The sequence below is a fragment of the Lynx rufus genome, unplaced genomic scaffold, assembly GCF_022079265.1.
Source record: "Lynx rufus isolate CCGP_SWC_20201006 ecotype Redwood Valley unplaced genomic scaffold, mLynRuf1.p SCAF_6, whole genome shotgun sequence".
Lineage (NCBI taxonomy): Eukaryota > Metazoa > Chordata > Mammalia > Carnivora > Felidae > Lynx > Lynx rufus.
The window spans coordinates 100,905,970-101,194,327 of record NW_025814878.1 but is presented as its reverse complement, the minus strand read 5'-3'; the positions used below and the strand labels follow the sequence as shown (position 1 = coordinate 101,194,327).

The 288,358-nt window shown below is 39.1% G+C and overlaps 1 protein-coding gene and 2 pseudogenes across 1 annotated transcript; 2 read left to right on the top strand and 1 right to left on the bottom strand.

Moving 5' to 3' along the window:
• Window positions 1-93,124: 93,124 nt before the first annotated feature.
• Window positions 93,125-94,600, top strand: LOC124528558 (spliceosome RNA helicase DDX39B-like; annotated as a pseudogene).
• A 26,581-nt stretch (window positions 94,601-121,181) lies between these two features.
• On the top strand, window positions 121,182-265,879 carry CD2AP (CD2 associated protein). Its single transcript, XM_047101876.1, has 18 exons — window positions 121,182-121,253; window positions 157,624-157,784; window positions 176,082-176,235; window positions 191,711-191,811; window positions 195,044-195,164; window positions 214,076-214,263; window positions 217,059-217,137; window positions 217,534-217,628; window positions 219,730-219,834; window positions 225,020-225,056; window positions 227,044-227,106; window positions 241,473-241,638; window positions 242,023-242,165; window positions 251,463-251,575; window positions 252,284-252,385; window positions 254,105-254,286; window positions 258,384-258,447; window positions 262,838-265,879. The coding sequence occupies exons 1-18, from the start codon at window positions 121,250-121,252 to the stop codon at window positions 262,877-262,879; spliced, it is 1,920 nt and encodes a 639-aa protein (XP_046957832.1). The 5' UTR covers window positions 121,182-121,249; the 3' UTR covers window positions 262,880-265,879.
• LOC124528378 (serine/threonine-protein phosphatase 2A 56 kDa regulatory subunit alpha isoform-like) lies at window positions 147,154-149,219 on the bottom strand (annotated as a pseudogene).
• Window positions 265,880-288,358: the final 22,479 nt, after the last annotated feature.

Below are 288,358 nucleotides of genomic sequence, written 5' to 3'. Positions count from 1 at the left end.
ACACGGAGCTGTTTACTATTTTAAAAAGTAAAGGGTTGTAGGGGCGCCTGGGTGGCTCAGTTGGTTGAGCATCGGACTTCGGCTCAGGTCATGATCTCATGGTTTGTGGATTCCAGCCCCGAGTCGGGCTCTGTGCTGACAGCTCCAAAGCCTGGAGCCTGCTTCGGATTCTGTGTCTCCCTCTCTCTCTGTCTGCCCCTTCCCCACTCATGCTCTCTCTCTCTCTCTGTCTCTCTCAAAAATAAACAAAAAAAAAAAAATAAAGGGGTTGCAAATGACTGTATTGGTTGCTAAGTCGCTGTCTTACACAATTTTTCTCTTTGAAGTGATTGTAAAAATGAGTTTCATGTTAAGGCATTAAATTATTGTTTCCCTAAAAAAAAATAATTTATCTGTTTACGAGCCATGAAAAAAATAACCACACCCTCATTTCTCTTGCTTCTTTTTCAAATTCTTCTGTCAGTGAGCTGTGACGGAAGGATATAGAAGGCAGAGGACGGAACTGAAGGATGGAGAGGCAGGGTTCAGGGATGGAGTGTTATCTCTGTAGAGCTCTGAGAAGGTTATAACTTGAAATGTCATGGGTCAGCAACTTTAGCTTGAGGGAATACTATATGCCAGATATTTTCGCAGATATCATCTTGTATGAATCCTATGAGGTAAAAATCCTTAACCATATTTTACAGACGAAGAAACAAATTACCAGAGAGACAAGCAACTGGTCCAAGCTCACATAGCCAAGTGATGACGTTAGAGTCCTTCCCAGCCCCTTGGGGAGGACACCTGTTGGTGGCAGGGACAAAGACACAGTTTGAGAAATGCAGTGCTATCCAGCTAAGGATCAGCTGAGATCAGAGAAGAATCTGAGCTCTGTCTCTCCCTGACCGGTTGACCCCTTGCTGAAGACAGGTCTCCAAATTCACAATGTACATTGCCTCCAGCCATTATATATCCAAAGTATTCAGATTTTTACTTTCTCGTCGATACCTTTACTATCTATTCATTTCAAACATTGATTAATCGTCCACTATGGGCCAGCCATTTTTCTAAGTTCTGGGTAACCGACAGCAAACAAAACAGACACTTACCCCTGCCTTCTTGGAACTTACCAAGAAGCAGATAAAAACAAATACTTAAGTTATTTTTAGGGGCTGAATTGTGTCCCTCCCACCCTCCCCCAAACTTATATGTTAAAGTCCTAATCCCCAGTATCTCAGAACATGACTATATTTGGAGATGGGGTATTTTAAGAGGCATGTAAGGTAAAATGAAAGCATTGGAGTGAGCCCTGCTCCCACATGACTAACGTCTTCATAGGAAAAGGAGATGAGGACACGACACGTGCAGAGGGAAGACTGTGTGTAAACGCAGGGAGACGGCCGCCATTTAAAGCCAAAGAGAGAGAGAGCTCAGAATCGACCGACCCCGTGGACACCCTGACCTCTTACTTCTGGCCTCCAGAACTGTGAGAAAATAAATTTCTGTTGTTAAGCCAGTCTGTGGTACTTTGTTACAGCAGCTCCAACATACTGATATAGTTACACGGTATGATAGTGACAAGGCAGAGCGGAGAAAGATTGCAATCTCTAAACGAGGTGATCAAGGAAGACCATACTTGCATAAAGATCTGACACAAAGGGAGGGAGCCAAGCAGGTGTCTGGGAGAAGCAACACCCGCGGTAGCCCTGGCAGGAATGTCCCCATTGTTCTGGAGGAATCCCGAGAAAGCCAAGTGTTGCAGAGCTGCTAGAGAGAGCTCAGAGAGAAAAGAGGGACAGGACCGTGATAAAACATTGGCTTTTTCCCAGTGAATCCAGAAGCCATGAGCAGAGTTTCATGATCTGATGTGTGTTTGTCCAAATCGGCCTGGCTGTTGTGCTGAGGACAGACCGTGGGGGAGCTGGGATACCAGTTAAGAGGTTACTGAAATAACCAGACTAGAAAGGGCAGTAGCTTGGACCCGGGCTGGCATCAAAAGTGCCAACTGTGTCCCACATCCTCATATCTTCTGTAGCTATAAAAACCTCAAGCACAGGGAGAAAGGACAGTTAGGTGATTTGGTTCTAACTCAGTCTCTTTTTTTTTTTTTTATTTAAAAAAAAAATTTTTTTAACATTTATTTATTTTTGAGACAGAGAGAGGCAGAGCATGAACGGGGGAGGGGCAGAGAGAGAGGGAGACACAGAATCGGAAGCAGGCTCCAGGCTCTGGGCCATCAGCCCAGAGCCTGACGTGGGGCTCGAACTCACGGACCGCAAGATCGTGACCTGAGCTGAAGTCGGATGCTCAACCGACTGAGCCACCCAGGCACCCCTAACTCAGTCTCTTTTTATGCGTGGATGTCTGCACTGCATTATGGTCATTGTATTTCCGTAAGATTATATGTGAATGTAGCTAGAGTGCAAACCACTTGAAAGTAGAGCCTTTCCTTGCTCATCTTCGTATCATCTCATGGCACCTGGAACAATGCTTTCTGTACAGAAGCTTGAAAAACGTTTGCTTATTTAACCAACTCAAGATTAGCAGTATATCTAATCTTTTTTCTGGACTACATTACTTGACTTGATATAAAAATATGTTTGCAAAACTTGCCCTTCAGGAATTTATATTCTGAAAGGGGGAGAGGGGAGGAGAGAGAAAGAAAGTGGTGGGGAAGGAAAGAGGAAAAATTATGTAGGCTTTTCCTGCCTTGTTTTCTTCCTTCCTTTCTTTTTTTTCTTCCTTCCTTTTCTTCTTCTCCTCCTCCCTCTCCTTGTTATTGCTGTGAGTTTGGTATGACACCCATTATAAACGCTGACACATTTCCTTAGAAAAATGTCAGCATTTTTATTAAATTCTTTTGGTATGTTTGTACTTTCTAAGTATCTTTGGAATGTCATACAGCTCCTTAAAGAATCAGAAAGAAAAGGTGGAGAGAGGAAGGGAGGAAGGAAAGTTAAAAAGAAGTGAGAGTGGGCCTTACCTACACGTTAGGCAACTTGCTAGACATATGCTGTTAGTTAATCCATAGGTTTGTAAGCCACATATTCTTATCCACATTTACACAAGAAAAACTCCTGTAGGAAGAAATGTAACTATGTACCTAAAGTTATACAGTTGTTAAGTTCCAGAATTAAGACTTGAACCCAGGCCTGCAAACCTACTCTTTGAACTCTTTTTAGAAATATATCAGAGTCCAGGTGCCTGGATGGCTCAGTCGGTTAAGCGTCCGACTTCGGCTCAGATCATCATCTCTCCGTTCAGAGTTCAAGCCCTGCATTAGGCTCTGTGCTAACAGCTCAGAGCCTGAAGCCTGTTTCAGATTCTGTGTCTCCCTCTCTCTCTGCCCCTCCCCTGCTCACACTTTGTCTCTCTCTCTCTCTTTCAAAAAGAAACTTAAAAATATATATGTACCAGAGTCATGAGATCTGTCAAAAACAAGAAAGTTACATTTTGTTTTTGTTATAATTGTTATTATGAATATTTGGTTTCACCTTTTCAGTCCTCAATTTTGACCAGTGTAATTTTAAATTACAATTTTAAAACCTGGGGCACAAATATATACAGACATCTATTGCATTTCTGTAACAAACTATCAGAGAGAGAAATTAAGGAAAAAAATTCCATTTATAATGGTATCAAAAAGAATAAAATACTTAGAAATACTGGAAGCTGTAAGACATCGATGAAAGAAACCGAAGACACAAATAAATAGGAAGATATTCATGCTCATGGATTAGAAGAATTAATGTTGTTAAAATGTCTACACTACTGAAAGCAATCTACAGATTCAATGCAATTGCTCTCAAAATTCCAACAACATTATCACAAAAATAGAACAATCCTAAAGTTTGTATGGAATCATGAAAGACCCTGAATAGCCAAAGCAGACTTTGAAGACAGGAACAAAGCTGGAAGCATTACACTCCCTGATTGCAAACGCTATTACAAAACTCTAGTGATTGAAACAAAAACAGATACATAGATCAATGGAAGAGAATAGAGGGTCAGAAATACGCCCATGCATGTATGGTCAACTAATTTACGATAGAGAAGACAAGAACGTACAACGGGGAAAGGACAGTCTCTTCAGTAAATGGGTTTCGGAAAACTGAATAGCCACAGGCAAAAGAATGAAACTGGACCCCTACCTTACCCATACGCAAAAATTAGCTCCATAAAAGTGGATCGAAGACTCGAATGCAAGACGTGAAACCAGAAAACATCTTGAACCAAACAGGCACGAAGCTCCTTGATGTTGCTTTTGGCGATGACTTTTTGGATGTGACACCAACACAAAGGCAACCTACCAAATGGAAAATATTTGCAAATGATGTATCTGATAAGGGGCTAACATCCAAAAATACATAAAGAACTCCTACAACTCAGTAACAAAAACAGAAAACAATCCAATTAGAAGATGGGCAGAGGAGGGCTCCTGGGTGGCTCAGTTGGTTAACTGTCCAACTTCCACTCAGGTCGTGATCTCACGGTTTGTGGGTTCGAGCCCCACTTCAGGCTCTGTGCTGACAGCCCAGAGCCTGGAGCCTGCTTTGGATTCTGTGTCTCCCTCTATCCCTGCCCCTCCCTCACTCACACAGTCTCTCTCTCTCTCTCTCTCTCTCTCTCTCTCTCTCTCTCAAAAATAAATAAACATTAAAAAATTATATTAAAAAAAAGACAAGAGGGAACAAGTGTTGGTCAGGATGTGGAAAAAAGGGAACCGTCATGCACTGTTGGTGGGAATGTAAGTTGATGCAGCTGCTGTGGAAGGGCAATACGGAGCTCCTCAAAATATTGAAAATAGACTTATGTCACAAGGTACCAAAGGTGCTAAGAAAACATAAGGGACAAGGTCAAGGTGTCTAACTCTTTGCTCCCATATCATTTGCAGATTGTTTTAACATTGGAAGAGATTTGAGATTAGATCAAGGATTTAAAATGAATGTTCCTTTGGCTGTTCTCCTTTTTTTAATTTCTTACAGCAACACTGTTCAGAATGTCTGCCTTTACGTAGCTATGGTCCTAGTTCCTACGATAACCTATGGAACAACATAAAATCATTAAAACCGTGATGATTCTTCAAGCAAACAAGCGAAAAGCAAAAGCCTAACGCCCATTTTTCCTCCTCCACATCCCCAGCCCTCGGACGTTTCAGCTGCAGGAGGCAGACAGGACTGTGCCACCGCTGGTGGGGACAGTCAAGGACATCTACTCTAGCCCCTGGGTTGGGAAGAAAGCATTAACAGCAATGGTGTGGAAGTCGATTTCTCAGGGGGGATCAGACTCCTCCCTTGCTCTATTTTGTTTCTTTACCCTTGCTTCAGTATGCTCTCAACTTGTCCTTCTAAGCTCCCACTTCCTCTCTGACCTCCCCCTGGCACCTTCTACGCTTTTGGGACCCTTTTCACCCCATAGGCCAAACGTGCAAATCACATAACAAAGGAAATCATAGGAGAGGTCAACAAAACTAGACAATGGAGGAGAAAGCAACATTTCTTTTCAAATATAGCAGAAAGAAGAAAATCCTCTAAAAAATCTTGACATGTGGTGGTGACTCATATATTGGAGTTTGGGAAGAGATGTGTCACTTCGACTCTCACAGAAAGGTAGAGCTGGTCCAATGCAGAGGCGGAGATCTTGAGAAGCAGTGACTTGCCCGAGGGGAGGTATGCAAGAGTCAAGGGCGAATACCAGAGGCTGTGATCAGGTATGCCTCCAGGGCATCCAAGAGGACTTCCCAGCAGAAGTGACAGAGAACAGGGCTCTGCTGAAGGCAGCACAGCTCTTCATTTGAGAGGAGGAGAGGGGCGCCTGTCTCCCTGACCAGAGGAGAGGCTGAAGACATAAAATCCTCTGAGAAGACCCTCCCTGGAGACCGTCCCAGCTTCATCCACCACTCCTGTCCATGCCACACTCACTTTCGTGCTATTCCTCAAACTCACCAAGCAAATCCTGCCTCAGGGGTTTTACACTTGCTGTTCTCCTTGCCTGCCCATCTCTTTGTGAACTCCCTGGCTGCATCCTGGGCTCACAGGCCACCTCCTCAGAGAAGTTCTAATTCCTCTTTCTGAAATAGCAATCCCTTGGAGTGCCTGGGTGGCTCAGTCTGTTGAGCATCTGACTTTTGGCTTGGGCTCATGTCATGACCCCAGGGTCTTGGGATCAAGCCCCACGTGGTACTCTGTGCTGAGTGCAGAGCTGGCTTGGGATTCTCTCTCTCCCTCTGCTCCTCTCCTGCTCGTGCTGTCTCTCTCTCTCTCTCTCTCTCAAATAATAATTTAAAAAAGAACTTAAAATAGCAAGCCCTGTTATTCCCCATCCTCTTCCCTGTTTTATTTTTATCGGCATTTTTCTCCAACTGGCATTATTTTTTATCTTTATGTGTATCTTTATTTGTATCCTTATCTCTATCTCATTTCCTGTCTCCCCCATAAGAATGTAAGCCCTGTACTTACATGACCTTTTCCCCAAGCTTCTTAGCAGACCTGGAAAGATTCCCTTCTTTTGAGTTAGCCACACAACTTTCCCTCTGCTGTAGAATTCCATCACCGAGAGGGCGTCACATAAAAACTCTTCACTGTCAGGGCAAATGTTCCTCACAATTCACTTTTTAATCCAGTTGCATTGTCTTATCTCTATTTAACATCATCTACCTTTTTTCCCCTCTCCTTTACTAATTATCTCAAACTGAATCATTCTACCTCTCCCTCTACCCCAGTCTGTGCCCCGGGGTATGTCAAGAGCTCTGCCATAATGCTGAGGGCCCACTTCAGATTTGGGGTAAAAAATATTAGGCAGGACCTGCTGGCAAAATTGCATTTTTCTCCAGACTCATTTTGCTGCTTGGAGAAGTTGAGTTAACCAGGGATGAGGCTTACGACAGAAATGAGAGCAAGGGTGTTGAGAGAGTATACAATGGAGCCTCACAGACCGTCCAGGAATCTACACTGGGGAAGTGGGGAGATGGGGACAGATGACGATGTGGTGGGCCGAATAATCTCCCCCTCCCCCTCACCAAAATATCCACATCCTAAGTCCCAGGACCTGTGACTATTGCCTTATATTGCAAAAGAGACTCTGCAGACAGAAGTTAGGCATCTTTAGATGGGGATATTATCCTGGGTTATCCAATGGGTCATAAATGTAATCACTAGCATTCTTATAAGAGGGAAGCAAGAGGTCAAAGAAACAAGGAAGGCAATGTGATAACAGAAGCAGAGATTGGAGTGATGCACTCGGAAGATGGAGCAAGGCCACGAGCCCAGGAACGAAGATTGCTTCTAGAAGCTGAAAAAGCCAGGGGAACAGATCGTCCCTGCCCCACCACAGCCTCCATGAGGAACCAGTCCTGTTGACATTTGATTTCAACATTCTGACTTCAGAAGTGTAAGAGAATAAATGTGCGTTGTTTGAACCCCACCTCCGGAAGGAAGAAAGGAAGAAAGAAGAAAGAAAGAAAGAAAGAAAGAAAGAAAGAAAGAAAGAAAGAAGAAAGAAAGAAAGAAAGAAAGAAAGAAAGAAAGAAAGAAAGAAAGAAAGAAAGAAAAAGAAAGAGAATTCTGCCTTAGGGCTGCTTGAGCACTGATAACTCCCAGGGTGTTCCCTGAGTTCATACCGGAAGCCAGTCTTCTTGAATCTCTATCACCATCCATATCATTAGCGTCTTTGGGCTCAACATTGCTACCCCCCATGGCAACATGCTCAGGTTTACTGAGCAACTGACCTTATACCAGGTTCTTTGATAACTATTTTACATGCATTATCTAATGCCATATTTATGATAGCCCTATATGGAAGGTACCTTAATCACCCTTAATTTTATTTGGGCTTCATTGGAGGCTGTGACTCTTGCAGTTTGGATTTCTGCTGAGCTGGGAACTTAATAAATAGAACCCTGACCTTGAACCTGGATCACAGCTACCCCAACCTTGGGATGGTTTTGTCGGCTGTTTAGCCAAGCAAACTAAGGTATTTCATTCTGAGACATTCAGTTTCCAGAGATGAAGACACGTGTTTGGGGGCCATTATTCAACTACCACATCGGGAAATGCAGATCAACCCAACCTTAGACCGATAGCTTGAGTCCCTCCCTTCAAATCTGGCTTTAGATTCCACATCTTGTCTCACTATCCACCCTGTACCACCGCTGCAATTGGCCAAATTCACGAGAAATTCAACAGTAAGTAGTTACACAATGCCCTAACACGAGCCGGTCACCGCGTTAAGCTCCAGGAATTCCAGATCACATGTGGTACACCCAGAACCTGCTCTCCCATCATGGATGGGAAGCAGAGGAAAAAAAACAAGTAACAGTAACAGAGCAATAAGTAAAAAAAAAAATTGCAAATTTTAGCAAGTTCTAAAAAGTAGCAACATTTTGTGACATGGTCAGGTAAGAAATCTCTGAGGAACGTTTAAAACTGAATCCTAAAGGAAAAGAAAGAGCTAGGTCATGGAAAGAGTGTGGAGAAGGGGCACCGGGATGGCTCAGTCAGTTAAGCATCTGACTCTTGATTTCAGCTCAGGTTATGATCTCACAGGTTCGTGGGTTGAGCCCTGAGTTGGACTCTGCCCTCTCAGAGCCTGGAATGTTTGGGATTCTCTCTCCCTCCCTCTCTCTGCCTCTCCCCTGCATGTTTTCTTACCACCCCCTCTCCGTCTCAAAAAGAGTGTGGAGAGGAATATTCTAGACATAGGGAAAAGGCCTAATTAAGACTTTTTAGAGAGTCTGGCATGGTTGAGCCACAGAAGGACGTTAAGCAAGGGAAGAGCGTCACAAGATGGCTGCAAAAGCAGTCTGGGGACAGATGGTGTGGATAGCGTAGGCCCTGGATACCATTCTAAGAGTAGTCAGAAGTCCATCGTGGGGCACCTGGGTGGCTCAGTCGGTTAAGCATCCGACTTCGGCTCAGGTCATGATCTTGCAGTTCATGGGTTCAAGCCCCGTGTTGGGCTCTGTGCTGACCCCTCAGAGCCTGGAGCCCGCTTTGGATTCTGTGTCTCCCTCTCTCTCTGCCTACTCATGCTCTCTCTCTCTCTCTCTCTCTCTCTCTCAAAAATAAATGAAAGATTAAAAAATATTTAAGAGAAAGAAGTCCGTTGAAAGGAGAATACGGTTCAAGCAGAGAATGAGAAGTGGCTGATGATATTAAAGGACCAACCTGTCCTCCTAACTCTGGTTACACATTTCTCCAAAAAAAAGATGGACAAAATGGAAGTCAGCCCTCAAGTGGGCTCCCTTCCCATGAGAGAGGAAACTGAATGTGGACTCATCAAGTTTACCCCATACTTGGGAAGAGGGTCCCACATCTTCTTTACCACTCCGTCTCAAAGAGAACTTCTTTCTTTGCTGGAAACATCATCATGCTTTTTGGCTCACTATTTCTAGATCTGGGGATCTACCTTAGGGAATGATAATTAATGCAAATAAGGATTTACGTGAAAGAATATTTACATCATCATTGCCATAGCGAAAACTGGAAAACAACTTAAACATCCACCAGGAGGGAAATATTTAATTTATACGCTATACTGAAGTGGTGGAATATTATTGTAGTTTATTAGGATAACATCTTTTGAGAATAATATCTTTCTACATGTTCAGTTACATAAAAATTCTTATAAAGTGAAATTAAGACAAATAGAATATTAATATATACGTATGCATATACACATATATTCTCAATTTTATTTGAAACATGAATGAAATAAATGTAAAAATAAAAATACAGTGGATATCTCCATGGGGGCTCCTTACTCAGTTCTGCGCACTAATTGGCATTTCTTAAATACTACCCACTCCGTAGTAGGCATTAGGATAATATTGTGGGTTCACAACTCTCCAGGAATACAAGTGAACTCATTCCAGGTCTGTGAAAGACAGTGTACCTCTGCCTTGCAGGAGAGTGCGATGGGTAATAGAATGTTCAAGAATTCTTTAAATTAGAAACATTTTCCCTTCATCTTGTATTGCATGAGCTTCTTCTGGAGCATAAGAAGTGGTTACATGTGCCAGTCTCAACATCCCTAATCTGGGTTGTGCCCAGAAAATTTATTAACTTCTTAATCTTCATCTGTGAAATAAAGGTGGTGGTGACAGAGGAGATGATGGATGTAGAAGAGGCTGGAAGCTCTACTTACCGGCATACAAAATACATCGCGGTTTATATGGTAATTGGAGCGCCCTGGAAAATTTGCTTCCTCCCAGATTCTTCTTTCCTTCTTGAGCAGTCTAAAATGCCACATTAGAGGGTAATTTGCTCAGCTTAAGGCATTGTTAAAATGTAAATACCCAGGGAAGTAGACTAAGCCACTCTTAGTTATAATTACTTGATCGGGTCCTTTTCAATAATTCCAGGCTCTGAGCGTGGGCCTTGCTCTGTGGGAGAGCGAATGCACCAGGAGGCCATGCACAGCATGAGAAGGTAAGGGGCAGGCAGGTGGTAAGGAAGAAATACACGAACCATTGGGAACCCAGGCGAGCGTGGCATAAGAGAAAGGGCGCTGAACTAGGAGTCTGAACCTGGATTTAAGCCCTATCTTAGTCACTAATATTTATGGAGTCACTAATATTATCTCCGCTTGGAGAGGAGGTTGGTTCAACACGGCCACCTGCACAATCCTGTCTTACGAAAGAAAACTCCTGCCATCCTGGCCACAAGGGAAAGGGCCACGGACAGCTGATCCACGGGCCAGGTGGCAGTCTCCAAGAAGGGCTGCCACAAGAATTTTGTCCACAAGGAATAACTATGAGACTAAATGAACCAGTCAGTGCCTCTCAGGGAGACTGAAGGCTAGACAGAAGGAGAGAGAGTTAGCAACAGACAAGCTGAAGGTTCCACAGAGGGAACCAACAAGCAGAAACCACAATCAGGAGACGCCAAGAGTCAGCATAAGCCCTAAAGAAGACAGATGAGGTTTTTTTCAAGTTATTAACATGAGGTGATAGAAGCAGCTAGAATAGTCAAAGCCGATATCAGGAGGAATGGGGATATGGCAAGGCATACCCTTAAGTAGGAACTTAGAGTTCCTGATGCTGAGGGCATGGCCAGCTGGCCTGGATTCGGTGCTGATTCAACTTCTGCAGAGCCTAAAGAATGTTCCAGCATCCATAAGCCTGCCTGTATGGCTGTTGGGATTGCATGTTACCTTTTCCACTTTCCCACATAGCCCCCGGGCTTCCTACCCCACACTCCTCTGCAACACATACACACACACACACACACACACACACACTCCCACAAACACACTCGCACACACTCACACTCTCTCACACTCACTCACACACACACACACACACACGCTCACACATATCCCCCACTGATTAAGGAACCAGAAAGTGCTCATGTTGTTTTCAACTGCAGAGCCTTGTTAACTTTAGATAAATTTCTCTGAGACTTTTTTTTTTTTTCTAAAATGAAGGAGGTGGATTTCATTACACAGCCTCTAAGATCCTGTCCAGATCCTTACAATTTCATGAATCTAATAAAGATGTGAGGAGATTAGGATCAGACCATGTTTTTATTACAGTACCTTCCCCTACATTAAGGGAGATAGGTTCTAAGAATTTACCCCTTCCTTGTTATGGCAATCCAATGAATATTATGGCTTGCCCTAACAAGAATCAAGACCAGACAACAGGAAAGAGACCCACTTATACGAAGCGTGTGTGTGTGTGTGTGTGTGTGTGCGTGTGTAGTAGGGGAAGGGGCTGAGGGGTGTGGAGATAGGGAGGGAGAAATTCCCTAGGGAGACAGGCTGAGAAGCAGAGTGAGCTGAGCCGATCAGGACTGAATTAGGAAGGTCTGAGTTTCGCTGCTCTCAAACTAGTCTTAATCATGTTATATGAGTGTGTGTAATGGGTCTGGTGCCTTTTCTCCAAATGATGTTGACACATGTCTGCTCAAATAAATTAATGCTCCCATCTCCACTGACTCATTTGGTGGGACTGACAAGCACACATGCTGACTGGAATAGAGAGGAAGAGAGGGCACAGCAGTGGGGAAAAAGGAAGGCAGAGACATTACACAATTAATCAAACCTTCCCCTCTCCACAGAATAATACCCAAGCTCCCAGCTATGTGCCTGACTGGCCCCGCCTCATTTCCCTCCATTTTTGCCATCCAACCGAGCATCCGATGAGCCAACCATATTAAGCATTTTGAGTGCTTTAATTATATCTCTTGCTATTTCTTGCCTTTGTGCCTTTGTATGTCCTATTCTCTCTACTGGAAAAGTCTTGACTCCCTTACCTGCACAGTGGACTGCTATCCTTCCTGCAAGATATGAATCAAAAGTCATATTCCCCTACTGGAATATAAACCTTGGTAGGGCACTGCTCTTGCTGTCTTATTCATGACTGTATGTCCAATGGCTAGAATAGTGTCTGGCACATAGATGATTCTCAGTCCATGTTGGATGGATGGATGGATGGATGGATGGATGGATGAGTGGGTGGATGGATGGGTGGATGGATGGATGGATAGGTGGATGGATGGATGACTACTTATACAGCTTTCCCTTAATCTCCACGTCGGGCTCTGAGCTGACAGTGCAGAGCCTGCTTGGGATTCTCTCTCTCCCTCTCTTCTCTCTTTCTCTCAAAATAAATAAATAAGCTTAAAAAAAAAAAACCTACAATGCACAAGACAGCCCTTCCCAAGAAAGAATTATCCAGCTCAAAACATCAGTAGTGCCCCGGTGGGACAGCTGTAGACTGTGAGTCCCCTACGAGCAGGTGCTAGGAACTACTTGTGTTTGTATCCTCCACAATAGTCCTTCTCAACACGCTGCCTTTCACAACCACTTGGGAAGCTGCCTAAATCACCCTGAAAAGTCTGACTACCTGGGTCTGGGTGGCCTGGGCATCCATATTTTTTTTCAAAGCTCCTGACATGATGGAAACATTCCAAAATAGGATTGCCACAATGTTCACACAACTCTGCAAATGTACTACAAGCCATTGAATCATACGCTCAAAATGGGTAACGTTTAGGAGTATGTGAATTAAACCTCCACAAAACTGTTTTGAAACAAAGAAAAGAAAAGCTCACCAGGTCTTCTTCTATTCCCTCCGTGAGTGAGAACTGCTATCCATGTGCATTTACATAATGCTTTGTTCATGGTACCCACTCAGCAAACATGAATGTTGTTAATTGAAATGTAACTGGACTGATGTAAATGTATGGGATAAATGGCCTGTATGTTAAAGCCAAAATAGAATTACTTTAAGTTCCTTTGAGGGTTCGAAGCGCTTCATAGAAATCTGTACTACGTGAGGAGGAGAAAAGACCTTTGATTGGAGAGCCTGGGTAATTGGACAGCCCGGAGCTGGCCAAGTGATTGGCTTCCTGGGAACCGCTGTAACGTGGAAACCGAAAAGGCAGCCCGTGCACATTCCCACCAGCCAGGGCACCTGGCTTTCTGCACCCAGGAAAATGGGGAGCATCTCTTTTCCCGGTGAATCTCGAGGAAATGCGTCGATTATATAGCCATGAAGGCATCCATAAAGCTTAAAGATTTTATAAGAAATTTAGCTATCACTCCCTTCCCTTACCAGTTAAACTGTATTTTTTTCTGATTGGGAGCAGTAGGGATGACAGTGACCTATTTTTGTGCTTTGGCATATCATAGGCCCATGGGAAATTATGAGTTTAAATGAACTAGGAAAAGAGAAGCCTTTTGACTGTGAGTACTGCCTTATTATCTGGAGAAAAGAATGATTATCTACTTTAAATTTATCATAGAAAAAATAAAGTGTCCACCTTCCTTTGTGGCTGCAGATAAGGAGAAGTTGAGTCACCACTATGTGTGTGGAGGCGAGAGAAAGACGCAATTTTTTATTTTAGAGAGAGAAAGAAAGCACACAAGTGGGACAGGGGCAGAGGGAATGAGAATGTCAAGCAGGCTCCACGCTCAGTGAGGAGACTGACAGGGGGCTCGATCCCACGACCCTGGGATCATGACCTGAGCTGAAATCAAGAGTCAGATGCTCAACCAACTGAGCCACCTGGTGCCCCCCTCTTCTCTCTCTCTTTTTTCCCCTACCACTGATCACCAGTGGGGTATGTTAAGTCAAATGCAAAGCCTCCTCAGTTTGAATCTATTCATGATAATAACATGCAGCCAGGTTCCTATTCTAACGGGTTCACTCCCTAGCAGTTTGCACAGGCTGGATTGTACACAGTCCTCCTCTATCCCTCTTCCTTCTGGCAAGGTGGGTTTTTCTTTTTCTTTTTTAATGTGTATTTATTTTTGTGACAGAGACACACAGACAGAGTGTGAGTGGGGGAGGGGCAGAGAGAAAGGAAGACCCAGCATCCAAAGCAGCCTCCAGACTCCTGAGCTGTCAGCCCAGAGCCCGACGTGGGGCTTGAACCCACGAACTACAAGATCATGATCTGAGCTGAAGTCAGACGCTTGACCGACTGAGCCACCCAGGCGCCCCTGACAAGATACGTCTCTCTTTAATGCCTGTTGCAGTTTTGTGATCCTGCCTTCACGGGCTGGTAGTATCCAGTTCACCTGATTAGGAAGCTTCCTGAGACGTGCTCTTATGGAAATGCTCATCTCCCTCCACCCCACCCCCCTAAGATTCCCTGGGGTCCCCTCTGACCATGTGAGGCCATGTGGGGCCAGGCCCTGGAGAAGTGTCCTTGCCAGCCAATCCCTGGTCCCACCAAATCCGGTTTCGAGGATTGGATGGAGAATGAGATTCCATTTTACCCATTTAGAAGTCTGAGGGAAGGAAGCTTCTAAGGGAAGCATTCCCCTGCATTAAGACTCACGAGATGAGATAAGATTTTCTCTTCCTTATTTAACTATGAGTGGTGGTGGAGCAATGGATTAGATTAGGCAGTGGAGATAGACCTTATGCAAGTTATGCAAGCTCTCTGTGCCTCAGTTGTAAAATAGAGGTAATGACAGTTCATATCTCATGGGCTTAAGCATAAATGGTCCGTAAATGGGAGGTGTTTTTGTTACAAGACAATATAGAAATGGAGGCTTTGCCAGCAGAGTGAGGCGACAAAATTGTCCCCTGAGCAGCAATTTACCCTGACAAAAGAAAGGTTTGTTTATGGCTCTGAAGTACCCCCCTCTGAAGAATCCGAAGGACGCAAAGCCTCTTTCAGCCACACCCAGGGAACGTCTACAGATACTCTGGATGGAGCCACTAATGATTCCCAGGGCACAGAGACCCAGAAAGTGCGTCTCTGGGAGTCCAGCAGAGCGCAAAGCAAGGAAAGGTTGGGAGGGATCGTCAGGGAGGAGAAAAGAGGAACCAGTTGGAAAAGGCCTCTGGTTGCCCGAGGTTGGCATTATAAGGACTAACTGTGGGCACACACAGAAGTACTTGGCACCACCCGCTGCATTGATATCGTGTGCCCAACAGTGACATTTTGCTTCACTTTCTGATAATAAACTTTCCCTTCACACCTGTCCAGACATGTTGCCCCTGACTGAGATGTTTTCCTGGAGGCCTCTGGGAAAGCTGGAGGCATCCTCGTCATCATGCCCACAAGGGTTTACTGAGTGCCAGGTCTGCTAGGCACAGGAGGCGGGAAACAGGGACAAAGTGAGGGAACAAGAGTGCTAGGCACAAGAGGCAGGGGACAAAGTGAGAAGAAGGAAAAGACCGTCATGCCAAGCTCTTCCTGGTGAGATGAGACTTACACCATGAAATGAGATTACCATCAAGACAGGAGGTTATTGAGTTGCACCTACATGTGTTGGGGAAACTCCAAGAAGGGAGAGGTGGACGGGGACAAGAGTAGTCAAGGCCTGTGAAGGGGAAATAATGTGTAAGTATTGATTTGAGCATCCCCTCTGATTCTTTCATTGCCACAACTTGAAAGTTAGGTATTCCCCACACCCCCGCCATTTTACTCGGGAAATTGCAGCACCGTGAAATTTAAAACTATGCCCAAGTGCACGCAGCCAATAAGAAGTTGAATCTAGATTTGAACCCAAGTTTGTCTGTATCCAATGCCCTTGCTCGTTCCGCTCTCTCTTGGACTTGAGATGAAATTCGAAGAGTGATTATGAATTGGATGGGTGGTGTTGATCAAGCAGGGGCACTCCTGGATTTAGTTCAGTAGAAGTAAGTTTAGTTTGGACCAGTGTTTTATGAAGGAAAATGCTCGTTTTCTCTACTTTGGGAATTACTGTGCAGAAACAAGACAAGAAGAGTGAAAGTATCCTAGTGGCCTTCTCCCCTTAGAAATGCTCCTGATGATCTGGTGCCACAGAATTTTGTGGAGATAGTTCAACCCAGTGCTGGAAAGTTCCAACAGCTTCTCCATGATTTTATGAGCAGATGGCACCCTTTGGACCAAGACTTAACAGATTTTGTCCAGGAATTTGTTTCATTTTCTGTGTATAATTCATAGGCACCTTGACAGCTTGCCTTACTGAAATATTTTCTTTTTTTAAACTCTACCCTCCCAGGGACACTTGGGTGGCTCAGTCGGTTGAGCGTCCGACTTTGGCTCAGATCATGACCTCACGGTTCATGAGTTCAAGACCCACATCGGACTCGCTGCTGTCAGCCTGTCAGCGCAGAGCCAACTTCATATCCTCTGTCCCCATCTCTCTGCCCCTCCCCCACTTGCGCTCTCCCCAAAATAAATACATATTTAAAAAAATAAAAATAAAAAAGGTAAACTCTGCCCTCCCAGTTGCTCTCTACCTGACTAAGCCACAGGCCATTTAAAACGAATCACTGGTAATTTTTATAATAGTAATTCATGTCTAATTTTTACAAAGGTAATTCAAACTATAGTTTTCGTGGGAATCTTCACGAATGTTTCTCGAATGTTTATCCAATCACTTATACATACATTATCTCATTTTATCATCATCAAAAATATTATGGGACTCGTGCGCACACAGAATGGCATAGGACCAACTAATAGGACCAATCAGGGGCTCCTGGGTGGCTCAGTCAGTTAAGCAACTGACTCTTGATTTCAGCTCAGGTCACTGTCTCAGAGTCATGAGGTCAAGCCCCACATCAGGCTCCACCCTGAGTGTGGAGCCTGCTTAAGATCCTCTCTCCCTCTCGCTCTCTGCCCCTCCCCCACCAAAATTAAAAAAAAAATAAAATTAAGAAAAAATAGGGCCAATCATACTCCTTAGTTTGGAGCATATTATTTGGAGCACTACCAGCATAGTCTTATTTTTTATTCCTCTGTGCCTTTGCCTAATCCATTTTTAATTTAATTTTAATGAGTTTATTTTTTTTTTTGTCATCTTCCCTTTCCCTTATCCACTGCCATTCACCATCTGATCTCCACCACACATAGCCTCATGGATATTATTTCACCATCCATATCTTTATTCACAAATCTGTGTAACAATGAACAACATAAAGTATCTTTTTATGTTCTACGTCAATTATGTCATGCCGAACATTTCATTTTGCTTTTCAGTTTTCATACTCAATATCACATCTGTAAGCCATCTTTACTGATATATCTACTTCCTTCTCTTTCGTTGATACACTTATTTGATAACATGCATATACCACATGGGTTCATCCATTCTCTGTTGATGCACTTTTGGCAGATTTCAAATCTTCACTCTAACACATATTAATAACAATGCTGCCATGAATCACCTTCCTCGAGCTTCTTTGTGAAGATTTTCCAACGTATTTACCAGGCATGAAATTTCCTGGGTTATAAGCTAAATGCATAATTGTTTGTATTAAATACCACCAAATTGCTCTCCAAAAGCTTAATCTCACCAAGAGTCTGTGAGGCTTCTGTTCCCCATTTTTCATCAGTATTTGACAGAAAATAACTTAATTTGCCCTATTATTTGGATTAAAGTAAATATTTTAATTGCATTTTTAGGACTGCGAATGAGGCTAAGCCTCTCGTTCTGAACGTATTAGCTGTAAGAGTTTCCTCCATCTCTGAACCACTTATTCTCATCCATTGCCCATTTTTCTATGAGGTTCCACATCATTTTCTAGCAGATTTACAGGAATTCCTATGTATTCTGTATATTCCATTAAAAATACACCATATTTTATTATTCATGTCTTCTGAAATTTTTTCTATCATAATCTGCTATCTGGTAGTCACCAGTTAACTACTTAAACGCCATCCATTCTTGAACAAAAACCTTTCATTCGAATAAACACCAGTGAATTCCCCCCTTTATGGTTTTAGTTTTGTTTTAAAAAGAATCATTACTACTTCCAGTTCCAGAATGGCAGCATGAGGAGCTCTGTGGAAGAGACTCAACAGGAAATAACTAGAATTTGGTGAAAAATATGTAAAAATGGCCATTTCGAGTTTCTGAAAATTGTCCTAATGGCATACAACACATGAAGAAGCATTTATTCAAGAAAATCTACTAAGTAATCTCAGTAGTAACACCAAGGATCTGTGGCACTTGAACCAACACGGCTCCTTTCTACCCTCAGCTGTAGCTCTGTGCAAAGACAGAGGCTTCAGTCCGGATGGGTGTGGCCAAGAAAACAAAGCTCCCTTTCCTCCCAGCTTCCCATCAGGGAATACAGTACCTTACCAGAAGGAGCAAAACATCATCATTTCTCATTTCCCTCCAGCTACAAGTTGCTGAACTTAAATTCTTGGTGAGTGTGACCAAAAGATAGGGGAGTCCCTTCCTCCATCCATCTCACACTTACAAGGGCACAGACTTGGCCCAAGATGTGTCAGGTGGACAATATTGAGGCCCTGACCACCCTTGCCCCACCTCACTCATAAGGCAGAGATTCCATGCTGGGAGAAGCAAATGGAGAAGACCAGAAGCTATTACCTCCATCCAGTGCCTTGCTTGTTAGGGAGCAATATCGTTACAAGAGACATGAGCCACTGTTTCTATATCAAAAGCAGGAGCTCAGAGATTTTGAACAGGGGGAGAGGCAGTTCCTAAGAACAGAAAGTTCCAAGGCTACTCCCAGAGGAACCAATTTTATTTAAAACAGATTATGGGGGGGCGCCTGGGTGGCGCAGTCGGTTAAGCGTCCGACTTCAGCCAGGTCACGATCTCGCGGTCCGTGAGTTCGAGCCCCGCGTCGGGCTCTGGGCTGATGGCTCAGAGCCTGGAGCCTGTTTCCGATTCTGTGTCTCCCTCTCTCTCTGCCCCTCCCCCATTCATGCTCTGTCTCTCTCTGTCCCAAAAATAAAAATAAACGCTGAAAAAAAAAATTTTTAAACAGATTATGGGGAAAGTTAGGCTTACAGTCACTCTTCAAAACATTGGAGATTTTGGGGGTAGCAGTTAAGAGAGAAGTTGGTAATTCCATTGGAGTAACATCTTAAACCACAGATCAGCTAGTTCATCAAAGAGAACCAGGAAAGCATAGAGCTAAGGAGAGCCCTCCAGGGGTCAAAACAAACCTTGAAGAATTGCCTCAAAAACTATCTCTGTGAAGGATTCAAATTGAGCTGGCTCTGAAAGACAGCAAGTTAACAACCAGGGTGTCTAAGCAATAGAGCAATCAACCAGCAATGAGAGGAGTGGGAAATCTGGGTGTGAACCCCCCAGAGGCAGACAGCTTAACAGGGAGATCAGGGGGAGGGTTCAAAGCGAGTCCCAATGAAATCACTATCATCCCAGGTGTGACAATTTCATTTACAATAGTATCAATAAAATAAAGTTCTTAGGAAAATGTTTAACCAACTTTTTGTGTACAGTGAAAGGTACAAAACATTACAGAATGAAATTAAAGAAGCCCTAAATGAATCTTCATGGATTGGAAGACTTGCTATTGTTAAGACAGCAATATTGACCAATAGTCTGATCTGTAGATGAATGCAAGCCCTACAATTTCAGCTGCCTTTTTTGCGGAAATGGACAAGTTGATCTTAAAATTCACATGGACAAGTTGATCTTAAAATTCACCTGGTTGGCTCAGTTAGAAGAGCATGCAACTCTTGATCTTGGGGTCGTGAGTTTGAGCCCCACGTTGTGTGTAGAGATTACTTTAAAAAAATGGAAAAATAAAACCAAAAACCTCACATGGAAATGCAAAGGACCCAGAACAGCTAAAATAATCTTGAAAAGGAGACTACGGGGTGCCTGGGTGGCTCAGTCAGTTAAGTGTCCGACTTTGGCTCAGGTCATGATTTCATTCATGGTTTGTGAGTTCCAGCCCCACATTGGGCTCTGTGCTGAGAACTCGGCCTGAAGTCTGCTTCAGATTCTGTGTCTCCCTCTCCCTTTGCCCCCCCCCACTCACACTCTGTCTCCCTCTCTCTCTCAAAAATAAATAAACATTAAAAAAAATTTTTTTAAAGAAAAGGAAACTACTGAAAAAGTGCAAAGGCACAGAGAAAATATTTTCAAATCATTGGATCTGATAAAAGTCTATATCCAGAATAAGAAAGAACACTTATAATTTAACAACAAAAAGACAAACAACACAATTTAAACATGGGCAAACAATTTGAATAGACATTTCTCCAAAGATATACAAATGGCCAAGAGACACTGTGCCTCTCTGTCTCTCAAAAATAAACAAACATTAAACAATTTTTTTTAAGATATGAACGCGGATGTAATTTTAAATTTCTTAGCAGTAACATTAAAAAAGGTAAAAAGAAAGTGAAATAAGCCAGTCAGAGAAAGACAGACATCATGATTTCACTCATATGTGGAACTTAAGAAAGAAAGCAGATGAACATAGGGGAAGGGAAGGAAAAATAAGATAAAAACAGAGAAGGAGGCAAACCATAAGAGTTTCTTAAATACAGAGAACAAACTGAGGGTTGCTGGGGGGGGTGCGTGTTGGGTGGGGGGATGGGTGATGGGCATTAAGGAGGGCACTTGTTGGGATGAGCTCTGGCTGTGTAAGGGATGAATCACTAAATTCTATTCCTGAAACCATTATTACACTATGTTAACTAGCTTGGATTTAAATTGAAATAATAACAACAATAAGAAATACAGTAAAATAGATAAAAAGAAACTATTTGAGGTTAACTTTAATAATATATTTCATTTAAGTCCATATGTCCAAAATATTAATACTTTGACATGTAATTAATATAATACAGTTATTTATGAGTTAGCTTACTGTTTTTTTGTTTTTTGTTTTTTCTACTAAGTCTTCAAAATTGGGTGTGGGCTAGGGGCGCCTGGGTGGCTCAGTTGGTTAAGCGGCCGACTTCGGCTCAGGACATGATCTCACGGTCTGTGAGTTCGAGCCCTGCGTCGGGCTCTGTGCTGACCGCTCAGAGCCTGGAGCCTGTTTCAGATTCTGTGTCTCCCTCTCTCTCTGACCCTCCCCCGTTCATGCTCTCTCTCTCTCTCTCTGTCTCAAAAATAAATAAACGTTAAAAAAAATTTTTTTTAAAAATTGGGTGTGGGTTATATTCATAGCACATCTCAGTTTGGATAACCACAATTCAAATACTCACTAGCCACATGCGGCTAGTGGCTGCTACATGAGACCACGTATTTCTAGAGCAACCCACGCTCACCCTCCTCATAACACCTATCACGCAGGATTGTTATTCTGCTCTCCTAGCCTATCCCCTCTTGGGCTATAGCCCTCTGAAGGCAGAGACCATCTCAGGGCTGTTATATCCTTGGCGTTTGGTATGGAGCCTATGTGTTTGTTGAGTGTATTTGGCTAGAATGTAAGTGTGCTTCCTAAGCATAAGTAAGTAATGCACTGACAACTCAGAGCCTGGAGCCTGCTTCAGATTCCGTGTCTCCCTTTCTAGCGGGAGCTTCTGTGTCTCTCTCTCTTTCAAAAATAAACTTTAAAAAAAAGAAAAAAAACAACAACAAAAAAAGAACTGAGCAAGGAACTAGGGAATCAAGGATGGAGGGTGTGGACGGTGATAAGGAAAAGCAAGTCTCATTCTACTTGAGATTTTCACCTGTGTGGTCTTCACTGCCTCAGGGTACTCAGAAAACCGGGACTGGGGAGTCCTTCCCTGGAAGAAATGCCATTAGCACCTTCTCTGGCTAACATTAATATTAATCATCACTACTCTCAGCCACTTTCAGTTTTTCGTCATGTTATGTGACACAAAGTCCCTGTGACATGGGTAGAATGTGTTTATGCTCCCTCCCCTAAAGGTGAAGAAACTGAGGCTCAAAGATGTCAAGTTCCCTGATCAATACCCAGTGTTGTGCTGACACATTATTTAGCAACAAACTTTCTAGGGAGAGAAGTAGATGAGAAAGCCCTGACTGAGAGCATTTGCCAGTTTCCACGGTGTAAATAATCCCACTGCAGCAAATTCCAAGCCACCAACAGCACGTCCCTCAACATAAAGGGGAAGCGACGCATGCAACTCACCCTAGCTCCAGTGTGAGCCGACTCCCAACACATCACTATATGAGACAGAGGATTTGTGGGAAGGATGTGGCAGCTGATGTTTTTTTAGTACCTGCTAAATACTGGGCCATCTCCAAGGTGCTTTACCAACATTATCTTGCTTAATCGTGACAATAAACATTTGAGGCCGATACTCATTACCCCCCCCACGTCAAAGCTGTGGAAAATAAGACTTTGGTGAAGTAACATGCCCAAGGTTGCTTGCTAATGTATGGGATGGTATCTTAGCTAAGCCAATGGCGAAACCCCCTCCTTCTCCTTTACTTCTCAACTCTCTCCATACATATTTTGGGTTCTCCATTCCTGGCCCTTGTAAGAGTCTTATTTTTACGTGGACTTCACTTCTATGCCAGCTGCCCAAGACCAGCTTGTCTCGCAGAAGATTCTGGTAGCAGCAGCAGTCTTGCTCCAAGGAACTTTAGATGTTCTTCTAAAATATTCTAGGGATTCCACTGAACAGAAGGCTCAGGGAGGCTGAGGTGAGAAGCTCTCAAGGCCGGCAAATAAAAGTACCTGCGTGGTCATTCTGGTTCCAGAACATCCTTCCATAGGCTTGCGTCCATAATCAATGCCCATGTAGGGGCGCCTGGGTGGCGCAGTCGGTTAAGCGTCCGACTTCAGCCAGGTCACGATCTCGCGGTCCGGGAGTTCGAGCCCCGCGTCAGGCTCTGGGCTGATGGCTCAGAGCCTGGAGCCTGTTTCCCATTCTGTGTCTCCCTCTCTCTCTGGCCCTCCCCCGTTCATGCTCTGTCTCTCTCTCTGTCCCAAAAAAAAAAAAAAAAAAAAAAAAAATGCCCATGTGAGCAGGAGACGTGTGGAATAAGACAACATCACCAATGTGCATGGCATGAGAAGAGAAACCCCTCAGGAGGACACAAGCTTACATTTCATTTTTAATGCATTTCCAGTAAGCTCAACTGTAGCCAAGGGTGAGTCGACACGAAAGATGTTTCAGGAGAAAAGCAAAACCAGATGAAACCGATAGGCAAGGGACTATTTTTGAAGCAAAATTTCATCTTCAAAATCTATTTCCCAGTTTAACTGGTGGATAATAGTTTCTCCCAGCACGTAAGAGAAAAAATTGGCAACTTTCTTCCACCTGAACGTACAACAGGACTTATCACACTTAACCTGCTCTCTCCCCAGAGTGTCAGAAACAGTATCAGCTAGTAACTACTGAGCGGTACGACAGAGTTTTGGTTTACATACAGGTTTCTAATTCTAGTTCTAGACTGTTTGTATGGCGATCCCTATTTTAGTCTTGGAAATAAGGCTCGATCATTTAAGTAACTTACAGAAAGACCCTCATCTGGGATTTCAATCTGAGCCTGCCTAACCTCCAAACGTGTGATGGCTCGATCACACCATCCTGAAACACAGGACCCAGACCAAAGCTCTGCTACTCAGCAGCCTCTCTTGGGCTCCTTTCCTGCTTTTTTGTTTCCCCGGTTCCATGCTTCGTTGCTTAGCTGGGCCATTTGATGCCAATCTCAGTTTGAACACTGGGCGACTGGCACCTGGCATGTGAGCAGACAGCTAATTAAAAAACACTTTCCACCTCTCCTATGTTCTCTTTGGTTAGGCAAACAGCAGCTTAATGAAGCTGACGTCAAAGTTATAGTCCTTTGGGAAGGTGTGGCGTTCACACACCCATTTCATAGATTGGGCAAACAGAGGACTAGAGAAAGAACCAGACGCACTCAAAACAAATAGGTGGGAAAAAGCCTAGTGGTTTTTCCCATTGCCTCATCATTAGCACCTGTTCGCATAGATTATCTTTGAGATAATGTCAGCACTCCAAAACGTGACATCTAGAGGTACATTTCACAACTTTCCGGAGGGACAAATTATCTAGGCTACATGAATGTTTTCTACCCGGACTGTCCAAGACATAGCTAATGTGATTCAGCGCTCCCTTTCTTTCTTTTTTTTTTTTTCTTTTTCAAAGTTTATTTTTATTTATTTTGAGAGAAAGATAGAGAGCAAGAGGGGAGGAACCCCAAGCAGACTCCACGCTGTCAGCACAGAGCCCCATGCGGGGCTCAAACTCATGAACCGTGAGGTCATGACCTGAGCTGAAATCAAGAGTTGGACGCTCAACCCACTGAGCCACCCAGGCACCCCTGGAGCGTGTAGATTATTATCTTTTACCGCAAAATATGTGATTAAGTTAAGGGCCTTAAGAGGGGAGCTTATCTTGCATTTTCCAAGTGCACCCTGAATGCAGTCACATGCATACCTCATAAGAGAGAAACACAGAGCAGGAGACATCCAGGAGAGCAGGAGGCAACAAGTGACAAGAAATGCCAACAGCCTACTCAAAACTGGAAGAGGCAAAGAAGGAATTCTCTCCTGGAGCCGCTGGAGGGAATTCTCTCCTGGAGCCTTGCTGAGATCTTGATTTGGGGTTTTTGCCTATAGAACTGTAGGAAAATAAATTTCTGTAGTTAAGCCACCTCACTTGTGGTGATTTATTACAGCAGCTGTAGGAACGCCTGGGTGGCTCAGCTGGTTGAGCCTCTGACTTCGGCTCAGGTCATGATCTCATGGTCTGTGAGTTCGAGCCCCGCGTCGGGCTCTGTGCTGACAGCTCAGAGCCTGGAGCCTGCTTCGGATTCTGCGGCTCCCTCTCTCTCTGACCCTCCCCTGCTCACACCCTGTCTCTCTCTCTCTCTCTCTCTCTCTCAAAATATAAACAAACATTTACAAATTTTTCTTAATTTAAAAATAAGTAAAAATAAGAAGTAATTGAGTTGCCATCAATTTTCCTAAGGGCCTTTCCTCATCCTTTGGCATTCTGATCCATTTCTTGACAGTTTAATCCTGTCATTAATGTTGATCTTTTTTTCTTCCATTGTAAACCAGTGGCTCCCTGCCAGATCCTGTTTACCAAGGGCTTTCGCTTATGATGTAAGCACTTTCCTATCAGTGAGGTGGGTGATTAGGTGGAGATTAATTTTATATAACGATATATATTTATATAATGATCCACTCTTTAGTAAATACTGCCAAATTATGACCACTTTTGCTCTCCTGGCCCAACTCATAAATGGAGACTCGGAATAGAGGACTTATCTTGTAAGGAAAGATCAATGGGGGCTCCATAGAATAATCAGAAACGTCCACAAAGAAATACTTGGCCTGTGTCCTAAATGATGGGCCAGGGGTTGGATTAGGGAGAGAGGGAATTGAAAAAGAGCATTCTAGGCCGTAAGTGGTTTAAGACCTGAGCCACTTCCCTTGCCAACTTTACTTGGTAGGTTGCCATGAAATGCCTTACTCAATCAAGCTATGGCTAAGGGTAGGAGGCTCACTTGGGCTTTGGTGATGCAGACAGAATCAAAAGCCAAAGAAGCAGGTCTGGGAGGAGCTTCCAGCCCACATTTTCACTCTGTTTACCCATCTCTTTCTGAGCACCTGGAGGGTGGCAGATGGGTGCCACTTAATTGCCTTCCCAGAAAGGAAGTGACAAGGGCAAACCCGGTTTTGATCTGCAGGCAGGCTAAATGGCATGTTCTGTTCCCTCCACCTACTGAACTCAGCTGTGCTCTGCCACCGGAAGCAGGCACCGGGGTCCCGACCCAACATAACAAATTGATAGCATAGCCCTTTCATCTATTTTGTAGGTGCATTCCCAGGATAGCCTGTCAATTAAGTTGATATAAATTGAACCTGATTTCCCCACATTTGGACACAGCGTTGGATGCCAGAGTCAAAAATCTAGGTCAAGTCCTGGTCAATTTCATTTTCTAGATATGTGACTCGTAACTTTCTCGAGTCTTGGTTTTTCATGTCTAAAATGGTTACTCTCCCTCTCCCACTTAGATCAGGCCAATCGCCATTACATCTTGGAAACTGTGCTGTACATCCTCATGGGTCCCTGGGTGTTTTGTGGATGTATATTCTTTTTCCCCAGGAAGGGATTTTCTCATCTGCCTTTATAGGTTTTCCGAAGCCACTGTCATACTTCAGGGTTTTTTTTTTTTGCAAAAAATACATATCTGAAGTCCCCTTCATGAGTAAGTAAGCCATTCCCTGCCATGAAAGGGGGCACCGGGGTGCCTGAGTAGCTCAGTCCATTGAGTATCTGACTCTTGTTTTTGGCTCAGGTCATGATCTCACAGTTCGTGGGTTCGAGCCCCGCATTGAGCTCCATGCTGACATCGAGGATCCTCCTTGGGATTCTCTCTCTCTCTCTCTCTCTCTCTCTCTCTCATTCTCTGCCCCTCCCCCACTTGCTCTCTCTCAAAATAAATACGTACACTTAAAAAAATCTATAGGTTCTAGGGATTAAGACATAGAAACATACCTTGGGGTCCACCATTCAACCTCTTACAGTGATCATGTTACAAAACTTGATGACACAGCAAAGAATACATTTATTGTTCTAGCACAAAATCTTGTGAGGAAAGAATTTCAAAAGCAACATTTGAAGAGTTCATCCTTGTTTTTAGTTGATGATTGGTACTCATACCTAAGTTTACTAAATATAGGATAAAATACATCAGTGACTCTAAGAATGTGGTGATAGGACTCTGATTTATTCTGCTGATAACAGAAGTGTGAAAAAAAGGCATATGCATAAGAAATACTACCGGTATTGCTTTCCAGAGTATCCTCCTGCCCCCTCCCCCAATGGCAATACTCCTTCTTTCATTTGGTGATTCATTCAAAACATCTGTTGAACCCCAACTATATACTAGACACTATTCTAGGTCCTGAATACAGGTGAGCAAGAGAGCAAGATCTCTACCCTCATGGACTTATAGTCTATAGTCTAATAACCAGTAATTAGACTATGATAACCAGTAACCATTGTTTTTCCTAGTACAGCATAAATAAAAAACAAATCAGGGAGTCCACCCTCCCATCATCTGCTCTAAATCCCCTTACAAAATTCTCTTAGTCTTGCCCATGTTCAACGGTCTATGGCGGCAAAGTTTACATAATGAATCGGCTGAGTCATGTTTAGAGGCCTTCAAAACCTAGCTTACCTCTCCGCAGCCAAATTTCTAACTAGTTCTTTAAGCCATGACAAACAAATTGGTTGAACGGAAATAATAAAGGCGGATCAAAGCTATTTATTAATTATCCAAAGGAAATTCAGGAAATAAAACAAAAATAGAAGGCAAAGCTCTTGTCCCTGCAGAAAGACATAATTTAAATCGCAAAGAAAACATGCAGGAGGAACACATGAATGAGCATCAATTTAGAATTCTAGGACTGGGGCGCCTGGGTGGCGCAGTCGGTTAAGCGTCCGACTTCAGCCAGGTCATGATCTCGCGCTCCGTGAGTTCGAGCCCCGCGTCAGGCTCTGGGCTGATGGCTCGGAGCCTGGAGCCTGTTTCCGATTCTGTGTCTCCCTCTCTCTCTGCCCCTCGCCCGTTCATGCTCTGTCTCTCTCTGTCCCAAAAAAAATAAACGTTGAAAAAAAAATTAAAAAAAAAAAATAGAATTCTAGGACTATATGCCATTCTGTTCTAAGCATGAAGGATAAAGCAACGAAGTAGGTAATGTCCCTGCCCTGGTGGGTCTTCCATTTCAGTGGGAGACAAGAGCAAGAAATAAATGATCAAATAATTATGTAATACGATGTCAGAGGTTAAGATGAAAAATTAAGTAAGGTCAAAAAACACTATTGGTTGGGGGATGCTATTTTATAAAAAGAAATCAGAAAAGGGTACGCGGTGTACAAAGTATGAAGCATGAAAAAATACCTGGGAGAAGACAGTTTCAAGGGGAGACACCATAAACCATGACTGACATTTCAAGAACCAGAACAAAGACACTGAGGACAGAGGGGAATGCGTGGAGAGCCGAAGCCAGATTTTGTAGAGTTTTTTAGGTCATGGTAGGGATTCCATCTGAAGACCTCTGTCCACCAGGAGCTGCATCTTCCAGGTGTCGGGTCCTCTTGTATTCCTTTGCCAATTCTTTCAAAAGGTATTGTTTTGACCTTCAATCTGAGAGCAGGAGAACAGATGTTAAAAACATAGGTCATAGTCTACCATTAACGGAGTCAATTATAGGAGCGCCACTGGAGAGTTTGATTTTGAGGTATGGATTATTATCCTCTCCCACTTTCTTATCTCCAAATGCCTGCACTGGTAGTTCATGGAACAGAGAGAGACATCAGCCTTGATGAGCTGTACTTCTGTTCAGAGGGTTCCTACTTCTCAGGTCCTCATTAGTTTTTAGGTACGTTCTAAAAACTATTTGCGGATAATTTGATTAGTCAGATTCATTAGTCAGATTAATCTTCAGACAACAATCACTTGATGTATGACATTTCTATTTGAAAGATAACAAAATTAAGTTTCAGGGAGGGCTGGTTACCATTCCAGTGTCACCCAACAGGACTGTGGAAGAGGTCTCAATACAGAGAGCTCTGCTTCCCACACCAGGAGCTCTAGATGGTTTCAAAGTATGAGCTGCATGAGCGGTTGGATCCAAGTACACATCACTCAGGGAGAGGCTGACAGTTGTAATTACTTTAGGAAATGACAATAAAATACTACCAGCTGGAAAATGCACTTAAAAGATTTGAGAAAAACACCTTAGGGGAATTTTTTTTTTCTGTAAGTGATTTTGTACCTTATCGGACCCCATAGACCCCTTTTATAATAAATATTTCGTAATGTCCCTTTTGCTACTCCGAAATAAAATTTACAGATGATATAACCTCCTGGTGGTTTATAAAATGGAGATAAGTTCTAGCCCCAGATAATGATAAACAGGTTTTTCACCTACATCAATGTCTTAGGGGACATATGCAAGTTGGGTAGGATTTTGCAAAGCTGTATATAGAATATGGGTCAGCCCTTTTTCATTCAAGAGTTTCCCACACAGAGCAAAGTGATGAGCGTCCCAAACCCTCGCCCACTGTACCAGTAGTGTCCCCAATCGTCCTAATTCCCAATTTCCTAAACTCCCCCCTATGTGACATTACATTCCACGTCAAAGTTCTTTCCCTTTGATATTTAGTCTATTTGCCCTATATGAGAAAGCTGGAACATTTACGGTTAACCATTTGTAAGGGGTTAGTGATGGCTCCCAAAAAGGTACGTGAATGTTCTACCTTCTGGAACCTGTGAATGTGAGCTTATTTGGAAAAAGGATCTTGACAGATGTAATTAAAGAATTTGAGCCGAGACCATTCTGGATCATAAAAGTGGGGCCCTAAATCCAATGACGAATGCCCTTACAGGAGAAGAGAAGACACAAATAAGAAGAGAAGGCCATGTAACAACAGGCAGAGATTGGAGTTCTGCTCCCAATAAGCCAAGGAATGAGAAGAGCCATCAGAAGCTTCAACCTTAGAGCTTTGAGAGGAAACAGAGCCTTGCTGACACCTTGATGTTGGACTTCTGGTCTCCAGCACCATGAAGGCCCACAAAGAGCCCTGAGCTCTCAGCAGTCTTTGAGACTAGCCTTCTGCTGAAAAGAGCTACCTTGGGGCGCCTGGGTGGCTCAGTCAGTTAAGTGTCCGACTCTCGATTTCGACTCAGGTCATGAGCCCCACGTTGGCTCAATACTATGAGCAATACTACTGTGCTGAACACAGAGCCTGTTTAGGAGTCTCTGTCTCCCTCCTTTCCTCCCTCTCTCTCTCGCTCTTTCTAAAAAATAAAATAAAATAAAATTTGGAAAGAGCTGCCATAACCCAGCTCATGTCCCTTCTACACCGGAGCACAGATTGGCATAGGAGACAGAGTCTGGCTCCCTTGCTCCAGCTTGGGACCACTGGGAAGAGCTATCTCAGTTGCAGAGCCCCTTGTGAAGTTGGCTCAGGCCTTTCTTGAATCTGAATCACATCTGCTAACTTCTCCCTCTGCTTAATCCTACTTTCTTCCTTTCCCTCTACAACCGATCCCAAAAGAACTCCCTAATTTAAACACACACACACACACACACACTATGCAGTCTTCCTCAGATCTGCGTTTCAGAGAATGTAAGCTGCAACACAGACTCACAGGTCTCTTCATACACAAAGATTAGTGGGTAGAACCACAATTGAAAGAATATTGAATGAACTGATTTCTTGGGTTCTTTTTTTTTTCTTTTCTTTTCTTTTTTTTTTTTTTTGCTGTAAAAGTAATGGATTTTTGACTGAAATCCCCCTACTGCCACTAATGAAACAACCAAAATGCTGAGCAAATAAACTTAGGTTTGCCGGACACACATTTACAGTATATTTGACACGTAGTGGTTTTCAGTCAAAGGTTGTACCATCCTTATGAGGAGCTTTGGGAATTAGTAACAGCAATTTTTTATATAATTTTTTTTAAATTATTTTGAAAGAGAGACTGAGAGCGTGGGCTGGGGAGGGGCAGAGAGAGAGGGAGAGAGAGAATCTCAAGCAGGCCCTATGCTGTTAGTGCAGAGCCCAATGTGGGTTCCCAGTCCATGAACTGTGAAATTCTGACCTGAGCCAAAACCAGGAGTTGGACACTTAACTGACTGAGCCACCCAGGTACCCCTGTAACAGCATTTTTGTGGTCACCATGACTAACAGTAATTAGTATTTGGTGTTGAGGTTCAGAGATGTTACACATCCAGGACTAATCAAAAGAGTCCCAAAAGTGGAGGGATCTTCTTTGCTGAAGAGAACATAATGAGATATAAGATACAGTCTTCTCTATCTGCCCTTATGGAGTTTATTTTTTAATCCTGGAAAAAGGGAAAGTACTAAATATGATAAGTGTACCAACAGGACATATATTATGTGATGATTACTTTTATGGTCAATTTGACTGGATCACAGGGAGGCCAGGAGTATTTGGCTAAACATCATTTCTGGGTATGTCTGTGAGGGTATTTCCAGATCAAATCAGTATCCGAATCAGTGGACTCAGTAAGTGGGCCCCTTCCTCAACGTGGGAGGGCATCGCCCAATCTGCTGAGAACCTGGATAGAACAAAAAGGCCAAGGAAGGAAGAATCTGGAAGAATCTGGCTTCTCCCGCCCCATTGCTTGAGCTGCCATATTAATCTCGTTCTGCCATTGGTACCCCGTGGTACTCAGACCGAATGTCACCACTGGCTTTCCTGGGTCTCTCGCTTGCAGATTGTGGATTGTGGGACTTCTCAGCCAATTTCCTTATAATAAATCTCTTCCTATATATACCTGGTTGGTTCTGTCCTTAGCAAATCCTCACTAATTTATATTAATAACCAAATGGTTTGCATAGATGGTAAATACAAAAATGATTTAGAGGTTGAAAATATTATTACAATGGACTGGGGTGTGCAGGAAGAGCTACAAGATTTTAGAAATTGGCAAAAAAAAAAAAACCCTGAATTTTTAGGGATCTAACTCATTGCGAACTTTGTGTCTCAAAATTCGGGTCTCATAATTTTGTGACAAGTTATATATGACTCTGCTAGTAATTGAGGAAGCCTAGATTTAAGCTCAGGGCTGTCTGATTCCAAAGCCTATTCATGCCCTCTCTGCTCTGCTGCTTTTATTTATGATATTTTAGTCTTTAAAACTCCCACATTCACTTAACAGTGAACCTGTCCCCTCTCCAAATTGAAAAGTAATTGTTCTTCAGAGGAGACGTAACTCACTTCTGTTGGTCACTACAGACGATGCTAGAGGCCAGCTCTCCCTAGAATGCACTGGCAGGAAGTGTCCAGCTGTCAGTGTGAATGCTCCCGGATCCTGCCCCCATGATCTCTGCAGATATCTTCTGTGCCCATAGATACCATGGTGCTGGAGAAATGGCCACGTGGGCATGTTCTTCCTCACAGCTAGAAATCAAAGTCACCATGGTGATTCCAGACGCCAGCTTCCCGCACTGCTATCCACCTGAATTGAAGAAAAAGAAGTTACCAGAATAACAGGAAGAGCAAAGATGTCCGAGCGTGGGAGTATAACATACCATTATGCCATATTTTTAGGTTGTTAACTTCATGCCAGAAAGGTTATTTCCTCTTGAGCTGTGTTGCCTACTGAAGGTCTCCAGACACCAGGAAAACAGTCATGGGTTTGGTTAAGCTCCTGGAGAAACAGGAATCCTTTGCCATGGACGTGGTCTGCTTGAGTTGGAAATTTTGGCGTAAATAAAGTAAAAACAGAACTACATATAAAAATAGCTAACTCCACCAAGTATTACTAAACTATACTAAGTCTGTCAACAAAGGATTAAGAATAGAAACAAATATTTTGTCTTTTCTTCACTCATTCTTACTAAATTCTTATGGTTCTAAATCATTTTGCATTGGTCCACTTTCCTCCTTATGTTCCAAGAAACAGTTAACCCGTTGTTCTCACTCATTGGACGCGATTCTCAGAATTTTCCCAGTGGAATCACTGAGTGGAATCACTGAAGTTTGTGGAATTTTGGGGAGTAAAGACCCAAATTCTCCAGAGCCTTCACAACGAGCCAGCCCTCGGTCTCTCTCTCCCTTACTGGAAGTAGATTGGCCGGGATAAAGACATTGCCCTTTCTCTTGTGCCTGTCTCTTGGCCCTTTCTTAGTTTTCCTTACAAGACAGACGCTAGAAAGCTTCTGGTGCTCTCCAACACAGAGGCACAGAAGATATTAGGTTATCTTCCCTTTTCACAGGTTTCCAGACAGCCTGTCACTTTGGAAAGAATCAAGTGACTTCTCTTGTCTTAGCTTTCTAGATGCCATTAAGAGTTTGCTTAAACAAAGTCATGTAAATACCGCATTTTTCTCCGCTGACAAGATTAAGCCTGGCAACGTGTTTTCACATATTAACAGCTACCGTTACTTTTTGAGGCAGCTTGACCCTAGGAACAAATTCGAGCAAACACCAGGACAAGATTGTTGAAGTAAAGTTTAACAAAGTGTTTTGTTTTGTTTTGTTTTGTTTTGTTTTTTTAACAGATGCCTGGGGTTTCGCATCCTTTGCTATCTGTTAACTGACTTGGATGTAAGTAAATAAATTACATCGACAAATAATAAAAAGAAAAAAAAAAGGAGTAAACATATTCGGGAAAAAAAATACAAAACAAATCCTAAATCTGCATCCCTATGCAAGGACTACCTAATCATTCTGCAGATTCCCTGAGTTAATTCTCTCCACAAGCATCCACCCATATGTGTTGCCAGGTTACAGAATGTCTAGTCCTTTGGAAGTTCCACACAAATGTCATTCACACCCGAGCATTTTGTGCCTCAGGAACTACAGGCAAGGCCGCATCATGAACGGGCCGGCTTCTTCGTGCATAGGCCATTCCTTAATACCCCCACCACCGTTCTCCCTGCTTCTCTGCCTTGGAGTGATGGGCACACTCTCCCCCTGTTATCAGCAGAATAGTTCTTTATTCGGATCCTGGAGGCTCATCTCCTTTCCGGGCGTGGCTTTAAATAAGCATCTTCCCAGCCATGGCGCGTCTCAGTCGATAAGGAAACCTGTACCTGCTGCTATAAAAGTAAAGATCCTCCAACTCACTGTAAAAAGTCGAGAGGGTTCCGTGATGGGAGTGTCTGGGTATCCCCGTGTGAAGTTGAGCCACGTGATTCCGTTGTATAAAACTGGATTACCCAGGGGCACCCGGGTGGTTCAGTCAGTTAAGAGTCTGACTCGTGATATGGGCTCAAGTCCTGATCACACGGTGTGTGAGACAGAGCCCCGTGTCAGGCTCTGGGCTGACAGTGCGGAGCCTGCTTGGGATTCTCTCACTCCCTCTCTCTCTCTCTCTCTCTCTGCCCCTCCCCCACTTGAGCTCACTCTCTCTCAAAATAAATAAATAAAGATTAATTTTTTTTTTTAAAAGACTGGATTATACCAATGGAAGCTGTGTCCTCTTTGGGGCTGTAAAACATTTCTTCCACCAGTCTGTCACAGCATCTGTAACTCCCAACTTTGTTTATATATATATTATTATATATGTTAGTATATATTATACTATGTATAATACTATGTATTATACTATGTATAATATTATATATGTTAGTATATATTATACTATGTATAACAGTATGTATTATACTATGTATAATATATAATATATATGTTATATATAGTTGTATATATGTTATATATATATGTTATATATACATATATGTTATATGTTATATATGTGTGTTATATATATATACATGTTATATATAGTTATATATATGTTATATATGTGTTATATATACATATATACATATATGTTATATGTTATATATATGTGTTATATATATACATGTTATATATAGTTATATATGTGTTATATATATGTTATATATACATATATGTTATATATAGTTATATATGTTATATATACATATATGTTATATATGTTATATATGTGTGTTATATATATAGTTATATATGTTATATATAGTTATATATATAGTATATATATTACATATATACTATGTATAATATATAGTATATATAGTATATATATACTATGTATGATATATAGTGCATATATATGTTAATATATATGTTAGTACATATTTTATATATGTTAATATATTATATATGTTAATATATATTAAAATACACACACACACATACAATGGCACCTGGATGGCTCAGTCATTTGAGCGTCCAACTCTTTATTTCGGCTCAGGCCATGATCCCCAGGTTGTGGGATCAAGCCCCATGGTGGGCTTCTCACTGAACTTGAAGCCTGCTTAAGATTCTCTCTCTCTTTCCCTCTGCCTCTCCCCCCTGATTCATGCTCTCTCTCTCAAATAAAAAATAAATAAAATTAAAAATATATAATGTGGAAATACATATAATAAATATATAAATATATAAAATAAATATGTATTATGTAAAAATATGTCTTTTTAATATATTTATTTTATATATATTTGTGTGTCCATCTATTACATATGTATATTATACATATGTATTTAAATACGTTATCAGAAAAGACCAAGCTCTGAAATATTGGTGTGGGTGATTCTGGCTATCCCTTTGGAAAGAGGGGAGAAGGGCATGAGAAAAGGTACCAGTAGAGACCAGGTCCATGTGGAGGGACTGAAAGAGAGAAGCAGAGAACTCTGTGAAGATTGGACTCTTCACACAAAGGCCAGGCAATGGTGGAGCATCTCAGTAAGGGATAGCTCTATTGGCCAGGGCTCTTTAGGTCACAAAAGAGGAGAACTAAAAAGGGAAAGGTGTTGGCTCACTTACCTGGGAAGGATACTCGGGCTATTCACATGCCTGAAGAGTGAGCTGCAGAAACCAGGCCTCCGAGAGAATTCCCTAACACCAGGATTCACTCTCTCTTCCTCCCACACCCAACACCCACCCTGCTTGTTTCTCCACACAGCCTCCCTCCACCTCACACAGGAAGATGGCTTCCTGGAGCCGTAGCCTCAGATCCACCCACAAAGAAGACTTGTTTCCCACCTCCCTTAGGTGAAGTTCAGATACGGCCCTGATTGGTCCTGCTTGGGTCACGGGACTGTGGGGGTGAGGGGGTGGGAATCCTCCTCACCAGTGGGGGAGGGGACCCTCACCAGGATCACCAGGAAAAGAGGGAACGAATACCAAACAGGAAGAGTGCTGTAACCTGAAGAAGGAGGATGAGAAGGTATGATAAGCAGACAAAACATCCACCAGCTATCACCAATCCCCCCAAGAGTTGAGATTAGGCCCGAGAGCAGGAGGCAGCCAGGAAGAAGGTGTGCTGAAAGAGGGTGGTGCGAGAAGCAATGCTCCAAAATCTTTGAAGAAGCCACACCTCTCCTTGACCAGATGTATGCAGGTGTCAGGAAATCTGAAGATGTGGCTTAGCGTCTTTTGTGTTGCCCAAGCAGATGCGTGCCCGGAGGAGTAGTTAACCGACAAGGTCCTGAAGAGTTGAAACTGGAGTGGAAATTTCACAGTGGGAAACAAATACTGAATAGCAGCTGGAGACTCCGTCTGGAAAGCACTATTTTCCAGTCCAGCAGATGGGGAACTTTCACAACTCCCTCTACTCTTGTGCAGCCAGGAACAGCTCTGAGATCAGAGGCGGAGAGAGCATGCCTGACATGATGATGTTGTGCCTCCTTCATTTTATATTCACATACACGTGTGCATCCCTGAACCAGATGGTCATAAATGAACTGAAGGTATTGGGGCCCCTGGGTGGCCCAGTCGGCTAAGCATCCGACTCTCGGTTTCAGCTCAGGTCATGATCTCACACTTTCATGGGTTTGAGCCCCGAGTTGGACTCCTCTCAGGCAGCGTGGAGCCTGCTTGTCCCCCACACGCCTTGTCTCTCTCTCTCAAAATAAACAAATAAACAAATAAAAAAGAAAACTGAATCGAAGGTATTGTCCTGCCACTTGCTATGTCTGTTCAGCACTCTGCTTTTGAGATCTACCCAAGATGATGTAAATAGCTCCATCCCATTTCTTTTAATGACTCTCTAGTATTCCATCACACAAATATACCAGCGCTTATTACCCATTCCCTTATTGATGGTCACTTTGGTTAGTTGCAATTTTTTTTTTTTTTTTTACTGTTTCACTATTTTTACTACTGTAGTTTTAGGGAGGGCTAGAATGAGCATCTCTGAATGTTTTTCTCCTTTTGCAGACAAGTGTACGAGTTCCTCTTGAAGCATATTTAATTGCTGCACCAGGAAATGAACACATTTTGGGAGTTTTACCAGAAACTCCCAAATGGTTTCCAAAATGCTTGTACTTCATGCTCTTATACTTAGTCCCTGAGCACTTGGGAGAAAACTGTAAAACATTTACATTAGACTTTCTAAAGAGACTCTTGTTCAGGTAGCACTCAGTTGCAAACCCCCAGCCTCTTTGAAGGTAGAAAATGAGGCTCAGATTTGCAACAACGGGGATGGAACTAGAGTGTATTATGCTCAGTGAAATTAGTCAGTCAGAGAAAGACAAATATCGTATGACTTCACTCATATGTAGAATTGAAGATACAAAACAGATGAACATAAGGGAAGGGAAGCAAAAATAATATATAAACAGGGAGGGGGACAATACAGAAGAGACTCTTAAATATAGACAACAAACAAGAAACTCTTAAATACAGAGAACAAACAGAGGGTTGCTGGAGGGGTTGTGGGTGGGGGGATGGGCTAAATGGGTAAGGGGCATTAAGGAAGACACTTGTTGGGATGAGCGCTGGGTATTATATACAGGGGATGAATTACTGGATTCTACTCCTGAAATCATTATCACGCTATATCCCAACTTGGATGTAAATTTTTAAAAAAGAAAAAAAGAAAAGAAAATGAGGCTTAGGTTAGCCCAACAAGCTTCTAGGCATGCCATGTGTGGCTGGGAATAGAATGCAGCTATTAAAATTGGATCTTCAAACACTATTGAAAGCATAGAACACGGTAATAATATAATGTTTAGTAAAAAAAAAATAAATAAATAAAAGCCGCAAAATAGTCTTACATTATATCCCGATTTTGTGAATGCATATGTATCTGAAAAATGGCAGAAGAACTAATAACAGCGATAACAGTGATAGTAGTCTCTCTTTCTGGGTGAGTTTTTTGTTTTTTGGGTTTTTTTCTTTGTAATTCAACCTCCCCTGGGCACATGTGCCCCAGGCGACTCAAAAGTTTTCACCCACCGCCCCCCCCCCCACCCATGCCTGTCTGCAAATGACCACAAAAGCACTGTGAATAATGACTTGGGGGTTACAAAGAAATTTCAGCAAATAAGCAAATTTGCAAATACAGAATCCATGAATAATGAAGAGGAACTATATATACTTATGAAAATCAGTCACACAAATTATAAATGGTAGCAATATCTCAACAAGACCCTATTATTAAAACCCAATAAGTTGGGGGTATTCATTCAAGTGACAGACATCAACTGCCCTCAGTCCTGCTGAGACTCCTTCTTGTGGCATTTAGCTGACCATGTCACTTGAAGAGCCCATCCACTTAGCAGGTAGACATTTTGCACCCATGTCTGGAACACCCCAAGCCTCATGGGTCTCCCTTTCTTTTAATGTTTATTTATTTTTTGAGAGAGACAGAGACAGAGCACAAGCAGGGAAGGGGCAGACAGAGAGGGAGACATAGAATCCAAAGCAGGCCCCAGGCTCTGAGCTGTCAGCATAAAGCCCAACGCAGGGCTCGAACTCACGGACTGTGAGATCATGATCTGAGCCGAAACCGAGTTGGGCGCTCAACCGCCTTAGCCACCCAGCTGCCCCTATTTATTCTATTAAAAAAATTCTTGTTTTACATTTATTTATTTTTGATAGGAAGGGGCAGAGCACAAGTGGGGGAGGGGCAGAGAGAGAAGGAGACACAGAATCCGAAGCAGGCCCCAGGCCCTATTCGGGGCTGGAACTCACAAACTGCGAGATTATGACCTGAACCAAAGTCGAATGCTTAACCGACTGAGCCACCCAGGCGCCCCTCATGGGTCTCCCTTTAGTCTTTCAACATAAAATACAATCAGGATATTTTGTTTTCAGGAATCTTTTTCTATTTAGAGAAGTCAGGGCTGTATATATTGGTCTTTGCCTTGGTTATTAAAATTCCACTCTACTTATTTTTTGTTGTAAGCAATCTCTGAAATTTCAAGTCTATAAAGGATCCCATGTGTACACTTTTAATTGGTTTAATTTCTCCCTGTATAAGGGAGAATAAATTTTAAGAGAAGCATTTTTAAAATGAGACACTGAAGAAAGGAGTTAGCATACCAAAATGCAACCCACCATTTTGAAAGATTTCAGACCTCATATCTATTTTTTCGGGGCCTCTCCGTGGCTCAGTTGGTGAAGCGTCTGACTTCAGCTCAGGTCATGATCTCAAGGTTCATGAGTTTGAGTCCTACTCGGGCTCTGTGCTGACAGTGAGGAGCCTAAAGCCTGATTCAGATTCTGTGTCTCCCCTGCTCTCTGCCCCTTGTCTGCTCATGCTCTGTCTCTCTCTTTCTCAAAAATAAATAAACATTAAAAAAATTTTTAAAAAGACCTCATACCTACTATTTTCGGGTATAGCCCTCAAAGGTGGATTACCCCAACAACTCTGCCAAGAATATGAACTAAGAAATGTTATTTGGAAACAAACAGTCATTGTCTCACAGCTGACCTCTGTATGCCTGCCAAACTAATAACCAAACTTCAAACACAAGGGGCACTTGGGTGGCTCAGTAGGTTAAGCAACCGATTTCAGCCCCGGTCACAATTTCACGGTTCATGAGATCAAGCCCAGGTCACAATTTCACGGTTCATGAGATCAAGCCCAGGTCACAATTTCACGGTTCATGAGATCAAGCCGAGGTCACAATTTCACGGTTCATGAGATCAAGCCCTGCCTCTGGGTTCTTACTGAGTATGGAGCCTGCTTGATATTCTCTCCCTCCCCCTCTCTGTGCTCTTGCCCCTGCCCTCCCCTTCTGCCCCTCCCCTGCTTGCACTCTCTCTCTCACAACAAAACAAAACAATTTCAAACACTATATTTTCTGATTTTTTTTTTTTTTTAGCAGCAGGCAAAAGTTTATTAGAGTATAAGCTCAGAAAATAAGAATAGTGTGAAAGCTCTCTTTGCAGAGAGGGGACATTCGAAAGTCTGAAATTTTTTAAGATTATATGCTTGATGAAAATTATCTTTTAAAGTCAGTCTAATTTTTAATGATTTTAATCATATCGTAGATGGGTAGCTTTTCTTTTTTCTTTGTTATGACTATTCGCAAGTCCTAAAGCATTCCAAGATAAAATTGCAGGAAAATGCACTGGCTCCAAGAGCTTTGTGGAAAGTCCCCTAGAAACTCATTGATATGGAAAGGATGAATATTGAACGCGGTGAAAGCAATCACTTTGGTGGAGTCCCAGAAGATTCAAATGCATAAACATAAGCCTTGTGATGTTTGGGAACTACAGTAGCCAATATAAATAAATCATCTGTAAAACGGTAACATGAAAAAAAATACAAGAAGAGATAGAAAAATGAAAGAAATTACTTTTACCAATATGTTTCTCAAATAATGGGAGGGAGGATGAGGAAATAAATCAGAGACTGTGGTGTTTTTAAAAAAGGCTTAGTAACAATTGAAGTACATTGTCTTAAATTTCTGAAATTTACAGATCTTTCCACAGAAAGTCAGAGTTTGTACAACCCATGTTGATGATTTGCCTGACATTTGAATTAACACACACACACGTGCATTTTTCAAACCAGGTCTTTTAAAAATCTCCCGTTAAGAAGACTTCATAAACGGAAAATGGCGTGAATTGTTGACTTACTTTACCCAAGCAATGAAAACCATGCAAATGCTTAACTTTTCGGTGCAGACATATTTCTGGTGTCAGGCCCTCATGTTTAGATTCAACGGCATCAATGCAGTTCTATCTGCAAATCTGAAATGCAACCCAGGCAATAGAATTAAAGGAACAGACTGACTGCCTTGGACAGCAACATCAGAAACCGAAACACAGAGCTGCCTGGGTGGCTTAGTCGGTTAAGTGTTCAACTTCAGCTCAGGTCATGATCTCGCAGTTTGTGAGTGTGAGCCCCGCTTTGGGCTCTGTGCTGACAACTCAGAGCCTGGAGCCTACTTCAGATTCTGTGTCTCCCTCTCTCTTTGCTCCTGCCCCATTCACACGCTGTCTGTCTGTCTCTCTCTTCCTCTCTCTCTCTCAAAAATAAAAATATATAAAAAAAAAAAAGAAAGAAAGTGAACAACACATGACAATTTAGTTTTTAAATACATACAATATCCCTGAAGGCAAGTCGACACTATATGTTAACTCGAGAATAAAAAAAGTAAAATAATACATACATACATAAAACATCTATGATTTCAAAGTGAGACCATCGCCATGATTTTCAATTTAGGAGAGAAGTAGTAAGGTAGGGACCTGAATATAGGAGAATGAATACCCAAAGAAGCAAAGACCACACTAACTTTGGTTCCAAAGGAGTACAAGTCAAATGAGGACCAAAAATCATAATGTTGAATCGAAGGATCAGAACTAGTTTGTAAAAGATGTAATCCTAAAGAATCAGGGCAGAAGAACCAGAAACTGAAGAGTCAGAAGGGTTAGACAATGTCTGGGGTGCTCCACAGTCAAATTGCTCTCCTCTCCCTGTGATTCCTTTAGCTCTGAAAGTTGGTTTGATTAACCCAGTTTCAGTCCAATTACCTTTTTAATTCTTCAAATTTACTCTTGGCTAAGGTACCCAAAAGCTTTAATTTCTTTCTAAAATTACCTCATTTTTTTTAAAAAGTGTCTTTAAAAGCTCAAGGCCTCTAAAAGATCTGTGTGAGCAACAAAACATCTTTTTCTTTTGCAAGTCTACTAACAATGAGTCTTGGGAAATAACCCTAAGTTTACCGTCAACATGAGCAGCATAAGCAAAACACGAGTGCTTGGCCAAGTGCTCCTAATGACACCAAAGGCCACAGGAGGGCAGGTCAGCACGTACCTTGAAATGATGATCATCCTTTGCATTTGCACAGTATGCTTAATATCTTTAGGGTCTGCTTTTATTGACTGGATGTTAAATTACAATGTATGTTCATTTTAACAAATAAAAGCCTACAGAAGCATGCTATAAAAGGATAGCAAAGTTACTAATCCCTCCTCTCATCACTTCCATTTCCGCCCCCTCAACCAGCACACCCCCTCTCCCACTTCCACACCACTTTGAATGGCAGTCAAGTCAAGGGCTCTTGACCACCCACAAGTGTCATTTAGTGCAGGGTGGAACTCAGGCATAAGGGCCCCTTCTTCTCTTCTGGGGATAGACAAACTTGGGTTGGGTACAACTAGACACAGCATGGGGCTGTGCTCCAGAAGAGGGACCCCACCTCTCTCTGACCCTTCCTTTTTATGGGGCAAGTATTGAGATGTGCTCACAAATAGGGGGAAATAGCCTTGAGCTTGGGGACCAAAAGGATGAGCGTGGGTACCAGCTCCTTTACAAGATTCTAGGACCATTATTGCTGGCAGCTGGTAGTCTTATGAGAAATTGAGTTGGTGTGCCAATTCACCACCCCATCCCTGGGGGAGGAGAAATCCCTGTCCTGGCCAGCTTATTGCCAGTAACAAAAAGAGATAGTCAGGGGTCAAAGATCCAAGCATTCTGTGCAAAGCTTGCTTTGTGTTTATCCGTGTATGCATATTTACATCTTCATATAGATCTAGACATATATGTATGGATCTGTGTGTGTGTATACATCCTCCCTATATCTATACAGTTTACGTATGCGACACAACACAAATAGAAAGGGTTTGCTTTTTATATTATTGAAACAAAGGAGGAAATAGGATCATACATTATTCTGCAACACGTCTTTTCACTAAACGTATCGTGACTTTCCTGATTAAAGCTGAGGAAATCAGGGACCAGAAAGGTAAAAGGAGTACTCCATAACTGGAGATCAATGACCGAGCAGAATTGAAATCCTTATGCCTCGGTCCGCTACACTGCCTGGCCTGGACTCTCTCCCCTCAGTAGCACGGACCCTGCCTGAGATGGGGTTCGGTAGATGTGAGACCTTTGGGGGTGCAAAGCTGTACAACTTCTGCTCCTCTGCAAAAGCGCGATTTCATTCCAGATCCCGCAGAGCTGAAGCATCTGACAAGTCCACTCTTTTTGTTTTGCTTAGCCAAAGGAAGACAAGCCCCAGGGAAGGTCCTTAGGCCTAAAAGGGTCAGGCGCCTCAGAGGCCGAAGAAATAAGTGGTACCAAGGAATCGACTCTAAAAATTCCATCTTCTCCCATCCTTGTCTCAAAGAATGCATACATCTATTTATTATAGTGGAAGATGGCACCTTTGTTTCACGAACCTCAGAGACGACAGTCCGAAAAATTTGTCTGTTCTCAGCACAGTACTATTTCTCAGTTTAGGGGAGTGTTTTCTCGGTGTCTCTATCTTGTTATTCTGTGTAATTTAGATTAAAAAAAAAATCAGGGGGCAATTGTCTGGTGGCACACTGTATTTCTCAGGATTGTTTAAGAACAGAGAATGTGTATGCCCATAAACAACGGTGCCCATGATGAAATGAATAAATGATATTAACATGTACACAAGACCTTCTCAATGAACTGTGACATATCATATCACAACCCTTGAGAAACAACAGTCTATTAGTAAATTGGTCTACCTGCTCTTCTCACACATCCTTTCGGTACATTCTCAACATAGTAACCAGAGTGATGCTGTTAAAACAGAAGCCGAACCCGCCCGCTGAGTCCCAACTATGCTACAGTGGAGGCAATGCTGAGTGCTTTGAAGAAAAATAAAACAGGATAAGGGACTAGAGAGGGAGAGGCACTCTTTCAGATAAAGTAGTCAGAGACGGCCTCACTGAAGAGGCAGCCCTGGGGCAGAGTCTGAACCCAGTGAGGGAGTGAGGCACGGATATAATAGGGGCTGAAGGAAAGACAAGATGTGAGTCCGTAGCAGACAAACAGCAATCTCAGTGCCTTACTTTTAGAAATGTACTTCTCTGTAAATGGGCACTAGCTATTTTCCTTCCCTACACAGTTACCCACGCCATTGTATCTTCATATCTGCTCCCCAAAACGGTATTAAATGAAAAGTTCCCATATAACCGATGCCATGGACTCTAATCTCCCCTGGAGTAAATGCCAAAGTTCTTTCAATGGCCTCAAAGTCCTCCCACTCGGACCTGCCTCCACCCCCCCACCCCCTTGCCCAATTCCCTCTCTGGCCCTCATTCCCCCTACCCTCCCCCTCCTCACTCAACTCCGCCTCTCTGGCCTCCTTAGTGTTCTTGGAACATTCCAGCTTCAGGACCTTTGTACTGTGTTGTCATTTGTCTGGAATGCCCTTCACCTACCTGGTTTTTATGACTCGCTCCCTCACCTCTTTCTGGTCTTGACTCGAATGTTGCCTTCTTAGGAATTCTTTCCTGGCTAACCTTTATAAAACCGAAGCCCCACCCCACCCCCCTCCACACACACACACACACACACACACACACACTCACATACACAGGCACACACACACACACACACTCTCTCTCTCTCTCTCTCAACTCCTTATCTCTCTCCCTTTCTCCCCTGCCTTATTTTTCTCCTTATGGCCTCACATTATCCAGCATACTATAGTCTATAATCTTATCTAATTTTCTTATCTCTCCATGAGGTCAGGGATTTCTCATTCTGAAGGGGTTTTGGTATTGTTTGGTTTTTTGTTGTTGTTGTTTTGTTTTGTTTTTTCTCCCTCACTGCTTTATCACCAGCACCTAGGACAGTACCGAGCAACTCGTTAGGCACTCAAGAAATACTGGTTTGTTGAATGAATGAGTGACAACTGTAGTCAACAAAATGATCAGCTTTTTTTTTTTTAACTTTTTTAATGTTTATTTATTTTTGAGAGAGGGAGAGAGATTGTGAGCGGGGGATGGCCGGAGAGAGAGGGAGACACAGAATCTGACGCAGGCTCCAGGCTCTGAGCTGTCAGCACAGAACCCGATGGGGGGCTTGAACTCTCAAACAGTGAGATCAGACCTGAGCTGAAGTCGGATGGTTAACTGACTGAGCCACCCAGGCACCACTAAAACAATCAGCTTTTTGACGCTAATTAGCATTTCAGTGAGTGACACCAGAGCCATGGACACCTGAAGCCAGTTTTTCCAACCAAAAGCACCCCAGGTGTCTAGTTAACCAGGGTTTAGTTTACAACAGGTCAAATGCACCACGCATTTCTTTTTTTTTTTTTTTTTTAATTTTTTTTTTTCAACGTTTATTTATTTTTGGGACAGAGAGAGACAGAGCATGAACGGGGGAGGGGCAGAGAGAGAGGGAGACACAGAATCGGAAACAGGCTCCAGGCTCCGAGCCATCAGCCCAGAGCCCGACGCGGGGCTCGAACTCACAGACTGCGAGATCGTGACCTGGCTGAAGTCGGACGCTTAACCGACTGCGCCACCCAGGCGCCCCAAACCACGCATTTCTTATATTAGGGTTTGCCAGGGTCCAGGATGGTTATAACATTTGGATGTTAAGCCAGCCAAATATTCCAAGGGGAGCCAAAGCATGAATGGACAAAGCCCTTGTACAGGGTAGTTCCAGCTGGAGGGCTGTGTCACTCTCTAGGGAGAAAGGCCTCTAGCTGCTCGGAAAAGACTTCGTGGAGAGTGGGCTGGACACTGTTAGGTTGGCTCCCAGTAGAGCTGCTCCTCAAGGCTCCCATCCAAGAACCCTCATTGTAGTGGGTTCACGTCTGCCCCTTTTCCTCCTCCTCCTCCTCTGTGCTCTACAACCAGAGTCCTCTCAACTCTGCTCCCCTTCAGGAACTTGTTGCTACCCTCCAGTGGAAGGGTAGATAATCCTATTTGTCTTTATTGCACTGTGAGCAAGGCAGACCCTGGTAACTCTGTGGCCTCCCTACAACCAGAAGGAAAATTGACCCCACCCAGTCACTAGAAGAATCTTCTGAAAATCTTCACCCCTTTGTTATCATCCTATGGCATATCTAACACTCTTTGGTTTCCATAAATGCTGGTTCATGAATTAATGATCTATTATTACTAATGTCTCCGGTCAATATAGAGCATTTATTTATTCCAGAGTTCTCTGCAAGACTGCGTGCATTATACCTTGTCGGTAATTAGATTATGCCCTAGGGATCTGTGGATAAACCTAAGCCCGTCTCAAATGTCATGTTTCAGAATCTGAAGTATAAAAATCCATAATTGGCTGCCTTCTTAAGAACAAAGAGAATGATAGCTTGTCTGCTCCAAGAAGGATACGCGAGAGGAACACAAACAAAGAATTGTTGTATAGGGAAATGAGATTTTAAAATGACCCGAGAAAAGCTGATGGTCTGGTGCACGCGAGTGAACCCTGCTAGTATGAAAACCAAGCTAGGAACATGGCTAATCAATGCATATGCAAATGCTCTCAGGAAAGCCCTCTGAAACTAGTGTGCGCTCTCTCTGGATGCTGGAGAATTGTGAAGATAATCACCTGTGACACTCAGCCTTTCCTTGAGACACAATTTTGAACAACTGACCTTATTTCTGAGCTGAGTGGATGCCAAAATTGAATTTCTGCTCAGCTGGAACCAAATTCACTCCCAGCCATCTCTCAAGTGAGTTGGCAACACTTGCTTTGAATTCTTTGTCCCACTTATGCAGAATTAATTTGGAGTCATTTTGAAGTCTTTCCCCTTTGGACCGGGCAGTGCCGAGGAAGAAGTGTGGTGTCCATCGGGTCTCATATTAACCTCTTTGTCTATGTGTCTGCTTGGCTTTCTATTAACTTTGGAGGCTTGTTCACTTAACATGGTGAACAAGGCTCCTCTAGGGTTCACCCGAATTCCACAAGTATTTGTGGAGTAATCACCCCAGGTCGGGTACTCTGAAACACGCTGGGGTGGCAGGGCTGGGGTTTACAGACAGTGTCGTGCAGGAAAGGATCTAAGCTCTGGAGTCAGACTCTGGCTTCTGATCCTGGCTCCACCGCAGACCCGCGGCCGGGGGTAGGTAATGAACAAGTTACATACGCACCACGAGCCTTTGATCCCTCAGCTGTGCAATCGGGGTAACGATCCCAAATTGGAAGACATTGTGAACAAATTCAAAACAGCATAAAACAGAAGAGCGGACAGCCCTAGATGCAACACGTAATAAAATGAGCTGTGACGTTATCTTCAGTGCATTGTTAATCCCTAATCTCTAGAAGCTGACATACTCAAGCAGAAGAGAGCAGAGGCCAAATGATGACGTTCATATTAGCCAGGACAGGAAGGAGCAGAAGGAAGGGAAGCCCATGTGAAAACGTACACTAAAGGACGTTAAGTGCTGTGAGCGCCGGGAAAGCGCGTCCCAGTCCCCACCTGGAGGCCTCCTTCCCAACATTCACCCTCCAAGCCTCTCGCCGCATAATTAGAAAATGTCTTCTCCTCTCTGTGGTGAGCATGCCTCATTTAAATTCCATTGCATTCCAGTCCAGTCACATGAGATCAACATATAAATTAAAAGCAGTTTGAATCTCTGAGATGAGATGTAATTTTTGACTTTTCTACTTGAAGGAACAGAACAGCATCATTGTTACTCTACTGAATAAAAAAGATTTTTTAAAAAATGTAAAAATTAAAAAAAAATTTAAAAAAAAAAAGCTTCGAGCCCCCCTCCACGCTCCCATGGATGGTAAGGGGAAAGGACAGAGAAAATCCTGCCTAAAGTTTGACTGAGGAGTAGTCTGCTTTATTAATAAAATTTCTCCCCATTGGTATAATTTTATAATGCACCACCATGAGTCTTACTCTAGAGAGAGAGAGAGACAGAGACAGAGAGAGAGTATATATATATATATAAAGTCTATATATATATATATATAAAGTCTATATATATATATATATATATATATATAAAGTCTATATATATATATAAAGTCTATATATATATATAAAGTCTATATATATATATAAAGTCTATATATATATATAAAGTCTATATATATATATATGATAGTAAGGACGCCTAGGGATTTCATTTGGTCAAGCATCCGACTCTTGGTTTTGCTCAGGTCACGATCTCATGGTAGGTGGGTTCCAGCCCCGCAACCGGGCTCCGTGCTGACGCTGTGGAACCTGCTTGGGATTCTGTCTCCCTCTCTCCCGGCTCCTCCCCTACTTGTTCTCTACCTCTCTCTCTCAAGAATAATAAACATTAAAAACAAAAGCCTTTAGGGGCGCCTGGGTGGCTCAGTCGGTTAAGCGTCCGACTTCAGCTCAGGTCACGATCTCGCGGTATGTGAGTTCGAGCCCCGCGTCGGGCTCTGTGCTGACCGCTCAGAGCCTGGAGCCTGTTTCAGATTCTGTGTCTCCCTCTCTCTCTGACCCTCCCCCGTTCATGCTCTGTCTCTCTCTGTCTCAAAAATAAACATTAAAATAAATAAATAAATAAAACAAAAGCCTTTAAAAACTAGTAATATATATCTGTATATGTGATACTGTATATATGTATGCATGTATATGTGATCGTATAATAACATAGCCAACTATTGTCACTGGACAACCTCTACAGTGTAACCTTTGGCCCACGTGAAGTCCCTTAAGGTCAGTGACCCTCTAAATGTAAAAACAGTACATGTGAAACCCCACTTATGGTTTGTTCAGAGCTCCAGGAAAACAGGTGACCTGTGAGTGAAACAGGTATTTAAGGCATCGACTATCCTCCACAAGTGAGCATTTCTGGGTTTCTGACTTGAAGATGTAGATATGTTCCACCTTTTGATTCCAAACTGCCTTATTCTTGTCTCCCATGGGGAGGCACACACCCTGCGAACCGGGCCCCCTCACCCAAGAAAAACAGCCTCGACAGGCCGCCTCCTCTTTATCTCACCTGGCGCAAACCAGCTTGTGCATCTTTCCCTGACATCGGCACGTTGACATGCACACGAATGGCCACGTCACTGAAGCTCCCAAAATGTCTATTAAAAACGAATTCTCCCTTGATTTAATAACACCAGTCTCTCTTTTAAGACCAGTTTCTGGCCAATAAAATGCTTGGGTCAAATGATTGTGTAATCAAATTCTTTCCCTGTCCTGCTAACACAGCTTGATGATTTTAATCAATGGTCGCTTTTAACTCCTTCATGCATTTTTTTTTTCCCCCTAAAGCATTTGTGATGCCAAGATTTCAAATAGAAATTTCCCCTTCCGGGCAGCTTTGGCAGACCATACCTTCCCCCCACCCCCGCCCCTTCCAAGGTGAGCTTAGGTTGACTGCGATTTCATAATATCACTGATACAGTGTTCCTTTTTCAAGGAGGTGGATTAATTGAAGGTGTGGGGAAAGCATAGATGTGTAGAGGAGGAAGCGTTCTCTTTTTACACAGTTATTGAGTAACTTGGAAGGCACTGCAGAAACTATTTACATCTCCTCTGTAAAATGAGGGGGGCTGAATTGAATTTCCTTTGTGTCTCCCCCAGCTTTGGCAAATTGTGAGTCCACCAGGCCCTTGACTTTGAACTCCTGGGGAGCAGTCAACAAGAATTAATCATCCCTAGGGGCGCCTGGGTGGCGCAGTCGGTTAAGCGTCCGACTTCAGCCAGGTCACGATCTCGCGGTCCGTGAGTTCGAGCCCCGCGTCGGGCTCTGGGCTGATGGCTCAGAGCCTGGAGCCTGTTTCTGATTCTGTGTCTCCCTCTCTCTCTGCCCTTCCCCCGTTCATGCTCTGTCTCTCTCTGTCCCAAAAATAAATAAACGTTGAAAAAAAAAAAAAGTTTAAAAAAAAAAAAAAAAAAAGAATTAATCATCCCTGCACTTCCAAAGCCTCTCCCGAGGTCTGGCACTCAGTCCGGCCTTCGATGTTAATAAATGAATTAATCACCTTGCCTTTTTACAGGCTCCACTCCAATTCATTCTGACTAGAGCAAGAGTCATAGGTTGCCATTAATGGCTCACAATTCCGTTCCAAAGATCACAGAATCTTGAGTGTAAAATTTTCCTCTGTTTTGCGTTTCATTCTGTTGCTGGAGGGCGCAGGCACGTTTCCTACGTATGGACGTAGTGCTGACGCTTTCTCTCGAGATGGACCCGTTCATTAGTCCACACAACAAATATTCGCCAACACCTGCGAGGCAATAGTATTACAATGCTGAACTACACACAGCTCTTTCTATCAAGGAACTTACAGTGCGATGAAGAAGTCAGACAAGTTAACATAAAACAAGTTCTATGAAGGCTAAGCACGGGTGCCGTGGGGACAAGAGAAGCTGACTGGGTCTGAGGACTTCAGGGAAGGTTTCCCAAAGGAAATCATAAACAAACTCAGAACTTTCAGCTCAATAGGAGTTAGCAGAGTGCATGTGGTGGGGAGGGTGGATGGCATTGAAGGCAAGGCAGTGAGCGCGACAGGTTGCTGAATTGGTCTTTATTTACAGGCAGCAAAGGACCCTGGAAGAAAGTTCAAGCAGGGACTTGACATGATCTAAACTGTATCTTGGAAAGATGTTTCTAGCTGAAGTTAGAAAATTGGAAAGGGACGAGACCAGGGGCCAACGGCATAAGAAGGCTTTTAGGGGGGCAACTGAAGATAAAGTGGGTGGCCGTGGACATGAAGAGAATTCAGTGGATTCTGGCTATATTGAGAAAGGTGGATGTACATGTGTGCGTGTTGGAGGGCGAGGAGAAAAAGGCAAGTCAAGCCTGGAGAAACCGGGTGGACGGGGTGTCATTCACTGAGATCAGAAACATCTTCTAAAGCAACAGTACTTTGGGAGCCAAGAGAAGTGATGATGAATTCCATAGGGCGGCCAAGGGATAGTCAAGATGAGATGCCCAGCAGTCAGTGGATTAGATGGGTCTAGATCTCAGGAGAGAGTTTGGGGGTGAAATATATACAACTGATAGCCATCGACATGTCGACAGAAACTGAAGCTATTAGAATGAATGTCTTGAGGCAGAGAAGAGCGGCTGGGGAACCTTAAGAAATATTTTAAAGTCATTCAAATACTTTGCTCACTGATTATTGTCACCTGCTTGGTCCCTATTGCAAAGACACCGTTTGACTCTAAGTCTTAAAAAATCTGGCCAGTCACCTTCCATTGTGGTCCCAACTTGGAGCTCTGTGGAGGATGGTGCCAAGCTCTAGGCACTTCAGATGTCTCCCATAAATTATCAATTGTTCACCCAAAAGAATTCGCAAATATTGCTTGGTCATATGAGTGTGGAGAACAGGAAATATTACTATGAAACATGTTCCTGAGTTTAATGCAAGAATGTTTTTATTGATTATATCGAACACTAGAGACGGAAGATACAGTATGAAAACAATCCATCTAGGGCAGAGATTCCTTGTGTCTGTCACTAAGCTGTTCCTGGGCGGGGTGGTTGCGGGTAGGGCAGAGGCGGCACAATTCTCTGCTTTTACCATCTTCCCAAATCACAGACACAGTTTAATCAAGGAAGAGGAGAAGACGGCGGCTGTGATGTAACAGCCAAAGTGATGTCCACAAAGAGCCACAACCAAAAACAGCACTTATACCCCTGGTAACAAACTGAAATCAAAAGCTTTTGGTATAATCCTTGAGTCACATATGTATGATGTCCCAGTGGTCGTAAATGTGGGTCTCGGAGGCATTTTAGTAAACAGGGTTAGGCAGAAATTCATAGCCAAGCAAATAATAATTCCTTTCACGATTTTATGAAACCCTGGGAAGATTGAAGTTACTTTTTATTTTAGTTTGTTTTGTTTCACGTAATCTGAAGTATTCCAGAGCCATTTAAGATCCCATCTGTTGAGAATTTCAGAGGTTTTGTCAACTTTACAACAAATATTTTGATGTTCTAAGGAGCTTAAACCAGATAAGAGATTCCGGGGAATACAGAACCATCCAAAAATTGTTATCCCAAAAGATTTAGTTATTTTCTTAATCATGCATCTGCTACAAACTCATATTTTAAAGAGCTAACTTTTTGCAGGCAATCCAGTTCTGAGGATATAATGAATCCCTAAGATTAGACATCTTGATAAAAATAGACATGTGGATTAGTGGCAAATAATAGGGTGCCGAAAATAGAATCATATATCCCGCTGAAAAACTTCTCCAAGTGTTGAACTCTTTGAACTTTAACAGGAATTTGGGCATTGCACATTGGTCCAATGATTTTGTAAATAAAAATCCATCACTCTTAATTTTCTTTGTAGAGGGATGTTCTAAGTAAAATGAATCTCTACTTTTTTTTTTTTTTTGGTCTAATACTGGACGTTTCTTATATTTCAAACACTTAACATTTATCAACCCATCCAATCCTCACAGCCATACAAAGTAGGCACTATTATCAGTCCCATTTTCCAGATGAGTAAACTGAGAGACAGAAATGCCGATCAATTTCCCCAAAGTTGCATAGGTAATACCTAGTAGTATTTAGATTCTGACTTCAAAGTCCTCATGGTGAGTCACTGGCATCCTAGAGGCAACAGTTCCCCCTGCGTTGTCCCCCACAGGACACACACATCAGTGTCACCTGGGGAGCTTGTTTAAAACTCCCAGCCCCTGGGGAAAACGACCTCTCCGTGCTCTACCTCGGGGGGGGGGGGGGCACCTTCCGTTTTCCTTCTGAAGCCTGTGGATATCATATGCCAACATGTCTCAGATTTGGGGCTCATTAGAATCACCTTTAGAGTTTGTTAAAAATGCAGGTTCCAGATATTAACTTTTTCAAGTTATTTCTTCCCTTTAAGTAATCTCTACATCCGACGTGGGGCTCGAACTCATGACCCTGAGATCAAGAGTCACATGCTCTTCCGACTGAGCCAGCCAGGCGCTCCTAGATAATTTTTTTTTTAAACCTTTATCGTTATAATGATGGAAAGCTTCCAGTTTTCCTGTTTCTTCAAGAAATGTACATTTTCTCCTATTCTGTGTTTAATCCTGCGGCTGTAGGGCACACACACACATATACTAAGTGTATATGCAGTGCTGACACTTTTGCTTGAGGGGAACTCATTCATGCGTCCATGCAACAAATATTTGCAGAGCACATGCTAGGCAGTGGTACTACGAGCCTCAACTACACCCAGCTCTTTCTTTCAAGGACCTTAGAGAGTTATAAAGCCATCAGACACGGAGAGAGGTTTATTGGATCTTTCCACGGTTTACACCACCGCAAGAGTCCAGGTACGGAGGTTGGGATGGAGCCGAGAAGCTGGCTAAGCGCAGTAACATAGAAGTTTATCTTCATAGTGAAGGGAATTGCGTCTCTGACGATGTTTTTCCTGCAGCTGTGGGATGAGGTAAAACAGAACAAGCACCAAGAGGTCTGATTTCTCCGTAGGGGAGATATGCTCAGGTGCACCCCTGCTGAAGGCAGATCTACTGACCCCTGCAACATCGTGGCCAAAGTCTAAGGAGGCAGGAGGTCCGTGGAGCCGCTGCAGATGTCTGCTTGATGAATTAACAACCATTCTCTAGTTTCACGGTGATTTCATCTTATCTCCACTATCGGCTTATTAGTTACCTTGTTTTTAAAATTCTGTTAGTGGTTGCTGCATGTATCTTTTGGCATCACAGTCTACCTTCAGATGATGTATTACCACTTCAGGCACAGTGTGAGAACCTTACAGAACATTCCTTCCAATTCCTCTTCCCTGTCATTTGTGCTATATTTCCCCACATTCCACTCGTACATGTATTATAAACTCCATTATACATCGTTGGCACGTTCGCTTTCGACAATCTACTATCTTTAAAGTCATTAAAACTCTCACTCCTCTCAAAATAAAGACACTTTAAAAAAATAGTCATTCTATTTTTCAAGGGGAAAAAGACTTTTCTTTTTATCTCCGTTTTTGCCATCTCTGGTGTTCTTTCTTCTTTTCGTCAGGTCTCCGTCTGAAATTTCTGTCTGGATTCCTTCTGCCTGAAGACCTCCTTTGATATTTCTGTAGCACGAGTCAGCTGGTTTGTTGTAGACAAACCTCAGCTTTGGTTTGTCTGAAAATACTTGACTGTGCTTCCAGTTTTGAAAGGTGTTTTTATCACGTGTATCACTTCAAGTTGACAGTTTTTCTCCCAGTATGCCAGAGATATTATTCTGTTGTCTTCCCATTTGCTCACTTCGTTGAGTTGTTGGGTTTTATCCTTGCTCTCTGGGATGAATCTCCTCATGGTCTTCAAGATGGTCTCATTATCTTTGGTTCTCTGTGATTCAACTATGTTTCATCCAGATGTGGGTTTTGTTGGTTTGTTCATGTTTTACTTTTTAGCTGTTTTGGGTTTTAAAAAAAATTTTTTTATGAAGTCAATTCTACCCCCAACAGGGGGCTTGAACTCTCGACCCCAAGATCAAGAGTGGCATGGCTCTACCTGAGCCAGCCAGCCGGGTGCCCCTATCTGTTCTTTTGTTTGTTTGTTTGTTTTTTACATTACATTTATTCAGTTTGGAGCTATCTGAGCTTCTTGGTTCTGGAGTTTGACATCTTTTACTGGTTTTGTAAAGTTTTGGCATTATCTTCCAAATATTGCTTCTGCCGTTCTCTCTCTCAACTCCTCTTAACCCTCTTCTCCTCTTCTTTCTTCTGGGATTCTAATTATACATATATTAGACCATTTAACATCGTCCCACATGTCTTGGGACCTCTTTCCAGCTTTTTTTTTTTTTCCTTCTTTTTCTTTTTTTTCTCTTTGTATTTCAGTTTGGGTCATGTCTACTGAGCTATCTTCAAAGTTGCTGATTCTTTCTTCAACTCTATCATGTCCACTGATAAACCTGTCAAAGGAATTCCTTATCTCGGACATCACATTTGTTTTTATTTCTAACATTTCAGTGTGACTCTGTCTTACAGGTTTCTGATCTTAAATCGGTCCATTGTTGTGGCAGATGGTTGTTTTTGCCTGCCCCAAATCCATTCCTTCTTTTTATTTCTTGTTTATACGCTGTGATTTTTGGTTGGTTTCTGTTTGTTTGTTCAGTTGTGCAGGTAGAGAGCAGAAATGTATGGGTATAAATTAGTGGAGGCCTATGCACATTAAAATTCTACTCTAAGCTACTCACATTTTATTATTATTATTATTATTATTATTTTTGGTGAAGACTTTTGAAAAAGCTCTTTGCTAATATCTTCTTAACATTTGATGAGTTGTTTTTGGCTTTCCTAGAACTTTTTTTTTTAATTTTTTTTTTTTTAACATTTATTTTGAGACAGAGAGAGACAGACCGTGAATAGGGGAGGGTCAGAGAGAGAGGGAGACACAGAATCCGAAACAGGCTCCAGGCTGAGCTGTCAGCACAGAGCCCGACGCGGGGCTCGAACTCATGGACCGTGAGATCATGACCTGAGCCGAAGTCGGACGCCCAACCGACTGAGCCCCCCAGGCGCCCCTGGCTTTCCTAGAACTTTAAGGAAACACTTTAATCACTAAATACATCGAGTCTAAAATTCCTGGCCTGACATTTTTCTTGCCAGTGTTATATTAGTATCTGGCAGACCTTAAGAGATTCATATGCTTGTGTTATTCTGTACTCGATCAGGGTGATCGTTTCTCAATTATGAGATTGAATTTATATTTATTGAATTAATTTCACTTTTCCAATCACTGATGAGAAGAATTCCTGCCTGGTCTTAAATCATGACGTGTTTTTCAAGATTTCTTGGAAGACCTTGGCTGTGTGATGTCCAGCATTTTAAATGTTCTCATTTCAGAGAGTAGTTTTCAGAACGTAGTAGGTGAGGGGATGGGGCGAGGGGTCTGGTGATTACTTGTCTCATCTGTTTTGTCTGGGCTTCCGGGAAGGCAAGAGTCAGGACTGCTGAAAGTGAAGAGGAGAGATTTGTGTACAGAAAGCTTGGGTAAGGGTGTGGGGAAAACTAGGAGAGAAGAAGGTAGCATGTCACCTGTCCCTCTGGGTGATGCCTCATGTACAACCTCTTTGATTGTATCTTTCTCCAGACTGTGAGCCCCTGTCTCCTAGCACTTTCTACAATTACATTTGTGTGTGTGTGTTTGATTAATTTTTGAGTTCTCCAGATACAAGCTCTGTGGTTTTGTTCACTGTTTATTCTTAACCTCTGAAGTTGCGCCTGGCACATAGTAAACACTTTGCAGTTACTTGTTAGATGGATGGATGGATGGATGGATGGATGGATGGATGAATGAGCCCCTAACTTATTCCTGCTAGAATCTGATACCAAAGAGAAATGCTTAAAACTGCAAATAGTGGAATATTGATAATGAAGAAGGCTATACATGTGTGGGGGCTGGGGGCATGTGAGAAATCTCTCGACCTTCCACTCCATTTTGCTGTGAACCTGAAACTGTTCTAAAAACTAAAGTCTATTCTAAAAATTCAAATAATTATATGATTTTCGTTGTCTTCTCACTAGATGATCGAGATTAATAATCTTCAGCTACTATTACAAATAGTGTTGCTTTCTAACATGAATACAGCTTTCAGTAGTAGAAAAATTTTGCTGTCATGAGTCTCTGCTCTAAATGTGCCATGATATTCTGGGGCACCTGGCTCAGTAGAGCATGTGACACTTGATCTCAGGGTCGTGAGTTCAAGCTGCACATTGGACGTGGAGCCTACGTAAACAAAAAGAAAAGACAGAAACTATAAATATGCCATGATATTCTGCTATTGACTAAGATTATAACCTATATTTCATGAAACAGAGATTAAGCTGCAGCCCTGGGGTATATCACAACCCCACCAAGCCCCATCTGCGTGGGTTACAAGTGAATGTTATCCCCTGGAGCTGTGCAGTAAGGTCATCCTGGTTAAGGTCCGAGGTAAAACAACTGAGCTGATGATGCACTTTGGAGACTTTGGGGTTGGGATTGAAAATGAGGAGTCACTTCAAATAAGGGCAAAACTTCTTTGGGAGCTGATGGAAACGTGCTAAAATTATTGCTCTAAAATTATTGTTGGGATGCCTGCCTGGCTCAGTCAGTAGAGCACGTGACTCTCGATCTCGGGGTCATGAGTTTGACCCCCACATTTGGCGCAGAGATTACTTTAAAAAATTAGATTGAGGGGCGCCTGGGTGGCGCAGTCGGTTAAGCGTCCGACTTCAGCCAGGTCACGATCTCACGGTCCGTGAGTTCGAGCCCCGCATCGGGCTCTGGGCTGATGGCTCAGAGCCTGGAGCCTGTTTCCGATTCTGTGTCTCCCTCTCTCTGCCCCTTCCCCGTTCATGCTCTGTCTCTCTCTGTCCCAAAAATAAATAAACGTTGAAAAAAAAATTAAAAAAAAAAATTAGATTGTTGTGATGGTTGCGTAACTTTGCAAATCTACTAAAAGTCATTACATTGTACACTTAAAATGATTAGATTTTATGTTGTGTAAATTATACTTCAATTAAGCTGCTCTTAAAAAATGAGCAAACAAGGGGCACCTGGGTGGCTCAGTCGGTTGAATGCCCGGCTCTTGATTTTAACTCAGGTCATGATCCCAGAGTCGTGGGATCGAGCCTGGCATTGAACTCTGCACTGAACATGGAGCCTGTTTAATATTCTCTCTCTCTCTCTCTCTCTCTCTCTCTCTCTCTCTCCTCCCTCTGCCCCTTTCCCCTGCTTGCTCTCTCTCTCAATCTCTGTAAAAAATTAAAAAACAAACAAAACCAAGCAAATAAAAACTGCTGGGAATTCTCTTCTATTCCTGCCTTCAACCCTGTTCTCTCCCACCCCCTACAGGAAATTATGTTTATTATTTCTTGGTATATACTACCAGTTTTCCTTTGACAAATGCCAGCAAATACCTATTTATTAATATTTTAAGTGATTTTTAAATGTTGCCTTCAATACCGGTGACTGAGAAAAAGCGGATTTAATTGAGAGGTGAGGAGAAGCACCGTTTAAACTTTATGAAGATTCTGAAAGAAGAGAAATTCTGGGGAACACAAAAAGGTTTTAATTTATAACGTTGGTTTCCATTAACTTGAGCGAGGGAGTTACAAACCAAGAAAAAAAAAGAAGGACCAAGAAGGAAATAACAAAATGGGCTTGTGGGAGAACAGAAAGAAACAGCAACAGTTGGGAGGGAAAATTATAAGAGGAATTGAGTGGTGTGGGTGGGACTTGCTGGGCTGTGAACCGTGGAGAGCGAAAAGAAAATCAGGTATATTGCAAATTCACCATGACTGAGGGAGAAAGAAGGCAAGTTGGCACCTGACAGTTCCCCGTATTGGCCACGAGGTGGCGGCATCCACCCAAGACGGTCCTCTCCGGAGACTGCGGAAAGAGGCTGTGCGGGTAAGTACACAATACTTCAACATACAGCACACTTTTTTTTTTTTGTTTTTGGTGGTGGGGAGGCTTAAACAACAGACATTTCTTTCGCATGATTCTAGAAGCTGCGAAGTCCAAATCAAGGTGCGAGCAGACTGCGTGACCGGTGAGGACCTGCTTCCTGGTTCACCGTCAGCCCTCTTCTCCGCTGTGTCCTCCCTCAGAGGAGGTAGCTCTCCGGTGTCTCTTTTATGAGGGCACTGATTCCATTCATGAGGGCTCCTCCCTCTTGTCCTAGTCACCTCCCCAAAGCCCCACCTCCAGATACCATCGCACTGGGGATGAGGTTTCTGTATATGAACTGGGGGGGGGGGGGGCGGTAAAAATGTTCAGTCTGTAGCATTACCATTACTTACTTTGCCCCAGATTTGGCCAGTGGAAACCCCTTCAAGACAGCACCCTTCCCTTTGGACATGCTCCTGCGATTCTTAGAATACTTCCCTACTTTGTGCAGTCAGGAGAAATCTTAGGATCAACTTGTACTTTCCCTGCCCCAGTCCTTGAACCAGTCATTTCTCCAAGAAGAGTTGCTTCCTTTTGGCGGAGAACGGATTTAGAAAGCAAGACCTTGCTGCCAGGTAGGCACATTTCCCCTGGTGTATCGTTGCTTCTAGGCTATCTTAGCAGACATGGTAGAAAAGATCGGAATATACATAACACACACACATACATGTACATATTTCTGTTATTGTTTCTATACAGCCTGTCAATCAAAGACGATGGGTGGCTCAGTTAAGCGTCCGACTTCCGGCTCAGGTCATGATCTCACGGTTCACGAGTTCAAGCCCCCCCCACCCCCGTCTGGCTCTGTGCTGACAGCTCAGAGCCTGGAGGCGGCTTCAGATTCGGTGTCTCCCTCTCTCTCTGCGCCTCCCCTGCTTGCAGCACTTTTTTTTTTTTTCTTAACACACTTTATTTTTAGAGCAGTTTTAGGTTTACAGCAATGTTGAGCAGAAGGTACACAGATTTCCCATATACCCTGTGCCCCCCACAGGCATACCTTTCCCACTATTAACATCCCCCCTACCAGAGTGGTGCATCTGTTATCATTGGTGAACCTGTATGAACACATCGTTATTCCCCAAAGTCCTCCTTTCACATTACGGTTCACTCGGTGTTGTATGTTCTATGGGTTTGGACAAACATGTAATAAATGGGATGCATGTATCAGAGCACGTACTGATACTCACTGCCTAAAAATCCTGTTTTCTGCCTATTCATCCTTCCCTCCCCTAACCTTACGCAACCCTGATATTTTTACTGTCTCCATAATTTTGCTTTTTCCAGATGTTAGACAGTTAGAGTTATACAGCACGTAGCCTTTCAGATTTCTTTCACTTAGTAACATGCATTTACAAGGCATTTACATGTCTTGTCACGGTTTAAGTACTCATATGGTATGTACAAACTTAAGAACGGAAAGCCAGACGGGTAAATGAAAAGCAAAATCCCTTCCATGGTTCACATTCACTTTTCCTCTCACTAAATCTTCCAGTTGAGGGATTTCCTGACATGAAAATGGTCATGGTCCCCCAAGTGAGACATGGGAAGTCATTTTGTCTTCAAGACAACAGAACCTATTTAAACTGTAATCTTGCTGCCAGCACTTAAGAAAGGAAGCATCACATTTTTACGTTTCCGCGGGGAAGGTGTTGATACAATTAAGCATATGCCGAGAGACTATCCTCTCCTGTCCCCACTCCGCCTGGTCATGGGGATTTCTTCAGCTCAAAGCCAGAGTGGCAACTTGTAGTGCGTGCCAAGGATAAGAGGTCTGGTGGGCTCTTTTTTTTTTTTTCTTCCCATCTCATCAGGGTGGAACCATCAGCTTCCATTTTCAATGGTGTTTCCAAGAGGATTTTAGTCCTCCCAGTGTCCCATGCTTGGAAAAAGTTAACGTGACCTTCCAGACCGCCTTAAAATCACATAACCTTTTTGAGGTTTTCCAAGGACTTTTTGTGTGGGTAGGTTTGGTTTTGTCATTAATTATAACAGGAAACAGGAAAGGGGTAAAAACACCAAACAAAGAGAAAGTTGCAAAGTTTCAAACAATGCTTCAATAAATAGTCACACAAAGAGAGTTCTCCCTGGTATTCATCGAAATGTAAATGAATCCACCTTTGATCTTTCTCATTACTTTACAGCCCCAGGTTAGCTGCGTTCTTGGAAGCCCTCTCCATCTCTCTAACAATCGTTTTTTAAGTAGGCTCCGTGCCCGCTATGGGGCTTGAACTCACGACCCTGAAATCAAGAGTCACATGTTCTACCAACGAAACCAGCCAGGTGCCCCGAAGGCCTCCCCAGCTCTTATCCTCCAAGAAATTTCTCTCCCAGTTGACCTCACCTCCTTCTTTCATTTAATACAGGAAAAGCTGTAGATACATAGAGAGGTTTGGGGATACAAAAATAACTAAATGCGCTTTAATTACGTTCACAAGAAACCAGATTTTTCGCTCAAGTTCTCCTTCTTCAGAAAGGAAAGGCTGCTTTTCCTTACCGCAGCAGGGGATGAGGAACAGATTGGGGAAAGGAGACGTGGACCAAAGCTGAGGGTGCTACAGAGTAGACGGTTCAAAGACCGAAGTCACAGGACGGGGGTGATAGGGTGCTTAATATGTGTTGCACATCCAGTAAATCCTATCGTACAGTATTCAGGATCTGCCTAACTGAGGAATCTCTTCCTATTTAATTAATGCCATTCCATTTGAAATTAATCCTGGATTAGTCCTGGTTTTGTTTTTGTTTTTGTTTTTGTTTTTGTTTTTTTTTAGGCAGATCTTGTCAGTGCCCCGGCCTTTACTATGTCCAGCTGCCAGATTAGCATCCCTTTGCCCTAGGACTTTCCAGAGTCTCAGGCGTCCGCTCTCCTGCACCCGGCTCAAGGGAATGAGCAGAATGTCAAGAGAGCAGCTCTTAAAGAATGACTGATGGGAACTGGTGGGGCAATTTCCCATTTCCTTCACCCGACCCGGGGACTTAGCTCTGAGGTTTGCGTTGTACTGGATCCCGGGTTCCCAGCTGAATTACGTTTCAGTTGTACACGGTGGTACCTGGCTTGATAACGTAGACCGTCTTACTCGCCTTCTCTTCTTGCCTTTCTTCCCCATTCACAATATTTCTGGGGATCCCAAGTAAACTACTCACTCTCAAATCCTCGTCTCCCAGGGTCTGCTTTTGATTAAAGCCTCGCTTCTCCGAGTCTCCAAGTCTCCCTCCTTGGATTGGATGGATGGGCTTATTTCTAATATGTAGTTAAGTCCCAAACTAACATGTAGGGAAGTCTTATGGGGATTGTAGGGATGAGCTTATTTCTAACATGTAGGGAAGTCCAAATTAAGAATATGTAGATAACTGTGGCAGGATTTGTGTGTGTGTGTGTGGTAAAGTATGTATAACACAAAATTTACCACTTCAATCATTTTTCAGCGCGTAGTTCATGGCATTAAAAACATTCACGCTGTTGTCTGGTAACCGCCACTACTGTCCCGATGCTACAACTTTCTTATCATCCCAAACTGAGACTCTCTACCCATTAAATGATAATTCCGCATCCCTTCCCCGCTGAGCCACTTGACTGCCCCTGCTTCCCAGCCCCAGTAACTACTGTTCTACTTTCTGCTCCATAAACTTAACTATCCCGGTTACCTTTATAAGTGGATTTATACAATACGTGTCCCTTTGTATCTGGCTTATTTCACTCAGTATAATTTCTTCAGGGTTCATCCATGTTGTAGCATGCACCAGAATTTCATCCCTTTGTAGAACTGAAACTATTTCGTTGTATGTAGTACTACATGTTAGAAATAAACCCATCCATCCAAAGGAGAGACTCAGAGACTCAAAGCACAGCGAATCGAGGCTTTTTATTTTTTAATGTTTTTTTGAATGTTTCCTTATTATTGGGAGACAGAGGGAGAGAGACAGAGCATGAGCATGGAAGGGGCAGAGACTGGAGGAGACATAGAATCCAAAGCAGGCTCCAGGCTCTGCACTGTCAGCAGAGAGCCCAACGCAGGGCTCGAACTCACCAACTGAGAGATCATGACCTTAACCAAAGTCGGACGCTTAGCCAAATGAGCCACCCAGACGCCCCGTGAAGCGAGGCTTTAATTAACGTTCTTGCAAGAGCGGGTGTCTGATGGGGCAGTTACAGCAGACAATTTTTCTCCTAGTGTGCAAGTCCCCCCTCCCCCCAGTTCCTCCTTGGCTGAGTATTACAGAGGTTGCAGCCATACCCTGATGTCAATTCATCCATGGATGGACGTTTGTTTTCACCTTTTGGCTATTGTGAAATAATGCTGTTGTGAACATTAGTATACAAGTATTTATTCAAGTCCTTGCTATCAATTACTTTGGATATATACCCAGAGGTAGAAGGCTGAATCATATATTAATTCTATATTAAATTTTTTGAGGAACCTCCATACTGTTTTCCATAGTGAATGCACCATTTTGCATTCCTACCAGCTATGTATAAGCCTCCAATTTTTCCACCTCTTTCTCAAGACTTGGTATTTCGTGTTGATTTCTTTTTTTTTTTTTAAGTTTTATTTATTTTTGAGAGAGAGAGAGAGAGAGTGCAAGTTGGAGAGGGGCAAAGAGAGAGAGACAGAGACAGAGAATCTGAAGCAGGCTTCAGGCTCCGAGCTGTCAGGACAGACCCTGACTTGGGGCTCGAACCCACGAACCACAAGATCATGACCTGTGCCAAAGTCAGATGCTTAACCTACAGAACCACCCAGGTGCCCCTGATTTCTTTTTTTTTTTTAATAATAGCTATTCTAATGGGTGTGAGGTGGTATACCATTGTGGTTTTGATTTGCATTTCCCTAACAGCTAGTGATTTTGAGCATTTTTCTTTTCAGGTACTTACTGACCATTTGTATATCTTCTTCGGAGACATGTCAGTTCAAGTCTTTTGCCTATTTTTTAATCAGGTAATTTGCCTTCTCATTGTTGGGTTGTAGAAATGAGTTCCTATGTATTGTAGATATTAACCCCTTATCAGATATATAGTTTGTAAATACCTTCCCATTCTGCAGGCTGTCTTCTCACTCTTGATCATGCCCTACGATGCACAGAAGTTTCTAAGTTGTATAAAGTCTAATTTATCTATTTTTCTTTTGTTGCCTGTGCTTTTGGTGTCATATCCAAGAAATCCTAGTCAAATATAATGCCATGAATCTTTTCCCCTTTGTTTTCTTTTAAGAGTTTTATAGGTTTGGGGCGCCTGGGTGGCGCAGTCGGTTAAACGTCCGACTTCAGCCAGGTCACGATCTCGTGGTCCGTGAGTTCGAGCCCCGCGTCGGGCTCTGGGCTGATGGCTCAGAGCCTGGAGCCTGCTTCCGATTCTGTGTCTCCCTCTCTCTCTGCGCCTCCCCCGTTCATGCTCTGTCTCTCTCTGTCCCCAAAATAAATAAACGTTGAAAAAAAAAAAGTAAAAAAAAAAAAAAAAGAGTTTTATAGGTTTAAGTCTTATGCTTAAGTATTTGACCCATTTTGAGTTAATTTTTGTATATGGTAAAAAGTAAGGATCCAACTTCATTCTTTGGATAAATAATGTGGTTGATAAATTAATTTTTAAAATAAATAAAACCTCAATGATTATGAAATAACTTGAATAGTTTACTAAAGGCAAGAGGAAATAGACTATTATCTTTAGTAAGCCTCCTACATTCTTACTTACATGGTGGATTTCTAGTCAATTACCCATGCCATTCTAAAAGAACTAATTCAAAGACAGAAAAAAAGTGATAATTCTGAAACCTGTGGGGACTGAACAGTGAGGTCTGACTAGTACACAAATGAGTGTGTGTGTGTTTAATTTTTTCGTGTTCATTTATTTTTGAGGGAAAGAGAGACAGAGCATTAGTGAGGGAGGGGCAGAGAGAGAGGGAAACACAAAATCTGAAGCAGACTCCAGGCTCTGAGCTGTCACCACAGAGTCCAACGTGGGGCTCAAACTCAAGAACCGTGAGATCATGACCTGAGTCAAAGTCAGATGCTTAACTGACTGAGCCACCCAGACACAACCACAAATGAGTGGTTTTAACTTCACTATCTCCTCCTTGACTTTGGGGGGCAAAATATATTTAAGAGATGAGGATATGAAGGATAAAGGATATGAAGAAGCAAAATAGTATTCAAAAAGTGAAAGGAAATAAGGGGTGTTTGGCTGACTCAGTTAGTAGAGCATGCGACCCTTGATCTCGGGGTCATGAGTTCAAACCCCACAGTGGGCCTTGAGCTTACATTAAAAAATATAAGCAAATTAAGGCAGAAAAAGTTTAAAAAAAAACAATGCAAGAGCAAGTCTTGCTCTGAGGCCTTAACAATAAACTTCAAGACATTTTATTTTTGAGTCTCAAATGATTCCTAGGTTTTGTGAAAAATCTGTCAATCACATTTGATGTGTTAGACCTTTAAGGGAAAATTAGAAGATTAGTTTGGTTTAAAATTAGAAAATGAGTTTGGTTTAAAAGATAGTAAATAAGAAAGAAACAAAAAGATCTAGAAAGCTCTGTATTTTGGCTTTAATAGAAAATACCAGAATGTGTGTTTTAAGCTTGAAGTTACCTGATGAAAGATTAGTATTGCAATGAGTCACTTAGGAGGGCGATAACAATTTCAGAAGTAAAAGTGAAAATAAGTAGAAAGTCAGGAGGAAACACTTCAGAACACACGTTTCTAGACTAACCAAAGTTGTCCTCTCTTGGCTTTTTTCTCCACTCTAAAGTTTTAAAACAATATTTTCTGCAAAGGAAATAAACAGAGAGATAGGTACCTAGAGGCAATCCACTTTTTAAAGGTCTTCCCTACACTGTGCATAATTATGCCTTGGATCCAATTAGAATAGAGGAATCTCCCTCAATTATCAGGCTCCTTGGCTTGGCTGTTAGAAATGCTCCTTGTCCAGAAATGCTCTGGGTCTGTATAAATCTGGCAAACCTTCCTCCGCCTTGGATAATCATTAACCTTCATATCAAATCCCAATCACTTGCAATCAGATCCTAGTGACTCTCCCTTCCAGAGTACAACAAGAGTGAAAAAGAAAGGAGGCAATTTAAAAGCAAGCTTCATTTCTTCTAGTTTTCTAGAACTGGATAACTTTGGTTTTCTTTCTTCATTTTTCCCAGGAAATAGCCCAAATGATTGTACAATTAGGCATCGCGTTATTTTTAAGCAATCATAAGCTTCCCTTAGAGATCCTATGCCCCAAATGAATAACCAATGGATGAAAGGCAGAAAAACACGATAAAAAGGCGGCAATAAGCCAACACGTATCTAGTAAATACAGTGCTTATTTTTATGCTTAGCCACCATGCCAGATTTTATATTTTGTTAGCTGAGTTTGGAGCGCAGTTTCTTCTAGGAGAGTTCAACTTCAACATCTCCTGCTTCTGATCTCGGCAGATATTTTATCAACATACTGAGGCAATAGAGAGCATCTCCCCTCCCCACACCCCACTCCCAGCCTCCAGCCTTCGTCTTTCTCCTCCGCATTTGGTTATTTGTTATTCTGTGTCCTGTTGCAGAGGCGGCAGGTGAGATTCTGGAACGCTCCCTGAGTCCAGAGCTGGTAAGCAGTTAGGATGCTCCCACATGGCTTCCATGCATTTGTGTCGGACGCTCAGTTGATCATGGCATCGGGATGAAAATATTTCGAATTGTCCAGAAAACAGCTGTGGGTGGCCGAAGCACCAACCTTCTGGATTCTGAGTCATCTCCCCGGAACGGAGGACACAGTGTAAACATATTCACACCCACCCAATCTATCTTGACTGCGAGAAGGTATCCTGAGTGAAGCAGGGATTTGCACGGCATTGGCCCTCGGCTCTTACTTCCTGAAAACAACTTTTCTCAGTGGGAAGAATCAGACATATTTGCTGAAAACTCCGAACCACCAAAAGTTTAAAAAAAGGCCCGTGCTTCTACAGCTCACCTGTTCCATCACATAAGAGATGTCGCTAAGCTCTTAGAGTCTTCACCCTGTCCGGATGTATCGCAAAAAGGAAGGTATGTTTTTTAGGAATGAACTGAAATACGGGCCACTGGCCCTGATAGTGAATACTCCTTTATTGATGTGCATAAACCCGCTCTCAATTGCCATGGCCCTTTTGCCTTTGTGATGTCCTCCCGCTACCATTTTATTTCTGAACTGCCTCCCCGTAGCATAACTTAACTTGGGCTCAAGTAATGAAACACATTATAATTTAATAGAGGTGGGTAATATAACAAACAGTAAAAATTATTGAAAGCAAAGTATTTGCATTATTTATCATTACTTTATTTTTTTTTAATTTTTTTTCAACGTTTATTTATTTTTGGGACAGAGAGAGACGGAGCATGAACGGGGGAGGGGCAGAGAGAGAGGGAGACACAGAATCGGAAACAGGCTCCAGGCTCCGAGCCATCAGCCCAGAGCCTGATGCGGGGCTCGAACTCACGGACCGCGAGATCGTGACCTGGTTGAAGTCGGACGCTTAACCGACTGCGCCACCCAGGCGCCCCTATCATTACTTTAAAATTGCTTTCTCCATTGAGTTTATTGCCCAATAAATAAATATATATTTACATGTAATTTAAATACGTGTGTGTGTGTGCATATATATACTCAGGAACCCCTCTTATTGGTTATTGCCCTTACTTTGGTATTATTATCTTAGTCCTAAGAGGTATATTAAGGGGAAAAAAAAATGTGGTGGGGAGTGGTGTTGAGCAGATCAATGAAATTATACAGATAATCAATTGTCAAACCACGATTGGAGTATATTTTCTTCCTTCAGTTTGCTGCTTCTTCTTCTTCTTCTTCTTCTTTTAAAAAGGTTTATTTATTTTTGAGAGAGAGAGAGAGAGAGAGAGAGAGAGAGACAGAGTGTGAGCCTGGGAAGGGCAGAGAGAGAGGGCGACCCAGAATCTGAAGCAGGCTCCAGGCTCTGAGCTGTCAGCACAGAGCCCAATGCCGGGCCTCAACTCACAAACCATGAGATCATGACCTGAGCCGAAGTTGGACGCTTAACCGACTGAGCCACCCAGACGCCCCCAGTTTGCTTCTTAACACACACTCCCTGATGAAGGTAACCCATTACCGAAACTAAAATAAAACCAAGTATTCCATTCAAGAGGCATTTACTAGTCTCCACTGCTGAGTTTTTTTTCCCCAGAATTCAATATCATCTTCTGTGTATAATATATCATTTTCTTGCGTTTGATAGTCGTGTCTAATTAGCTTTGCACATGGGTTTTGTTTGTTTGTTTGTTTTGGTTTATTTATTGGCTTGTTTGTTTTCAGGTCTGCACAGCGGCAACCTGACAAAAATCCTTATTATTATTGCTATTAAACTTCACTGGAGTTTACTACAAGGCGGGTTTGAGTCTGATGTAAGTCTGTCCACCTTGTGTTCTGTACAAAGTTCTCCTTGTTGGAAAACCTTACACATCTAACTTGGTTTCACCAATTAACACTTTCTTCAGTGTGTTCCCAAAGACAATACTGAACTACTTATAAACTCATTTTGAGAACTGAATATGACCTCCCCCCAAACCTCATCTAATCTTATCATGGAAGGGGAAGCAAAACTTGTCAAGGTTTAAGTTCCCTTATCTGTCCCAGAGGGGAACTAGGCTAAATGACCTTAAGATCATTTGAGGTCCGTGAATGCTGATTTTTACTTTCGGCAATATTTTAAGAGCATACAGCCACAGAAATGGAATGTATCTTTAGAGATTATTTTATATAGTTGCTTCTAATGAGATTTCTGCCTTTTGTAAGAATGTCTTATTTCCTCTATCCCAAACTTCTTATTTAGAGTAGTTAGTGATGGCTTTGTATGTATCAAATAATCCTTGGAACAGCTCATTTCTTATCAAATAAAACAAGAACCCAGACCCAGAAGTTAAGCGTCTTTCTTTGGGTTTCTGAAAAAGCATGAAATCCAAATTTGCACTAAGTTTCCAAGTTCAGTGTTAAATGTTTTATTTTTATATAATGTTGGAAATGCACTGCTCAGATGATCATCCTCCTTCCTTTGTTTGGTGACTAGAGCTAGATCTGATTTGTCATTTACATTTCTTGCTAAATGTCAATGTAAGAATTGTGTCCCAACACGAGTCAGTCTATAATGTTTACTGAGTGAAAAACAGCTACAGCTTTCAAAGGTAGGAGTATACGGAAATAGAATGCAAATGAAAAGTATATATCCCTTCTGGGAAGATTTCAGTCTCATAGGAAAAATAGAGATAGATACTTCTGGTTTATCTCAACTGTAGAAATTCACAACTAAGCTTAATAGTTAGTGACATTATACAAAGTTAATACGGTATGGCTGGGTGTGGTTGTTGGAGTAACTAACACTGGTTGAGGGGAGGAAGACAAAAAACCTTCTTGGCCAGTATGAGGTTTTCTTTCTTTCTTTTTTAAGTTTATTTGTTTATTTTGAGAGAGAGAGAGAGAGAGAGTGCATGCCAGCCGGTGAGGGGCAGAGAGAGAGTGAGAGAGAGAATCCCAAGCAGGCTCTGCAGTGTCAGCACAGAGCCAGACTCGGAACTTGAACTCACAAACGGAAAGGTCATGACCTGAGCTGAAATCGAGAGTCAGAGACAAAACTGACTGAGCCACCCAGGCAGCCCTTGAGCAATGGGAGGTTTGTTTTTTTTAATTTTTTTTTTCAACGTTTTCTATTTATTTTTGGGACAGAGAGAGACAGAGCATGAACGGGGGAGGGGCAGAGAGAGAGGGAGACACAGAATCGGAAACAGGCTCCAGGCTCCGAGCCATCAGCCCAGAGCCTGACGCGGGGCTCGAACTCACGGACCGCGAGATCGTGACCTGGCTGAAGTCGGACGCTCAACCGACTGCGCCACCCAAGCGCCCCGAGCAATGGGAGTTTTAAACTGAGGGATGGACGTGGGTAGGTGGGGACAGGACAAGAGTTCTGGGGCAGAGGAATGGTGTGTGTCATGACTGAGACAGGTGCCAAGTATGCAGAAACTTATGAGTGATTCAGTTTAGAAGGGATCGTAAAATTACCTTTCAGTGTTTGATATCTTATTACGCTCATTCATTGGCTCATGCGGTAAATCCTAGATACCTACTTGTAGCAATTGTTGTGTGTGATGTCATGTAATTACAAACACCATGACTGAGATGATGGATTCCAAATAAAAAATAAATATCCTCCCTTTCTAACTCCATTCTTGTCATCTCTTACCGAGCATTGGTATAAGCACCAAGCCACTTTATCACGGAAGGGAGTCTCCCTTAAGCTCAGTCTGCCATAAATCAGCATACCTGTTGGTAGGTCAGGCGGCTTCATGGAGACCCCAGGGACTGGACACTTCACACTACAGGTTCAGGCCTTCTATTCCAACCCTGGAGACTCGAGAATGGCTTCTTTAGCCTATTTTTCTAACCATTCTCCCCCATCCTGTCCATAAATATAAGGCTTGAGTCCTAGCATCTCAGGCGCACCTCAGCCTTACCCCCTCTCTCCACTGAGATAGCATTCCTTCAGCTTCTGTTCGTTGTGTCCTCTTGTGGCATTTCTGCCCAACCACACAGAGTCTCACCATCCTTTTTAACCTTTTAGCTCCTATGCAAGTTAGGGGATGTGCTCAAATACATAAAACAAAAAAACCAACTAGAGTGGTTTATTCATGTAGGGATTTGTTTACCTAAAGCAATAAGAATCCAAGCCTTTCTGTGAGGAAGCCTTCATTCTCCTGCTTCACTATTCCTTAGCAACGATTGCTCCAGACCCAAGCGCCATATGCACTCCAGATAGGAAGAAGTAGGAAGTCAAGGATTTCTATTTACCTATATCTCTTTGGCCAAACTAAGTCACATGGCCAACCTTAACTGCAAGGAAGTCTGGGAAGGGAAGATTTTTAGCGGAGTAAAGGCTGGGTAGAAGAGGGCTGCTCTGGGTTGTTGAGCGTACCCCTGCCACAGATTCCAACTCCAAAGTCCTACCTCCCCTTTCTTATTCCTGTTTATGAGTTTCAGTCATTCTTTTCTTTAAGACTATTTTTTTTAATTTTTAAAATTTATTTTGAGAGACAGTGCAAGCAGTGAAGGAGCAGAGAGAGAGAGGGAGAGAGAGAATCCCAAGCAGATTCTGCACTCTCAGCCTGGTGCCCACTTGCGGGCTGGATCCCACAAACCATGAGATCATAACCTGAGCCGAGATCAAGAGCCAGACACTTAACGACCAGGCTCCCTGAGTTGCAGTGATTCTTAAACAGGTCTGCAACTGTGGCTGGATGGGTTGAGTATACAGGTTTGGGAGTGAGGGCTGCTTCTGTTCAAAGAGCTGAAAAGAAGAACCCTCCATACATTCTGGCTTTAGACAGAACATCTGAAAAATACTCAAACCCCTTCCTGTGAAGATTGACCTCTTCCTAGCACTTTTATGTTAGAATTCTGTTTTATCGTTATGCTAAAAAGCTATTTGCTACCTTTCCAGCCTGAAGCTACACTGGAAAAAGCCACTTTCTATTCCTTTGGTCTCAGTGGATGTCAGACTCTATAATAGGAGAAAGAGATTGGAACTAGGATCACTCTTTCATGCTTGATATTTTCATTTGAATATATAATCATCCAATCAAACTCAACAGGTGTAAAGCATAAGTCCTTATCTTATTCTTTTTTTTTTTAATTTTTTTTCAACGTTTTTATTTATTTTTGGGACAGAGAGAGACAGAGCATGAACGGGGGAGGGGCAGAGAGAGAGGGAGACACAGAATCGGAAACAGGCTCCAGGCTCTGAGCCATCAGCCCAGAGCCTGACGCGGGGCTCTAACTCACGGACCTCGAGATCGTGACCCGGCTGAAGTCGGACGCTCAACCGACTGCGCCACCCAGGCGCCCCCCAGGCGCCCCCCTTATCTTATTCTTGACCTTCTATAATTACTTCTTTGCCCCCACAAATGCTTCCCTTATCTGGCCTCCCTATGTTTGTTACTGGCACTATTCAATCACTCAGCCCCCAAAGCTCAAAGTCATCTTGACAATTTCTCCATCGCATCCTTCCCTATAGCCACTGGAAGTCCAAAAAGGAAAGAAGTAAGAGTGTAGTGCTCAAAATATATTTGAAGAGGGGCGCCCGGTTGGCTGAGTCAGTAGAGCATGTGACTGAGGGTCACGAATTCAAGCCCCACATTGGATGGAGAGCTTAGTTAAAAAGTAATAAAAATAAAAATATGTTTGAAGAAATAATGGTTGACACTTAACTGGAAAAGACACACAGGTGGCAAATGAGCACACGAAAAGATACTCGACATCTTTAGCCATTAGTGAAATGAAAATTAAAATGATAATGGAACACCACCTCATATCTATGAAAATGGCTTTAAAAAATACTGACTGCACCAAGCACAAATAAGAATGCAGTGAAGTTGGGATTCTCATACACTGCTGGTGGGAAAACAAAGTGGGACAGCCATTCTGGAAAACCACTGGGCAGTTACTGATAAAGTTCAACATACCCCTACCATATGACCCAGCAATTGACTTCTGCTGTATTCATCCTTGGAAAATGGAAGCTATGTTCACCCAAAAATCTGTACATGAATGTTTTTAGTAGCTCTATTCATTAAAGCCACAAACTGGAAACAACCCAAATGTCCTTCAATGGGTGAATAGCTAAACAAGCCGTGGTGCATTCATCCAATAAAATACTGCCCAGCAATATAAAGAAATGAATGACTGAAACACGCAGCCATTTGGATGAATCGCAAAAGCATTATGCTGAATGAAAGAAGCCAGTCTCAAAAGCTTATGTACTGTATAAATGCATTTATATCATTCGCAAGAGGACAGAACTATAGGATTGAAGAACAGATCAGTGATTGCCATTGTAGGGATAGGGAGATGGTGTGACTATAAAAGAACAGCCTGAGAGACTCTGGGGGTGGTTAATGGAACTTTTCTGTATCTTGATTGTGGCGATGGTTATACTAATTTGTACAATATGTCATACATACGACACAACATGTCAATGTTCATACAAATGTACACCAAAAAAGTACATATTAATAGATCACAATTTTAAAAAAAGGAGAACATACATAAGTGTAATAACAAGAACTGTTTGTGCAAACAATTCAACTGACGGGAGTAGAAGAGAGCTAGAAAGTGGTGCACTAGGGGTGCCTGGGAGGCTCAGTTGGTTGGGCATCTGACTCTTTTTTTTTAATTTTTTTTTTAACGTTTATTCATTTTTGAGAGACAGAGAGACAGAGCACGAGTGGGGGAGGGGCAGAGAAAGAGGGAGACACAGAATCTGAAGGAGACTCCAGGCTCTGAGCTGTCAGCACAGAGCCTGACGCAGGGCTCGAACTCACAACGTGAGATCATGACCTGAGCCAAAGTCAGACGCTTAACCTAGTGAGCCACCCACGTGTCCCTGAGCATCCGACTCTTGATTTCAGCTCAGGTCATCTGGGATCAAGCCCCACATCAGGCTCCCTGCTGAACGTAGAGCCTGCTTGGGATTCTCACTCTCTCTCCTGCTGCCCCTTTCCCCCACTCTCTCTCTCTCTCTCTCTCCCTCAAATTAAAAAAAGAGAAAGAAAGCAAGAAAGCAAGAAAGCAAGAAAGCAAGAAAGAAAGAAAGAAAGAACGAACTAGCCATGGGCATTTGCCAGAACATTATAGAGAGAATGGAGACGATTGGTTAATCTGGACATTTGGTTAAATGGAGGTCGGTTAGGAGAGCCTCTTCTACACTTTCATAATTTCACTCTTACTTAAAAAAAAAACCAAAACCCGCATTTTGATTGTTTGAATTCTCTAGAATAAAAAATATATCTATCAGGGCACCTGGATGACTCAGTCGGTTAAGCATCGGACTCTTGATTTTGGCTCAGGTGATGATCTCCCAGTCATGAAGTCGAGCCCCACATCAGGCTCCCTGCTGAGCGTGGATTCTCTCTCTCTCCCTCTCTGCCCCTCCCCCCTCGCTCTCTCTCAAAAGAAATAAAAATTTCTTTAAAAATCTGTAGAAATGTCCTTCATCGTTTGATTGCTGAGAATCAATAACACTTTTTCGGTGCACACGAACTCCCAGGTGTCCTTTACATTCTACATGGGCCGTTTCAAATTCTTTCCCAGGTCACAGTCCTCAGCTCCTCCTCACTGCCTTCACGTTACCCTCCTGCGTGGGGACGGCTTACGTAGTAGGTGAAGATCTCTGTTGACCAGAAGCAACCTGCCAACTCTGACTATCACTCTTACAGGGGCTCGCCAACTTCACAAAGTGCGTGATGGGTGACAAAATAGAATATTAACTCCAGGGCTGCATTTACGTGCGCGTCAAAAATAATTCTGAATATGGGCCCCACTGAGGTCAGATCTTGAGAATGTTCCTTTCATAGATAGATCAAGAGACACTTATGGAAACTCTGGCTACCTTTCCACCTTCTTATTTCCCTGTATCCATCATCTTTTCCTTCTCCAAAAGTCTCAGAAGAAGAGTGGACCCTTCAAGGCTAGCAATCCTTCCATGTTCTGAATTCTACAAGCCTCTTGCAGTCAAAATCTCCTCCTTTGTGTGATGGCGCTCGTTTTTCTATGTTCCCAAATCATTTATCCTTGTGTAATCCCTTCTGTGAACATTTAGAGATTTTAAAATGAATGGAGAGTTACAGGCACATATTTTCATACCTCATCTGTGACATTGTTAAGTCATTCTTCAGCTGCTTCTTTCAGCGCAAACAGATAATCTACTTTTTCTAAAGAAATTTATTTACTATTCCTTTACTATCATTACTGCTTTACTCAGAAACTTTCCTATCACTATGTAGAGATTCCATCTAGGGATAATCCAATAAGTGTGGTCTGTCCACGTAAGGCAATATGTGGGAATTTCAAGTCATTTGTGGTGTAGAGAACAGGAGACTGAGGTATATAGAAGCAACACTGAAGAATGGAATGTCCTCGAAGACCCCCATATTGAAAGTTTTCCTACACGCTCGTGGCATGTGAAGCATAGGGTTGAGGACAAATCTGTTCGAAACAGATCATGACTGTGGCATTTCTTCTGTTTCTGCAGAACCCTGCGAGGTTGTGCTTTTACTTCATGAGAGGAAGATTTAGGAAGAAGTCTTAAGCTGGGGAAATAGGAAGAGTCCACAAGAAATGCCCACTGTCTCAACTATCTTCGGCTGTCCCAACCCTGACCTAAAAGAAACCTGATATTAGTCTGTGGGGCCTGTCTGGCCAGGAATGCATACTATGAGTGGCTGGGAGCCATTGGACCTCTCTTCTCCCACACTTTACACCCACTCACAAGCATTTCTTGGCAGTCAGGGCTTTGATCTCATCAGACTCAAGTCTGGCCTCGTGGAAGAAATAACAATACCTAACAAAGGACATTGGGCAAAGCATAAGAATAACAAGAAAGTTCTGATGTAAATGCCGTGTGCCCATTTTTAAATGAAGCATGGAGATATCCAAAAGTCAACACGGGCTAATTGTGACAGAGTAGTTTCTGAAAAAATGACTTCATTTTTGAGTTGAAACTTTATTTATACACGTACTCTTGCCCCACCTGCCTAGCCTCCTTTCAGAAAAAAAAAAAAAAAAAGGATTTGCTCTACATGATTCCCTTTCCCAACTCTCCTTTCCACTTTAAAATAATGACTACACTATGTGAGATGGGATTTGTTGTGAAAAGCGCAAATGAAGAGTTGATTCTGCAAAAGACTTATTATAACCTTAGTCTGTGCAAAATAATGCCATTCGGGGTCTGCAGCCAGCAAGGATTCTACAGGCCCTGCCCTTCTGAAGTTTACCCCCTGGAATAGTCTTTTTCTACCTTTTTTCATTATTGCCCCTCCAAGGAAACATTTTAGATATATTTTTCCTAACCACCCCCATCATGAAGTTTTACTACCCCAGGTACACTGTGCATCTGTTTTTATACTGTCTATTATCTGTGCTTTATACATAGAAAGATAAAGATTATTTTGCCCCTCTAAGAAGCGATGTCTACCTTTGGGGATTTTATCCTTGTGAAAAATGCACGCTCTAGGGGAAAGACAGATAATAAGCAAATAAAGAAGAAAAATAATTGTCATAAATTTGGAAGAAACACAAGAGGCTAAAAATTCAGTATAGTAATACTTTATTTTTAATGTTTATTTTTCAGAGAGAGAGAGAGAGATGGAGTGTGAGCGGGATAGGGGCAGAGAGAGAGGGACACACAGAATCTGAAGCAGGCTCCAGGCTCTGAGCTGTCAGCACAGATCCTGATGTGGGGCTCGAAATCATGAACCGCGAGATCATGACATGAGCCGAAGTTGGATGCTTAATCAACTGAGCCACCCTTGGGTATGGTTACTTTAGATAGAGATAGCCAGTTGCTTGCACTGACTGAAAGAGAGATTGGAAACAGTTAATATGCAGCCTTTCCTTGACTCTATTTCTTCTCTACCTCACATTGCTTGGAATATTGGACTGTTTAATTGCCCTGCGTAACTATATGCTTGCAAGCAAGCCCTGGGGTAGGGATGTCCCTACTTCCTGTTCCCATCTTTCCCTGGAGTCCAGCTGCCTAAGTTCTCCATCTGAAACTTGAAAGGCAAAGAAAGATTGAGTGTGGGAAATACAAATCAAAACCACACTGAGATATCACCTCACACCGGTCAAAGTGGCTAAAATTAACAACTCAGGAAACTACAGATGCTGGCGAGGATGTGGAAAATCAGGAACCCTCTTGCACTGTTGGTGGGAATGCAAAATTAAAAATAGATCTACCCTATGACCCAGCAATAGCACTGCTAGGAATTGACACAAGGGATACAGGAGTGCTGATGCACAGGGACATTTGTACCCCAATGTTTATAGCAGTGCCTTCAACAATAGCCAAATTATGGAAAGAGCCTAAATGTCCATCAACTGATGAATGGATAAAGAAGTTGTGGTTTATATATGCGGTGGAATACTACTTGGCAATGAGAAAGAATCAAATCCTACCATTTGTAGCAATGTGGATGGAACTGGAGGGCATTATGCTAAGTGAAATCAGTCAGTCAGAGAAAGACAGGTATCACATGTTTTCACTCACATGTGGATCTTGAGAAACTTAACAGAAGACCATGGGGGAAGGAAAGGGGGATAAATAGTTACAGAGAGGGACGGAGGCAAACCATAAGAGACTCTTAAATACAGAGAACAAACTGAGGGTTGACGGGGGGGGGGTGGGGGAGAGGGGAAAGTGGGTGACGGGCATCGAGGAGGGCCCTTGTTGGGATGAACACTGGGTGTTGTATGTAAGCGATGAACCACGGGAATCTACCTCCAAAACCAAGAGCACACTTTACATACTGTATGTTAGCCAATTTGACAATAAATTATATTTAAAAAAAAAAGGAAAAACAATGTAATCCATGATGTACAAATAATTTCTCTCTTCCTGTTTGCTTGCTTGTTTGTTTGTTTGTTTAGAGCATGCATGTACGTGTGAGCAGGATGGGGTGGGGAGAGAGAGAGAGAATCTCAAGCAGTTTCCATGGTGTCAGGCTCCATGCGGGCCTCAATCTCTCGAACAGGGAGATCACGACCTGAGTTACCAAGGGAGCCAGCCAAGCCCCCCTCTCTTCCTGTTTTTCTTTTTTTTTTTTTTTTCAACGTTTATTTATTTTTGGGACAGAGAGAGACAGAGCATGAACGGGGGAGGGGCAGAGAGAGAGGGAGACACAGAATCGGAAACAGGCTCCAGGCTCCGAGCCATCAGCCCAGAGCCTGACGCGGGGCTCGAACTCCCGGACCGCGAGATCATGACCTGGCTGAAGTCGGACGCTTAACCGACTGCGCCACCCAGGCGCCCCTCTTCCTGTTTTTCAAACAAACTCACAGTAAGTCGTGCTGCTTCCCTGAACCAGCGTCAGCAAAGGCAGTCGTTCATGGAATCCAATATTCTTGGTCGTTTATTTCTAGGCAACTCTGAGTAGGCCATAGTTCTTAGTAAGGGTGTGAGACTATCAAAGATAAGTCAATCTTGCCATGGTTGGAGTGGAACAAAGCACAGATATTTGCATAATGCTCTCTCCACATAGGTGTGCTCCAGAAAAATAACAGAGAGGATAGCTGAGCGCTGACAAGCAATATAATGCTCTGATTATATGCCCTGGTATAGGTTTTAGATTCCAGACCGCTGTTTGCAATTGACAGGTAAAGTAACTACTCTAAGACTCAGTTTATACCAATGTAAAATGAGAATAGTGACATGATCGTATTGGGTTGTTTTAAGCAATAATGCAAGTAATACAGGTAAATTATTTAGTATAATACTTAGAGTGTAGTAAGCCCTCTATAAATAGCTACTGTTACTGTAACTGTTTCTGTAAGCCAACCATCTTCTGTTTTGATAATCCGTCCTAATTTTGCTATTTTTCAGAGTAAAAAGGTTAAAATTTGGTTAAAATCAAAGCAGGAACTCTGGTATTTAATAGGGAGCGTAGCATTGCTTCTAATATGTCTTGGTTACATTTGCCTTTCAGTTACATTTGTTAATATATTTTTTAAATTAAGGTTACTTCATTTTCCTCCTTTGGCTGCTAAGTCACATTTTATAAGTGATATTTTTAGCACCTTTCATCAGCGCTATGAGATGGCAAATTAAATACTAGTAATCTGCCAACTTTAGTCCTTGACGTGGCTTACACAATGTGAATCCCCAGACATTCAAAAGCAAACTGTCTTCCCAATTCCTCCCTGAACCTGTATCAGCTCTGAGATCCTTATCCGGCTTATTAACATCACCACCCTGATAATCATCTAAACCAATCCTCAGGGTTATCTCTTTTTTGTGCACAATCCAATTTCTCACCATATCTATGTGGTATTTCTATTATGTGTTCCTGCCTCTCTGTTCCTTTTCCAAAACCTAACCAAGTGTATTTCCTCAAGAGAGGTGTCGTTTCCACATGCCAGATATACGCTCAAGCATATATGTCCAATGGAATGGACATTTATTGTGTTTGGGGCCACCCAGCATGTTTAAACACCCTTCCTATGTTTGGAGAATTTTCCGTAGCTCTCTCGGCCTGTTTAGTTAGGAATCAGGAATGCAGCCAGGCCCAGATCCTGGTTTTGTGGGGCTTGAAGCTAATACAATTTAGGAGACCTCCTTTAAGAAAAAGCAACAAAATCATGAATTTAAAATTTGGTTTAAAAATTAAGAGCTTATTTCAAATTAGAAAAACAAATCAAAACAAATTACAAATTTCAAAAAGGTGACCAGTACCAGAATCATCACAAATCCAGAAAAATAATCTCATTTTTAAATTAATTGTCTAGTGGACCTCTTCAATATTTTTTCTTTATCATTTTGCCTGTATACTCTTTGATTGCCTCTTCACGTGACAATGATTTTGTAATATTTTTTCTACAAAAGAAGAGAAGGAGGGGCGCCTGCCTGTCTCGGTCGGTAAAGCATGTTACACTTGATCTCAGGGTTGCAAGTTCAAGCCCCATGTTGGGTGTAGAGATTACTTAAAAATAAAATCTTTAAAAATAAAGAATACAAAGACACTTTAGTCTTTCCCTTAGCAAGGTTGGTCAAAAAAAAAATTGTTTTATTGATAGTTTAGAAAGTTTCTTCAAAGCTTCACGACTCATGGTTGATAATGTTGTGTACATTTCGTAAGTGTGGTGGGAAAGACAGAGTTGCATTTATGGTATCTTTCTTTTGCAAATTGTCATTTCTAGAACTTTTCCAGGGACTTGGATCGCCCTGTGCTGGTAAGGAGTCCTAAAGCGCCAGCTTCAACAGCTCCATATTCATACCATCTCTGCATGCATTTAGGCTTCACCAACCCGATACACTTGGAAACATTTCACCCCAGAAGCAAAGAAATGCAGGAAGCAGGCATCTTTTCGAATCTGCCATTTCACAGCAATGACAGCAGAGGCCTTGCTCTTCCAGAACCTGCTTGGGGAAAGTTCCTGTGTTGGGTCCCTGCCCAGCAGCAATAGCACCCTCTCCCCTCAGCAGCCCCACAACATACTGTGGGAGTGGATCCTAGCTGCGGAGCCTCTGGGCCTGACTCTCCAGTCCCCTTGGAGAGTCTACAGTTGTACCAAGCATGTTGGTTTTTTTTTTTTTTAATTTTTTTTAATGTTTATTTATTTTTGAGAGACAGAGAGAGCAAGTGGAGGAGGGGCAGAGAGAGAGGGAGAGACACAGAATCTCAAACAGGTTCCTGGCTCTTAGCTGTCGGCACAGAGCCTGATGTGGGGCTCAAACTCACAAACAATGAGATCATGACCTGAGCTGAAGTCTGACGCTTAACCGACTGAGCCACCCAGGGGCCCCAAACATGCTTTATTAAATTTAAATTATTTTGGGGGCACCTGGCTGGCTCAGTCAGTGGAGTATGCCACTCTTGATCTTGGTGTTGTGAGTTGGGTGTAGAGATTACTTAAAAATAAAATCTTAAGGGGTGCCTGGGTGGCTTAGTCAGTAAAGCATCTGGTTTTTGGTTTTGGCTCAGATCACGATCTCGTGGTTCGTGGGTTCAAGCCCAGCATTGGGCTCCATGCTGACAGTGCAGAGCCTGCTTGGTATTCTCTCTCTCTCCCCCCCCCCCCGCCCCTCCCCTGCTTGTGTTCTCTCTTTCTCACAATAAATAAAGAAACATGAAAAAAAAATTAGAAATAAATAAATAAATACAATCTGAGAAGAAAATTAAAACAATACATTTAAATTACTTTTCTGTGTCTACCCTAGTGAGGGTAGTTTCTGTTTGCAATGGCAAATCCTAATACCTGTGAGAGGTGCTCTACAAGGCTAAAGGCAGGCCTGAGGCGTCAGGTGCCTGCCTGAGAGAATGGAATAATCCAAGGATGGAAAAGTGAATCCAATCAGAGTACACAGGAAAAAAACTAGTGTCCAAATGCTAGAAGAGTAAGGATGAAGGTCAAATGCGTGGGTCTCAGAGTTGAAGGTAGAAGCCAGGGAGCCAAGAATCTGTCAGTGGAAGGAGATGAAAGCAAAGGAAATTGAGAAAAAGCCAAGAGAGGTAGATCAAGACGCCATTTGATAGGCCTGAGGTTGGGTAGCATGTGGGAGGGTCAGGGGGCCTTGAAAAGGGATAGGAGGCTGGCCAATACTTTAACTCAGGCCTTCATTAGCTCCCACTTGGAAATGCAAAAGCCTTCTAACCTCCTCCCACCTTTTTTTCTGCCCTGCAGTAAGTTGTTCACACAAATAATCACTTGGGGCCATTGTCATTGCCCTACTTAAAGACAAAATCAATTGTGGCTCCCCGTTGCCCACAGAACATCACAGAACTCATTAGCCTGGCATTTCTAACTCTCATCTAGGTCAGTCTACTTCTCCAGCTTAGTCCTCATTAATCTTCTCATACTCTCTACTAGAGCCACACTTAACTCTTTGGTATTTTCTAGACATGCATTTCATTTTCCCATGTGTGTGCTGTTCTTTCTGCCTGGGTGGCCCTCCCTGTCACTTCTCAGCACATCCAAATTCCCTTGTCTCTCATAGTCCAAATGCAACATTTTTTTTTTTTTTAATAGCAACATTTCTTCTCCTGGAGCTTAATGTCGACTGCACTTCTCATGGTACTTTTGCTTTCCTTCTTGTATTATAGTTACTTAGAAACTTATTTCCTCTAAGAAGCCATCAGCTCACTTTGATCAGAATTCATGGCACAGTGGCTCTTATATTACAGGTGCCCCAAATAGTGTCGAGCCAAGAAGCAAATGAAGCAACTCCTGACACATAATTCTCTGTAGAACCTCAACCAGGTGATGGTGACCTAAGGTGTGGTAGGAGAAGAGGAGGTTCTATATCAGATAAGGGAGTCAGAGTCACAACGATAACTGACCAATGAAGAATCTTTTGACCTGTGGCCTAATCACACACAGCCACTAGTGATATGGAGATAATAATTCCTATAGATTAGGATTGTTTTGAGAATTAAGTAAGGTTCTAGAAGGCACTGAATACAATTCCTGGCACAAAAGAGATGTCAACTCAATATTAGTGATTTTCTCCCCCTTACTCTCCCCTTCAGACTCAGCATCTCTAATTTCACACATTGTTCCCCCCACAACTTTGTTTTCTGGTCTGTTTATCCAACTCCATTTTATCAGTATTACTCTTTCCCCCAGGTGGAGGAAGGGCAGAGAGAGGGGGACAGAGGATCTGAAGCAGACTCTGTGCTGACAGCAGTGAACCTGATGTGGGGCTCAAACTCATGGACTGTGAGATCGTGACTTGAGCTGAAGCCAGACTCTCAACTGGCTGAGCCACCCAGGCACCCCTTATCAGTATTACCCTTAAAAATTGGACTAAGGGGCGCCTGGGTGGCGCAGTCGGTTGAGCGTCCGACTTCAGCCAGGTCACAATCTCGCGGTCCGTGAGTTCGAGCCCCGCGTCAGGCTCGGGGCTGATGGCTCGGAGCCTGGAGCCTGTTTCCGATTCTGTGTCTCCCTCTCTCTCTGCACCTCCCCCGTTCATGCTCTGTCTCTCTCTGTCCCAAAAATAAATAAAAACATTGAAAAAAAAAATTTAAAAATTGGACTAAGATGCCCCAAATGTGAGCTGATCAGATCACAGAACAGTGGGAATAATTCTTGGTGTGATCTTGAAACTATATTTCCATTTTTGCAGTACAACCTAGCTATGTCATACTTTGGCAAATTTTAAACCTGTGATTAAGTAAAATCTTCAGATCTTTTTAGAGCAAGCCACCTCCAGGTCACATGTCCATTTCATACTTGAAACTAAACGTAAATGCTTACACTTATCTCTGTTGAATTTCAACTAATTTCTTTTTAGTGTTTATTTTTGAGAGAGAGACAGAGTGTGAGTGGGGGAGGGGCAGAGAGAGAGCAGGAGGCACCGAATCCGAAGCAGGCTCCAGGCTCTGAGCTGTCAGCACAGAGCGTGACACAGGGCTTGAACCCACGAACTGTGAGTTCATGAGCTGAGCCGAAGTCAGATGCTCAACCGATTGAGCCACTCAGATGCCCCAAATTTCAGCTAATTTATCTAAGACCAGAATCTTACTTTACCAAAACCACTTCCATCCTTGGTTTTAATAATCATTCAAAAAGGTATGGGGGAACGATGGGGAAGGGACACTAAAATAACTTCAGGGCATTCTCTTTACTCTTATTTGATGATTGTAAAATAAACACCTCCCACGGTGATCTGGAATGCAGGGCAACACTTGTGTCTATGTGAAGGGGAAAAAAATAAATTTTGCACTTTTCTTCTCCCAATCATAGCCACATGAGTAATTACACTTCAACAAACTGAATAACAGAAATATATTTTTTGGAGATCACCTTAAGAAAAATTAAAAGAAAAAAGATGACATTCCTTTAATTTCTCAAACAGAGTTATTTGTTTTAATTAAACATTGCATTGGTGTACTGGCAGCACTGTTTCCAAATTTTGATTAGCAAGTAATATTCCTACTATAAAAATCTAAGAAATTTAAGTTCCTCAGATTCTGTGCAAATGAACTTGTATTTCTTTGACAACATGTTAAACAAACAAACTGATCTAAATTTCAAGTCTTTTATTGAGGTTCTTGCATAACTTCCCCATATAGGAGCCATATGTGATGTTTCTCCTTATCAGACATGTATGGGAAATATTCTTGGAAGCCTTCCAATTTCCCTTATCAATGTAAATCGTACATATATCAAACATACTTTTATTTTTTTTTTTATTTTTTTTAACGTTTATTTATTTTTGAGACAGAGAGAGACAGAGCATGAACAGGGGAGGGGCAGAGAGAGAGGTAGACACAGAATCTGAAACAGGCTCCAGGCTCTGAACTGTCAGCCCAGAGCCCGACGCGGGGCTCGAGCTCACGGACCGCGAGATCGTGACCTGAGCCGAAGTCGGACGCCCAACCGACTGAGCCACCGAGGCGCCCCTCAAACATACTTTTAAAGGGAGGCATATTGAGGGGCACCTAGACGGCCCAGGGGGTTAAGTGTCCAACTTCCGCTCAGGTCATGATCTCCCAGTTCATGAGTTTGAACCCCCCACGGGGCTCTGCACTGATAGCTCAGAGCCTGCTTGGGATTCTTTCTCTCTCCCTATTTCTCTGCTCCTCCCCCACTCACATGTGCACGAGTACACCGGCTCTCTCTCTCTCCAAAATAAACATTAAAAAAAAAACAAATAAAAACAAAGGAAGGGATAGTGAGTGATAAAGACAAACTTCTTCAACAGAAAATTTCTGTGAAAGTGAAACAATTTTAATGGAATAAAGAAGAGTATTTAAATGTCTGCCCACACTCGGGGGAAAGAAAATGAGACTAACATCTAAACCAAAAGTTTTTGGTATTCATTTAGTCTGGGACCAATTTTTCTTTTCCATTAAAGTCTATCTGGGATATTTAATATGTACCTTAAAATATTTACAAACAAAGTCTAATCTGGGACCCAAACAAAGAAAATGGTCCATTGGATAAATTTTGGGGATTTCAGTGCCAATAAAGTTAGAAGAGAGGGAAGCTGAATGGTAAGGTTAGGGAGTAAAATCATTAAAAAAAAATTTTTTTTCAATGTTTATTTTTGAGAGACAGAGAGAGCATGAGTGGGGGAGGGGCAGAGAGAGAGGGGGGGAGACACAGAATCTGAAGCAGGCTCCAGGCTCTGAGCTGTCAGCAGAGCCTGATGTGGGGCTTGAACTCACAGACCGCGAGACCATGACCTGAGTCGAACTCGGATGCCTAGCCGACTGAGCCACTCAGGCGCCCCAGGAGCAAAATCATTTTCTATTATGTTTATAAAACTCAGAAAATAGTTTTTCCCCATCTATAGCTGGGGATTCAATTACGTAGTGTAAATACGAAAAGATATCTAAGATAACCAAGACTAAAAAATGCCACAATTTTTCTTAGTTCGTTTGAATGCTTTCAGACATATCTATTCCCCAGACATAGAAAACAGACCATGTGAATATAATTAAGCTTTCTCTCTATAAGTCAAGATTGTTAACACCATTTTATATTGTATCATAAATGAAGTCTCGATGGAGGCCATTAGGGTGAAAGTGAATTTATGTTCTAAAATTTCTTTCATAAATCCTTTATATGTGCTGCTATGCTTTAGAGCACATATCTTTAAGGCCTTTCGGGAAAGGCCTTTGTTAGGTTGAACCATGAAATTGCCAATATTTTAATCATTTTTAACTTATTAAGCATCTATTTCTCCTGGCTTAACCTGACATAATCAAGGATCAAGTCAAAAACTGAAGAGGTCTTTTGCCAACTGTCTTTCTCAGCACCCTGTGACATCTGCAGAACTCTTGCCATACTCAATATGATGAAATGTGGACAATGGTGAGCTGCCTTTTCCCATCCCCACACACAGCTGAGCAATTTCTTATTTCCTTCATCCACCGTTGACCGGAGCTCATGGTCTTCTTTTCCATTGCCACTATCTCTAGAAAATAGTCACCTCTGTAAGAGAATGCCATTCTGCCCTGATGGCTTCTCTGGCAATATAACTTTTTGGTCCCCTTATTTCTGGTCCGCTGTCATCAATTGCTTTGCATTGAATTAACTTTTTAGTGCATTTGTGTTGCTATTGCTTTTTAACTTTTAGTGCACTATGAGGAAAAACACTTGGGATTTTGAATCACTGAGTTTTAGCGTAAGGAGAAATCTTAGCAATTACTTAGCCTAACTGTCCTATAATGAATATTGCTGGTTGCTGGTTCCTTCTGTCAGCCCAGTTTTCACCTGGGTCTTCCACTCTCCCTGATGCCACCAGTGTGTTTTGGCAATGGGTTGACTAGCAGTGGGGATGATCTCATTGGTTCAGAATCTCAGCCTAAGCCAATCTCTCCAGCTAAGTCCCTGCTATTAGGATGAGTGTTATGGGTTGAATTGTGTCCCCCCCCCGCACCCCGGCCCCACCAGATTTACATGTTGAAGTACTAATCCTTGGTACTTCAGAATGTAACTGTATTTGGAGATAGGTCTTTTAAAGATGTAATTAAGTTAAAAGCAGGTCGTTAAAGTGGGCCCTAATCCAATATGACTGGTATCTTTCTAAGAGAAAATTTGAACACAGACATGTCCAGAGGAAAGACAAGTTGAAGATACAGGGAGAAGAGAGCTATCTACAAGCCAAGAGGAGAGGCCTTAGGAGAAACCAACACTGCTGGCCCCTTGATCTCAGAAATCTTACCTGCAGAACTGTTCGAAAATACATTTCTGTTATTTAAGCCACCCAGTCTGTGGATTTTGTTATGGTGGCCCTCGAAAACTAGTACGATGAATTAGGCTTTGGAGTGGGACCCTCCTTGAGACAACAAGGAGGGAAGTTTTTGGAAACCATTAGGAAAAGAATATTCCTCTTTGTAAGGAGACCACTAGAAGTGACACTCTCCTCCGTGTGGTGAGGTGGAGATGTGAAGCTGGTGAGTTCTGCAGCCAAGTTTGCCATCAAGAGGGATGCCACCCTGAGAATGAGCCAATACTCAGTGTTGCGCATAGCCAGGCAAATTGTGAAAATGGGAGTTACTCAATTCAGCCAACCTCAAAGCCTGCTCAATCTCTGAACTTCCAATTACGTGAGGTAAGGCCTCTTCTCCGTTGTTTAAGCAAGCTGAAACCAAGTTTTCTGTTAATCTCTGAACTTCCAATTACGTGAGGTAAGAACTCTTCTCCATTGTTTAAGCAAGCTAAAACCAAGTTTTCTGTTACAGTCTCTGTCGTATTTGATGAGTTACCTACCCCTTCCTTTTACCGAGAGGGCCTGAGTCGTCCTCAAATTTAAGTGACCTGTCTAATGTATCAGGACACAGCAAGAAACTTCTTGTTTCAAGTTACTTAATCTATCCTTACTGCAGCCAGGTTAAAGATTGAGGTTACATACCTAAATGGAAGGAACATTAAGAAGAGTACGGGTAAAGGGTTTCATGAACAGGATGAAGACGCTATTCACTCTTTTGTGGTCAATTCGGGAATGCAAAAGATAGAATTGGAAATATCGGAAAAGAAGAAAAATCATCTGAAAACTAGCTTCTTGGGTCTGCAAGTCAACTCTTGTGCCCTTCCCTCCGGCCTTATAGTTAGTGTCTTTAGTGGGGACTGTGTCTTCCCAACATTTAGTCCCTCTCTTTCTTTTTTTTTTTTTTAATTTTTTTTTCAACGTTTTTATTTATTTTTGGGACAGAGAGAGACAGAGCATGAACGGGGGAGGGGCAGAGAGAGAGGGAGACACAGAATCGGAAACAGGCTCCAGGCTCCGAGCCATCAGCCCAGAGCCCGACGCGGGGCTCGAACTCACGGACCGCGAGATCATGACCTGGCTGAAGTCGGACGCTTAACCGACTGTGCCACCCAGGCGCCCCCCTCTCTTTCTTTTATTACCTTCCTGCTCATGGGTCTCAAGATTCCTGTGCTGCTCCAAATATTCTTCCACCTGGGAGTAGCCCTCTTGCACCTCTGCGTAGTTTTGAGTGCCTGAACTCCTATGTTTATGCTCTTTCCCATGCTCTGAAAAGCATAATTACATTTTCAAAGTGGCTTCCATGTTTTTTAAGTGGTTAAGGAGCACGTTTTATGAGAATGTAGACCGTGGTGATCCCATACACAGAAGAATCATATTAACTATTTGAGGAAGTGGGAATTTTACCATATTTGGCTGCTTTGAACTTCTTGACAGCTTCAAACCATTCTATCTCATTTACGTTAACATTTTTGTTCCAGAATGTAGAAAGTGTCACACTGAGATATTCTCATTCTATACATTCTAGGCCACGATTTTGCAAATGAGTTCTCTCTTTTAAATCTTGGCAAGCTAAATTATGAATAGGGATTATCGTCAAATTTAAATTTTATCAGGGGCACCTCAGTGGCTGAGTCAGTTTTGCATCCAACTCTTGATTTCAGCTCAGGTCATGATCTTACAGTTTGTGAGTTTGAGCACCACATCGAGCTCTGCACTGACAGCGTGGGGCCTGCTTGGGATTCTCTCTCTGCCCCTCCCTCACTCGCGTGCGCTCTCTCTCTCTCAAAATAAGTAAATAATTTTTAAAAATTAGGGATGGCTCAGTTGGTTAAACGTCTGACTTCAGCTCAGGTCATGATCTCACAGTTTGTGAGTTCAAGTCCCGCATCAGGCTCTGTGCTGACAGCTCAGAGCCTGGAGCCTGCTTCGGATTCTGTGTCTCCCTCTCTCTCTGACCCTTCCCTGCTCACGCTCTGTCTCTCTCTCTCACTCTCTCTCTCTCAAAAACAAAAATTAAATTAAAAAAATTTTAATTTGATCTTTTAAAAACACATGTTGTATGTAAGTATAATGAGAGCAGGAAAATCTCCTTAGAGCTTAGAATTGTGGCATATAGTGCATGACAAATAAATATACATCAAACAAATATTTGAATGAATAATGTTTTTGTTTAGTTTTTTTTTATTCCCTTTACCTGAATGAATGACTTCTGATACAATTTTGTGATGTGTTTGTGCACTGCAAGTTGATAAATAACTTTATGTAAAAAGATTACCTCTCAGGTCAGTTTAATATCAAATTTCCAAAATTTCAAGTCAACATATATAACAGGAAAAAATAGGCTGTACAATGAAGTTGGTGGGTTGCACATGGGATGTTATTAGTTGAACATGACCGTTAGAGACAGCGTTGGACAGATATCATGCAATGACATGCATTTTTTAATACCATTATGCAAGGAACCCAGAGATGTTATCTTTTTCTCCCAGGAGTGGGATGGGCGATAAGAGTTACAGTTCTTCTAAATTGCTACACTGTCTTCTTTCACATGGTGACATCACTTTCTTGTCACCCTTCTGTATGCTGTGGCTCAAATCAAAAAATTCTGGGTTTTTACAGTCGGCAAGGACAGCGTATCATACCCCTGTCTTCCAAAGGTTTCCCGGTTTGCTGTAAGGCCACACTATTAAGTATTTAAGCACAACAGGCGTTGAGAGGCCTGTACAATTCTGTGCTAGAAAAAAATCTAAGAACTTTTGTTTGTCTTTTAATAAATTAGGTGGTGTCATTGTATTCTCACGGTTAGTTCTTTTCTGTTGTTGTTCTTATTTTAATGATTTCAAAATTTGAATTGTTTGGGGTTTAAGTTGCTTGCTATCTTAAAGTACAATTGGCATTACACCTAGATGTATGTCCAACCCCTCATCATAGTCAGGAACTCGATTTGGGGAAAGTGTCATGTTATTAGTGTCAATCTACTTGGCCCTTCGTATTTTTCTAGAAACTATAGTCTAGAAACTGGATGTGAATATTCTAGAAACTGCAGTCTAGATTTTCTGCATTTGTGATTGAAAATCTTAACTATTCAGAATATCAACCTTTGAAGTTAGCCAAAAATAGTCACTGATGCACTGGTTGATTTTGTATTTTAATATACTTTATGTCCTCTTTCTTCATGCCAGAAACAAAAAATTTCCTTAAGAAACTATTGACTACTTGATCAAAGAATGAAAAGAAAAATCCATTTAAGTTTCATTTAGCAACGTCCATGCTTCACTGCCCTTAGCTCAGCTTTCTTTTCTTAATTTTGTGTATCCGGTTCTCTTTCTGCACAGATATTTGAAGGCAAGACTGATTAAAAAGAATATCCTATTTTTGTTTGTTTGTTTGTCTCAAAGTTTATTTATTTATTTGGGGGGGCAGGGAAGGGTCAGAGAGAGAGGGAGACAGAGAACCCCTAGCAGGCCCCGCACTGCCACCACAGAGCCCAACACAGGGCTCAATCTCACAAACCATGAGATTATGACCTGAGCTGAAACCAAGAGTCAGACGCTTAACCAACTAAGCCACTCAGGTGCCACAGAAGGTCCTGTTTTTTGAGTGTAGCTAGTAAGAATTAAAACGTTGGTCAGTTGGCAATCAGCTATGATTTTTCTTTCTTTCATGCCCAGTGTTGACATAACAAGGTGAATTTAATCCTCTAGCCAAGTTAAAAAAAAAATTTTTTTTAACGTTTATTTATTTTTGAGACAGAGAGAGAGACAGAGCATGAACGGGGGAGGGGCAGAGAGAGAGGGAGACACAGAATTGGAAGCAGGCTCCAGGCTCTGAGCCATCAGCCCAGAGCCCGACGAGGGGCTCGAACTCAGGACCGCGAGATCGCGAGATCATGACCTGAGGGGCTCGAACTCAGGGACCGCGAGATCGTGACCTGAGCTGAAGTCGGACGCTTAACCGACTGAGCCACCCAGGCGCCCCTCCCCTAACCAACTTTTACTAACACAACTCTGGGTGGAGAAAGTTCTTTCTGATCTCTGCTCTTCTAAGAGCTAGAGTCACTGAATAATTTCCATATTAAATTTCATGGTGAGCAAGTTATATTTAGTTTTAGGCTATCGAGAAGACTTTGACAAAGTACTTTGTAGTTCCGTTTGTTTCCCTAGGGCGATGGTTTCCTGCTCAAGCCACCATTATCATTTCCAATCACTGAGCTCTCAGAAGTTGAATGAAATGGGAGTAGTATCAATAGCATTGTGGCACCCAACAAGCAGCCATTAGAAATCCCTGAAAGTGCACGTAAACTTTCTTACAGAGGCTAGGAAATAACACGTCAAGTGAAAGTACCATCCAAGATCATTAAAAAAAAAAAAACAACAAAAATCAACAAACAACAACAACAAAGTAGCAATAACAAACAAAAACAATCCTTCATTTGTAGCCTCCTTACTGGCTGCAGATTTGAGATCCCGTGCACATGCCAGAAGCGGCCAGCCAGGTCTTGTGACTCACAGACACACAATGCTTCCATTGGGAGCACAGACAGGTGGATACAGATTTGATCTGTTCACCAGCTTTGTTCTTCAATATATCAGCCACTGGTTGGTGGAAGACAATGCCATTTGAATCTTTCAACAAGTGCTTATAGATTCAAAGTAACTTTGAAAAAGGAAAGAAAATGAACTTCCAAATCAAGTAAGTTATGTGACAGCAGGCTCAGCATGACAGATTCACTTTTAGGGGTGATCTAGGTAAGATCTAGGTCAGTTTTCACCGTCTTTGTGCCTCAAAGTCACACTGGTGCTAGGGCTCCATCCCTAGAGATTGTGAGTTGTCGACCCTGCAATTCCATTTCTAGAAGGGGGGGGCAGAAGAGATACATATATTATATATATATTATATATTATATATTATATATGTCTTTTAATTAATTTGAAAAGCATTTGTCATTAATGTGGCCTTTCCTAGCCACTCCCCACTTGCTGGTGGTTACGGTTTTTCTAGGTAGTCAGAATATCAACATCAAAACAGAAATCTATGTGTAGTTTTAAATGTATGGGACTGGCATTGTAAACTTTTATGATACAAATGGATTTGAAAATTTGGAAGTCTGGTCTGTCGGCGTACAAGTGAGGAAGTTCTCTAACCTCTCAGAGTCTCAGATTCTTCAACTGTAAAATGGGTACTTTAATAGTGTACTTGTTTTTTGAGGTTGAGTGGAAATTAAATATGATCCATATAAAGTAGATGTTGTGTAGCAGGTGTTCAATCAATGGTTTGTAGCTACTATCCACCCTAACCAACCCCCATTCCCACCCCAACGTTAAGAGACAGTTTACAGATTATTGCATTCATTTATTTATATCATCTTTTCATGCAAATATATGGCTTTTTCATTTACAAATGTACAAAATACATGAACATTTCCCTAACAGAGTATCCCAGTCTGACCCAAAAGCAAGTAAGAGTCAGTATACAGGATTTTTTTCAAGCTAGCAAATGTTCTCTGATCCTTTTCTGCCAGCCTTTCCTCATCGTCCACCATTTGTATACCTTTATTTTTATTTTTTTTAATTTTTTCTAAGTTTTTTTTTTTTTAATTTTTGAGAGAGAAAGAGAAAGAGTGTGAGTGGGGGGAGGGGCAGAGAGCGAGGGAGACACAGAATCCTAAGCAAGCGCCAGGTTCTGAGCTGTCAACAAAGAGCCTGACTCAGGGCTTGATCTCACGAGCCATGAGATCATGACCTGAGTGGAGGTCGGATGCATAACCAACTGAGCTACGCAGGTGCCGTCCCCCCACCTTCTTTTTTTTTATGTTAATTTATTTTGAGAAAGAGAGAGCACGCTTGAGGGAGGGTCTGAGAGAAAGGGAGAGAGAGAATTTTAAACAGGTTCGGCACTGAGTACGAAGCTGGCCACGGAACTTGATCCCAGGACCGTGAGATCATGGCCTGAGTGGAAATCAAGACTCAGATGCTCAGCCAACTGAGACGTCCAGGCGCCTCTGTGTACCTATCTTTACTGACTTTTGTTTCTATATAACCACAGCTTCTACAGCTTCATAAAACTCAAATAATGTTTCAGTGTGTGGTGTGTTTTTTGATAGGAGACAGATGGATTTGGGGTCAGCATGAGTCTTGGTTGTTGCTGAAGGTGATGGTGTTTCATGCCTACCAGGTAGATATAGAATCCAGGGACCAAAATAAACTAGGAAACAGATAGATTGTACTAACATAACAAGTAGCTTGTGTTTGGGGCTTCGTGTTTTTTTCTATATACTTTATCTCATTGAATAAGGTTAATGCTGTTATTTAGCATTCCCCTGCCAGCTCTGGAGAGGGCCTCAGAGTCCCTTATGGCTGAACCAGCAGCAGCATCACCTAAAAACTTGTTATAAATCCAGAAACCTCCCCTGCCCCCTTCCCAAATGCTGAATCAGAACCTGCATTTCAGTAACTCCCCTGCATGATGTAACGGTACAGTACAGTTCGAGAAGCTCTGACCTAAGGAACATTTATGTCTTTCACTCACCAGATGCCTAGACTGTTTTGAGATGTCTTTTAATTTAACTGAGACTTAGTTCAAGTCTCATAACCTGCAGAGTAGGTTTACTACCTCTGCTTGGTGGTGTACAATGTTAGTGATCTTTTACTGACTTTGGACGCACTAGGTTTACTGAATGAGAGTCGACAAAGGCATTGTTTTTTTCTTGGCCATACTTGTGTCAAGATATTCAGAAGGTTTTGCTGTTCTTTGAACCTCTCAGTCACGTGAAAAATTATGAAAGGTTTCCCAACCAGTAATACAAGAGAAAAGATCAGGTTGTTAAGGGCAGTGACGGGATCTACTTTTGCTTCTATTTCCTAAAAAGTTTACAGGATTTTGGTTAATGGTGTTGAAATGCATTTGTTCATTACTCTGTCTACTTGTTTTATCACTCAAGTGGGACCTGCTACTCACTATGAAGTTTTTAGTCAATACATAGCGTTACATCACTCTGTTATTCATATATTGTTATACTCATATTGGATTGTTAGTTAATAACTCACAAAACAAAAGAAATACTAATGGTAAAATACAAGATTATCAGTAAGGAGCATAAGCATGACAGTAATTCTCCAAGTCTCAGATTGCTCCTCTCCAGATCCAACAGAAACACTCAATAATCAAATTCTTAGAGGCGCCTGGGTGGCTCAGTCGGTTGGGCGTCCGACTTCAGCTCAGGTCACGATCTCACGGTCCGTGAGTTCGAGCCCCGCGTAGGGCTCTGGGCTGATGGCTCAGAGCCTGGAGCCTGCTTTGGATTCTGTGTCTCCCTCTCTCTCTGCCCCTCCCCCGTTCATGCTCTGTCTCTCTCTGTCTCAAAAATAAATAAAACATTAAAAAAAATTAAAAAAAATTCTTAAACAGTACATCCACATGTATTGATTTCTTTAAAAAAAATCAAACTTAAATACAAAACTGTTGCAAGGATTATTGCCAAGACTTTTCGATAATTGGACATGACTACTCCCACATGTGTCATTTGCAGGAAGGTGCTTGCAACCCCTCTTACCTCATCATTAGTAAACAAAACTCAAAAGAAAAGAGAGCATTTGTTTTGCTCTTAAGTGGAAAATGCAAAAATTCAAAACACCAATTTATGAGAGCATTTATCAATTTTTGGTGCCCTAACAGTTAAATTTTTCTCCAAAGTAAATATAATATGCCCTTTAAAATGTATTTGTTGGTAAGTAAATATTCCTTATAAAATTAAAGTGACCTAATAATGATCTAATTATCTAATAACCGTTTAATTAATTTAATTATTAGATAATTAGATAATTCCTATTTGTTAAGTAGGTAAAGACTGGATATCTTTACATATGATGACTCTTATTAAGGAATATAGGCCATATGCGCTCGCCTTGCTCAGCTCTTCTATCAGAAACTAGGTTTTTTGTTTGTTTGTTTGTTTGTTTGTTTGTTTTTTTAAACTGTTGCTCAAGCCCCCACTCTCCTCCCTTGTTTTCACTTCCTCTGCGTGAACCCTTCCGGAGACTCCTCCCCTTCTCCCCCTGCCGGCCAAGGAATGGCAGAGAACGATGTGGAGAATGAGCTCTTGGACTATGAAGATGAGGTGGAGACAGCAGCAGGGGGAGACGGGGCTGAGGCCCCTGCCAAGAAGGATGTCAAGGGCTCCTATGTCTCCATCCACAGCTCTGGCTTTCGTGACTTCCTACTGAAGCCAGAGTTGCTCTGGGCCATTGTTGACTGTGGCTTTGAGCATCCATCAGAAGTCCAGCATGAGTGCATCCCTCAGGCCATTTTGGGAATGGCCGTTCTATGCCAGGCCAAGCCAGGCATGGGAAAGACAGCAGTGTTTGTGCTGGACACACTGCAACAGCCGGAGCCAGTTACTGGACAGGGGTCTGTGCTGGTGATGTGTCACACTCGGGAGTTGGCTCTTCAGATCAGTAAGGAGTACGAGCGCTTCTCTAAATACATGCCCAATGTCAAGGTCACGGTGTTTTTTGGTGGTCTATCAAGAAGGATGAAGAGGTGCTGAAGAAGAAAACTGCTTGCATATCATCGTGGGGACCCCTGGCCGCATCCTAGCCCTGGCTCGAAATAAGAGCCTCAATCTCAAACACATTAAACACTTTATCTTGGATGAATGTGATAAGATGCTTGAACAGCTCGACATGCGTCGGGACGTCCAGGAAATTTTTTGCATGACCCCCCGTGAAAAGCAGGTCATGATGTTCAGTGCTACCTTGAGCAAAGAGATCCGTGCTGTCTGCCGCAAGTTCATGCAAGACCCAATGGAGATCTTCGTGGATGATGAGACGAAGCTGACGCTGCATGGGTTGCAGCAGTACTATGTGAAACTGAAGGACAACGAGGAGAACCGGAAGCTCTTTGACCTTCTCGATGTCCTTGAGTTCAATCAGGTGGTGATCTTTGTGAAGTCTGTGCAGCGTTGCATTGCCCTGGCCCAGCTTCTAGTGGAGCAGAACTTCCCAGCCATTGCTATCCACCGAGGGATGCCCCAGGAGGAGAGGCTTTCTCGGTATCAGCAGTTTAAAGATTCTCAACGACGAATTCTTGTGGCCACCAACCTACTTGGCCGAGGCATGGACATTGAACGGGTGAACGTTGCCTTCAACTCTGACATGCCTGAGGATTCTGACACCTACCTGCATCAGGTGGCCTGAGCAGGCCGGTTTGGCACCAAGGGCTTGGCCATCACGTTTGTGTCAGATGAAAACGACGCCAAGATCCTCAATGACGTGCAGGATCGCTTTGAAGTCAATATTAGTGAGCTGACAGATGAGACAGACATTTCCTCCTACATTGAACAGACACGGTAGAGGACTCACCCATAGTTTTGGAGTGTGACCGTCTGTCCCTCTTCAGGAGATGACAGCAGGCATGGGGGTGAAGGAGACACTACTGCCACCTGCCCTAGCAACCCCCACACCCCACCCCATGACTTCCCCCTTTTGCATCACCACCACTCCTAAACTCCTGTTTCATGAATCGTCTGAATTTTTTTTAACAAAACTAAAAAAAAAAAAAAAAAAACCACCAGGAATATATACAATGAAATGAGTTTCCTAATACAATATTAAATACTATGTATGCTGACCTAAAATAAAATATTTTAAATTTAAAACCTCTTCTTTAGGATTTGACTTTTGTTTCTTAAAAAGTCTGTAGTGCTGTGGTTATGGAACCCAGATTCACTTTTTTATTACTTTGTTTATCCCTCATCTGAGACCCGCAACCCATTATAACATTTTGTATTGTATCATAGAAAAAGGTGAGATTATTTTTATTTTTAGTGAGCTCTGTGCCCAATGTGGGGCTTGAACTAACAACCCCAAGATCAAGAGTCTCATGTTTCACTGACTGAGCCATCAGGCGCCCAGGGTGAGATTATTTTTAAATTCATATGAAAGTTTAGGTAATCAGATGTGAAAAGAGTTTGAGGTCCAAAAACACTGAATAAACTGAAGTAAGTGGAATTTGCAAGGGTGTCTTCGATCTCCTTTCAAATTCTCTTACTTCTCAGATATCCTGGGCCTTCCTGCAGTCTCCACTCTACTCCCTGTGAAAATCTGCCATCCCAGAATTTGCTGATAAATTCACATGCAGGTAAGACCAACGCATTTAGTGCCACTTGATGTTAGCTTGTTTTAAATAGAAGGAAAATCTCAGATACTATTAGAACCCAAAGTATTGAGGATGAACTGCGCATGCATTTTGGTAGGTTGGGAAAACTCGGTGCTACCTTTGAAACCACCTGCCTGCTTCATTTACTCGTAAGTCCTGTCTAGCTGTAAAATGTTTCTACTATTTAGAAGGTGATTTAGCATATCAGTAGTGTCAATGTCAGCAGGCTGCAGATCTCTCTTTGTCCTTGACTCTACGACAGATTTTTACATTAGTGAAGAGCCATTTGTCAGATTTTCAGGTGGCATGAAACTGATAGAGTGAGTGGGGTGAATGGCAGTAAATTATAATCCAAAAGAAACGGATTGCCAAATAAACTGAATTTCACTTTCAACCGGGACAGAATGAATCATGCTTGAAACCCCAAACCCTACTACACCACAGGAAAAGATGGGTACAGGGCAGTCACTGAAAGTGCTCATTGCTTCATTAGTAGAAGTAGAGGGTCTAGAATGATAGGTGGCAGAATTTACTAGTCGGGACATCTGATGCATTCAAAAAGTTTGTTGAAAAACCTCGAATGGAGACTATCAACCAGGAGGGGAAAGACATATAAAATAAATCAGCTGGCAAGGGTTGAAGGAACTGGTGATGTCAAGCTTGGAAAAGTGAAGACTCAGGAGTAAGAAGCTGTCTTCACATTTTTTAAAGTAATCTCTATGCCTGATGTGGCTCTCGAACTCACGACCCCGCGATCAAGAGTCACGTGCTGCACCCTGAGCCAGGCAGGTGCTTCCCTCTTCACATCTTTCAAGGGATCAGTGAGAAAGGGTTAGACTTACTCTGTCAGGCCCTATGAGGGCAGAGTGAAACACACTAATGTAAATAACTCTATCATTCAGAGGTATCTGAAGAAAGGTTTCTTTGCCTCAAGGAGTAGCTAATTCCAGTTAGAGGTAGGCTTGAAGGATAGACTGAATTCTACTTGGCAAGCATAGCTTCAAGAGCCAGATTAATAGTTGGACTGAATGCCTTTTATGGCCTCTTTCAGCCATGAAACCCTGCCACATTTCTATTATAAAATTACAGGGACGAGAATCAGAGTAATCAGAAAATGCAGGTTTACATAGTATTTCTAAATCTTGGGTAAATTTCTTGATCACCTGCATAGTACTTTGACGTTTCTTTTCTATTAAATCCTTTTCTATTTCCAGAACACTCAAAGTGCATTTTTGCTTCATATTGGCAAGTGCACACACTTGATAATTCTTTGCGCTAGGATACTTCTTGGTGACAAACTTCTGCTTTTATAATGCAGATGAAAAAACTGTTATACTTTTTCCCTTCAAAATTTCTCATCCATCAATATATTCTTTATAGTAATAATCTTTAAAAAAAATTGAAGGTTTATTTATTTATTTTGAGAGAGAGAGAAAGAGCATGAAATAGAGGGGTAGAGAAAGGGAGAGAAAGAATCTCAAGCAGGCTCCGCGCTGTCAATGCAGAGACTGATGTGGAGCTTGAACCCACAAACTGTGAGATCATGACCTGAGCTGAAATCAAGAGTCGGACGCTTAACTGACTGGGCAACCCAGGCGCCCCTGTAGTAATAATCTTTGATGTCAAAGGTTATTGGTTTTGTTGACATTGTGTTTCTAAAGAAACAGACCAACTTTTATCACATTATTTCTGAGTAAACAAAGTGCTGATGTCAGGAAAATGATAACTTTTGTATAATGGATTTAATGTGTGTCCCATTTAAGGCAGAGCCACCTTTCACAACTATGAATCCTGAGTCAAGAATGGTTACTTTGCATACTTACAAAATGTTTACTGTGTGTCAGACAGTGTCCTGAGGCTTAAAAAATATCAGTTCGTTTGATCGTCAGAAGGCTAAAAGATATGTACTATTATTATGGCCATGTTATTAAGGAGGCAATAGTGAGGTCAAGTAACTTGTCCAAGGTCACACAGGCAATAAGTATCCCAAGTGCCTAGTGAGGTGGCAGTAAGCCAGTCCTCATGGTCACAGTTCCCTAGCTTTTGTCTCTTCTAACTGAAACCAGGCCCAAAGCCCTCCTGAGGCACGCTTCAAAACTAATTTTATTTTTCCTCTATTTCATTAAAATTAACATTTCTGGTGCATGTATTTCAGCCAGGTAAGGAAAAACAGAAATCTGATTGAAATGAATGAAACTAAGGGGCATTAAACCATGAAGAGATCAGATGCTGGCTTAACATAGTTGCCGCATGGGTGTTCACACTTTAAAGGAAAACGCTTGCTACTTTGCAGTAGTTTCAAAATTTAGGAGGGCCAGCTTTTGGGGCGTAGCAGAGGAACGGAAATGCCAATAATCTAGCTCTGCTTTTCTGTATCAGGGTTGTCTATAAATTTTCGTTTGGAAAAATAAAGGAGACGCCACTGCTTAAAATAATAATAAATAGAACCATTGCCCTAATGAACTTGGTGTTCTTCAGCCCCTCCCTTACCTGCCGTCGGACACATTCCCTCCACCCCCTCCCCGATAAGGAAGCACTTAGGGGCTTGCAAAACAGGGCACAGCACCTCTGTGTTCAAAGAACTTCAGGAGGAGTTTCAGGAAGTAATTTTTTAAGTTTTTATTTAAATTCTAGTTAGTTTATTTAATTCCAGTTATACAGTGTTATATTAGTTTCAGGTGTACAATGTAGTGATTCAACTCTTCCATACCTCATCTAATGCTCATCACTGTAATCCCCATCGCCTATTTTTTTTTAATGATTATTTTTTTTGAGAGAGAGAGAGTGAGCAGGGGGGGGCAGAGAGAAAGGGAGAGAGAGAATCCCAAGCAGCCTCCACACTGTGAGTGCAGAGCCTGACACGGGGCTCCATCTCACAAACTGAGCCAAAATCCAAGAGTCAGATGCTTAACTGATTGAGTCACCCATCCTGCCCCCAGTCACCTATTAAACCCATCCCCCCCACCCCTCTCCCGTCTGGTAACCATCAGTTTGTTCTTTATGGTTAAGAGTCTACTTCTTGGTTTGCCTCTCTGTTTTTTTCCCTTTGTTTGTTTGGTGTTTTAAATTCCCACCAACAGTGCAAGAGAGTTCCCCTTTCTCCATATCCTTGCCAACACCTGTTGTTTCTTTTGTTGTTGATTTTAGCCATTCTGACAGGTGTGAGGTGATATCTCACTGTGGTTTTGATTTGTATTTCCCTGATGTTGAGCACCTTTTCATGTGTGTGTTGGCCAGCTGGGTATCTTCTTTGGAAAACATGTCTATTCATGTCTTCTGCCCATTAACAGGATTATTCCTTTTCTGAGTGTTGAGTTTTATTTATTTATTTTTTTAAATGTTTATTAATTTTGAGATAGAGAGCACCAGTGGGGGAGGGGAAGAGAGAGAGGGGATAGAGGATCCAAAGCAGGCTTCATGCTGACTGTGGCAAGCCCAGTGTGGGGCTCCAGCTCACGAACCTCAGCCAAAGATCATGACCTCAGCCAAAGTCAGATGCTCAACTGACTGAGCCACCCAGGCCCCCCTTGGCTGTTGAGTTTGATAAGCTCTTTATATATTTTGGATACTAATCCTTCATCAGATATGTTATTTGGCAACTATCTTCTCCCATTCCATAGGTTGCCTTTTAATTTTGTAGATTGTTTCCTTCGCTGTGCAGAAGCTTTTTATTTTGATGAGGTCCCAATATTTCCTTTGTGCTTTTGTTTGCCTTGCCTCTGGAGATCAGGAAGTAATTTTGAGCAGATGCTTTCAGCCTCTCAGCAATGTGAAATCACACTGCAGAGGTGAGTATCTCGGTGACAGGATATTCTATTTGATATGTGGTGCCAACAGTCACATTTCCCAGCATCCTGGCCTTAAAAATGATGGATAGAGCAGAACTTTTAGTACCAAGCAGAACAGGAAATTCACCAGCCACCTCTACGCTTCCACAGAAGCATTCCTCCTGCCCACCTTAGAAACAATCTGAGTCATCTGGGGTCCTGGAAGCCTTGGCCCCAGGCAGGTGGCCCTTCTCCTGCTTCCTGTCGTTCTTGCTGTTAACTGGCTGAGATTGTATCTGAAAGTGTCTACAACTACTTTGGTGGAGTCAGATTTCTGGTCACGGGTCAGATCACTGCTTGAAGCAGTTTCTTCCTCCACACCCAGCGAATTCTCCAGGGAATCATAAGTGTACATGCAGGTTTCTACAGTCACATATTGTGATATTGAGAGCAGTGGAGAAATGTCTTTCTGGTTCTAGTCAATGATTAACTTTTGAAGGCAGCTTCTCTGCAGCTAGTGTGTGTGTGTGTGTGCGTGTGTGTGTGTGTGTGTGTGTGTGCGTGAGACATAGAAGACTCATTTTAAGCATTTCTACACAAAGTTACATACTGCTTTTCCTGAGCAATTAATGACCCAATTCCAAAGGGAATTGACTATCATTGAGTCAATAGTGATGTAAGTAAATTCCAGAGATCTGCTGTACAACACAATGCCTATAGTTAGCAATAAAGTATTGTGCACTTAAAATTTCATTGAAATGGTCAATTTCATGTTCCCATTTAAAAAAAAAAAGGTGAGGAGAACATAATGAAACTTTTGGAGGTGATAGATGTACTTATTACCTGGATTGTGGTGACGGTAACAAGAATGCATACGTATGTTCAAACTAACTAAATGGTATACATTTATTAGGTACTGCTTTTTCTATATCACTCTTTCTCAATAAAGCTGGAAAAAGAATGAAGTCCCATTTTCTCAGAAATCTCTCAACTGGTGTGGAGGGGGATTCGGCGTACCTTCTCCCGGATGATGCACCGTGGTCAACAGCTGACTAGACAGCTTTCCACTTACTCCTCTAGCCCCTGGGAGTCCACAGACCAATTCAGTGACATATGCCCAAAGGAATCAACAACTTGATTACAGTTAGGGCTGTATGCCACATTTCCCAGAAAGAAAGCCTCAGGTTACCATTTCTACTCAATTCCTACTGATAGATTTCATTTGTTATTACTAACAGTGAGACTCATATCACTATATACATTGGAATCATGCTTTGAGCCTATGGTAAAGCAGATTTCATCAAGACCTTTATAATAAAGGTTTTACATGTGCTTGATGATTATTAAATGCATACGTCCAGCAGATTTGCCCTCTCTTAAATTTCAGTTCCTCATTTCAACTGAATGTTCAGACTCTGGTATTGGAAAGACCAGCTACCAACCCCAATGTTGCATAAATCAACTTATTATCTTCCCCAGCCAAAATACCACTTCCTCTGGATTCCCCATTTTTTCCCCTATTTCGTTAAATAAAGCCCTTTTCTAGTCCCTCAGGCTCAGCATTATGTTTAATTGACTCCTCAAAATATTTTCATGATTTAATAGATTTCGGTTTTGTAAGACCATCCTACAGAAATGTTCCTTTTTTGGCATCCAGTCTTTAATCCTTGCAGGTGCCAACAGTGGGACTGTGGTTCCTGGCTATGGAGTTCAGTCCAAATGGTCAGCTTTACCCAAGTGACTGATAATTGAAAGTCAGTCTTTTGTGTATATGTCCGTTAGTCACACTAAGAAATGAGAAAGTAATAAATGAGAGCAAAATGGAGGGTAAAGAAAATATGTAACAGTAGAAATGATTTTTTTTCCACAAGTGATGTCAAAATAATAAAAATAATATAAAAGAAAATCCAATAATTATCAATTACTGCTGCACCTATGTTCTTCCTCAACCAGATCAAATAGAAAACACAGTAATTTCAGCATATTAATCAATGTGTTTACCCTGGTCTGTGGACCAGCTGCTATATCAGAATCATTAGAGATCTTTTTATTTTAGTTTACTTGGTTTTGTTTTGCTCTTTACTATTTAAAAATTATTTAGTGGGGCGCCTGGGTGGCGCAGTCGGTTAAGCGTCCGACTTCAGCCAGGTCATGATCTCGCGCTCTGTGAGTTCGAGCCCCGCGTCGGGCTCTGGGCTGATGGCTCAGAGCCTGGAGCCTGTTTCCAATTCTGTGTCTCCCTCTCTCTCTGCCCCTCCCCCGTTCATGCTTTGTCTCTCTGTGTCCCAAAAATAAATAAAAATGTTGAAAAAAAAATTAAAAAAATAAATAAATAAAAATTATTTAGTTATGGGTGCACCTGGGTGGCTCAGGTGGTTCAGCATCTGACTCTTGATGTCAGCTCAGGTCATAATCTCACAGTTTGTGGGTTCCAGCCCCCAAACCGGCTCTGTGCTGGCAGTGCAGAGCCTGCTTGGGATTCTCTCTCTCTGCCCCTCCCTCACTCGCTCTCTCTCTCTCTCTCTCAAAACAAATAAACTTTAAAAAAATTATTTAGTTTTGAAAAACCAATACATGTGCCAAGTACCAATTTCAATAGTTACAAAGGACACACAGTGAAAAAACAGTGTCTCTCCCATCCCAGCCTCCAACCACTCCATCCACTGTACTGATGTCTTACATTTCCTTCCAGAAACATACCATGAGTGCTCCTAGCAGATATCTTGGTTAATCTGTTCAATATCCATTCTTAACCTCTTGCTATTAGGCCTTCCTGTGTTGCAGAAGCTGGAAAACTAAAAATAAATCGCCCAGACTCCATTATAATCAGAGTTCCTGATGTGATTTAGGTTCCTCTAGTCAGATGCACTTGCATGACACTTGATTTTGAAACGGAGCTAAGTGAGGAGAGAGGGCAAGAGGCATCCATTTTGTTGGTGTGAATGATGGCAGAAGCCACCCAAGTCAGCAGGGGAGCACTGGATTTCCAATTTAGCGGAGGCAGCTTTCTGATGGTAGCGGAGGTGATGCTGCCTTTACAGACAACAGCCTTACCCACAGCCTCCAGATTCCATGTATATACACCTGACTATATCAGTATCGTCAGCTCTCTGGCAACCTAGCTTTGCCCTGTTGTTCTTTCGAAATGACTCCAGGAAGCTTAGCTGAAATCCAGTTAGTTACTTGACCACCAGTTCTGAGGCCATTGAAATAGATTCTTTTCTGCTTAAGCTAGCTAATCTCTGCAATTGAATCTTGGCCTATAAAATGTATGTAAATGTTTATACTACAGTCGAGAGAATAATGGCTTTCCCAAATATTCATGTGCTAATCCTTGGAGCCTGTGAATATGCTACATTAAATAGCCGGGGGGAAAATTAAGATGGAATTAATGTGGCTAATCAACTGGTTTTAACAGGACTTTTTTTTTCAACGTTTATTTATTTTTGGGACAGAGAGAGACAGAGCATGAACGGGGGAGGGGCAGAGAGAGAGGGAGACACAGAATCGGAAACAGGCTCCAGGCTCCGAGCCATCAGCCCAGAGCCCGACGCGGGGCTCGAACTCACGGAGCGCGAGATCGTGACCTGGCTGAAGTCGGACGCTTAACCGACTGCGCCACCCAGGCGCCCCCCAACTGATTTTAAAATAGGGAGAGTATCCTAGGTTATTCAGGTGGGCCCAGTGTAATTACAAGGATCCTTAAAAGTGGAGGAGAGGTGCAGAAGGAGTCAGTCAGAGGAAGGTATGACTATTGAAAAATGATTGGAAAGATGCAAAGTTGCTGGCCTTGAGGACAGAGAAAGGAAATGCAAGTCAAGAAGTCCTAGGTGGCTTCTAGAAGCTGAAAAATGCAATGAACTATATTGAGTATAAAAAATAAATATTGAGAAGGAGTTTGGAAAGAACATTAAATCCTTATTGTGTTGTAATTGTTTGCAAGGTTTTAAATAACAATAGAAAAAAGAAAATAGAAATTATGTTTCCTCTAATTGCATTTTTTTTTGTAGAAGTGTTGGGAATGTTGGCATTCACTGCATTAAAGAAAATAAGGCTTATGAAGTATATTTAATTTCTAGTAATTTCTTTCCAATTAAATGATCTGTCAAGAAAAAAATTTCTTGTTTGGGAATTCTGTTCGTGGTGTAATGAGAAATGAAAGGCAGGATATCAATTGTACCATTTCAATATTTCATGGAGAAGAAAAACTTCAAAATCACACACTACATAATCCATATTATCTTCATTTACATAGTAAAGAGTTTCAAGAAAAAAAAAAGAGAGAAACAACCAATTTTCTCCTTAACCAAACAACAGAAAAAGATTTAGAAAGAAGTCTTTGATAATTAAAAGATATAATTATCTTTGACAATTTGTGAATCTATGGAGACACTGCTTTAGTCAATTACCAAAGAATTGGCTTTTATGGATATATCATTTTCAAATTACTCATACAAACTTACCACAGAATAATTACGTATTTTGCCCATCATCAATCTGTTTCCAAGACAGATGCATTTCTTGTTCAACTGGAATCATAATTTTTATTAAAATAATTTTTTTTAATTTATTTTAGAGAAAGAGAGAGAGACAGCAAATGTGAGCTGAGGAGAGGGAGAGAGGGAGAGAGAGAGAATCTTAATCAGGCTCTGTGCTTACTGCCTAGCCCAAAGCGGGGCTTGATCCCACAACCCCAGGATCATGACCCGTGTGGAAACCAAGAGTCGATCGCTCAACCGACTGAGCCAACCAGGTGCCCCACAGAATAATAATTTTTAAAGAAAAGGAAAAGTTCAGATTTGTTTTTTATGCTATTATTACAATTTATATGGCTATATGCAGCTTTGATCATGAGTTCTGATGAAGATTGATTTTTAATCGTTGTAATGTAGTCAAAATATGTGTCTGGCATATATGTTTAATGCTCAGTCAGGCTTGGGAACTACATGTTTACTGAATATTTACATGTACCAGGTCCTGGCTAAACCAGCAGTAGAAAGACAAACATCTGCACAGAGTTATACATAACGATTTACTAACAACTATGTTCACTAACCTAGGGCTTGTTTTTTATATTGACTCCCTTTTTCTTGCAGGGGCAAGGCCCTTCTGAAATTTTAAATGTTTAAAACAGATTATATTCTGAGGGTGAGTAATCAGGGTGAGAGGGATTGTTTCTCACAATTTTATATTAAAACATTAAGCACAGGTATAGATAGATCAGAGTACAGAAATTGATCGAGTAGATACAGGATTAAGTATATGATAAAGGTTGCATTTCAAATCTGTAGGAGAAATCCGGGTTACTGTTCTCAAACATTATGGATAGCTAATCATTGAAGCGAAAACAAATCTTAATTCCAATATCACTCTATCCACCTTAAATCAAATCCAAACATTTCAGCTTAAGTGAAAAAGTGATATTATACTGACTAGAGCTTTTACGGTTTATGAAAATTCAGCAAGCTGTACATTTATGACATAAATAGTTCTGGGATTATATATTATTTATCAATAAACATTTTAAAACTGGGTTAAATGATAGAATATTTTTATGAGTTTGGAGGAGAAAAGACCTTTCAACTGTAACATAAAACTCAAAAGGTCATTAGAAAGAAGTCGATAAGTTTAACTACATACAAGTTTAAACCTTCTGAATGGCACGACAACACTGTCAAGAGTAAACAAACAAACACATCAAGCTGGAAAAACATCTGTTTACACCCTTGTACAGACTCTGTCAAAGCAGGATCCAATCAGCAAAAGAGATCTCTAAATATCTGAAACATAGAGAATCCAATATAGGAATTGTTTTCATTGCTGATGAAGGAGGCGAAAAGCCAAAAAGAGGATGCACCTCAGAGGTTACCAAGAGGAAAATGGAAGATGTGGTACTCCCAGAGCCCAGAACCTAAGGTCACCTAGCTGAAACCAAAACCATGCAGGCCTCTCTGGTGGAGACAGAAGCCAGAGGGACACACTGAATGCTGGATATACTATTTGACCAAGGAGCTAGGGGTGGATTATCCCTTCTTCTGGACCCCTGTGTTAGTCTCTGCTGCTGTAACAAATCAACCCAGATTATGTGGTTTAAAACAAGAAATATTTATTATTTTACAGTCTGGCATTCAGATGTCTGAAACAGGCCTCAGGAGGCTAAAAAGATGTCAGCAGGCTGCACTTCTTTCTGGAGGCTCTAGAGGAGTATCTGTTTCCTTGGTTTTTCCAGATTCTGGAGGCTACCTGCCTTGGGTCAGGGCCTCTTCCTTCCTCTTCAAAGACAGCAATGACTGGTTAAGCCCTCCTACTGCCATCTTTCTGGTTCTTGAACTTCCAGCACCCTCTTCCATTTTTAAGGATCCTTGTGATCATATAGGCCCCACCTGGATAACCCAGGATGCTCTCTTTACTTTAAGGTCAGCTGATTTGCAAACATAATGCCATCTGCAACCCAATTCCCTCTTGCCATGTAACATAACATGTTCTTCTAGGGATTACAACCTAGGGGTCTTGGAGGGGCCATTATTCTGCCTTTCACACCTTCCAATCTTCCACCAGGGCCTCTCATTGTCCAAACTCAGCTAAAAGCCAAATGGGAGAGCAGTGTGCATGGGTCAGTGCCTCATATCTCTCGACCACCCCCTACATACCAAGGGGAAAAGGAGAAATGGATCTAAGAGCAAATAGATACCAGAAAAATTACTAATATTCCTGGGGGGGGGGGTAGAGTTCTTAGAAATCAATGAGAAAATGATTAATAACAAAAATAGAAAAATAAACCAAGGATATGGCTTTGTGAGTTGGCAATTTTTAGACAAAGAAATAAAAGTAGTCAATCTACAAAGATTCTCAGCCTCTTTGATATAAATTCAAACGATAGGGATCAATATTTCTCCTACCATGTGGACTAAATTGAAAAGATTTTTAACACTCAGTTTTGGTGGCTGTATAAACTGTTGAAAATGAGTAATTGGTACAACATTTTTAGGTGGCTTTTGATCTAGAAATTCCACCTCTATGAAAAGTTTCACACAAGTATGCAAAAGCATTATGTACAAAGATGTTCACTGAGGCGGTATTTATGGTACCAAAAAATAAAACAACCTGGAAATAATCCAGAAAACCATTAACATAAACTTGGTTATGGTCAGGAAAGAAATGGAATATACCATTTGAAGCAATGACTTGATAGGGAAATAAATACATTGGCATGGGACTCTGCCTATTGATGGAACGAAAAAGCACAATTGCCGAGCAATATGTGTAGCATAATTATAAGCCGTTTACATGTAGGAACATGAACAAAAATTCCAGCTAATACAAACCAGACTGTTATAGTGGTTGCTCTGAAATGTGGGAGTCTTAGGGACTTTCACCTTTCACTTTACACATTGTCGTATTGTTTGAATTTTGTACAATATGTATTTTTTATATAATCAGAAGAGGCGCATAAAAATGTGGATATGATTACATATGAATTTAAGAATAGGCTAATTTAAAAATTTATATTGGATTATTCATTTTCAATTTATTCATCCTGTGTCCTGGTTAAAACATTCTCCTTTCAACATGAATGAATGGATGGATGAATGAATGAATGAATGAATGAATACGAGAGCTTCCCTCTCAGGCCTCTTACCGTCTGACATTTCTGTCAATAAATTTGTTTAGAGAGTTCCTCTTTCTCAGGGTCTTCCCCCCACAAAGGAAACCATCCCCGTATGCTTTCAATTCCTGTCTCTACAAAGTGTCTGCCATGAAGTTCCTTTCCCTTTTATTTTTATTTAAATAATATTCTAATAGACCCATCAAAAACTAACAGTCATTTGGGGAAGAGAGATCTGAATGTGGGCTTCCATTAGAAATGGGAATTCCTGGGGTGCCTGGATGGCTCAGTCAGTGAAGCATCTGGCTTCAGCTCAGTTCATGATCTCACGATGGGTGAGTCTGAACCCCGTATCAGGCTCTGTGCTGAGAGCTCAGAGCCTGGAGCCTGCTTGGGATTCTGTGTCTCCCTCTCCCTCTGCCCTTCTGCTCAAGCTTTGTCTCTCTCTCTTTCGAAAATAAACATTAAAAAAAAAAAAAAAAAGGAATTCCTACAAGGCTGTGTCTATTGGCATAATATCCTGTCCCTGGGTTTCGTCTTTTAACAAAACCCTGTTGCGTGGTGATCACATCTTTCTGCTTTCTAAATGTTTTATTTGTTTAATCGGATTCTGAGACATTGAGCCTGTCTCCAAATTCTGGGTTCTTGTTTCTAATCTCATTTGAGGTAAAACCGCACTCGGGTAGTGAGTGACTAACTTCCAAGTCAGCAGGTCATGACTTTTTTTGCCCACAACCTTGTAGTGTTGTAACAGACCGGTTTTCTTCATTCTTTGAACACTCTTCAGGGGTGAGAGGTAAGGTTTGAAGAACACGGTGGTGAACCTCTGATGGAAAGAGAGCGTGCGCGCATGCGTACAAGCACAACTATGTGTCTCCACAGGGGCTGATGAAACCCAGACTTCACCTTTAGGAGTGGCTGCTTTGGGGTGGACTATGGAATAGATAAGACTCTTCCAGCATTTCTCTCCCACTGTCAGCATTTATTTCCCTACCCTCTCCCACTCCGTAATTATTAGAAAAAAATTACGACCTTGTAATGAAGAGGATGTACTTCTTCAGGTTTTTTGAGATAACATTTCTAAGAAATTCAGGTATGTAAAAATTAACTTAAAACTATTTCTTCATTGTTTATCGGGCCGTCTTCACTAAAAAGAGATAAGGGACCACTGAGTTAAGCAGATATCTTAGGTAATCACATCTTGGCTAATCATCTCCAGGAAGAGTTTGTTGCAGAGTGGTGAATAACTCATGTATAAGGCAGCATTCATAAGAAGGAAAATCTGATCTAATCACCAAAGTAGTAATTCCTTGATTTGAAATTTCAAGGACACAGAGACATAATTTCACAGTGTCTTTCTATTGTTAAATTTAGGACATAATTATCGAGTACCTCCTGTGTGTTAATGGCTGGCAAGACTGCAGAACATAGGGGGGACATAGTTCCAGTTGTCAAGGACATCACCATGGTAACATGAAATGAAAGTTGCATGATATTAGTTATATTACAAAAGAAAGCACATCAAACATCCTAGGAGGAGTCTAAGGAGAATGTTTATGAAGAAGGGGAGTACACTTTTAAGAAAGGAGTCATATAGCAGGTGGCACATGAGAAGTAATACAGATGATTTGTATCGTGTACTTGGGAAATGCAGCTTCCTTCCTTACACCATAAGTTCCACGATGGTAGGAACCATGACTCTTTCATCACTTCTCTACGCCCATCTATACAAGCACCTTGTTCAGTACTTCGCACAGAGTAGGTCTTCAATGAATGCTTAAAGGCAGGGAAAGAAATTGACATCAAGTGTGTACTCTGTGCCTTTCTTGGTTGATCTATACAACAGATCTTTGAAGAAGGTTCCTTTATATACTCCTACCTCTTTCTCTCTTCCCTTCTCCTTTTTAAAAATTATTTTATTTATTTAAAGTAGGCTTCCTGCCCAACATAGGGCTTGAACTCATGACCCTGGGATCAAGAATTAGATGCTCTACTGACTGAGCAAGCCAGCTGCCCCATCTTTGCTCCTGCTCTTAAACAAAAGAAGAAATCATAGCTCAAGGAACAAATGGCCTTGAGATAAGTTGGAACATTAGCTATGGCGTTAGCACTGTGTTCAAGCACAGGCTCTGCCACTTAATACTTATGTGAACTTAGACAAGGTAATTACTGGCCTTAGTTTCCTGCTCTTTAAAATGGGGATGATGATACTATGACTTATAGCCTTGCAATGAGGATCACATCAGATGAGATATATGAAGTGTGTAGGTCATTGCCCAAGACTTAAAATGGTCAGATGGTGTTAGCTTTTATTAATGTTGCTGTTGTTGCTAACATTGTGAAACAAGAAATATTACCTACTTCACTGATGTATTTTAAGGAACACATTGAGATTATGTGCTATTAATGTGTAAAAAACTGTTAAAATAGTCTCAATAAGGTACAAGATTATTCTGTGAAGATATTTAATGGTGAAGGAGGGTTAGGAGGTCAAGGAGGCTACATATGTAGGGTTTACTAGACCAGGCAGACTGGACTGACAATCTGAACACAGTGTTAAAGAGTTAGAAGAGATACGGTATAAGATAGAGGAAAAGGGTGGGAAAGGAAGAATGGAAAAAGGAGGAAGACAGTGTCTAGGAAACTAAAGGTGGGGAAAAGATAGGCCAAATATAAAATTATGGAGGGTCCAAATCAGAGACGTGACCGTCAAGAGAATAAAAGGGGACAGGGTCCACGTTGGTAGGTAGACAGTGTGTGTGCAGATCATTTAAATTTTTTTTTTTTTCAACGTTTATTTTATTTTTGGGACAGAGAGAGACAGAGCATGAACGGGGGAGGGGCAGAGAGAGAGGGAGACACAGAATCGGAAATAGGCTCCAGGCTCTGAGCCATCAGCCCAGAGCCCGACGCGGGGCTCGAACTCACGGACCGCGAGATCGTGACCTGGCTGAAGTCGGACGCTTAACCGACTGCGCCACCCAGGCGCCCCTGTGCAGATCATTTAGAATGACTAGGTTCCCTGGTTGTAAACTGGAGGTATTAGTACAAGCCTAAGTATTGTACTATGTTTCACTCGAACTTGCCCTCAGATACTTAAGTAGATGCGAGGAAAGGCAATGCTGGGTGAGGAGATGTGGGCGGGTGGACAAGGAGATTGAGAAGAGCTGCTTTGAGCCATGTATAGAATGTAGTGTGGTGGGGGAGTGGCGAGACCTGGCCTAGAAACCAGCAGAACAGAATGTGAGTGGGCCGCCTGGGTGGCTCAGTCGGTGGAGCGTCCAACTTCGGCTCAGGTCATGATCTCGTGGTCCATGAGTTCAAGCTCCATGTCAGGCTCTGTGCTGGCAGCTCAGAGCCTGGAGCCTGCTTCCGACTCTGTGTCTCCCTCTCTCTCTGCCCCTCCCCGCTCATGCTCTGTCTCTGTCAAAAATAAATTAACGTTAAAAAAAATTAAAAAAAAAAAAAAGAACAGAATGTGAGCTCTCAGGAACATGCCAAGAAGAACGTCTTGGTTAATGAGCTTCTTTTGCTTTGGCAGGCATTTTAATTCTGGGCATCAAAATAATATCAGAACGGGTGGTTTAAGAGTTCCAATGTCAGAGGGGACATGCCCTGCATTGTCATCTGGACAATTAAGGAAGTTATAAGGGATTTGAAATAAAATTTCCACTTCTTTTGGAGCCTGGGTGGCTCAGTTGGTTGAGTGTCCGACTCTTGATTTCGGCTTAGGTCATGATCTCATGGTTCGTGAGATCAAGCCCCACATCAGGCTCTGTGCTGACAGCACAGAGCCTGCTTGGGATTCTCTCTCTCTCCCTCTCTCTCTCTGTCCCTCCCCTGCTCATGCATGCACTTTCTCTCTCTCTCTCTCTCTCTCTCTCTCTCTCCCAGAATAAAGAAACGTTAAAAAAAATTAAAAAGAAATCCACTTCTTGTTTCAGAAACAATTCCTCACTAGGTAAGCAGAAACACAGAAATGTAACAATTTGTTGGGTGTCTTTTAGTGTCACAGTAGGCCAGATGCAGGAGTGGTAATGCCCAAGGGATAATAAGTACAGACAGAACCCTCTGTTGAGAGTGCCCTTGGGTTACTACTAAACAAACAAACAACTTTTCTGTCATTTATACAAATTCACAAGGGAAGAAAACACAGATGATTAATATTTTTGTTTTCAGATAGGCTACCTTGTGGTAGAGTAACTTGTGATGTGTACGAATGTCACCCTCTGCTTATTGGGCAACAGTTCATTTGTATTTACTGCTTAAAATTTGCAAAGTGATATAAGTAAGAATATTGCAAATATATTACTAATGTGAGAATGTGTTCCATTCACTGGTCTGTGCCATTTTTTCGTGCAGATTTTCTGCCATCAGGTGGATTTTACTTAAATAAGCATATGTTCAAAACAGTTAAGCTTATCTTAGACTTTAGCTGGAAATCAGATTTCTTAATGGCAGAGTTTGTGTTTGCTGTGTTGCATCTCTCACAGTGCCCAGAACACAGTGCCTTGTATATGAGCTTAGATGTTTTTTATGTTAGAAAAAAAACCCCACACAATTGACTGAGGGTAGTGGGTGCTTAATCAATGCTTATTGAATCAAAATTTATATCTAATTTTTTGGGATGGGTCCATTTTTATGCGTGACTGTGGATGTGACTGATAAAGTAAATCAATTACTTACTTAGAATCCTTCATTAAGTACCAGTAACTTCTAGGATAAGACCTCAAATCATTTCCATGATACATGGAACCCTCTGAGTTTGGATCTGTTTTCCTGAGCCTGCCCCCCCCCGCCAAAGGCATCCCAGGGTTTCAGTTCTACATCTGCCTGTTGTCCTGGCTGTCTGAATCCTCTTGCTTGTCCTTCTCACCAGCCAATTTCAATGTACCCCTTGGGGCTCCTCCAAAATTCCTCTTTGAGGGCAGGGACTGTGTTTTCTATCTCTATATTTATGACAGAGCAGGTGCTGATCTATCTTGGGTGATCAGCAAACGTTTGTTGAGTTGAATGAACGAGTACTCATGACTTGAAATTCTTGACGTAATATTGTGTGTATAACTGAATTACCTGATACTTGAAAAAAGCAAATATATTTGTCATTGGGACTACCTAAAACATCTGGCCCCTCAGAAGAGACGAGCTTTAACATTTTTGAAAAATAATGCTTCTTGAAAGAGACTGTGTTTGAGAGCCTATGAGGTTCTATGGCTCACCTATTATACACCAGCTCTGTGATGACACTCCTGTCTGAATAAAGCGTGAATAACATTATTAAAAAGGTAATTTCAGTTGGCAAAGCGTTGAGTCATTTGGATGGGCTCATCATGTATTAAATTGAATTTCTTCTTAGTGTGCAATAATGAAAAGTGTTTAGAGTGATCATATGTGTGAGCACATCCCCCAAATTGCTAGCAAAGTAGCAGGATTTTGTTGCAAGCTGATAGGTCACCAGTTTGAGCAGGGAGATTTTCCAGCTTCAATGACCTCATAATATAGGCATTGTGTTTGAGATTATTATTTCCTGCAATTGTTTTCTAAAGAATAATTTTAAAAATTCAGGTTATACATTGATGCAATTTGTGCGTAAGTATACAGTAAACTAGCTAAGTCAAAATAAGAGAACAATAAGAAAACTGGCCAGGAAATCTAGTAAGTACTGTGGAACTAGAAAAAAGAAACAAACAAAATTAGTTGCCTGTAAGTTTTGAGCTAAATGAATGTTTTTAAAAATAACACAATCGAGTTGATATTTAATTTAATTTCCTTCAGAATAATTTTCCTGCTTAGAACAGTTTTTACCAGAAGGAAAGATGGTAGGTGATTTTTTTCAATATAGATATCTTCTGATAAATTCCTAAAAATAATAGGTAAAAATGATTGCGGTTTAGTGAATTTGGTTGGTCTGGAGTTATGTCATTTTCACAGGGATTATAATATTTTCTTTGATGCCAGATCAATACCTTCAGTAGGGAGCAGAAAAAGAGAAAGTGATGGTTGGAGTGGTATTAGTCCATTTGTCTGGGAATACAAAGAAGACAGATGGATAGAGAAAACCTAGTTTATTATAAGGTAACAATAAAGAAAACAAATGCAAAAAGATGGTTTGTTTTTTGGTGAAAGGTATTTGAGGTCAGATCTGAATACAGGGTAGTATGAGATTATCTTTTCACCATATTTTCTCCATCCCATTAAGAATGGTTGCTGAGGAAAGCAAGGCTTTGAACTGAGTAGAGTGCTGGCTACATGAAAATGTACAAAATGTAGTGCCATACTTTGAAGTCTCATTGGGGAAGTCAGACTCACAAGATGGAAAGACCGCCATGGAGTAATTAATAGCAAACATTTGCTTAATACTTAAACGTTTAGAACATAGTTTTATGTGCCATTTTGTAAATTTAAAAAATTAATTTGTAGATTTCATTCTTCTTTTGGTACTTTCTCTGGCTTTACCTTTGGAAGATGGCAATAACTCTGGGATTGTGATTACTTCTTAGCTTTACTTCAATGTTCTCAAACTTTCTTATGGCTTCTGTTCCCTGATCCTTCTAACTTCTTTTAGGATCCAGTACCCCAACATTACCTCAATGGGATGTTGTCCTCTGAATATGCAAAGTGATTTCCTTATTCCGATTTTCAAAATTGTAAAGTACCTGGTTTATTATGGAAATAAAACAGATCCTGAAATTTCTATGATAGAATTGACTGTAAATGTGTTTATCTTGTCAGATCACGTGACCTGACTTCTAGTTAAGAAAATCAGGTCACCGTATCTACTGTGGTCTCCTTATCAATCATTTAGACACTGAAGCATTTAACTGACTTCTAACTTTTCTGTTATATATATTCTGAAATTATACCTTCCAAGGGATCCTTATTGTCAAATCCAGTGGTCTTCTTTCCTCCTTCTCTTTGTTTTCTTTAACCGCTCTTTAGTTCTACACATTGGTCTTTCTTCTTGAAATGTCTGGGATCCTAGAGACCTAGGAATTTAGTTCTCTTCCTTTGTATTGTATTTTCCTTTGTCTCCTTTCATGAATCCTCTTTTGCCTCTCAATAGTCTCATTCTTTCAAATTTTTAAATCATTTAATTTCTTATGGGCAGCTGGAGACACACAGGTTTCTCTAAACTCAGGAATAGTCTGTTCGCATATCCACCAGCATCCCTTACTTCTATGACTCCTCCAGGCTGAAATTACTGCCTTCCTCCAAGATTTAGTTCCATTCGTACTGGCTTCCAGAAGTTGGCCTTGCCTATGGTAATTTATTTTCCTTTCAATTCTCAGGCATTTTCACCTTCACTACCTCATACTTTCAAAAAACTATGTGTCCATGTCTTACTTCCTAGTTAGCATGCAAAATCTTTAAGGATAAGGGCTGTACATCAGCTTTTGTTTGTTTGTTTGCTTGGTAGGGGACAAGGAACATAATACTCCACAAATATTTGTTGAAGGAGGGGATCAAGACAGTGGAGTAGGAAGGTCCTGAGCTTACCTCCTCCCACAGACACACCAAAACTGACAAATACATATAGGACAGCAATCTCTGAGGATGAACTAACTGAAGGCTAACAGAACAGACCTTACACAAGTGAGGATGTAAAGCAAAAACCACACTGAGATGGGCAGAAGAGGTGGAGACGCAGTCCAGTCAGGACCCACAGCCTGTGACCCACAGCAGTGACCCACAAGCGGAGGGATATCGTAACCATGGAGGCCTTGAGGAACAAGGGGTCCAAATCCCACATTGGGCTCCTCAGCTCAGAGAACCTGCACTGGGGAGACAAGCACCCTGAATGGCTTTGCAAACCAGCAGGGCTTAGGTCTGCAGAGTCAGAGGGCAGCAGGAAACTGACACTTTGTTCTTAAAGAGCCCACATACAATCTCACTCACTCTGAGTTCCAGTGCAATGGTGACAGTTTGAAAAGCCCCTGGGTATCATGTGAAGGAGAGCCATTGACTAATTTTAAGGCATGTGCTGGAGAGGCAGGGATCTGTTAGAACATTCTTCAGAGACGGAAGGATTGGTGGGCACCATTTTCTTGTCACTTCCCTTCCACCCAGCTGGCTCAGCACTGGTGGGTGCCATTTCTGACACTGTCCACCTCTTGTGCTAGCACTAGCGTTCCCCTACGGACTCACCTTACCCGACCTGCCCAACACAGCTCGGCACTCCTCCCAAGTGGCATGCCACCCTCCCTAGCAGCTCTCAAGCAGCTCCCCTTGCCCCACCACACCTTGTGGGAGGTCTTGGCCAGCATCAGTGGTCCCTCCAAGTGCCCCCACACTGGGGGGCCCAGGCTTGCACACTAGCGTGCCTTCAACAGTCACAACTGGACCTTGTAGCCACAGTGGAGGCCGGCCCTGCCCTCCAGCAGGCCCAGGGGTGTAAAGTTGGGCAGGGGTGCAGGGGACCAAACTCACACAACAGTGTGCCTGTAGCAGCTGCAGCCAGGTATCTTAGCCAGACAGGCTCAGGGCCAGCCACACTTAACAGCATGTGTGTAGCAGCCCTACCAGGGGCTAGCATACAGTCAGAGCAGGGCAAAGCCTCATACAACAGCAAGTCCTCACCAATCGTGATCCAGCCACAATAGGAGGGTGCACGTAGCTCACACAAGAAACACCTTTGGGACACTGGCTCAGTTGGCCAAGAGACTCACTTCAGATTTAAAGTCATACAAAGACTGGTAGCAAAGGAATGGAAAAAAATATTTCATGCAAATGGAAATGAAAAGAAAGGTGTGGTAGCAATTCCTATATCAAACAAAGACCGTGACAAGAGACAAAGAAGGGCATAAATAATGATTATATGATTACATATAATAATGATTAATAATGATAAAGAGATTATCCAACAAGAGCATATAACTCTTGTAAATATCTATGCACATAACAAAGGGGACCTAAATACATAAAGCAAACATTAACAGACATAAAGGGAGAAAATGATGGCAATACATTAACAGTACGGGGTTTTAATACCCACTTACATCAATGGATAGACCATCCAGACAGAAAATCAATATAGGGGCACCTGGTGGCTCAGTCGGTTAAGTGTCTGACTTCAGCTCAGATCATGATCTCATGGCTAGTGAATTCAAACTCCACATTGGGTTCTATACTGACGGTTCAGAGCCTGGAGCCTGCTTCGGATTCTGTGTCTTCCTCTCTCTGCCCTTGCGCCAGTCATGCTCTGTCTCTCTGTTTCTGTCTCTGTTTTTGTCTCTCAAAAAATACAGAAACATTAAAAAAATTAAAAAAAAAAGAAAGAAAATCAATATAGAAACATTGCCTTAGATGACACATTAGACCAGATGGACTTACTAGATACATACAGAGCATTCCATCCAAAACCAGCAGAATACACATTCTTTTCAAGTGCACACAGAACATTCTCTGGGATAGATCACATGTTAGGCCACAGAACAAATCTTAATACATTTAAGAAGATTTAAAATGGATCGAGCATCTTTTCTAACCATAGTAGAATGAAAGTAGAAATCAATTAGAAGAAGAACATGGAAAAAACACAAACTCTTGGAGGCTAAACGACCTTCTACAAAATAATGAATGGGTCAAGGAAGAAATCAAAAAGGGAATAAAAAGATACCTTGAGACAAATGAAAATAGAACCACAACAGCTACAATCTATGGGACATAACAAAAGCAGCTCTGAGAGGGAAGTTCATAGTGACAAAGGCCTAGCTCAACAAACAAGAAAATTCCCAAATGAACAACTTTATACCTAAAGAAACTAGAAAAAAGGAACAAAACCCAAGTCAGTAGTAGGAAGGAAATAATAAAGGCTAGAGCAGAAGTAAATGAAATAGAGATTAAAAAATACATAAAGAAATCAATGAAAATAAGAGCTGGTTCTTTAACAAAAATAGATAAAATTAATATACCTTTAGTTAGACTCATCAAGAAAAAAGAGAGGGCTAGGGCACCTGGGTGGCTCAGTCAGTTAAGTGTCCAGCTTCAGCTCAGGTCATGATCTCATGGTCTGTGAGTTTGAGCCCCATGTTGGGCTCGGTGCGGACAGCTCAGAGCCTAGAGCCTGCTTTAGAATCCCACAGAGGGATTCTGTGTCTCCCTCTCTCTGCCCTTCCCTGGCTCGCATTCTGTCTCTCTTCTCTCTCTCTCTCAAAAATAAATCAACATTAAAAATTAAAAAAAAAAAAGAAAAGAAAGAAAAAAAAAAAGAAAAAAGAATGCCTAAATAAAGAAAATTGGAAATGAAAGAGGAGAAATACAACAGATACCACAGAAATACAGGATCATAAGAGACTTCCACACAAATTACATGTCAACAAATGAAACAACCTAGGAGATATAGATAAATTCCTAGAAACACACAACCTCCCAAGACTGAATTAAAAAGAAATAGAAAATCTGAACAGACTGATAACTACTAATAAAACTGAATCAGTAAAAAAAAAAAAAAAAAAAAAAAAAAAAGGAAACTCCCAACAAAAAAAAGTCTAGGACCAGATAGTTTAACAGGTGAATTTTACCAAACATTAAAAAAGCGTTAATACCTATCCTTCTCAAAGTATTCCAAAAAATAAAGAAGAATGAAGACTTTCAAACTCATTCTATGTGTCCAGTATTATCCTGACACCAAAAAGAAACAAAAACTGCAAATGAGAAAACTACAGGCCCATATGTCTGTTGAACACAGATGCAAAAGTTGGCAGCAAACAATCTTAAAACTTATATGGAAACACAAAGGTCCTAAAATAAGCAAAGCAGTCTCGAGAAAAAAGAACAAAGCTGGCATTATGACACTTCCAGATTTCTAACTATACTATAAATCTCTAGTAATCAAAACAGTATGTTATCCACACAAAAATAGACCTTTAGATCAATAGAACAGAGAACAGAGGGTCCAGGAATAAACCATGTGTATACAGTCAATTAATCTTTGACTAAGGAGGGAAGAATATACTATTGGGGAAAAGATAGTTTTTTCAATAATAAATGGTGTTGGGAAAAATGGACAAATACACAAAAAGAATGAACCTGGACTACTTTCTTTTTTTTTTTCTTTTTTTTTTAATGTTGATTTATTTTTGAGAGAGACAGAGAGAGAGAGACAGAGCACAAGTGGGGGAGGGGCAGAGAGAGAGGGAGACACAGAATCCGAAGCAGGCTCCAGGCTCTGAGCTGTCAGGGTAGAGCCCGATGCAGGGCTTGAACTCATGAACCATGAGATCATGACCTGAGCCAAAGTCGGATGCTTAACCCACTGAGCCACCCAGGCGCCCCTGAACCTGGACTACTTTCTTATGCCATATACAAAAATAAATTCAAATGGATTAAAGACCTAAATGCTAAGGCTGGAGGCCATACAACTCCTAGAACACCCATGCAGCAAGCTCTTGGACACCAGTCTTAGCAATTATCTGTTTAGGATTTATCTCTTCTGGCCGGGGCAACAAAAGCAAACAAATGAGACTGTACAAAACTAAAAAAAAAAAAAAATTGCACAGCAAAGAAAACCATCAACATGGTGAAAAATCAACCTGTTGTATGGGAGAAGATATTTACAAATGATGTAATTGATAATGGGTTAATATTCAAAATGTATCAAAGAACAGACACAACTCAATAATAACCAAAAAACTCAACGTAATCAAGTAAGAAATGGGCAGAGGACTTAAATAGACATTTCTCCAAAAAACACCAAATACAGATGGCAACAGGTACATGATGAGATATGCAACATCAGTGACCATTAGGGAGAGGTAAATCAAAACCACAATGAGATTTCACCTTATACCTGTCTGAATGGCTAGTATCAAAAAGAAAAAAGAAGGAAGGAAAGGAAGTAACTTGTGTTAAGGAGGATGTGGAGAAAAAGGACACTTTGTGCACTATTAATGGAATGCAAAGTGGTATAGCCACTATGGAGAACAGTATGGAGGTTCCTGACAAAAAATTTAAAAACAGAACTACTATGTGATCCAGCAATTCCACTTCTGGGTATTTATCTGAAGAAAACAAAAATACTAATTCGAAAGATATTTTGTCTCTATGTACATTGCAGCATTATTTACAAAAGTCAAGATACAGATAGAATCTGTACAACATCTATTAACACATGAATGAATAAAGAAGATGTGGTGTGTGTGTGTGTATGTGTGTGTGTGTATACGTATATACATATATATATATGTACAATGGGATATTACTCAGCCATAAAAAGAATGAAATCTTACCATCTGTGACAAAATGAATGGACGTAGAGGGTATTATACTAAGTGAAATAAGTCAGAGAAAGACAAATACTGTATGATTTCACTTACATGTGGGATCTAAAACAAAACAAAACAAAGCAGAGAACAATCTGGTGGTTGCCAGAAGGAAAGAGCTAGGAGGGTGGGTGAAGTAGAGGAGGGGGAAAAAAAGGTACAAACTTCCAGTTAAAAAATGAATAAGGGGCGCTTGGGTTGCTCAGTCGGGTAAGCGTCCAACTCTTGATTTCAGCTCAGGTCATGATCTCAAAGTTCATGGGTTTCAGTGAGAGCCCAGTTGGGATTCTCTCTCTCTCTCTCTCTCTCTCTCTCGCTCTCTCTGCCTCTTCCTGGCTTGCGCATGCACACGTGCACTCCTCAAAATAAATAAATAAACTTAAAAAAAAATACACGGGGATGCAATGTACACATAGAGAATACAGTTAATATTGTAATAACTTTGTATGGTGAGAGATAGTAGCTTAATTTATCCTGGTGTTCACTTAATAATGTATATATGTTGAATCACCAAACTGTACTAATATTATATGGTATATCAATTAGGCTGAACATGTACATCTCATTTAGGTATGCATATTAACATTTTTTTTCTTTTCTCCTTTCAGCCTCTGATTGTGACTCCGAATTCTTATTACAAAGGTATCATATGCAACATTTTGGGAAGCCAAAAAAAATTGAAGGCAAAAGCAAGTCTGTATGAGATAGAGGGAATAAATATTTAGAAGGTTGCTACTAAGTGACAGACACTGTGCTTTGCAGGATACAGATTTCTTTCAACAGATTCAAGGAACTGAAATTCAGCCAGGTTTAGTTAATTTACCCAAGGTCCCACAAAAAAGTAAAGAACTGTGCTAAGTTTCAGAACCCCAAGTCTGCTTGATTCCAAAAGGCAAGGGAGTTTTTGTGTCGAGAATCGTAATTCTTACAATTGATAGTTTTAAGAATTAAATGATATAATTTCTTTAAAAAGCACTAGGCACAGTAGTTGGCATTTAACAAATGTTGCTCTCTCACATCTGTCTGGAATTGGGTCTACTTGAACAGTGGGGAATTATACTTGTTGGCTGAATTATACTTGTTTCCAACTCTTCTAAGAAATGCTTATGTTTAATTACAGCAATCCTATGTCCTTCCTCATACTGAGGCTAGAAAAAGTGCCGGGCGGTATTTCAAATCATGACTATTTCTCCCCCTGATCAGGTAAAGGGATTTCGACGTTGTAGTCAGCAGGCAGAGGCTAAATGAACCAATCACTTATTTCTGTAAAACATGCTTTTTTGTGTGTGCCTAGGGTTTTGTTTTGGTTTGGTTTCCCGAAGAACAAACGCTTGTGATTCGTTAGGAACTTTGCGAGGTAAACTACGGGGGTCCCAGTAGCAACTGGGCCTCTGAAGGTTGAAAGCAAGAGGTCTCTGTCTCTCTGCCTCAGTTTCTGTCTATCGACGACTCTTTTCTGGGTAAGTCCCCCAGAGCCTGCTACTCTGCACCGAGCAACACCGACCGCATCGCTCCCGCGGAAAGTGGGGCAACACAGGCTCCCTCTGCCTATGGGCAAAAACTTCGTATCCATCTGGGGCGACAAACCATACAAAACGGCCGTCCCAGCTGTGCCGAACTTCAAGGCGGAGGAGTAGCCACAGCTCTTCCGGATTCCTTCCTCTTCAGCCCACTGCACCTGGACGCGGGCGGCTCGCGACTCCCCGGCCCTGACGTCACCGCACCTGGCACCAGCTGGGGTGCCGGGTGGTGAGCCCGGCCGCGGAGGGGGCGGGGCAGGGAGAACGAGGGGGCTCTCGCGAGATTTCCTTCCTCCCGGGTGCAGCTCCCGGCACCTTCCCGGCCTCAGTCGGGTCTCAACCTCAGTCTTCGGTGTCGCGTTCTAGAACAGCGGTTGCTGAGGGGAACCGCGGGAGGCGGGCTCCGGGTTGGAGGCAGCGGCCAGGACGAACCGGCTGGTCCCACCTCTGCTGCGGGAGCGAACCGGGCTGGGAAAGCCGCCGTCTGGGCGGGCGGGGGAGGGCCCTCCCGCCGCGGCGGCTTTGGCGGAGGCCCGGCGCGAGGAGCCGCCGCCGCCGCCGTCTCCTGCTCGCGGGCCGCGCCGACGGGACTGTCCGGGGAACGCCGCGGGCGGATGGAGGCGCCACTTCGTCCCGCCTGAGCTCAGGAGGGAAGGAGCGCAGCGCGGGGCCCGCCTCCCGCCGCAAGTGCGGCCGCGCGATCGGCAGGAGGAGGAGCAGCGGGCGCCGGGCTTCTCCCCGCGGGAGCCCCCAGCATGGGTAAGAGACTCGAGGGCGCTTCCCGCCGCCCGACTGCACCTCCCCAATTCGGGCAGGCGGTTCCCCTTCTCCGTGTCCGTGGGGAGGAGACGGGGTCAGCCCCTTCGCGGCCGCACCGCACCCTCCCCGTCGCCCCTCCTCGCCCTGCCTTCCACCTTGCTCTTCTCGCGGAGGAATTGGTCGGAGGGCTCATGGGTGCTTTCTCCTGCGCTCCCCTCCCCGCTTCATCCTGCTTTGGGGAAAGGTGAGGGGTTGGGGGGCGGGGGCACCGGGTCCCCTCTCCTCGCCCACTGTCCGGCTAACCTCGGGCCGAACTTCCCTCCCTGCCCCAGCCTTCTCTTTCCCTCCCCCATTCTGGTTGGATGGGGGAGGGTGATGGAAAAACTTGACAAAGTAGCACTTTTAGCTCCTTTATCTTCAGCGAGGCTTTGTATAGATCGGCCTTTTACTAGGTTTTCCGTTTGTTGTTGTTACGAGAGGTAATTTTTCCCTCCGCTGGAACTTGCAAGGGATGCCTCAAGGACAGGGAAACTTGACTTATTTACTTTGTTTTCACGTAGGCAAGTGTATTGGCACTTAAATATTAAATCTCATCCTGAGGACTGGGTTAGGGTTTGATGAGGTTTCAGGGTTGAACCCTTTGAGAAGCTGTTTCCTGTTTGGAGTTAGACTTCCTTGCGAGAGGAGAGAAAAGTACACGGCCTTATATGTTATTTACTGTGTGCTTTAAAGTTTTGTTAGGAGCTAGCAAAAGCAGACTGTGTTTCAGCCTAGTTTGAAAGGGAGTTTTGTTAAGTAGTGTAACAATTCTTTTGATAACAAATTTCGGTGTGGGGTAGGCACTCTCTCAATCCTTTAAAAATTAAAAGCAATTTAAAAGAAGTGTCTGTACTGTTACAAATGTGTGCCATTATAAAGCATACATTTGTGCCACCAAAAAGCATAAGCATGTTCTATAAGAATAATCCCAATTTTGGATTTATAGAGTAAATCAGGAGGATTCTATCCTTTTTTTGTAGTTGAGAGTTGGTACTCTTTCTTCATATCAACACACTGTTAACCGAAATTAATAATTCATGTAACTAACAAATGATTTAGAAGCAGGACAAATACAGACTACTGCTGATGTGGCACCTTCTGCCCACACATTGTTTTGTCGGAATGCTTTAAGCATAGTGTTTACAGGTCCTCGCTTAGCTCTTCTGTATTTTGCTAGGCTTTCTCCTTTTATGTTCTTTCAGGTAACTTTTGTACAGAAAGTGCTCTTAAACCTCCAAAGAGTAAAACCTTTGCTGTTTGGAACTTACAAATGAGATTATTTCCAATTAATTAGTTGAGTGTAACTGAGTTTTTGAGGGTTTATTCCTTTAAGCGTCAAATTATAAAACCACTGAAACCGATTTGGATGACATTTATACTAAAATAGGTAATTCTTTTTGTCTTAAATAGGGTGCAGAGTGTAATTAAACCTCTTGATGACCAAGGGTCATCATTTGTGACCATCAGTTACTGTGATGCCTTGAGGATCTGCTGGATTGTATACAGGACTTTTGATCAGATTCCTTTGCATTTTGAAGTTATTTAAATACATATTTTTCTGCTTTGCTATTGGATGTGCTTGTTACTGTGCCCTCTTCACCCTCAGTTCTCTAACTTTTCTACAAAAGTGGGAATCATATTCAAATATGTAATTCTGCATAAAGGAAAAATAAGTCTACCCTTAGTGTGTGAGATGTTCTCCTTAGGAAAATTAATGTCAGAACTTTGGCTTTGGAGTTACTAATTATCCAGAGGCTTTTTCTTAGTGACTTCTCTGCTGTGTTCTGGTTAGGCAAGTTGCTGCATTATCTAGGTAAAGTGTGATATTTGTGTGCTTTCGACTACTCAGAATGTGTTTTGCAGGTTGATTACTTGGGGGCATTTGTAGTTAATTTTTAAAAGGTATTTGTCAGACATATCCATATGAACGTGTACTTTAAATTTATCAGTCATGTAAAAATTCATATTAAAGTTATCCAAATCATTTAAAAGGAGTTTCCTTTATAATATAAACCTCATTTGTTTGGTTTTGTTGTCAGCAGTCTTTATTCCTTATGGTTTAAGATGGTAGCTTAAAATATTCTATGTATTTTTATATATTATTTTATCTGATGTGTCACAAAATGAAAAATCTCTGATTTCATTGTTTTGAAATAAATTGGATACACATTAAGTGACGGTTCCTACCATCTGTACTATTTAGGTAGTATAGCAAGAGAATTAAAGAGCATGGCTCTCCGCTGGGACAGCTTAAGGTCAAATCCTGGCTCTTCCACCTTTTAGCTGTTGTAACTGAGCAAGTTACTTAACCTGTCTGTGCTTCAGTTTCTTACTCTAAAAATGGGGTAAAAATAACCTTGCAGATGGTAATGGGGATTGGATGAACTAATACTTGTAAAGTGTTTGGAACAGAGCCAGTGCTGATTCTTGTTATTTTCATTTTCAAATGATTTCCCTAATTCTTGTACCAGTTTATAAAGACAATTCTCAATTTTTGACCTTTGTTAAAAGGTGCGTATTGCATTTAAAGGAAGAGTGACATAAGATAGATGATTTTGTAGTAATGCAGAAATTAATTTTTTTTCAGAAGTTTAATTTTGTGTAATACGTCTTTATAAAATTTATGTAGGAATTTACGGGTTTTTTTTCCGGTGTTGATTATACTTTGAAAAAGTCCATTATTGGGAGTAAGTTTAGTAGTTCAGGAGAAAGTATATGGGATGAATAGTAGGAGAGACTAGTAGTTTCTTTGAATTTTATGTTAAGCTTTTATGTGTTTAGTTTCTACATTTATTAAATATGGAAGAATACTTAACATAAAGAAATTTGAGGTATTCTGTGTGAAAGAATTTGGGGAGAGTTTAGAGAAATAGAAAGGTAAAACTTTACTTTTCTTACTCCAGAAGTACAAATCTGCATCTTAGAGGGGGAGTAAGACAGAAAGCAAGTGGCATAAAGTGTTAGTTACTATGTGTGAATTTTTATTTTTGAAAAAGTAAGTGGATTGTAAGGATTGAATTTCTGTTACTTTTAGGTAAGGTTCTGAACTTCTTAGTTTACATTATTTTTTTAAGCTCATATATGATTATTCAACATGTTTAAATAATGAGGCAGTTTTAATGGACGGGAATACGCAGTTGGTTTAGAGATGATAAATGCACTTTTATAATAGAGTGACTTATTTCCTTATTTTGTTGCGCTGTTTGGAGAAAATCTTGATTTATGCAGATAAGTAGTGGCAAATGGAAATTGCCTGCTAAAGGCTCACCTTTCAGTCTCAGGATTTACTTTAATTAAACTAATCCAGAGGATGAAATGGGAATATTAGAACTTTTTTGTTTCGAAGTTCGATCACTTAGCAAAACTAGTAATAAGTTGTATTCCTTAACTAGTAAGTACTTGTGATTAGATTTTTCTAAGTGTTTCAAACTTTGAATAGCTATAGTTCCAAAAAATCCCATTAAGGTGGAAATTCACATTGATATTTTAAATTCACATTGATACTGATATTCACATTGTCATATATTTTTCTAAATTGGGGATTGGCAAAGTAAAACGATGTCACATTAACTTAATAAGATCTAAATTTTAAGGCATTTGAGTTAAAAACAAAGTTATAAAACATGAAGTGCATTCCACTTGCCAATCAAAAATAAATCCAAGTTTTTATTTACACGTAATCCAGATCTGTGATTTTTTTTTTCCTCCTCTTATTTGTCACGGAATATCCTTCTCTATTAAATGTATTTTAATTGCAAATTGAGCCATGTGATATATCACATAAATAAAAGAAAGGATAAGAACCATATTATTATTTCAATAGATGCAGGAAAAGCATTTGACAAAGTACAACATCTATTCCTGATAAAAACTCTCAACAAAGCAGGTTTAGAGGGAACATACTTGAACGTAATAAAAGCCATCTGTGAAAAACCACAGCTAACATTATCCTTAATGGGGAAACATTGAGAGCTTTTCTCCTAAGGTCAGGCACAAGACAAGGAAGGATGTCCACTCTCACCACTTTCATTCAACATAGTACTAGAAATCATAGCCACAATAGTCACACAATGAAAAGAAATAAAAGGCATCCAGGTCTGTAAAAGCCACAGGATACAAAATCAATGTACAGAAATCTGTTGCATTTTTATATACCAGTAATGAAGCAGCAAAAAGAGAAAATAAGAAAACAGTCCCATTTATAATTACACCCAAAATAAAAAGATCCCTAGGAATGAACCTAACCAAAGAGATGAAAGACCTGTAGTCTGAAAACTGTAAGAACCTAGTGAAAGAAATTGAAGATGACACAAAGAAATGGAAAGACATTTCACACTCATGGATTGGAAGAACAAATACTGTTAAATTGCCTGTACCCAAAGCAGTCTACACATTTAATGCAATCCCTATCCAAATACCAACAGCATTTTTCACAGAATTAGAACAAACAGTCCTAAAGTATGTATGGAACTACAAAAAACCCTGAATAGCCAAAAGCAATCTTGAAAAGGAAAAGCAAACCTCGAGTCATTACAATTTTGGGCTTCAAGTTATATTTTAAAGCTGTAATAATCAAAACAGTATGGTACTGGCACAAAAATAGACACGTAGATCACTGGAGCAGAATAGAAAATCCAGAAATAAATCTACAATTATATGGTCAATTAACCTTTGACAAAGAAAGAAAGGATATCCAGTAGGAAAAAGTCTCTTCAACAAATGGTGTTGGGAAAAGTGGACAGCAACCTGCAAAAGAATGAAACTGGACCACTTTCTCACACTATACACAGAAATAAATTCAGAATGGTTAAAGACCTAAATGTGAGACCTAAAACCATAAAAATCCTAGAAAAGAACATAGGCAGTAACTTCTTTCACATCGGCCATAGCAAATTCTTCCCAGATATGTCTCCTGAGGCAAGAGAAACAAAAGCAAAACTAAACTGTTGGGGCTACATCAAAATAAAAAGCTTCTGCACAGCAAAGGAAACAGTTAATCAGACCTAAAGGCAGCCTAAGAATTGGAGAAGATATTTGCAAATAATATATCTGATAAAGGGTTAGTATCCAAAATATATAAAGAACTTCTACAACTCATCACCCCAAAAGTGAATAATCCAATTGACAAGTGGGCAGAAGACATGAATAGACATTTCTTCCAGAGAAGACATACAGATAGCCAGTAGGCACATGAAGAGATTCTCACCATCACTTACCATCAGGTGAATGCAAATCAAAACTGCAGTGAGGTATCACCTCATACCTGTCAGAATGGCTAAAATCATCAACACAAGAAACAACAGGTGTTGGCAAGGATGTGGCGAAAAAGGAGCACTCGTGCACTGTTGGTGGGAATGCAAACTGGTGCAGTCACTCTGGAAAACAGTTCAAAAGGTTAAAAGTAGAACTATCTTATGATCCAGCATTTGTACTATTAGGTATTTACCCAGAGAATACAAGAATACTAATTCAAAGGGATGCATGCACCCTATGTTTATAGCAGCATTATTCATAATAGCCAGGATGTGGATACAGCCCAAGTGTCCATTAGCTGATGAATGGATAAAGAAGATGTGGTGTGTGTATATGTGTGTGCGTGTGTGTACACATATGTGTGGAATATTATAGTGGAATATTAAGCTGTAAAAAGATGAAATCTTGCCATTTGCAGTGACATGGATAGAGCTACAGAGTATAATGCTAAGTGAAATAAGTCAGAGAAAGACAAAAACCATATGATTTCACTCATATATGGCATTTAAGAAACAAATAAGCAAAGGGAAAAAATAAGAGGGACAAAGCAAGAAACAGACTCTTAATTATAGAGAACAAACTGATGGTTGCCAGAGGGGAGGTGGGTAGGGATGGGTGAAATAGGCTATGGGGATTAAAGAAACACACTTGTTATGATGAACACCAGGCGTTGTATGGAAGTGTTGAATCACTGTATTGTACACCTGAAACATATGATACTGTTAACTAGAATTAAAGTAAAAACATAAAATGTATTTTAAGTATGGTAAATGTTTGTCATGGGAAGGGCTTGAATGTAGGCAAAGAAGGGTGTAATGATTCTTGATTCGGGTGAGAAGAGAACAAAGCTGCAGTTCTGCTTCCTAGGTAAACTGGTGAAGCAAGGTATTAAAGATCTGAAATTGTTCAGTTTGTGTTCAGAAGAGAAAGGGCAAATAAAATCTAATATGTTGTTGTGATTGAAATTAGGCAGATTAGGTAATTGTTATGATGGATCTGTGACTTGCTTATCTGTAGGATTTGATATCTAGCTACTAGGTAGATTGACCTAAATCAAGATATATAGGTCTTTCTTCATGGAAGAGAGGCCAAAATACTGGTGTGGGGAATCTGGATAGAGATCCATAAACGTCTGTAGTCAGCCTGTCGGCATGAGCGATATGTAAAAGGCGGTGTGTATAGATAAATAGAGTGGCCCAGCTTGGTGTGGGAGTGGGATGTTGGTTGGTAGCAGGCACTAGGTAGAGGTTCAGACTGACATCTTGTGGGAAAAGGGAGGAAATGGGGTTTGGCAGTAGTCTTTGAAGTCCTAGCCACAGGGAAACAAAATCAGATAGCGTCTAGATTTTTATGAGAGACAAGGCAGGTATTTTTTCCCAGGAACAAAACCAAACTTGGTTATTGGAATTGTGTAGGATGAGCCAAGCAGTAATACTGAGCTCCTAAGCTATAGATGTTATATATTTTCTGTCTTGAGAGTATATTAGTAGACTGCATTAGTTCCTGGATCTGTAAGTGGCCTTGGATAATGGGGTGATGTGAGATTCTCTGTCTAAATACTTGAGAGGATATTTCCTGGTCACAGTCTTTCTCTTTTACTTGGTCTTCTTGGTCTTCTTTCTCTTTACTTGGTCCTAGGGATTTGATGTATCTGCCTTTTCTTTGCTGTTTTTCACCCCAATGCAAAGCAGATAACAGTTTCAGTTTACCCTTCTGTTTCAGAAACAAGAACACAATCCTTAACAAGTTGAGTAGTTGTAACTACCAATATGTAATATTAAACAGGCAAGTAAGAAGAAATTTGAAAGTACCACTAATTATTGGTTTCTTGGTTTCTTTCACTGAATTAAAGTTAGGCTATTTATTAGAAAGACTTGTTTGTTTTTGGTTTTGATTTTTGTTTGATTTGTAGCCCTTTTCACTGCTCCCACCATACTCTCCCTCCCTTTCCTCCAGCTTTTTTTAGGTTAATGTTAGATGTTTACACACAGAGTCATTTATTACCATTGTTAGGCAGATAAAATTCCTTTCATAATCCTACTAGGGCTTCTCTGACCCAAAACTGTGTTATAATACAGTTGACCCTTGAACACCTCTGGTAAGGGGTACTGAGCGCCCCCCCATCTCTAAAGTTGAAAATTGAGTATAACTTTGACTCTCCCAAAACGTAGCTAATAGCCTACTTTTGGCCAGAAGCCTTACCGATAAACAGTGGATTAACACATATTTTGTATGTTACATGTATTATTTACTGTAGTCTTACAATAAAGTAAGCTAGAGAAAGAAAGTCAAATGTGGGGGCACCTGGCTGGCTCAGTTGGTAGAGCATGTGACTCTTGATCTTGGGGTCATGAGTTCAAGCTACACTTTGGGTTAGAGCTTATTTAAAAAAGAAGGGAGAGAAAATACATTTGCAGTATTATAGTGTATTTATTAAAAAAAAAAAGAAAAGAAAAGAAATCTGTGTATAAATGGACCTGAGTAGTTCAAACCTGTTTTCAAGAGTCTATTTTACTTTGTTTTTCAGTCAGAACTCTGGTTTTAGCTCCAAGTGAAGTAGGCATTTTGGACTAAATTTGACATTGTTTGTTTTTTGTATTTTGGATTTTTGTTTGTTTCTGAAGGTCTCAGGTATCTGGATGTTCTGCTTTCTTAACTGGTTTCTTCAATCGAAAGTATATTTACTAGTTTTTTGCACTTAGGGAAACTTTTACTCTAAAAAGAAACCGCTTTTTTAAAAATTCATTGTTCTAAATTGAGATCCAGCTTAAGATGTTGATCTGTTACAGATATGGCAGTGTTACAGATGCTTTCTTTGCTAGAACCTATTTATACTGTATCAGTCCTTTTCAGTACCTCTAGGAGACTTGGATTTTATAATCTTTCACATTTTGTATCTGTTCTTAAATTTCCCATCATGATCCCATTCTCTTTCTCAACTAATTTACAAAGACAGAGATGACTCATATGGGATCCTAAATTCTAGTATCTGTTTTAGTGTCATGTAGCTCAGGTTCTTTTTAATGATTCGGTGTCCAGGTAATTAATTCCAAGAGAGTGACTGTGTGGCATCTAATCACTGGGAGTTTCTAGTAGGAAGATACTTTAGTATGGTAACAGTAACAAGTAGTTACCACCAAGATTAAGAGACATGCTGTGTTGCAAGGTCTTGTTGTCAAGGAAAGGAGCTGTATGTGAAAGCTTAATCAGGAAGTATTTGCCTTAACGTGAGGATTGTAATTGATGTCATGCGATGCACCAGGGAGAGTAGGACAGATACATATTTTGGTGCCTCAGGTAGTTTATAGCAGTGTTACGGATTGGGCATATTATTAGAATCCCCTAGACTAAAAAAAAAAAAAAAGAAAAAAATTCATAGCCTCTGGAGATTCTAACATAAATAAATGCTCCTGCCTCTTCCTCCCTCCTGGTTGATGAGTGTCATGAATGTTTTGAGATGGCTTATAGTGTTATGATAGGAATAAGACTTAACATAATAGGAATAAAATTTAACATGTGAATCATTACAAATCTAAACAAGAGAAGGAGTGTAGTTCATTAAGATGTATTCCAATGTCAGAAATGTTAAAATATAAATAAAGAAGCATGAGGAAGATCAGTTGGAAGGCAAGTGGGATTTGTTCATCTCTCATTAGTTTGACCAGTGACATAGTAAGGACTTGGCAGTAGCCAAGCTAATTTTTTTTCTATTCCTGGTGCTGAGTCTTCAGAGTGAAGCATGTCTTCATTTTAACTGATATCTTTAAGATTCTTTTACCTGAAAAATTAAAACTGCCTTAACATTGTTAGTATCTATCAGTGCCCTAGTACTGAGGCCCGAAATTTACTATGAGTGAAATTTCTAGAGCATTTATCATGATTATTGTAATAATCAAGTGCCACATTGTTTGCTTGGATTTTAAGTGTAGAAGTTAGTATATTTGTAAAATTGAGACCTATAGTCTTGGCTAGAGTATAATGTTTCCAGGAAACATTGAAGTTGATCTTTCAAATGTATTCTCTCCTACATGGCTTTTTTTTTTTTATTATTATTATTCTTTAGAGTAGAAACAACAAACTTCAAGTTATTTAGCAATGTGTTCTCCTAATATCAAATTTTGTTAGATTTCAAAATTCCTTCTTTGCTGCAGCAGGTTTCCCTCTTTCATTTTGCCTTACTGTTTTGGAGTGTGTGTGTGTGTGTGTGTGTGTGTGTGTGTGTGTGTGTAAATAAGATGAAGACTCCATTTTTACTTAACTATTAGTTAGACCATTCTTAGCAAACACATTTTATGAAGCAGTTAAAACAATTTTGCCTTAAATGATGAAAATAAATCTGTTGAAAGTTTAGAATTTCAGAATGAATGTCAAATGGGAAGTGTAAAGGTGATATTTTAGACCCCAAGGTAACCCCTTTCCCATAAACATTTCCTGAATTTCTTATATTCTTTATATTTTATAAAACCCAATTGAATTTATAGCTAGAACATCATAGTTTAAAGCCTGAATAAAAACTCCTTTGTTATTTTCTTCATTTCATATGTAATGAATGACCATACTTGCCTCATCACTTTTATTTTACTAAAAAAATTTATCACCTTTAATAACTGGCAGAAAATTATGAGTCTGCTGTATATCCACTAAATCTATGATTCAGCAATACTTTAATTTGGAATAATAGGGGAGAGGGATCCAGCCAGTCTAAAGAATAATACAAATTTAAGTATGGTATATTGAAGTATGTCCACCTAAACCAGACTAACAAAATCTGACTAGTGGAGCTACTGTTTCAAGTTGGTATGAGGTCTAACTTGTCTTTTAGAAATAAACCCTTTAGGGGTGCCTGGCTGGCTCAGTTGGTGGTGTGCAATTATTGATCTCCAGTGAGTATGAGCCCCACTGTTGGGTATAGAGATTACTTAAAATCTTAAAAAAACCCAAAAAACAAACAAAAAATCCCTCTTTAATCCTTTCTATATGACTCATTTTAATAGAGAAGTCAGTAATGTCAGATATTAAGCATCTTGTCAGGTGGGCATCTGTGTTGCATTGATGTTACATTCTCCTAGTAAGTAAAGGGAAGATTATCTGTTTTGTAAATCAGAGACATTTCTATATGAGTCTTCACATGTTAAACAAATGTAGGCATAAAGGCTTAATTTGCTCAAAATTTGTTTAAAATAACTTGAACAGGGCACCTGGGTGGCTCAGTTGGTGGGGCGTTCAACTCTTGATTTTGGCTCAAGATCCCAGGGTTGTGGGATCAAGCCCCACCTTGGGCTCCATGCTGAGTATGGAACCTGCTTAAGATTCTCTGTCTCTCCCCTGTCCCTCTTCTCTGCTTGCACGCTCTCTCTCTAAACATAAATAAAATAACTTGGACAGTGTTGATTGAACTATAAAATTATACCATCTTAAATGAGTGTTGTGAAGCAAGTATACATACGTTCTTTGGGGCATACTAACCTGATAAATTACATATATAATTAAAAGTTTCCTAATGTGTTAAAAAATAAAGAGGAACAGATGAAATTAATTTTAATATTTTGGCTATGTTGGCTTAAGGAAAATAGTTATTTCAGTGTATATTCAGTATAAAAAGTTATTAATGAGATAGTTTACATTTTTTTTCCTGTCTTTGAGATCTGTTGTGTATTTTACATTAATATAACATGTTAATTTGGATTAGCCACAATTCAAGTGCCCAGTAGTCTCATGTGTCAGGTGTTACCAGCTGAACAGTACAGTTTTAGGATGTAAGCCTTTACGTTTGTTGTGAATCTAATGAAAGTATAACAATATTTTAAAATTATTATACAATTACAAATTATCACATAAGGAATTGTACTCTTTTAGAGTTTCTTAATGATAAACCACTTTTGGTCTTACCTGATTGATTTTATATTAGATACGAGTGATAATCTGTTGTAATTAGATAACAAATGTATTTTCTCATGGAAAAAAGACTTAGTTTAGTAGATTGCATGTAATAGGCCTGAAGTTTGTTTCATTCTGCTTTCTTTTGTTTTGTTTTGTTTTTAATTTTTTTGACGTTTATTTTTGAGAGAGACAGAGCATTAATGGGGGAGGAGCAGAGAGAGTGGGAGACATGGAATCCAAAACAGGCTCCAGGCTCTGAGCTGTCAGCACAGAGCCCGACGCAGGCTCTAACTCAGGAGCCATGAGATCATGACCTGAGCCGAAGTCGGACATCCAACCGACTGAGCCACCCAGGCGCCCCTCATTCTGCTTTCTAAATGAAATACGGTTTTTGGCACTTGGCCTACTGGTATAATAGAGAAATTGAAGCTTTGCAACCACATTTGGATTGTTATTTGAAAGTATAGTTTGGCCTAGTAGGTAGCAGTTCTTTCATTTTATAATGCTTAACTTTGGAGATAAGATTTAAGAGTGGTATTTCACAAATACATGAATACTGTTGGTCAAGACCACAAAAGAATAACAGAAATAATAATTGGTGATGTAATATGTTCCTAGTTGATATGGGAATACATGTCAGGAGCCTGTCAGTTTTAAACGTGTAAAATTTTGCACGAACCTTTGTAATGGAATTGTTTTCGGTACAGGATCTGTATTTTTTATTGGATTTTCAGTGCATTCTGAAAAAAGTTCTCAAGGAGATTCTTAAATGGCTATTCTATGATTTCCACATTTTAACATTTCTGGTTCTTTGTAATCAGTGCGATCCCACACTAATTGCTTTTGCTCAGAACAATAATAATTATAATTCTGTCTTGTCAGTAAATACTTTGGTTTAAATTAGATATTTTTTGAGGTCTTGTATACCAGCACTGACAGAAGCATTCAAAATAAAAAGGTGGGCAAGATCCTTGCCCTGGGTTGTTTAACAATTAATGGGGAGATTGCAGTATATTGTAATGGCTGTTAACATTTAGTGAATATTTATTAAGTACTTCTGTTTAAGGCATGGTTTTAAGCACTTTACAAGCATTATTTAATTTAATTCTCACAACAAATCTATACGTTTTTGGGTTCTGTTATTTTTCGCATTCTGTAGATTAGGAAAGAAGCATAGAAGTAGTAGGTAATTACTACTGAATCCAGGCAATTGTCTGTATTCCCAGTGCTTGTGCTACTCTTAACCACTAAAAAATGTGGAACTAATTCCCAACTCTTCCTCTGAGAGGTGTCTTTAGGGTTATAGATAACAGGCATTTAGATCTTCCATATCCTGCCCTACTTTTTTTTTTTTTTAACCCTCCATTCTTAACACATTGTGACTGACTTTGTAATTTCCTTACTTACATGTTTATTGCTTATTTACCTTACCTTTTTAGAATGTAAGTACAGGGTGTACAAAGTTTTAGAATATAAATTCCAGGAGTGCAGAGCTGCTACTTTTTTTTTTTTTTTTTTTTAATTTTCGTTCTTCATTAGATGTATTCAGGTGCCTGGAACAAGTGGGAACCTTCCAGTAGCAGCCCCTCAAATATTTGCTGAATGAGTATGTAGTATCATATTTGTGTTGAAAGAAGAATTTAAAATTCTAGGCAATTTAGTATCTTCCATTTCAGTGCTACAAATAGCTATGTACATTTGATATATCAGGCACTGTGATAGGGCTTGGGAATACAAAGATAAGTGAAACAAAGTCCCTGCTCTCAACCCTGGCCAGATAATGTTTTTTGGTAACTTGAAGGTAACACCTCTTTGAGTATATGAATTTAAGTTATTTTTTAATGCACGTATTTACTTTTGGTGTATGCTTGGAAACATGGAGAAATTCAAAGGATAACTTTAGATTTTTTCATGATTCTGATTATTCTTATAGGTTCTTGCAGTTGTTTACATAACTTCATTACATTTTTAAAGTCTTGAGAGTGAAATTGTCTTTTATAGCAATTTTCCATTTTTTTGGTAAGCTAAAATTTCTTTTTAACTTATATATTGGCTAATTATTAGCATTTAAGGAATGCTTTAAATGCTAGGCATTTTATTCAGTATTTAATTTCCATTGGAGCGTTCTGGGATTAAACATCATTGTTTCCATTTTCCAAAATCAGAAATTGAAGTTAAAGAGATTGTTACTCACCCAAGGTCAGAGACAGGATGTGGAGAAGGCTGGAGTGAACTTGCATTGTTCTGATTTTAAAGCATGTCCTCTTAATTATTTCTTAAAACATTGAGGGAGAAAATTGAGCTACACAGAGCAAGTGATACAGATTGAAATGACTATTCCAATGTGGTGTAAGAAAACAAATTTAAATATTTATTACCCTAAAATTGTGGATTGGTATTATCCACATGTATTTGGTATTTGGTACATGTATTTGGGTAACTATTTTCTCTTAAAAGATTTTAAATTTCAGCTGTGTGTTACACTTTGGTCTTTTACTGGTGTATCCAGTAGATTATCATAAGATTTTTTGATGAATTCTATAAAACTTTATGACAAATACATGGTATGTTTTTAATGTGGCTTGAAATGTGCTTAAAACTAATTTCTACTGTTTTTTCAAAATTAATAGTGGAAATAAAAATCTAATGAGGACTATATAAACAATTATTTTTATTTACTTATTTATTTTTATTTTAGAGAGAGAGCGCATGTATGTGCAAGTGAAGGAGAGGGGCAGAGGAGGAAAGAGAGAGAGAATCTTAAGCACGCTGCACTTAGTGTTGAGCCTTTCATTAGTCTTGATCTCAGGAGCTTGAGATCATGACCTAAGGGGAAATCAAGAGTTGGGTACTTAACCAACTGAGCCACCCAGATGCCCCTAGATGAGGAATATTTAATAGAATTTTCCACCTTGTTTGCTTTTCAGATGTATTTTGTATATTTGTTCTTAGGAGGCATTAATTACATGTGCATGGTAATATTTTTGCTTTGAACTAAGTCTTTATGTGATTAAAATCCTTTTGTTTTTTAAACTTAGATTATTTTTGTAGATATTTGTCACCTATGGATCTGACTTAGTAATATTAAAAGGAATGTAATTCTGTGTAAAAATTTTCTTATACTACATACTCTACTACATACTCTGAATACTCTGAATAAGAGCACTTGGTACTATGCAGACTTTTGCACTCTATTTGAAATACAAAAAGGAGGGTTGCGTTTTGTGTATGATATCTTTAGATTAGGCACAAATCACTACCAGTGATTTACTTATTTCTGTTGAAAGTAAAGCATGTTTATCAGTTCTCTTTTAATTTGAGGAGAGCACAGAAATTCTGATATTATATGGCTAAAAGGACTTTAGGGCTTACCGTGCTTTTCATTACTATTTTGACTGGGTAACTTTAGGGAACCTGAATAATGAAATGTCAAGTAACATTAAGCAACGCTCATCAAAGTTGCATTTCTCCATTTATGTAAAAATAGCCCTGGAAATAAGTTCCTGGTAAAGATTTTTGGTTTTGGCAAGAAATATTTATTACTGAAAATAAAAAGTAAAAATATTTTTTATTTTTATTTAAAAAAATTTTCAAAATGCTTATTTTTGAGAGAGGGGGAGGGGGGAGGGACAGAGGGAGGGAGACACAGAATCCTAAACAGGCTCCAGGCTCTGCACTGTCAGCACAGACCCTGATGTGGGGTTTGAACTCATGAACTGTGAGATCATAACCTGAGCTGAAGTCGGATGCTTAACTGACTGAGCCACCTGGTGCCCCCAAAAAATGTTTTTTATTTTTTATCTTAATTATTTAAATAAGAGGTATAAAGTATTTCTATCATATTACTGCTTCTTTGGAGTAAAGCTTATAATTGTTTCTGAATTTACAGTGGAATTTTTTTTTTTTTGTTAATATCTGTACAACTCCTTGTATTTTGTCCTTTGCTATAGTAAACAAAGGTTAAAGCTCAAATGTAGAATATAACCAGTGATGCGAGATAGAGTATATTTAATTTGACAGACCTAATTAGATATTGTAATATTTATCTATACTGTATTGATCAGAACCAAAGTAAATATTCCCTAGTGAATGCCCATACAGTTCAAACCTGTTTAGAATTTGTATAAATTGTTTATATTATTTTTTTATGAAGTGACTTTTCATTATCAGAAGAATAAATATTTAGTAGGGCAGAATAGTTGGCAAACTTATAATATTACCATCAATATTTTGTGTATAATTTTTTTAAAATTCTGGATTTTAAGATTTTTAACTTTGATTTTCAGGCATTCTTTTGTTTTTAAAAAATCACTATTTTTATTGTGGTTTTTTTTTATTTTTTATTTTTTTAAATCACTATTAGAAGATAAAATTGTAGACTCCTTAAAAAATACTACCAGTAAACACTGCCCCTACCTGCAGCCAAGTTGTTAAGGGAAAAAAAAAAAAATTATATATATATATATATATATATATATATATATATATATATATATATATTCTTAAATTCTTAGTGGCTGTACTTCATTTTAAATACTACAGTTTTGCTTGTTTTTCAATCTTGGTTGTATTATTTTTCTTTTTGGTTCTTTCAAATGCCTTTAATTCTTTGTCTGGTTTGCTGCAGATATTTATTCCTAGTTTCCAATTTGCTTGCTTTAAATTTTGATTGTTTTGTTTGCTCTAAGTTTAGAAATGTCTCCTCACCAGTTTTGATACTTCCATTTCCTTCCCTCCCTCCTTTGCGTTCCTCTTCCTCCTTCCTTCTTCTGTGTGTGTATGTGTGAAAGAATTCTGTTTTTTTTTTTTAAAGTTTATTTATTTATTTTGAGAGAAAGAGTGCACTCACATGCACAGGGGAGGGGTAGAGAGAGAGGGAGAGAGAATCTCTAGCAGGCTCCATGCTCAGTGCAGAGCCTGATGCAGAGCTGGAGCTCAGGAACCATGAGGTCATGACCTGAGAGGAAATAAAGAGTTGGCACCCAGGCACCCTGGTTTCTTCTTTTTTTTTTTTTTAAGTATAAGTTTTTAGTAATATTTACACCTGACTTGGGGCTTAAACCTATAACCCTGAGGTCAAGAGTTACACCTCTTGGGAAAAAAAAAAAATAAGAGTTATACCTCTTTGGGCACCTGTATTGCTCAGTTGGTTAAGCGTCTGACTCTTGGTTTTGGCTCAGGTCATGATCTCATGGTTCATGAGTTTGATCCCTGCATCAGGGTTTGCTATGACAGCACAGATCCCGCTTGGGATTTTCTCTCCCCCCCACCCCCCTGCCCATTTCAAAATAAATAAATAAACTTAAAAAAAATAAGAGTTACATGTTCTGACTGAGCTAGCCAGGTGCCCTGAGGTGTTTTTTGTTTTTGTTTTTGTTTTTTTTAGTAACTCAACTGGAACCCACCAGATATGGTATGAAATGAAAATATGTATGTTGCATATTTCCCCTTATATGGAGCTTTTCAACCTTAGTAGTTTTGGGCCAGAAAACAATTTGTTGTGAAGGGCTGTCCTGTGCATTGATGGGTACTTAGTGGTATCCCTCGCCCCTAACCATGAGATGCCAGTAGCATTGCCTGAGCCATAACCAAAAGTGTCGCCAGACTTTGCCAGCTGTTGGGCAGATTCATCTTGGTTGAGAATCATTGCCCTAATATAGATTAGTTCTGAACTTGCATGTTATAAATCTAGTTATCCTGAGAGAAACTGAATTGGTAATTTAGCCCCAAAGCTTAAGTTTTCTAGGGCAAAGCTTGAGCTTAAGACCTCATGTTAGAAGCTTTTTACTGCAACAAGAGGGATTGAGTTCACACAAATTACAGTAAGACTGAAGTTTGTTGAATGCTGTTTAGAACCTGCAGATCATGTGGTATTTTATCTATTTATATGATAAGTGAGATTTTCCAAGACATTTATTTATTAATTATTATTAAAAAACTTTTTAAATGTTTATTTATTTTTGAGAGAGAGTGTGCATGTGCATGAGCAGGGGAGGGGCAGAGAGAGAGGGAGACATAGAATCTGAATTGTCAGCACAGAGCCTGACGCGGGGCTTGAACTCATGAGCCGTGAGATTGTGACCTGAGCTGAAATCAGATGCTTAACCGACGGAGCCACCCAGGAGCCCCTATTATTGTTTTTAGAGTAAGTGTTATGCCCATTGTGGGGCTTGAACTTATGACCCTGAGTTCAAGAGTTGTACGCTCTACTGACTGAACCAGCCAGGTGCCCCAGATTTTCCAAGATTAAACCTCTATCCCCTGCTTATTGTGGTGGCTAATTATGTATTTGAATTCCCTGTATTGGCATTTTATACAGAAACTTATGTGTTTGAGATGGTACATTTGTGGGTGCAAATTTTGGTCTTAATATCATTTAAATTGTGTTTAAATAATAAGTTATGAATAAATAATGAATACATTATTTTAGTGAATAAATTATTTTAAGATAGTGAAGTTTTGTAAATCATCTGTTTCGGAGAACTGTTTTTGAGGACATTTTTTTAGGCTACTTTCAGATTTTATTCCTGGATTATGAAGCTGTTGATTTTTTTTTTAATCCCCTGAGTAATTTGTGTGTGTGTGTGTGTGTGTGTGTGTGTGTGTGTGTGTTTAATAAAAATTTATCCATGTAAGTGAGATTTTTAGGCTTGGCACTCTATTTATTTATTTATTTTTTTAGGCTTGGAACTTTATAGCCTAACGAAGAACCAGCCTAGTGTCGTAGGTTCTCACATGCCTCTGGGCCTCTGTGTCTGGCCCCAACTCTGCAGCATCTCTTTCTAGAGTGTTGAATTGACAAATCTCTTTGTGTATTCTGTAATCTCTTGTGGCTCCAATTTATTTTTCGTTGCTCATCCTGATAGGCTTCGTTGAGGTATTTAATCTTTTGAGATGTTTTAGAAGTGGATAGCTGGGTGAGCTAATCAACCATACAAGTGCTACTGCTTTTCATTGGTTAGTTAAATAATCATAACTTAAGTCTTTGGGGTTAGGATGGCTGTTTATATATTGGCAAAAATATCCCCAAAGATCTAAGATGAATTTATTTTGAATTTTACTGACATTAGGAGGATATGGTTTATTAAGCTCTGATAAATGAGAAGTTAGTGTTTTTGGTTGTAGTTTGATTATTTGAAAAAATTAAAAATAGAATGCTACTTTAACATGTATAAAAAGAGCTTTCACAACAAACTAATTTTTAAGCAATAAGTGAATTTATTGGAAAAGATGTGACCTGTTGAAATGGAAGTTTGACTTTTGAGTAGAGACTTTGTTAAAGTGGATAAAATATTTGAGAGTCAACTCTGTAATTCTGCAAGATGGCACAAATAATTTAGAGTATACAACATAATTTAAAGAGGCGTTCATTGTATTGCTGACATTCACTGGAACATATTTTTTTGCCATATACTTCATGACTTTATAGTATTTTGAAAAACATTGTGTATGTTTATATGTGTGTATTATATACAATAATATTACTAAGGAAGCTTAACAATTTTCATGTCCAAATATAGGCATTATAATTAAGTAGATGGCTAAGAGCAGGTAGAACTATTAACTGAGTAAATAAATAGCCAAGAACTTGAAAAACAGAGCATTTGGAAGTCAGGAACATTTCTTGTTTCATATGACTTGTACTATAGAATTTGTGGTTTTTAAGATAGTGAAGTGATGTTGGAAGATTGATGTTAACCTTTTTGTATCAAGTTTAGTCTTGGTAACTAAATTCTGGAATTCTATTGGAGTAGGGTGGATGGAATTTACTGTGTTTTAATGATCCCTTCAGGATTGAAACATGTCCCAGTTGGTTCTAACTGGCTCTACTACTTACTAGGTGAAATGTTTTGATGTGTACTAGGGGTCATAACCTCAGATACCCTCCTGTATCACCTTGGGATGAAGCCCTAACCAGAAAAGTTCTCATTATAATAAGGAACACTGTTGCATAATTGGGGTTCTGCCACACCAACATTCTGTAAATCCAGTATATTGAGATACCAACATTAGTAACATATTTTCTGATTGTAGAAACTGTTCGTTTTAGGAGGTTTAGAAAATACAGAGAGAATAAAGAAGAAGAAAAAAGATCTGTAAACTCCAGAGTGGTTATTTTGATGTATTTCAGATCTTAAAAAATAAATATATTTCACAGATTTGGTTTATACTTTACAAGTAGCTTGGTCTCTTGCCTTATTCATTTGAAATTTCATTGTTCATATTTTCCTAAACTATATCGTCTCTAATTGAGTCTTATTCCCTTGTATGGTTTTACTGTATTTGATTTAACTAGTCACCTGTTGTTTGACATGGATTGCCTAAGGTGTGTGTATTTTTATGATTAAAATTTTGCTCTTCAAGCTACATAATTTGGATTTTTAATAGAAAAATAAGAAAATTGCAAATAATGCAAATGAGGGGGAAAACTTACCCAAAGTTATTACCTGTCATTGTGATATATATCTTTGCAAACTTTTTTTTGTGGTATATAAACCAATGTGTGTTTTATACAAAAGGGAAATCGTATATTTGACACTTTTTTATCTTGATGGTAGTATTGTGAATATGTGTCATTTTGTTCTGTTTCTTTTTAATACAGTAGCCTTATTATTCTGGCTGTAGTATTAATTAGTTTTTTTAAAAATCAGGTATTTGAGCAATTTAGAAAGTGAAAGAAAATAAAAATCCAAGTTTCTCACCACTCAGAAGTAACTATTAACATTTTTGTTTATGGATTTCTATATTCAATTTTTTTAATCCTTCCCCCCCCCTTTTTTTTCCTTTTTGGAAAAAATAAGATTGTGTGATACCTGCCACTTAATATACCTTTCATTTATCACGAACATCTTTCTAGGACTACATTACCATTATCCTCACTGATGTCAGAATTACTAGACTCTTGCTCTTTATAGCATTACAAAAGACAGATTATATTTGTACATAGTTACCCTGTTATTTATTAGAATTGACATACAGGAAAATGGACTTTTTTGGATGTGTGCAGTTCTATTAATTTTGTAGTGACCATCTCTTCTCCCTCCTGTGGCAACCAGCTGTTCTTCATAGATTTATCTTTTTGAAAATTTCATATAATTGGTTTGTACAATATGTAACCTTTTGAAATTGGCCTAATTTAATGTAATGCTCTTAAGATTTGTTCGTTAACTGTATCAATAGTTCATTTTTGTTGCTGAGTAGTATTTCATTACATGACTATACCACAATTTTCTATCCATTTGTCTATTGAAGGGTGTTTGTTTTTCTTTTCCTGGTTTGTAGCACTTATGGATAGAGCTGCTATAAACATTTGTGTAGAGGTTTTTATGTGAACATGTATTTTACTTCTCCAGAGTATATGTAACTAGGAGTGGGATTGTGAGTCATATGGAAATGTGTATGTTTAACTTTATAAGAAACTGCCAAACTCTTTACTGGTGTCTGTTACTTTTTTTTTTTTTTTTTTTTTTGGTATTGCTACCAGCAATATTGTAGATTTCCAATGGCTTCACATCCTTTTTAGAATTTTTTATTTTAGCCATTGTGATAAATATTTTTTACTTACCTCATTGTGTACAGTTGGGAGAGTTCATCATTAAATATTTGGTAGAATTTGCCAGGAAAACCATCTGGGTCTGGAGATTTCTTTTTCTAGAGTGTTTCCAACTACAAACTTAAAAAAATTTTAAAAGTAGTTATTCAGATTATCTGAAACTACCAAAGCACCAAAACTTTGAGGCTTAATGTTTTTTAAAATAAAAAAAAATTTTTTAACATTTATTCAGTTTTTGAGAGATGGAGATAGAGCATGAGTGGGAAAGGGGCAGAGAGAGACAGAGACACAGAATCTGAAGCAGGCTCCAGACTCTGAGCTGTCAGCACAGAGCCCAACACGGGGCTCAGACTCAAAAATGGTGAGATCATGACCTGAGTCGAAGTTGACACTTAACTGACTGAGATACCCAGGTGCCCCAAAACTTTCAGGTTTTCTACATGTGTATGTTGTTTACAGTTTTCCTTATTATTATTGTTTTTAATGAGTATAAAGTCTTTAGTGATGGTGTCTCTTTTTATTCTTGATATTGGTAATTTGGGTCTTCTCTTTTTTTTTCTTAATCATTCTTCCTAGAAATTTATTAATTTTATTGACCTTTTAAAATGATCAATTTTGGTTTCATTGATTTTTCCCTATTTTTCTATTTTCTCTGTTTTTATATGCTATTTCCTTTAGTTGTACATTTTATGATTTCAGATTTTATGTTTTCTCCTAGCCTATGAATTATACTTAGAATTTTTTTAGGTATTTGCCTTAAAGTTTGCTATATATATTTATAACCAGTCTGAGTTCACCTTTATTTATTTATTTTTTAAAGTTTATTTATTTTGAGAGAGAGACGGGGGGGGGGGGAGAGAGAGAGAGAGAGAGAGAGAGAATCCCAAACAGGCTTTGTGCTGATAACACAGAGCCTGACATGGGCTTGATCCCACAAACCATGAGATCATGACCTGAGCCAGAATCAAGGATCGGTTACTTAACCAACTGAGCCACCCAGGCGCCCCCTGAGTTCACCTTAAAATAGCACTGCACAACTTCACATGTAATGCAAATACCATAGAGTATTCCTAACTCTTCCTTTGTCCTTTATGAAGTTGCTGTCACTTATATTATTAGCCTGTCGATGTGCAATAATCAGTAAATTATTATTTTAAACAGTTATCTTTTAGATTAGTTACGAGTAAGAAAAAGCATTTTGTTTTACTTCCATTTATTCCTTTTCCTTCACTCTTTTTATTAAGAAAAATATTTAATAATGGTTCATATGCAGTGTTATATTAGTTTCAGGTGCATGACACAGTGATTTGGCAATTCTATATATTATGCAGTTCTCACAGTGGTGAGTGTAGTTGCCATCTGTCACCATACAATGTTATTACAATATTACTAACCGTATTTCCTATATTTTTCATCTCTGTAACATATTTATTTTATAACTGGGAGTTTGTACCTCTTATTCCCCTTGCCTGTTTTGCCCATCTCCCATCTCTCCCCTCTGGCAGCTGGCAATTTTTCTGTATTTACAGTCTTTCTGGATTTTTCTTTCTTTTTTTAAAGATTCCACAAATAAGTGAAATCATATGGTATTTGTGTTTCTTTGACTTATCTCCATTTTAGCATAATTCCAGGTCTATCCCTGTTAATGTAAATGGAAAGATCTCATTCTTTTTTTTTTTATGGCTGAGTAACACGCCGTTATCTATCTCTTTGTTTATACACATATGCATATACGTATATACACACACACACACACACACCACATCTTTTATCCATTCATCTATCAATGGACACAGGTTGCTTCCATATCTTGGCTATTGTAAATAATGCTGTAATGAACACGGGCTGCGTATGTCTTTTTGAATTAGTGCTTTTGCTTTCTTTGAGTAAATATTCAATAGTGAAATTATTAGATCGTATATTCTTTCTATTTTTAATTTTTTGAGGAACCTCCATACTGTTTTTTTTTTTTTTTACAGTATCACCAATTTACAATTCCACCAGAAGTGCATGAGGATTTTTTTCTCTATCCTCATCAACATTTGGTATTTCTTGTCTTTTTGATTCTAGCTGCTCTGACTGGTGAAAGGTTATAACACATTTTTTTTTAACACTGTGGTTTTGATTTATATTTCCTTGATATTTTGTTATTTTGAGCATTTTTTTCATGTGTCAGTTGGCCATCTGTATGACTTTATAAAAATGTCTCTTTAGGTATTCTGTCCATTTTCAAAACTGGATTCTTTGTTTTTTTGGTGTTGAGTTGTAAGAGTTGTTTATATATTTTGGCTATTAACCCTCTTGTTGGATAAATCATGTGCAAATATCTCTTCTCATCCAGGAGGTTGCATTTTCATTTTGTTGATGACTTCCTTTGCTGTGCAGAAGCTTTTTACTTTGGTAGTCCAAATAGTTTGTTTATTTTTTATTTCCCTTGCCTGAGGAGACCTACCCATAAATATGTTATCAGGGCCAGTGTCAAAGACTACTGCCTGTTTTTTTTTTTTTTTTTTTTTTAAGGAATATTCTGGTTTCAGTTCTCATATTTAAGTGTTTAAACCACTTTATTTTTCTATACATTGTAAGAAAGTGGTTGAGTTCTATTCTTTTGTGTGTAGCAGTCCATTTTTACCAACAGCATTTATAGAAGAGACTCTTTGCTCCACTGTACTTTCTTGCCTGCATTTTTGTAGATTAATTCATCATATTTCATCATTTTGTAGATTAATTCATCATTATAACTTTCCATTTGTGTCATCTGTAGTTTCTTTCTTCAGTGTCTTATAATTATCACATTATAGGTTAGTCACCTTCTTGGTTAAATTTATTCCTAGGTATTCTATTCTTTTTGGTGTAATTGTAAATGGGATTGTTTTCTTAATTTCTCTTTCTGCTGTTTTGTTTTTAGTATAAAGAAATGCAGCCAACTCCTGGATATTTATTTTGTGTCCTGCAACTTTACTGAATTCAGTTTTTCTCAAGTCTTTTTGGTGGAATCTTTAGAGTTTTCTATATATAGGGTTATGTCATCTGGAAATAGTGACAGTTTTACTTCTTCGTACCCATTTGGTACCATTCTTTTATTCCTTTTTCTTGCCTGATTGCTATAGCTAGGATTTCCAGTACTGTTTTGAATAAAAGTGGCAAGAGTAGGTACCTTTGTCTTGTTCCTAATCTTAAAGGAAAAGCTCTCAGTTTTTCACCATTGAGTATGACATTAGCTATGGGTTCATTATATATGGCTTTTTTATGTTGAAGTGTGTTCCCTCCACACCCATTTTGTTGAGAGTTTTTATCATGAATGGATGTTGAATTTTGTCAGATGCTTTTTCTGCATCTATTGAGATGGTCATATGGGATTTTATCTTTTATTTTGTTGATGTGATGTGTCATATTGATTGATATTTGGATACTGGACCATCCTTGCATCTCTGGAATAAATCCCATTTGATCATGGTGAATGATTCTTCTAATGTATTGTTGAGTGAAATTTGCTAATATTTTGTTGAGTATATCTGCCTCTGTTTTCATCAGATATAATTAACCCATAGTTTTCCTTTTTCATAGTGTTATTGGTTCTAGTATTAGGGTAGTGCTGTAAGCTTTCCTTCATTTTTTTTAAATAGTTTGAGAAGAATAGGTATTAACTCTTCTTTTAAATGTTTGGTAGAATTCAACTGTGAAGGCATCTGGTCTTGGACTTTTGTTTATTGGAAGTTTTTTTGATTACCAATTTAATTTTCTTACTTGTCATCAGTCTGTTCAGATTTTCTATTTTTTCCTGATTCAATATTGGAAGAATGTATGTGTCTAGGTATTTATGCATATCTTCTAAGTCGGCCAATTTATTGGCATATAAATTTCTGTAGTAGTCTTTTATAAATCTGTGGTCTTGGTTGTTACTTGTTTCATTTCTGGTTTTATTTACTTGAGTTCTCTTTTTTTCTTGATGAGTTTGGGTAAAGGTTTATCAATTTTGCTTATCTTTCAAAAAGCAGCTCTTGGATTCATTGATCTTTTTTATTTTTTAAAAAATATCATTTATTTCTGCTCTGATTTGTTATTTTTTTTCCTTTTAACTTTGAGCTTTGTTTGTACTTTTTCTACTTCCTTTAGATATAAAATTAAAGTATTTAATTCAGATTTTTCTTGTTTCTTAAGGTTGACCTTTATCTCTGTAAACTTCCTTCTAAGAATTCTTAAGTTGGAAGGTTTTTTCTTTTCATACTTTAGTGTTCTCTACTCTTTTTTTCCTAAGTTTATATATTTATTTTTGAGTGAGAGAGAAAGCAAGAGTGGAGGAAATCAGAGAGAGAGGTTGAAAGAGAGAATCCTAAGCATGTTCCACACTGTTAGCATGGAACCTGATACGGGGCTCGAACCCACAAACCATGAGATCATGACATAAGTCGAAGTCGGACACTTAACTTGACTGAGCAACCCAGGTGCCCCTACTCCACTCTCTTTTAAGTCTGCTATAGTTCTTATCCTTGTTCTTCTATACCTAAGTTTTTTTTTTTTCTTTCTTATGGCTTCTTTCAAGAATTTGTGTTTGGTTTTCTGCGTTTGCATATGGTATGCTTAGGTGTAGATTTTCCCACATTTATCCTGCTTTGTATTCTCTGAACTTCCCATGTATGTGGTTTGGTGTATGATAATAATTTTGGAAAATTCTCCATTATCTTTCTTTTCTAGCACTCCAGTTATGCATATATTTTATCTTTCGAAATTGTTGCACCCTTCTTGGATTTCTGTTCTATTTTTTTTTTATAAAAATTTTTTAATGTTTATTCTTGAGAGAGAGAGAGAGAGAGTGCGTGCGAGCATGCATGTACTAGTTGGAGAGGGGCAGAGAGAGAGGGAGACACAGAATCCAACGCAGGCTCCGGACTCTGAGCTGTCAGCACAGAGCCCAAGGTGGGGCTCGAACTCAGGAACCGCAAAATCATGACCTGAGCCGAAGTCAGATGCTTAACTGACTGAGCCACCCAGGCGCCCCATTGTTTTATTTTTTTATATTATTTTTTTCTCTTTACATTTTGGTTTGGGAAGTTTCAAATGACATATTTTCAAGTCTGCTGGTTCCATCCTTGGTGGTGTCTAGTCTGGTGATGAGCCCACCAATGGCATCCTCTATCATTTTTGTTTTGTTTTGTTTACTTTCCCAGCTTTTATTTATGTTTTGTGCTTCAAAACACTTGGAGATTTATGTTTTTGCTTAGATTTTAGACCAAAAGTATTATCTGTAGTGAAGGAAGGTGTAGGGTGGGTAATTATCCTCATCATATTTCTAGAAGAAATGAAGAGATGGGTAAGAATTATATTTGAGTTTTATTTTAGGAAATACTCTTTTTCGTAGGCTGTAACTAACTAGGGTCTATAACATTATATAGAGCGTACTATAAAAAGGAGAAATATACAGAGCACACCACTGTATCTATGTGCAACACAATAAAATTCGTCACAATTCTTACCACTCTCCTAACTATCTCATAACTTGAGAAGTGACACAATAAATCAGTGATTAGACAATGATTACAATGTACTGTGACCATGGCGTAGCACAGAGCTATGTTTAGTCCACAAATTTTTTTCATTTACATTTGCTGGGAAAAAAACCTTGGCCTTTTAATTATACTGATGAGGTTTATTTTGTTTCAAAATTTTTACATATTTCAAAATGGTGTCTAAAACTGTGCCTGTCCAATGGTGATGGTAGGCTTTTTGATTTTCTTTTCTTCTCTTTTCTGTTTTTAATTTGTCACTTGTGTTACTGAGAATACTTTGCATGTTGTAAACACTGTTCTGCTTTCCTCAAGCTTTTCTTTAGCTTTAGCTCCTGTAATTTTTGCCCACAATTCTTTGTGTTCCAGTTTCTTTTTTTTTCTCTTCTTGTCTTTCATCTTCGGAGCTAGTAAGGTTGTTGAAAAGCATTTTTAGGGGCGCCTGGGTGGCTCAGTCGGTTAAGCGGCCGATTTTGGCTCAGGTCATGATCTCGCGGTCCGTGAGTTCGAGCCCCGCATCGGGCTCTGTGCTGACAGCTCAGAGCCTGGAGCCTGTTTCAGATTCTGTGTCTCCCTCTCTCTGACCCTCCCCCATTCATGCTCTGTCTCTCTCTGTCTCAAAAATAAATAAACGTTAAAAAACAACAACAACAACAAAAAAAACCTATTCTTAAAAAAAAAAAAAAAGAAAAGCATTTTTATGTCCATTAGGGATTTCAGCATGTTGTGTACGAATGCTACAGTTGTCAAATTCCAGTGTTCAATGGAGATTTTTTACAAACTGCGAAATGCAATTGTCAGCATTTTGTTAATATTTTCCTCAAACTAAGAATGTATTCATTATTACAGCAGGATGGTACCCTTTCTCCAACCTAAAACTGAGAACTGGGTACATACTTGGATATCTGCTTGCAAAGGGCTCTTCACTTCTTTTGAACTGTGTTGGTTCAGTGACATCTGAGATTTCTTCAGTTTCTTCTGAAAACATCACCTCTTTCTGACTGCATGTTTTTGGCCAGAATTTCAGCAATCCTATAATCATTGGTTATGTTAGTGTTGTATCTTTTCTTCAGAAAGTATACAACACAGTAGGCTAGCTGAGCATGAGACAAAGCTAATCCTTTTGCAGTGTGGTTAAGAATAAGAGCCATCATTAGAAATATGTTCTGTTTTCATTGGTAATCGCCTAAAGCCATTGATAATACTACTAATATTTTAAGGAGTTCAGCAACACCTTTGAAATGTGTATCATACATAAACCTGAGGAAAATGTTGTTAATTTGTTTTCTTATGAATGCTCATAATCCAAGAAATTTCCGATAAATTCAGTGTAGAACAGTCTTCAGGAAGTCCTATTCTGTTAGGTATCTTCACTGTTGAAAAGCCCAGGAACCGTTTTACAAATTTCTGGCCAATACATCACTTTGTAATGCTAGGCTAGAAAATCAGAACTCCAAAAATCTTAAGGCAGACACCAATTGTATGTGAAGCCAAGAGGCCTCGAGTTCATCCTTTTCTGGATCAAAATCTAGATTATCACTTGGAGGAAGAGTATAGAAGATGTTAGCAGTGATCATTTTTACTTTTATCACAATACACTGATTCAACAAATTACTTCACAGTTAGTTGAAACATACTCCATCAGTTCATTCAGTGTTGCTCTTTTAATTTTGTTGATCTTCAAGGCTGAAACAGAGCCCATGAAATCAAACAGATACAACACCGATGCAGCTGTGACAGAAAGCTCTCGTTCATTGGAGGTGGCGTCTTTGAGTTGGGGCAAGGAGTGCCCCTCTGCCTGTTGCCCTTGCTGTGGAGCTGTCAGGAGCCCTGGGAGCACTTCTGCCTCTGTGCTGTGCATACCATTTCAGGATAAAGCTGACTGCTTTCTCTGAGGCCTAGATGGCAGTGCCGGCAGCTTCCATTAGTGGGATTACCAGGACATTTACACGGCCCTGGTGCTTAGGAGGGCTACTTGCACAGAACGGGCAGTGGCAGAGGGAAGAGGTGGGGAGAGGTACAGAGAGCTTGTGTCCCTTTGCCCTGTCCCCTTCCCCCAGTGTAATTCTCTCCTGGGCATTGGGGACCTTTTTGCTGCCTGTCAACCCCTCAGGGCCATATCTCAGTGCTGGAAGTTTCCGGTCCCTGCTTCTCACGGAGCTCCAGGGGCTGAAGGAGGCAAGGATAGGGGAGGAGAGGTTTGAAAAAGTTGCTGATCCTGGGCATGGAGGTCCAGTGGAAGGGAGCCTGAAGTTCAGGAAACTGAGGCAAGGGCTCAGGGGTGTGGATGCTGAGCATGCCACTTGTCCCTTCAGTTTAGGTTGCCAGCCCACTGGCCAGCATCTCAGTGGCTGCTGCCAGTGTATCCTACCTTTGCTTGGAACTTCCTGCTTATGGGTTGCCATTGTGGATCCCCTCCAAGACACCACAGTTGCCATGGTGCCCACTTTTCCCTTTTAGCACTGACCCCTCATTTCCTGGAGCAGTGACATGCTACCTGGCATCCTTTATTTCTGTTAGTGATTTTTAGTTTTTTCATTTTCTTTTGATTTTAGAATTTCCGTCTGCTTACTTTTCCCATCTGTTCTTGCTTCTTGTCCCCCCCCCTTTTCCCCCATTATCATCCTTAACATTATTAATCATAGTTATTTTAAATTCCCTATTTGATTCCAAAATAAGTGTTATATTTGAGTCTGGCTCTGATGCTTGCTTTGTCTTTGTTTTTTCTTGCCTTTTAAAAGCATGATGTATAATTTTTTGTTGAAAAGTTTGACATTATATGTTAGGAAATAGGAACTGAGATAAACAGATCATTAGTGTGAGATTTTAAATTAATCTGTCCTAGAGTTGTATTGTGTTTAATATTTGCTGTAGGTATAGGTACCAGAGGCTTATTTCTTTAGTGTCCATTTTTGTCTCCCTGGCTGTCTTTGTGCTTTCCTAACAACTCCTCAGATGGAATCTGCACCAGGCAGTAACTCTTTCAGCAGTAATTAACTTACTGTATTGGAGCCCCCCTGGTGTGGTGGTAAGGTGTAGAGGAGAGAAAGCATCCTATAATCTTATAATTAAATCTCATACTTTTTGTGGGTTTGTGGCCTGGGACTGTGATCTTGATAGGTCTTTCTTAGGTCCCTCCCCCCCACACTGTCCCCCATCCCTCCTGTGAGAAAGGTTAAGAGGGGACCAGAATCAGAGAAATGACCTTTCCACAGGTGGATAAAGTCTTTTCGGTGGAGATTAAGTCTTTGTTAGGGTGAATGCTCTGTTTTCTGTTTCACACTGACTTCTTTGACCTTCTTCCCTGCTGGAAGCACAAGGAGATCTTTATGGGCTCTTCACTCTGAGAATCTGGTGATGTTCCTGGAAGTAAACCCCACAAAAATGGGTGACTCCCCTAAGACTGTGGTTCCCAGAAGTTTTCTCAAAAATACCATTTAAGTCCGTTGACTGATGAATGGATAAAGAAGATGCACACACACACACACATACACACAGACACACACACACATATACATACATACAATGGAATATTACTTGGCAATCAAAAAAAATGAAATTTTGCCATTTACAACAATGTGGATGGAACTGGGATGTATTATGCTAAGTGAAATAAATCATAGAAAGACAAGTAGATGACTTTACTCATGTGGAATTTAACATACAAAACATGAACAAAAGAGAAGGAAAGCAAAATATTGTAACAACAGAGAGGGAGAATACAGAGAATACAGAGACTCTAAAATACAGAACAAACTGATGGTTGCTGGTGGGGTGTTGGGGGGAGCGTTAAGGAGGACACTTGTTAGGGTGAGCACTGGGTGTTGTATGTATGTAATGAATCACTAAAATTTATTCCTGATATTATTATACTATATGTTAACTAACTTGGATTTAAATTTTAAAAACAAATAAAAAATAAAGCAGGGGAAAAAATACCATTTAAGTGTTTGTAGTGGATTAACTTTTTGCCTCCAAAGTGATATGTCCAGGTTCTAAGCCCTGGTACAATAATGTGGCATTATTTGGCAATGAAGTCTTTGCAGACATAACTAAGGATCTTAAGGTTGTATGGTCTTGGATTTAGGATTGACCATAAATCCAGTGAGTGATGTTCTTATTAAGAGTTAGAGGAGGGAGATTTGAGACACACAGAAGGGCAAGGTCATGTGCAGATGGAGGCAGAGGTTGGAATTATGCAAGCTAAGGAATGCCAGAGATTTCTGGCAGCCTCCAGAAGCCAAGACACAAGTGTGAAGCAATTCTTTCTCTGAGTCTTCAGAAAGATCCAACCCTGTTGATAACTTGATTTTGTACTCTGGCCTCCAGAGCTATACATGTGAAAGAATAAACTTCTATTGTTTTAAGTCACCTAGTTTGTGATTGTTATGACAGCCCTGGGAAACCCATATAATGTTCCTATCAGTTTATGGTTCCAGTTGTTTGTGTTTGAGGTGATCCAGTAGTTCTTGCCTCTCCATATCCTGAGCTGGCAGTTTGCCTTGTGTCCTCAGTTCTATGGTGGGCCCAAGAAAAGCCACTGACTTTCAGTTTGCTTAGCTTTTTTCTTGTTGTAAGGGTGGGAGTGACACCATCCAAGTTTATCACATGTTGGAGCCGAAACTGCAAGTCCACTATTTTTTGTTTGGCATTTTATACTTATTATCTTAGTGATTACCACGTGCATTATTAGGTTTTAAAAATGTACAGTTAATTAATACACAGTCTGTTCTTCATTCCTTCTTGCTCTGAAATTCCTCCTAGAACTTTTTGTCTCCTGCTTAGTCTAGGCTGTTTCTTATATTTGTTGCACGGTTGCTATCTTAGCACTTTTCTCACTCTCTGGGATTGGCTCCACTATTTCTTGGATTTCATGTCTTCTTCTCTTTTGTTTCCTTTTTTTTTTTTTTTTTAAATTTTACTGGATAACATCATGTAAGGTTATATGTCAGAGTTAATTTCCTTTTCCTTGCCTGTGTGAAAATGTAACACCCTTGTCTGCTGATTTGGCTGACCGTGGAATTCATTTTCCTTTAATACTTAAGTGGCCTTGCCTTTTTATTTTTCCTGTAGAATCTGGTGTCCTTAATGAGAAGTCTTCTGATGATTCTCATTCTTTTGTAGACTAACTCTATTTCCTTTCAGACACCCTTCTAGGATATTTTTTATCTTTTTTACGAAATTTCATCTAGATGTGAGTACTTACTTTTTGTTATTGTGCTGGATTTTCACAAATCTCTTTATTTTTGCAGATTTGTTTCCTTTAAGCTTTGGAGTATTTTCTTGTATTATTTCATTGTCAGTTCTCTATTTTCTGTCTTTTTTTCTAGAACTGTTATTTGGATGTTGAATTGTCTGGATTGATCATCTGTCTTTTATTTTTATTTTCCTTATGTCTTTTTGCTTTACCTTTTCTGGAAAACTTCCTTGGATTTTGTCTTCACTTCTCCAAAAGAAAAAAAAAAATTAATGGGGCACCTGGGTGGCTCAGTCCATTGAGCATCCAACTCTTGGTTTCAGCTCAGGTCATGATCTCAGGGTTCCTGAGTTTGAGCCCCGCATGCATTGGGCTCTGTGCTGACAGTGTGAAGCCTGCTTTGGATTCTATCTCCCTTGTTCTCTGCCCCTCCCCCACTTGCTCTCTCTCTCTCTCTCTCTCTCAAAAATAAAAAATAAACTTAAAAATTAATGAGACATGCTGAAAGACACAAATTTCCAAACCTTTTTTATTTTCTCATTTTTTTTCATAGCATTTGGTGCTGACTTTATGAACTTTGTTACATCTCTTGAGGATACAAATTTGCACATGTTTACATTTTTTTATTTTGAAATGATAAGTTGTAGAAATAAGTACAGTATAAAAAATTTCTCCCTGACTGATGCCTTTATCCTGAATATTTTAGTGTGTATTTTCTACAAACCAGGATCTACTTAATCACAATCCAACCATAGACTTAAATAATTAACATTTATTTATATATGTATGGACTCTGGTTTCTTTATTCAACTGGATATGTTCTGTTACTGTCATTGTTTATTCTGGTGCTCAGATTGTCCTGGTTTGGCCAATAAGAGCCTTTTTGATATAACTTCTTTCTGTCCTTTGGCATCACCTTATCTTTCTTTAACTTCCTTGCTTTGTGGCACAATACTGTACTTCTGGCTTATCTTGTACTTTTCCTGCTTCAGAGGCGGAATTGCCTGTCTTCCCAAGGATTCCTAGTTCTTTTTAAGAGAAAGTGGTGTTTACAGGATCTGTGCATTAGGTTGCGCATTGCTATTGGACTTTGCTGGGTTTTTTTTTTTAATTTTTTTTTTTCTTTTCAATGTTTTTATTTATTTTTGGGACAGAGAGAGACAGAGCATGAACGGGGGAGGTGCAGAGAGAGAGGGAGACACAGAATCGGAAACAGGCTCCAGGCTCCGAGCCATCAGCCCCGAGCCTGACGCGGGGCTTGAACTCACGGACCGCGAGATCGTGACCTGGCTGAAGTCGGACGCTTTACCGACTGCGCCACCCAGGCGCCCCTTTGCTGGTTTTTTAAGAGGACAGCTGGTGTGTTTATGTGTATGTGTTTCATGTGTGTGTTTGTGTATTGAAAACCTAAGTACATGGTGGTACTTCTCATTTAGCATTACAGGATTGAACCTAGCCTTTTCTCCCTTATGTTTACAATTCCCTTCTCTGACATAGAGAAACTTGACTTCCATTATCCTTAATATATTTACTTATTTAATCAGTCCCCTGGATTTAGCCAGTCTTCGTCCCTGCTGTCACTCTTCACCCTCACCCTTGCATGGACACCCTCTTCTGCTTGGGCTATTAGTCTTCATTCTAGGTTGCTTTACCCTTCTATACCTCTGCATGGAAATCTGCCCTCCCACCCCCCATCTCCAATACCATTTGGCCTTTGATATCCCTCACCAAACTACTCCTCAGCTTGGATGCCCTCTCCACTGTGCTTGGGCTCTGATACACCTTGTCAAGTTGCCTTTGTATGGATGCCCTCCTCACCTTGCTTTAGAGTGCTGATATGCTATACTAGGAAAATCCCCTTATGTGGATGCTCTCCTTACCATATTCTGGCCCTGCCTCTACCCCTACCCCAGTTTTGGATACCTTTTACTTTTTTACATTTTTTGGTCTTTGATTCTCATACCAGACACCCCCCACCCGGGCTTTTCCGCCTTTCTCCCACTGTACTCTTCTATACCTAATGACTTTAGGACTAAATTGTTTTGGAGAGTTGAAAGGGGGGAGGTGGGTATATGTTTCATCCAGGAGTAATTTTTCATTTTATTATGGTTTTTCACAATTAACTATTATTTGTTCATATTTATGAATAAATAATAAATAACAAGCTGGGGGGACTATTTATGTAGGTAGGACTCACAGCTTTAGTTTAGAATTATCAGGCAGGGAGCTGAGCTTTGCTGTGGAGACCTAAATTCTGGGAATCAGTAGTCCTTTCTCTAAGAATGAGCACTCATCTATAGGAGCTTTACTAGTTTCCCCAAACTGTATGTGTGTGGGGGGGTGGGGGAGCAGCCGGGGACTTGGAGGATGGAGATTAATCCTTTAGTTTTCGGCCTTCAGAGAAAAATGCCTGCCTACTTAGCATTATTGTCTTAGAGCTTTTGTTGTTGACAGTGGGTGTTAGCTCTTCCATGTAAAGATAATTCCCTATTTTCATTTCTGCGTTTCTCATGAGCTTTCCTTTTCTGAATTTTTAGCCTTTATGGGATTCTGCAGGGCAGTGTGGTATCTCAGTTATAGTTTCCTGAAGTTCTCTGGACTTTCTGTTCGTGGCTTTGTTAGTTATGGATCCGTTTTCATAAGTTTGAAAAATTTCTTTCTGGCTTTCTTCTCAGGTTGGGATGTTTTCAGCTGTAAATAGAAATCCCATCTGAAATTTACTTAACAGTTGGGGCACTTGGGTGGTTCAGTCAGTTGAGCATCCCACTTGGGCTCAGGTCATGATCTCATGGTTTGTGGGTTCGAGCCCCTCGTCAGGCTCTGTGCTGACAGTTCTTAGGGAGCCTGCTTCGGATTCTGTAACTCCCACTCTCCCTGCCCCTCCCCTTCTCGTGCTCTGTCTCAAAAAAAAAAAAAATTAAATTAAATTAAAAAAAATTTTCTTAACAGTTAAAAAAACTCTGCTATAACAAGAAAACTAAAGGTATTGTAGCATAGGGGTTGGTTAATTTGGCAGTTTGATCGTTCTAGCAAAGATCCAGGTCATTTTCTTTTTTTTTTTTTCTCTTTCATCCTAAACTTTTTCTTTTTTTTTTTAAATTTTTTTTTTTTCAACGTTTATTTATTTTTGGGACAGAGAGAGACAGAGCATGAACGGGGGAGGGGCAGAGAGAGAGGGAGACACAGAATCGGAAACAGGCTCCAGGCTCTGAGCCATCAGCCCAGAGCCCGACGCGGGGCTTGAACTCACAGACCGCGAGATCGTGACCTGGCTGAAGTCGGACGCTTAACTGACTGCGCCACCCAGGCACCCCCATCCTAAACTTTTTCTTAAGAAAGGATTGAGACAATCTCTTGGTCTTTTTCTTGTCTTAAATAGTTATGGCAGTTTTGGGCATTACATTCTCATTGACGAACATCCAAAGTCTTCAGAAGGACTTATTTTTCCTTGTGTTTTGTTTTTAAGGTTGGATAAAACTTTCCCAGAACCCCTGCTCATATCTTACTGGTTAGAGTCCATCCGTCACATGTGTATTTGAAAAACAGTCTGTGTGTGTGTGTGTGTGTGTGAGAGAGAGAGAGAGAGAGAGAGAGAGAGAGAAATTACTCTAAATAAACTTATCTTTAGACCTTTGCCTCTTTGACCAGCAGCATTTGATATCTGGGGCCTTTTCAGAATCTGCATTTAAGTAGGAGTCAACCAGATAATCTCTCCAAGTCAACAAGATTACTTGATTGTACATTCGTATTTGAAAAGTACTGGTCTAAACTAGTAAAGACTTAACCCCTGGGACTGAGAGAAACCTCATTTGTGAAAGTGTACAGGGTCTCAAAATACCTGATCAAAATCAGGGTTCAATAAGAAGGGAAAAAGGAGGAGGGAATCAGTGTCTGCCCATAATCCTTCCCCCCCCCTTTTTTTTTTTGGTTGTAGCTCTGTGTGTGTGTGTGCTTTTTAAAAATCATACTCATAGTAGGAGAAAAAGATGAATGGAGGTATAGCTAGTCTATCATCTTGAATATGAAATCTGCTATAGCTTTTCTTATATTGAACCCTGTAAAATATTAATAGTATGCATATATGATGTCCTGTAATCTAAAATTCTATACTTAAAGGTGGTAAAATAGATCCTTACTAATCTTAAGGGTGTATTCATTTTCTATTGTTTAGTAACAATATTGCCATAAACTTAGCAGCTTAAAACAATACACATATATGATCTCACAATTTTTGTGTTTCAGTAAATCTGGGAGTGACTAATTAGGTACTCTGCAAGGCTGCCATCAAGATGTTGGCCAGGTCTGGGTTCTCTACTGGGGGAGGATCTGCTTCCAAGCTCACCTGGTTGTTGGCATCATTTAGTTCTCTCTAGGCTCTGGGACTGATAGCCTCAGTTTTTTGCTGGCGGTTAGCCAGAGACCTTCATCAGTTTCTCCATAGGTCAGCTCATAGCAAAACAGCTTGCATCTTCAAAGCCAGCAAGGGTGAGAGATTCCTAGCAAGATAGACATTGTAATCTTACATCATTATATACAATCCATCATCTTTGTCATATTCTGTTGGTTAGAAGTCAGTCATAAGTCATGTCCACAGTCAAGGAGAGGGAATTGCACAAGGACACGAATATCAAGAGATTGGGCGGGTGTCATAGGGACCACTCTAGAGATTGTCTATTGCAAACAATGTATACATCTGACCATAAGAACACCTGATGATATGAATTATACATTGTATTCAGGTTTCTACTTATAATTTGTACTGTACTTTATACTAAGGCATTTGAGAAATTTGCTGATGTAGCCAAATATTTAAAATCATTGAAGGAAGCCTTGATGCTATCTTTGTAATGTTGTCGTTAAACAGGTTCCTTAATTTTAAGTTTATTAATATGGTTAATTATATTTCATGAATTAAATTTTAGACGTTTATTTTTCTTTTTTTAGTTGACTATATCGTGGAGTATGACTATGATGCTGTACATGATGATGAATTAACTATTCGAGTTGGTGAAATCATCAGGAATGTGAAAAAACTGCAGGAGGAAGGATGGCTAGAAGGAGAATTAAATGGAAGAAGAGGAATGTTTCCTGATAATTTTGTTAAGGTAAGTACTCTCACCTAAATTTTTAGCTGTTGCTTCATAGGATTTGATCTTTAACTTTAAGAAATACATGTATTTTAAAAACTAAAATGTTGGAAGTGAATTTTTACTCTACAGTTGTTTGGTGCCTTGGTGGATAATAACACTATGTGTATGTATGTGCACATGTGTTTATGTATGTATATATGTATCTATTTACCTGTCTTTTTATAAAAATAAATAGTACTTTGTGTTAGGGTAGCACTTTGTAATTTACAAGGTAGTTTTGCTGTGTACATTCTCATTTGAGCCTTCAAGCCTTATAAAGTAAGTAGGGTGGGTGATGACCCCATTTTTAAATATGGTGACATTACAGATGAGAGGTTAAATGGCTTACCCAATGTTGGCTAGCTAAGATCGAGAATCTGAACTGAAATCCAGGATCATTTACTTAAGTCTAATTGTATCTTGTTGCTTTTGCAGCCCCTTTGCAAATATCTTAGGTTCCTATTTTAAGTGTCAGGTCTGTAGCAGTTATTGATCAAAGTAGGAGTGTGTTTCCAACTAACTACCAAACATTCCTTTGTTAGTGAATATTCAGTCACTTCCCCCCGGAAGCAATCAAGATTCTTAAGTCTTTTGCAGACAGAGTTCTCACTAGTTTAGGGAAGGAAAAAAAAAAGTAAAGAATATCTGTATATTTATGCTTCACTTATAACTGCCTTGGTACCTCTATTAGTTTTCTTATGCTTACTTACTACTGGCCTCTTTAGATTGATTCTGAGTTCTTCTGGGAAGGCTAGAATGTGTCTCATTTTTTTGTCCACCTTATATAGTAATTGTTACGAATACCTGCACACTGGATATTTAGATAATATTTGTTCCCTGAATAGATTTGTATTCAGTTGTGGTTTTACGTCTAAATATGAACTCATACTGTAATGCTAATTGATTTCAGAGAAGGTGAACTAACTATATGCTACCTAAATACATTTTATCTCTTGAAATAACTGAGAAAGGCTATAGTAGGGATTTGAACTTGTAATAGGGGAAGATTGCTTTTGTTTTTATTTTTTTGTTTAATAAATTGACTTATTTCTTATAACCTAAAATGGAGTGTAATGCAGATACCTTGGTAATTGAATAGAATAAATGGATTTAAATATGGTCAAGTTCTAGATTTGTCCCTTGCTGGTCATTTGATGTAGTTCAAACCACATAATTTATCTGTTTTCTTATCCTTAAAATGGCATATTTATAGTCAGTATATGGTAAGCCATGACATTGCTCTCTCACCTCTCTCTCTTTCTCTGTGTCTCTTTAAAAAAAGGAAAGTGGCTTTTTTTTTTTAATTAAAAAAATTTTTTTTAATTTACGTCAAAGTTAGCATATAGAGTAACAATGATTTCAGGAGTAGATTCCTTAGTGCCCCTTACCCATTTAGCCCATCCCCCCTCCCACAACCCCTCTTCCCTCAACAGAGTAACCCTCTGTTTGTTCTCCATATTGAAGAGTCTGTTATGTTTTGTCCCGCTCCCTGTTTTTATATTATTTTTGCTTCCCTTCCCTTGTGTTCATCTGTTCTGTGTCTTAAAGTCCTTACATGAGTGAAGTCATATGATATTTGTCTTTCTCCAACTGATTAATTTTGCTTAGCATAATACCCTCTAGTTCCATCCACATAGTTGCAAATGGCAAGATTTCATTCTTTTTGGTTGCTGAGTAATCCTCCATTGTGTGTGTGTGTGTGTGTGTGTGTACACATATCTTCTTTATCCATTCATCCATTGATGGACATTTGGGCTCTTTCCATACTTTGGCTATTGTTGATAGTGCTGCTATAAACATTGGGGTGAATGTGCCCCTTCGAACAGCACACCTGTATCCCGTGGTTAAATGCCTAGTAGTGCAGTTGCTGGGTCATAGGGTAGTTCTATTTTTAGTTTTTTGAGGAACCTCCATACTGTTTTCCAGAGTGGCTGCACCAGGAAAGTGGCTTTTTAGAGAAAGTATGTTGAAGTAATAGAACACTAAAGAAAAATACATGAAATGTTAAGTATTAATATAGCTTTAAAAAATTTTTTTTCATTTTATTTATTTTAGAGAGCATGATCTGGAGAGAGGGGCAGAGGGAGGGAGGGAGGGAGGGGGGCGGAGAGAGAGAGAGAGAGAGAGAGAAAGAGAAAGAATCCCAAGCAGGTTCCACGCTTAGCATGGATTAATCCCATGACCCTGGGATCATGACCTGAGCCAAAATCGAGACTTGGATGCTCAACCGACTGAGCCACCCAGGCACCCCTGTATAGTTCTGTTAATTGTGTGCTGATATATTGTCCCAGTAGTGGAGATGACTATCATAGGACTCCATTTTGAAATATATTTTACTTCTTGTTCCATGACAACACTAGAACTTGAGTTTAATGCACTGCCTGAGAATGGAGGATGCAGTTTGAGTATGCTAAATAATGGAGGGAAGCATAATCTGGGATTAAAAAGTAACCACAGGATACCAAATTAGAATGGGAGACATAAGTATGAACTCATGTTCAGTTTAAAGTATGTATCAACACATACAGAAACTATGTGTGTGTTAACACTTGGGTTAATGCACGTCCATATATTTCTCAGCTGTTTCCACTGAGAGGGCCTAGAAACAGTGACATACAGTAGCAGCAACTATCCCCAGTTACCAGATTTCACTTTCTAAATCTTATTCTCCAATAAAAGAAGCAGGGCTCCTTAGACAAATAGCTGATTCTAGGGCTGGAGCAAGGAAAATACATGATGACCCCAGACCATCTTGTATGTAGTGCCAGAAGGTAGAGAAGTGCTCAAAAAAACCCCCACAAAATGATGGCCCACGTGAAAGCAGCATTAGAGCCAATCTAAAGACTTTCCAGGCTCAGCTTCCAGTGTCCAGAGCTGGACTAATTTAAGCAACAGAATAACCTAATACTTGATAATTACCCAAAGAGGAGCATAAATATACGTAAGCCCGTGCTGATATAGATAAGTGGTTGAGTAAATAAGTGAATGGAAAAGGAGTAAAACTCAGAGAATTATTTCAAATATTTGTAGATACTTCCTTTCCCTCCATCCCCTCCCCTCAAAAACATCCTGTAGGATGGGCCGGAGTGAAAAATAGGTGGAAAAGAAAAATAGTAACTTTACAGTGGAGAAAACTGGCAAATACTACCATAACCAACTGTTAAAAGCTAATATCATCAGTGATATGTTGATATCATGTATCCTCTTTACCTCTGTGATACTTATTCTTCCCCCAAACCCATAATCCCAGTCTAAGCATGAGGAAAAGCATCAAACCCAAATTGAAGACAAACTACAAAATATGTGACCAACGCTTAAAGAAAATTTCAAGGTCATGAAAACCAAGTAAAGGCTGAGAAACTGATGTTGACTAGATGAGCCTAACACGACATGTGATCAAATATATCGTGGTATCTTGGGTTGGAATCTGGAACAAAAAATGGGTATTAGTGAAAAAGCTGATGAAATCTTCATAAAGTCATTGGTTTAGTTTTGACAAGTGTAATATGGTTATGCAAGATGCAACATTAGGAGAAACAATGAAGGGGATATGGGAGCTCTGTGTACTACCTTTGTAATTCTTTCAAGTTTATTTTTGAGAGAGCGCATGAGTGAGTGTGGGGCAGAGAGAGAGGTTGAGAGAGAGAATCTCATGCAGGCTCCACACTGTCAGCACAGAGCCCAAAGTGGGGCTCAAGTTGACCTGAAGTGGAGCTTGGGCTTACCCAAAGTGGGGCTGGAACCATGAGATCTTGAGCCGAAGTCGGATGCTTAACTAACTGAGCCACCCAGGCACCCTGAAAGTTAAATTTTTATTGAAAAATTAGCCAGAGGCAGTCAATAGCAGTAGATAATAAGATAGTTGACTTCAGATGTGAAGATTCAAGGGAAAGTTGTAATTTATAATTCACTGTCCACCTGTAAATAAGCCTTTTATGCCTAATGTACTGTTATTTTGAGATATGTATGTTATTTGTAAATCTGAGGCTATGAAGTGGATGGTAGAACTACTGAGGCTTCAAAATTCACATCCCTGTTATAGTTTCAGATAGCTATATTGAAGGGCATTGATATTCCAGTTGGGCTGGAAGGTTAAATCATTTTTGCAGACTATTGAAAACAGACTTTATAGACACTAAATTTGTTTTGTGACAAACTGTTCATTTCATTGTCTCTTTGCAGTTATTTCATCTTTACTTGATTTAAAAAATATTTTACAAAGAATGTAGAACGAGGATCCATGAACTTAGGTATAGAATGTTATCATTTTGTCATTGTTGCTTTAGAGTGTTACTTTTATAATAGAACATTACAGATAAAATTGAGTTCTTTGTTACCTCCTCTTATCATTTCTCTCTCCTCCCAACCTCCATATTCTGAAATTAAATGTATCCTTCTAATATATATTTATTTGTGCATAAACAAATAGTATTTTGTGTGATTTAGACATTGACATAATTATTGTGTCATATTGTGACTTTTTAAAATTTAATATGCCTTTCAATGTGATACATAACATTGTGTTTTTATGACACTGTGCAGTTAGCTCATAACTCTTTGGTAAATAGAGGAATGATGTCGGGACAATGAGAAAGCCGTGTTGGTTTATTTTCTAGGTAAAGGGAGTTGTGATAAAGAATGTAAAAGTATCATTTAGTGAGAAAGGGATAGGCTCTTAGCTTGGCTGCTTGCATAAACAGGAGTGCTTTTAGCTTTTAAATGAAACCTTTTCTTTTCTTTTCTTTTCTTTTCTTTTCTTTTCTTTTCTTTTCTTTTCTTTTCTTTTCTTTTCTTTTCTTTTCTTTCATTTGTTAATGTGATCATCTCTACCTAGGTATTTTTCTCAAAGTTGAACAGTCCTAGCATAAAATGTTACAGCTTTTAACTCCTGGTGCTTACCTCCTCTTGTCTCTGCATCATCTTAGTACCCATAAACCAACCTATCTACTCTATTGTTTTTATGCATTATTTTTTTTTAAGTTTATTTATTTATTTTGAGAGAAAGAGACAGCTATTGGGCAGAGGCAGAGAGAGAGGAGAGAATCTCAAGTGGGTTCCATACTGTCAGCACAAAGCCCAGCGTGGGGCTTGAACTCATGAACATGAGATATCGTGACCTGAGCCGAAACCAAGAGTCAGACTTAAGTGACTAAGCTACCCATAGGCGCCCGATGCATTTTTTTTTTTTAACGTTTTATTTATTTTTGAGACAGAGAGAGACAGAGCATGAACGGGGGAGGGTCAGAGAGAGAGGGAGACACAGAATCGGAAGCAGGCTCCAGGCTCTGAGCCATCAGCCCAGAGCCTGACGCGGGGCTCGAACTCACGGACCGCGAGATCGTGACCTGAGCTGAAGTTGGATGCTTAACCGACTGAGCCACCCAGGCGCCCCCCAATGCATTTTTAATAGCTATAGAGGAATCCATTTGTCACGACTGTTTGGGCAGTCTTAAGTTATTACCCATTTTCCAAGGTTTCAGTTATTGTTATTTATTTTTACTTTCATTTTTAGTGCTCAGGTTCCAAACTTGTATAGGTTTAAAGTGGTATGCCCAAACCCTACTTTCTTTTTCTTTTTCTTTTTCCTTTTCCTTTTCCTTTTCCTTTTCTTTTTCTTCTTCTTTTTCCTTTTCCTTTTCTTTTTCTTTTTCTTTTTCTTTTTCTTTTTCTTTTTCTTTTTCTTTTTCTCTTTCTCTTTCTCTTTCTCTTTTTTTTCTTTTTCTTCTTCTTCTTCTTCTAATTCTTCTTCTTCTTCTTCTTCTTTTCCTTTATATTTTCTTTTCTCTTTTCTTTTCTTTTCTTTTCTTTTCTTTTCTTTTCTTTTCTTTTCTTTTCTTTTCTTCCTTCATAATCACTGGTATTTTTCGTGTGTTTGATTTCACAGAATCAGTAGTATTTTAGTGTGTGATTCCCCCCACCCCCCGGAGTTTAGATGTTTAGGAATACATGTGTAGTTTTATAGTAGAGATTCCTTTTTAACAGTCACATAGTATTCCATTCTAGGTCTTTACCACATTTTATAAATATTTAGAGCTATTTTCTTTTTCTTTCTTTTTTTTTTTTTCTTAGCTATTGAAAACAGTGCTGTGGTGAATATCCTTTTGTAGGTTATATACATTGCTGAGAATTTGCTGCATCGTAGGGTATGCCCATATTCCACTGCTTTAGACATTGTACAGTTTCTCACTAAATAATTATACCATTATATTTAAATTCCTACCAGTATTTTCTTTTTAATCTTATTGATCTATAGTAGTATCCACATGTTACAGTGTTTCATATTTGTGATTACAAGGGAAGTTAGATATCTTTTCACATTTACTGGCCACTTAAATTTCTTTTCCTGTGTCTAGCCTGTTCAGATATTTCTCTCCATTTTTCCATTGAGTTCTTGCTCATTCTCATTGATTTGTAGTACTTCTTACTGTGAATACTGTGAATTCTTACTGTGAATTCCGTATTGTGAATACTAGGCCTTTGTCTTCCTTCTGCTTATGTGTCTTTTTCTCTTTCATAAATGCTTTTATTTTCTTTATCTTTTTGTTATTTAATTTTTTAAAAATTTACATCCAAATTAGCATATAGTGCAACAATGAATTCAGGAGTAGATTCTTTTTTTTTTTAATGAGAATTTAATTTTAATTTTTTTAAAATTTACATCCAAATTAGTATATAGTGCAACAGTGATTTCAGGAGTAGTTTCCTTAGTGCCCTTTACCCACTTAGCCCATCCCCCCTCCCACAACCCCTCCAGTACCCCTCAGTTTGTTCTCCATATTTATGAGTCTCTTCTGTTTTGTCCCCCTCCCTGTTTTTATATTATTTTTATTTCCCTTCCCTTATGTTCATCTGTTTTGTCTCTTAAAGTCCTCATATGAGTGAAGTCATATGATATTTGTCTTTCTCTGACTAATTTCCCTTAGCATAATACCCTCCAGTTCCATCCACGTAGTTGCAAATGGCAAAATTTTATTCTTTTTGATTGCTAAGTAATGCTCCATTGTATGTATATGTCTGTGTGTGTGTGTGTGTGTGTGTGTGTGTGTGTGTGTATATCTATATATATACACATACATACACCACGTCTTCTTTATCCATTCATCCATCAATGGACATTTGGGCTCTTTCCATACTTTGGCTATTGTTGATAGTGCTGCTATAAACATGGGGGTGCATGTGTCCCTTCGAAACAGCACGCCTGTATCCTGTGGATAAATACCTAGTAGTGCATTTGCTGGGTCGTAGGGTAGTTATATTTTTAGTTTTTTTGAGGAACCTCCATACTGGTTTACAGAGTGGCTGCACCAGCTTGCATTCACATCATAAGTGCTTTTTGTGACTTGTCTTAGTATAACTTGGGAGCAGGGAAGGTTTAAAGACATTAATCTTCTAAGTTTTCTTTAGTTTTAAAGTTTTGATTTTCAGCATAAATCATTAATCAGTCTTGCTTTATTTTTTGTACAGCTGTGATTTAGGCACTAATTAAATTTTTTTCCACATTAAAAAATATTGAATAGTCTACTCTTTCCTTATGGATTTGTAGTGTTTAAGAATTGAGCCAAAATTGGGAAGAAACTTGCTAGTTTATCAGATCTTTCCACGTTCTCAACTTCAGTGTTTTAGACTAAAGCTTAGACTCAAGTGTCTGGTTTGTTTGTTCATGTAAACTTTGAGATTCAGTGTCAGTGTTGTTATTTGTGATATTTGGCACTCTGCTGTAACTGAGATGAAACAAAGTAAATACTCCATTAAATAAATGCTTAGTGATTCACTAGGAAGTATTTTGGGGTGTGGTGAGAAGAGTTCCCACAACTTACTTTATTGGGGGAGGTAACAGCATGAAAATAGGTGGAAAAATTGCTGTGCCTTTTTGGCTGAGTGTCAGATATGTCGTAAAGATAATAGGTGCTAAAGGATCTTGGAGAAAATATTTTTCAGAGATTTTGGAAGTAACACTTGAGTTGGTCTTTAAAGATAGGAAGTTAGATGAATAATTAGTGTGCTCTATGTCTGTCAAAGGCGCAAAATGTTTTGCGGTAAAAATAATGGACTATTTTGGCTGAATGCAAGTTTTTCTATGGGAGTGTATATAATGGGATTTAAGGCCAAAAGTATGGATTGAAGCCAGTGGTACAGTGCATTTTGAGTGTCATTTAAAGGTATTAAGACTCATTGAGGTGTTTGACTTCAGCTCAGGTCACGATCTCATGGTTTTTGAGTTTGAGCCCCGGGTTGGGCTCTGTGCTGACAGCTCAGAGCTTGGAGCCTGCTTGGGATTCTGTGTCGCCCTCTCTCTCTGCCCCATCCCAATCCTGTTCTGTCTCTCTCTCACTCTCTCAAAAATAAACATTAAAAAAAAATTTTTTTTAAAGGTATTAAGACTATTTGAAAGATACTAGGGAAATCACAGGTTTTGGAGACAGGAGAAGGAAGATAGAATGCTTTAATGGATTAATCTTAGTGAGAAGGAAAGATTTTATTAAAGAGGAAAGAGTTGAAGTTATAAAGTGTAGTGAGAGTGGAAGCAAATGGGTAGCTAATAGACATAATACCTTTTATTCATGTTAAGACTTTGCATGTTCCCATCCATTTTCTCAGTTTATTCTGACATCTTTGAAAATTAGGGAATATGTTATTCATGCCCCAAATCATACCTGTGATAGTCGGTAGGCCACGGGCTTGGTAGTAGGTAGCTCTGTGACAGGCAAATACCAGCCTGTTTTTAGATGAGAAATGTATTTTATGTAGTAGGTGCTGGTTATTACATTTTGTAACATTCCCTGCTTTTAAGAATCTAAGGACAAAGTGATATGAATCTTAGCCGTTGAAATTCTCCAGTAGCATCAGCATAGTTGAAAGAGGTTAGAATGACAAAATTAAGTGCTTTTGATAACCTTTAGAATTGACTCTTGAAAAGAAAAATCAAACTGCTTCCTCAAAATGCAATTTTATGGAAATAAACTTTTTCCCCCCAAAACTAAACTTGAGCTTTGATGTGAGGGCATTTCAAAGACTAAAGATGGAATGAAAATATGCAAAAAATGTAAAAATAATAAGATATTTAGAAAATGAAGCCAACTCTCAATGCTCATGTGCAGTTTTCTGTAGGTAACTTTATAAAATGAAATCAGAGTTTCATTCTTGTTCTCCTACTGCCTTCATTCCTGGAAATTGTGCTGAAAAACAAGGTTTAATTACACAAGTTAAGAAAGTAGAAGGCCCAGTGTATCAGTAAGAATGGGATAGCTTACATTGTAGTAACAGCATTACAATCTCTGTGGTGGCATAACACAAGGAATACATGCTTTCATACAGGTCGTAGTCCAGCTAGTGAGTTATGTTTAATTAAGTAAAATAAGAGCTTTCTTTCTCTGTTGCAAGTAAGATCAGCAGCAACTTTAGCACCAAGTAGGGGATACTTCTCAGCTGTATTTGAAGCCTGTAGTTTTCATCAACCACATGTCTCTTTCTGCAGCACTTGTGTAGCAGGGTTTTCAATTCCTTTTCGATCACGAGCCTCTTCAGTATCTCTGTTAAGAAACCCAATTTCCCAGGTACTCTCTTTTGAGGTATGTTTTAGTAAGATCAGTGGCAGTACTGCAGTATAGCCTCCGCGTACCCTGCCTCTCCATCGTACTCTTTTCTGTTTGTGATCTGTTCATTTGTCCAAATTCTTACTGAGGCTCTTTCTGTGTGTTAGGACTTTGTATAGATGCTAGGGACACGGTAGTGGATAAAACAGGTAAGTTCCCTTCTCTTTGTGAATTTATTTTTAATGGTGGGAGGAAAACAGACAAATGTAAAAAAAAAATGAATAAGATGATAATTTTCGATAGTCATTAGTGCTTTGAAAGAGAAAAAGTGAGTGATGGGAGGTGGAAAATGGCATTTGATACTTTAATTTGGATGTTGTAGGATAGCCTCTCTGAGGTTATTTGGTCAGAAAAACCCAGAAAGGTGTAGAGGAGATAAGGAATGAATTCCTTTTGAGGAGGATCTTGATATTAGAAGAAGGTAGACTTACTGTGATAGATGTGGTTGCCAACTCCTCTACGAGAGCTATGTCAAGAAGATAGCGTGGCATTAGGAAAGGAACGTGGCCTTTGGAGTCAGGATGTATAGACCTCTGTTTGACTTCCTACCCCCACCTCCCCCATACCCATACATATGCCTCCTGCATGTTCTTCCTTAAAGATGTTTCACTCTAGAGCATGCATTTCTTACTGTGTAAAGGTGGGGATCCCACCTGTTTGAGTTGTTGGTAGGAATTAGATTTTGAGTGTCTGTACTTTGCATGTAGATATGAAATGGATTTATTATTTCATCTTGTTATATTTTGCTCAGGAACTTCCTTTTCATAAAGGGAAAATCAGAGAAGAAAATCACCTATGTTGTTAATTTAGTCAATAAATAGGTTCCCCCCCCCCCCGTGCCTGTACTATACCAGCTACTGTTAAATCAAATATTAAAATAGGTAAATAAGAACTTTTCTAATTTCTCTTTAAGAAAAGCCAGTGGTTTTTAAGGAAGGACAAAAATAAAGAAGAAAGTAATTGGGAAAATATGAGATAAGAAGTTAGCCTGATTAGCCTGTTTCCCTAAACCAAATCTGTAGCCTTGGTGTTGGTTGTGGTGGAACAGATCAAGTCTGTTTAAAAGTGGGCCAGCTGCGTGAGAAGCTAGACAGTAAAAAAGCTTTTAGTGTGTTAGGATTTGTGTAAGCTCTAGCTCCTTAGGGTAAAACTAATTTTGATAGGTCTTGTCTGGGGAACTAAAGTCTTATATTTAGAAGAGTGATCTGGAGGAAATTATTATTATTATTATTTTATTTATTTTTTAAGTCCTTTGGAATGGAAAAGTTAGTTCTAAGAAGATGAGGGGGCTCAAATGAAATGCCTTTGGAAAGTTGTTTCAGATACTGAGAAAGGAGAGAAAGCAGACATTTGTCAGGACTTGTTATTAAAAGTTGAGGATTTGTGTTCAAGTCTTGGTAGAAGTATTGGCAGTATAAATACAGAAAAAAATAATAATGTTGGTTGAGGACCTTGGATCTATATTGAAACTTTATTTTTCTTAGAGAACCTGTGCTGCGGAAAAAAAAAAGAGCTACCTCCAGTTCAGTTCCCCACTCTGTCTCCATTGACACTTGGAGAGATAGGAGCTCCTGGTTACTACTGGGTTGGGTAGGAGTTCAGGCTCCACTTGGCCTCCATTGAAGCCTTGACTGAAGGGCAGGTGTGCCTCATTAGTACTGCCTTGTGGCCTCCACTGGCAGTGGGAGGAGAGGAGACCCATTCCCCGCCCTCTCCAGTGAGGAAGGGAGTCTTGGCTCTCCACTTGGCCTTCTCTGATACCACCCTGGCTGGGTGAGTGGGGTAGTGGTTGTGATTGGGGTGTCTGGTTATAGCCTGGTGAGGGTGGAAGGAAGTCTAGGTTCCCTACTTAGCTTTGGCTGGCATGGGTGGGAGGGGGCTACAGTTTTTTTTGGGGTTTTTTTTTCCCCTGTGTTATTTGACTGTAGTAGAGTGATTTTATCGGCTAGGAGTTTTCTGTCTTGCTAGGCTACCCTTTTCTTGGTCCTCTGGTTGGAGAGACCCCAGCTTTTCTTGGAGCACCCCACCCCCCACCCCCACCCCTCCCACCCCCCGCCTCATTGGCATTAACAGGTTGTCAGCTTCTCCAGTATTTAGTCTAGAATATATGAGGCAAAAAGAAACCTCGTGAACTCACTAACCAGGTTCTAAGGAACCTGGGCTCTCTTGGCTGACCTGTCTTCTTTTCTTCACTTTTCAGAATATTTTTATCTGTATTTTTAAGTTATTTATTGCTTTAGAGAGAGAGTGTGGGAGGGGAGAGAGAGAACCCCAAGCAGGCTCCCGCGCTGTCAGCACAAAGCCCTGTGCGGGACTTGAACTCACTAACTGTGAGATCTTACCTGAGCTGAAATCAAGAGTCTGATGCTTAATCTAGTGAGCCACCCAGGCGCCTCCAGATTATTTTTATCTATTTATTTTTAATATGTAATGTCTAGAGTTTTTAACATTTTATCTAGTGGGAAGAAGAAGGAAAAGTACATCTGTCCTATCTTTACGTAAGGGAAATCTAGTTGGTGATGCAGTTTTTAAAAGTACTTATTTTAATTCCAGTTAGTTAACATACAGTGTTATATTAGTTTCAGATGTACAATATAGTAATTCAACTCTTCCATATATCACCCTGTGCTCATCACGCCAAGTGCACTCCTTAATCCCCATCACCTATTTCACCCATCTCCCCACTTCCTTCCCCTCTGGTAAGCATCAGATAGATGGTTATGCACTTAATAGATTGTAATGCATATCCTTAAAGTCTAAAAACTCACTACATAGAGTTTCTTTTAGAAATGGTTTAATAATAGCTAGTTTTTCTTGGGGCGGCTGGGTGGTTCAGTCGGTTAAGCATCCAACTTTTCGGCTCAGGTCATGATCTCACAGTTTGTGAGTTCGAGCCCCACGTCGGGCTCGGAGCTTGGAGCTTGCTTCAGATTCTGTGTCTCCTTCTCTCTCTGCCCCTCCCCCACTGGTGTTCGCGCTCTCTGTCTCTCTCTCTCTCTCTCTCTCTCTGTCAAAAATAAATAAATGTAAAAAAAAATTTTAATAATAGCTAGTTTTTCTTAAAAGTAGAGAAATATCAGTGAAATAAGGTATTAAAAGAAGTTAACAGAAATACTTTTATTAGTTGTACAGTGTTTGGTGTATAAGGGATGTTAATTTGTGAGCTTTGATAGAGCTTTCTTGTGAGCTTTATACTGATGGTATTATAGTTTACTACATGATATTGTTACATATTTTTACTTTAGAAAATAAATATATATATTCACAGAAGAGGTCTCAGGTGCTGGTAAAGGAATTGCTGTTCCTTGCCTTTTTAAATGTAAAATGAAATTTTGATCCCTTTTGAAGAGTTCTCAGAGCTTGGTAAAGTGTTTCAGACTTTTTATATAATAAAGAACAAGGAAACAAGTTATTAACACTTAAATATTTTCAGGAAGCTGACAAGTTACTAAAAATCTTTTGGATATTTTTTCTTTATTTTGACTTAAATTTCTAGCCTTTTTTTTCCCTCATTTATAAAAAGGTTAAAATCATTGAATCCTTTTTTTTTAAAAACTTAGGCAGTTTGACAACTTACCTCTCATTAAAAATGTTTATTTCTTTTTTTTTTTAACGTTTAATCATTTTTGAGAGCAGAGTGTGAGTGGGGGAGGGGCAGAGAGAGAGGGAGACAGAATCTGAAGCAGGCTCCAGGCTCCGAGCTGTCAACACAGAGCCCGATGCGGGGCTCGAACTCACGGAGTGTGAGATCACGACCTGAGCTGAAGTCGGACGCTTAACCGGCTGAGCCACCCAGGCGCCCCTTATTTTATTTCTATATTCTATTGATTAAATGGTTAAGTAGACATTAAATCTTTAAGTATATTTAAAATCTTTTTAAAAAGTTACTTTTAAAGAAAAACTAGCAATATGGGGAATAAGATGGTGATCTGTGACTAGTTTGGATGAGTCTTAGTGATTTCTTGCTTTTTAAATATCACAGCTTTTGGGGTGCCTGGGTGGCTCAGTCCATTAAGTGTCTGGCTCTTGATTTCAGCTCAGGTCATGATCTCATGGTTGTGAGTTCGAGCCTTACCTTGATTCTCTGTCTTCCTCTCTCTCTGCCTGTTCCCTGCTCACGCTCGTGCACTCTCTCTTGCTGTCTCAGAACAAAACTTTATCACATCCTTTTTCTGGAAGAATGCTGATTTCGTTTTTAAATCTGTTGATACTCCACTGTTCTTATAAGAAGAATTAGGTTTTTAATTCAGGAAATGGCAATGATTTTATGTGACCTTAATTTTTTTGAATCATTTATTTTATGAACACTGTTAGTTCTTTTAGATAAACCTTAGCAATGTTTTCAAGTTTTAGAAGACGTATTGGTGACTTTGATAAAGTAGTTCAGGAAACTGGCTTTGTATCAGGAGAAAATTTTGTGTTTGATTTACTTTCACTATTTGAAACACATTAGGTATCAGAATACTAAATGGAAGACAACTCTACATCCTTTCTGGGAATTACAATAAAAACAGTAGATAAAATGTCAAAGTTGTGTGTAGTCACTTAAGATACATCATAATACATATTTTATTACATACTGTACAACATTATACACATTGATTAAGAACAATTTGTTCTGTGACTTGGAATATTTTTGATAATATTCTGAATCCTACTATGGAGACTATATTCACTGAGTTAAAGAAAGAGTTCAGTACAGGTAATGCTAGAAAAGATGTGTTAAGATGTGTATTTAGTAATGTGTGCTCATACAACTAAGATCTTTCTCTAAATGCCCTAGGACAGTTTGACTTGTAGCACTGTTATTTCTGAGCACACCAAATTTTTTATTTAAAAAAATCACTGAAATAATACATGTTGAAACAAAATTCAAGGAATATAGAAGTGGCTATTGTGAAAAGTACATTTCTTTCCTTACAGCCCTCCCCCAATCTCCTTCCACTTTTCGGAATCTGGTAGATACCTTATAGACTGTTACCTATGTTTTTAACTGAATTATTTGTATTCTCTTCCCCATTTGTATACTATATTTTACACCATAAATTTAAATTCAAAACATTATTATATAAACTATGTTAATGTTCACCTGGGACTTACCTGGGAAGTTAAATTCTAATTTTTCCCCTTAAGGAGAAATAATAAATTTTGTTCCTGCTATGGTATTTCAAATCGTTAGAAATAATTTATTTAAAAAAATTTTTTTTAATGTTTATTTTTGAGAGAGAGACAGAGTGCAAGCTAGGGAGGGGGCACAGAGAGGGGGAGACCAGAATCCAAAGCAGGCTCCAGGCTCTGAGTGTCAGCACAGAGCCTGATTCAGGGCTTGAATTCACGAACTGGGAGATCATGACCCAAGCTGAAATCAGATGCTTAACCGACTGAGCCACACAGGCGCCCCTCAAGTTGTAGAAATAATTTAAATCAGAAAAGTTTGAGTGCCAGAACCTGGGTTTCTGGGATATCTCCTGACCTGGCTTTTTGGATCAGCACTCATTGTCTACTTGATAATGTCATCTGTGGCCTCAAGGAGTCTAGCAGCTTTGGGAGAAGGATCTTCCTTCAGTAGGCCTGATGTCTTTTGAGTCATAGATACTATAGCCCTCATTATTGGCAGTTCTTATCCTAAAATCCCTTCAACCTAGGACTGAAAGCACAAATAACATATTTAAATCCATGTAACTAGTGTGAAAAATGTGACTATTATAAATTGTTGGGGTATTTTCAGTCCATTTCAGTGTGGTATGTCTGAGTTATTTATTTAGTGTTTTTCCCACTCTGCTTCACTTGGCTCTCATTAACATTCTTGTGATGGAGAAAAGAAAGGAGTAGGAAAGAAAAGGAGTAGCCACTGAAAATGTATGTAACTTTTCCTCTCTTTTCCTACTTTTGCCTTTTCCAAATGGGGGAGGGATAGTTGGCAATAGGAAGGCCCTTTGTCCAGGTTGGAGAGACAATAATTATGTGGAGAAGAGCATATTTGGGAGAGAGAATAGACTTAGAAACTTTCAAAATAGTCCTGTTATATCTGTTATTGTTGTTTTCCTTCATGATTTTGATATGATGGCACTCAGAAGGTACATACTGATTTCATATTAAGGAGATTTTCTCCTGTTGGTCCTTTACAGTTTGGACTTAAAGGTTTTTTGTTACTATACAACTTAATTTGGTCATAAGAAAAATGAAAATCTAATGATTTGATGTAGTTCCTTCTGGATTATTCCTTATACACTATCATTTATATTCTAAAAACAATAAATACTATAGGAATGGGGCAAACCATTTTTATTAGGTTGGAAATCTCATTTTTCAAGTGCGGGTCTAATGTTGATGCAGTCAAAGCTAAAACAGTGGGCATATATGTTAAATATTTAATCCTGCTTATATTCTTAAATCTTTAGTAAAAATCACTTTTCTGTATCTTCTGATTTATGTTTCATAGAGTTGGAGGTACTAGTTCTATATAACACTTTTGGAAATTCTGAATGTCAAATTAAAAATATTGTGTATTCCTTAAATTTTAATTAGCATAAGCAGAACTCACTCTGCTTAGGGTAACCTCTTTCATTTGAGAAATAAGAATAAGTTTTTGCCCTTTAATTTGTGTCATTCTTTGTGACTTTTACTTAATTCTGTGATATAGAAGTTAATTGCTTACTTTTTTCAGATTATGATCATGCACTGGCAATGATTAGATAACCAAATTATTAATAAAGATACAGCATGAAGAAGTGGTTTGTGAATTTTGTTGATCATCTTTTAAGTTGTTTTTGGTTAGTGCAGTCAGAGTTAAATATCTTTGATTATTTTAATAGATGAAGAATAACTATATCCTTTCCAACCTTTTTAGCTCCTTCTCATTTGCTTATATTTATCTCCCATTTGTTTATGTTTCTTATCTCCATTTAATTTGCTACTTCTTATTCTTTATCTGTGAAGCAAGTAAATCAGTGTAGTTGCATTCTTATTTATTTATTCTTATTTTTGTTGGCCTATTTTATTGCATTACATTATTACATCAATTTTAGGGAGAATTGATAACCTTATGATAATTGGGTTTTTAATTACTGAATGTGGCACGACTTCCCTTTTGTATGTCTTCTTATAATTTCATACTTTGCATATTTTCTGTTAGAACTATGACGTAGAGCAGGGTTCATCAGACTACAAATTTTTCTGACCACCTATGAAGTGTTACTAAAGTTTTCAGTGTTTCTTCCTTCTTCTGCCCTTTACTTCCTTTTACCTAATCAGCCAGTAAATAAAACATATGTTAACATAGTAGCATCTATTTTCCACCAGCTTCACTTACTTTCCTGATTTTGAAAACGATTCCAGGAAATCCAGTGAAAAAGTGTCCTCACTTAAGAAGAGCATCAAGTATTGACAAATTCAGAAAACCTTTTAATTTCGTCCTACAAATGAGAAAAATCTCTTAGAAAATAGGTAATATCAATGCAAAACTGGCCAGCAAAAAGACAGTGTGCATAATGAGTGTGGTATGCTCTTCGTTATAGTATTTGATGGGGAGATTAAAAATTGTAATGTTAAGTGAGGAATGGGTCCATAATTTGAGAGTTTGGTTTGATCTGAACATTTCAGAACCATGAAAATATTTGCCATTCTTGATGGACCTGCATTTCTTAAGATTTTCCATTTTCGTAGGAAAAATAGGAAAGTAACTTTACTGAGTGTAAAATTTTATAGAATTTGGTTTTGTTTTTCAGAAAAATACAAAATATATTTTCTCAGTATATATAATCTGCTTGCATATCTTCTGTTATACCTATGACTTAGAGCAGGGTTCATCAAACTACAGCCCACAGGCCACATCTAACTGCCTGTTTTTATAATGCCCATGAGCTGAGGATGCTAGTTAAGAATTCATAAATAGTTGGGGGCGCCTGGGTGGCGCAGTCGGTTAAGCGTCCGACTTCAGCCAGGTCACGATCTCGCGGTCCGTGAGTTCGAGCCCCGCGTCAGGCTCTGGGCTGATGGCTCGGAGCCTGGAGCCTGTTTCCGATTCTGTGTCTCCCTCTCTCTCTGCCCCTCCCCCGTTCATACTCTGTCTCTCTCTGTCCCAAAAATAAATAAACGTTGAAAAAAAAATTAAAAAAAAAAAAAGAATTCATAAATAGTTGGAAGAAATCAGATGAACAATATTTAACATCATATGAAAATTATATGAAATTGAAATTTTAGTGTCTATAAAATTTTGTTGGAGCATAGCTATGCTTATTCATGTAAGTATATAACTGTTTTTCCATTACAAATGGCACAGTTCATTTTTCCAACAAATTATATGGCCCATAAATCCTAAAATATTTTACTATCTGGCCTCTTCTAGAAAAAGTTTGCCCAAGCTGACTTAGAAATTATTGTTTGTTTTATTGTTTGTTTATGTATCTCAGAGTTTCTTTGTATCTTGGAGTAGAGGTGGTATCTTAGCCTTTCTTTACCTCTTTCTCTAGTTCTGAGAAGACTTAAACTCATAATGAGTCACTGTTACCAAAGTGTGTTGTGTTTTTTAGAGATGTGGGGGAGAGAAAAATGTTGAAGACTGTTGCTATCATGTTTTGTATAATAACCACCGTACCTGTTTTTTTGGGTATTTTACATTTGAGGATTTAATTTGATAAAATACAACTTAATTTGCCTGTTTACTCTTCCCCTGTTATAGGAAATTAAGAGAGAGCCAGAATCCAAGGATGACAATTTGCCCATTAAACGGGAAAGACATGGGAATGTAGCAAGTCTTGTACAACGGATAAGTACATACGGACTTCCAGCTGGAGGAATTCAGCCACATCCACAGACCAAAAACATTAAGAAGAGTATGTAAATAATTTCTTTCCTGTTTAAATAATTCAAAATAAAGGATGTTTTATAACTGTTTAGAAGTTATGAAAAGAAAAATTAGCTTAACCTTTTGTGGCCGACTGCAGAAACTTCGTACATATTCACATTTAAGTTACCGGCCCTGTAGTCATTTTTCATAAGATATTTGAGCATGAACTGCTGATGACTATTAATAGGAATTATAAATTAAAATATTAGGCTTTGTTTTCTTATTAGCCTTACAGACTGTTGAATAGTTAATGCTTTGCCTTAAATTTATTTTAATACCATTTATTTAATGGGATGTTTAATGTTTGTTCATTTTAAGCAGTGTAGATGCAAGAATTTTGATAGTATGTTTTCTCCAGTGGTCAGACATCTGAACATATACTCAGTTTTCCAAGGTCATTGGCCCAGCAGAGCGCCCTTTAAATATTTGGTATTCTATAAATATGTTAGAACATTTTAGTATAGAGGGAGAGCACCCCATTTGAAATCAGACATGAGTTTGAATCCATCCTATGACCTTAGATCATTTAAATTTTTTTTTTTTAACGTTTATTTATTTTTGAGACAGAGAGAGACACAGCATGAACGGGGGAGGGGTAGAGAGAGAGGGAGACACAGAGTCAGAAGCAAGCTCCAGGCTCTGAGCCATCAGCCCAGAGCCCGACGCGGGGCTTGAACTCGCGGACCGCGAGATCGTGACCTGAGCTGAAGTCGGACGCTTAACCGACTGAGCCACCCAGGCGCCCCCCTTAGATCATTTAAACTCTTGAATTTTATTTTGCTTCTGGTGAGAAAGTGGTAAATAACATAGATTGTATTGCTGTTTTCAGAATGCTTACAGTATTGGGAAAGACTCATTAAAAAAAGTATTCAACATTAAATGTGTACAAAATACAACATTATGGGAGCAGATAGTATTTTAACATAGTACGATCTGAAGCCCCTTGAGAGATTGAATACTGATTACTAGGATGAGAGTTAGTAGTAAATGAGTATTTAACCACATTTATCTTATGTCAGTGCCTTTGATACTGTGGCTTGTAAAGTCCCCTGTGGAACCACGTAGTCCACAGTGAAGAAATTTTGTTCACATACATTATCTAAATTTCTCCTTATATCTTGTTACTTTTTGTGTTACTGTCTGTGAAGTTTGGGGGAAGACTTTACTTTCTAGGTGCTGTCATCCTTTGATAATTTTCATAGAATGAAAACACATTTTCATAAAAATGAAAAAGATTTCTTGACAGAAGACAAGGACAGAAGAATTCTTCTAGGACAGGAGAATGCTGTGTGTTTTTTGTTTCCCACTAAACGTGTACAACCAGTATTTAGGTACTGCCTGTACTGCTTTCAGCCTACTGCCTGAAGGTGGACAGGTTCAGTACTTTTAATTGTCCTGGATGTTCAGACTCTGTTTCTTTAGAGACATGGGGACAAATTACAGAGTGTGTTCATATCCTACAGGTGAAACTGTATATAGAATTTCTGTGCACAGGAGAATTTTTAGGCCCATGGAAGAGTTACTTATGACCTCGATTGTAAAATCAATTTACCACTTTTAGCTTTGCTGAGCTAAAAGAAAGGACAGTTTTCTTAAGTAGAGGCTAGACCAAGGGCTTCAAGGTTATGATCATTTTATTCATTTTGTCTCCTAGTAGGAAAAGACACACCACATTTTACTTTCCTCAAGAACACTGGTCATAATTCTTTTTCTTGTAAAAGAAAACCTGTTACGTAGCTGGTGCCAGGAGACTTAGACTTTTTCCTAAGGATGCTCCATAACTTGTTTTTAAGTGCATGTGCTACAAGGACTAAATTGGTCATTTGGTGCTAACATGTAAAACAGGATGCAGGTTGCTTTTGCTTTGATTGCTTTTCCAGGAAAAGCAAGCTAATGTTTTTTTTTTTTTTTTTTTTCAATCTAATTTTTTTTGGTTACTGTTTGTATCTTATCCTTAATTCACAAAATAGACCAGTTACTCAAAAGGTGGTTTATTGTAATGTTAAATAGTAGTGGATACTACTAACCAATATTATTAATAATTTTAAAAACCCCACAAAACCATTGTAAAGGTTGGTAATAATCACTGCAGTGTGAATGTTCAATTTTAATCTCTGTGTGCCAAGGCAAGTGAAATCTGCATGTGTATTAAATGTATAAGCAACTAAAAAGGAGAATTTCGGATACATCCTGTGGGGTTAAGTATCTGGAAGCTGGAATTGTTAGCTATTTTTCTGTAGTTTCCAAAGCCAAAAAAGTGTTGGTTTTTTAATGAAGTCTAGTCATAAAGCCATTGAAACTTTTGCTGTTGTGTATAAGTTAACCATAATAACTGTGGTGAAACAAACAGGTTTTTCTACAGTGAGCGCAGAATAATGTTTTCCAGGACAATTATTGTAAGTTGCTAAAGTTATAGAAGAGAACAAGTTTACACATCTTATAGCAAAAACACATACTAGTCCCATTGCTGCTGAAGCCCTTGTAAAATCAGGCAGAGATAATGATTGTAGAGTAATATTACTTAGCAAATAAATAATTGCCATCTTTCAGCATCACAACTCTGTATTCTGTTCAGTGAAGAATTGAGTAGATATTTCACTTTGCATTTGGAAAAAAAATTGATGCCATATGTGAATCTACTCTTGCTATAAGTGAGGGAAGACATCATTGCTTGTAACTTTGTATTCATTATTAGTGCTGCAAAAGTGATTTTTTATCTAGTTAATAATTACTTTGAATGTAAAAGATACATTGAGATTGATGCTACAGAAATGATCTTGCTGCATGAAAAATTAGTTGACCAGAATGCCAAACATTAGTGTTTCATTATTAGAAAATAGTTGCTAGCAAATAGTTTGCCTCCTGATTCTGAGTCAGTGCTAAAGAAAATAATGAAAATTCTGAATACCATCAAGATATGGTCATTGTCTATACATTTTTACAGCATACATTAAAAAAAAATATGAGCATATTAGCTCAGGCTCTTCTCTTTGATATTAAAATATTCTGACTCATGGGGCACCTGGGTGGCTCAGTCGGTTGAGCGTCCGACTTCAGCTCAGGTCACGATCTCACGGTTGGTGAGTTCGAGCCCCGCGTCAGGCTCTGGGCTGATGGCTCAGAGCCTGGAGCCTGCTTCCGATTCTGTGTCTCCCTCTCTCTCTGACCCTCCCCCATTCATGCTCTGTCTCAAAAATAAATAAACATTAAAAAAAAAATTAAAAAAAAAATATTCTGACTCAAAAGGGGAAAAAGGCTCATCTGACTCCTCTCCAGCTGCAGCTTATCAGATAAATAGGATAGCGTGTTCTAACTTTCTATTTTCTTTTGAAATCTTCTAGAAAGGTTGAAAGAATAATTGTACTATGAATATTTTATATTCTTAATTTGATGTTAATTTAAGACTTAAGTTTGATGTTAACATTTTTCACATTGTCTTTCTATCTGTATACGTGTATGTAGAACACATTTTTAACCGAATCAGTTGCAAGTATGTTGTAGATATAATACCTCATCCCTAATCACTTGAGTTTTTTCTTCATGATGGTGATGACAATCTAAGCTTTGATTGTTATAATCAAGAAGTATATCAGCAGTATAGTTAGATTCTTCAGATAGCTTGATCTTTCAATTAATGCTCTAGGCAGTGTGAGCTTTTTATTGCTGAGGATAAGAAAAAAAATTAAGGAAAATTCAGCCCTATATAGCAAATGGCTCTGTTTCTTAGCATTTTATTATTTTCTTTGCTTATTGGAGAAAGAAATTGGTAAAAAAAAAAAAACAAAAAAATTGACATCAGAAAATTTTCAGTGCTACAGTAAAACATGAAGATAAATTTCCAGAACCAAACAGAACCAAAAGTGGATCAAGAGTCCTTTTGCTACTGTCTGTGAAATTGTTAGCATTCAGCCTCCTAGCTTCTGAATGTGGTGTGCTCTTTGTTTTAGTATTTGATGCGGAGATTAAAAATTGTAATCTTAAGTGAGGAATGGTTCCATACTTTGAGAGCTTGGTTTGAACTGAATGTTTCAGAACCATGAAAATATTTGCCATTCCTGATGCAGCTGCATTTCTTAAGATTTTCCGTTTTAGTAGGGAAAATAGAGTAACTTTACTGAGTGTAAAATTGTATAGAATTTGGTTCTGTTTTTAAAAAAAGTACAAAATATATTTTTTTAATGTTTATTTTTGAGAGATAGAGACAGAGTGTGAACAGGGGAGGGGCAGAGAGAGAGGGAGACACAGAATCGGAAGCAGGCTCCAGGCTCTGAGCTGTCAACACGGAGCCGTAAGTGGGGCTTGAACTCAGGAACCTGGAGATCATGACCTGAGCCAATGTTGGACACTTAAACTGACTCAGCCACCTAGGTACCCCAAAATACAAAATATTTTTTAAAAGATTTTTTGAAAAAGTTTCAACATTGATGTGCTGAATGCTTTAATACCTGTGAATTTGAAGACTGTGAGAACAGTGTTAATGGGGCAGTCAAATCTGCCAAGTAAAACTGGGTATGGATGGTGATCCAGAACTTGTAGTCTAACAGGGGAAAACATCAAGTTACTATAAAACAGAAATGATAGCAATAATTACCTCGTAGGAAACGGGTATTAATATGTAAGGTAAATATTATAAGAAGTGCTCAATAAATGTTTGTAATTATTATTATAGTTTTTAAAGTATGCAGCTATGATTCAAATAAAGGGGCAGTTCTGTACTGGGTTGTCAAGCAAGATATATTTAAGCCTTTCTTAGGTAAAACTTGTCCTTCACATGAAGATTGGGGATTATGACAGTCCGGGTAGAATTGCTACCTTAGGAAGAAGATCCATGGAGATAAGCAACCGCATGGTTTTTACAGGTAGTAAGGATCCAGCATGAGTAGATTGTATGAACTGTGTTAAAGCACTTTGTAATTTTTAAAGGAGACAGCATCGATAAAGTGGAAAGATAAGAGGCTTAAGAGTCGTATGTGGGTATGATTCTAATTTTGCCTCTTTTTAGCTCTTTGGTCTTGGACACGTTATTTAACTCCTGAGTTCCTGTTTCTCACTGGGAAAAGATGACGACAACAAACTGTATTATCTGCTGGGGAGATGTTTGTGAAGGATTTAGAATAGTACTGGTACATAAAAGGCATGAAAGTATATCCCTGCTTTTTTTCCCTATATCTCTTTTATCTACCTTCCTTGTCAATAGCTTTACTTATAAAACATTGATTTGACAAATTTTCTATTTCTTTGTGGATCTGAAAAGCTATATAGAGGTTGCTTGTGATGAAATGCTGGTTATAGTTATTTTAAAAATTGACTTCTATTCAGGTATCCTTTTATTAACTAGTCTTGTACATACTATTTTATTTTCTTTTGTGCTTAGCATAGGTTCTGATACATTGTAGGAATCCAGTAAACATTTACGAGTAGATACTGTGTATGCCTTTTGAAGTATAAAAAAGTCTCAAAATTCCTTTCATTGTGCTGGCAATTAATAGATGAACTCAACAACATAGGCAGTCACTTCAACTTATGAGTAAACCATATTTAAATATGGAATTATGAAAATTTTATTTTTTAAATGGCTCATATTTTGTAGCAATAATAGGGGCCTTTCAGGTGTTTTTATCTAATGTGGTTCTTTGAAAAATAAAAAAAAGGAGATGGCGGCGTAGGAGGACGCTGGGCTCACCGCGCGTCCTGCTGATCACTTAGATTCCACCTACACCTGCCTAAATAACCCAGAAAACCGCCAGAGGATTAGCAGAACAGAGTCACCGGACCCAAGTGCAGACGAGAGGCCCACGGAAGAGGGTAGGAAGGGCGGCGAGGCGGTGCGCGCTCCACGGACTGGCGGGAGGGAGCCCGGGCGGAGGGGCGGCTCGCCGGCCAAGCAGAGCCCCCGAGTCCGGCTTGCAAAAGCGGAGGGGCCTGACGGACTGTGTTCCGACAGCAAGCGCGACTTAGCGTCTGGGAGGTCATAAGTTAACAGCTCTGCTCGGAAAGCGGGAAGGCTGGAGGACAAAGGGAGGGTGAGCTGCGGAGCCCCCGGACGACAGAGCTCAGATTGGCGGGGAACAAAGGTGCTAGCCAGCGACATCTCCCCCGCCCATCCCCCAGCCAAAATCCCAAAGGGAACCGGCTCCGGCCAGGGAAATTGCTCGCTCCGCGCGAACACCCAACTCTGTGCTTCTGCGGAGCCAAACCTCCGGCAGCGATCTGACTCCCTCTGGCTGCCACAGGGCCCCTCCTGAAGTGGATCACCTAAGGAGAAGCGAGCTAAGCCTGCCCCCCCTGCCGCCGTGCACCTTGCCTTCCCACCTCAGCTAATACGCCAGATCCCCAGCATCACAAGCCTGGCAGTGTGCAAGTAGCCCAGACGGGCCACGCCACCCCACAGTGAATCCCGCCCCTAGGAGAGGGGAAGAGAAGGCACACACCAGTCTGACTGTGGCCCCAGCGGTGGGCTGGGGGCAGACATCAGGTCGGACTGCGGCTCCGCCCACCAACTCCAGTTATACACCACAGCACAGGGGAAGTGCCCTGCAGGCCCTCACCACACCAGGGACTATCCAAAATGACCAAGCGGAAGAATTCCCCTCAGAAGAATCTCCAGGAAATAACAACAGCTAATGAGCTGATCAAAAAGGATTTAAATAATATAACAGAAAGTGAATTTAGAATAATAGTCATAAAATTAATCGCTGGGCTGGAAAACAGCATACAGGACAGCAGAGAATCTCTTGCTACAGACATCAGGGGACTAAGGAACAGTCACGAGGAGCTGAAAAACGCTTTAAAGGAAATGGAAAACAAAATGCAAACCACCACGGCTCGGATGGAAGAGGCAGAGGAGAGAATAGGTGAACTAGAAGATAAAGTTATGGAAAAAGAGGAAGCTGAGAAAAAGAGAGATAAAAAAATCCAGGAGTATGAGGGGAAAATTAGAGAACTAAGTGATACACTAAAAAGAAATAATATACGCATAATTGGTATCCCAGAGGAGGAAGAGAGAGGGAAAGGTGCTGAAGGGGTACTTGAAGAAATAATAGCTGAGAACTTCCCTGAACTGGGGAAGGAAAAAGGCATTGAAATCCAAGAGGCACAGAGAACTCCCTTCAGACGTAACTTGAATCGATCTTCTGCACGACATATCATAGTGAAACTGGCAAAATACAAGGATAAAGAGAAAATTCTGAAAGCAGCAAGGGGTAAACGTGCCCTCACATATAAAGGGAGACCTATAAGACTCGTGACCGATCTCTCTTTTGAAACTTGGCAGGCCAGAAAGAATTGGCACGAGATTTTCAGGGTGTTGGACAGCAAAAATATGCAGCCGAGAATCCTTTATCCAGCAAGTCTGTCATTTAGAATAGAAGGAGAGATAAAGGTCTTCCCAAACAAACAAAAACTGAAGGAATTTGTCACCACTAAACCAGCCCTACAAGAGATCCTAAGGGGGACCCTGTGAGACAAAGTACCAGTGACATCACTACAAGCATCAAACATACAGACATCACAATGACTCTAAACCCGTATCTTTCTATAATAACACTGAATGTAAATGGATTAAATGCGCCAACCAAAAGACATAGGGTATCAGAATGGATAAAAAAACAAGACCCATCTATTTGCTGTCTACAAGAGACTCATTTTAGACCTGAGGACACCTTTAGATTCAGAGTGAGGGGATGGAGAACTATTTATCATGTTACTGGAAGCCAGAAGAAAGCTGGAGTAGCCATACTTATATCAGACAAACTAGACTTTAAATTAAAGGCTGTAACAAGAGATGAAGAAGGACATTATATAATAGTTACAGGGTCTATCCATCAGGAAGAGCTAACAATTATAAATGTCTATGCACCGAATACTGGAGCCCCCAAATATATAAAACAATTACTCATAAACAGAAGCAACCTTATTGATAAGAATGTGGTAATTGCTGGGGACTTTAACACCCCACTTACAGAAATGGATAGATCATCTAGACACACGGTCAATAAAGAAACAAGGGCCCTGAATGAGACACTGGATCAGATGGACTTGACAGATATATTTAGAACTCTGCATCCCAAAGCAACAGAATATACTTTCTTCTCGAGTGCACATGGAACATTCTCCAAGATCATATACTGGGTCACAAAACAGCCCTTCATAAGTTTACAAGAATTGAAATTATACCATGCATACTTTCAGACCACAATGCTATGAAGCTTGAAATCAACCACAGGAAAAAGTCTGGAAAACCTCCAAAAGCATGGAGGTTAAAGAACACCCTACTAACGAATGAGTGGGTCAACCAGGCAATTAGAGAAGAAATCAAAAAATATATGGAAACAAACGAAAATGAAAATACAACAATCCAAACGCTTTGGGACGCAGCGAAGGCAGTCCTGAGAGGAAAATACATTGCAATCCAGGCCTCTCTCAAGAAACAAGAAAAATCCCAAATACAAAATCTAACAGCACACCTAAAGGAAATAGAAGCAGAACAGCAAAGGCAGCCTAAACCCAGCAGAAGAAGAGAAATAATAAAGATCAGAGCAGAAATAAACAATATAGAATCTAAAAAAACTGTAGAGCAGATCAACGAAACCAAGAGTTGGTTTTTTGAAAAAATAAACAAAATTGACAAACCTCTAGCCAGGCTTCTCAAAAAGAAAAGGGAGATGACCCAAATAGATAAAATCATGAATGAAAATGGAATTATTACAACCAATCCCTCAGAGATACAAACAATTATCAGGGAATACTATGAAAAATTATATGCCAATAAATTGGACAACCTGGAAGAAATGGACAAATTCCTGAACACCCACACTCTTCCAAAACTCAATCAGGAGGAAATAGAAAGCTTGAACAGACCCATAACCAGCGAAGAAATTGAATTGGTTATCAAAAATCTCCCAACAAATAAGAGTCCAGGACCAGATGGCTTCCCAGGGGAGTTCTACCAGACGTTTAAAGCAGAGATAATACCTATCCTTCTCAAGCTATTCCAAGAAATAGAAAGGGAAGGAAAACTTCCAGACTCATTCTATGAAGCCAGTATTACTTTGATTCCTAAACCAGACAGAGACCCAGTAAAAAAAGAGAACTACAGGCCAATATCCCTGATGAATATGGATGCAAAAATTCTCAAGAAGATACTAGCAAATCGAATTCAACAGCATATAAAAAGAATTATTCACCATGATCAAGTGGGATTCATTCCTGGGATGCAGGGCTGGTTCAACATTCGCAAATCAATCAACGTGATACATCACATTAACAAAAAAAAAGAGAAGAACCATATGATCCTGTCAATCGATGCAGAAAAGGCCTTTGACAAAATCCAGCACCCTTTCTTAATAAAAACCCTTGAGAAAGTCGGGATAGAAGGAACATACTTAAAGATCATAAAAGCCATTTATGAAAAGCCCACAGCTAACATCATCCTCAACGGGGAAAAACTGAGAGCTTTTTCCCTGAGATCAGGAACACGACAGGGATGCCCACTCTCACCGTTGTTGTTTAACATAGTGCTGGAAGTTCTAGCATCAGCAATCAGACAACAAAAGGAAATCAAAGGCATCAAAATTGGCAAAGATGAAGTCAAGCTTTCGCTTTTTGCAGATGACATGATATTATACATGGAAAATCCGATAGACTCCACCAAAAGTCTGCTAGAACTGATACATGAATTCAGCAAAGTTGCAGGATACAAAATCAAGGTACAGAAATCAGTTGCATTCTTATACACTAACAATGAAGCAACAGAAAGACAAATAAAGAAACTGATCCCATTCACAATTGCACCAAGAAGCATAAAATACCTAGGAATAAATCTAACCAAAGATGTAAAGGATCTGTATGCTGAAAACTATAGAAAGCTTATGAAGGTAATTGAAGAAGATTTAAAGAAATGGAAAGACATTCCCTGCTCATGGATTGGAAAAATAAATATTGTCAAAATGTCAATACTACCCAAAGCTATCTACACATTCAATGCAATCCCAATCAAAATTGCACCAGCATTCTTCTCGAAACTAGAACAAGCAATCCTAAAATTCATATGGAACCACAAAAGGCCCCGAATAGCCAAAGGAATTTTGAAGAAGAAGACCAAAGCAGGAGGCATCACAATCCCAGACTTCAGCCTCTACTACAAAGCTGTCATCATCAAGACAGCATGGTATTGGCACAAAAACAGACACACAGACCAATGGAATAGAATAGAAACCCCAGAACTAGACCCACAAACATATGGCCAACTCATCTTTGACAAAGCAGGAAAGAACATCCAATGGAAAAAAGACAGCCTCTTTAACAAATGGTGCTGGGAGAACTGGACAGCAACATGCAGAAGGTTGAAACTAGACCACTTTCTCACACCATTTACAAAAATAAACTCAAAATGGATAAAGGACCTAAATGTGAGACAGGAAACCATCAGAACCTTAGAGGAGAAAGCAGGAAAAGACCTCTCTGACCTCAGCCGTAGCAATCTCTTACTCGACACATCCCCAAAGGCAAGGGAATTAAAAGCAAAAGTGAATTACTGGGACCTTATGAAGATAAAAAGCTTCTGCACAGCCAAGGAAACAACCAACAAAACTAAAAGGCAACCAACGGAATGGGAAAAGATATTTGCAAATGACATATCGGACAAAGGGCTAGTATCTAAAATCTATAAAGAGCTCACCAAACTCCACACACGAAAAACAAATAACCCAGTGAAGAAATGGACAGAAAACATGAATAGACACTTCTCTAAAGAAGACATCCAGATGGCCAACAGGCACATGAAAAGATGTTCAGCGTCGCTCCTTATCAGGGAAATACAAATCAAAACCACACTCAGGTATCACCTCACGCCAGTCAGAGTGGCCAAAATGAACAAATCAGGAGACTATAGATGCTGGAGAGGATGTGGAGAAACGGGAATCCTCTTGCACTGTTGGTGGGAATGCAAATTGGTGCAGCCGCTCTGGAAAGCAGTGTTGGAGGTTCCTCAGAAAATTAAAAATAGACCTACCCTATGACCCAGCAATAGCACTGCTAGGAATCTACCCAAGGGATACAGGAGTACTGATGCATAGGGGCACTTGTACCCCAATGTTCATAGCAGCACTCTCAACAATAGCCAAATTATGGAAAGAGCCTAAATGTCCATCAACTGATGAATGGATAAAGAAATTGTGGTTTATATACACAATGGAATACTACGTGGCAATGAGAAAAAATGAAATATGGCCTTTTGTAGCAACGTGGATGGAACTGGAGAGTGTGATGCTAAGTGAAATAAGCCATACAGAGAAAGACAGATACCATATGGTTTCACTCTTATATGGATCCTGAGAAACTTAACAGGAACCCATGGGGGAGGGGAAGGAAAAAAAAAAAAAAAAAAAAGGACGTTAGAGTGGGAGAGAGCCAAAGCATAAGAGACTGTTAAAAACTGAGAACAAACTGAGGGTTGATGGGGGGTGGGAGGGAGGGGCGGGTGGGTGATGGGTATTGAGGAGGGCACCTTTTGGGATGAGCACTGGGTGTTGTATGGAAACCAATTTGTCAATAAACTTCATATAAAAAAAAAAATAAAAATAAAAAAAAAAATCTTTGTGAATAATTTTGCAAACTACTTTGGAGAACACTCTGGTGAATTATGCTTAGTGTGACCAGGGAGAAAAAACACAAACTCAAAGTTTCTTTTTATTTTATTTTTTTAATTTTGTAATGTTTTTTTTTTTTTTAACGTTTATTTATTTTTGAGACAGAGAGAGACAGAGCATGAACAGGGGAGGGGCAGAGAGAGAGAGGGAGACACAGAATCTGAAACAGGCTCCAGGCTCTGAGCAGTCAGCGCAGAGCCCGATGCGGGGCTCGAACTCACAGACCGCGAGATCATGACCTGAGCCGAAGTCGGACGCTTAACTGACTGAGCCACCCAGGCGCCCCAATGTTTGTTTATTTTTGAGAGAGAGAGAGAGAGAGAGACAGAGTGTGAGTGGGGGAGGGGCAGAGACCAAGGGAGACAGAATTCAAAGCAAGCTCCAAGTTCCAAGCTGTGCCCCAGTGCAGGGCTTGAACTCACGAACAGTGAAATCACGACCTGAGCTGAAGTCAGGTTGGATGCTCAACTGACTGAGCCACCCAGGTGTGCCACAAACTCAAAGTTTCTGGTTAAGATATAACTAGGATCCTAAAGTTAATTGATCTGCTTGGGAGCAGGGGGCTAATTAATACTCTATCCACTTTAAATAATTTAAAAGATACTAATACTCATTAAAAAGAAGCAAGCTACATTTTTTTTTAAAGGCCTAAGATCACCAAAATGATAGAAAGGATTTTCTTTGAAGTGCACCCTGAGCAGAAGAGAATTTTTCAGTAATGTAGATCATTTTCCCTTCATCTATGAAGTGCTAATGACAGAGAACACATTTATGGACTTATTTTCTCAAGCTCACTTTAACTTCCAGAAGTATTTATGAACTACATTTATCTATAGTAGAAGAGATGAGAAGTTTTCTTATGGTATGCATAAAAACCACTATTACTACTTAAAAATTAACTCTGAGATGTGATGAAAGTGACATTTGAAAAATTTTACTATAAACTGTAGGTTACTTATAAAAGTATGGTCAGTGTTTTTTTGTTGTTGTTGTTTTTTGTTTTGGTTCCTTCTATTGTAAAACAGTTTTAAAATCAGATATTATTAATTCCTTAATGAAGTGGGAGAAACAGGTGTAACTGTTTCTTATTTGGAGACTCTAGATCCTTCTGTTTGTCATGTCTGTTTTGCACCTCTTTCATGGTGTTGATTGCATGCAATATGCTTCTTTTATTGTTTTGGAGGTTCAGTTGGATTTATTTTTTGTCTTGATGAACAATTTCATAGATCCATAAATGTCAGAGCTCAAGTAACTGTCATAGTTAATCCAGTCCAGCTCTTTTACTTTGTAGTCCCAGAGAACTTAGGTCAAATAACAAGGTAATGACAGCTATACTAGAACCCAAGTCTTCTGACTTCTAAACTAGTGTTATTTCTTTTAGACCATGGCATCTTTTTTTTTTTTTTTAACTATATAAAAAAGTTTATTTGGACTTGTTTTGACATGATTTGATGTAGTTAAGTTGTATCTATTTAGACTACTTCTCAGGAGTCTCTTGTCAGCAACAACTATCTCCTTAGAATCCTTGTATTCCTTGTATTATCAACTCATTGGGAAAACTTTTATCTAGAATGTCTGCTACATCTTTTCCACCTTATTGTATTGTGTTCATGTTTAATTGTGTAACTCTGTTACCATTTCTTCTTTGAATTCTTCCACATCTGCTCCACTCCAAACCTATCCTTTATTAATTTTGGGGATATTTGTAGCTTGCCCTAAATATTTGCCATCTCATTATGTATTTGTATTTTATTACTAATTGCTTCCTGTTTCCTAAATTCTGTTAGTTCCTTAAGTGTGCATTTAAATTATTAAGAAAAATCTTAGGATTGTTGGTGGTAAAGGGCTGATGGAATGTTGATACCCTTGGCATATTTCCTGGCATTGATGCCGTATGGTTAGGCCTAGATAATTGTTCATATGTGTGTGTGTGTGTGTATGTAAATAATGGGCCTAGCATAAGCACTATGCTGGGTGCTGGGGAGAGAGCATGTAACAAACTCAGTGCCCATTTATCTTTGGCCTACAGACTACAGGGAGTACACACAAGAAAATAAATCATTATGATAGATTGAAAAGGAAACAGATTTGTTAGTAACAGGTAGGTTGTAGAAGTAAACAGTGTTAAGTATATAAGCACAAGGGAAGAGTACCTAATCCAGAAAGCTGTTTTGGAAGAAGTTTTTTCTAAGTTGAGACCTGAAGATGAGTTGAAGACAGCGAAAGGTGGACTTTGTGGATGAAAGTGAAGTGTCCTTGGCAAAAGAAACCGTATATTTAGGGATGCATGGGTGGCTCAGTCGGTTAAGTGTCTGACTTTGGCCCAGGTCATGATCTCTTGGTTCGTGGGTTTCAGCCCCATGTTGGGATCTGTGCTGACAGTTCAGAGCCTGGAGCCTTCTTTGGATTCTGTGTTTCCCTCTCTCTCTGCCCCTCATCCCCCACCCCCTGCCCCCAAATAAATAGACATTAATTTTTTAAAAAGAAGCAGTGTATTTAAGTCTCAAAAGGAATAGGGCTTGTCATTTTCAAGCAATTAGAAATCAGTATAATTAGATCATTGAGTGCAAGTTTGAGAATCACCTAGGAGATCTTAAAGTACAGTTTCTGATTCAGCCTGCTGGGGCTGTCATAACAAAATATCCCCAACTAGATGGCTTAAACAACAGAAGCAATATTATTTTCTTACAGTTCCAGAGGCTAGAAGTCTAAAATCAAGGTGCTGTCAGAGTTGGATTCTGGTGAGGCCTCTTTTCCAGACTTGCAGGTCTTGCCTTTTCGCCCCGACCCCGCATCCTCACACAGCCTCCTGTATATGTGTGCGCACGTGCACACATGCACAATTAAGTGTGTGTGGGGATTAGGGCTCCATTTTTATGTTAGTTGACTGTAATTACCTCCCTAAAGGTCCTGCCTCTCAGTACAGTCAAGGACACAATTCAGTCCAGAACAGGTAGGTATGAGGTGGAGCCTGCATTTCTAAGAAGCTTTGAAGTGATACTGTTGCTGCTGGTTTGAGGAACATAGAGGATTTGACTAGCAGGAGGTAATCCTTTTATCGGTGATACCTGGTCATCTATCCATAGGTACTTTAATGATTAAATTTTAAAGATGAGAGTGAGCCTGAGTTCTCAATTCTTAGAGTTTGAAAGAAGTTGAGAACCTAAAACTGCATGGTTATAAGTTAACATTATTTGTCTAAATAAATGAAGTTCGTTTGAAAAGTTAAAGTAAAATTACTGTTATCTTTACCTATGTGAATTTGATTTTTATCTGTTGGAAAGTAGAGCTGTTAAAGAAGATAAGATACATTTTGGATTTATTCATTTTGTGTCTTTTTAACACAGACACTTTTAAATTAGCGCATTTTGACTATTCCTAGACTTCGATCAGGAAGTCGTCTGAAAATTACTGTCTTGGAGGATAGCTTAGCTATGATAAAATTTGTTTTGCCGACAGTGTCTTTTATTGTATGTGTTTTTAGTCTCACAATTGGCATTGGCTGTTTTACTTTTGTCTAGTTGGGGATCACACGTATAAATAGATTTCATGGCTAGGAGCCTTGTTACCTTATTTGTAGTTGGTTTGAATTTATTTTGGCATGAGTAGGTTGTAGTGTGGGGGCAAGGTGAAAAGCCAGCCAGAACTGATTGTGGTTAGCTGCTTAGAATGCTTACATGTTTTGATTTTTATTCATACATATACAAACTCATACATACATATGGCAGTAAATACACTGTGTAAATAAAAGTGCTGTTATTTGTTTTAATGATCTTTCTCAACCTAATTTTGTTACTAATTTACTTCCTTTAGAGACCAAGAAGCGTCAGTGTAAAGTTCTCTTTGAGTACCTTCCACAAAATGAGGATGAACTGGAGCTGAAAGTGGGAGATATTATTGATATTAATGAAGAGGTAAGGAAAACCTATGTTAGAGACGAACCAGCAATTGTAATTGATGCTCTAGGTATTAGGAAACTGACTTGTAAGAATATTAAGTTTTCATTAGAACTTTTTTACGAGTTTCATTGCTTTTTATACACATTTTAACATACAGGTTTTAAAATGGTTCTTTAATGACTTATGTAAGGTTGTCTTATCCTTTGGAATAAAGCTTTATTCATTCTTTTTTTTTTTTTTTCAATATATGAAATTTATTGTCAAATTGGTTTCCATACAACACCCAGTGCTCATCCCAAAAGGTGCCTTCCTCAGTACCCATCACCCACCCTTCCCTCCCATCAACCAAGCTTTATTCATTCTTACTACACCTGGTCTTGTGTACTTACTGTATTTGTATGTATTGACTTCAGGAATAAAAAGTTTTTAAGCTAAAGATTAATGTAAGTAGCTGAGAATAAAAATAAACATTTTCTTTGATTCTGAATTCACTTTAGGCACAAAGCAATAAAATAGAATCAATTTTACCTTCTGCATAGCAGAGGGATACAAAAGTAGAATCTCTTTAAAATGTTTGCCTTATTTGAATTACCATATTCAGATGTTAACCAAGGGATATTAAAGGAATTAAAGGAATATTAAAGGAATATTAAAAGTTTTATTTGGCAGCTGAAGATCCCATTTTCAAAGTGTATCTTTTGATATCATGTATAGTCATGTATATCATGTGTAAGGATTGATTTTATATCATAACATCATGTAATTTATCCCTTAATGTTTATATTAAAATCCAATGTATTTATACAAAAGACAATTCTGTTTTATTTCTATCAGGTGGCAATAATAATTTTTATTGAACCTATGTGTCTGAAGCATTATGCTAAGTGTTTCACATTTATTATTTTCTTTAAATTTCTTAACAGCCTGAGGAGACAGGAATTTTTATTTCTACTTTATATATGAAGAGTTTGAGTCATAGAAGATAAGTGATTAACTGTTCTAGTTACTGTTGATGCATATCATGCTATCCCAAAGTTTGTAGCAAAGAACAACTGTTTTATTAGGTCATAGATATTATGTGAGTCAAGAATTCAGATAGCGCACAGCTGGGATGGCTTGTCTGTGTTCCATGATGTTTGGGGGCTTCAAGTCGAAAGACTCAAAGTTTAGGTGCTGGTAGAATGTTAGGAAGGCTTCTTTACTAATGTGATTGGTACCTAGAAGACTTGAAGACTGCCTCTGGAGAGCCATTATGTAGCTTCTCCATTTGGCTTGGCTTTCTCACTGTATTGGGGCCTTAGGATACTTGGACTTATTGCATGGCATTTCAGGGCTCTGAGTGTAAGTATTTCAGTGAACATGTTGAATTTTAAGCTAAAGATTGATGTAATCAAAGTAGCTAAGAATAAAAATAAACATTTTAGAATGCCTACATGTTTTGATTTTTATTCATACATACAAATTCTATGGCAGTAAATACAGTGTGTAAATTAAAAGTGCTGTTACTTGTTTTAATGATCTTTCTTAACCTAATTTTGTTACTATGTTACTTCTTTTAGAGACCTTTTATAATCAGACCTTGGAAGTGATAGTGTCACTTTCACCCTATTCTTTTGGCTACAAACATGTCAGAAGTCAGCAAGATTGAAGGCGGTGGGGACAAAGACCACCACTTCTTGGTGGAGGGGTGTCCCGATTACCTTGTTGATGAGAATACAGGCTAGGAGATCTTGTTTCAGCTATTTCTGCCCATGCCCATACACACGGGATTCAGCAGAGCAGAATCTTACTATTCTTCATTGCTGTGCTATCCTGCCTTTTGAGAATTCCTTAATTTATGGGAATTATAAGGTTATTTACCCTAACTACTCCCTTGCTGCCAATTTGTGATTGCAGGTGTAGATAATACGTTTTCTGATGCTTCTCTCTTAGTTGCCATTTGGTCTATATATCTCCATCACCATGGTTTGAAGAACTCTCAAAACTTTGGAGTCTCTTTAAATCTGCTAAAAAAAATTCTGAACTCTTCACTCGTAACCGCCTTCCATTTCTTCCTCAGACAGCTTGTATTCTAGCCATCTTGTATCTCAGCTGTATATAGTCTAGAAATAAGTCCTTTATTTTTATGTCACTGTATTTTTCATTTGCTTTGTACCTAGAAAACTCTTACTCAGCCTTTAATGCCTAGCTCTTTTGTCATTTCATTTTAGGGGAGCCTTTTAAAAACTATTTTAAGCCTTTCTCTTGTGCTTTTTCAGCATTTTGTTCATAGCTTTGTTACAGCACGCATTGTATTGTAACTACCTGCTTAGTGTTTGTTTTCTTTAGGTTATTTCACTCAAGGGCAGAGATTTCTCATATGCAAATATCAGTCTTTCCCTAGTAGTTAACACCAAGGTGTTATACCTAGTGAGTGCCTGCTGGATGAATACCTTATTAAAGTTTGCTTTGTAATTCTGAGGTGAAAAACACTTAAAACATATTTTAAACAGAATAAAGAGCCTTTTCTACCTATGATATTTCATGTACTGCTGTTAAGTGAATTTTTAGAATGAATAGTTTACTCTTAAATTTTTTTTTAGAAGTTCTACATCTTAAAGCAGTTATTAAATATTATTAAATAACTTCATGAAACTGAGTAACCTTGTGATTAGTGAATGTAAATATTTTTCTAAAGAGTTTGGTTCCGGAAGATATTTCTGGTTGAGGTGGGGGGGAATGTTTTGAAGAGCCTAGTATCTGGATTTTAAAAATAAGTGATTCTTTTTCTTACTTGGGTTAAGAGTCACTTAAAAGGGAAATTATATTCATCAAGCTTTTTCCAAATAAAAAATCTTCATGTACTTAAATAATATATGAAATAGATTATAAATATTGAAATGATTACAAATTGAGACTTAGTTGGGTTTAAAAGAAGTGACATTCCAGGAAAGAGCTATCTACTTCCTGCTGTTAATACCTTATTCTTGGTTATCTGATATTTTCATAACAATTATTTATGTCATACATTGCACTTGATTACAAATTCTCGTTGTAAATGTTGTAAAATACTACCGATATGACTAATCCTATATATGATCAATCTAATCCGTTTAGATTTAATTTACTAAAAATATATTTTCCCCATTGTATTTCCTTAACAGATTTAAAGGGATTATTTTGCGTCATTAACTTTGTGCTCACTTATGTAGCTTAATTTTCCCACAGTGGGAAATTTTTATCATTTTTGAGTTGTGAACTCTTTCAGGTAGAAGAAGGATGGTGGAGTGGAACCCTGAACAACAAGTTGGGACTGTTTCCCTCAAATTTTGTGAAAGAATTAGAGGTAACAGATGATGGTGAAACTCATGAAGCCCAGGAAGATTCAGGTAGATTGTTTAAAAATTTCGAATAGATTTAAATAAAATTATATATGATCTAGTGTTTATTCTGTATTATTTGAAACTCTGTTCTTGTGTTGAACTCTGAGCTTCAGGTTTTCTACTTTTATGAAGCAGCTTATGACAGGGACTTAAAATGAACTAAATTCCTAGGCAAATACTTTAATATTTTTCCTTCTCTGATGTTTGTTTCAACCCAAACTAAATGTTTAGTACCCTGATTATGAATTGATAGTCCTTATGTTTTCTGATTTCTTCCCACTTAAGATGTACTGATACAGTGTTTTGATTTGAGTTTGCAAATGGCCTGTCTACTTCAGAGATTTTAGGAATTGAAAAAAAACTTGCTTTTGTGTTTTTCCATATTGAGATAATTACATTTTTTTGTGCAGCCAGAATGTCATTTAATTATTTTGTGATTGCCATCATTTATAGACTCACCTGCAAATTTATCTTAAGTTTGCTCACCATGTAAAACTATGATCAAGAGCATTTTATCCCAAGCTAAATTTAAATTATTTTTATTATTTTTATTTTTAAGAATTGCTGTGGAATTAGTTTTTTTTTTTTTTTTAAGAGAAATTAAATTCATAAGTGGTAATGCAGGGATAAGTAGCTCTTTTTCTGTATGGAACAGTATATGTAGTGAGGTTTAATATACTTATCAAAATTAAGACATTAAATATTGACAGTATTCAATTTGACAATATCATTTAATCCATAGTTCATATACAGATTTAATTGTTCTAGTAATGCTTTATATAACTATTTTTTTCTCCTATTTCTGGAAAAGCATGGAGGGAATTTGTTTCTCAAGTTTCTTTCTTGAGAATTGTTTCCCAGCTTTTCTCCACTTTTTTCTTGACAATTTTGAAGAGTTTAAGCTGGATATTTTATATAGTAGATCCCAGTTTGGGCTTTTCTCCGGATTCCTCATCATTAGTTTTAGGCTGTATTTTATTGACAGAATTACAAAATGATGCTATCTCATTGCATTGTATCAGAAGGCACATGATGTCTGTGTGCTTTATTTTTGGTGATGTGAAATTTGATTCCTTGGTTCAAATTGTGTTGCCAGTAAATGTACTTTTTTTTCCTTTATAATTGGTAAGTGTCTTGTAGGGAGATACTTGGAGACTTTGTAAATATCCTGTTTCCTCATCAAACTTCTCCCAACAGTTTAAGCATCCATGGATAAATTTTGCCTGAATTAGTTATTACTTCGATAGTTGCAAAATGATGATTTTCTAACTCCACCATCCCATCTTTGTTTATTACTTGACATTCTTCTCTAAAGAACTTTTATTTCTGCTCAGTTTTAATAGCGCCTGGGTGCCTCCGTCAGTTAGACATCTGACTTCGGCTCAGGTCATGATCTCACGGTCCATGAGTTCAAGCCCCACGTTGGGCTCTGTGCTGACAGCTCAGAGCCTGGAGCCTGCTTTGGATTCTGTGTCTCCCTCTCTGTCTTTGCAACTTCCCCGCTTGTACTCTTGTCTCTCTCTCTTTCTCAAAAATAAACATTAAAATTTTTTTAAAAAAATCAGTAGTAGTTTTAACTCTAATCTTACTTTTAGAATAAAATATATGACCTTAGGAAGCGGTAGAGGCCAGTTTAATCAGTGAATGTTTCTTAAGCGTCTTGTGTGCTAAGTGCTAGTTTGGTTTTGTGAGGGCACAGAATCCCCTCTGCAGTCCAGAAGCTTAAGGTCCAGGCCTCTGGGCGATGAGACAAGATATGAACTCAAATTTTAGTACATTTTAGTCTGGAGTAAAATGATCTGAGTATAAGGTACTAGTGAAATATAGTTCTAAACGGAATATATTGTTTGTCACTTACTTTGTAGGTTTTCATCTTCTCAGAAATGTTCCAGGAAATATTAGAAATAAAATATGCAGCTTGGGGGCGCCTGGGTAGCTCATTTGATTAAAGGTTTGACTCTTGATTTCAGCTCAGGTCATGACATTGAGCCCAGTGTTGTGCCCTGAGCCAGGCTTTGCCCTGGGGGTGGAGCCTGCTTAAAATTTTCTTCCTCCCTCCTCCTCTCTCTGCCCCTCTCCTGCTTGTGTGCTGTCTTAAAACAACAACAAAAGCAAATATAATATGTAGCTCTGACTGCAACTTTTTTAGAAGATGTTATGTTCTAAACTTCTGTGTTTTTCCTTCTAATCATTCTTGCCCTTGTTTTCCTCTATATGGACTTTTTTTTTTTTTTGAAAAATGGTTGTAAAAAACATATGGAACTTATCATTTTGATCATTTTTTAGCATAAAGTTCATTTGTTGAATAATAATTCTGTTGTATGTATGTACTGCATTTTGTGTAGCTGTTCATCCATTCATGGATGTGTGAATTGTTTCCACCTCTTGGCAGTTGTGAATAATGCTGCTAAAACATGGGCATACAGATATTTGAGACCTGTTCTCAATCCAGATACATACCCAGAAGTGGGATTGCTGGATTATATATAGTTCTTTTTTTAATCTCTTAAAGAAGTGCTAAATATAATTTTCTATAGTGTTTGCCCCATTTTACACTTCCACCAACAGTGTAAAGGGTTCTAATTTGTCCATATCCTTAGCAACACTTTCTGTTTTTTGATATTAGCTATCCTAACGGGTATGAGATGTTAATCTCATTGTGAGTTTGATTTGCTTTTCTCTGATGATTACTGATGTTGAGTATCTTTATATGCTTGTCGACCTTTGTGTATCATCTTTGGAGAAGTATCTGTTCAAGTTCCTTGTGTGTTTTGTTTTTTTTTTTTAATTTTTTTTTTTAACGTTTATTTATTTTTGAGACAGAGAAAGACAGAGCATGAACGGGGGAGGGTCAGAGAGAGAGAGGGAGACACACAATCTGAAACAGGCTCCAGGCTCTGAGCGGTCAGCACAGAGCCCGACGCGGGGCTCGAACTCACGGACTGTGAGATCGTGACCTGAGCCGAAGTCAGCCGCTTAACCGACTGAGCTACCCAGGCGCCCCCCTTGTCTGTTTTTTAATCAGGTTATTATTATTATTTTTTATAGTTGTAGGAATTCTTTATTATGGAAATTAATTCTTTATCAGATATATGATGTACAGTTATTTTCTCCCATTCTGTTGACTATTTTCTTTGTTGTAGAAAAGTTTTTAAGTTTAATGTAGGTAGTCTATTTTTTCTTTTGTTGCTTGTGCTTTTGGTATCATATTTAAGAAGTCATTGCCAAATCCAGTGTTACGAAACTTTCCCCCTGTATTTTCTTCTAGGAATTTTATAGGTTTTGGTTTTACGTTTAGGTCATTAATTCATTTTGAGTAAATTTTTGTGTATGGTTTTCAGACAAAGGTCCAACTTCATTCTTTTGTATGTGGATATCTAATTTTCCTAGCAGTATTTGTTGAAGATGTTACTGGACAGAGGATCCGTTCAAACTCTGCTTTGGTTGATCACTGCTCGAAAATTAATACTCAGGAGACAAGTGATGGTGGGGAAGATGGTGTGGTGGATTAATGTCTCAAAGACCATCTTCCCCATCCAGGCAAAGCTGGACAGTTTTAAAGGGGAAGGCATGGAAAAAAGTGAGGGACAGGGGTGCAACCTGCAGGAGAAGCAGGTGCCCAGGCAGTATAGTCATATGTGGACATGACCCTGAACAGACTTGCTGGCAGCAGCAGCAGTTGTTTCTGAATGTAGTTAGGCCTTATATTCTGGTCCCTTCACTCCTCAAGGTCAGTGGTCTGCAAATCTCAAAGTAAGTTAGTTCTACTGCAAATCAAGGGACTTAGGTTAGCAAGCAAAGAGTGCAAAACTTGAAGCAATTAACCTTTAACACTGGTTGAAGTTGAAGTAAATTTGACTAGTCTATGCACACTTTTATCATGGCACCCATGGCCGTTGTACATGTTTATGACTTTCATCTCCAGCAGGCTGTCAGCTATTTATTTTGTTTTTTCTTTTTTTATTATTTTTTTATTATTATTATTATTTTAAAAAAAATTTTTTAACGTTTATTTTTGAGACAGAGAGAGACAGAGCATGAACGGGGGAGGGGCAGAGAGAGAGGGAGACACAGAATTGGAAGCAGGCTCCAGGCTCTGAGCCATCAGCCCAGAGCCCGACTCGGGGCTCGAACTCACAGACTGTGAGATCGTGACCTGAGCTGAAGTCGGACGCTTAACCGACTGAGCCACCCAGGCGCCCCAAGCTGTCAGCTATTTATAGGCAGCTATTTATGGGCAGAGACTATAGAAGGGTCCAAAAAGTGAATAGCTTATGAGCTGTTTAATTTTTACTCCAGAGTATTATATTTTATCTCATGTCACTTATGTGCCTTTTTATAGTGCCAGCCCTTTGAGGAAAAATAGTATAAATAAAACTCCATAATTTATATATGGAGCAGGTAGCCCTCATTCCAGTTGATGATGTCATCTGTTTTCCGGAATGGAAGATAATGGTACTGTTTTTTTCTAGGGAAAGTAGATGAGTCTCTGCTACAGTTGGTTAGCCTACTTGCATAGAGTGCTGTGCTTTTAAAATCAGGGGTTGATCAGTCAGCATTTGAGGGTAATTATTGCTTCTAGGCAAGAGTATTGCTTTCTTCATGTTTCTTGGTTCACTTTTGAGAAGCACATGAAAGCTGTACACTCTCTGGAAAGTATACATATAATGATATGAATAAAATTTTACCTATTAGTTCATGTGGTACATAGTTCACATATACACACATACGTATACACACACACACACACACACACACACACACACACACATATGACTAGATGATATATTCTCTTGGTTCAAAAATTAGTATATAAGGGCATCTGGGTGACTCAGCCAGTTGAATGTCTGTCTTCAGCTCAGGTCATGATCTCATGGTTCGTGAGTTCAAGCCCCACATTGGGCTCCTCTGCTCTCAGTGCAGGTCCTGCTTTGGATCCTCTGTCCCCCTCTTCTCTCTGCTCCTCCCTGTGCACTCTCTCTCTCTCAAAAATAGAAAAAAAATATCAAAAATTAGTACATAAAAATGTACATTATAATATAAAAACCTTTTTCTTTTAAAAATTTTTATTTTTGAGAGAGAGTATGCATGCATAAGTGGTTTGGGACAGAGAGGGGGCTGGGGACAGAGGATCTGAAGCAGGCTTTGTGCTGACAGCAGAGAGCCCAGTGTGGGGCTTGAACCCACGAACCGTGAGATAATGACCTGAGCTGAAGTTGGATGCTTCACGGAATGAACCACCCACACTCCCCTATATGTTCTTTAAAAAAAAAAAAACAAAAGTGCATTTTAATACTTGTCTCCATCCACCCGGTTTTTCTCATCTGCTCTGTATAGCAAGCATTTGTACTTTCTTGGTATCCTCCCAGTGTGTGTTTATGCAGGTACACAGGAAAACATGTATTTGTCTATTCCCCTCTTTCTTAAATAAACTGTAGCATAATGTGTTTTTCAGAATATGCTGCAGTGAAAACAACCTAAAAATCATGGAGGCTTAAAGACATAGTTATGTAGGGACTTAAACTGATGGAGTCTGCTCTTTGACATATGGCTTAATGCTTGCAAAGGCAGGGAAAAAGGAGCATGGCTTTTAAAGCTTCTGCTCCAAATTTACACATATTGCTTCCACTAATACTGTATTGGACAGCCATGGTCATGTCTAAGTCAAACAGAGCAGGGATATATAAATTTTTATACAAGCTGAGACGCCAAATGTAAATAAGAATACAATCCGCCACATATACTCTCATTGATTATCTTTTTAGAATCCCTTATTTAATACTCATTGCCTTTTGGGGTGCCTGAGTGGCTCAGTCGGTTAAGCGTCCAACTCTTGATTTCGGCTCAGGTCATGATCTCACCGTTTGTGGGTTTGAGCTTCGCATTGGGCTCTGCATTGACAGTGTGAAGCCTGCTTGGGATTCTCTCTCTCTCTCTCTCTCTCTCTCTCTCTGTCTCTCTCTGTCTCTCTCAAAAAGTAAATAAACTAAAAACAAAGACTCATCGGGCTTTTAAAGGTGTTGAAGTGTACTTTTTAGCTTTGTACACGTAATAAAAAATTAATGAAAAGAACACTAACTTCATGGGTATTTAGTACAAAATGGTGATGGCCAGTAGCCTTGTGAAAGGTGCAAATTTCCATTTTTAGGTTGCCTCCCATTTCTAAGTGTTCTTTGGATGTATTTTTTCTCCTTAACTTTGCAATGAGCTTTTTAAGATTCTAAATTTCTCTAAGGCTGTACTCTAAACTGTATGAATTGAAGCAACAAATAATTGAGTCCTTTAAAAACTTGTCTTTTGGTCAATGTCTGTCTAGTGTCCTTTATTTAATCAGTACCTCATTTAAGCATGTCCTCATTTTTCAGATTATGTGTATAGAGAAAACTTGGCATAGTACCCGGCAAGTTTTGAAGCATAATGGATGTTAGTACTTTTCTTACCACACTGTTTTATTTTTACTTCTTTACCTCATTCTTTCCTTTAATTTGCCTGTGTAAAAAAATGTGGAGTCCGTGGGACACCTGGGTGGGATCAGGCGGTTGAGCGTCCGACTTCGGCTCAGGTCATGCTCTCACGACTTGTAAGTTCGAGCCCCACATCAGGCTGTGTGCTGACAGCTCAGAGCCTGGAGCCTGCTTTGGATTCTGTGTCTCCCTCGCTCTCTGCCCCTCCCCCGCTCATGCGTGCTCTGTCTCTTTCAAAAATAAATAAACATTCAAAAAAATTTTTTTAAATGTGGAGTCAATTGTATTTGAATAGTGACCTGATAAAGTTGTGTTAAGCAGAGCAGTTTTTATTGCTAGGAGTTAGAGTGCGGTGGGGTTGGGACGCTGAAATCTGTTTCAGTGCAGATGTTGATTACATTGAAAGATAGAAAATCAATGAGATAGGAAGATATAGAAGAGTCATAGAAAACAGATATTTTATGTTACACTTATTTGAGAATACTTGGTATTCTAAAGTCAGGACTTATGTTTTAAGGATGTGTAAAAACCATTAGAGAACAAACAAATACTGAAAACATCTGGCTTAAATTTAGTGGTACAGTTGTTACTTAACACTATCCCCTGAATTACTTCTTATGTGTGTTGTTGTTTCTTATGTTTCATAGGTAACTGGATTTTCTGATATTTATTTTTAACATTAAAATTTGTTACAAATTAAAGCTTATGGTGAAATGATGTGTATGATGCCATGGAAACTCAGCCCTTAAAATATGTGCAAAAGTTTACGTCCATATAGGGCCACCAGCAAAAGATGGACAATTTAAATTTTTATTATATTTTATATTTTGTATTTATAATTTTTTGTAAGTACTTTGGGTACTTTCTTGCACTATTCAGCCTTGTTTGAATTTTAGTAACTTTGCAGAATTTTATCTGCTAAAAATGTACTTCCTTGCTTGCTTAACCCCTTTAAAATAACATCACATTCTAAATGTGGAACTTTGTGATTATGGGGTGGGAAGTCAGTGGTTGAAGTACACTATAATTCCATTTTTTAAAAAACTCTAACTTTTAGGGCAGAAAGTTTTTGCATATTGATTTGAATGCCAAGGAGTGTGTGCTTTATAAGGACTTTAGAAACCTCTAGTGATAAAAGAATATAGTTCTTTTAAGTTCTGATTTAAGAGTTCCATCTTATGCATTATGATTAGAAGAATTGATCCACTATTCCTATGTCCTAACGAAATGTAATGTACTCTGTAATTGGTATTATTACAGTCTTTTTATTGTTTTACTTATTTGGTATGTATGTTGTGTTTATAGTAGCTGTTATAAGAGTTATAGTTGACTCTACATTACAAAATGTTATTTTTTGCTTATAGTATTGAAAAGCCATATCCAGCACATTTGATTAGTTTATGTGGTTTCTCCTTATACCCCTTTACATTTAGTAAAGCTGTTCTCTTTAATAAACTAAAATATATGGGATGGTCTTCTTGGTTTGGCCAGTTGAACTCCAGCTATTAATGTTAAGAAGATAATCCTGACTCAAGACAGTGTAGGCAGGTCATGGGCACTTTATTTTTATGTCTTCAGTTTTCACTGAAGAACTGTAGAATAAAAGATATAAGAAAGTCACTATTACATTTTTTATAGGAATGTGGTAAGTTTATAATCTATTCTATTACTTGGTGATTTCTTTATAAAGTCTCAAGATAAGTGTGTTCTGATAATCAATTTCAGGAAAAGCTTTGCTTCCCTATGGAAGTGTTATGTTTCCATTTTTATAAAATGAAATGACTCCTTTTTCATTTTGTCAAATATACTTAACCATTTTTGTTAGATGTCCTTTGTAATCTTTTACATTCCACTTAATTTGCTAAGTAGGACTTGATTTCAATATCCCCCCTTATTCTATAAAGCCAGTGACTATAGCTTCTGGTATTTTCTACTGTGTGTGAGTCTCCTCCCTGCCCTAAGCCTATAAAAATCTCCCTTTAGATGTCTAATAGGCATCTCAAACTTAAGTTGGTCAAAGTGATCATCTCTTCTTTTCCTTGCACCTAAATTTGATCTATACTGTCTTCCTCATCTGAATTAATGGCAACTCCATTTTTCTTTTATTTAAACCAAAGAGCTGGATTCATCTTTAACTTTTTTTTTTTTAATATTTTTTTTTTTCAACGTTTATTTATTTTTGGGACAGAGAGAGACAGAGCATGAACGGGGGAGGGGCAGAGAGAGAGGGAGACACAGAATCGGAAACAGGCTCCAGGCTCTGAGCCATCAGCCCAGAGCCCGACGCGGGGCTCGAACTCACGGACCGCGAGATCGTGACCTGGCTGAAGTCGGACGCTTAACCGACTGCGCCACCCAGGCGCCCCCATCTTTAACTCTTTTAATCTCACATTCATTAGCTGATTTTGTCACCTGCTAAATACTGCTCCTACTCTGGTATAAGTTATTTTTTGCTGTACAATTGCAGTAGGCTGTTACTTGCTGTTACCTGCCTCCTGAATGTTAATGTGCTCACCTTCTAGTAGGTACATATGTTACTTAAAGTAAAGCCAGAGTCTTTTTAAATTGGCTACAAATGTGACTGGGCATCTACATATGCCTCCCCCTACCTCTCTTTGTCTCCTATTTAACTCGCCCCTTTGTTCATGTTGGTCTCCTTACAGTTTTAAAGATGTAAGGAACATTCCTGTTGCACAGCCTTTGCAGAAGCTTTGGAGTTAGATGAGATCACCTAGAGAGACTGTCTAGAGTGAAGAAAAGAGCCTTAGATCGAATCCTATATAGCAACATTCATGGTATTAGCTGAGATAGAATTACTAAAAAGAAGACCAAGAAGGCACAGAGAGAGAGAGAGAGCCAGGAGGAAACCCATGAGTGTGCAGTAGTCAAGGGGAGAGTTTTTCAGGGAGGACATAGGCAGTATTGTCTGATGCTGCTTGTGAGGTTAAGTAAGATAAGTAAGATAAATAAAATGTAATCTTGGATTTAGGGACAAAGAGATCATTCATGACCTGCCTAAGGGCAGTAAAGACAGATGATTGGGTGGGGAAGCAGTGGAGAGAGTAAGTATAAAGCAGTGCAGCAGTTGAGAACAACATATATTCAGTGGCAAAGAACAAGTGGAGAGGGAGGAGTTGAAGATGCAAATTCAGAAGAATGGGATTGATTACCAGAACAGGATTTGCCCAGAAGGTAGAGGAAGTGAGATTCTCACCATAGGTATCATGATTAGTCTCAATTGATTGGAGAGACACCAGCGTTAGTGCCGGGAAACTGAAGGAGAGATGTCTGAGTTTTTTTGTTTTTTGTTTTTTTTCTATGAAAGAGGAGAGATGCTAAAAATGAGAGGTCAGAATTTTGAGGAAACTAAAAGGGTCCTCCCAGTTCAATGTTTTGAGCCACACATTCCTCTGGGTTCGGGCTACTAGATGCACGCATGACACGAAATGGTTAAGAAACCCTGATGGGTTGTTCTTTAGAAGTTCTGATTTCTTATGGGTAGGGAGGGTTCATTCTCTTAGAAGGAGTCAGCAGAGGTTTCATTTGATTATTTGGGCTCTGGAAAAGAAGATAGTGCTTGTTGCTAGTGCACGGGATGCTTGTGGAATGGGGTATATGCTGGAAGTGCCAAAGGTGGTGGAGGGAAATTTGGTGGTCTGCAGCTTGGCCTGCAGGGATTAAGGTGGTGCACACTTACTTTGGTGTTTGTATTCCCACATTGGCATTCACCTTGAACAACTCCCAGTGAACAGCTTTGTAAGGAAAACTGTTATGGGGCTTTGATACTTTTACTGGTAATACATTGTGAGTCTTTGTATAGCCAGATGCTGTTTCTGAAGATTCTCTTTAGGAACTAAGGAATACAGATTTTAACTATTTAAAACACACACAACATTTTCTTAGGAAATGTAGGATTATTTTCAAATCTTTGAATAATGCTGAAAGATATTCTTTGGAGTAAAAAGAGGGGGAATTTATGCTAGCAACTTTAGATTCTAAGTCCTACTTGGTTTACGTGTTTTACTTTAAGATACTCTACATTAGTTCCCCATTTAATGTGTAATAGTGAGCCGGGGGACCCGGGTGACTCTGTCGGTTTAGCGTCTAACTCTTGATTTCTCTGTAGGTCATGATCCCAGGGTTGTGGGATTGAGCCCCATGTCAGGCTCCATGCTGGGTGTGGTGGCTGCCTAAGATTCTCCCTCTCTCCCTCTGTCCCTCTTCCCCATTCACATGCTCTCTCTCTCTAAAAAAAAAAAAAAAAAAAAAAGTGAACTTGGATTGCTTCTATCAAATGCTTTGTATTTTCATCAAGTTTCTACTTTGTTTTACTTTTCTTTAGCACTCAGTACAGCTCACATAAAGATTCCTTTTTTTTTTCCCAACAATTATATTTTAGGACTTTTGGTTATTTTAAGTCACTTTATTTGGAGGTATAAGCCATTAAGTGGCTTTTGCTATAGAGATTTAATACAAAAGGAAGAGAGAGGTTTAGGCTTAATAGGAAGACTTACTTGCTTGTTACGTTTTCTGACAGTGGCACACATGAAATGTAGATACAATTTTTCTACAAGCTTAGCAATTCAAGGACAGTCTGACAGATGAAGTATATAGGCATTTGGTAAGATTTCTGTTTTCTCTGATTATAAAACCTCCTGTTCACACCCAGCCCCCTTCTCCATATACCTTTCTTCCTTTCTCCTCTCCTCCCATTCTTCCTTGTTGTGTTTAAGATGTTTTCCCTTTTGTTTTTTGTTCTGTGTTATCATGTTGTCTCTTAACTTGAATGGTGCTCAGTAATACATCTTTTTTTTTTTTTAAACTTTTTTTTTTCAACGTTTATTTTTGGGACAGAGAGAGACAGAGCATGAACGGGCGAGGGGCAGAGAGAGAGGGAGACACAGAATCGGAAACAGGCTCCAGGCTCTGAGCCACCAGCCCAGAGCCTGATGCGGGGCTCGAACTCCCGGACCGCGAGATCGTGACCTGGCTGAAGTCGGACGCTTAACCGACTGCGCCACCCAGGCGCCCCAGTAATACATCTTTAAACTCATTAAAAATAAGAACCACTGAGCCAGACACTGTCGAGCACTTTATAGGAATCAGTTTAATCCTCATAGCAGTCTTATGAAGAGTCTTGTTTTACAGGTGAAGACACTGGGCACATATAGTAGAAGAGGTGATATGAATTAGGCAGATTTGACTCTGTGGGGCTTCTGGGTGACTCATTAGGTTAAACATCTGACTTCGGCTCAGGTCATGATCTCACGGTCGTGAGTTCGAGCCCCGCATCGGGCTCTGTGCTGACAGCTCGGAGCCTGGAGCCTGCTTCAGATTCTGTGTCTCCCTCTCTCTGACCCTCCTCCGTTCATGCTCTGTCTGTGTCTCTCAAAAATAAATAAACATTAAAAAAAAAAAAGGTTTGACTCTAAAGTTCATGTGCTTTATCGCTATGCTATACTGCCTTCCAACCATTGATTTAATAATATAGTAGTTTTGACAATTTTCAATGAGGTGAAAGCAATCAGCCTATCTATTAGTACTAGATACTTTTAATATCTAGGCATTTATTTTAATGATACGCTTTAAGGACTCCAGTAAAGTTTACAGTCACTAAATCTAAAAGAAAATTTTCACTTTTGGTCATAATTCTAAAAACTGGAAATTGCACCTTAAAATCATTTGATGAAGTTGCATTTCAGAGTATGGTTTATTAATACCATAGATTGTTTCACTTTAAAAGGCCTCTCAGTAGGTACCTCATACTATTCTGTCTGAATATTGTTTTGTCTGATAGGCTGGTTATTGAAGCTGTATATTACAATATTTAGACCACAGTTCTAGCAGTGAGGGAGTAAGACAGTGTGGAATTACTTTCCCACCTTAAAAACTGGGAAATTGAACAAATTATTGAAAACAAGTACTTTCAGGGGCACCTGGATGGCTCAGTTGGTTGAGCATCCAACTCTTGATTTCGGCTTAGGTCATGATTCCAAGGTCATGAGATTGAGCCCCGCATTGGGCTTAGTCCTGAGCATGGAACCTGCTTAAGATTCTCCTTCCCTGCTCTCTCCCCCCCTCTGTCTCTCTCCCCCTCCACCTCCTGTCCCTCTGCCACTCTTCCCTTTTCACATGTGCTTTCTCTCTCTCTCTCGCTCTCAAAACAAAACAAAACAAAACCAACAACAACAACAACAACAACAACAACAAAAAACAAGTATTTTCAGAGTATAGGCAGCACAGGAATGAGATACTTGAGAAAAGGGCAAATAAGGAAAACCCTATCATTGTCCTGAATTTCTACCAGGAGGTAATACTTGGTCTGTAGTGCAGGAAGAGTGAAATTCAACAGAAGGTTGTCAGTTTTGTTGAGGAGTTAGAGATTAGAGTTCAACCAAGCCAAGATAGTTAGAATTGTGGAACTGATTACCTGGAGAGAGGGAGAGAGAGGGAGAGAGAAAGTGAAAGTGAAAGTGCTCTATCAATGTGATTACAGAGTTACCTTGAGTATTTGGCTGAATACCAATCTGTCATTGTATGGGGTGCGGCCTCGTGAGGTTAGACGTGAACAGTTTGTGAAGAGTAGTAATTACTGGGGATTAACATGAATAATTCCCAGAACTTAAACAAGGTCAAAAATTTTTGAATTCTCTCCATTTGGTTTTGAGAGACTTCATTGAATACATGGGTAACTCAGTGGAAGGGTGAAGTGAGAGTAGATGGGTTTTCAAATAGCAGCTATTCTAGGTCTACCCTGAAAAAGCTTCACACTGGTATGCAGATACTTACCTGTTTGCTGGAAAAAGATCAGTTTTCTTTAACATAGGGTTTCTTAACTTTGTCCCTAATGACGTTTGGGCAGGATAGCTCTGCTTTTGGGGTCTATTCAGTGTATTGTAGAATGTTTATAAACATCTCTGATCTGTACCTGCTGAATATTAGTTGCACTCTTCAGCTATAATAACTAAAATTGTCTCCAGACACTGCTACGTATCTCTTGGGGTACAGAAGCACCCCAGGTTGAGAACCAGTGGTTTTTAAAGGATTAGAACAAGATCTAGCACTCACTGACATTGAATAAAATGAAATACCAGCTATATATCTAAGAAGTAGCAAAATGTGACAATTTGGAGGAAAAATTGATTGATAGAAAGTGGACCACAAATGATGGAGTTGGCAACAAGAATATTAAAATAACTATAAAAAAATGCTCAGCATGCTCAAGGAGGTAGTCGAAAGTGTGAGCTTAATGAGGAGGGAAATAGAAGATATAAAAAAAGAACCAAATGGAACTGACTACTAGAGACAAAATACACAATGTCTGAAATGAATTCCTTCTTGTGGAATTTTGCCAGTAGAGCACGAAGAAAAAAATGATCGAACTTGAGAATGTAGTAGTAGACTCCATCCCAAGTGAAGCACAAAGAGCATAAAGACTGCAAAAAACTTGGGATAATTTTAAAGAGTCTAACATACATAGCTAGAGTTACAGAAAAAGAGGAGAGAGAAGGTGGTCAGGAAAAATATTTGAAGAAAGATATTAAAATATGTCCAATTTGATGCAAACTATAAATCCACAAATTCAAAAAGGGTGACCATACAATCCAGGGCTGGTAAAAGCACATCATAATTAAGTGCTAAAAATAAACAGTGAAGTGGAAAATTTCAGGAATTAGAGGAAAAAGGCACTTCAAGTAGAGAAGAATTAAGATAAAAATCCACAGAAAGGTGGCTCAGTCGGTTGAGCATCCAACTTTTGATTTCCCCTCAGGTTATGATCTCACGGTTCATGAGATAGAGCCCTGTGTTGGGTTCTGCGCTGACAGCAAGGAGCCTGCCTAGGATTCTCTCTCTCCCTGTGTCACACACAAGTCCGCTCTCTCTTTCTCTCTCTAAAAATAAATAAACTTAAAAATAAAAAAGATAAAAATCCACAGATAATCATCAGAAACTAAGTATGGTGGAAGGTAATGGAATGAGATCTTTGAAGTGTTGGAAGAAGAAAAGTGGTCAACCTAGAATCCTATTTTTGTGAAAATACTCTTCAGAATAAAGGTGAGGTAAAAAAGTTTTCAGCCTGGAACACCTGGGGTGGCTCAGTCGGTTATGTGTCTTACTCTTACTCTCAGCTCAGGTCTTGATCTCAGGGTCCTGAGTTCAAGCCCCGTGTTGGGCTGTGCATTGGGCAAGCGTGGAACCTGTTTAAAAAAAGTTTTCAGCCAAAGAATAATAGAGAATTCATTACCAGCAGAATGTATCCTAAAGAAGAATTAAAGCAAATTGTCCAGGAAAAAAGTAAAATGATACTAGATTGGAACTTGTATCTATATAAGCAGAATGAAGAGTGACAAAAATAGAGGTAAATATGTGGATAAGCATAAAAGTTTCCCATTTTTAAATTTCTTTAAAAGATAATTGACTATTTAAAACAAAATAATATATCATGGGAAACATAATGTAGAAGTAAAATATAGGTATGTATGTATGACAATAGTAGTTCTAAACACAGAAGAGATGAAATGGAAATGTGCCCATTGTATGTGAAGTGGTATAGTGTTATTTGAATGTAGATTTTGTTGGGTTAAAGATGGCATATTATAAAGCTAGAGCAACCCCTAAGAAAGTAAAACAATGAGGAATAGCTAATAAATAATAAAATGAAGTGGTAAAAATTACTTAAAAAAAAAAAGACACGAATATCAGCTCCAAATGGATTAAGGACTTCAACAAATACCTGAAACCATAAACTTAGAAGAAAACCTAGGTGGTAAGCTCTTTGACATCAGTCTTGGAGATGAGTTTTTGGACTTGACTCCAAAAGCAAAGGCAACAAAAGCAAAAATGAACAAATGGGACTACATCCGTCTAAAAATCTTCTCCACAGCAAAGGAACCCATCAACGGAATGAAAAAGCAGCTTATGGAATGGGAGAAAATATTTGCAAATCATTTATCTTAGAAGACATTAATCTCCGTATTTATATATATATATATACACGTGTATATGTATATATATATATATAGAGAGAGAGAGAGCTTATCCAACTAAAAACCATTAAAAATGGGCCGAGGATCTGAATAGGTATTTTTTCAAAGATGATGTACAGATGCCCAATATATACATGAAAAGATGCTCAACATCACTAATATTCAGAAGAGTACAAACCGAAACCACAATGAAATATCACCTCACACCTGTTCAGATGGCTGTTATCAAAAAGACCAGAAGTGTTTGTGACGATGTGGACAAAAGGGAAGCGACCTGCACTGTTGGTGGGAATGTAAATTGGCACAGGCACTATGACAGTATGGAGGTTCCTCAAAAACTTAAAACTACCATGTGATCCAGCAATCCCACTTATGGTCATTTACCTAAAGAAGAGTAATACACTAACTTGAAAAGATACCTGCACCCTTGTGTTCATCAGAGCATTATTTACATAATGGATAAAGAAAATGTATTATGGGGCACCTGGGTGGCTCAGTCAGTTGAGCATCTGACTCTCGGTTTTCAACTCTGGCCATGATCTTGCAGTTTGTGAGATCAAGCCCTGCGCTGATCTTGGAAGTCTCTCTCTCCTTTCTCTACTCCTCTCCTGCTTATGCACTCTTGTGCACACACTCTCGTGTGTGCTCTCTATCAAAAAAAAAAAAAACAAAAAACTACAACATTAAATTAAAAAAAGAAAATGTTATATATACACAATGGAATATTATTCAGCCACAGAATATAAAGAAATCTTACCGTTTGCATCAACATGGATAAAACTTATAAGCAAAATAAGTCATGGATGACTTACAAATGAAATAAGTCAGACAGATGAAGACACATACTGTATGATCTCACTTAGATGTAGAATCTGAAAACACACTAAACTTAGAGATACAGAAAACATTGGTGGTTGCCAGAAGCAAGGGGTATAGGATGGGCAGAATGGGTTAAGGTGGTCAAAAGGCACAAACTTCCAATTATGTATAAACATATATATATAAATTTATAAATTTATTATATATAAAAATAAGTTCTGGGGATGTAATGCAGAGTATGGTTACTGTAGTTAATAAAATTGTATATTTGAAAATTCATAGGAGAGAAGATGTTGAAAATTTTCGTTATAAGAAAAAAAATTTATAACTGTATGGTGATAGATGTTAATTAAGACTGGTGATCGTTTCACTATACACACACACACACACACACACATACATACATACATACATGTATGGAATCATTATTTATACACCTAAAACTAATATAGTGTTATATGTCAGTTATATCTTAATAAAAAAGGAGACAACAGAGCCCACTGTCTCTATGTGCACATACTGAGGAAAGGCCGTATGAGGGCACAGTGAGAAGGCAGCCATCTGTAAGTCAGGAAGAGAGATCTCACCAGAACCCAACATGCCAGCACTGATCTGGCTTCTAAACTCCCAAAATGAAAAAAATAAAAGTCTATTGTTAAAGCAAAAAACAACCCAAAACAAAAAGAGAGAGAAAGGAACAAAGATCAACTGGGTAAATAGAAAACAAATAGCAAGATAATGGATTTAAACCACATCAGTGATTACATGAAAATTAAGTTCTCTAAAAACTCTAATTGAAAAGGCAGTTGACTGGATAATATGCTTAATATGCTTCCTACCAGAAGCTCACTTGAAATATTAAGGTAGTGGTTAAACTAAAGAAGAAAAAGGGAATTCAGTGCAAAGCATAAGAAATCTAGAATGGTTACATTAATGTCGAAGTGTATTTCAGGAAAAAAATATATTACCAGGGATAAAAAGGAACATTTCATAATGATAGAGTCAATTCATAAAAATTATGTAACAATTCTAAAACTGCATTATTTAAAAAAAAATGTTTATTTATTTTGAGAGAGAGCAGGGGAGGGGAAGGGAAAGGTGGGGGGAGAGAGAATCCCAAGCAGGTTCCATACTCAGTGCAGAGCCTGATGTGGGACTCGATCTCACAACTGTGAAATCGTGACCTGAGCCGAAATCAAGAGTCAGATGCTTAACTGACTAAGCCACCCAGGCACCCCTGTATGTGTAATGTAATACCAGAACTTCAAAGTACGTGAGACAGAGACTGCCAGAACTGAAACAGGCAAATCCACACATAGATTTGAACATGCTTCTCTCATTAATTGATAGAAATTAGTGATGATGTAGAAAACTCGAATAATCAAATAAGTGGATCTAACTGATGTTTATGGATAGTTAACCTGGTAAGAGAATACACATTCCTTTGAAGAGTACATGGAATATTACCAGATACACCCTTAATGTTTGGGCATCAAAGAAGTCTCAGAAAACTTAAAAGATTTCAAGTCCTATGAAGTAGGTTTTGTAAATACAATGGAATTATTTTAGTAATAGATATTTGGGAAATCCTCAGTTACTTGGAAACTAAACAATATTTGTAAGTAACCTGTGGGTCAAAGAAGAAATTGTGAGGGAAAAAACTGGTTTTTCAAATGAAAAAAATGGAAACAATCAAAATTTGTGGAATGCAGGTAAAACAGCACCTATGGAGAAATTTATTGCTTTCAATGCTAATACTAGAAAAGAAAAAACTAATGTCCGTGATCTAAGTTTTTATCTGAAATCAATAAAAGAAGAGCAAAGTAAACCTGAAATAATTTGGAGCAGGAAATGAGAGCAAGAAACTATGAAATAAAAAACAAGCCAACATTCAAGAAGATCAGGTTCAACAGTTGAGTTTTTTGAAAAGATACAAAATTGATAAAGGTCTAATGACTGATTGAAGAAAAAAGAAAATATTACTGTCTGATTAATAACCAGATGTGAATGTCACCACAGATCAGACATTAAAGGGATAATGAAAAAATATACTCATGAATTTGATAACTTAGATGTACAAATTCCTTGAATAGTACAACTTCTCAACAAATAGAAGTAATACAACGTCTGAGTAGCATATGAAGAAATTTGAATTCATTATCAAAAGTCTTCACACAAAATACTGAATCCTATCAAGCATTTAATCTTTTTTTAAAAAATATTTGTCTATTTTTAGGAGAGTGCAAGTGGGGGAGGGGCCGAGAGGGAGACAGAGGGTCTGAACCAGAACCCGGCTTTAGGCTGGCAGCCTGACAGCAGCGAACCTGTGCAGGGCTTAAACTCACCAGCTGAAGCGTGAGCTCACGGCCTGAGCTGAAGTCAGATGCTCAACCAACGGAGCCACCCAGGCGCCGCCTACATTTCTTAATTAGCATTTTACTAATTGAATATACCTAAAATTGATACCATCTTAAACAGTATCCAAAAAATGCAGTATAAGCGTATCTTACTTTTTTGGATATTTTCGTACTCTGTCATTTAACTTTATTTTATCATTTTTAATTAGGCATAGGATGTAAACAATATGGGAGGGAAATATCACGATCTTTGTAATTCTGCATTCTTCAAAAGCAAATTATTCTTTCAGAAAATGTTTTTGCTGGGCCTACCTCACCCTCAGCGTCTCTGGGCAGTGGGAATGAGGCTGCACTGGGATCAGTCACACAGCCAAAGAAAATTCGAGGGATTGGATTTGGAGACATTTTTAAAGAAGGCTCTGTGAAACTGAGGACGAGAACATCTGGCAGTGAAGCAGAAGAAAAGAAAACAGAAAAGGTAATAATGGTGAACTTAGATTAACTCTACTTAACTCTCTCATGAAGCACTTTTTAAGGTGTAAGTCAGTTTGCAACTCTGTTACACACCCTTTTTTGAGATTGCTAATAATTGGTTATGATTGAGACGACTGTGAGAAACTGTTTTCAGCATTACACTGATTAATGTTTATGTTTGATTCTTATAAAATGAGAATGTTTGGGGCGCCTGGGTGGCGCAGTCGGTTAAGCGTCCGACTTCAGCCAGGTCACGATCTCGCGGTCCGGGAGTTCGAGCCCCGCTGATGGCTCGGAGCCTGGAGCCTGTTTCCGATTCTGTGTCTCCCTCTCTCTCTGCCCCTCCCCCATTCATGCTCTGTCTCTCTCTGTCCCAAAAATAAATAAACGTTGAAAAAAAAAAAATTTAAAAAAAAAAATAAATAAATAAAATGAGAATGTTTATTGGTATTAATACCAACTTTTCTAAGTTTTTAGTTACCATAGGTAAAAATGGGAAGGGCAGGAGTTTTTTTGTTTTGTTTTGTTTTTTGCCTTTTAAAGCTAAAATTGCATACTTTTTCTTTAAATTTGAAATAGGCCTAAAATGGGTCATTTTAAAATGGATTCACAATGAGGTATTAAGTTAATTAGGCACTACTTAACTCTCCTCTGGATTGTTGGCAGTGGTGAAATTTGCTTCTCCTCTAAATGTATGGAGAACTTTGTTTTTCATTAGCATTTTGATGGCATTATGAAATAAATCAAAATGAATGTACCATAAATTATAACATCTAATAATAGGTTTCAAAGATTTTTTTTTTTAAGTTTTATTTATTTGAGTAATCTCCCACCAGGTGTTGGGTTTTAATTCACAACCCCGACATCAAGAGCCGTACGATCCTCTAACCAAGCCATGCAGGCACCCCTTTAGTAACAGATTTTGAAATAAACTAATAACGTTTTGTTTTGGGGGAAAAGAGCTACAATTTTTAGAACATGAATTTCAAGGCTGTTTTTTGAGGTTCACACCTTAGAGGTACAGATTGAGTACTTCAGTTAGGAGGTTTTCCTGTTGACTTTTAGGGCATTGTTTCATTTTAGTTCTCAGTTGTATGTCTGTATTTAAGTTTTAAGAGTTGAAAGTATTTCAGTATTTACTTACCTAGTTCCGCTATATTTCACTAATTAGACTGATTTGGTTGGTGAAATATATTCTCAAGTTTTCTTCTAAAATGGTTAGTTTCCACATATTTTTTCTTTCCCAGTTTGCTACATATATTTTCATGTAATAATGATTTGGGTTCAGGAAAGAGAACTTGTACTTTCTACCCTACCGTCTCCTAGCTCTGAGACTGTCTGGCAGTAAGATTATGGGGCCTAATTGGTTCTTGGTTTTGATACCTTGATTCAAGGTAAAGATTGGAATTCTTGTGGTTTTTGGAATGGTGCTGTATAGCCAGCCATATAATAGCCAGGGATGCTGGAGAAGCACTGTTTGCATTATGAAGGACATTAGATAATCTGGGGCTCCTTTCTAACTTTAAAGCTTATGAGGGGCGCCTGGGTGGCACAGTTGGTTAAGCGTCCGACTTCAGCCAGGTCACGATCTCGCGGTCCGTGGGTTCGAGCCCCGCGTCGGGCTCTGGGTTGATGGCTCAGAGCCTGGAGCCTGCTTCCGATTCTGTGTCTCCCTCTCTCTCTGCGCCTCCCCCGTTCATGCTCTGTCTCTCTCTGTCCCAAAAATAAATAAACGTTGAAAAAAAAAATTTTAAAGCTTATGATTCATAACGAATAATTTTATTTAGTTTAATGATTACACTAATACTCTTTCAGTTGCCACTTACAATGTTCACTACTCAAGAGTAACTGTTAGTGAGAGTCCTCTCAAATATCACCCTATTTGAGAGCCTTGCAAGCCTTGCTTTTGATCACTGATCCATGAATTGATAGAGAGCACATTTGCTATATTTGTAGGTGATTTTGATATCAGATTAGAAGAAATGATGGTTAGACTTGTGAAAAATTAAAGTGAGTATCTTAAAAGAGAAACAGAACACACAGTGATAGGTAAGTTAGTAGTATATTTAGATTTTTAACTAATGAAAGCTAAGGTCAAAAGTAATGTTCTTTCTGGGGAGAGAAGTCAAGGAAAACACTAGTATGAGAAGGACTTACTTTAGTCAATTACAATGTAAAATTTTCTACTGACTATAGTTGTAAGGGTTGTAACATTACCTAGGTGTTTTCATTCAGATAGCAGCAATGAAGTATAAAGACCTTTTTTTTTTTTTTTTCTCTATCTCATCCTAGGGAAGTTTAGTGCTGTGGTTTAAAAGCCCACTTTCTAGAGTCAGACTTCCTAGGTTCAAATCCAGGCTCCACTACTAAATTACTGTTACGGTGGGCAGGTTTCTTAACTGCTTCCTAGTCTGTAAGAGGAACGAATAATAATGCTTACTTTATACAGATTATTCAGAGGATTAAGTTATAAGGTATGTAAAGTGTTTAGCTAAGGAGTTCCTACTCAGTACATTTTCAGGTGCTATTATTTTTATTTATTTTGGAGGTTTAACATTAAGTGACACTTATGGGTATTATGGGTATCAGAATGTGTATTCTTAAGATAGGAAGTTTTAAAAATTTGAAGTTCTGAGCTATCATTTCAGTAGTTTTGTTATCTCTGTCTTTTCAGTCACATTACTAACCTGGCTATAAGTACCATTAGGGAAGGCTGGCTTACTGCAAATGAAAATTTTGTTTAATACTGTTATCTTAATTCTCACTTAAAATAGTTGATACCGTCCTTTTCTTTTCTAGCCCTTAATTATACAGTCAGTAGGATCCAAAACTCAGAGTGTGGAGATAACAAAAACAGACACGGAAAGTAAAATTAAAGGTAAATTTTTGAATAAAATTTTCATGTTGGGAAAGAAGCATGCTCAAATGTATTATTAGATTTTTTGAAACTGTATATCAACACTGTACTACTTGATCAGAGTATTAGATCCTACTAGAGGTAAGTACTGCAGGGTCAAAGAGTTCAGTGTGCTTTGTTCACTGATGTATCTCCCTACAGTTAGAACCAGCGCCTAGAACATATTAGCACTAGGAACTATTTGAAAGTATGAATTAATGAAATTGTTACTTAATTCAGTATATAGTGTCGGCCGACGTTATTAAATTTTCTTTAACAGCTTCTAGTGTACTTTTTTTAACACAAAGTAGAGGCTTAATAAGTATTGTTAAAAGAACCAATTTATTTAATCTGCATTATTTACTTTCTTTATTTTAGCTAAGGAATATTGTAGAACATTATTTGCCTATGAAGGTACTAATGAAGATGAGCTTTCTTTTAAAGAGGGAGAGATAATCCACTTGATAAGTAAGGTAAGATACTTGTCAGGTGTTTGGTGAATTATTTAATTTATTCATTCTTCTATTTCCCTGTACAATGTAAGCTCTGGAGGAGCTGGGATTTTGTCTTGTTTCTGTGTCCTGAGAACATGACACATGGTAAATTCTCAGAAAGTTTTTTTTGAGTAGATTTTTATTGTCTGTTTGTATAATAATTGATGTTTTGGGGATTACTTTTGCCATCCTGTTATATTTTCTCTCTAGCCCCAGCTCCTCTAAGTTTCTGTTCTCACTTCCTAGTTTACCCCATTACATTTTTTTTTGCATCTAATGCTTTTTGTATCGTTTATAATATAACAAGAAAAAGAATGGGGCCCCTGGATGGCTCAGTCGTTTAAGTGTCTGACTCTTGATTTCAGCTCAGGTCATGATCTCACGGTTCATGGGATCGGATAGAGCTCTGCATCTGGCTCTACACTGACAACAGGGGAGCATGGTTGGGATTATGTTCTTCCTCTCTCTCTCTCTCTGCCCTTCCCTCACACCCACACTGTCTCTCCCTCTCTCTCTTTCTCTCAAAAATACACTTTAAAAATTAAAAAAAAATGAATAGGGAAACAATTCCATCAATATTGTAGACGTTTATGAGACCATACTGTGTTTGGAAAATGATGCAGCTATTTCAAAGAGTTAAGTAGTTTTATAACTTAGAATGAATTATGGAAAAAGAAAAAGAAAACCCAGGAGTATTTGGGTCTGGGCAGAATCCTTTAACTATTTTTTGTTGTTGTTATTGTTTTATTTTTGAGAGAGTGCAAGCGAGGGAGTGGCAGAGAGAGGGGGCTCTGCACTGACAGCAGTGAGCCTGATGTGGGGCTCAAACTCACAAACCGCTTGATCACGACCTGAGCTGAAGTCAGATGCTCAACTGACTCAGCCACACAGGTGCCCCTGTAACTATCCGTAATAGAAGAAAACTATAAATAAAATACAGTTTTTGTTAATGACTGTATAGCACAATTTCTGAAAAATTTTTCCTTGTCTTAAATTGACTTTGTTATCGGATGGTTTAGTATATGTAATTTTTAATATCCATACAGTTTTGGACTGGTTGTACCTTATTTCTCATGGCCAGGTGGTATTTAGAAGGAATTGTAGAATAACTTGTTAATTTCTAGAGAAATGAATAATATGATTGTGTTTTGGTATATAAAGTGTTAAGAATGTTAAGTAAGATACAGGTTAGAAAGTCATATTCTCTGTCCACCCTCTTCTCAGCACTTTGTCCTTTCTCTTTGCTGAAAACCTTTTATCCTCATAAACCAAATTTTAAAATTATTTGACTCATTTGTTTTTTATTTATTTTTTAAAGTTTATTCATTTTTGAGAGAGAGAGACATAGAGCGTGAGTGGGGAGGGACAGAGAGAGAGGGACACGCAGAATCTGAAGCAGGCTCCAGGCTCTGAGCTGTCAGCACAGAGCCCGATGCAAGACTCGAACTCACAAGCCGCGAGATCATGACCTGAGCCAAAGTTGATGCTTAACCAACTGAGCCACCCAGGTGCCCCTAAAATTTTTGACTCATTAAAAAAAAAAATCCCAATTTTATAACTACTGCTGGAAGTAATGTATGGGTAATATTTGCTTTTTAGGGAGGACCTTATGATCTGTTTAACTCTTTTTTTTTCTTTTTCATAAAAAAAATTTTTTTTTAATGTTTATTTTTGAGAGAGAGAAACAGAATGTGAGTGGGAGTTGGGGAGGGGTGGGAAGGAGACATAGAATCTGAAGCAGGCTCCAGGCTCTGAGCTCGAGCCCACAGTCAGACGTTCAACCAACTGACCCACCCAGGCTCCCCAACCCTTTTTTTTTCTTGTAAAAATAATGGAATTCAGTATTTTTATATTTTGTTGTGAACTTTTTTCTTATTTAAAGATAACACCTATTATTAATATTATATAATATTTTGCATTGTGAATGTTATATTTATTATTATATTTCAATTTTAAATATAATACTTGTGTATAGTTTATAGTATTTATATAAATAAGTTTATATAATGTTTAATAAGTAAATATATATTTAAATAATATAAAATTAATGTAATTATTTGATTTTTCATTTGCATTATAGGAGACTGGAGAAACTGGCTGGTGGAAGGGTGAACTTAATGGGAGAGAAGGAGTATTTCCAGATAATTTTGCTATTCAGATAAATGAACTGGATAAAGACTTCCCAGTAAGCTTTTGTTTTTCAATGATGATAACTGTTTAATGAACCTTTGGCTAGTATTTCTTTACAAACAGTTTTGTTTGCATTATTACTGAACAACTTTATGAGGCGGTTTCCAGTTTATATATTCAGGTAAAATTGAGCTGTAGTAAAACAAAAGAATATTTCAGTTCTGTGCTTTATTTCAGGTTTTCTTTCCCCACTGACTATATTGAAAAGTAACCTTAGACTTCATTACTTTATTATAATTTAAAGAAAAAAGTCTCTCATACTAGTTAGACAAATTAACACTTGCCTGGAAGAATTTACACTTTAATTGTACTTTTGTTGAAAATCTTATTTTAAGGAACTGTTAATCTTACTATATTACTCTGTAGTGCATTTTTGGGAGGGTAAGAAGCAGTCTTTGCTTTCTTACAAGACTTAAGACCTCTGTCTCACTTCTTACAGTGAATAAAGTGAGGCTGAGTCATTCATCAGTGATCTTTTGCTTTTCTGCAACTTGATCCCTTTTTCCCCCATGGAAGAATGGATCTAATTGAGGATTGATTGATTGACTGAAGTATAATTACATACAGTGTCCTATTGGTTTTAGGTATTGTAGATCATAAGGTTTAGATATTTTTATATACTACAAAATGGCACCCGTGATAAGTCTAGTTATCATCTATCACCATACAAAGTTATTATAACATTATTGACTATATTCTCTATGTTGTTCATTACAGCCCCATGACTTAGTTATTTTATAACTGGAAGTTTGTACTTCTTACTCCCCTTAATCTTATTTTATCTGCTCCCTATTTCACCTTCTCCCTTACAGTCACCAGGAGTTTGTTTCCTATGTCTATGGGAGTCTATTTCTGTTTTGTTTATTCATTTGTCTTGTTTTTTAGATTCCACATATAAGTGAAATCATACAGTATTGTCATTACTGTCTGACTTATTTCACTTAGTATATTATTGTGTAGGTCCATCTGTGTTGTCACAAATGGTAAGATTTCATTCTTTTAATGGCTGAGGAGTATTCCATTGTGTATGTATACATCATCTATATATAATATATTATCTTCCAGTAGTGAACAGTTTTACTTCTTCCTTTCCAATTTGGATGCTTTTCTTTTTCTTGCCTAATTGCTATGGCCAAGGTTTCTAGTACTGTGTTTAATAAGCATGGGGGAGTCCTTGTCTTATTCCTGATCCTAGAGGAAAGCCTTTTAGCTTTTCACCATTGAGTATAATGTTAACTGTGGGTTTGTCATGTATGGACTTTATAGTTTTGATGTACATTCCTTCTATACCCACTTTGTTGAGAGAGTTTTTATAAATGGATATTGTATTTTTTTAAACGGTCTTTCTGCATCTGTTAAGATGATATGATTTTTATCCTTCATTTTGTTAAAATGGTGTGTTATGTTGATTGATTTGCAAATGTTGAGTCATTCTTGCATCCCTGAAATAAGTCCCACGTGATCATGGTATATGATCCTTTTGACATATTGTTCAATTCATTTTGCTAATATTTTGTTGGCAATTTTTACATCTATATTCACCAGGGATATTGCCTGTAATTTTCTTTTTGTGTGTGTGATATCTGACTGGTTTTGATATCAGGGTAATGCTGGCCTTGTAAAATGAGTTTGGAAGCATTCCTTCTTCTTTGATTTTTTGGAATAATTTGAGAAGGATAGTTACTAACTCTTTAAATGTTGGTAGAATTCATCTGTGAAGCTCTCTGGTCCTGGACCTTTGTTTCTGGGAGTTTTAAAATTACTGATTGAATTTTATTATTTGTAATCGGTCTATTTATTATTTTTTTGTGATCAAGTCTTGGAACCCAGAAGAAATGGATACATTTCTAGAATCATACTTTTTATGTGGTTATCATGATTATCCATTTCTTCTGTGTTTGCCAATTTGTTGGCATGTAATTGTACTAATTTCTTAGGATCCTTTATATTTTTATCGTGTCAGTTATAGCTTCTGGTGTTTAATTTATTTATTTGGGTCCTGTCTTTTTCTCTTCATGATTTTGACTAGAGGTTTATTGATTTTGTTTATCTTTTCAGTAATCTTTTAATTTCATTGATCTTGTCTGTTTTTCAATCTCTGTTTCATTTTATTTCTGCTTTGGTCTTTGTTCTCCTAACTTGGGGTTTTGTTCTTTTTCTAGTTTCTTTACATGTAAATTAATACTGTTTATTTGGGAATTTTCATATTTCTTGAGATTGCTATAAACTTGTCTGTTAGAACTGCTTTTGATGTGTTCTATAGGTTTGAAAGTTGTGTTTCTATTTTTCATTTGTTTCAACATAGTTTTTTATTTTCTCTTTGATTTCTTTGTTGACCCATTGATTGTTTAGTAGCATTGTTTAGTCTCCATATGTTTGTGCTTTTCCAGGTTTCTTCTTGCAGTTAATTTCTAATTTCATACCGTTGGGGTTGGCAAAGATACTTGTTATGATTTCAGTCTTTGGAATTTATTTCTTATTAATTTTTTTTTTTTTTTTACTGTTTGTTTTTGAGAGAGAGAGAGAGAGAAAGGGAGGGAGGGAGAGAGAGGGACGGAGAGAGAGGGAGGCAGAGACTGAAGAAGGCTCCAGTCTCCGTACTGTCAGTTCATGGCCTGAACTGAAGTTGGACACTTAACTGACTAAGCCACACAGGCGCCCCTAACTTTTGCCATTTTTAATTATAATATATCTTTGTATGGCTCTCTTTGGTTTCATCTTGTTTGGAACTCTGTACTTCCTGGACATGGATGTCTTTCCTTTACTAGGTTAAGGATGTTTGTAGCCATTATTTCTTCAAACAGATTTTCTGTCTCTTATTTTTATCCTTCTGAAACCCCTACAATGTGAATATTAGTACAATTATTGTCATTTCTGAAGTCTCTTAAACTATTCTCATTTTTTAAAAATTCTTTCTTCTTTTGCTGTTCTGATTGGGTGATTTCCACTATTCTATCTTCCATTCAAGTGATCCATTCTTCCGTATGCTCTAATCTGTTGATGTCCTCTAGTGTATTTCTTAGTTCAGTTATTGAAATTTTCAGCTCTGACTGCTTTTTGGTACCTTCTTATATTTTCTACCGCTTTGTTAAGGTTCTTACTGTATTTCTTCATTCTTCTAAGTTGAGCAAGCATCTTTATGACCATTACTTTGAATTGCTTATCAAGTAAATTAATTACCTCTATTAGGGTTTTTTTTTCTGAGGTTTTATGTTGTTCTCTTGTTTTGAACATTCTGTTTCCTTATGTTGTTTGTCTTTCTGCATTTGTGTCTGTAAATTTGGCAGAACAGCTAACTCTTGGTCTTGAAGGAGTGGCCTTATGTAGCAGTGTCCCCTTTGTTTACTGTGTATGCCAACAGGATTTGGTTGGGCAGCTGGAGCTGGAGTAGGCGTGAGCTAGGGTTGCCCTGGGGCTTGCTACAATAGGTCACATGGGCAGGATGGCTGCGGCTAGAGCTGGCGCGGACTCGTTGGTGTAAGACTTGAGCTGGTGTGGACATGGGACCAGGCATTCCAATGTACTCTGTGCCAGGGCCACACGGGCGGGAGGGCTTGAGCTGTTGTGTGCAGGCCTGGGGTATGCTGGAGCTTCCAGGGCCACCTTGTTGGGATGGCTAGAGCTGGGGCTGGCAAAGGCAATAGGCTGTCTTGGTGGGAAAGCTTAGGGGCCTGGGACTTGCTGGGGCAGTTTTAATAGGCCAGCAAGAGTGCCTGGACTCTGCTTTCATTGGCACTGTCAAAGTAGAGCGTTGGGAAAGAAATAGTGGCAATTTCAGGCATCTCCGACCCTGGAGAGAGTTCTAGCAGTTCCTTCCACCATTTGGCAGAAGCTCTATGGTCTTCACTTATAGTCTACTTGCCTTTAAATTGCTCTTTTGTTTCTGTGCCCCAGGGCAGGTGTGTCTGCATGGGACCCTCAATGATACCCCCTACTGCAAGTCCTTACATCTGGGGTGTGTTTTGTGTTGTTACCTTGTCTCCTACTGTGCTCTGTGTGGTCCCTCTGTTGTTTGTTGTACAGAAGCTGTTCAGTCCACCCTCAATTTTTAAGGAAGAATTGCTCTGTATGTAGGTGTAGTTTTATCGTGTCCACGAGAGAAGGTCAGTTCAGAGTCTTCCTATTCCATCATCTTGGACTGCCTCCTCCTTGCTCCTTTTCTAATGGAGTTGGAGAGCAGACACTGAGAGCAAGATGGTCTGCTGGATTTTATTTAAGCCAATGTTGAAATTTCCAAACTTTGCAGTCTTTATGTAGTTAAGTGAATCACTAGAGGTTACTCTATGGGTTAATGTTGTCTGAGGCCCTTCTTTTGCTCGATTTCATTCAGTATTCAGCCTTCCGGGTGCTTTATTTTTATACCCAAGGAACACATTATTTGGGAGGGCTTATTTAGTGTTCATACAGCACTATCAGTTAATTTTAATTTGGGAAAACCTGATTCACGTCTCAAGTTTTTGATGTCATTAAGTCTTAAAAATGAATAAATGCTAAACCCAATAAATTTGAATAAATTGAAGAAAAACAGGCTTTTTCCTTGAATCTTCTCTTTGAGAGTTCTGAAGAATCAAGAGTATAAGCTAGATATATTTATTAGGTGACTCTTTTTTTTGTTGTTGTTTGTTTTAAAAACAGTCTCTTCTCTCTCCTTTTCCCCAGTACTCAGCTGTTAAAGAGAGGTAAAATTGTGCCTTGGAATCTTAAAGTAGGGGAGGCAATAATGAATATTTTTGATTATCATTATGATTTTTTTAATGCTTCTTTATTTTAGAGAGAGAGAGAAAGAGTAGGGAAGGAGCAGAGAGGGAGTCAGAGCATCCAAAACAGGCTCCGTGCCGAAAGGAGGGAGCCTGACGTGGGGCTTGAACTCACAAATTGTGAGATCATGACCTGAGCCAAAGTTGGATGCTTAGTCGTCTGAGCCACCCAGGTGCCCCTGATTATCATTAAGATTTTTTAGATTTATCATAATCACTGGTAAGTTTTGACATATTTGAATTTTGATCAAGAAGGCATTTGTTCTAATAGAATAAATTTTTTGTCAGTGGCCTTTTGGTTGTTAAGATCTTACTATTTTATAACAGATACTCATATAATTTAGATTAATAACGATCAGAAGTTATTTTAAGCATATGTAAGATGTAAGTATTCACATATTTTTACCATTGTTATTTTAATAGAAACCAAAGAAACCACCACCTCCTGCTAAGGGTCCAGGTATGTAGGAAACACATTATTCAGTTTGCTGTTTTTCATATTTTCAAGTTATAAAATGGTGAAATTGGATTTTAAGTAAACCATTTATTTATATGAGCAAAAACCAAATATGATGTAATATATACAAATTCTAGAAATACATAAAAATTGAGTGTTCACATGCATTAAGTCTGTATTTTTTAAGTATAAATTGTATACAATAGGATGTTAAAAATAATTTGTATACTTTAGTTATGACTTGTCATATTTCCCCCACACACACACAATTTAAGTTTATTAGTCTTGAAAGAGAGAAAGAGAGCAAGCAGGGGAGGGCCAGAGAGAAAGAGGGAGAGATAGAGAATCCCAAGCAGGCTCTGCACTGTGCAGAGCTTGATGTGGGGCTCGAACCCACAAACCGTGAGATCATGACCTGAGCCGAAATCAAGAGAGGGACACTTTGAGCCACCCACGTGCCCCTGTCATTTCTAATTAAGAAAACTGACCAAGTTTAAATGCATTTAGAATAGTATACTTCAGGGGCACCTGTGTGGGTCAGTTGGTTAAGCGTCCAACTTCTGCTCAGGTCATGATCTTGCAGTTTGTAGGTTCAGGCCCCACGTTGGGCTCTGTGCTGACAACTAAGAGCATGGAGCCTGCTTTGGATTCTGTGTCTCCCCCTCTCTCTACCCTTCCCCCACTCATATTCTGTCTCTCAAAAACAAAAATAATTTTTAAAAATTAAAAGAATAGAATACTTAATATATTGACCTGACTAATTAGTTATTCCACTTTTTCACATTAAATTCATTTGTTAATGTCTCATATAAATACTAATTATTTGTATTTCTTCAGAGAGTATGCTGAAGGGTTAAACAAACTCGAAGAGTTTATTTTTATTTTTTTAAGCAGTTGAATATATTATGGTATACTTAGAAGAGTTTTCCAGAGTTACAGTTTCATAATCTGGCCCTTTGTCTATTTCTGTAAGTTTTAGATCCTAATTTCATTTCTTCTCCTTTTTTTCTTTTTTTTTTCTTTTCTTCTCTTTTTCTTTTTTTCTTTTTCTTTTTCTTTCTCTTTCTCTTTCTCTTTCTCTCTTTTTGTTTCTCTTTTTCTTTTCTCTCCTCTTCTGTTACTTTCTAGTTTTTTGTTTTCTTTTTCTCTCCTCTTCTCTTCTCTTCTCTTCTCTTCTCTTCTCTTCTCTTCTCTTCTCTTCTCTTCCCTTCTCTTCTTTCAAGGGGGTGGGGGAGGGGGAGGGGCAGAGAGATGGAAAGAGAGAATCCCAAGCAGGCTCTGAGCTGTCAACATGGAACCCGATGTGGAATTTCATCTCACAACCAGGAGAAGATCATGACCTGAGCCCAAATCAAGAGTCCACATTTAACTGAACCACCTAGGTGTCCCTAGCCCCTAATTTTTGATTTTTATAAGTGAGGTACAATTATTTTCTTGAAAGATTTGCTCTTTTAAGAAATAATACAGGTCCTTTCCTACTCCAAGTTTTGATCTTTGTATTTGCTGACTTAATCCCAGAGCAAGGAAAGCATAAGTTAAAAGTAATTTTTATGGAAGTTGGTGTTCTAGGCTTTTTATTCACTAGTCATATTGGGGCTTTCAAAATTTAATTAAAGTTAAATCAAATAAAATATTCAATTCCCCAGTCACAGTAGTAGTATTTCAAGTCAACACACTCAGTATTGATAACACAAAAATAGAATATTTCCATCATCATGGAAAAGTTCTACTGGAGAGTGGTGTTGTAGAGGGTATGAACACCTTCATTTGGCAAAGAAGGAACTGAGACCAGAGTTACTACTCAGCCATGTAATGGTGGTAGGTGCAGGATTAGATAGTTAGCCTAGTGATTATGGTACATTGTTGTTTCTGTTAAGTCATGTTTTCCTCTGATGTTATTTTTAAACTGACCTTTTCTGCTTAGTAGTATAATTGTTTTTGTGCTTTGAAACTAATTTTTTTAAGTACTAATTTTGGCTTTTTTCCTTAGCTCCAAAGCCTGAGCTAATAGCTACAGAAAAGAAGTATTTTCCTATAAAGCCAGAAGAAAAAGGTAAGGGTAATTCTTCCACTTTCAGAAAAATAATTCTTCTTTGGATTTGTCATTGTAAATAATAATATCTCTCCACATTGATTGATTTACACTGATTTTTTTATTATTAAATATAATTTATTGTCAAATTGGTTTCCATACAATACCCAGTGCTCATCCCAACAGGTGCCCTCCTCAATACCCATCACCCACCCCCCCCATCCCCCATCAACCCTCAGTTTGTTCTCAGTATTTAAGAGTCTCTCATGGTTTGCCTACTTCCCTCTCTGTAACTTTTTTCCCCCCTCTTCCCCTCCCCCATGGTCTTCTGTTAAGTTTCTCAGGATCCACATATGAGTGAAAATATATGGTATCTTTCTCTTACTGACTTATTTCACTTAGCATAATACCCTCCAGTTCCATCCACGTTGCTGCAAATGGCAGGATTTCATTCTTTCTCATTGCCAGGTAGTATTCCATTGTGTATATAAACCACATCTTCTTTATCCATTCGTCAGATTTACACTGATTTTTAACAACTGTTCAGTATTTATTTGGAGTTTTCTGGGAGGAAGTACTTTATCAAGAGTGATAGGAAATTAAGGTTTTACTCAAACTGATACCAATTTACATTCATTAAAAAGTTAAACTATTACTTCAGTAAGGTTATAGTATTTCATTATATTATTATTATTATTATTTGTTTTTTCAAAAAATAACGAAAGTAAGCATTAAATAGTTATACTTTATCTTTTTTGGAGTCTCAAAATAAATTTTTTAAAATTTTTTTTTTTTTCAACGTTTTTTATTTATTTTTGGGACAGAGAGAGACAGAGCATGAACGGGGGAGGGGCAGAGAGAGAGGGAGACACAGAATCGGAAACAGGCTCCAGGCTCTGAGCCATCAGCCCAGAGCCTGACGCGGGGCTCGAACTCACGGACCGCGAGATCATGACCTGGCTGAAGTCGGACGCTTAACCGACTGCGCCACCCAGGCGCCCCTCAAAATAAATTTTAAAAAATTCTTAGGTGTAAGAGTGAGTTATGGGGTGCCTGGGTGGCTCAGTCAATTGAGCGTCCAACTTCGGCTCAGGTCATGATCTCCCTCTGCGTGGACAGCTTGCTCAGAGCCTGGAGCCTGCTTTGGATTCTGTGTCTCCCTCTATTTCTTCCCCTTTTCTGCTCATGCTCTCTGTCTCTCAAAAATAAATGAATGTTAAAAAAAATTTTTTTTAAAAGTGAGTTCTAACATGGAAGTGATTTGTTATGTATTATTTAATTTTCACTGTCTGTATTTGTCATATAAACTTGGAAAGTATTCCAAGGTACCATATCTATTTTGTTAAAAACATCATTTTTTTTTGTTATTATTAATTTGGAGAAAATAACTATTTTCTGTGCACAGAAACAGGGAACTGCACAGAGAACATTCTGAGATCTCAGTACAGCTTACCATGAGGCTTTGGCTGAGTACTGTGAATTATATACACATGAAAGAAAACTTCCACAGGTAGAGAAATAACTACTAGAAAGCATTTGGTGAAGCAGTTTTTGGAACTCACTAATAGTTCATGTTCCCACAAGCCACAGGGGAAAGACTTCATAAAGTGTAGGATGGAGTCCATAAAAGATTATATCACCTTAGACTAAAGTCGTCTTCACATTTACCTTGGAAGCAGATTGAACTATTTCCTGAACAGGATTCTATACAATTTGGAAGAGTATAACACCTGAGAGTGTTAAATATATAGTGTCTGGGGCGCCCGGGTGGCTCAGTCGGTTAAGCATCCGACTTCAGCTCAGGTCATTATCTCGCGGTCTGTGAGTTTGAGCCCCATGTCGGGCTCTGTGCTGACAGCTCAGAGCCTGGAGCCTGTTTCGGATTCTGTGGCTCCCTCTTTCTCTGACCCTCCCCCGTTCATGCTCTGTCTCTCCCTGTCTCAAAAATAAATAAACGTTAAAAAAAATTTTTTTTTAAATATATAGTGTCCATTATCTGATAAAAAATTATTAGGCATGGAAAGGAGCAGGATAATAGCAACCTGTAACTAGAAGAATTAGTCAATGAAACAGACCCAGAAATGGCAAGAGATGATGGAAATAGCAAGGACATTAAAACAGCTATTATAGGGGCACCTGGGTGGCTCAGTTGGTTGTGTCCAACTTCAGTTCTGGTCATGATCTCATGATTCATGGGTTCGAGCCCCATGTCAGGCTCTGTGCTGACAGCTCGGAACCTGGAGCCTGCTTTGGATTCTGTCTCCCTCTCTTTCTGCCCATCCCCTGCTCGTGCTCTGTCTCTCTCTCTCTCTCTCTCAAAAATAAACATTAAAAAGAAATTTAAAAAAAGAATGGAGTTTAAATCTTGACTACTTCCTGCCCGTGCCAACATGTAGATTTTCTCAAACATGCTTAGCAGTTTTCTGCCCCCTAATTTCTCAGAGATACCTGAATGCTGGCCATATTATGCTTCATTAGAATAATAATATCAACACTTTTGAAGCAGAAGTTTTTCCTCCTGTGGTTTGGAAAACGTTTCTTGGACATACCTCTCAGTAACCCACTCCATTCTCAATGACTTGTTCTTGGTATGAACTATGTATGAAAGGAAGGGAGCAACTAATGTTTATTTTGGAGTGCCAGGCAGTGAGGCATATAAATGTGTAGGAGCTCTATTAGGCTTGTAAGTCATTTAAGTGTTTACCTTTATGTACATGTTCTCCTTGGTAGCCTCAGTCACATCCATAGGAAGGGCATAATGGGCTAAAGTCCAGCCATTCAACACTTACTGGTGGAGGCAGTGAATCTGCGCTCACTTGCTTGAGGAGCATTTTTCTCTAGAGTTTCTATACCTGCAGGTGTTAAGACCGAGTTTGTTATTTTTCAGTCAGTTCATAAGCAGAACATAACCAGATGGCACACACCTCCAGGCAGGAAGTAAACACCAATATGTTAATATTGGCAGTATTGTTTCCTAATTAGAATAGGAAGGGAGAGTTGTGCTGGTAGATGTTCCTCTTGAGTTTTTTTGTCTCTGTATCTGACATTAAGGGAGACAAGTTATTGTTGCTGGGGAAATGTAGTCACATGCTAGGAATTCATTGTTAATACACGAGACTACAGATTTTCATGATCTAGTTGGCCGATTTCTGGGACTCTGAACCCCAGTAGATTGAATTGTGAATCTTACCCTATCTTTTGGAAACAGTTGTACTTTACTGTGTAAGATTTTCTCTTGCAGAAGGTTGCGTGACTGCTGCTGGTTCCCACACAAAGGTCCAGTAGCATCATTAATTAATTCATTTGCTCAATTGCTGAACTAAAAATTAATAAAGACTATCAGAGTTGGATTTTTGTTTTATTTTTGATTCTTCGGACAGTCAGATATATAAAGCTCATGGCTTAACCATCATCTGCATTCTCCTGATTCCCAGTCAGTGTTTGGATTTGTTCATATTCATTGCTGTTTGTACTTTGATTTGTTTGTATTTCATATTTTCTACCTATATGTGTGTCTGTGTATGTGTGTGTGTGTGTGTGTATTTTATATATATATTTTTTTTAATGTTTATTTATTTTTGAGAGAAAGGAAGACAGAGCGTGAGCAAGGGAGGGGCAGAGAGAGAGGGAGACAGAGAATCTGAAGCAGACTCCAGGCTCGGAGCTGTTAGGACAGAGCCCGATGCGGGGCTCGAACCCACGAACCGTGAGGTCATGACCTGAGCTGAAGTCGGGTGCTTAACCGACTGAGCCACCCAGGCACCCCATACTTACATTTTTAACGAATTTCTTTTATGGAGGGCCTAGTGGTAGAACATGTTTTGTTTATTTTTTTCTCCTCATTCTTGGTATTTTTGCCTTACGTTGAATTCCAAGCTGGCAAAATTGGTCTTGGTACATAATTGAACATATTGCCTGTAAGTCTGGAGGTCTTGTTTGCTTAGGAGTATTCTCTTCTTCCTATGAGTCAGTAAAAGGAATGCAGAGTAAAAACTTAATGGAATTGAAATGTGATAAAAATGTGTAGTTTTCTATTCATGTGCTGGCTATGGATAGTATTCTTCATATTACAGAGTGATTTGGAAATCAGTATTCAAAATATGCTTTTCAATTAGTATGTGCTCTGGAATTTTGGTGTAATACAATTTAGTATGGAATTAAAATCAAGATCTGTGTGTTTGACTCATTTAGCGGCAGTTATTATTGGAGACCCTGAACTCAAATGCATGCCTTTTTATCTGTGATGCAGTCTGTAGTACAGACTCTTGAGTTGAGAGACCTGTGGTAGAACTCCATTGTATTATATATTTAGTATGCTTACCAAAAAGGAAATAGTACTTATCTCTAATGTTCTACAAAGAATATTTTGGTATCTGTAATATATCACTCCTGTTTGAACCTAAAAATAATCTTGACCTCTTAAGAAGTAGCAAATATTCTTTATTATACTTAACCCACACATGGGACAGACTTTTTTTTTAATTTTTTTTTTTTTTCAACGTTTATTTATTTTTGGGACAGAGAGAGACAGAGCATGAACAGGGGAGGGCCAGAGAGAGAGGGAGACACAGAATGGGAAACAGGCTCCAGGCTCTGAGCCATCAGCCCAGAGCCCGACGCGGGGCTCGAACTCACGGACCGCGAGATCGTGACCTGGCTGAAGTCGGACGCTTAACCGACTGCGCCACCCAGGCGCCCCTTTTTTTTTTTTTTTTTTTGATTTTTTTTTTGGGACAGACTTTTAATAAATGTCAAATATGCAATAACATAAAACCAATAAATATGTATGTATGAGGCAACTGGCTTCTGTTAATCATGAGGATTTAATTTTTTTTTCTATTTTAAGTGATACTCTAATAATTCTAGTTGAATAGTTAACATGTGCATGGTAATGAGGAGATTGTAATTATTCAGAGACTTAGAAAATGAGCATAATGTGTTGACTGGAAAAGAGAAGGTGGTTCCAGACCACAGAAAGAATGTGAAAAGAATGAGAGAAAGCATATTCAAGAAATGGCTGTAGGTAACTTAGGAAGCTAGAAATTAGCTAGAAATGTAGCGTGGTGCAGTTGTTTTTGGTCTTGGTGGCATATTAGAATTACCTGGGTGTCTTTTAAAAATATGCTGATACGGGGCGCCTGGGTGGCGCAGTTGGTTAAGCGTCCAACTTCAGCCAGGTCACGATCTCGCGGTCCGTGAGTTCGAGCCCCGCGTCGGGCTCTGGGCTGATGGCTCAGAGCCTGGAGCCTGTTTCCGATTCTGTGTCTCCCTCTCTCTCTGCCCCTCCCTCGTTCATGCTCTGTCTCTCTCTGTCCCAAAAATAAATAAACGTTGAAAAAAAAATTTTTAAAAAAAAATAAAAATATGCTGATACTAAGGATCCTCTCCAGAATTTTTATAAGGTAGAACTCAGATAGTAGTATTTTTTTTTAATATTTATTTATTTTGCGGGGGAGCACCGGCGGGGGGAAGGGCAGAGAGGAGGACAGAAGATCTGCACTGACAGGTTGACAGCAGTGAGCCCTATGTGGAGTTCGAACTCACAAACAGCGAGATTGTGACCTCAGCCAAAGTTGGTCGCTCAACTGAGCCACCTAGACGCCCCTCAGGTAGTAGTATTTTTAAAGCTCTTCTCAGGATTCTAATCTGAAGATAAAACTAAGAACCACTTATGTAGTTCATAAAAGGCCTTTAAATGCTATGGCAAAGAGTTGTATTTAACTATCTGTTTATATGTTGCCTTGCACCAAAAAGGATTTAAAGTAGTGATAAGGATTTCAGAATTTATATCGTGGAAATAAAGGGTATATGCACATGTTTCATATAAATATGTGTTGGTCATTATGATGCATGACACATGAACTTAATATATTTGAACATTTTCTGTTGCATTTGGGAAAAAACTCTAGCCTACAGTGTTTTCTTCCCAAAAGCAGACTTTCTTGACCACATTAGCCTTAGTATAGCCTACCAGATTTTGAGTGATCTGGCTCCCTATTGAGTTTTCCCTTGTTAACTGTTTGTGGTCGGCTCCCCCAGTGTATAACATTCATAGAATATCAGTTTTCTGCCCTCCCAGTTGCATGGTATAGTATCCTTTTCCTGGCATCTCATCTTTATCTTGCACTCCTTCAGATTCTTTCCATACGTGATTCCTTCTCATTTTTTCAGATTCCATCTTAATGTCACCTCTTTGACATTAGTCTTTTCTTTATTACTCTGTCTAAAAGTAGTTATTTCTCATTATTGTATGTTACATGTACACTAGGTATTTTTTGTATACTGTCTTTTTCCCACATTTGACTAAACCACTAAACCCTATGGGGCAAAGGTGTAGTGTGTGTGTGTGTCTGAATCTTATTTGACATTGGTTCTGTAGTTTCTTGCAAAATATATAATGAATAAGGGATATTTAATACAATAATTACTATGTAATTGGAAGGCTTTTAAAAACTGGTGTGACATGTTCAGATAGGTTTTTCTGAAACTGTTTTAGTGCTATTTGAATAGGTTTGGTGATGGTATGGATAAAAAGGAAATTGGAATGGTTTCAGAGCAAAGAATAAAAATCCTTATTCAAACTGAAACAATAGGGAAACAGTCTCATATAATTGGAAGTCTAGAAGTAGGAGTCTTATGACCCTCCATTGAATAATTTCATTATGGACCTGGATTATATCTCTCTCCATTTGCCATCTTTAGTGTCTACTTTGTCTTCAGATTGGTTTCCCTTGAGGTCACAGGAATGCTGACTGTGACCATCAGGGCAACTTGATATTTTGTCCATTTAATAGGAAAGAGGAAAACCTCTCCACACCTGTGGAAAGTAAGTCCTCTTCAGTTTCTTGGACCAATTTGGGGTACGTGTTCAATTCCAGATAAATGTAAAAAGAATGCTGTCTATTTAATAGCTTGGTATGATCGTATGAAGGTGGGATAGATTTGAGTGAATCAGCTACATTATCTGCTAAAGATGTTGAGATATATTCAGGTTCTCCCATAAGGGAGGTGGTTTAGGTTTATAGTAGTACATCTTGTTGACTAATTAGATCCTAACGGTTGTGAGGATGGGAAAATGAGATGTGATTTATAAAATAAAATAAAGACAGTTTCTAGGAGAAAATACACGAGTTCAGCTTTTGATACACGGTTTGATATGAATATAGGAAATATGGGATGAATCTTGTTGAGAGTTTGTATTAAGCATTTATTTGTAAGGTGCTGTCTTGGAAGTTAGCTAGTTAAATTTATGGATACAGGTAAGGTTGTTCGAGAAGGTTGCTTAAAATCAGAATAGGAAGAGTTTAGCTTAGAGTCTTAGAATATGTACATTTGAGAAATTGTTAGATGAACTGGAACTCTTGAAGAAAACTGATGAGTGATCATGTAGACAGGCAGAGAATGGTCTGAGTGAGAATAACTGGAAAGGTTGTGTGAAATATATACATATATACTAGACATAGGAGAGCTATGAAGGGTACAAGAAGTTACAGGGTCAAGATGTAGGAGAGGAGGGGAGCCCAGGAAAGTGAGTCTGGCATTTGAGCCTGTGTTTCCTTTTGAGGCATTTGCCATTTCTGAAAGTGCTAGCTGAGACTATGAAAAGAACTTTCAATGTATTTTTGGGTTTGAGAAGACAAAAATTGGAGTTTAGGGCCCACAGAAAAGGAGATACATTAGTAGACTCTTGAACTTTAATTGGGTTCCAAAAAAGACTCCGTTTAATAAGAAGTGTGAAATGGAAGTAGAACTAGCTCTCAAAAGCACTGAAGCCCACGTGCTGATTGTCTCAGTCTGATTGGAAGAGAAGGTGCTCTGGGATTTTACCGTGGCTTTGCCTCGCTGCCTGAAACAAAGTAAACCCTTATTCCCTGGAGAAGAAGACATCATCTAGAATTTTAAATTATCTTTGTATATTTTCACACAAATGTTTTATGTCTCGTACTCATAGAGAAATAACCAGACATACTTGGAGATACGACACATGACTAGAAACAGAAAATAAACCTGGTCCACAGTGTTCTAGGTATTTGAAATATCAGACACAGGCTATAAAGTATCTATGCCTAATTTATGTTCAAAATAATAAAAGATGTGATTGATAATTTTGGCATAACTAAAAACCATGTAAGTGTAAATGAATTTGTGTAACTATAAAATATACAGTGGACCCTTGAACAATGCAGGGGTTGGGGCGCTGGCCCACTGTATGTACAAGTTTGACTCAACAAAAACTTAACCAATAGCCTACTGTTCACCAGAAGTTTTACTGATAACAGCAATCGATCAACACATATTTTGTATGTTATATATAATATGTACTGTATTCTCACAGTAAAGTAGAAAAAAAATGTTAAAATCATAAGGGAGAAGAAATACCTTTATAGTACTGGACCGTATTTAAAAAATCTGTATATAGGTAGGCCTGCACAGTTCAAACATGTTGTTCAGGGTCAACTGTATATGATATATGTGTGTGGGCATATGTTAATATATATGTGTATGTGTTTTCAAAAGAAAATTTCTGAATTGAAGCTTATGGTGGGAAGAAAGATGGAAAATATAGAAAAGATCTTAATAGACATATAGAATAGAATGAAAAGGTTTAATGTACATGTAATTGAAGATCCAGATGGGGAGGAGAGAGAAGGGACTAGAAACCTTATTTGAAGGTATAATGGTTTCCAGTCTTCCAAAAATGATGAAGCAAAAAGCTACAGAATCAAGAAATACTGTGGAGCCCAGTCTGGATATATGCAAAGAAAATTACTCCATATACTCACTATTAGGCATGCTGCTATAAGCAAAAAATAATATTGAAAACAGCCAGAGAATAAGACACATTTAATTTTAGAGTAACAAAAATAAGAGTGACAGTTGCTTCTCATTGGAAAAAGTTTGAAGCTGAAAGACCATGGAATCATGTCACCAAAGTGTTAAAGGAAATAACTGCTAACCTATAATTATATTGCCAATGAAAATATCTTCAGGAAAAAAAGATGAAGTAAGACATTTTTAGGCCAGTCAAATCTGAGAGAATTTATCACTGGCATGCCAGTACTTTAGGCAGTTTTAAAGGATGTTATTCAGGCAGAATGGAAGTGATTCCAAATACCAGCTGGGAGATCCAGAAATCAAGAGCAACAGAAAAGCTTAAATAGGGATGCTTGGGTAGCTCAGTTGGTTAAGCTTCCACCTCTTGATTTCCAGCTCAGGTCAAGATCTCATGATTCATAAGTTCAGGCCCTGTGTCGGGCAGTGAGCTGGCAGCACAGAGCCTGCTTGGGACTCTGTGTCTCCTCTCTCTGCCCCTCTCCCTTTTGCACGTGTGTGCGTTCCCTCGCTCTACCTCTTTCAAAATAAATACACTTTAAAAAATGCTTAAATAGGTAAATCTAAAATTTTACTGTATAAAATGTTAATAATGCCTTCTGGGCATTTATAGAAATAAAAATGCAACAAGGCAGCAGGGGTGTAAATGGAGTTAAAGTGTTAGGGCCAGTAGAAAAATTTATATATGACTTCAAGGATATGTGCTGTAATCTCTAGGCAGTTACAAAAAAATAAAATAATGTATAAAAAGATAATGGGAGAACATAGAATAATGAAAATACAAAAAAGCAAGGAGAGAAAATGAAACAGACCAAGCAAGAAAAAATAAATACTAAGTAATTACAGAAAATATAACTGGACTAAACATTCCAGTTAAAAGAAAAATTGTTAGACTCAAAAAAAAAAAAAAAGAAAAAAATCCAACCATATTCTGCTAACAAGAGACATATCTTAATGATAAGAATTCAGGAATGATTAAATTAAAAGAGTAGACAAAAATATGCCAGACAAATGCCAGTCAAAAGAAAGCTGGTCTAATTATAGAAATAGCTGACAAAGTAGTCAGGGTAACAAGAAGCATTTAGAAGGACTTTAAGTCCTTGTGATTTATAAGCAAAGTTGCCATTGTAGTAGCGAAAAGATGAATTAAATGAGTGATACTGATATCCATATAAGAAGTAAGTCTTAACCTCTACCTCTCATTGTACCTAAATTTGAATCCAGAAATAGATTGATAGGTACCTGCCTTATGACCAAAGTTGCAACTATGGAGAAGTGGTAAAGGGCATTCTTCAGTAAGTGAAACTTACATCTTAAACCTACCATATAAATACCTTATACCTTACCTAGTAACTTCTACCTACTTTACAGTATGCATTAAAAAAGGCAGTTCTGTGTGGATGGTGGTGCCACAAATATTTTGCAAGATACCATAAGCTAGTATTCCTATGCACTTGGAGTAGGAAACTGTTTCTTTAACGGGATGTATACATACGCACACATACACATGCACGCGTGCACACACACACACACACACACACACACACCCTACCTTATCCATTTGTCTGTTGATGGACACTTAACTGGCTCTGTATCTTGACTATTGCAAATAATGTTGTTATGAACCGGGATGCATATTATCTTTTAGTATTTTTATTTTCTTTAGGTAAATAACTAGTAGTGGAATTATTAGATCATATGGTATTTCCGTTTTTAGTTTTTTGAGAATTTTATCTATTCTTACTCATGCAGGAGGGAACTAAGCCTCATCTGAATTAACAGATGGATTAATTTACTACATACAGTGTTAATATATTTTTGTATTCTGTAATAAGATGTGGAATTTTTCATTTATTTTGATGGCATTTTTTTTAGCTGCCGTATATTTTAGCTGTTTTCAATAAAATTATACTCTTATGATAATTCTTTTCTCTATCTTAAATTATAACATCTGTATCTTACATATTTCTTTCTTTGGGCATTTGAAGAAATAACATAAGACTTTTTTTTCTTAAATTTCTTCTTGTTTTTGGTGAATTTCTACCTAAACTAAAATTCTGCTGTGCACAGTTGGATATCCACATACAAAAGAATGAAATTGAACCCCTGCCTCATACCATATATAAAATCTGACTGAAAATAGATCCTTCACCTAAATTATGAGGTACAAAACTAAAGCTCTTAGAAGAAAACATAGGGCTAAATCTTGATCGCCTTGGGCTTGGCAATGGATTCTTAGATATGACACCAAAAGCTCAGACAACAAAAGAAAAAAAAAGCTAGTGGTATATATATATATATATATATATATATATATATGTATATACATACAATGGAGTATTACTCGGCAATCAAAAAGAATGAGATCTTGCCATTTGCAACCACATGGATGGAACTAGAGGGTATCATGTTAAGCGAAATTAATCAGAGAAAGACAGGTATCATATGACTTCACTCATGAGGAATTTAAGGTACAAAACAGATGAACATAAGGGAAGGGAAGCAAAAATAATATAAAAACATAAGACTCTTAAATGTAGAGAACAGAAGGTTGCTGGAGGGGTTGTGGGAACGGGGATGGGCTAAATGGGTAAGGGGCATTAAGGAAGACACTTGTTGGGATGAACACTGGGGATTATACATAGGGGATGAATCATTGGAATCTACTCCTGAAATCATTGTTGTACTACATGCTAACTAACTTGGATATAAATTTAAAAAGTAATTAATTTTAGAAAAGAAAAAGCTAAATTGTAATTCATTAAAATTAAGGACTTTTGTGCACTGAAGGGACATTATGAAGAAAGTGAAAGATTTACCACAGAATGGGAGGAAATATTTGCATAAATCCTATATTTGGTATCAGGAATATATAATGGGTTTGGTATTACATATAAAGAGTCATTACAACTCAGCAAAAAGACAGCCTAATCCAAAAATGGGCAAAGGACTGAAATAGACATTTTTCCAAAGGAGATACACAAATGACTAATAAGTACATGACAAGATATTCAACATCATTAATTATTAGGGAATTGCAAACCACAATGACAATGAGCTACTGCTTCACACTCACTAGGATTGTTGTATTAATAATAAAAATGGAAATAACAAGTGTTAACACGGACATGGAGCAATTGGACCCCTCATAACACTCCTGATGTGAATGTAAAATCTTGCAGCTGCTGTGAAGAACAGTTTGGTAGTTCTTCATAAAGTTAAACATGGAATTACTATATGATCTGGCCATTGCTCCTAGATACTTACCCAAAAGAATGGAATACAGATACTCAAATATTTGCATGCAAATGTTCATGATGGCCAAGAGGTGGAAAAAAAACCCGGATATCCTTCAACAGATGAATGGGTTGTGCTGTATGCATATAGTGGTTATTACTCAGTCACAAAAAAGAATGAAATGATGATACATACTACATTGAGAATGGACCTTGAAAACACTATGCTATGGGAAATGAGCCAGACACAGAAGGTTACATATTGGATGAGTCCTTGTATTCGAAATGCCCAGAATACATAAATCTGTAGAGACAGAAGGAGGTTGGTGATTGCCAGGGGATGGGTAGAGGAGCAAATGGGGAGTAACTGAATAACGGGAACCAGACTTTTCTTTTGGAGTGATGAGTTTTGGAACTTGAGAAAGGTGGTTGTTACATAACATTGTGAATGTACTAACTGGCACTGAATTTTTCGCTTTAAAATGGTTAATTTTATGTTATATAAATTCCACCTCAATAAAACTAAATAAAACCTCGTATATTGACATCATATATGATAAATCAGCATACTGTAGTTGATTTAGTCATGGCTGTACCAGGAATGATGAATCTTAGTTTTGTCACCTTTGATTTCCATGAATATTAAATGTATTCTTTTGTTTTAGAATAGACTACACAGTTTAATTGATTTCAAGCTGTTATTTATGTATCTGTTAAAAGAAGTATGTTCAGTTAATCAGTGAACTTCTATTTGACCTTCAGTATTTTTCCTGATATTTTATATAAAACATCTTTCTTAATATTTTCTACAAATTTGATTGACTGTTTCAACTGATACAGATGGCTATGTTGGTTTATAGTTAGGATTGGGTGGTATAATTATGATGTAATTATATGATGCATTGTTTGTTTTGAGGCCATTTAAAATTGGATTTTTGTACCAAATGATGATCGTGGTTTTAATAGACTAAGCTGTATTTTCAAATGATCCAAGGAAACTATACATAAATAGTAAAACTGAAACAATGGTAGTTTGTATTTTCATTATTATTAAATTAAATCTCTTATTTTGAATGAGGGGGTTTACCTGTGGCTTGCAGTATTCGAGATTCATAATCAGCAGTTTCCTATTGGTGTGAAATTATTTGTGGTCCTGTGATATTCTTTACGGTCCTGTGATATTCTTTACAAAGACCAAGTAAATTTTGAAAATTACTCAGTATGGCACATAAGAGTTTCTTCTTTTTGCATTATATGTGTTAGACACATTTTTGCCGACTCCTGTGTTATCATGAATATCTAGTATGTATGCACCTGTGTCAATTAAAAAAATAACCTCTTTTGCCCACGCCTCCACCCACTTACCCTCTGGCAACCACCAGTTTGTTCTCTGGAATTTAAGAGTCACGTGTCAATTTTAATACTTGTTCTTAGTACCTGAAAGATCAGGAATCAAGTATGTCATTATATATAGTATCATGCCTTTTTGGTGATAAAATTATTTTTATTAACATGGCATAAAACTGTTCCCTGTGTTGTTTATTTCCAGCATATTTTCTTATCTGCTTCATAGGGTTTTTAAGGGTGTTAATAAACTGGAAAAAAATGAAATTGTGTTAATGCATTCCTAGTACAATTATGAGGGTTATAAGTACAAGTCTGTAATTTTCTCTCCTGTGTCTAATCAAGCTATCCTGTTAACATTCTTTGTCATTGTGATCACTTTTAAATAAGTATGTTAAATGTCACTGGTTTCCTATACTTCACTTTCAGAAAGTGGTCTGGATTTGAATATAGATAATATTACTTTCTGCTTCGAGTAAAATCATGTGATTGTATTGAGTAGTATACCACCCCTAAAAACAAAGGATGCTGGGAAGACAGGAAAAACCAGGCATTATTTGTTTCTCAGAAGCTTATGAGTGGTCCCCCTTCTTACCAAACTAAACTTAATTTTTTTTTTTTCCTTTGAGAGTGCAAGCAGGGGAGGGGCAGAGGGAATGGGAGGGAGAGAATCCCAAGTAGGCTCCATGCTCAACATGGAGCCCCACAGATCCATCCTGCCACTGTGAGATCATGACCTGAGCTGAAATCAAGAGTTGGATGCTCAACTGACTGAGCCACCAAAGGGTGCCCCCAAAATAAGCTCTTTTAGGTGTTTAATCTTACTAAGTTATAACTTTTAAACATTGTACACTTATACAAATAATGTCTCTCTTTCTATTTCACATGTTTCCAGCCTGACATTAACTTTAGGAAATAGAAAAACCTAAATAATTTTGATTGTTAATAACTTATTAAATATTTTTAAATAATCAGATGAAAAATCAGTCTTGGAGCAGAAACCTTCTAAGCCAGCTGCTCCGCAGGTCCCACCCAAGAAGCCCACTCCACCCACCAAAGCCAATAATTTATTGAGATCTCCTGGAACCGTGTACCCAAAGCGACCTGAAAAACCAGTTCCTCCACCACCTCCCACAGCCAAGTAAGTTTTACCTAATTTTAAGTTATACCTGATTATTTTTACTAATTTACTTCATCTCAAGTTTATTGATTACCTGCTTTTCCGAATCTCAGAATCATTTCTAAAGTATTTGTTTTCCATATTTTTTCTGTAGACTGTGATGGTTCTCTGTTAACTTTATATTCATACTAGGTGAATACACACAGATGAGGCTGTTTTTACATTTCTGATTTTATTGTGACTAGTCTTAATGTGGAGATTTATGTTTATGGAAATAATATTGTGGAACAAAGAAAAATTACTATTATGCTATAATATCCTTAGTGTCATTAATTCATAATTTAAAAAATGGTTATGATTCATATACAAGTGATTTCTACATATGTTTTGATTTTCTCATTTCAGGATTAATGGGGAAGTTTCTACCATTTCGTCAAAATTTGAAACTGAGCCAGTATCAAAACCAAAGCTAGATTCTGAACAGTTACCACTTAGACCCAAATCAGTAGACCTAGATTCATTTACAATTAGGAGCTCTAAAGAAACAGGTAAGTTAACATGCAGAAAGGTGGTGCATTTAAAAAAAGTTGCCAGTACAATTTTCAGAAACTATTTAAGAAATTTGTGCATGCATTTTATATCTGCATAGATACAGTGGAAATTAATTAAAATTTATTTAAAATCTATGAAGCTGGAATAGAAAAATAAAACTAAAAGAAGGTAAATGGGCAAAAATACTTGATTCTCATAAGGACTGAGAAATGGATTAAAAGATAATCCATTTATCATTCTGTCCCCTCATGATGGAATGTCTGTACTATCTAACTTAGGCAGATAGGAATACATTTTAGTTTGAAAAATTAAGAATAAAGAGATCACATTGATTTTTAATGCCAACACTAGATTACATTGAAGATTATTTTTACTTCTTCACTTTATCTCAAGGTACTTTTGTTTCCAGTTCAGGAAAATATGCTTTTTATATCTGCGTGTATGCGTGTGTGCGTGTATCAGCAGGCTTTACTTCCTTAGCTAAATGTTGTTCCTTAAGTTTTAGGACAGATTTTTTCAACCCATCATTTTTGTCTCCTGGTCTTTTATACCTCTTAGTTGTAAAATGGAAAACTTGGAACACAGAAGTTTTGATAAAGGTCTCAGTATTAAAACATTGCACAATCATTTGTGGTAATAGTTATTATGTAGTACTTTGCATTTATTTTTAGTTCTTTTACATTTTCCAAGCACTTTCTCATTTATATTCTTATTTTATCTTTATAGTTATTCCAAAAGGCAGATGCTATTTTGTGTCTAAAGTCATCAAACTATTGGACACATTACATGTCCAAGATCATGTAAATCAGAAGAGAATTCTTTAAATCCCCTAAAGTGCTCATGATATTCTTTTAAAAGTTTTAATGTCTTAATATATTTTTTAGCCTTCATGTTAACATTTCATAAATACATTCAGACTTAAAGGTCAATTACGCTTAGATTTTTTTTGTCACTATATTGTAAGATATGCTGCTTACTAACCTTTTGAAAATTGTAGGTGATCTTATTATTTTTCCGTATTGTCATTTGCCAATGTAAAAGCTCTGACCTATGCATGGCCTCCTTCAGTTTTTTTAATTTGAACGTTTTATAAAGATACTTTCATTCTATATTTGGCTCCTGCCTGCTCTGACTGAAACCATATTCATTAATAATTTCTGGAAAGTGGTGAGATGTTGATTATACTTTAGAGATATTCACTCAAATATATTTAGTGTGTTTTATCTGGTAAAAATTGTTTACCGTTGGTGAAATAAAAACAAAAATAAAAATCCTCTTTATAACAGGTTTTTAAAAAATATCCTTTATTTTTTATTGAAGTCAGTAGTAAAAAAATAACTCTATCAGCTTTTACTGTTTTCTCTTTGATTTAAAATGTTACTGAAAATATGTTTTCAAAAATAATATTTCAGCAAAAAAGATTAAGTGTGCACACTTTTAAATTAAATTTTTATATAAAAGAATCCATTTGTATCGTCTTTTGAAATTCTACAGTTTTCTGCAATCTTTATCACAGAGGCCTTACATTTTGAGGAGTCTCTTCAGGAGCTGAAAGAGTAATATTTAGAGCCTGTATTTTCTGTATTTTTCTGTTGCTTTATAACATTCTTGACTATTTGCTTTATTTAGTTGTCTCAAGGTTATGGAAACTATTAAAAACTTAAGTAAATTAAGATAAATTTTCGTCTTTTAAAAAACTTTTCTATATATAATCACCAGCAAGCTTTGTTTCCTTTGCTACATTTTTAGTAGAAATAACACATGTAGTAATGTCAAACTGTTGGTGGTTATATAGTTTAATTTTTTTTTTTATTGCTTTTGGTCCAAATCTTTTCTTTTATCCATAGCCATTATTTACTCTTCATTAAAAAACAAAGAGGCTTTGTGAAAGAGGGTTTGCAAATTCCTAATTTTTTTTTCTTCAAATGAATAAGGAAGTAAGTTAGAGGAGCCAAGACGTATGTAAGGACAGAAGACTAAAATCTGACTTCTAAACTGTTGTACTTCATTCCTCCCACGATCAGGCTGCCTTTGGTACTACACCTAACACCCAGTTAAGTTCAGAAAATACACAGACACACCACAGAGATATTGATGGTTCCATTCCAGACCATGCAATACAACGAATATTGCAGTAAAGCAAATTGGATGAATTTTTTAGTTTCCCAGTGCCTTTGAAAGTTATGTTTACACTATACTGTAGTCTATTAAGTGTGCAATGCAGTGTGACTAAAAAAATGTGTATACTTTAACTAAAAAATACTTTAGCTAAAAAATGCTAACCATCATTTGAGCTTTGAGCACGTTACAAACTTTTTGCTGGTGGAGGGTCCTGCCTTGATGTTGATGTCCGCTGACTGATCAGGGTGGTGGCTGATGGGGGTTGAGGTGGCTGTGGCAATTTCTATAATAAGACAACAGTGAAGTTTGCTACAGCGATTGACTCTCCCTTTCATGAACAGTTTCTTTGTAGCCTGTGATGCTGTTTGATGGCATTTTACCTACAGTAGAACTTTTTTCCAAATTGGAGTCTGTCCTCTCAAACCCTGCCTCTGCTTTATCAACTAAGTTTATCTGCTATTCTGTATGTTTTCTTGTCGTTTCAATAATTTTCATAGCATCTTCACCAGGAATAGTTTCCACCTCAGAAAACCATTTTCTTTGCTCGTGAATGAAGTTTTATCATGGATTTGCAGCAATTCAGTTCCATCTTCAGACTCCACTTGATTCTAGTTCTTTTGCTGTTTCCACCACATCTGCAGTTACTTCCTCCTCTGAAATCTTGAACCCCTCAAAGTACTAATCCATGAGAGTTGGAATCAACATCTTCCAAACTCCTGTTAATGCTGGTATTTTTACCTCTCCCATGAATCCTGAATGTTATTATTGGCATCTAGAATCATAAATCCTTTCCAGAAGGTTTTTAATTTATTTTGTCCAAAGCCATCAGAGGAATCACCATCCATGGCAGCTATAGTCTTATGAAGCCTTTTCCTTAGATAATAAGACTTGAAAGTTGGAAGAAATTCAGAATTAGTCCTTGATCCTTGGGCTACAGAATGGATGTTATATTAGCAGGCATGAAATCAGCATTAATCTTGTTATACATCTCCATCAGAGCTCTTGGGGAAGTAACAAGGTACATTGTCAATGAGCAGTAACACTTTGAAAAGAATCTTTTTTTCTGAGCAGGTCTCAACAGTGGGATTAAAATATTCAGTAAACCATGTTGTAAATAAATGTGTTGCTGTCCTTTTTTTGTTTCATTTATAGAGCACAGATTTAGCATAATTTTTTTTTTTCAGTTTATTTATGTTGAGAGAGAGAGAGCCCACACATGCAGGGGAAGGGCAGAGAGAGAGAGAGAGGGAGGGAGGGAGGGAGGGAGGGAGGGAGGGAGGGAGGGAGGGAGGGAGTCAGTCAGTCCCTAGCAGGCTGTGTTCTCTCAGTGCAGAGCCCATCATTGGGCTCCATCCCACGAACTGCAAAGTCCTGACCTGAGCTGAACTCAAAGAGTCGGGCCCTTATCTGACTGAGCCAACTAGCCAACCCAGATTTAGCATAATTCTTAAGGGCCTGAGGAATTTCAAAATGGTAAATGAGCCCTGACTTCAGCTTCAAGTCACCAGCTGCATTAGCCCCAACAAGTGTGTCAGCCTGTCCTTTAAAGCTTTGAGCCCAGACGTTGATTTCTCCTCTCTAGCTATGAAAGTTCCAAATGGCATCTTCTCCCAATACAAGGCTGTTCCATCTACATTGAAAATCTGTTGTTTAGTGAACCACCTTCATTAATTAGCTACATCTTCTGTATAATTTGCTGCAGCTTCTACCTCAGCACTTGCTGCTTTGCCTGCAGTCTTTTTTCATGGAGACGGCTTCGTTCCTTAAACCTCAGGAACCAATTTCTGCTAGCGTCAGGACTTTTTTCCTGCTGCTTTCTCACCCCTCTCAACCTTCCCAGAATTGAAGAATTAGGGCCTTGCTCTGGACTAGGCTTTGGTTTAAGGGAATGTTGTGGCTGATTTGATATTCTGTCCAGATCACTAAAACTTTCTCCCTATCAGCAATAAGTCTGTTTGCTTTTTTCTCATTTATGTATTCATTAGAGTAACACTTAATTTCCTTCATGAACTTTTCCTTTGCGTTTGCAGTTTGACTAGGTGGCATAATTGGCCTAGCTTTTGGCCTGTCTCGTCTTTCTGCATGCTTTCCTCACTTAGCTTAATCATTTCTAGCTTTTGACTGAAAGTGAGATATGTGTGGTTCTTCATTTTACTCCAACACTTGGAGGCCTGTAGGGTTATTAATTGCACCATTTCGGTGTCTCAGAGAATAGGGAAGCTCAAAGAGAGGGAGAGAGACGGGAAACAGCTTTCCACGGAGCAGTCAGAACACACACACCACTTACGGATTCAGTTCAACATCTTATGTAGGCACAGTTCATTACAGTTAAAATAGTAACACCAAAGATCACTGATCACAGATCACCATAACAAATACAATAGTAATGAGAAAGTTTGAAATAGTGTGAGAATTACTAAAATATGACATGGAAACTCAGGAAATACTGTTGGAAAAATGACAACGATACACTTGCTCTACACAGGGCCACCACCAACCTTCAATTTGTAAAAAAATGTAGTATCTGCACAGCGCAGTAAAATGAGATATGCCTGTAAATTTTGGAAATTTTGTTTATATTACATAGAAAATATTTACTGAGCAAGTATACCCAGGTATTATTTTAGTCACAAGTACTATTCTAAGACAAAAGGCCTGGCTGCTGATAACATACAGCTCATGTTTCAAACTTCAACTCAGGCTGTTCCTCATTGCCTTTTTTTATTGGAATGTTATGTTTTTAGTATTTGTAGCATAAAAGGGTTTGAAATCTTTTTTTTGAGGTATTGACACCTTAAAAAAATACTGTTCTGCATCAGATAACTTCAGATTTGGCAGTAGGTTTAGATATATTTTAATTTATATTTTTGGCTCAGTTTGAGGTTTCATATCTTTAAAATGGTATGTGAAACTTGACCTTTCACATGTTTCAGAAAGTTTAAAACATACATGAAGATCTTCTTAGAATCTCATTATTACATAAAATAATTTCAGGTGATGATATAGGCATAAGGACACTGACTTTGCTATTAAAAATGGGGGTTTTAAATTATCAGCTCATTGATCATGGTCTTGTTTCTTAATCTGTTTTCTAGCTTAAATAACAATTGGTCCAACGTATCTACTAGAATATGTGATGTGGAAGTTGTTATAAAGTGTTATTTCCATTCTTTTCCTTTCCTCTGTTAATCCTGTTTCCTGTTTCTGCTCTCATCTGTAGAGGGTGTAAATCTGTAACACTCCTCTCAGATATGACTTTCCTGTATATGAAGCTATTTGTAAACTATTTTAAAAATAAATGTCCTTCAGTATATATTCTCACATATAAGGTAGTACTATAAATTACATAGTTGTTAGAACCATGTTTTAATTTTTCCCCTCTTTTTCAAGCACTTCATCAAAAATTAGTTTAGAATAATCTCACTGCTACCACTGGTTAATTATAAAGTTCACATGGTCTAAATATTTCTAAAGTAGTAAGCTTTCTGGGACATAACATTGATTTAAAAATTAGTCTTAAAATATAAGATAGAAAATTTAGTGGTAACATACCTATTACAGTGAGAAAGCACAGCTAATGAAGTATGCTTATAGTGTAGTATTTTATCCTTTTTGACTTTCTGTGATAAATTCTTGGGTTAAAAGGAAGTTGTAGAGATGTATAACATTATTTGATCCCAAAGCATTACATTGTTAAATGGTGAAATATTCTTTCTCTTTAGTTTTGCTTGATAATTGATCTATTCTTGTTTGATTGCTTTCCCAGTATTTATTCATATATTTCTTCCAGAAAGAATTCAAGGTGGAATTTTTCTAAGATGCCTACTTGTTGAGTGGTGCACACTATAAAAAATGAGTCTATATACAAAAACAAAACACACCCAAAAATGTGGAACTTACCTGGAGAATAAGAGCAGAGATTAAAATTATTTTATTATAATAATTTTCTTGGTGTTTATAGAGAGTATCATATAAAGCATAATTGAAGTTTCATTTATGTATTATGTGATTTTAAATGTTGCATAAGTTGTATTTTTATAGTGATATTTAAAAATACTGTTTGTCCTATTTTTCTTTTATTATACCAGAGAATTAAAATTGTCTTTTTCATTGTAATTACTGTCATACGCTAAAGACTAAAACTTGACTGAAAGGTAGTTTAATTTTAGTTCTAACTATATTAATGAGTTGTTGATATGTTAGCTATCAATTTATTACTCTCACCTCTAATTTTTTACTAAAACTCCTTTTCGAAGCTGTGTTGGTGTTCAGTGAGTAATTTTAAAAAGGCTTCTTTCTACTTAATGGTGTATTGAAATTAATACTAGTCATCGTTTTTTCTTTTGAAAAGACAATAAATCTAAAATCTACCACACATCTTATATAAGTTTAGATAAACTGCAGTAGGTATATGCTAAACATTTAAATGGTTCTATTCATTCTACAGCTGTTCTTTTTTCCTGCTTTGTAAAATAATTTTTTTGGTTTAGTCTTTTTTCTAGACATTCCTATCCTTGACTTTTCTTTCCAGATTTTGTTTCCTAGCCTGTTTGCCATGTTTCCCTTCTTACGTGTCAGGAAATTATCCTACCTTTCTCCATTTTGGTAAGATGACAATTTATAAAAGAAATCAAAACAATATATTCAGTATAAATAGGTGGTGCACATTGATTTTTCTTTGTAATTGTACTAAAAGTGTACATGTTTGTCTGTCTATTCTAACCCTTTTGGTTTTCCATTTGAAAATAAAACTGATGTTGGAAAAATTTTCCTGATTAGTGTAAGATATTCTTCTGATAAAAGTTTTTTTTGTAATTGAAAACTGTAAAAGTCCATTTATTTTCTCCCAAAATTTGATATTTCACTTTGACTTTTTAAAATTCCATGTCTTCTTAGACAATATGTAGAAATGTAAATGGCTGGCAGAGTGGCAACGTAATTGCAAGAGTTAAGTGACTATCATGCCTTTCATGCCATGTGTACAGTATAAATCTACTCTTATCACTCTTAGGCAAATTTAAATGTGTTCAAGTAGATCATGAGTCCAAAATGTGCACTATTTTACTAACCTGATGGCTTAAATGGAGGACCTGAGAGAGTTTTAGAATAGTAAAATTATTTGTCTTGGTGTTGTAGCCCCAAACTGGACATATGGAAGGCATTTTTACATGAGCATGGTCTATAATTTTATAGATCTACCTTTTATTTATCCTTTCAGTTTCATTTCTCTTCATTCCTATGTTTTTCTGTTTGTTTCTTTTTCTTTCTGCAAGTTGCTTAAATATGCATTTGAAAATAATCTTCACATGCCAAAATTATTGGATTGTACTTTTCTAGACTTTTGTGTCGGTTGTCAATACTCACATGTATCAGCAGTTTTTTTAATGTTTATTTTTGAAAGAGAGAAAGAGAGCATAGGAGTTGAAGAGGGGTTAGGGGGGGTGGGGGAGACAGAGGATCCAAAGCGGTCTCTGTGCTGATAGCAGCAAGCCCGATGCAGGGCTGGAACTCATGAACTGTGAGATCATGACCTGAGCTGAAGTCGGTTGGAATGCTCAACCAGGCACCCCTCAGCATTTTTTAACCCTTCAAACCATAGCAAGTTTTTAACATCTTTTAAATATTGGTTTTCTTTACGAAATTTACAAATAAAGTGAAATATTTAAAAATATATTTAAACTCAAGGTCTTTCACATTATATAATGCATTTGCCATTAAAGCCACTGTGTCTCTTACTATGGTTTATTATATTTTATAAGTACATATGAACAATTATCAAGACTCAAGACCAAAATTAAACTCCTTTGATTGCCTCTTGTGATGTATTAACCTCATGACTAGATAGAAGATAGAACACACAAAGTAATCCAGAATGTGAAAATGGAAAAGAATTAACAGATCAACAGATACTTAAATTTGTTATAAAATGCATATTGTCAAACAGTGATACCTTTGTTAACCCTTAAAATTTTTTTCTAAATTAATTACTTTGAATATGAAAATTGATGAATAAGCTTTGAGGGGAGTAATAGTAACTATTTGTAGATGTCTGTTAAGAAATAACAAATCACTGAGTTTGGATATTTAAATATTCGACAGAAAACATTATGAATATCCAGGCAATGGTAATATACAGAATTTTTTCTGTCTTCTAAACCAAAGATAGCTGTTGGCATATCAGTTATCTTGACTGTGATTGATAGCCTTAGTTTGGAATCTAGGATAAAGGAAGATTACATTGACAATGGAAATGTCTGGAGTTATCCTTAGGATACTTGGATCACTTACAGATTTCTAGGCTTCAAAATTAAAGATCACACCTCTTTCAGCAAGGTTTTCTAGATCATCTAGAAAAAGGGAAGATACTATATACCATTGTTTCAGAGATACGAATTACATAGGCTTTAAACCCAAGTTACTGAATCAAAAGTTAACCAGCCTCTGATGGTGGGGAAACATGTGAACCATCCTTGTAGCATTTTTCCTTGATACCCAATTTGCCTTAGATTTCTAACTTATCTTATAGTTCCTAAACATGGTAATGTCTAAGCAAAAGTGTAGTGAACTATGAACAGTTTGAATCCCAGCTACAACATACTGTGCACACACAGACACACACACACACACACACACACACACACACACACACATATATATAAAGACTCATTATACTTTCACTTTACATTGAGAAATGCAATTGGAAAGCGGTTGAGTCCTTAAAATTTGAATATTAGGATACTACTTGAAATTTAAAACAAATTTTATGTGTTGAGTTTCTGATATATTGTAATCAATTATGAGTTGAAGAAGTAGATTATGCTTTTTTTATTTTTTAAACAAGCAAGACTTAAGATTACAAGCTTTTTTATGATACCACAATTTTGGGTTCAGATTTATATGTTTCAGTAAGAACTTTTGTTGAAGTCTAAGTCTCTATTAGAAACAGGAACTCTATGTTGTTAATAAAGTCTTCTAAAATGTATTCAGTAAAGAGGATGTTTGTTTCTAAGGGTGAGTGTTGTTTTCCAAATGCATATGAAAAGCACAGGTTAACTTGTGAGTCCTAGTGGTACTCTTTTTAATGTATAGTTTGTTAAAAATCCAGAAACATTCTTTTTTATCTTTTAAAATGTAGTTATCTCTTAGTAGATGTGTTTAATTTTATTCTCCAGATCTTCTAAATTTTGATGACATAGCTTCCTCAGAAAACTTGCTACATCTCACTGCAAATAGGCCGAAAATGCCTGGAAGAAGGTTACCTGGCCGCTTCAATGGTGGACATTCCGTGAGTTACACTTGCTGTTGTAAAACACAAAAGTTTCTAAGAATGATGGAGGATTTATGCCTCCACCAAAGTTTAAAAACCAGGAAGATAGCTGTGATACTTAAGTGGCAAATGGTTGGTTATATTTAGGGAGATACGAGGTTATGTTCATTGCAGAGAGACTTGGAATGGAAGGTTACAGAATCAGGAATAAAGAATTGTCCTGAGACCATAACCACAAAAGCACAGTGTCAAAAGAGGTCAGGGTATCTGTGTAATCTACCCATCTAACAACAATAATTAGAATTGAGTGGTACCTATTCACTTTAGGAAGGAATGAGAACATTTTTTTCCTGTGCGACAGTCAGTGGTTTTTTGGTAGCATTAATGCTGGTATCAAAATGTGTGGCTTCTTTTTATGCTTTCTGGACTTTGCCTGGGATACTGGTAGTGCCTTAATATGCTAGCTCTTAAGCGTTACAGTGCTTTTAAATTACTTAAGTAGAGAAAATTTTTGTTGCTAAGAGGCAGGCTATTTTTACCTTGAAGACATGCAAGTTTGTTGTTCAGCTTGAAAATTACGTACTATCCTGTTAACGATGGAATATCTGGAATAGTAGCTGCTACTGCTAAAAACAGTGATAATAGTTACTTAGTTTATTATCCAAATGTTTATTGCCTTTTCCTTTTTTGGTATTTTCTGTTTCTTGATTTAAAAAAATCATTTAGCCAACTCAAAGCCCAGAAAAAATCTTGAAGTTACCAAAAGAAGAAGATAGTGCCAACTTAAAGCCATCTGAATTTAAAAAGGATTCATGCTACTCTCCAAAGGTGAGCTGAATTGTGGCCCAAGATTTATATAATTTGTAGGATTCTTTGTGAATAGCAAAATTGTGGAATTTAAAGTGTCTTTTCTTCTTTCTTCTTTCCTTTCTTTCTTTATTTTTGGGAGAAAGCACAACAAGGGAGGGGCAGAGAGAGAGGAAGAGAGAGATAATCCCAAATGGGGCTCGAACTCATGGACCATGAGATCGTGACCTGAGCTGAAACCAGGAGTCAGACGCTTAACCAACTGAACCACCCAGGCATCCCTTAAATAGTATTTAAGAAAAAAGTTGTTTCTACCAAGAAATAAAATAATTCCTGCTAAAAAATTGAGTTATGAAAGTCACACTATCCTCTGTAGCTCATTTTGTAGAGGACCTTATCGTAAATGAGTAATATAAATGTTAAATACTTCATACTGTTTTTTAAGGCATAGCTCATCCATCTGTTTCATTTTCTTTTTTTTTTTTTTAATGTTTATTTATTTTAGAAAGAGTGTAAGCAGGGGAGGTACAGAGACAGAGAGAGAGGGAGACCCAGAATCCCAAGCAGGCTCCAGGCTCTGAGCTGTCAGCACAGAGCCAGATGCAGGGCTGGAACTTGCAGACCGCGAAATCATGTCCTGAACCTAATTCGGATGCTTAACTGACTGAGCAGCCCAGGCGTGCCCATCTGTTTCATTTTCCCATTAAACGTACACTCTGTGTTCCAGAGGCCATCACTTGTTTATTCCTAACCTAGCTTGTTGTTTGGCACCATAATGAGCACTGAATATATCCTGGAATAATGGCAGAATACATGGATTCTTCCATTTATTACATGGTGTTAAGACTCTTCTAAACTCTTGTCATTTTTATGTAAGATAGTATTATCACATCCTATACACATCTTAAATTTCAGTTCATGTTTCCTCCTTAAATTCATTCCCGGGCATTTGGCTACTGCTAAAATTTATCAGATACATTTAATCTGATTCTCTCAACTGTCATCATTAGACTGAAATTCTATTTCGTGTTACTTTAGTGAAATACTGCAAGAGCATCAGGCCGTGGATTGATGTTAATGCCTTGCTAAATTGTTCATAATTACTTTTAAGTGAACCTCTTAGGATATGTAATATGGAGGATCAAAACAACACCCTAATGGGGCACAGGGCACCCAGATGGCTCAGGCCGTTAAGCATCCAACTCTTGATTTTGACTCAGTTCATGATCTCATGGTTCATGGGATTGAGCCCTGTGTCGGGTTCTTCACTGACACGACTGCATGGAGCCCGCTTAGGATTCTCTCTCTCACCCTCCCTCTTTCTACCCAACCCTGTTCGTGTGTGTATGCGCATTCTCTTGCTCTCTCAAAGTAAATAAACATTAAAAAAAAAACCCACAGCACCTTAAAAATGCTGATATATTCTTGTCTCTAGATACGCCACCGGGAAAACCATTCGTAAGATAAATCTAATAGATTTTTCTTTTCTTTTCTACTTTTTTGTTCTTTTTATTGATAAAGCCCTTGACATTTCTCACATAAACCCCTAGTGATTGCAAGTTTATTCTTTGGTTGTTTGGTGGTTTTACCAGTTGTGAATATTATCAAACTGATTTTTGAATTTTCAAGTTTATCATTTATCTTGAAGTATTATTTTAATTATCTCCTTGCTATAAAAATTTTTATGAAAGTTTTATAAATACAAATACAGTAAATTAACATTTGCTATTATGTTTTCAGCCATCTGTGTACCCTTCAACACCTTCAAGTACTTCTAAACCAAATACAGCTGCTTTTTTAACTCCATTGGAAGTCAAAGCTAAAGTAGAATCAGATGATGGGAAAAAAAATCCCTTGGATGAACTTAGAGCTCAGATTATTGAATTGCTGTGCATTGTAGAAGCGCTGAAAAAGGATCATGGGTAAGTAGCCCTTGTTTTCTTTCAATACTACTTACACGTATGTAAAGAATTCTTTCATGTCAAGCAGAGATGTAATCTGCCAAATTTCTGGTATAAGCAAGTATATTTTCAGTGAAATTTTCATTAATAGTACTCTGCAAAAATCTTGAATTTGAAAATTTGTTCTTGTAGCTTGATTGTAGAAAAGGTATAATATGTAGGTATAATTTAAGGGTACAAATTTTCTGGTCAAACAAAGGAGTTAATTAGTCTCAAAAATATTAGGAAAAGTCCTATTTTATTTTATTTTTAAATATGAAATTTATTGTCAAATTGGTTTCCATACAACACCCAATGCTCATCCCAACACCAATTGTATTTTAGATCTGGAGTGTATCTATATGTAGATTTACTTTTCAGAGGAACTGGATCACTCTCTCTGCTAGGGTTGAGATTGGTATTTAAATAAAACCAATGAGTTGTGTTTAGGTGATTGCTAAGGCTGTTCTCTTAACTCTGAAACTTTTGGTAATGGCATATGATGAGATCCTAAGTGAAAGTTAGGGACCGTCTAGAGCCAAAATAAATGTAAAAGGTCACCTCTGATAGCCCCCCTCTCTTAACTAAAGAGAGAAAGGTTCAGAGAGATAAAGCTCTTTACCTAAGATTACACAGTTCTTAATTTTTTTTTTTTAACGTTTTATTTATTTTTGAGACAGGGAGAGACAGAGCATGAACAGGGGAGGGTCAGAGAAAGGGAGACACAGAATCTGAAACAGGCTCCGGGCTCTGAGCTGTCAGCACAGAGCCCGACACGGAGCTTGAACTCACGGACCGCGAGATCATGACCCGAGCCGAAGTCGGCTGCTTAACCGACTGAGCCACCCAGGCGCCCCAAGATTACACAGTTCGTAAAAGGCAGAGCTACAACTCAAATCCATTTTCTGTTGGTTTAGAGATATTTTCTATAACCATTATTATTTGAATTTTAAAACTTGTTAACATTTTAAACATAATTCTGCAAAGGACCAGTAGGTAAAACGAATCAGAGATCAGCTGATCTAACTGAACTGAGGCTGAGGGCTCAGGTTCTCTTCCCCTATCTCAGCTTCCCCTGTAGCCTCTAAAAGTATTTGATGGAATCCGAAATCTGGAATAAAAGTCATTGCCAGAGGGGCGCCTGGGTGGCTCATTGAGTGTCTGACTTCGGCTCAGGTCATGATCTGTTGGTTTGTGAGTTCAAGTCCCCCTGCATTGGGCTGTCTGCTCCCAGCACAGAGCCTACTTCAGATCCTCTGTCTGCCCCCCCTCCGCCCCTCTCCTGCTCACGTGTGTGTGTGTGTGTGTGTGTGTGTGTGTGTGTGTCTGTGTGTGTGCACGCACGCGCGGTGGCACCCTTTCTTTCTCTCTCTCTCAAAAATAAAATAAACATTAAAAAAAAAGTCATTGCCAGAAACCATGTTACCTCTGAGCTGAATTTACCATTTCTCCCTCAATTCTCATTTGCATTGGGTTGTTTATTAAAAACAATATTGAGATTAACAGTATGACGTATTTATAGTTGCAGAGCACTTTTACAAATGTCTCTAGGTAGAAACAAAAGAATTTACCTTGAATGACTACTTAAATAAACGTACTTATGTGTATATATATTAGAGAGAGTGTGTTTATAATTTGACACATGATAGGCCTTTTCTTGAATCCTTCAGTTTATCTGAGTCCTGCAGATTTTTTTCAGATTCCACAGTATACACAATATAGATCATAAGTTCATTCATCTAGTAAGTATTTATTGAATACCACCCATGTATGAGTTAGAGAACTCTCCTAATTTGTTGATTTTGGCATTTACATTTTTGATACCAAGTATGCTATTTTTAATGAACTAATAATTATGTTTACAAATTGCCTGTAGGGTTTTCTTAATGTTCGTTTATTTTTGAGAGAGAGAGAGAGAGAGGGAGGGAGGGAGGGAGGGAGACACAGAATCCGAAACATGTTGGAAGCTCTGAGCTGTCCGCACAGAGAGACTGGGAGACCATGACCTGAGCCCAAGTCGGATGCTTAACTGACTGAGCCACCCAGGTGCCCTGCCTGTAGGTGTTCTTAAATTAGCTATTGGATGAACAAAATCTTTATGATTTATATATATTTTAAAACATATATATCAGATATTTTAGAAGTCTTTCCAAAGGGCAAATGTTTTCAAAGTCTTGTTTCCTCTGGGAAAATGAAATGGATAGCAGATTTTTTAATCTGAAAAATACAGGCATCACAGGATAATGGATAAATACATACTGGTATGTTGATACAACAAAATACTATACAGTGTACAGCAATAAAAAATAAATGGATTACGACTACATATGTCAACATATAATTAATCTGAAAAAGGTTGAGGGTGGAGAAGGCAAGTCAGAGCGACATGCTACAGTATTTACGTAAAGTTTGAAATCAAACAGTAAGTGTGTTGTTTCAAGATATATTCATATATGTGGTAAAATTAGAAAAGAAATAATAAATACTCTAAAACTTTTCCTATCAAGGAGAGGGGGAAATAGATTTGAGGGACACTGAGTATCAGAGGTACTGGTAATAATAACTTATTTCTTAAGCTGACTTGGAGTTCCAGGGTTTTTGTTTTATGATTATATCTTTATAGCTTACAAATACATCCAGAGTCTTTATGCATTCAGTATTAAAATCTAAAATGTTTGGAACAAATCATTTAAAAAATTTAAATGATATTGACATGGAAAGATTGACAAATATATTAGTAATTTCTTTCTTTAGTTGAAAAGTTACAGAACAAGATACATAGTTTGATCTGCTCCTGTAAAAAGGAAACAATGTTACATAAAAATTTTATATTATAAATGTGTTTTTAAAAAGAACAATAAAAATGTGAGAGTGGTACTAAATTATCAGATCAAAGAGCAAATAGAATGATGTAACGCTGTTACAAATAAAGATAAACAGAGCAGGATAAATATTTTAGGAATAGATCTTCATTTAGATATAAATTAAATGTATAATAAACTCAGAATAATAGAATAATTAGAAAAAGGAAGCATTATTTAATTTAGTGATAACATTTTGAAATACAAAGTTCATTTTCTATCATATACCAAAATAAACTGTAGGTAATTTGAGTTAAATATTTAAAAAATTATAGTCAGCTGAAACAGTAGAAACTCTCAATATAGTTTTATAATCATTAAAACCACTAGTTCAAAACTATATAATTGAAAACTTCCTTTCTTATATATTCTTTCTTAGCATTTTCATGTGTTTCTCAAGCTCATATTTCTATAATACTCTTGAAGATCATTTTCAAGGGGCTGAAAATGTCTGTACTTGTCCATACTTTTTGATTTAGAAATTTGATATATCTGGTATATTAATGATATTAAATAAAATTCCTATACTTTCCATCTCCCCAAAACCCAAGTAACCAAACAAAAAAACTTGGATATTTGAGTGTCAAGCAATAGTTATCAGAAATATGATGATTTTAGCAGCAAGGAAGTATTTTTAAATACTTTGTGAAAAGACACAATATGGAGTATATACTTGCAGCTGTGGAGGGAAAATGACTATAGAAAAAGAAGGAAACACAGAAAAATGAAAACATGAGTTAAGGAGGAAGGATTGTTGGCTAATGTTTTTTTATTGGTTTGGTAATTTTAATGTAATGTTTCATTTGAAAAAATACAGAAAGAGAAATGTACAGGTAATCGTGTTAAATCATTTGCCTTGTACTGTGACATGTTTTGACATTACCAAATCACTTGGGTTTTGTCCAGCCTGGGAAATGCATGATAACTGAATATGGAAAACTGCTTCTAAAGGCCAGTTATTATTTCTTTATTTTATCATGAGCTGCTCTGTATTCACTTAAAAAAATTGCTTTATTGCAGATAGGTTTGCCATGGTATTGCTGAGCTTTTAAGTGTTGGGTTGAACCATTCCAACTAGAGAATTTGAAGTTTTTCTCAATCAGTACGGCTATTTTCTTTAAAAAAGTTTCCCCCATGTTTTGGTCTGTCAGGTAACAGATCCTGTTAGTCAAATATATTGTTTAAATGAAAGACTTAACAGTAATAAATTGTTTTTAGGAAAGAACTGGAAAAACTACGAAAGGATTTGGAAGAAGAGAAGGCAATGAGAAGTAATCTAGAGGTAATTCATTTCTCCTAACATTGAGATAGTAGTCAGCATAAATAAACTAGTCAGCATAAATCACCATCCCAGCTAGGTGATTGATTTCACTACAAATTATGCTATCTTAAGTTGGACACTCCCTGCTGCTTGATAGCCATTTAATTAATCTCTTGTTGACTCCCTGTCACATTCCGTTCATTCATTCAGCAAATACTTTTGAGCACTAACTCTCTTAGGCAGTGCATGAGGCATAAGGTATATATATTCTTAAATAAAACAAACATGATTCTTGCCTCGTAAGTGTGTAGTTCTAGATCTTTTGAACTCAACATTGCTTTCTTGAGCTATTTCTCTCTTTTTTACACAGTTACCTTTTTTTCCCCCTTTCTTTTCTTTCTTTTTAAATGTTTCCATTTTTATTTTTTGCCTGGAGGCAAGGGTGGAGGGGGGTAGGGGTGATAATGGGATGGCTCTAGATTTGTTGACTTTGATTTCTTCACTGAGAGTTCACTTCATAACCATAATGTTAACATCTGCACTCTGTGCTGATGACCGACAATTTCATTTATTTTATCTTAACTTTTTTTCCATCCTCACTGACTTTGGTCTTCATTTGTATACTTCTTTTCTGCATATTTCAAAGAAAGCCTATTCTGCCTTTTTTCAAAGGCTCTTCCCATTCTGTATTTAAGTATTTCATACGCTTCCCTGTTTTTACCTATTTCTCTTGTTAACATTGTGAAACAGAACATGGGACTTGCTAAGAAAAACTTGAGCTCCTCTTCTGACTTACAGTTATGACTTTCAGGTCTAAACTATGTGTCAGGTTGTCACCTTCTGTACATTATTAATGGACACACATATCAACTTGTAAGGATTATTGTTCCTGTTTTAAGGATGAGGAAACTAGGGTTTAGAGTGATTTAAGTCAGCAGTGGAGCTGAAATCTTTAAAAGAAACAGCTAGACTTCGGAAACTTTGCTTTTAGGGATTAAGTTATACTGTTTGAACTTGAGTTATACTGCTTAACCTCCTTTTAGCTTTAGTTGTTAATACATGTGAAGGTATTTGGCAGATTACCAAACTCCATTTTTACTCTTATATTGGACATACCCATTTTATTGGCACTTTCCCTTTTCCTATGAAAATATTCTATTTTTCCCCTTTTCCAAAAAAGCAAAAGCCCCCTTTCAGGTCCAGCTGCCCTCTTGATCTACTGTAGTTTTCACTTTTCGTTTGAAGTTCATTTATTGCAAAACAGAAACAACCAAGGTAAAATGTTCCTTCAGAACTGCCCCGGCCCTCCTTTCTGTATCTGCTCTCTTTTCCTACCTGTGCCCACAGAGTATCTATCGTGATTAGCTCTGTGCCTCTCCCTTCTGAATCTAATTCATCTTTTCCCACCTTCTGTCCTGTTTACAGCTGCTAGTCTCCCTGGATGTTCCACTGTGAACTTAGAACTCTTCATGTCCCCTTTGACACTCATCATCTTCTGATTTTCTGTTTCTGTTGATGGTTTCATTGACTTTCAAGTCTGGAGACATGGTACTTCCATTCTAAAGCCATTCCCATTCAGGCCTGCTAGCTTGACTCCCTCACCTTTATCTCTTTGTTTCTAGTGTTTGTCTTTTTCCCTTGCTCTTTATCTTCTCTTTAGCTGTTTAAGTTTCTCTCGTTCTTATCTCAAATTAATCTTTCTTGCTCAGTACTTTGAAGAACTTTCTGTTACTTGGTGAATGAAATTCAGACTTCTCAACTTAGCATATGAGGTCTTTTATATCCTGGTCCTAGTTTATCTTTCTTTTCTTGTTCGCTGATTGATCTTCAGTTGCCCCTCACAGTTAATTTGTCTGAATTTTTGCTCTTATTGTATTTTCTTGGATTTTCCTTTTGTGTCATCGTCTCATGCATAAGTTCTACAGATTGTCAAAGCTCCCCAACAACAGTCACCTTCATTAGTTAGTACCAGTCATCCTCTGATTCAAAGTAATTTTGTCTTTTTCCACATTCATGTTCTTTAGTTTTGAAAAGGATAAATAAGTAATAATTTTGCATCTTATCACTGTGACATTAAGGACTTATTTTGCCCATCTTGTAGACTGTAAGACTGTTCCAGGGAAATCTCTGTTTCATCTTTGTCCATAGCTCTGAGCACAGTGCTTTATGCATATTAGATAGCTAATAAATTTTTTTCAAATTAAAGAATACATATTAAAAATGTCTTAAGTTCCCAGTAATTGCCAGTGTGTAACATAGTAGAAATTCAAAAATAATAAAAAGTTTCTTGAGGCATCTGGGTGGCTCAGTTGGTTAAACGTCTGACTCTCGATTTCAGCTCAGGTCATGATCTCACGGTTGTGAGATTTGAGCCCTCACATCGAGCTCTGCACTGATCATGGAACCTGCTTAGGGTTCTCTGTCTCCTTTTCTCTCTGCCCATCCACCCCCCCCCCCGCACTTTTTCTTTCTCCCAAAATAACACATTTTAAAAAAAGTTTCTTGATCTTTATTCCTCATCTTTCCTACATACACATATGTATTTCTTACATACACAAATATTTCCTGCATACATATATGAAAATAAGGTAACAAGGTAAGCAAGAGGAAACTAATACAGTGTTAAATTTGTATATATGATTTAATTTGTCATAAAAATCATGAAAAGAGTCCAATGAAATATTTCTTTTTTGAAGACTTTCATTTGATTCAATTTTTAAGCAAAATCAGCTGTTACTTAGCCTCACACTGATTTGTGTTATAATTTTTTTTTTCCTAATGGGGAAAGTTTGACTCTTGTATTTATAAAAGCACACTTAATAAGACATTGGAGGTTTTTTTTTTTTTAATTTTTTTTTTTCAACGTTTATTTATTTTTGGGACAGAGAGAGACAGAGCATGAACGGGGGAGGGGCAGAGAGAGAGGGAGACACAGAGTCGGAAACAGGCTCCAGGCTCTGAGCCATCAGCCCAGAGCCTGACGCGGGGCTCGAACTCACGGATCGCGAGATCGTGACCTGGCTGAAGTCGGACGCTTAACCGACGGCGCCACCCAGGCGCCCCGAACATTGGAGTTTTAAGATCATACCTTTAGAGGAAAAATTATATTTCCCAAAGATTAAAAGTAGTACTTTGAACTATGAAGTTAACATATGGTATTAAATTATCCTGAGGGATGATAAAAAAACTAAAGGTGAACAAGGAACATAAGTGCTAGAAGAGAAACTCTAGCAATAAAAATATCTGCTTGAGGGGCGTCCGGGTGGCTCAGTCAGTTAAGCATCCGACTTTGGCTCAGGTCTTGATCTCATGGTTCATGAGTTCGAGCCCCGCGTCAGGTTCTGTGCTGACAGTTCAGAGCCTGGAACGAACTAACAAACCATTCTTGAGTAGTTAGAATCCCTTAGGAGATTGTGAACATATGGAAATCATACATTTTGACCGTGACAAAATGCTTATCATTTAATAATAAATTATTTGTCAGAGGTTAGCCATAGAATGTGTTATTTGTATGCAATGTTGTGGACAGGGATAATGCTATCAAGAGAAGGTAAGACCTAAATATTCTTGCATGCAGTGAAAGGTCAGAGATCATCAGCACCTTATGTAATTGGGAGGATTAGAAAATTGTAGGTGTCAGAGTCTGAGACCCTGTCTATACAAGTTTCATACCACTTGCTAGTGTGGAGCTGTTGGCATGGTATTGAATCTTGTGCTCAACTCTGTTAGCTGTTATGTGTCAGAATTAAATAATTCCGTTCTCAGTTGTGAACATGTAATGAATTTTCCTAATTCTCTTAAGTTTCTTAAATTGTGAATTTCAGTTAAGTGAAGGATGCCTTCTGCCTATAGGTGAAAATATTTCCAACACATTGACTGAATCTTAGGTATATTCCTGTGTTTTAAATAATAATTTAATCTAGAACATACTGTTTATAGATAAGGAAATTGAGACCAAGTGAGGTTAGTGATTTACCAATATCACATAGGTAGTAAGTGATAAACATAGAACTAAATTGGTCCGTTATTATTATTATTTTTGTAGTTCTATATGGCCCCCCTTTGTTTAATTACAGGTACTTGTACATTTCTTAATTTGGTTTCAAGGATTCTCTTGTTCTTTGGAGGGTTAATTTTCTTACAGTTCTTTCAGAGACTCACATTACTTAACATTGTTCTGGCTGAAACAATTGTAGTTACTTTTTGGTTGTTTCCTGCCATTTAGGAACCTGCACTGTGATGTGACCTTCTATTAAACTTGTCCTGTACTGATCACACCATTAGAAATTGGATCTTAGAATGGAAATCAAAATCTGGAGGCTTGAAAGTATGATTGGATCTTAATGACAGAATACAGTAAAGTTTACTAAAGATATGTTATCTATTATCAACTTAACATTTTGTATTTTAGGTGGAAATAGAGAAGCTGAAAAAAGCAGTCCTGTCTTCTTGAAATGGCATGGGCCCATGTTCTTAATGTTCCAGGGATTCAGAAGCAACACTATGAACTTCACCTGACTTGTTACTTAAAAATAACAAATGCTGATATCCTGATAAATATGAGTATTTGAACTATAATCTGTAGAAAAGTAGGGAGAGGGTGGATTTTTTTTATATATATTTTGTTTTGCCAATATGAAAAAAAAGAGGCCTTAATTCTCATGTGCTGGAATTGCAAACTTTTTTTTTTTTTTTTAGTTTGCTTGAAAATACTACTGAATCTGTATAAAAAGGAAAGTTCACAATCTTTTTTTATTGAAACTTGTAGTATTATTTTTAAAGAGATCTATACTATAAATATGGGGATATCTTTACAAATAATCTGTAAAATATACTATTTGAGAGGGACAAATTAGCTTTATAGTAACTATAGCCACTACTTTTCCCATAATATGTAAGGGATATAAACTTTGTATATATATTTTTTTTACTTTTAGCTTCTTACCCAGGATACACTGTTGTGCCTGTTTGTTTGCAGTGCTGTTTATACTCTGGGTGATGAAATAGGAGTTTCCTAGCTATAAACCAGATTACTCACCCATGCATATAGTAATAACTAATGAAATAATCAAAATAATTTCAACTTTTAGAATATTTTATATTGCTTGCACTATAGGATTCATAAAAGGAATTTAGTTAAAATGTATTGGATTGTTAACTATATTTGGGAAAATATGAGCTATATTTTAAAAAATCATTAGGTCTAAGGAACTAAAAATGTCAATTTAACCCTTAACTTGTGCCTAGAAACTACAGCACATATAATATGCAAACACCAGCCTTACTGCTGTACTTTCCTGCTTATTTTACAGGCTCAGATATTACTCATTTCATGATCTTGTGATTTACTTTTTCATGCTCCTCCCTCTGATTTTTAATAATGATAACACAAGGAGAACAAAACTAAGAACATTCAGAACTTCAGTGTGAGGTTTCATACTTTGACAAATTGTCATCATGTAAATGCTCAGGTTTTACAATGTGTAATTTACCTAAAAGACCAAACTAACTGGTGGAGATAGTTTAGGCTGTCATTTATAAAGGTACCAACTTTATAAAGAGTGTTAATATATTATTATTATATTAAGCTGTAACAGTACAGCTTATTTAAAACCAAATGTAGTTGACCATATTCAAAATGCATTTTGAATGCAAGATGGATGAATTGGTAGTTTCTTCAGAGTCACTTATGAACAGCTGAATGTTTTAAAATGTTACGTCTGTAGGTAATATATCTTAAAATATGTGGGTTCATATTAAAAATAGAAAAATTGATTTTTCATTTGCAAAAAAAATTGATTTTCAGCTTTATTACACAACAAACACTTTGAGATTTTGAATACCACCTATCATGCTTCCATTTTGTGTTATTTTAAACCATCAAACCAAGATTTTGCCTTTAAGTTTTAATTTTATATACTGAAATCTTGTGTTAAATGAAATTTTGCCATGTTGTCTCGTATGAAAGAAAACTGAAGTAGAAAATAATAGAAATTCCAGTAATTACTTAATGTTAAATTCACAACTTACATTAGTGCTTTTGGGGAAACCTGATTGTGCATTGATTGTGCATTGAGTATGTACATTTTAACTCTTTGAAGTCCTTAGGCTTTTCTGATGCGGTCACTACTGAACAAAATTGTTTACTCCTGTTCTAATGTTTTTAAATGACTTGTCAAATGAATGATTTCCTTCTTGCTAAAAAATTAGATTTTATTTTCTTTTAATGAAAGTCCTTAGGTAGAAATAAAAACATTGTATCCTAGAAATCATTCTCCAGCTTTCTGACTGGAAAATCTATTAAGTGACCCCTCCTCACCCTAATAATGGGCTGAAGGAAGTTTCCAGTAGATTTCAGGTCATCCTTAAAGTTTTTCTTGGTCATTTTCTCACTAGTGCATAAAATGAAGATGGTCATGAATGCCGAAATACATTTAGAGTATTTGCTTTGTATACTCCTCAGTCAGAATAGAAAATTAAAATACTGTGTCTCTTTTAGAACATTATTGTGTCTCTATTTTATTGCCATTGACCAAATAGTAAAGAAAAGAAAGCCAAACTCAAAGGGAAAAAATGATTACTTCAGTCTAGCAATTTACCAGTGTTTGCTCTTGTTATGGGGATTTTAGTATTTTTATTCATAAAGTTCATATCACAAAATGGTATGTAATGATAATAGCCTTTATTTGGCAATAAATCATTGTTTTTCCTGAGTGAGTATAAATGACAGACTAGAGATAAACAGCATGGAGTCTGTCATTGCCAAATTATTAGTGAATGTATTTTTCAGGTTTGCTATTTGAAGCGCATAATACTACTAATTTTCCTACTTGTATTTCAATATTAGGAGTATTGTGTGTGTGTGTGCTTGTGTGTGACCACTAAACTTTAGTGGTTTGGTCTTACTATAAAGCTGTTACCTCTTCACAAAATTTAAGTCTGAAGATAGGAAGAGAGAACAGGCCTCATCGAACAGAGGGTTCTCTTTTTTATGCTTCTTACTGTGATCACAGAAAAAAAAAACCCAAGTGCTCTCTTGATTTGTTGGTAAATGTTTTATGCTTGCATTTAAACTTGAAATGTATGAACAGAATGAGACAGACAATCAGTTAAAATCAGAAATGAGAAGCATTAAAAATTTAATGGCCTTGTTTTGCTGTAGCAATAAAATGACCAAGTGCAATGACTTGATTTAATAAAATCATCTTTTAAAAGTTGCTGCTATGAATATTTTTAGCCATAAAATTTTACCCTTGTTTTAGCCTGACTTGCCTTCAGTAACTATAATGTAATGCAGTTGGTGTTGTGGTATTCTAACATTCCAAAAAAATAAAAATAATATATATGTGGGGAAACTCAAAATAGTATACTTCACTGACTTGTTTACAGGTGCTGTAAAAAAGCATGCTACTCCCTCAAAGAGAAAGACAATAAAGAATAGTATTGCCAGTTGTGTCGGTCTTTACTGGTTATTTTTCATTAACATCAGCATATGTTTATTGCACAATATGATGGAAATTCTATTAGGTTGAGTTTTCCAATAGCCGAAACCATGCAAATGGTAAAATGGAAGCATTAGAAGTTCTAGACCTATTTGACTTTTACTGAATCTTTGTGGTTCTGTTTTTCCCCTGAAACTGTGAGATAGTAATTTCTACCTCACAGGTTTATTGGGAGAATTTGAAATGATTTATCTAAAGTATGTTAGAGAATACTTGGCATTGAGTAGATTAAAAAAAAAAAAAAGTGGAAGCTTGTATTGTACTCTTCTCAACAGCATTTAACAGTGATATGTATGATGAAAACTAGACAGCTAAGATTAAAAGAAAGGAGGCATAGTACTTACCCATCCTGTGCTGTTTTTGAGTCCAGCATCCCTTTTTCTTGGGGAAAGATAACTCCTTACATTTGCATTATATTGAAATGAAACTGCTCCCATCCTACAGATTCTGCCTTCCTGACCACCAGGGAGGTGATTGACCCAAGGGAGAGTACTTTGCCCAAATTGAATTACTGACTCAGACAGATTTTTAAAATTCGCAATTTTTTGTTTGTTTGTTTGAAACAAGAAGCACTGCTCTCTTAGTTAAGTCTGTTATCTGGAAAAAGCTGATTTGAAAGAACAAATCTTAATAGACCATAAAGAGAAAGAAACAATCCAGAAGGATTTTAAAGCATTCTAGTCCCAGCTATCCATCCACACTGCTGGATTCCTTAAGCATAAATTTGCTCATAAATGTTTTTGGTCTTCTGAAGTCATAACTGGAAGTCCTGGTAAAAATAAAAAAAGAAGAGTCCTGAAGACATCAAGGCCGATGTCCTCTTGCTGAAAATACACCATGCACATGACTAGCTTTTTAGAATCCGCTGGAAGATTTGAATCCTCAAAAAGGAATAAGACACCACGATGAAGTCCTATAGAAAAAAACTGTGGCAAGTCATTTCAGTTAAAATTTTAGTTTGAAAACTACATGCTTCTTACTGGCCTTTATAAACACTGGGCATAAATTAAGCTTTACAAGCACAGGATGGTGAAGTTTTGGATTACAGAATTTTATTTTTTTTAAATATTTTGGATAATAGAATTTTTGTATTTGAAGGGACATTGAAGGGGTTGGACAATCCGATGCCTGTGCATATGGTTTTATATAAAGACACAATTGCACATTTAGTCTAATTCTAGGAAATAAATGCAGAGAGCAGTTTAGTTTAACTGAAATGGATCTATTTGGTGTTATTACTTGCCAATTAAGATTTAGAGAGTAGACTGGGTCTTGATGTTAAAATTTTTGAATCCTAACCACTATTCCTTTTGTGACTAACACCTTTATTGTGAATATGCTTGTTGTATATAGGAAAATAAATTTAGAAATAGGTATCAATATTTTTTGTATAGAGCCAATAATCTTTTCTATCACAGAAGGTGTTGTGGTTTTCATTTTGCAACTATTGGGTGGTATTCTTTCCTATCGAGTTACAAGTGGTTTTTATTAGCCACATTTCAGTTCCTAAAAAAGATGTGTGAATAAAGTTATTAAAAGTAAAACTCATTTTTTAAGTGTACTGAGTAACTTAAGTCTTCAATAAGGAAATCACTTTTTAACATTTCATGGTATATAGTGTGTTTTTAGTAATATTCCTCAAACATTAACTGAACAGAATGCAAATACAATATATGACAGAGTAATGACATTTTTATTCATCTCCCTTGAAACTAAAAACAAGTAGGTTGAAATTAGATTTAATAGATTAAAAAAGAGATGTAAAATAAAAAGTCACTCTCCAATAAGGAAACCATCACAATTTATAATAAATTACCTCCCAGGGGCGCCTGGGACTTAAGCAGCTGACTTTGGCTCAGGTCATGATCTTGCAGTTCAAGAGTTCCAGTCCCGCATGGGGCTCTGTGCTGACAGCTCAGAGCCTGGAGCCTGCTTTGGATTCTGTGTCCCCCTCCCTAACTTGCTGTCTCTGTCTCTGTCTCTGTCTCTCCCAAAACAATAAAAATAAACATTAGAAAACAAAAACAAAAAACCTCCCAAATGGTTTGAGATTTGAAAAAGGAGGAGGGACAGCATGAAATCTGACATACATAAGCCTCCACAGACCTTGTGTCCGACGCAGATTCCTCTGAAATATTTATCTGATTATCTTAGGCCCAAATCCGATACAGCAGAATAGCAGCGGAAAGAAGCCAACTAACTACAACTATTAATTTGAAGGCTGAAAGCCAGGGGGAGGGAGATGTGCTCTTAGGAAAGAAAACAGCCCTGATGAGAGGCTGTTTTTTTTTTTTATGTAACAGACCGAATTAACGTTGTGGTTCTCTCCCTTGCGCTCCTCCCGGTGCTAGTCAGCAAGTCCCTGACGCCATTCAAAGGTGAGTAATCAGACACACCACACACAAGTGCCTTTTTAGATGCATGTGCTATATTCAAATGTGTAAAACAAATGGTCCTAAAACACAGACTTGATCCTGCAAGGAGAAATCCCAGTGTCCCAGGGAGAAAATGGAATAAGTTGGAGAACACCAAGACCCATTTTTGTTGTTCTGGAACTTTAGGATAATGAATATTGACACAAAAAGAAATCAATATTTTTAACTGGCTAATCATACCATAAATAAATAGGATATGTAATTAAAACTCTACCACTAAAAAAGGCAGCAAAGCCAAAGTGAAATCATAGCTGTTTTAACTGCTTTAAATTACAGCTTTAGAAAATGGAAAATTCCTCAATTCATTTTATTAATCCAACATAACTTTAAGCCTGATCACCATGACCAATCTCACTTGGAAAGATTCGGTATCAGGTAATGTATCCATCTTCATGCATTGTATGAAGTGAGTGAAAAGGGCAAGGATCATGCTGACAGGCAGGGCAGGGCCAAGCATTTACTGGGAGTGCGGCTGCAGAGAATATGGCCGTTAGATGCCACTGCCTTGATTCACGGAAACAGCCACAGTTCTACCCACGATAGCATTCATACCCATCAGTGCAGATGTCAACAGCGAAAAAAGCAACTAGCATTTTAGTATTATTTTGAAAGTTTTGACCTGGACCACACTTTAACTACTGCTGACCTAAAATTACCTGGTGGTGTCCTGGCCTCTGGTACTTCATCAGTAAGTGTTTAGTGGATGAATCGATAAATGAATGACAAAGAGGATGTGGCCTCTTTTCTCTCCCCATGTCTTTCCCCTCTCCTCCTGCCTTTTCTGTCTTTGACTATCCAAGGATTCAAGTTGAAATAGCTTCTCAGGACTAACCACTATCATGCCAATTGTTTCAAAATAGCCATGCTTCCAAGGCTTGTCTGCACTGGGCTCTTGAAATGGTTTTAACACATTTTGTACTTGGCTTTTGGTGGTCCGTTTAACACCCTAAGGGTAATAGCAAACTTATCTTTACTATAAAAGTGGGCATCATGTCAAATACTAATAGCTAACGTTTGTGTTGTGCTTACCATGTTCCAAGCACTGTTGCAAGTGACATCTTTATCTATCTATCTCAACAATTTTATGTGATAGGTACTATTATCCTTCACAAATGAGGAAACAGGCTTGAGAGGTTAAGCAACTTGGCCAAGGGTGCTCAGTTAAGAAGGGATGGAGGTAAACCCAGACAGGTTTCGAAGCCTGTGCTCTTGATGGTGTGCTAGCCCTACATAGATAATGTATAGGAAGGAAGGAGCCTGAATTGAGAAATTCTTCTATTTTTAGTTCATTCTTTGTCAAACTTTGAGTATCAAATTTTTCAATCAGACTATGATCCCATAGTCCGTTTAGATTTCTCTGTGTGACACGGTAACACATAAGATTATAGGGAAGATTCTTTGTTTCTTAGTGTACATCTTTGCAAACTTCAGTGATTTTCATGGCTTTTCAGCAGACGTGGGGAAGGAAAAAAATCCTACTTAGCTTTCATAAAGAGATGCCCACTAGATGGCAGCCTAATAAAGCTCAGCTTCTTTTGTGTCTTGAGTAAACCACTCAGACTTGTAGAAGCTGCAAATGAAATCCTTGGGCTCCAGCCCACTGAATTCATGCAGAAGTGGGGCCCAGCACCACACTTTCTTGGCCTAGCCACTTCTGCTGGGTTCCACAAGATGGAGTGAAAGAACCTGAGGCCTTGGAATCTTGAGAGATCGGGCTTTGAAAACAGGCTTTAAAAATTAGTAGCTGTGTGAACATGGCCAATCACTCAAATCTCGTCTCTTCCCTGATCTCTTAGGAGACTTAAAAAAGAAATTATTGCTAAAACAGCCTCATAGACTCCAAGAAGGGAGAGGAAGGGGGCTCTGAGTGCTTTGTTTTGTATTTGTTTTTCCCCTGCGAGAACGACCCTATTACAACAGCAGCAACAAAACCTTTTTCTCTTAGTTTGTCGTTCCTGTTGGATGTTGGTACCATGAAGGCTCCAGGTCCCAGGTTGCTATAGGGGGTCTTCAGCCTTTCTCACACGTGATTTGTCACTGTCAGCCCCTGCTTCTTGGGAGCTGCTCCTGTATCTCCATTTGGTCCTGCAGTGTGTACCCATACCCACCAGGCCAAAGGGAACAAATCTCCATGGTCACTTCTGTAACAAGCTCACAAAATCATGAGCGTGTGCTGTGGGCTTCGTGAAGACCCCAGAGGCCTAGTATAATTGCCATAGAGTTGGAGTCTGGCACAACAGCCCGGAGCAGGTGGTCGATGGAGGCTCCGTGGTGCCGTGACTGTGCCTGAAAATGCAAATCTATTTTCAGCTCAAATTCTAAGCCTAAAATGACTTCTTTCTCCAAAAAAGAATGAAAATGTCCATTTCATGGTGCTGACGTGACTACAGGGCACAGAAGCAGAGAACAATAACACCGCAGAAAGGACATGTCAGGAGGGTGCAGGAGGGCAGAGCTGAGAGAACATCACGTAGCCCCCTTCCACTAACCAGTAGAAGAACGGCCAGCCAGCGGCAGTGTGCTGCTGGGAGAAGTAAGCTTCCACGAATATCAGGCGGGAAACAAAGGTCCAAGGCTTAGATGGTCATTTTGAGCAAGTGACAAAACTAGAGGTTATCTATGATACTTAACAGTGATAAAGGTTCCGGAGTGTGACAAAAACAAGGTGGGACACAAAAGTATTCAGATGTAGAAAGCCATTTCCTTAACCTCACCAAGAATGTCACCTGCCCCATGTTGGGAGGGGAGGAAATGAAGAATGAAATAAAATAAGGTGTGTTTACCTTCTGGCATGTGTCAATGTACGTGTAGTGCAAAAATGCTTTGTGCTTATTGATTTCATCTTGATCTAAAAAGCCCTTGCTCCCGCTGATGGTAGGAGAAAAGACAAAATTTGTCATTCAAAGGCAACAAATCCTCTATGGCTTATGTTACTAAATATATAAAGTAGTAATGAAAGTTCTTCTCAAGCTGTTTACCCCGACCCAGAGCCTTTGTTCTTAGTGTGATGTCTGTGTTGAGGGGAATTAGATACATCATCTTGGCAGCAGGAGGAGACAAGACCTCAGGTCTGTGCTCTGTCCTTTGAGCCATCACTGTCCATCCCCTCCCCTCCCAGGGCAGTATCTTCACTGATCCCGTGTCCACTGAGGTGCTGCTCGTCCTGGCTAGTTTCTCATGGCATCGCACTGATAATGCCCTTGGTTCCCACCAAAATCTCCGGTAATGAGTCTCTGAACGTTGTCTCATCCCATGCCAATTTTCTAACAGTTCTCGAAGCTTCCCCTAACTATGGCATCCACAGATTTCCAGGTAAAGTTATACCCAGGCAGGGGAAAACAGATGGTCACGTAACACCTGTCTTACTACACGCTTTTCTTTCCTTCTACTATTTGTATCTTGACTCAACGTTAAGCAACATGCTGGGCACCTCGGGAGACCCCCTTGGTTAATGTGAAACTCCCCGTGACATGTTGGGGAAAATAGGGCTTTCATCCTTGTTCTTGGGTCTCCTCAAGTGTAGCTGTGTATTTCTGAGCCCCTTGCTTCCCTCTGCCCTTTCCTTCCCAGGTGAGTGTAGACCTGAGAAGATACTTAATCTCATCTCCTTGCCCTGCTCTTGCTCTGTCTTCCGGGCCCCTCCTGTCCCAGAAGCAGAAGGGCTCTGTAGTCAATCCCGTGGCTTCTGGGATCACCACAAACTCAAACTAGTGGCATAAGCAACAGAAGGTACTGTCTTACGTGCTGGAGATCAGAAGTCTTACTGGGCTAAATCAAGGTGTTGACAGGGCCAGGTCGGTTTCTGGAGGCTCTGGGGGAGTAATTCCTTCCCCACCCTTTCTAATTTCCACAGGCTGCCCACGCTTCTTGACTCCGGACTCCCTTTCTCTGTCTTCATAGCCAGCAATGTTTTGGGGGGGGGGGGGCGGGGGTTCACATTGCATCTCTCCACCCTTTTGTGTGGTCACATCTCCCTCTGACCCTGACCCTTCCATCTCCTTCTTCCACTTCCAAGAGACTTTGTGATTGCATTGGGCTCACCCGGATAATCCAGGCTAACCTCCCCCTCGCAAGGTCCTAACGTAATGACATCTGTAAAATCCTGTTTGCCACACAAGGGGATGTATTCACAGGCGGACATCTATGGTGTGGGGAAGAGACCCCATTATTCTGCCTGCCACAGGCTCTCTGCTTCCTGTCAGACTGAAATGTTCCTATAACCCAGCCTCCTCCTCTCTGCGCTAAGGCATTCGCCCTTCTCTTCTTTTTGGAGCAGCTGGAAAGGCCTCAGGGGAACGATTCAGTTCGCATGTGAGAGAAAAGTATGTTTCTAGGGGATGTATTTCAAAAGCCATCCCCAGAGTTTGAGCAGTGAGTTGCTCACAGAGTTCAGTCAGACTCGAGACTGCAGGGTGCTGTACAAATCCCTTGGTACAAAAACATGGAACAGAACAAAGAACCCTTTACGTGCTGTTTCACGTGTAACAGACAGCTGGACTGGCTGGCCACCACTTTTCTCGAGACCCCCAGGAGCTCCTCCCCCGGTACACCCCCAGCACTCTGGTGCCCCAAGTGGGAAGTTCGAGGTAAGTGGAAACTGTCATGGTGTTATCACTTTTGAAACTTTTGTTGTCGTCGCGTTGCTTGGTTTTACACACACACTTTCCTCTTTTGCGTCTCCGTATGGCCTTTACTTTACGGTGTGGCCTGATGGCCGCTGGGGCCGCAGGTGAATGGGGGGCGGGGCTTCAGAGCGAGAGGCGGAGCCTGTGGGCCCCACGCACACGCGAGCCGCTGCCGCCTGGGCGTCATGTGCCACAGCGCGGTCCTTGGACGCCCTCAGGGGGCGCCGCGTCCTTCCGGGCGCTTTTCCCTCCTGCCCCTTCTGTCTCCAGGGCAAGGTGAGTCCGCGTAGACTCTGTGACTTCTGGGGGGCTCTTGACACCCGCGGGCTGCAAAGCAACTTTGCAGCTGCGGGCTGACACTTTTGGGTGACAGTTTCCTATTGCTGACCACCGCCCCCCCCCCCCGCCCCCGCCACTTCTGACAGATGTGGAAGCTTCTCGAATTCTCTAGGTTAAAACCCTCCGTACTCAGAATACCAAGAACTGCTTGTAGTTTTCGGAGCTGAATTCCGACTGGGGAAGGTTTTTGTTTTGCGCCTTTTTAAACTTAGAAAATATATGCATTGTAAAAACTTGGAAAATATGAGAGTCTAAAAAATTTCCCACAAGCCCAGGTACCAGAAAAGAGAGGATAATTACAAATATTTTAACTTTTTAAAAATAGCTGCCCATGACCGGGGGATATATTTTTGGATATTTTATTACTTGACATTTTGTTATTTTTTTCCCCCCACATCGTTAATATTGCTCAAAACATGAATTTACATGCTGTGTGTTATTCCATCATATGGTTATACTATATAATATAACTTACTGTTTGATTGTTGGACATTTACATAGGTTTCTGTTTTGCACTATTATAAGGCTGTGATAAACCTTCTTTTACGTGAATATTTGGATATATCTCTTAAAAAAGACCTAGGGACACCTGGGTGGCTCAGTTGATTAAGTGTCCGACTTTGGCTCAGGTTATGATCTTGTAGTCTGTGAGTTTGGCCCCACGTTAGGCTCTGCGTTGATACCTTGGAGCCTCAAACCTGCTTCAGTTTCTGTGTCTCCCTCTCTCTTTGCCCCTCCCCCCGCTCGTGCTCGTGCATGCGCAAGTGCTCTCCTTCTCTCTCTCTCTCAAAAATAAACATTAAAAAAAAATTTTTTTTTTAAAGACCTAGAAGTGGCATTACCAGCTTAGTTAATGGTGTAAACACGTTTAATGCTTTTAATGTATGTGGCCAGAGTCCTTTAAATGAGTTGTACCAATTTATACTCCCTACATCTCTCTTAACAGCATCACTCTGCATGGGCTCCAAGTGGGCTGAGCCCCTATCCCGAGTTTACCCTTGGTAATAAACTCTATGGTAGCTATAGCTGGAGATGACATTGATACAAACCCATTAATACACGCCCAGGGTGAAGGAGAGAGGAGAGCGAGGCTAGAGAAGATCTAATGAGAGAATGTTAAGTTCATTCATGCTCTGCTCTAGTCGAACCCCCTCCGGACCCTGGTGCGTTGCCCCAGATGAGGCTTTTCCATCTCAGGGGAGCTTTTTTTCTTATTAGGATGAGCTCTTTATCATGCAACATTGAGTTCCTAAGGCTAATAGTCTGCTAGAACCCCTGCCTTTCTGTTCCACTAGATCTGTAAGAAGGCAGATTAGCTTCACAAGCTGGTGCATAGAACTCCAATGCCTGAGCTTTAAAGCACATCCCAGTGTGATTTGTACTTTTCTAGCTTTTTTCTTCTGTTTTGCTCTTCTGTTTTACTTGCCCCTACAAGGCAAGTATGCTCCAACCTTACACCGAAGCAGTACCAGTGGTGGAAGAGATAGTGGTAATAAGGGTAGTAACTGAAGCAGTAGGGGTCGTAGTAAAAATAGCTAACACATATAACGACATGTGAAATGCCAGGTACTCTTTGAAGTGATTTTAGGGGCGCCTGGGTGTCTCAGTCATTGAGTGTCCTACTTAGGCTCAGGTCATGATCTTGCGGTTTGATAGTTCAAGCCCCAAATGGGGCTCCCTGCTGTCAGGGAAGAGCCTGCTTTGGATCCTCTGCCCTCCGCGCACTACCCACCCCCCCCCCCCCGCCTCTCTCTGCCCCTCCCTGGCTTGCGGTCTCTCAAAAATAAATAAAACATTAAAAAAATTACTGAAGTGATTTTAAATGGATTCACTCAAGCAATCCTATGAGGCAGGTAATATTATCAAATCCCGTTTGGGGCTGCATGTAAAAAAAACCAAACTGAGGTGCAGTGTAAGTTTTTCTCATAATGTCACAAATCGGGAGGCAGTCAGCCCAGAACTTGTGCAGAATGCTCAAGGAAGTCGTGAAGAACCACAGCTTCTCCTGTTTCTGTTCTGCCATCCTTAGCCTGTGGCTTTCATTGTTAATTTTACAGCATAGGTATTGCGTCTGAATCCCAGGTAGAAAGGGGGAATACCTGCTTTCATGTGCCTGCTGAGTCTGTCCCCCTTCCTGGCACTGCCCCCCCCCTTCACTTTCTTTTAGTACAAAAGAACAGGAAATTTTCCTAAAGCATCACGCAGTGGCTTCAGTTAACATCTCATTGACCAGAACTTGGTCACATCCGCAGCCCTACTGGCAAGGGTCTGTTGGAATGTGTATATTCTAACAGAGCACACGGCGACTCTGAAAAAGATCGGAGCTTGTTAGTAAGGAAAAGGGAGTATAAATATTGGGTGGACAGATAGGAGTCTGCCACACCCCCATTTACAGATGAGAAAACCGAGGGAAGGAAAGATTAAATAATTGGCCAAGTTCACATAGCTGGTTGGTGATGGAGTAGGCATAAATGTGCCTTTTAGAGAATCAAGCCCGGGTGCCGTGGGTCTGTACGCTTTGAGAATCCCTCAACAGTTCTTTTCTACTCTTGAACTAGGAGGTAGGGGTTGAGGTCTGCAATGTAACCTGCCGTTGTGTTCACCATCTCAGGGATCTTGAGTAGATTTTATCACACCTCTGGATCTGTCTCTTCAAGTGAAAAATTAGAAACTTGAATTGTAAGGGCTGTTAAAACTCTAACGTATGCACGTTAAAAGTGGCGTGTTTAGTGTTACCCTTTCTTGCCCTTGATGCCACCTATATGAACTGTTGGGTGTAACTCTTCTTCAGAGTTACCGTTGTTTAATCTTAGGGAGGGTTTCTGTAATCCACAAGTCAGCAGTGTCTACCCATGAGTCCAGCAGCCCTTGAAAAGGCAGGGAAGCAGAGGCTTCTGGAAGCCTTCTGCTGAGCCCCAGACCCACTGGACCCCAAGCAAGACCACCAGCATCCACACTACACTTGATGAAGGCATCGCAAGATACATCTGGAAGTGAACCAGAACTGGAGCCGCCATTAAATATTACACAATTCAGGAAATCAGCTGAAAGAACCAGTCTTTTAAAAAGGAAAGCAAGGAGGGGGCCGGGAGGTGAACTGATGAATACAACGAGAAGGAAAAGCATCCCCCCATGGGAGTCATTCACCATTACAGTCCCTTCCAGCAACCTGACTCGTCAAGTTAGCCAGTGATGGTTAATTTTGTGGTAGATAATGACACTGTAAGAGAAAAATAATAGGATCTCCTACTGATCAAATTTGAGCCTAAAAGCCTATTTAGTGGTTAAGATGGTAAATGAGGTTATTGACCACTTAAACAATGGAGTTGAAGAACAGTGAGGGGTGGGCGAAGACTGGGAATGAATGCAAATTAAATTTGTGAGGGTGAGCTTTAGAACTTGACAAATAAGCTTTCCTGATGGCTGAGATTTCAAACCAAGTACTTTCCTGTGTGAAACAATATTGGAACTAAACATTCTTTCCTGTCCCAGTGTGAAATAACACTCACACAAATAAGCAAAAATAGCTCAGGTACTTGCTCTCCAGGAAATATTTTCTCCTGGAAGATAAGCTCCGAACCGTGTAGAATAGCTCAGTATCGACCGCAGCAGCTTGTTCAAGACTTACTGGAGACTTCTGCTGTGTCGTTCCCATCCAGCCAAGCCTTTATAGTGTAGACTGCCCAATCCCAGCCAGTTCTCCAGTTTTCAAGGCCTGAAAACCCTATAAATATCCTCGCTTGACTTCCCTCTTCAGAAACCAACTAAATCTACCAAGCTGGTATACTCTCACTACATACAACAGTGAGACTGTGAGTCTCACTTTGTTCAGCTTTGATCAGCTTTGATCAGCTTTGTTCAGCTGATCACTTTGATTAGCTTTGTTCGAGCAATACATTGGTAGTCATTTGGGCAGTTGACATGTCTAAAGTGAAGTGTTGCTCTCCTGTATGAAACTTTATTGTATAGTGTCAGAAATGAGGCCAACTGTATCATACCAAATGGCCTTGAAATTTTGAATGTTGGGTTAAATGTCAAGATCTCTTTGGATTCTTCCAGGATCTTGGAAATCCTTGAATTTTTTTCACCCTTGGAAATTCGAAGAGCTTACAGAAACTGTATTTCCCATATCCGTCCCGTGGCAACTCTTACCCTTCTCCCTTCTACCCTCTCCTTTACCCCCAGAAGGCAGAAGAAGGTGACCAGAGACTGATAGGATTTGAAGCAGTGTTCTTTCGAGGATGGCTGAAGTAATGGTGGGTATTAAATGCATTCAAAACCAAAAACTTACTGTGTGTGTAGAGCTCTGGTTTTCCTGGGGAAGTGTAGGATAAGCAGGCAACCTCCAAATAAAGAAATATGTAGATAATGTTAACTTGGAATAAATGAACCAAGAGAAACAAATGGTGCAGTGATTCAGGATTACGGGGAGCTGGATGGATGGATGGAGGCTCCTATTTAGAGAGAACGGGCAAAGAAGGCCTTTGTGAGAGGCTTACCGGAGTGAAGACCTGAGAGAGGAGCCAGGCTGGACTGAGGTGAAGCAGGAGAGGGGCCTTGGACATGACACAGTTTAAGGAGGTTCTCACTCTCAGAGTCACCCAAGACTTCCCTGAGAGTGAGAGCCTCCTTAAGGCTTGCTCCCAGGTGCATGCTGAAGCAGAGAAATAACCGGTCCCAAGAATGTGGAACGTGCATGTGCGTGTGTGTGTGTGTGTGTGTGTGTGCGTACGCGCACTGAAGAAGGCAGCAGGACAAGTGTGTGGGGAGAATGAGGCATGGAACAGTGGTCCTAGGCAGAAGAAACAGGATACACAATGTCCCAGAGGTGGAAAACAGCTTGGTATGTTTCTGGAGCATTTCTACCACTGGGCCCTTATGTCTAGATCAGAGTGGATAAGAGGAAGAGAGGCCCAAGGTGGGGCTGGAGACGCAGGCAGGTCCCAGGTCAACTTGGCCTTGGAGGGTACATGAGGCGCACAGACCTTATTCTAAGTGCAATGAAAATAGGTTTGGGGCGCCTGGGTGGCTCATTCGGCTAAGTGTCTGACTTTGGCTCAGGTCATGATATCACAGTTCGTGAGTTTGAGCCCCACGTCGGGCTCTGTGCTGACAGCTCAGAGCACAGAGCCTGCTTCGGATTCCATGTCTCCCTCTCTCACTGCCCCTCCCCTGCTCATGCTCTATCTCTCTTTCTCCCTCTCTCAAAAATAAATAAACATTAAAAAAAAATGTGTTTAATATGTTTAAATCCAGGCAATGGTATGATTGAGCATATGTTTGAGAAGATTTTTGAAAGGCAGATTGGAAGGGGGCAAGGGTAAAATCAGGGAGACAGTACGAAAGTGTTTGTATTAGTGTAGGCAAGGGGAAAAGAGGACCTGGATGTAGACTGGACGGATATAGAGAGAAATGGACAGATTGAAGATGTATTTTGAGGAAGAAATCATAGGACTTGCTGACAGGTGAATGTGGAGCTGAGGAGAGACGTGGCCTGCGGATCTAGGCCGTGGAAGTGGATGAGCTGTTCCAGGGAAGGATGGAGGAGGAGAGAAAGGAGAGTGGAGTGACTCAAGGGATGAGGGAGAGGGCTTGGGAAACCCACACTTAGAGGTCAGCAGAGAAGGCACCAGAGAGGAAATAGGACGGTGAGAAGCATATGGATTTACGTAGGTGTTTCAGCAACCCAAATGTCCATTGGTGGACAAACGGATAAATATGTGGTATGTACACACAATGGAATATTACTCAGCCCTCAAAAGGAAGGATATTCTGACAAATGCTTACAATTTGGATAAACCATGAAGACATTATTCTGAGGGAAGTAAGCCAGTCACAAAAAGACAAATAATGTATGATTCTACAGTGTATGAGATATCCTGCCAAGTCGAACTCCTAGAAACAGAGAGTAGAATAGTGGTTACCAGGGGCTGGAGGGAGGAGGAAATGAGGTGTTATTGTTCAGTGGGTACAGTTTTAGTTTTATAAGGCGAAAAAGTCCTGGAGACCTATTGCATAAAAATGTGAATATACTTAACACTATTCAATGGCAAAAATGGGCAAGGTGGTAAATTTTAAAATATATTTGTTTACCACATTTACCAAAATAAAGATTTTTTTTAAGTGTTAAAAAAAAAAAAAGGAAGAAGTGGTCAACCAAGTTGAGGGCTGCCAGATCAAGCAAGAGGAGAACAGTTGATATGTTGATTTATTAAGATGGAGAACACTGGTGACCTTTCTACATTGGCTGTGGTGGCATGGAGGAGAAAACTGGATTGAGGGAGATTGGAAGGCTGGGAAGTGGAGACAGCCGTGACACAGTTCTCAGGAGAAAGATAGCCAGGAAGGAAAACCTGGGGCAGAAGCAACAAAGAGGGGCTGTTGTTTTGTTTTAGGAAAGAAGATACCACTTGAACATATTTGAGTGTTAACGGGATAATCCATTGTAGGAGACATTGATGATGCAGGAAATGGGAAATCTAAAGAAATGCCATCCTTGACAAAGCCCTGAGGAGAAGGGATAGAAATCTTGGGGAGGACAAATTTTGACCGGGAGACAGATACTTCCTCTAACATGACAGGAGGGAAGGAGGAGAACGTGGGGGGTACCTGCAGGGGGCCTTGTGGGGTTGGAGGTGAGATGTGGATAGAGTTCTCATCTGATGGTTTCTATTTTTCTCTGTGAAATGTGAGGTATGGTTGGTCACACAAAGGGTGGGGAGAAGTTACGTCAGTGGTTTGAAGAGAGCAAATTTATTGTCATCAGTCACGCAGGATCCTGCAAAAAAAGAGCTTGCCAGTGAATCATAACAGGATGCATCCTCTGTGTGGAGCAGCTGTGGGATTCTGTATTCATTATTTTAAAGTAAAACTACCGTATTTTATATTTTATCAATTCTAAGACACACCTCTGAAATTGAGATATAGTCTAGTATTGTTCTATGGGATTGTATAGTTTCAGGACATGAGAGACTCCATTTTGAAACCCCATTTTCCTTTCCGACCAATGGACTCTTGATCTGGGCCGGATGCAGCACCTGTTCCACAAGCAGTTGCTCATAAAGTTTCAACAAAGCAACTGGCATCAGAGTTAATCAATAGATACCAGGGACAGTTTTGATGACTGATGACACCAATAAAATAATCAGTAAGATAGTAATCAGAAGTGGATCAAATTAGCCATTTTTTTCCCTCTTCTCTTCTTTATCTAACTCATGTAATCACCCTATCCTTCTCTCATAAACACTGCTTGTGTTCCCCACATGGGGCACTTTTCTGGTTACTCCAGAATCTCTGCTCCTCTAAGTGCAATTCTGAGACCCCAGATAAAGGCTTTTATTTTTTTCAGTTTCCTTTTCCCCAAAATATACATCTTATTCTCTTTGCATACGGGGATGTTTCCCTTATTATTTCTACTAGTTTAATTATATTTATTAGAATATAACTCTTAGAAACCTTAAATTCTTAATTTTTGTTTTGAAATTTATCAGGCACATATTTCCTTCTCTCAAAAGGAGGAAATGAGTATGTTAGCTAAAATTTAAATTAAAAAAAAAGGAGGAAATGGTTTTGGAAATAACAGATCAGCGCATGGAAAGTTCAACTTACCTTCTAGATTGTGAAACTTCTTTAAAGTTTCTAAAGCAGGACGGAAGGAATTCGTAAGTCTCTCCCAAATGTGCCACCTTGGTATGTGGGCTATTTTGAGCTGAAGTTGATGTGGAGAACAAAGGCAAAAGGAAATGTAGATAAAATTAAATTTCCTTATAACCTGCAGCCCATTGACAAATACTTGAGGCAGGCAGACTATGACATTCCTCCAGGAACTCCCAATTATCTTAACAGAAAAACAACCTTACCTTGACAATGGCTAGGCCTCCAGGATCCAGTGGTTCTTCTGTAGCACATGAAAATTCTGCAGGGAACTTCCTTTGTCTTTACTCTCCCAACTCCCAAGTATATAATCAATTGCTCCTCACAATCCCAGTGCAGCTCTTTCTGCCCAGGGGACCTGTCCCTGTGCTTTAATAAAACCACCTTTTTGCACCGAAAAGGTCTCAAGCATTCTTTCTTGGCTATTGGCTCATGGACCCAAAGTTCAAACCACATCATTTTGGCGTCTGAACGGGCGGCCTGAGTCTTCTTATCTTCTCATCTGGACTCCAAGCCTTGGCACAAACTTAGTAACTCCTCTCCTCTCCTTTTACTTTTCATTTCAGGGGCTTTTCAAGGAGTATGGTCTTACTGGAATACTTTCATTCGATTGCTCAGGCTGCCATCCTCTAGCCCTTGGCTACTCTACCATGAGGAGAAAGTCTGTTTTCTGCCTGGAAGTTAGTATCCTGGTCAGAATGGTAATAAGACCCATAAACCTGACGCCCTTCATTTCTGTCCTTAAACAAAGTTGTCTTTCTTGGGTATGGGACAGCCACCTAAGTCCCCAGGATGGCTGCCGATCTTAAGCTTCCCGTGTGAGGTTTCCCCCTAATGGTCTAATGTGATCCCCTACACATCTCTGTTCTAGCCGCTTCTGGCAGTGAGACCTCCACCTGGAGCTGGCCGAAACCAGTACCTGAGTGAATTAAAACCCAACCTTGGATGGTTTCCTAGGGAAGTTGGCTGTAAAAGACTACATGTGTTGGAATATCTCTAGACCATGATGGATTTCTGTCTTTACTGTTTGCTGTCAGTGTCCCCTACTAACTACTTAAATTACGAAATTGGGTAATATCCCCTTGTAAAATCTTTTTACTGTTTTCTCTGGGTTAAAAATGGCAGGTTCTTCACAGCACAGCCTTCAGAGCAAGGCAAGGCATGGCACGGTATTTTGGTCTATTCACCGGCACCAATTTGTAAACTAAATGGGGAAGGGGGGCTTTAGTATCCTCCTACGGGGCCTTTATGACAGGGAGGTTGGTGATCACAGCGCTTTTGTTCGAGGGACGCCTCCAGTTGCCTTGACACCAGGAACCTCTGACATAACCTGTGTGGGGAGCCACCTGACAGTCGGGGGTGGGGGTTTGGTAATGGACCTTCTCTACTTTTCTAGAAGCATGGGATCTTCTTCAGTCCCCAAGGATTCTCGCTTGGGATGCCTTTTAACCAACTGTAAACAATCCGGATTGCAAAATTTAAGAAAGGACTGATCTTCTGTAACATTGCATGGTCTCAGTACTCCTTAGGAGAAGAGAAAAAACGGCCCATTAATGGAACATTAAACTTCAATATGATCTATCAGTTAGATCTCTTCTGTAGCAAACAGGGCAAATGAACGGAGGTACCCTGTGTCTAAGACTTCATGGCCCTAAATCAGCAACCTGACCTAAAGGCCTCTTGCAGAATGTGTTTGGCTAGTAAACCCCTTCCTGATATATTGGATGATAATTGTCTAAACAGTCTTCCTGATGAAGTTTTTGGGGGTGACAGCAGGGTTCGTGGGGTCCAGAGCTGATGACCAAGAAAGAATTCTTGAAGACATCTTTGGTACAAAAAGGTGATATTAAAGCACAGGGACAGGACCCAAGGGCAGAAAGAGCTGCCCTGCGACCATGAGAAGAGATTGGTTATACACTGTGGAGTTGGGTGGGGTAAAGTCCAGGGGAAGTTTCCAGTGAGATTTTCATATGTTAAAGAAGACTCACAGGATACTGGAGGCTTAGCTGTGGTCAAGCTCAGGTTGTTTTTCCCTCTAGAAAAGCATTAGCATTAAGACAGTAGGGAGTTCCTGGAGAACATTTGTCTCTGCCTGCCTCAAGTATTTGTTAATGGGCTGCAGGTTAGAAGGAAACTTAATTTTATCTGCCATTTCCTTCTGCCTTTGTTTCCCACATCACTCCTCCAGGGGCGCCTGGATGGCTCAATCAGTTGAGTGTCCAATTTTAGCTCAAGTCACGATCTCACAGTTCATGAGTTTGAGCCCCACATCAGGCTCACTGCTGTCAGTACAGAACCTGCTTCAGATTCTCTGTCCTCCTCTCTCTCTGCCCTTCCCTGCTTGTGTTCTCTCTCTCGAAAATAAATAAAACATCTAAAACCAAACCAAACCAAAACAAACAGTCCTTCTCTGAATAAACCCAGGTTTCTAGAGGAAACACAGGCCACTCCTAACAAAGGGGACGCTGACTGTCTTTCACTGCTCCTTCTAACAGATCCAGGTTACTCCAGCTGTATGTGAGGGCTTCTCCCTCATTCATTTCCCTAGTTAATGGCTATGAGAATTGGAGCCTACTGTTTCTGGTTAGTCTACCTTGGGATGGGGACTTTAAGGAATATTCCCAAGCAGCTGCCGAGAGTCCTTGTTTTGGCGAAGTTCCCCATCTTCTCTGGCCAGACATGAGCTGCCTAATTCCACTTCTTGGTGGAAAAAACATATGTCTTTTCATCTGTCCAAGCTAATGAGCTCTAGAACCAGGAGACCTCTTTCTCGGCCCTCTGGACTTTTATCTGCCTCCAGCCTCCCTGGGGGCACCTCACCTCTTCTGCCTCCCTCTCCCCTTCCTCCTGTTTCTGCACCACCTTGGGCAGGGCCTGCATAACTGGCCTCTGTACCTTCCTTGGTGCCTCCAGCATCACTGGCTCCTCCTCCGCTCCTCACTGTCGAAGACCAAAGAGCACCCCTCCCTGGACTTGAACCACCCACTTCAGATTTCCTCAGCAGTGCCCCAGGCAAAACTTGACAACGGGGAACAAACTGACTCTCAAAAGAAGATCCAGGTGGAACATATTTGGTGTTTAAAATAATTTGTTTGTTGGTTTAATTCAGATAGACTTGTCTGTCTTTAGAGTTATCAGCATTAAATGTGAAACTTATTCTATCTAGGTTTACTGAAGGTCAAATAAACTCATGTTATCTCTGTTGCAATTTGTCAGCAAAAAGATGATGGCTAATTTTGTCAGTCTCAAAGTTTTCATGGGTAATTGTTAAGATAGCTTTCATAGTCTTTGGTAACTTGAAACTTTAAAGTTTTTGTTTGGATGATAAATTAGATTGATTTCATTGGACATCTAGGCCTTTTCCAAATGAGACAAAATACTAAAGCATTGATTACTGAATGTAGGTTTTCACTCTCCCTTCTCATTGCAGAGAAACTAAGAATATTTGGGTCTGTTGGAAAACATGCTTTGTGGTTAATCATAGATTCATAAACTTGCCATATAAAGAATCCTGGTGTAACAGCTCACAACTGGTGAGCTCACAATTAGTTTTCACTGGAGACTAAGGTTTCTAAGAGTAAAAATTCCTCTGCTAAATGTAGTTAAGACTGATGGAAAGAAGAGAAGTAACGCTGAATAAAGAAGTTGTAGAAGGCTTATGAAGGGGGAACTCTTTGGAAAGGAATTTAATATGTGGTCAGGACTATAGTTGAAGTGAATGGATTTTATTTAAAGTATATTTATTTGTTTTGTGAAAGAGAGAGAGAGAGAGAGCATGAATGAGCTGAGGAGGGGCAGAGAGAAAGAGAGAAAATCTCAAGCAGGGTCTGTACTGTCAGCGTAGGGCCCAGTGCAGGGCTGGATGTGGGGCTCGAACCCATGAACTGTGAGATCATGACCTGAGTCAAAATCAAGGGTTGGACACTTAACCGACTGAGCCATCCAGGCACCCTGAAATGAATGGATTTTAAAAGCACATGGGTATGAGATTAAAATGCTGCTTTTCTCTCTGTTAAAAAAAAAAAAAAGTTTTCTTGGACTGCTGGTCTGCTCTTGATAAGAAAATATAAACAAGGGTTTTTTTTCTCTTTTGTTTGCCTGGAAAACCAGTTTCTATGTTTTGTCTTTATCAGATCTTTGATTACTTAGTTAAAATGTCTCAGTATGGGGGCGCCTGGGTGGCTCAGTCGGTTAAGCAGCCGACTTCGGCTTAGGTCATGATCTCACGGTCCGTGAGTTCTAGCCCTACGTCGGGCTCTGTGCTGACAGCTCAGAGCCTGGAGCCTGTTTCAGATTCTGTGTCTCCCTCTCTCTGACCCTCCCCTGTTCATGCTGTGTCTCTCCCTGTCTCAAAAATAAATAAACGTTAAAAAAAAATTAAAAAATAAAATAAAATAAAATGTCTCAGTATGAAAGGTGCTAAGTTTTGCTAACCACTATTTAACCCTACATATTTGCCTTTGGAATCTCTTGTCACGTTGGTTAAATAAAGAAGTTTTAAGTTTTACGATGATCTGTAATCCTATTCAGGCATGTGCTCTGTAACTTTGAGGTTTTTAAACAAACTTCCCCAAGATTTAAATGTAAATGAAGACTTTATGACCAATTAGGCTTGTTTATTTGGTATAAGTTATTTGGAAAGCATTGTCAACAAATAATTAGCCTTAGATTGTATTGCTTGAGTAAATGCTATAGCTGTTCAAGTATACATATAATTCCTAAAGCTTTAAGACGTTTTTGTAATAAAATTATCACTTAACATTGCAATTACTGAAGTGTTAGAGCTGTCACAGAAATAACCAGTCTTAGTCTTGATTTGGCTATCTCTGGAAATGAGGGTAATTGTAGAGAAAATTATGTTTCAATAACACATCTTTGTAGATATTATATGTTAATACTACTTATTATAACTAGATCAGATCCTGAATTCTTCTGGTTTCCTCACATAATTGGCTATGACTCTCCAACTAAGGAGAGTCCTTCCATTCTCTTGAGTTAAAGTCACTAATAATGAAAACTGCCTTTTTCTTAAAAGTATTAAAAAACTGATGCTGGACAACTTGACGTAAACTTCAGAGAAATAGCTCATGTATAGACAGTCTTCTTGCTTATTATTCTGTGGGTATAATCAAAAGAACCCATGGACATAGGATTATTTGAACAACTAGAAAATGGGAGAGTCTCCCCCATAATTGTATATGAAAAGTCTTTTCCCACTGTAGACCAATCAATAGATAAAGAATATAGTGCTTTATTAAATTACTCACTTGAGGCTGGGTTAATTCATAAATCTCTAAATGAATATGCAAAATCATATCCCCTCTAAACTTGATCTAACAGTTATTAGCAACCTACAGCCTATAAACCCAAGAGAAATTGTTTATTTAAAGAATTGGAAGTCTAATACAGCAGGGGATTTAATTCCAAATGAAAAGGCCCCTATCAAGTCACATTATGTACTCCCATAACCATAACATTAGAAGGATATTCCTCATGGACTCATATATCAAGAATTAAATCTGTACCTTCCGCAAAGGAATCCAGTGTGCCAGCTAACGTACCTTCTTATTCCTAAGAACCCATGGAAGACCTCAAACTTGTCTTCAGATTAAAATGATGGTTGTTATGTGGTTTTGGAATGGTAGTGGGGTCCAGAGCCGCCAGCCAAGAAAGAATTCTTGAGCTGTCTTTGATGCAAAAAGATGATTTTATTAAAGCACGGGACAAGACCCCTGGGCAGAAAGAGTTGCACTGGGGTTGTGAGGAGTGACTGGTTATATACTATGGTTTTGGGAGGTGGGTAAGGAAAGAAGGAGGTTTCCAAAAGGACTGTAATATGCTAAACAGGACTCACAAGATACTGGAGACCTTACTATTGTTGACCTAAAGTTATTTTTCCCCTCTAGCAAAACATTAACATTAAGACAGTAGGGAGTTCCTGGAGAAACATTTTACTCTGCCAGCCTCAAGTTATTTGTCAATGGGCTGCAGGTTATAAAGAGATTTAACTTTACCTATCTACATTTTCTTTTGCCTTTGTTCCCCACATCACTGTGGAGGGGACGGTGCTGTTAGGGCTCCAGGAAACTGAGTCTGTAGGTTTCTGGAGATTGCCTTTTCCTTGTAATTCACTAAGACATTTGTAAACTGATGGAGACTCCTGTCCGGCATGACCGTGATCTCCATCAGTTAACCATTTGTTTTTCCCTTTCCTCTGTTCTTGGGTAGCCAGGAGTGCCTGAGGAATGCACACATATCCCACCTGGGGGTGTTTACCAGTTGGGTTGTTAGCTTGTGCTTTACTCTAGGCTTGCCTTTGGCTCCCTCACCAGCTGTACCTTTCTTTTTCATTCTCCTTTCCCCTGTTTATACTGACAATTCCTTCTTACAATGGGCCATTCAAAAGGATCACCAGAAACATTTGAATTACAAAACAGAAAAGCCCTTCTGATTCCCACTCCAAACGAGGATGCTTCAAGCCTGACACCTAGAAATCTTCTCACTGGTAGCATTTGAGACCCAAACACTGGGTTTATAATTTGCTCCAACTATTAACCTATATATTTTTTATTTTGTTTCTATAAAAGTGCCTCTTGTTAATTACCTAATTGCTTGCTAAACCAAACAGGGTATCTGATGGCTAACACCATTAAGGTCTCAAAGGCCTCTCAAAGTAGCATTACGTGTTTTAACTGCCGCACAAGGTGGAAAATGTGCTATCCTAAAAACAGAAGGGTGTATATATCCCAGATAACACAAAAATGTAACAGGATTGCTAAAAGACATGGATACTGAAATTGGTGCTTTACACGATCTCCCGCTTTCCTTTAGTGATTGTTAAGCTCATGGACTGGGGGAAAATTTTGGCCAACTGTCAAAGGTCATTTATTCAGGCTTCTCTTTCTCTTAAAAATAGTAACCTTATTTCGTTGTCTTTTCTGCTGTCTTATGACAAGACTCCTTCACTGTCATAACTTCTAGCTGACAGATCATCCTTTCTACTTGAGGAGGTTCGTGTATGTCGTCTACCTTGGGTTGGCTGTCTCTGCCTTCGGTAACTCCTATATATAAATTCCACAATACACCAGTGTTGACCCATAGGTAGGGACCTCTCTATGCCCTATCCAGCAGGAAGAAGTTACAGAAAAGAAGACCTTCCACCTTCGGCAACCTTAAACACTTAAGGGTCAAAACTGTTCTGGAGGGAATGATGCGGAGAACAAAGAGACAAAAGGATATGTAGATAAAACTACACTTCCTTATAACCTGCAGCCCATTGACAAATACTTGAGGCACGCAGACTATGACATTCCTCCAGGAACTCCCAATTATTTTAACGTTAGTGCCTTGCTAGAGGGAAAAACAACCTTACCTTGAC

Excerpts from the sequence above, each read along its gene's own strand:
- CD2AP (XM_047101876.1), top strand. Across the intron at positions 176,236-191,710 it reads GACCAAAAACATTAAGAAGA|AGACCAAGAAGCGTCAGTGT; the intron begins GTATGTAAATAA and ends TACTTCCTTTAG. Across the intron at positions 241,639-242,022 it reads CCACCACCTCCCACAGCCAA|GATTAATGGGGAAGTTTCTA; the intron begins GTAAGTTTTACC and ends TTCTCATTTCAG.